General features: G+C 38.7%; 1 protein-coding gene and 1 long non-coding RNA gene across 10 annotated transcripts in view; one reads left to right on the top strand and one right to left on the bottom strand.

The window, feature by feature from the left end:
- Positions 1–99,273: 99,273 nt before the first annotated feature.
- Positions 99,274–236,011, bottom strand: pcdh7b (protocadherin 7b). Of its 6 annotated transcripts, none has more exons than XM_065289051.1 (4): positions 232,115–236,011; positions 169,038–169,230; positions 103,934–103,952; positions 102,749–102,887 (listed from the first exon to the last, which is right to left on the bottom strand). In XM_065289051.1, the coding sequence occupies exons 1-3, from the start codon at positions 235,199–235,201 to the stop codon at positions 103,936–103,938; spliced, it is 3,297 nt and encodes a 1,098-aa protein (XP_065145123.1). In that variant the 5' UTR covers positions 235,202–236,011; the 3' UTR covers positions 102,749–102,887; positions 103,934–103,935. The 6 variants fall into 6 exon arrangements, with proteins under 6 accessions (XP_065145120.1, XP_065145119.1, XP_065145118.1 ...); XM_065289050.1 differs by having other exon boundaries at positions 169,014–169,230; XM_065289048.1 differs by lacking the exon at positions 169,038–169,230 and having other exon boundaries at positions 99,274–102,887.
- Positions 236,012–283,394: 47,383 nt separating this feature from the next.
- Positions 283,395–288,358, top strand: part of LOC135778631 (uncharacterized) — a 6,152-nt gene continuing 1,188 nt past the window's right edge. Inside the window, exons 1-5 of one of the 4 annotated variants that reach the window (XR_010544596.2) lie at positions 283,395–283,663; positions 284,833–284,969; positions 286,472–286,617; positions 286,720–287,875; positions 288,034–288,076. This is a non-coding gene — a long non-coding RNA (uncharacterized lncRNA). Of the gene's footprint in view, positions 283,664–284,832; positions 284,970–286,096; positions 286,401–286,471; positions 287,876–288,033; positions 288,077–288,358 lie in introns of those variants that run through there. The other 3 variants (XR_010544594.2, XR_010544597.2, XR_012335564.1) reach the window with 3 other exon arrangements.

The raw sequence follows: 288,358 nt of genomic DNA on the forward strand, positions 1-288,358 counted from the left end.
TGGCCGCATGCTGCAATTAAAAATGACGTATCCCACCTGTTTTAATACGATTATGAGCTTAATCGCATTATTTTTATCGAAGTATTGTGTTTACATGAGGTAAAGTATATTCGCAATATTGCCAAATCCTATTACAATCGCATTATGATGGTGCATGTAAACGTGATCATTGTCAAACTAAACCACTGGATACAATTTTACTTTCCATTATATGAGTTTTATTGGCAGTAAAATTGGCAATAATCTTTAACATGTTCACTTTAAAGATGCTGGGTTATCTTCAACCCAGCGTTAGGTCAAAAAGGATGATTGTTGGGTCAGTCATAAACATTTTCTGGGTTAATGTAACCCAAAGGCTGTGTACCTTTTTGACTCAATACTGGCTTCATTGTGTTCAGTGTTGAATTTGAAGACTTGTTTTTCCATAGAACTGCTGGGAAATAATATGTATTTTTAACTTATTTCCCACCAGCATTTTATTTACAAGTTGCCTGCCAGCATTTTTTTTTTGTGTGTGTGATTTTTTTATAAAAGTTTCACAAAATGCCTTCCAGGAAAAGTTTCTTCGATAAATATATAAACATACAACAATATCAAATGAAAGAACAGACCCTCTGCTTTCAAACAAACAAAACTGTAAAATAGTTTCATCCATCTTCATTGTCATTTTATAACCTCTAAAATATGGGTAGGTTTTTAAAAAAAATACAAAATTTGAGCAAAAAGCTGAAATAATTTTATTTTTGTAAAGGAATTGATAAGAGATCAGATTTAAAATGATTATCAAAACATACACATAATTTAAAATTAATTAAATTAGTTTTTGCTTCAATTTTTTATAAATTGGGTAATCTAGTGGATAATAGTGGAATTACAAATTACCGTAAAAAACTCGTCAAGAAAGCATCATTGGCAGGGAAATGATTTCTCTTAATTGATGAGATAACTCATCATTGCCTTGGAAAGAGTTGAAAGCAAATGACTTGATTAAACCACATTAAGTAAGGGATAATGTAAAGGCAGGCGGTAGTTATCGGGAAATAAGGGCTTATTTTGTCAAGTTTAGTCTCAGTAAGCTGTCTGTGTCTTGTCGTGGTTGTACAGTGTTTGTCACAAGATGGCGCCAAACAGTAATCTTTATTGATCTTTATTGGCGCGGAGCGATTTTACTCGTACAAGTAGTACCGGCTATGCGTTATTACTTTGGAGCGGTTATTATTTGAAAAGAACGAACCTGCAAATGTCTCAACTGACCAATCAGAAACAAGTATTCCAGAGAGCCGTGTAATAAATGTGCATAATTAATACCATTAAAAGATTTTATTTACACACAATTAAACCAAATGTATGTTCATCTTGTTTGATATTGAACTCAGAAAAGTTGAGCATTTCTTACAAATACGCCAATAAAATATATTAATAAAATTTAAAAAGTGAAAAATTGGTTCGAATAAAAAAGTCACTTCAACTGGTAACACACACAAAAATAAGTGAAATTAAAACTGTTTAACATTTTTAGGTGTTACCAATTGAAGTTATTTTTTAAGTTGATCCAACTTTTCACTTTATACAGTGTATTTGTGTCCATATACTGTATGGCTCAAGTAACTGCTAATAAATTGGCTTCACGTCTGGCTCCTGATCACACTGTTGGGATTTATGCTGTGATAACTTTATTCTTCACACATCCGGCTGTGAACATGTTAAATTGAACCAATTGCATGTAGCAAGCCTCTAAGACTGCGAGAGCCCTACTAAAGGTTCTCAAATTTTTCGCCCCTGTATTGAATGACCTTGATAGTTTTGTTTCTTGTTTGCCTGTTTTGTCTTTAATTTTAAAGAAAGACAAACCCTAATTTAATTATGTCTGGTTATTACCACCGTCTCAGTTCCACTATACTGTCCATTTGCAGCCTGATTGCTCTAATGGCCAGAATTATTTCAATCAATTCAGACACTGTGGTCTCTGACCTCATCTGAGATGCTAAGTAATTTGGACAAGAAGCTAAAAGGTTGCCCGGACAGCACAAAACGCCCTGAAATTAACATCAAATAAAGCTTATGCTCTCATTGCACTCTCCTGAATGCACAGCACATTTCTCTTTCCCTCCTTCACACGTGCCTTGGTAAAAAACACAAGACAAGAGGCTATGCAAATGACCACTGACAGCAGGTATTTGATACACTAACTGCTTTAGATAAATAGCATTAGCCTTACTAGATGCTTTCCAGCATGCATAAAATGGCCCTCGAAACCAAGTATGACTAAGAAATGAGTAGTTAATTTGTGAATGTTGATGTTAGTCCATAAGCATTAGGATAAGAGCACTGGTCAAGACCAAATGCATGTAATTCAAATGTCATCGCTCGCCCTGATGGAGCTTTCCTCCGCATACAGATTCAAACTTACAATCACCTCAGACCACATCAACCACATCCGGAAAAACACGGTCTCGGTTTTCTCCCTCGCTCTCTTTCTCTGCCTTGCTTACAAAAATGAGTGAATGGACCTTTGAATCTCAATATTTATGCTGTAGCCGGTTATGCTGCAAGCTAATGAAATGATGATCCATGCTGTCAAAGCCCTTCATATACCGGATGTCATGATGGCTTTGAAGGTTGCACTGCGAATTAAATTACATCCAGGGGCGGGCAGCAGTCTCCTTAGCGTTTACAAGAAACATCGGATGCCCTTTCAGATCTCAACATGCACTGCAAATGCACAGAGAAAGTCACTTAAATATTACCATCTAAAAGATGTATAAATATACAGCAGAAACTGCGCTTAACCTTTTGCAGGTGGAGACTGGTCAGATCGAACGGCTGTAAATACACATTGCAACATTTTAATAACAACAACTCAGCACTTTCACTCAACTTTTTAATGCAGTGGGGTAAATGCAAGGTTAGCAAACTTCGCTCGTAATAACTGTATTCCTCTGTATGTTTTCATGTCGAAAAGCATTCTTTTATAAGCGTGTTTTGACCTTAATGTACACTTCACCATGTGATTTTGCTTTATACATACAGCACTGCCTTCCTGTTGGCTCTTTCTATTATTCAGATGTTTTCTGCATGCTTAGGACAATTTTAAAATGAATGGTGCTGGATCGACGGGGTTGTTGGTCAACAGTGTGTTCCAGCTGTGCTAAAATACTGAATATATTAACAGCTATCCTGTGAAACACCTGTTCATATCGGAGTAGCACTGTGCAGCATACATAGGCAACATGTTCTGTTATCATTTACATGTCAGGGACTCTGTCATCTACAGGAAGGTTGGAACTAAATTAATTTGTATAATTTATTAGCGATTTAATTATAATTAATTTAACGGCATGACTGTGTTTTGTTATGGTGTGCATATTGCAAAGCACATTTATACAAAACATCTTACACATTTTTTAAATGTTGACTGTACTAATGCTAAATATTGATGCTGACCAGAATAAGTGAGTTGTTTTATAATATAAATCTGTATTTATATAAAATTATATGAATTGTAATTTAAACTGTTTTTTGTTTCACACTGCATTGTTTTCTTTCAGTTGTATCGGATCATTTCAGTTTTTATGTCGCACAAAACAATTTTATTGATGCATACAGAGAACAAACAAATTATGACACAAATAAAACATCTAGTGGTAGTTTCCCAGACAGGGCTTGTCCCAGACTTAAATGCATGTTTGAGCAGCCTTAATTTAAAAACATCTTGCACTGACATATCTTAACATAATTGCAATTTATCTTGGCTCAAGATGCACACCAGTATTGTTTTTGGAAGGTATTTACGTACGCAATTATTGAAAAACAATATGGATTAAGGATTATTTTATACAAAATCCAATGGAAACACTGGAGAAATATTAATATTTTTCATGTGTAACAGGTTTGTGAACTAAAACTGCAAATTGATGTTATATTGTGATCACTTAGCATGGAGATTTCAGCAGTGCAACCTCGTCTGGAGGTATGAAAGACGGGCAGTTTCATAATAAGAGCGTGAAGTCTTTTTATGAATGAACACATTTAGATATGACCTCGTTGCATGAAATGTATTATTAATTTTGATAGAGCATTTATTTCATGAAACAACACTTAGAAATGACATCTAAACCCTTTAACCTTTATAATGATATATGGCATGACAGGTTTAATACCCATATGTAAACTTAATAGTTTGTAAACAAAAACACATCAGGACCGCTCACGGGCCTGGCTTTAAGAGGTTAAGTGTCCTAATATAACTAAGACTTAGTCCTGGATCAACCCAATCCCTGTCTGGAAAACCACAAGAAAAAGACAAGACTTAGCTAAAGCCAGGACTAGGCCTTAGTTAAATTAAGATGTTTAACCATATTTTATAAACATACCTTTCAGTTGAGACAGCTGTTTTAGTCTAAGACTAGCCTAAAGCCTTTGGGCAACCTGATCTCATGAATTTCCGTGTTATAGTCACAGAATATTTTGCTCATTTATCCATGTCATTGTCACTGATTTCCGCATTTTTCCGTGTCCGTACCACGGACTTTCTTTTCCGTGGCAGTTTCAAGTATTGGTTACTCAATTGTTTATCCTATTTTCTTACCGTCGTGTGGGTTTGTGGTTAGAAAGACTTTCTGTTACATAAAATGACATCCAAACCCAACTCTAACCCTAACGTCAGGTGACAATTGTTTAAAAATCTGGAAAAAAATAGTATAAACCAATAGTTAAAGTGACATCCTAACCCAAATCTAACCCCAAACCCACTCGACAATGGTTTAAAAATAAAGTGAAACTGACACGAAAAAGAAAGTCTGTGGTACAGACATGAAATATCCGGAGATCTGTGACAATGACACAGATAAATGACCAAAATATATATACCACAGAACCTTGTGAGATCATGTTGCTTTGGGGCTAACCATGTAAATCATAGTTATGATTGTTATGAGTAACATAGGGGGCACCTTAAAGTAACACATACTCAGAAATGGTGTTGAATGGTTAAATTGGCACATGGTTTGTCTTAACTCTTTCCCCGCCATTGGCGAGTTAGCTCGTCAATAGAGAAAATGCTTCCCTGCTAATGAATTAAAGGTTGATGTTCAGGGGGACTTTAATTCACAAGGGGAATTCAACTCACAATATCATTATCTTATTTAATTTAACTTTTTTTAAAAAAACAACTCAGTTGCACTAAACAGTTCATAGGCTATCAATCAGTTAAAAACTCCTCTGACTCCAGATGTGATAAGAGTTTATGACAGATGGAATCAAACTTCACCCAGAGGTCGACTTGGGCTACATTTCTCCCTGGTGTTGTAATTAGAAGTCCTCACCTACTTGACACCCCTCCTCTCCACAGTATCAGAGCCACTGCCTCAGCATCTGCCCTGCAGTGAAACAAAACCTCCAAACCTCCCAAACAATTCGAGCACATGTGCGATTGAGTCAACCAACCAAACCGAAATATTATTTGAAAGCGTCTCTGAAGGAAGGGCATGCTATCAGGACCTCTCACATCGCAGATGGCTGCTCCTCCATGGGTTTTGTCCTTTTGAATAAAAGATTAATCTAGCTGTGCATTGCTTCTGTATTTTAATGTATATATATATACTGCACACATCGCTTATAATATATTTCAGTGAACTCTGCCTCTTTACAGTACATGCAGCACATGTTTAACCCTGTAGACCCCGGACGAAAGTCTGGAATGCTAAAATTAGCCACGATAGAAAAGTGATTCATTGATTATAAGTGTTTATTATTCATTTAAAAGATTATAATTTAATACAATACAATCTAATATTCAATTAACATTTACTAAATTTAGTAATAAGTATATGCTTTATTAATGATATCAGACTTAATAGGTGAGAAAAAACAAAACAGTTCCACATTGCATTGGTTACTGTATAAGAACGAGGATGTGCATAACTCATCACAGATCTTGCATATGGCATGGTTTGAAAGATCAGTAACCACGCAAGTTAGCATGCCTCAGCAAATTTAGCAAGTGTGTGAATGGATAGGACCCCACCTGTGTGTCCAATCACACTGGGAGAGTAGTATCTCGCTCTACTGCACCGCAGTCTTGTTATATTTGAACCCTGACTGAGAGCTGTTTTCGTTTACACACCTCCTGTCCCCAGTTATTCCAATTTGTTGTGAGTTGTTTCCAAGTTGTTTCCTGATTTATTATCATAGAGAAACTGCTGCTGCACTTATAGCTTACAATAACACTTTTGTATTTATAGATGAATGAAACACCTCCCATGTAGTTATTTACACATACAACACACTTGAAATGTGGAAAAGAATATAAGGTAAGATTAATATACCTGTATGAAGAGCTCATGAGCAAAACCCATTAAGTGCATCTGACGCGGTTTTTTGTATCAGAATCTTAATGGATAACAAATCAGCCATACACAAACAGCCTTATAAAACAAATCTATAAGTCATTTTGGAAAAGGTCTGTACTTTATGAAGATTTCAAAGGTAACGGATAAACGGATAAAGAATATTAAACTAGTATATGTACAGAAAGTTATTATTCTGCAATGTGCTATGGAGAATAAATTTTTCAATCATATTCACTAAGATTAAAAAATATATATTTATTGTAATGCCTCTTAAGCAACACGCCAACACATTGGCTAATTTGGGGCATCTTGCTCTAACAATAGAATTACAGTATGTGTGAATTATATGTCTGAAGGGCATTGGGAATGGAGCATTTGGGAGGTCCAGAAGATGTGCCAAGGAAGGAGTAGTAGGGGCAGGAAATATGGCATATTGCACCATGTAACAGCGGGATGCTAAAATGCTGAGAGGACAACCTGTTCTGGCCAGCACAGGTTCAGGTCCCCATGGGCGACAGGTATCCCCAAAGAGCTGACACTGTGCTTTCTCTGTGCTCTCAGTGTCTTCCTCTCCTTCCGTTCAATTCTCTAGCTCTTGACAAGAGAGCTCTAGCAGGTGTCTGGATGGGACCAGCTGTAACGTCTTCCAATACATATCGTTTATTTTTTTTCTTGTCTTTTTTTTTCGACTAGCTTCGCTGACTATGGCACCTGTCACATTGTTCTCTTTAAAAGGCTTGCTCAAATTGTCTTGAGCTACAAGGACAACTTATAAGGCCAGATGGAGCCAGATTTATCTGTTTCGTCATCTTTGACCTGTTCGTGTAAATAAATAACTATGTGTTTGGATTTAATTCTTTGACTGACATCTTGTTTGAAAGATTAGCCTCTTGTTTTTGCTATGATAAGAGTCTGAACTTGATTGTCTGTGTTTTTATCATTTGGTTATGATGTCATTCATGCCTTTATAGACGGTTTCAGCTGTAACAACATAAACAAGCGGCTTTCATGGTCCACACGTAACTTCCGGTAAACTCTGCTAAGAATAAATACCAACAAAGTACTTTCAACGTAGTCTATTTATATAACATTCAAAATAGACAACACGTAAATTACGTAGGAAACCAAAACATGTGTTATTTTCGATGAGGTATTTGTTCAAGAGTTCAGTTTAGCAACTTGTCAGAACATTAGTAAAGTAAAGGAAGTAAAGTTCGGACCAGACGCGTATCGCGTCACTGCACGTGCGTCTGATGAAACCGTGTATATATATATATATATATATATATATATATATATATATATATATATATATATATATATATATATATGAATTTGTTTTTACGAGATGAACATGTCAATTTATATGATTAGTTCAGATCAAGTAATACTGTCATGCTTGATGTCAGGCACCATGTGATGATGTTATTACATGATGACATAAAATAACTACTAATGTCTATGTGACTCTGACTCACAAACAAAGAACTTTGACCCAAGTCTGATGACTAACATTATGGCGATTAGTTTCATGCTGCCAGCTATGAATAATAAGATGTTAAAGGTATCAACTATGTTTTTCAGTTACAGATTAATTTCCCTTGCCTTATGTAATGTATATTATTGTCTCCCCTGTTGAGTGTGAAAAGGGTCAATGGCAACATCTGTATCTACTCCCCTTTGCAATGTTCAATTAATCTTGTATTTGATTTGCCTTTGAAGCGGTAACCCAATAACCTTACACATCATATCCTTACAGCTGAGATTAAAGCTAAACTCTACAGTATATTACACATCTCTGATTCAGCCTTTTACAAATGAAGTTAATAGCTGCTAGAGTAATGATAGTAGGCTAGATAAGAATTTCATGTCTTGCCATGTAAGGTCAAAACAATAAAGATAAAATAAAAAACAACAAGAAATCCGATTATTTGAAAACAGGGATTGAGAATGTTACACATGGGCTAAATATAAAAGGTGCTTGTCCCTCAATGACACACTGTCAAGAGAGCCATCAACTGTACCGCCAGGCTAGCTGGTCCTTTGGCCCCCTCCCAGGGCACAGCTTAGGTGGGATTTCACATCTAGAACCCCTGCTGTTTTGTTGTGGTCTACATAGCTCTGTAAATTGCCCTCCAGAGGTTTGAGAGATAAAAGAGACATATGCAGGAGATTTACCCTGTAGTCTGGACCACCCGTCCTCTTTCCATACCTCCGTTATCAGCAGATTCTTAGGCAGGATTTAACACAAGCCCTTTAGAGGACAATAAGGTGACAGCCAATGACATATTTACAAATCTCAGATTTCCTCACTGGGTATATGACAAACGCTTTGATTCTTTAAATTTGGAAATAACAAACCTTGGGATGTTGCAATTGGCCAATCAGAATCAAGCATTGCAGAGTGCTGTGTATTAGGTTTGTTGTTTTGTTAACGTATGATTTTATATAATTTTAAAGTGTGAGCTAATTGTTTGAATTAACATGCATTATTTTTGATAGACAGTATAATAAACACCAATAAATAAAACACTAAATTATGTGGTTCACAGGGGTATTTGGTTACTGTGTTGCCAAATCTCTGAATCTACACAAAATAACTAAATAACCTGAACCATTAAACTAGCTTCTGAAGTCTCACAGCTTCAGGATCATTATTTAGGTTGTGAATTCGAAGTACAGCTGTGAAAATGAAGAATAAAGACCATTCCCAAGAATTTCATAGCAGTAAAGTAAAACAAATGACCAGGAAAAGGGTACAAAACAATATCCAAGTGTTTGGATGTCCCAGTAGGAATTGTTGATTCAATTCTCAGGAAGTGGAAGCTACATCAAGTCCTCAGATGTTGCCTAGCAAAGGTTGCCATTAACTCTCTGTGCAAACCAGAAGGCTTGCGAGACACGCTGTAGTGACACCATTACTCAAAAAGTTTGCACAGATGACAAATAGTGAATCAGTTGCTGGAAAGACTTTTATAGTCGGATTTAATTGGAATGATAACAGTGGAAAATCTAATAATTCCCACAGCCTAAAACACAGCAGAATTGTGAAGCTTATTTTTATCAACATGGACTGGATATCTTGTTAAACTGAAAATACCACAGGCAAAATAATTTTTGTCTGCTTAAGCATCTGTAAAGCTTCAGCTGAGGATCATTTTAGCATTACAATGATTTCAAACCCAAAGCCAAAATATTATTACAAAGGCTAAATAATAAAAAGATAAAAGTTCTGCAATGGTTCAGCTCAGCCAAAAATTTATATTCTATCCAGTATTGCAAACCTAATTGAAAATGCACAAGATTGAATCACATGCTACAGGACCAGTACTAAAGAAATGGAGTGCATATGTGTGATGTTTGTGTATAATTTAAAGGGGACATTTCACAAGACTTTTTTAAGATGTCAAATAAAAATTGTGTCTCCAGAGTACGTATGTAAAGTTTTAGCTCAAAGTACCATATAGATAATTTATTATAAGATGTTAAAATTGCCACTTTGTAGGTGTGAGCAAAAATGTGCCGTTTTGGGTGTGTCCTTTACAATGCAAATGAGTTGATCTCTGCACTAAATGGCAGTGCCGTGGTTGGATAGTGCAGATTAAGGGGCGGTATTATCCCCTTCTGACATCACAAGGGGAGCCAAATTTTAATGACCTATTGTTTCACATGCTTGCAGAGAATGGTTTACCAAAACTAAATTACTGGGTTGATCTTTTTCAAAATTTCTAGGTTGATAGAAGCACTTGGGACCTGATTATAGCACTTAAACATGGAAAAAGTCAGATTTTCATGATATGTCCCCTTTAAAATAAAGTTTTTACATTTGCATTATTCCATTTGGCATGCTATATGCTTTTATACAATATGCTTTTGATCTATACAAATAAAATGAATTAATTTGTTCATGCTTAAATATATAAATGACCCAGAGAACATAATGTCAATGTGGGATTTTATTATCTTATTTGTAAGTGAAAGGGATAGTTCACCCAAAAATGAACATTTCTCCATGATTTACTTACCCTCAAGCTATCCGAGACGATATGACTTTCATCTTTTTAGACAAACACAGTCGTGGTTATATTAGAAAATATCATGGCTCTTCCAAGCTTTATAATTGTAATATTGTGCTACTGATTTTAAAGGCCTAAAAAGTTCATCCATCCATCCTTTACAGAAGTAATCCACACAGCTCCAAATGGTTAATAAAGACCTTCTGAGGGTAATCAATGTGATTTTGTAATAAAAATATCAGTAATAATATCTTTATAAACTATTATTACTATCTTCCGGTAACAACACATTTATGGTAAAAAATGAATGAATCCAACTTCAATTTACCCATTACATGTTAATATTTAACCCAAAAATGGGTAAACCCATTTCCCAATGGATAAACCAAGCACACAGATTGGGTTCGTCCCTTTTTGGTCCAACACTGGATTGAAAATAACCCAACATTTTTAGAGCGTTGGCATACATATGCTAAGGTCTAACCATTACATTAAGATTATTGATGCCTAAAGGGCATCATGTCCTGTATTCCTCTTTTCTTTTTCAAAATATCAAATAATGGATTCACATTCGAGGTGACCAACTGGCAAAGTGTCATCGTCAACTGTCCTGTCAGAGCAACAGATCCACAGGGACCAACAGACCAAAATGCAGGTCCTTGTCTTCTTAACCTTTTCCACAAAGACGTCAGCTGAATACAGAAACAGGGTACAAAACATCCAACAAATGCTCTTACAAACACATATATATTCTTTCTTTCACTGTGTGTCTTTTGCCTTCTCCCCCATGCACACACACACCCTCACCCCTTCCCACTCAACTCTTGCTTAACCTTTTCCAACAGTGTCGCTGCTGAATGCACAGAAGGAGAGCTGACATTAAGCAAGCAAAAACTTGTGGTGTTAAAGGCAAAAAGGATTCTCCAGTGTGAAGACCTTTTGCCAAAGAAAACATCAGCGCTGATCTTCAGCAGAAGCAATTTTGCGGGGAGAGGCAGCGGGATTGTTTCCTGGCTAATTCATGGTAGTTAGTTATGGCATTTATCTGGTCACATAGGGAAATTTGTAGAGATTCTGGTTATACATGTATAGCAAATGACTATAGTCCACCCTAAAAACTTGTGTTGCCTTTGGTGTGCATCCATAAGTATTTCTAAATGCTAGAATATGGAAACATAGACATTACCACATTTATGCATCTACATTTATACCTATATCATCCATCATCCGTCCTCTGCATGGTCACAAAAGGGCTGTAACTTATCTCAGCATCTCAGGCCGTAACACCCTAGACAGATGGCAAGCATCTTAAATATTCTAGGGTTAAATAAAGATATGATCCATTACAAAATGTTTGGTCATACTGCCTACAAGCAGTCTAATGGGATACTAAGAACAGCTTCCCCCTACACACTTCTCTGAGCATGTGTGTGTGTGTGTGTGTTGCATGTAAGGTAGTTAAGTGTACACACTTGACCACTTTTGGAGAGTGAAAGCGTCATTATTGGAGAAGACGGATGCTTAGGGTGGATGGAGACGGGGCACCTCACGCAGCTTAGAGGCACGGAGGAGCCATCTCCAAACCTCCAGAGGAGCATTACACAGACAGCAGATTTAGCAAGCAACACATTGTTAACCCAGGGAAAGTTATCATGGTATTGTAACAGCTGCTTTGATCTTACATAAGGAAAATCTTTTATTTTCCTCACATTTTGTTTAGTCCCATAAAAAAAGAGTTTTTTTTTAACTAAAGGCTATTACAAAGCTGAAATATACCTTTACTTATGCACCTCTGTCCTGTGTCAATAGGGTACATGTGGAACGTCTCGTGACCAAACCGGAAAACTGTGTTGATCGCTTCCGGTTGCCGGCATTTGCTATTGTAGCTTGTTTTTGTTATACGTAATATTATTATTTGTGTTATGTAGGCCTGGCAAACTCGATTCCTTTTAAGGATCCGGGTTATTGTGAGTCACTCACTAAAGTGATCCGGGTTGTGTGAGTCACTTGTGTCACTTGAGTCAGTATTGCTAAATAGCCAAGGCAACTCAGTACAGACCCACTTGTAACCGGCTGATCCATGCGACTCGGGATTCTCAGAGCCGGAAACATTGCAGACTCGCAGACCATGGACATGAGACTCGCTCTACAGATCCACTAACTAGCCAGTTAGTGGATCTATAGAGCGACTGAATTCTCCTCAAAAGCAAATCCATAACAAAAGCCTTTCACTTCTGAAATAACATGCTTATAGGTTTTAGGTTTGGTGTGTATGGTCGACCATTTAAAAAATAAGCCTAATAACAATAGCATTTTAATATAGAGAAAATATAGAAAAAACTCTGTCCTGCTTATGTAGCCGGAGAGACAGTTTGCGCAGATCAGCCGGCGGATCAGCTGGTTACGGATCAGCCGGTTACAGATCAGCCGGTTACGAGTTGAGAGATTCTCGAGTCAGAGCAGATTCGCATGTCTCTCGAGTCCACATTGTTTCCGGCTCTGAGTGAGAATCTCAGGTCAGTTCGCGGCTCGCCCGGATCCACAGGTCTCTCGAGTTTGCAATGTTTCCGGCTCTGAGTGAGAATCTCGGGTCAGTTTTCGCGCAGATCAGCCGGTTACGAGTGGATCTGTAGCGCGAGCGAAGTCTCATCAATAATGTTGAAAGAGGTTTGTGTGTGTGGTGGCGCTGTTTATGGTTTTACATTGAATTGTAGTAGGACTCAACTGATCCGGGTTAATGACACTAGAGACTCGCGACTCATTAGTTCCTTTAAAGATTCGGGTTAAAGATCCGAGTGAGTCACGACTCAAACAGGTCTAGTGTTATGTTCTTTTTATTCTAATATCTGAACGTATATGAAAAGGAAATGCCTTTGTCAAAAGTTGATAAAGTATAAAACATGTCTTATGTTTAAGGTGCTAACAAACATATCCACTGGACATTGGTTATTCTCATCTATGGTAGCTCCTGAAGGCTTTATGTATGAAAACAGCACCATGTCAGTGTACAGCATACGGAACCGGAAGTGATCTACTATGTTTAACAGGAATGCGGAAGTTAGTTGCACATTTCCCGATGGGTCATAACCAATTTGTGTTTTTCTACATCATTTTAATGTAGATATTGTGTGCATTTACATTAACACTTTGCCTTCAGAGATGAAAACACACACACAAACAGGCAGGTTTGTAGGCCATTGTCTTCCTTTGGCCTGATCTGTTCCTGCTGAGTGTGAGTTTTAGCATTGAGGTAACATTTCAGGGGAATGTCATTACTCAGATGTCCCTGTGACCTTGGCAGCCTCCCTAGCTGCTCTCTCTTCAGCATGGCACAAAGAACTGCACAGAGGATGAAGGGAGAAAGGGAAAGAGAGAGAGAGAGAGAGAGAGAGAGAGAGAGAGAGAGAGACAGAGAGAGAGAGAGAGAGAGAGAGAGAGGGAAAGAGGGGGAACATGATGGCATGCAGGGAACAAACATATTCTAATCCATGCTGATATCAGCAAAATCAAAAGATGAAACAGAAGAGAAACTTTCCTGAAATATGTTCATGTTTATTTCTCACTCTCTGTCTCTCTCTCTCTCTCTCTCTCTCTCCCCCACCCAGCCAACCACTCACTCACTTTATTCTATCAGCACCTTTCTCTTTTTCCAGTTCTCTCATCTCAATAGTGTCACTTACACTGCTGTTAAAAAAAGGTTGGTCAGCATGTCTCCAAGTGCAAAGCAAACTTATCAAACTCTCTTAAAGGTCCATGTGCAAATAACTTCTCAGACTTATTATTACCACACTTTAGCTAAACTATTACTGCACATGAACACCAAGGTCATGAGTTTGATTTCCAGGGGACAAACAAACTGATAAAATGTATACTTTGAATTCATTTCAGGTGGCTAGTAAATACAAGTACTGTATGTAATGTAATATATCCTAAGTGGTCACATTATTATTAAAATTCTAATTCACTTGCCAAGCAAATACATTGTGCTACAACCTTTTATTACACATCATACACCAGTTATTATTTGCAATAGCAGGTAATATGCATGGCACTGACACTTTTAAAACAAGGTTATTCGGTTGCACTTTACTTTAATCTAACTAAGTCGTTATGGTACTATATAGATTACAAGTAATAACTGTGCAATATCCAGACAATAGCAATGTAAATTGTGTTGATTTAAAAGATTAATAAAATGGTAATAATTGTAGTGAATATGCACTTACTGAAATGATAAATGTATTGTGAAGAAATATTATGTCCTATATATTATAAGTAAAATGTTGAAAAGTACATAGTTACTTTCAAATGTTATGACATGATAACACAGTGATCAAAGATACTAGCCAAATCAATAATTGTGGTAGTTACAGTATATGGTAAAATGTACAAATGTTACTACCATGCAAGAAATGAATTTCACAGAAACTAAATGGGATCAGGGTTTTAAAATACAGTATTGCCTGTTCCTACTTAATTTCTCAGCTGTGTTAATATACCCAAAGTATCCTTCTAGTGATGCTCAGTGTTGTTTCTTTATAATTACCTTGAAATAAACCAGGTAGTTTTATTTCTGCTGTAAAATGCAGAATCACCTATTAACACTCAATTACTTAGTTATTACCACCTGCTATGTGAAAAAGGCTAACATATGCTGAAATTTTTTAATTCAACAGATAAATACCTGCACTGTAAAAAATAATTTGCTGCCTTAAAATTTTTTGTTGAATCAACTCAGATTTACAAGTCATTTCAACTTACTACTATTTACCTTGACTAGAGATGAGTTGTTATAACTACAGGTGAGTTGTTATAACTTATAAAATATAGTTGAGAAAAGTCAACTTAATTTTATAAGTTGTGACAACTCATCTTTGTTGACAAGACTTGTAAATCTGAGTTGATTCAACAAAAATTTTTAAGGCAGCAAAGTATTTTTTACAGGGTGCGGCAGAACTTATTTATTAACTTCTTTGACTCAACAACAAAGGCATCCATTTGACATCTTTACATTTTCATTATCAAGCTACATTGTTTTTTTTTTTCACAAAATAAACTTCACAATCTTTAGGAAATATTCCTTTTGATGACACTTTTCAGTAAAAAAAGTATAAACGATGAGGAAAGACAGTGAGCAACAGCTACAAGAAAAATTGAAGCAATAAAACAAAATGGAGAGCTGTTATCTGCTCTTATAAAATGATAGTCTGAAAAACAGCAATTATCTGAATATCGCACATACCACAGGCCTGTTGAATGCTTCATTTTGATTGGTTGAGAAATGTTTCATGGGTGATTATTTTTCTGTAAACCGCACACCTAACTCGTCAAATAATGACCCATAATGGGTAAATATTGGACAGAACACGCACTGGGTTTAAAAATGACCCAATGCTGGGTTATTTTAACCCAACTGCTGGGTTATTATACCCCATGGTTGCATAACAACAACCCAACATTGGGTCATTTTTAACCCAGCACTCGGTAAATTTTAACCCAACACGTGTTCTGCCCAATATGGGTCAAATATAACCCATCGTTATTTAGAGTGCATTGGTTTGATTTCAGCTATATAGATCAAATGCACTGTAGGTTGTCAAATGCATTAATGTAAATATGCATGTGCACACAGCTACTATGTCACGATTACACTTTTATCACACTACTCTGGTTTAAAGGGCAACTGACGATGCATTTTCTTTATAAATGCTTATTTTCTTGGCTCAGCTCCTGACCATTAATTAAATCAAATCTCTGAAAGAAATGAACATGGATTAAGATCACTCCTACAGCATCTATATTTACCCCTCCTTAGCTAGGGGCCTCCAGCTCTCAAAATCATTAATTACCATTGAGGGTTTTATGTATTTGCTGTAGCATGACAAAAAGTGCCGGTGTGAGTGAATAGGTGAGGAACTGTTGGCATGAGAAGACTTTCAAAAACGCGCATGAATCAGTTGAGTGCCGGTCTGGCACGGTGAGCTATGCCAGGCTGCTGCATTATTTATCACTGCAAACAGACATGGTCTTGATGAAGCAGTGAATGAGTAATCGCGGGCCCTTAGCATTAGCGTTTGCTAGCGCTGCTCCAACACTTAATATACTGTGAATGGAGTGCACTTGTAGTAACTATTTGTCATTAGCCGCTTTGCTTTGGATGGTTCTTTGGCACAGCGAGCCGTGTTTACGCCGAGTTCATATCTGTGTGAAATTTGCTACCGCGCTAATGCGGTGGGGACAGCAAAGCACATTATAATGCTCTGTTTCATTTAGCGTGATATGTGGGAGCTTTCTAATTGATATCGGCGACTTCTGACTATAAAGTGTTCTGTTGTCAAACACTTTAAAGAAACAAAAGAGCATGCATGTGTTCTGTAGGTGTACAGTTATCAGAGAAGATTGCATGCTGTGTATCAGACACCTGCCTCTGTAAACATTTGTAAAACAGGTTTGGCTCTTACATAATAGAGAAACATTGACTCATCAAGGCATAAAAGTAATTATCGCTCTCATGACAAATGAGACTTAGCGCAGACATTTTTGTGTTTTTGCGTAGAAACTGACTGCATAGGACATCCATAAAACAAATGTTTCAAACCGACATATATTAACAGATATTTACCAGCAGTTATTTATTATTGATTATACCACAGGTCTGTTGAATGCTTTATCCTGATTGGTTGAGAAAAGTTTATTGGGTATTTATTATTTTTCTGAAAAAAAGCACACCTAACCTGTCAAAATGTCTTAAAAGTAGGCACCAGAGCAAAGTTTGTGGTAACCGTGGTATAAGCGGAAATGTTTTGCCTGCTTTGCATTGTGCCACATTACCACCTTTGTTGTGCATTATTTTCTTATAATTCAATGACCCGTTGTTAATTATTACTTACATAAGACCTTATTCAAGAGATGTGTCTGGATTTTACTATTGTGATGTAGGGAGCAATGGCTCCTTAATGTAAGAATGAAATGTTCTCTTGCAGGTCTCTATATATAAACTAAGAATGAATTGAACACATTTGGTGATTTTTGCTGTTCAACATTTGTGTGTTGAACAGCCAAGTCCTCTTGACATGGACTTGCCATGTACTTATAGTGAGGTTAAGTGTTCTTATGTTCGTTTCTGAAGGCCAGATATTCACCGAAAGGATTTGTGTGTACCATGTACCCTGCTTGTACCATTAGAAACAGATATAAACACATTTGGTATACCACCATACTACAGTAACATGGATCTTTAAGGTACAGTGTATTAATAGGATCTCTTTGGTTCCAGTATATACCATACCCCTAATGTACTAATATTAAAGAGCACCTATTTCATTGCTAAAAAAAACATTATTTTGTGTATTTGGTATAATACAATGTGTTTGCATGGTTTATGGTTAAAAAATGTACATTTTTGTAGCTCCAGATTTCCCCACTGAAATGCACAGATTTGAAAAAGTCTCTGTCCCTCATTGGCCAGCTAATCTGTAAGTTGTGGTTGGCCTGAATACCTCTGACTTCAGTCAGGAAACGTGACGCTTCTTACCATGTTTGAAAGATTGAAAGAAGAGTCCAAGCGGGAGGAATTATGATAATGTCAGTATTGTCTACATCAGAGGTCCCCAACCACCGGGTCGCGACCCAGTACTGGGTCGTGGACAAGTTGCCACCGGGTCGCAAGAACGTCCCGAAAAAATATGTATAATAGCCACGTAATAGCTTAATCGGGTATTTTGTACTGTAAGAGCCGACTTCAAATAACATCAATCATTTCCACTTTTGAACAGAGCTGCGCTCTCTCTCTTTTTCTCCGCCCCTCTCTCTCTCTACCAGCGCATCAGCGATCACATTGCTGTCATTAGAGTTTGAGCATACAGTACTTCTAAAACACAATCGATCAAAGAATTGCAGAGGTATGACTTTATGAATCATTTGCAAATGTACGTCGCAATGATGTACATATGCGGAGACGTTCAAATGTGTGACAGCGCAAATTACTGAAAAGTTATTATTTTATTCTTCTTTAAAACAACTTCAGAATTATCCATTGATCGTAGCACCATGATCAAAAGAAACTATTAGGCTAATAATATTTTAATGGCTACACTTTTAACGTAGGTTTGAAAGGAATCTATAAACTTGTCAATCATCATTAATCATGGTAAACGCGTCTCGTGTCTCTGCGCCCAGCCGCAATTCTTCTGGCATCTCTCCTCCTTCACTGCATTTTTCTTCTCTTCTGTTATTTGTAATTGGGTCACGAGCCCGACCAAGATTCGAGCTGCCTTCGAAAACAGCAAGCCAAGTTCGATTAGGTTCCATTAATTATTAAGACTAAATGGGCAGGCAAACTAGTAAAAACAATGAAAGTAAAAAATAATCCACCAAAATATGATTTTACACGTCTATAGAAAATATACTATAGCCTAAATAAAGCAATTATTAATTTTCCTAATGCATGGTTGTTATCTTTACTTCCGTTTAAAACGTACATTTCGAAAAGGAGGATTTTCAGCACGTTTGAACAGCAACTCAGCGACCCCCCCCCCCCCAATCTCACCCCCGGTCCGCGAAATTTTTTTAAAGCTGAAACCGGTCCGTGGTGAAAAAAGGTTGGGGACCCCTGGTCTACATCACCAATCCCAGGAAGTAAACTGTTGGCTACAATCCGTGTGTTTGTTGTAGTCCAGGAAAAGAGATTTACGTTGGAGACAATAACTTGTGTCATCGTTTTTTTGGGATACTGTACATACACACAAAAGGAAATTTAAAAACGTGAATCGGACAATAGGTGCTCTTTAACGCTTTTGGTGCAAAACTGTACTTTTTAAAAGGTGACATCCGGGGTGCATATTTTGAAAAAAATTCTGAAAGTGGAGTCATACACATAAACAAACATTCTCATTATACTGCTGTACTAAATTTATAACATACGGCATACAAATACAAAAAGGATACATCAACTAAATTAATGGATAAATCCACAATATAAACACAAGCTGTGTAACATCACATCATTGTTTTCTGCTTTATCCAGTTCCAAACACACCATTACTATATCTCAGTGCTGACAAAAGACAAAATAGAATCAACACTCTCCAAAAAGCATTTGATCTTGTTCAGTTCCCTATAGGAAGAACAGGAAAATGTCACTGTGTACAGATATGAGCACAAAGATAATGCCTATAACTCTCGTCTCTAAAGACACACACACACACACACACACACACACACACACACACACACACACACACACACACACACATTTTGGTCTCCATGTTTTGTGAGGACATTCCATAGACGTAATGCATTTTATACCATACAAACTGTATATTCTATTCCCCTAACCTACCCCATTCCCTAACCCCAACCATCACAGAAACCCTGCTCCTACTTCACATTTTCAAGAAACATCATTTTGTTTAATTTATAAGCTTGTTTCCTCATGGGGATGTCAAAATGTCCCCACAAGGTCACAAAAATACTGGTATTCCTATCTTTGTGGGGACAATTGGTCCCCACAACGTGATAATTACTGAGTTCCTCCCCCTTGACGTGTCATTCTTTCTGATATTTAGATATTGCCAGCTGCCACATTAAAGCTGGGATACTTGCACACGCTGTCTGTGGCATATGCCTCGATTTCGGGGGCAACTGCAGACTCCTCACTTCTGTGCATAATAACAAACTTCAATGATCAATCATGTGTTATTCTGTCATTTTGAAGGTAGGGTGGGGCATTTAGCCACTGGGACCATTGTTTGTATTTCCTCTAGGACATGAATGACATTTCAAAAATATAAGTAAATCTGATGACTCCGGCAGTCTTTTAAATTAGGTCACAATTGCAAAGAAAGTAATGCTGCAGAATTACTTTACCGTACACGTACACGTAACATACATTTCTGAATAATGAGCACATGAGCGTAACACGAGATGTATTGGTAAAATCAATGTTGTTTTGATTGAGGGGTTTATTTATTTAAACTCACGTCTTGTTCTCATTTCTCATTCTGGTCATATTTATGAAAAATAAGAGCAGCACACATATTTAATAATAAAAATGAATTGTTCATTTGTGAAATGAAGTATGCAAGCCATCAAGTGTGTATAAGGATCAGTGTTGGGAGTGCCACAGGCTGCCATTGCTCACAGTGAAGACAGCTCTGTTTTTATTATTGTAATAAATGCTTTTTATTTATACAGTAGATACACTATGAATGAAGTGAACCTAAACATAATAATCCTTGCACACACTTAATTTATTTTATTTATTTATTCATTTTTAAGACCCATTTAAAAGATTTTGAAATACTTTATTATTTTTGTGAAGACATTTAAATATATTAAAATATATGTATTCCTCACAAAAATATTCAAACTTGTATGCGCACACACACATGCAGGCACACAAATGGTTACTCAGCTATCTAAATGAGGAGTAATGTAGGCGAAAGTGCCCCCCCCAACAAGACCATATACAATATTAGAAATAATAAGCGCTTGTCAATTTTTAAAGCAGCAAGAATGGCTTATATTTCCAAAAACCCGCAGCCATCAGACAGGCAAAAGTGCATACATCTGCTCAGACCCTAAGGTGGTGCTAAGCACTTTTCCAAGTCAAAGACAGTTTTTATAAATATGGATTTTGTAGTTGATTTTTATGTACGCACACTTTGCGATTAAATGAGGATATTAGTTTGTGATATAAATGAGGCCCGTGGTCTTAAAAAAACGGCACAACTCTTTGGAAAATAACACGCCTTCTTTCTGATGTAGTTACGTTTTTTCTTGTCTATATTCTGTGTTTAAAACATGACATTCTGGATCTATCTTTCTATTTTGTTGCTGTGCTGGCATGCTCATTTTTCACCATTCTGGACCAAAATTAGAACTCAAACGCAATATTATAATATATAAATTATAATAAACTGCTTTGCGGGCTGTACAAAATTGCCCAGCAGGCTGGAGGTGGCCTCCGGGCCGTAACCCATCCCTGTGTTACACATAGCCCTGCTAAAATACATATGCGCTGGACCGATACAGCCCTGCAAACATGCAGACCCACACACACACAGAACTGTAATTCACCAAATAGTGTTCATTGCCAGAGAAATGCTGTCTCTATCTATCTCTGTGTCCAGGGCTGTCAACCAAAACTGTTGACCCTGAGGCCGGCAATGGCCTAAACAGCTGTTCAACTCCACACATCCATCATAAAACCACAAGCTCATACACACACACACACGCTTTATGGTCCCCTGTTGGTGAATGTGTAATGACACCAAGGTCCCCACTTAGATAGGTAGGCAAGTACACACACACACACACACGCGCACACAGAGAGAGGCTGAGCTGGATTTAGGCCAAAGTCTAAGGTCAGTCTGTGACAAAGCATGCCTGATGATACCTGAGAAAAGCTGTCATTTATCTACATATCAAATGAAGCCCTACGAGATGAGCCAAAGCTGCCACAGGGTGTCATAAATCTTGTCACATCTATGCATGCAAGACCTTATTTACCATATTAATACATAATTCAGTTAACCTGTTTTAGTGCACTGCATACACAACCATATATTTCACTTAAAAGTTTATGTTTTATATAAAAGGTGAAAAATGATGGCTTCCAGGAATGTACAGCAGAAACGATTTTACTACAGAACAATAATTCATAAACTCTATTTGTTTTTAAAAGAATAACGTGAATAAAAACTAAAACATTTCATAATCTTTATGATTTCCCAAGGCTTTCTATTTTCCTTTATTAGTAACATATTATAGAGTGGCAAATTTTACAGTTTATAACTGAGAGTTATTCTGAGAGGCAGGACAGATTTGGGTCTGTAGTTGTCAGTCCCAAAATACGGATAGAATATAGAAGAAACTTTGATAATTAGTCACAGTGGCTTTGTCGTACGTTACACATTTATGAAAGTTAAGAGCCACGTTCAGGAATTCGAAAGATTGATCATTTGGCCGTGTTTCTCTCTCTCTCTCAAGTTTATTGTACACTCCCTAAACCTTCAACACATTTCTTGGCAATCTGCACTTGTTAATTTCCAGCCTGTAACATTCACACTTTTACTTTTTTTCCTCACTTTCATTTTTGAGATGGCACCATACTTGGTTGATCGATTATGTAGTGGTGTTTCGAGCAGTTGAGTGCACACAGCCAAGGTTTTCGTGTTCTTCGCTAAATTAGGCCTTTCTGTCAGCCACTCGCCGTGTTTCATCTGCCGCAGTTTTGGAGGAAAATAACATGCACCGTTTTCGACGTGCTCACAGCCATTGAAGTTTTCCTCCTACACAGCTGCTTCCAATGTGAGAGGCTGACGAGAAACATTCACAGAAGCGGTCGAGAATGCTTTGAACCAGGAAAATTGTTTGCCAGTCTTCATCAAAAACTGCTGAATATAGAAAAAGTTCATAATGCACCCAAAGTCGTTTTGTAAAATGAAATGAATTTTATTAAAGTCAATAGTTAGCCCATTTTACTTCTGTAATCGGACAAATTTCAAAGCAAAAAGTTTGTGTTTTTTCGGGAATGGATTGTTATAGGTGTCTGTTAGAGACAGAATTTTTAACAAGAGGCATTTGATATGTCAGCTAAACAGTAAAACTTCTATTGGAGACCGAGCAAAGTATTACATTCTGATAAAATATTACCTTTTGTCATGGAGAGTAGGACAAATTTTTTTTTATATACGGTTAAAAATGCTGGTTGCCTTAAATTTTTAAGTATAATTAACTTAGATTTACAAGTCATTTTAACTGACTATTTTTTTATCTTGACTACAGAAGAATTGCTGTAACTTAAAAAATAAAGTTGAAATAAGTTACGCTATATTTTAACTTAATTTTTAAGTGACAGTAACTCATCACTAGTCTAGATAAAAAAAAATAGTAAGATTAATCAATCTGCAAATCCTCGTTATTTATTTAAAAAAATATTTAATTTTATTTGTTGTGATTTTATTTATTTATTTATTTGAAATGGACCACATACTTGATTTATTAAAAATGTTTCCTTTTGATGCATTGTCCCACAATTACCCTTATGAACTTACTATTAACAATGCATTATAACAAGCAGGTAAGAACATGATTTAAAAACATATACAGTATACCTTTTCAACATAACTGCATATTGCAAAGTCTTAAATGTTTACTTTACATGCTAGATTACTAAGGTATTGAAACGAAGCTTGTTGTTATTAATACTACAAAGTATGCAATATAAATAACATAGCGCCTGCGGCTGAGACTAATGGTTACAAGACTAGCATACAGGTGGTGTGGGAGGAGTGGTTTCAACACGACTGACTTTTGTCTCTTCCCACACCATCAGACTGGCATCAGCACAATTCATTTTCTTTTTGCATGTAGAATAAAGGGCACAAATGAATGAATCATCTTTCAAATGAATGATTCTATAAATCCAGGAAAATGATTAATCAAAATGTACACTTGTTAACACTTACAATTGTTTTTTTTTTCTAATTTTACAAAACCAGGCTTCATCAGAAGAAAAGGTACAAATCTTTCCTTTGTTCATCTGACATTTTCACATCTCCTTTATTTTACTTTTGGCCTTTTGGCACTATTATTTAGAGGATAATTGAGAGAGAACAGGAAATGATGGGGATGCTCAATGTGTCATAGCACGTACGCCAACCACTAGTCTACAGCTGTGACAAGGACCAAGATTAATCTCTAATAATGTACCTTGTGCACCAGCTATGTGCTTTGCTGATGGACACAGTGTGCCAAAGTCCTCGTTAAGTAAGTGTAGACTACGGTGATAGCAGATGCATTTAGGAGGAGCAGAGCCAGAAAAGCACATCTGTTCTTTATGAGAAATGTGGTGCGAGAGCTCTGCAGTACCCATTTTCGCTAGGCAGACACATTCTTGGCTGGGTTCATCATGATTTAGAGGCCCTTTGCATATTGAGAATTGAAACGCCTATGATTGTGTTTTGAAAGGTATATCTCTAGAGACAGAAGGTGCTTTATGAAGTTGAAACAACTGATTTTATTTTAGAGCGAAAAAGCCCACATCAAGTGTGGTTTGTTGTGGAACATGAAATATACGTTTGTCCCTCGAGGAAATAAAGCATAAATATAAAAAGGCGAAATAATTATGGCTTGCAAGAATGTAGAGCAGAAAGGATTTCACTGGAGAACAAAAATTCATATACTCTATTTGTTTTTAAAAGAATAACGTGATTAAAACAGTAAAATATTCCTTCTTCGTCATGATTTTCCACTGCTTTCTATTTTTCATCATTAGTGACATTTCATGTTTGAAGTTTATGATGAATCCTCACAAACAAATGATTGCAGTGTATCCTACAGGGAATAGCTCACATTTTTAATCAGTTCTAACCTTGAGCTTTGACATGTAAATTTCATCACACTGAATTAGATTTTGTGTGTCCCCTAAGTGTTGTAAATATATGCATAGTTCATATTCATGTGAGTAATTGTTATACTCCCCAAAGCATACAGTGACAAAATAAACTAGTTTGTGGTAAAAACATACAGTGACATAAAATATTTGTTTCACTGTTTGCAGGTTAACAAGGTATTGTATCATTCTGTTCTTTGTATGTTTGATGGATTATTACTAGAGACAGATTTTAGGCATTCACTTTTGAATGATAATGGATTCTTCCAGTTCTTTATACCTCTAATAGGGATGCACCAAATGTTTGGCAACCGAAACTATTGGGCCAAAAGTATCAAAAGAAAGCATCTTTTTCAGACACTTCGCACTGCCATCACGTTTGCTGCATTTACTCTACACTGGTTGCTATTTGATCACATCATTTTGGTTGCCGAACATTTGGTTCAGCATCCATGATCTTTAAAGCCCAGGAAACAATGCACGATCTTTGGCTGTCCCAGACGAAAGATTGCCATCGTGAAACAATCGTCACGACTTCTGGGATCGTGGCTCTTCATCGGTGGTGCAGTGTCGCACAGTGAGAGAGGTTCAAGACGGCTATTTTCCCGGTCTTGCATCCAAAGATAGCCAACGATAGTTTTCTGAAAGTGTCAGAAATTTAGCATGATCAACGCACAGTGTGTTTGCTGCTATGACCTGTGTACCGGTATTTGTTTAACACAAGCGCATGCTGGTGACGTTGCGCTAATGTGTGACGCAGCCGCCGAAGCTTCCGTGTCATCGTCGTTCATCGTACATGCTTGTCGTATCCAAGTTTAAACGATCCATGTTGCACACTGTGATAAGGTAAAGTTTTATAGGAGAGCAAAAATCCTGCAGTGTATTCCAGGCTTAACAAGCTTCTGAGTCGTTCTATATTTTGAAATGTACTTTATAGTGTGTAGTATTAAACACCAAAATTTTTATTTTCAAGTGAATAAAATGCTTCAGTATTTTTTATCATAGTCCCCCGGGTCCAGTATCTCATTGAAACTGAAGATGTTTCGCAGGTGCATTCAACAGAGGTGTCAAATGATTGCCCACTTCACTTGCTTGACACTCATGGGAGAAAGAAATCATGTTCTTAAATCTGATGAGACATCACAGCCTTCATTTTATGTTCTGCTTTGTTTTCTTTGTGGGTTGCATTTCTACAGTATATGTTACATATGTTTATCGCTGTGTGTGCGATGATTCTAGGTTGACTTTATACAAAACCAAATGGTTATGTTAAGGACACATCAGCTGTCATTGTCTTTAAATGGCTTAACTAACCAAATCTTTGGGCTTGCCAGGGCCACCATAGACTCAGTTTCTGGACACACCCCTGACAGTCTTAGTTTGCACTTCCTCATTCTTTTTGAACACAGTGTCAGTTCAAAGCCTTTTCACCAGCCTCACCTCTCACTTTCGGATGTCGAGATTTTACTGAAAGTTTCTAGTAATGAAAGGGGGCTATTTTGGAGGCTTTCTTTCCATTGAACTCTAGCAGTGTTTTGTCAGAAATCCTTTGGCTGTCATTGCTGGCAGAGTTCACTTTTCTCTGCTGTCACTGTGTCTCAGTGCTTTCTATGCTCTTCGCCAAGCCAAGGAGCAAATTTAGAAAATTACCGTCTTTGTATGTTTGACTTTTCTGATTGTATGCTACTGAAGAAAACTTTTCTGTTTTCAAAAAAAAAAAAAAAAAAAAAAAAAACTTTAGATGATGAGCTAAATCCTAGCTCATATCAAGCCATGGGCATCTTTAGACAATTTTTAAATTTCATAAAATGTTTCTCAGCACCCCTTAAAAATTTTGCTATGTTAGCTTCATAAACTTTACATGGATTTGTGATCACTTCAGTCCCTTTTAAATTTCATATGAAAGTGACTTCAGCTCTTCCCCCTCTTTAACCTGCGACTATCAGTATGTCTAGCCTTAATACGCCCAACTTACAGTAGAAAGTAATATGTTTACAGCCTGGTACAAAAAGTGTTTTTGGTCTATATAATAATTTTGCCAATCTTGACAACTGTGAGGAGGATGGATTTTTTATAACTCATCCTTTTAATTTATATTAAGCCTTAAAGTTTTGCATAATTAAGGGCGTGGCCACTTGAGTGACAGATAAACTGCCACTACTGTCACTAGAGTCGAGCTAGGCAACCAGCCACCTCAGCTTCACCCATGTCCTGCCTCTTAACCCATTTATGGTTATCTGCGAGTGGTGCGCGATGACGCCTTGCCAAGATGGCGATGTCAGGCACTGCCTACTATTGGCTTTAAAAAAGCTCTTCACAAACCTATGGGTGATGACACGGATGCTACCTCCATATATTTCAGTCTATAGTTCAGCTCCTCTATGCAATACATTGGAATACTCCAAAGTGGTTACCGGGTTGTCTAAATTTAATGGGCTATAATTTTAACTCCCTTCAATAATTTATTTCCCGTTAATCGACATGTTTATTTTGAAGTGTGGTAGCGCAGCACATTGTAAAAAAAATTCAGAAAATATTCATGTACATTGCAAATTTATATAATGATTTCATCGTAGGCTATAAAAGGGTGCATAGAATTTGTCTTTCTGTTGACTGAATAAAGTCTTTGCTTATAGATTGTGCTTTCTTTTATTATTTGTACTGTTTTATAACCAAACTCAACGGCATGTTTTTACCAGCGCTGTTGTTCCTACCCAACAACAGCACACATGCACAGAGCTAAATAAGTTTGTGTTTGTGAAATGCTCCTTTAAGCATACCTGTTAAAGTCTCTGCCATTAAAGTTAAATAAATAAGAAAAGAAGAAGAGAACATAACTCATTGCTATGACTGGCTAACTGTAACTTTGTAACAAAGATTAAACCATAATTATTTTAATCATACTAAATTATGTTTGGCCAAAAATCCAGGTTCAGTTAAGCCTCGTGCGTTATCAAGCATCTGATATTTGTTGTGTCATCTCAATCACTTCTTATTTGTGATTATTTGTGATAAAATAAAACCAGAGTCAGATTTCTGTCACTATTAAAACATGGATTAATATTCCAGAAACACATATGGCCAACAGCGATAAAAACATGTTTGGGGAATCATGCATGCCTGGAGAAGGGTTTTTGCAAATTGACTACACCAGGATTCTTTTACCCGTTTACCTCACAGCAGTGTTCAGATTGTACAACTACTTGTTAACACCAGTTGCTGAAGGTATGCAACAGCTAAGATATCCTGTGGTTACACATGGGATACCTGAGATCATCAGTTGTCACAAGTTTAAACAAATAGAGATTTACACTGAGAACTTCTGCTTGAATGTTGTGCTCTGGACACCAAACACAATGCAGCTGAATTTAGCTGAGTATTCAAGTTAACCAGAACATTTTCATTTTCCATTTTGCCTTATCTTCCCATTGAACACAAATTTTGTATTATTCCTGCAGGAATCGTGTGATCATTAGTTGGAATTTTCTCAGTCTAACTGGATTCATTTACAGCCATCTGGTGCGCTTGCTTCTTGAGTGGGTTAATTTAAAGATTGTCGAACCCCAAATCCAAATATATGCCCACTCGTCTTACAGACCTATACACGCTTTAAAAAGGTGCTGCAAAATGATCTTCACAGAGATGCCACAGAAGAACCATTTTGGTTCCCCAAAGAACCATTCAGCCTATCTCCACACCTGATGAACCTTTTGTGAAACAGAAATGTCCTTAGATGTTAAAGGTTCTTTATGGAACAAAATATGACTTGCTATAGAAATTTAATTTAATCAGTTTACAGTTGATCAACCTTTATAAAATTGACTATGGGTTTCACTACAGTAAAAAAACATGGTTACTATAGTTAAACGCAATAATTAAAAATTACTATTAACCCATGGTTAAGCCATGATTACTGTAGTAAAACCAAGTGTGCCACACAAGCCCTGAAAAGTGAAGCCAAAACGTCTCGATCGCCCCCCAGTGACTGGTCCCAGTACAGGTTATAAATCCCGCCTCCCTTATATTGTTCAATGGGACTTGAGACCAAAACAATTTAATTACACATCAATATTTTTTTCCGAAGCTGGTTTCTGTCATTTACTGTAGTTTCTATCACGCTAATGTAAATTCAAGTATTTGTTTTTAAAATAAGTTTGTTATCTAATTATATAAAAACTGTGGTGTCACATCATGATTGACAGCTGTGATATGCGCATTCTGCGAGAGCGAGGGCGGGGCCTTGATTTCACGGCTTTACTTCCTGCTCACCTTGCTACTGCCCAGACTCAAGACCCAAGATGTCAGCGCCTGAATCGGGACACTGGCGGCTTTACATTTCACCAATGGAAGAGAGCGAACGGGCGTCGTCCATCTTTTTTACAGTCTATGAGTAAAACCATTAAACTATGGTACATTTTCTTAAGGGAAAACCTAAACTTTAAATGCTTTCTTCAGGGTTTCAAAGTTCAGGCAATTTTGACAGCACTTCAATTGACCTTGAGTGTAGAGAACAAATTCATCAACATGCCTGTGATAGGGACCCTCTCTCCCAGGAAAGCCTTGGGTACAAAGTGAGAAAGAACAACCAAACAAACAGTTCAGATTCATTTCTCTTGAGAAGCAAAATGCCTGGAATCACAGTCAATTTAGTCCAGCCCTGTAAAAAGCCTGGTCCCCATCTGCTCCCTTGTATCCCACTAACAAGGTCTGTGCCTGGGCAAAACAGCTTTGTCATTCAGGGAAATGAAAAGATACATCCACTGTAGGTGAGATGATCCCACCATACAGACAGATACCAAGCCAAAGCTGAAAAACAGCATTCCTCACCCATTTTATTAAAATAATGTTCTTTTTTCAATGCCGCATTCATCTGTAATCACCTTATCATAATCTTATTTCTCTACTTGCAATATTATTTGGAAAAATGGTGAAAAAAATACAAATAAGTAAGAGATAATAAAAGGCAGAATAGCATGATGCATTGCAGAAATGAACACTCAGTGAAGAATCAGTGAAATAAATAACAGCATTTTCCAGAACAGTGAAACTTTGAAATGTTCATAAACATGGTTTCATGTTTATTGCATAACTACACTCATCCATTGTGGCAACTGTTTTTTGCGCATACAGTACAGTATACAAATACTGTAGGTTAACCAGCACGCCGATTAATAGAAATATTGATCGTGACTTCTTCAGTGATCTGCTTTACCTAATGTCCGTTTCCCATTTCCTACTAATGCATCTATTCCTGAGAATAGTGCGAAACATGATTACTTACACAGAGAAAGGGCAGAGCTATAGAAAAGAGAGGAAAAATGTAAGGTGAGAATGCGGAGGCAGACCATTTTACCTTTTAGTAGTCATTCTAGAGTGAAAATGGAGAGAGCATTAAGGCTTGGTGAAGAGATGGAAAGGCTGTGAGTTATTAGAATGAGCTGAATAATTGTATCTGGTGTGCTGCTTCCCTCAGTGCGAGTCAGGAAAAGAATATCGTTTTTTCTGCCCATCCTTTTTCATCCGGCTAAATGGAACAAATGAAGGGAAAGGTTGTTGCAAATGTGGACTCTGGGGATTTTGTGCCCTTTTCATGTTTTATTCTTCATTTTTACTACAATTTTAAGAGGATTCATCTCTTTAATAAGAATTCATGGCAATTGCCTCCCTCACCCGTTGCAATTTCAGGACGTTGAGCTAAATATTTATGAGCTTTTGTTTTCTTTTCGTTTTATAGGTGGTTTGCAATTTTCACAATCAAAGCAGGCTTTAAAAAACTGGTTTGTGTGATCTTGTAAATGTATAACAATAAACATGAATATTCTTTATATAATAATACATTTGCTGCATTTTACTAAATTGCATATGAGGGCTCAGATGCAAATGCTGCTAAACGCCTAATTAAAGGAAGTTAACTGAATATATTAGGATTTTGAATGTTTTTTTCAGAAATGACGGTGGGAAACAAGGTTTTTGACAAAAAAGTTTGCATGCAAAACAGTTACATTTGTTAAATACCAATGCAATTACAAAAGTGACATTTGCGAAAATAAGGCATTTTAATTACAGACTAATAACCTTTTCTTTGCCATTACAGTGAAATTACTCAACCTAAACATAAGAGCCTGATAAAAATGCTCATTTACAAGAAAACACGTCGGACGCACTGAGGGTTTTGCTTCCGAACTATTCATATCATTTTAAGCAGGTATGTTAAAAAATGAATTAGTGCCGCTAATGTTTATAAACGGCATATCAGCAGATATTGTATTTCCACAAATAGTCCAGTGCTCTAATTTCATTCAACACATTTTATCATTAAATCCACAAGCTTTTCACACTTACCACTAAAATCAGTCCAATGTGTAAAAAAGACTCCTTCTGGTATGTAAATGAATGAGATGCAATCATAAGATTAATGTGTCAGTGTCATCTGTGTGTATGATCAGCTGTGTATCACACCATTGCTATAAAAAGATTTCCGAATACGAGGTGGTGAATTGTCAAAAAAATTCAGCTGTCAGGCTCATGTGTAAAACCATATAAAACCACAAAATATGTTGCAGTGCCATTTGGCCTTTTTGTATTTCACTGTCACATTAATCTGTGTGACCCGAAAGAAGGTGTTTTGGACAGACAGCATGTGTAGAGAAAACGCTCTCTCTACACACAGAAAACTAAAGCCCTGTCACTGACCGCTGCCTAATAGTTTGAGACAACTGACGCGCAGGTAGAAAGTCCATTAGCATGTGATTAGTGCCTCACTCTCTGTGCGTTTGAGAGAGAGAGAGAGAGAGAGAGAGAGAGAGAGAAAGAGAGACTGAGGGTAGACTGAAAACCTGAAAACCGTCATGCCAATGGTACTTTGGAGTAACAGCAGGCGTTTCAACAGATAATGAAATTGCACATCAGAGTAACAGACATACCCATACTTGCAAACACGTACAGACATTTTATGCAGATACACCTTAACAAAATGATCATGTTTAATATGTCTTAGGATTTATATGAGTATTAAGTGCCACTAAACAGAAAATGTACAGTTTGTTCATTGTATGCATATGGGTAATGTGCTAAGTTTATGGGTTGTGGGTTAACATTTGTATTTATAAAACATGCACACATACACTTCTTTGTCTCACACAAATACAGTACACATACATGATTTGGCTCTAATGGGGGCACATAGGTGGAGTGGGTTTGAGTGCAGCTCTTTTGTTGAAGGGAGACGCAATGAAAGGGAACCAGAAATCTCCCTCAAGAGACCTGTCAGCTGCCCATCTCCAACCCCTTGAGGTCTACACAAATACAAAGAGAGAGAGAGAGAGAGAGAGAGAGAGAGAGAGAGAGAGAGAGAGAGAGAGAGAGAGAGAGAGAGAGAGAGAGAGAGAGAGAGAGAGAGAGAGAGAGAGAGAGAGAGAGAGAGAGAGAGAGAGAGAGAGAGAGAGAGATTATTTAGTTATCCTTCTTTTTTACCTACACACGTTGTAAACCACAAACACAGGAGCATGGCATAACACATTCACATACTGTGAACAGATGTCCCAAACAAACTCAGGGCTGTCCTAATTTTATGAGTCAAGGTTACAGTAACAGACATACAGTAAGGATGGTATTTAATTTTTTTCTTATCATTTGTCTTAGCTTTAGCTTGATAGCTATAAACAAACCTGCCATTTTTTAATTGAAAGAATGTTTGATCCAATGCTTATCAAACATTTTGAGATAAAAAATCAATAGCATTCAGGTAAATCTGTAAGATGAAGAAAGAAACTCAGAAATAAAAAATAAGAGACGTAACAGTCATTTTACATTTAGGAAACTGTATACTGTATATCAGTAAAAGAGTCATGGAAGTTTTCCAGAATGAGAAGTTGTGTGAACAAGGCTGTAATAATGCTTACACACAAAGACTGGAGGGAATATTTGCATTACATTACTCGCTCTACTGTACTTTACTCACGGGATGACTTATTTTCACTTGCCGAAATGAAAAAATAATGCTCTTCTCCATTGTCTGATACAAATGGATGTGTCAACCAGACTTGTCAATAAGCTCTTCGCTGATTGGCATTGGCTCGTGCGACAATGCGTCATGTAAATGTTTTGCTTAAGTTGACATTTTTAATTTGTGGGTACGATGCAATTGGGGCGAATATCGCCCATTCACATCAAACGTGTCAGCCCAATGTTATTTGCCATGTCTGGCACAATTTTATGTCTATTTGCCTTACGTTGTTTGCAATCTACTCCTAAAAATAATTCAATTTACTTTTGGTGTGCACAAAACGTAAGATTAACAGAATGACAGCGTGCCAGGTTAGGATGCCCTTAGGGAGTCAGACCATTCTGATTGGCTGTTCTACTAAACCAAATTAGGAAAAACAAAAGTGACAGGGCAAGAAAACAAGGATGTCAAGAGGGAACGAACAGAGCGCTCTTTTCGTTTTTTTTTATCTCTAATTCCAGGGCTGACTGTGCCACTGCCATTTGCAACTTATCAGACATTATGGACTTATCACGAATCCATCTGTGGTGAGAGAGATCAGTGTGAAATTGGTAAGCGAGCACAGTTACTAGCTCTTTAGGTTTCCTGTTTGAGTAATGAATACCAACTACTGCCACCTGCTGGTATGGAAAGTCATCTTCTCTGATACAGGTGCAGAATGGACATGCTACATTGAGTGTTGACCGATGGCTTGATGTGTGAGGGCAATTTTGGGCAGAGACGCAGCTAACGTGAGCAGACCACATAGTCTGCATGCTTCATCAGCAATTCTTCATTGGCGTCAGCTTGGTGTGTACTAAGCTTTATATTGTGTAGGTTATGATTCTTCAGACTTTTGCCTGAAAGGAAATTTAGAGACTGGAGCTTTTGGAACTTTAATTGGATATTTTCATTAATATCGGCACGGACATCCAGTAACCGCCAAGGAACATCAGTAATGCACACTAAAGCTGCTCCACCTTTTCAGAAAACCCATCATTAGTAATCTGTGGATGCATTAATAATAGACATGCTTTGTGAGACTGAAGGTCTTTTACAGTGAATGTATATTCAGCTAGTTAGTCAAAGCATTCAGTTATATGAGACTCCAATGCTTATACTGTATTCAATGACCTGTTAGTTACTCAGTACATTTTAGTCAGGAAACAGAATGTCAGGGATATTTATGAAATCATTATTCCTCGTTATTATGAAATATGTTTGGTTTTCCATGCTCATTTTCATGGATGTGATATCACCGTGGAAGCGGAAAACATCTCTGACAGGTTGTGGCACGGAAATCAGGGAGCACACGGACTGTTAAACCTAATTCTAATTTGATTATTTATATTCATGGTTAACAAGCCGATATATAATTAGACTTTTATGATGCAACCACCCCTTCTTTTTTATTTTTATGATGATGTCATAGAAAATAAAACTCTTTGAAAACAATTAGTCTGATTCTACGCCAACATTTTTCCTCATTGAATATCATGTTGTAGTCAGTCCATTTTTCTTTAACAAATATGTGTCTGAAAGAAAAGCCACAGACAGGGCATTGATCTCAACCAGCTTTCTTCACTGGAGACATCACTGTATCATACAGAGGACATAACTGCAGTCTTTCATTTGTTGTCTGGCATCCATTCAAGCACATCTCCCATTCTTGACAAGACACGACCAATTACACCAGTTTTGACTGACACGGTACCGGTGAAGGAGAGGTGACAACGTTGGCAGAAAGCTCTTGGTACCACTGCAACAAAATCTGAAATATCGAATATCCCTCACACTTAACAAAGCCTTGCACCAGTCTCAATGACTGACAACTAAACCCTCCTCTCCGACACCATCAGAACCGCATCCTCCACCCCAGCACACTGTTGGCTATATTTATACTTTTGACCTTTTCTGCTAGTCTTCATACAACACGCCCTTCTGAATGTGCCTCTCTAATTCAAGACCAGCGTGGCCACCATGGCACCTTCGCCTACAGGAAAAGCAACGTTAATTATGTCAATTTTTCTTCCATAGATTACACTTGTTGACCGTTAGGGTCACGTTCTTCACAAATTCAGCCGCTATCAGCCGTTCGACCGATGGTGGATTTTTGTGCTTTGAGAGCTGTTGTGCAGGCTCTTCAAAAGAAAAGGCGAGACAGGATTATCTACAGTACTTCAGTACATTTATGAATAATCAGTCTATAAAATCACTACAGATGAAATGCTACAAACAAATCAGAAATTGTTACATAATAGTAAAATTACAGTAATATAAAGCTTTTCCAGTTTTATCAGTCTGTTATCAAACAATTAAAGTAAACATTCAGAAATTAAAAATAAGGCAGTCAACTGTATAAGTTAAACATAAATAATTAGATGAAGTAATGGTACTGTATAATAAATTATTAAATAAAGGTAATAAATATATTCATTCAAGAAAGGTGTTGCTATTAGGCTAGTTATGTTTTCAACAGCAGGCAGGACTGTAATGGTTGTGACAAGCGTGACCCTTTTTTCAGTGTGTTAAGCTATGTACAGACTAAAAGACAATCGGGCTGCTTTGGGGTCGATTTCCCCCCCTTCCGACAATCCTAGCTATGTCCCGATTATCTTGATGGTTCTACAGATTATCTTATCAGATTTTTCCTTGTTGTGAGGTGTGTTAAGAGTGTCTGAACCTGATCGGAAGAACGTTGGAGCCACCCCGATCGCGAATTGTAAATATTAAACATGTTTAATATTTACGATCAGAAATCCTGATGTGTGGGGGGAACCCCAAGGACAAGCATGCATGAGTTTATCACATAAAAAGAAATTATATCCAATCAGAAAGCGAGAAGATGGAAGATGGAAGCAGTCATGGTGCAGCACAAAGTGAAGTTGATGTGGACAGCAGAGATGGATCATGTTCCTGCTGTCTCCATGACTTTACCCAAACCCTTTTCTTTTTTCCTTGAATTTTCTGTGAAAATCATAACAAACATTATCATTGAAATGTCTTCCTGCATATCGTCCACCATGCTTATTCTGAATTCTTGCAAGATTTTGCGAGATTTCTTGTGTTCACAGTCGAGACTCTGATTAAAAATCTGTTTGTGTGTGGTGTGCTGTCTTTGACACATCATGGCAGACCACACACTATAGGAGCAAAACGGTTAAATCTAGGATTTTTTATCTTAATGTTTGTTGTCTATCACATTATGAAAATCTTATAAGATGTAAAAAAATCTTTTGGTGTGTACCCAGCATTAATTAAAAAAAAATGTTTACTATAGGGCAAAAAAGACAGGGATTTTGACTGTGTGTGCTTTATTCATTGTACTCGGCAAGCGTAGTGGAAGCATTTTGTGCAGCAAATATTTTTATTTTAAAAATCTTTATTTCTCTGCTCCACCTATGAAACTGCTCACGTTTTGTTGCTTTCAGCATATCTTCTAACATCTCAGTCAGTCAGTCTCACAAGGTGGGACTTACATTTTCATTTCAAACTGAATAGTCAGATCAGATTAAACTATTTTATAAGAGATGAAGAATGAGATATTTAGAAAACTTTATTCACCAAATTAATTTTTCTGGTGGTATTCATTAAAATCTTAGATATGTAACTAAAATATAGTGTATATTATTAACAGAATGGGGACCAGTGTTAAAACTTCTGGATTTTGTGGAGCCCTCTGGGCAGTGGGGGCCCCTATAGTTGTCACCACCTTTTACCCCATCAGCAAAGGCCCTGTCGGAAAGTATAGCAAAATGATTATAACCACATTAACAACTATTTTGCTAAATGATTAAATGTAAATGAGTGCATAATTTACCTTTATGAAAACAGAAAGAATTTGCCAGCATATAGGGCATAATGTAAACCGTTGTCCTATCATGGCTTTTGAATTATACTTTTTCACTCAAATGATGCAAGAAAAAAACTAAAACCCAAAAAGCCAAGTTCTTGATTCATTTTAACACACACACAAAAATGTATTTTCTCAAACCTAGGAATCATATCTTCTGCAATTTTGCTTGTAAAAGTGAGAAAAATGGTTAAATATAAACAAATTATATACAGTATATTGGAAGGGCTCAGATGCAAAATCCCAGCCTCAGGCGATTCAGAAATACAGCTTTGTTGGCAGGATCTGTTAAACGCTATGACGATTTTTCAGTCCTCTACTGTAAGTGCACTGATGAAGAATTAGATGAATGATGGTCCGCATATGGTGCAAGAGTTTTTTCCCCATTTAAGGTAATTTACCGAATATATAAGGATATTTTGTAAACATTTCTAGGCTTTTATCTTTATTCAGAAAAGACGGTGAAGAATGACTGGAGACATTTTTCGAATGCACTTAAAGGGGTTTGCAGCAAAAGAGTAAAAAAGTAAAAAATAACCTTTTCATTGTCATTAAAGTGAAATGACTGAACCTAAACATAAGGCCTATACTGTACTGTACATTAAACTTATTAGGCAAAATTTGTTTGTGTTGCACTGTAAATAGTTTTTCTTTAACATTCAGGAACAAAATGTTTTTCCACATTGTGGAAGAGATAGATAAAGAGGGGGTGGGAGAGGGACGTTTGGCATGCTGTTATAAGCCTGGCCCAGATGCCTCAGAAAAACTGACAGCTGCATGTGAGGACGATCCATTTAACTAATAGACTGATATTTAAATGCATCTGTTCTAGTGCAGGAGCTGATCGAGAGCCAAGCTATGGTGCGGTGTGGCTGGGAAAAAATTGCTGACATTTTCACGCCAGCAGAAATAGACAATGTAAAAATAGGTGATGGGCTTTCATTAAATCACATTACCATAAAAATGCAGCAACGCTTACTGGTGACATTTCCACAACTGGAGAAAATGTTTTTCATGCTAGCTTTTCTTCCTGTCTTTTTTCTTTTTGTGCTCTTTCTCTCTTGATATCTTATATAAATAAATGAGCAAAGCAGGTCTTGTGCAAAAGCAGGATAATGTCCTTTCTAAGAAACAACACATATGTCATGATCTCCTCACAATGTTTCACATGTCGCTATGTAATCTGTAGGTATGCATGATTCACACCCTGCACCTTCAGTGTGGCCACTTTAAGCTGTATTTGTTTTCCTCATTGGTGAGAAACAGGAGAAATTGGCCAGAATCATATGCCAATACAACTAATCGACATTGCTTGGTATGCATGGATGAGGTTGAGCCATCGTGTTATAAATTGGCATGTGGCCACCAGCCAGGGCTGAAGTGCATTAGTCAAACGGGCCTGCGTTTAATAAAATGTAAGGGTGGGGAATTGGTAAGGGGCACTGCTCTTGTTAGATTGAGATCTTAAAAAGGCTACCCGCCGAACAATATATTTGGATGGTAAACCTTAGCTCAATCCAGTCGGCGAGATCCTATCAGCACGCTGGCTTAGGCGAGGCTAAATTAGATGACATTCACTTTGACAAATAATTTCCCCCCTCCTGTGCATATGAAAAGCCACTGGGCTCTCACAACTTTAAATTGGAGTCAGATGAGACGGGTTGCACAGGTGAGTTACGGTCCTTTAGACAACATGAAAGTACATGTGGAGAATGACTATGTATTATAGAAAACACAGAGGTTTCTTTCTTATGTAGACTTGTGCAGCAGAAAAGCATTGTGGCGATGATATTAGCACCTGATCTGACCATTTTAAAGCCAGCAACATAATAGACCGGTATTTGGCACCCAACAGGATTTCTTTTGAAGAGTTCAATAGCCTGATTTGCACCAATCAGAGCCCAAAAAAGTCCTGTCCTTCAAAAAAGCCAAATCATCCAAATTTGCCAAAGCTGGCTGGTAAGGCAGCCTTATAATTGATACAGTTTAAAAGATGTGGACAGTCTTTAGACGAATCTTTTTGATATTCTTCATCATTTATGCATCAATCTTTCTAGAAAACACACTTTTTGGACAAACTGCACATGTATTTGAGTTTCTTTCTACCTAATTTGTAACACCTCAGCTGAAAATAGCTGTAATTTTAAACTAGCCAACAACCATGGCCATTTATAAAAGCCTATATTCTGAACTGTGCTGTAAAAGCAGAGGGCTTGTTGGACTCCTCTGGTGTAAATCACTTTATTCTAGCCAAGCTCTCTTTAAAACCAGCATGAGGGGCAGTCAGATTTTTGATTTCTGTATTTTGAAATGCTTGGCTGGAAGTTTAAGGCACTGGTATACTCTTGGATTTTGTGTCCAACAGAGGCTCAATAGGAAAGATCCAGTGTGCTCCACTATAGCCTAAGAAACCTAGGCACCATCTAACAAAGGCCGAGCTGAAAATCAGTGGGGTTTTGAAACAAAAATGGTGCAAACAAGCCCTTTTCCAATGCAGCATTTTAGCTCAGGGTAACTACTGCAATGTAAATTCTGTTGACCGTGGCTTTGGAGTGTAGATGTCATTTCTGTTGCAGAATACATGTGGAGGGATTACCATTTTGAAAGCTTGCTAAAAGCAATGAATAAGAGAATGTGTGCTTGCTAAATCTGTGGTTTTCTTTTCATTAATGTCAAGTAAGCATTCATAGTTGTTTAATTTCTCCTCCTGTATAGCTCAGTGGTAGAGCATTGCGCAAGAAGCGCAAAAGGTCATGGGTTCAACCCCAGGGAACACTGATAAACTGAAACCTAGTAATGCACTGTAAGTTGCTTTGGATAAAAGCATCTGCCAAATGCATAAATGCCAATATCCATGCCATTAATATGACCAAAAAAGATTGCTTTAAAAAAAATAAAAAATAAACCAGTTAATGAAGTTAAAACAACTTGTTTTGCAAGTCAATTCAAATTACTATTTTAGGTTTTGACTTGTGATAAGTTTACTCTTTCCCATCCAGCATTTAATTTTTTTATGATTTTCACAAAAGTTAAATGCCCACAGAAAATGTTAGTCTTTAAATATATAAACATACATATATCAGATGAAAGAACAGACCCTTTGATTTCAAAAAAGATGATTGCTTTTTTGTGAAGGACTTTTGATAGAGATCAGATTCAGAACGATGATCAAAACAAACACAGGGTTTGAACTGTTTGCCCTAAGGGAATACTTCCGAGTTTTATTAGTTGGGTAAGAGCACCACCTGGTGGATAATAGAGGAAATCCAGATAGCCGGAAAACTCGTCATTGGCAAGGAAGTGTTTTCTCTTAATTGACAAGTTAAAGAGTCCATGGCGGAGAAAGAGTTAAGCAATAACTTAAATTAAAATTGCTTAAATTAATAAGTTAAGTTACAGTAACATAAACTGTTAATTTGATATAATTGTATACAGTGTACACGCACAGTTTTCCAAAATCTTCAAAATTTTTAACCTCATTCACACAACACTTTGGTCCCAAAAAATGTTCACAAAATTGGCAGACAGGATACTGTGAGAATACAAACATCCCATAAATTTTAAGGGATTACTCCCGGTAAGAGGACTTAGTAACATTGCCACAACATACACGAAAAGCATTGTGTGTGAACAAAATGCATAAACAATGTCATAAGGGGCATGCCATAAAGGGGCATGCCATTCTTCTAAAATATATTACCATACAAATATATCAATTGAAAAGAACAGCCCCTTTGCTTTCAAACCAAACAAACAAAACGAAAAAAAGTTTTATCCTATGTATTATTATTTTCTCTGCTCACAAACTCTTAAATATGGGTATTTTTCTTAAAAAAAATAAAAAAAAATAAGCAAAAAGCTAAAATAGTTGCATTTTTGTGAAGGAATTTTGTTAGAGATCAGATTCAGAGCAATTATCAAAACATACAAAAGTTTAAAATTAGTAAATAACGTTTTGGCTTCAGTATTTTTTTTTTTTTTCATAAATTGGGTAAGTTGGCCATCCAGTGGATAATCACAGTACTGCAGATTAACATAAAAATTCATCAGGAAAATGTTATTTATGCAAATGTTTTCTCTTAATTGACAAAATATTGAAATCTTTATGGAATTTTTACTGTATGTGTGTGAAAGCACGCACAGATTCCAGAAAATCATTGGCATTGTGAATGAACCAAAAAAACAATCTCAAACAAATCCCGGACGCATTTTCCGTGTATTTTTTAGAGTGTAAGCGAAATGTATAAAACAAATGCATTAATTGTAGATATACACTGTTTAACAATGTTATCTCTTTAGTTTTACTTTAGATTTTAGGTTTATTTCACGATATTGCAACTTTTTGTGTATTACTTTTCAACGTGTGGAGCTATACTTGAGAGAGAGAGAGAGAGAGAGAGAGAGAGAGAGAGAGAGACTAAGTATGTGTGTCTGCCATGTCATATTCCACTGAGGAAAACCGATAACGTCGTGGCTGTATGGTTTCAGTTGTTACTAAATATTAAAGCATGCCAGTTCTGGTCATATATCAACTCCTGTGCAATATTTATTCCAAAATGCTTCTTTTAATGTGTTGATTATTTGATGTTTACAAACACCATAAGGGTTTATTTGTCAACTAATGTTCGTCTATTAGACCAACACAATACATAATACACTAAGCCATTAATAGTTAATTAAGGTATTCTCCTTTATTGTGATGATTTGGCAGCCATAACAGCAGACAGAGCTAAATAATGCAACCTAATAGCTTTGATCTTTCGTTTAAATAGTCTATTTCTCCCTCTTGCTGATGTTTTTAGCTTGCTTCCACTTAATATTACTAAATAGTCTGTTTATTAGAGAACATGTAAGGCTGCGTGTGAACACTTACTGTCTACAATTTGCTAATTGGACTCTTGTTCCACATTCTAAAGGGTTTACTGCCAAAGTAATGTAGTGCTTACTCAAGCCGGTGTTGAGCAAAGCTTGTTTTTATAGCCGATAGCAGCCACATCAGCAAAACTAGAACAACTGTCAAACTCTAGCGCTTTGACAGAGCTGCTTAACTTCACACAGACATGCACTCAAACAAACAAACATCTACATATAAATAAACTGATAGTCCTAATTTGACAGTATATACACTATTTGTGCGAGAAGAAATCATCTCTTGCGAAGTGTGATGTAAAATTACCTCATGCTACAGTACATGCTGTAACATTTGTGTCACAACAGATTGTATCAAAGTGTAGCACTTTAGGCTCAGACTGTGTATGCTTTCATAAGACACTTTTGTGGTTGATGTCACTTGACACTGGATCCAGTCAAACAATATCAGTTGCAAGGGAGATTTTACCAATAACACCGGCTTAAGAGCCAACGTGAAATGAGAAAATGTCATGCTGTCATGTATACCACTGCATGTTTTTATATGGTTTGATATCTAGCTTCACGTCCACACATTCTTCTACACACAAAACATGCACAATGCTTTGCAGTTGTGTGCTAGATGAGCAATATTGCCAGCGCATTTGATTCGTCGGATGCCGGCTCTATGGATTTATGCTTCATCACCAGGCAGTCTCTCATAGCGTTTATTATAATTCCCAGAAGCCCTTAATTAAACGGTGTGTATGAGAGCATTTTCCCTACTTTTTATTTCTCTCTGAATGTGCACAGCATAGATTTACCGTCTATAAGACTGCTAGCTAGCTTAACATGAAGTGAGCTACTATAAATTGCAATGGCTCTAAAATGCAATTTACACAAGATCCTGTTTTCTGTTACGTTGTTTCCTTCTAACTTATCATACTAAAGATTCTCCAATTGCTGTCATGTTAACACGGGTATCATACGGAAAGCTGCCCGTACACAACTATATAAAAAAGAGAAAGATGATGGAACAAGACACATGGAGTCGCACCAATAATAAAGAGTGCACCTTAATCCGTTTAAATCAACTGAGTGTGCATATACAGCATTGCTTTAATTGGCCATTTAGTTGACTTACAGCATTTGTCAGCATTAGCAAAGTAACAACACCTTCTCCAATTTCACCCATATAGAGTGCAGGCCGTACCTTTGGAGCCAGGAGTGCCAGGCTTACCGGAAAGTACCATCGTCTACACCCCCTCCCCTTCCCTCTCCCCTCGCATGCTTCCTTTCCATTACATTAGCTTCACTCCGAACGATTCCAGCCCATTAAATGAGGACGTGATGAAACGTATTGAATTTACTTGGGGATAATGTCCTTTTCTCAAACTGTGATTCTCCCTGTAGCCATTCCAGACACTGGATGCGTTTATTTTCTCTGCTAATTGATCGTGGGGGTTCTCTGATGACTACACATATCTGAATCTGCTCCACTAGTATGTGTTGATTTGACAGGGAGGTCTGTTCACATGTCAGAATTGCTTCTGGCTCTAATTCAGATTCATGTTTGTGAGTGTATTGCGCGCGCGTGTGTTGATTTTGGATCATTGAATCACGATAGAGTGTAATGAGGCTCAAACTGCTATTTTGTTTGCATGATGAGAGGAAATTAAAGAGTGGGATTTTAGATCCTTTTAATGAAGGCTGAACTGATGAATCAGTCAACTGAGGGTTATCAGTTTAATATTACTGGAGTTATGTTGGGTGCAACATGGAGTTAGATGTGAAATGTGATGTGTTCTGCCTTTTAGTTTTGGCTGGAATGAAAAACAAATAAAAAGGCAAAAAAAGGCAAATCTGTCTGTCCGTCCGCCCGTCCGTCCATCCATCCATCCATCCATCCATCCATCCATCCATCTATCTATCTATCCATCCATCTATCTACCTACATACCTATCTATCTATCTGTGTGCCCATCTTTCTATCCATCCATCCATCCATCATCTTTATAGTCTATCCATCCAGCCATCCATCCATCCATCCATCCATCCATCCATCCATCCATCCATCCATCCATCCATCCATCCAGCCACCCATCCATCCACCCATCTATATATCATCTTCATAGTCTATCTATCTGTCTATCTGTCTATATGTCCGTCCGTCCATCCATCCATCCATCCATCCATCCATCTATCTATCTATCTATCTACCTACCTACCTACCTACCTACCTACCGACCTATCTATGTTTCTGTCCATCTATCCATCCATCATCTTCATAGTCTCTCTCTGTCTCTCCGTCTATCTATCTATCTATCTATCTATCTATCTATCTATCTATCTATCTATCTATCTATCTATCTATCTATCTATCTATCTATCTATCTATCTATCTATCTTTCTTTCTTTCTTTCTTTCTTTCTATCTATCTTTCTATCTAGCCAGCCAGCCAGCCAGCCATCCATCCACCCACCCATCTATCCATCCATCTATCTATCTATCATCCACATACGTGTGTGTGGAGTTGTTACAGTTTTTCTACAGTTTCTAGCTTTGGTACACTTCTCGATTCATCCTCGACATTTACAAAACAATAAGTGCATTTCTCTAAACAATTTGTACAAATAGCAAAACACCATGGATAACCCGCGAAAGCCAGTCTCTTGCTCAAAATCCTTGGTTCATTTCTCAAAAGTAAATATCTGTGTCAATGAACATGTCAGTGCCATCAGAATGACAAGTCATTGTGTCATTGTGTACGGATAAGACAGTCAAATTGTTTAGTCATGTTGTCAATATAATAGTTTACTCTGGAGGGATGTTCTGATGTAAACTATGGCTAAAGTTGTTGTAAATTGTAGGTTACAACTTAGTGTAAGTTTGATTGCAAGAGACTGGACAAGATTCACATTTACGCTTTAACTGTGTGTACTGTAATTCGTTGACAGACCATGTCATTTCCATACAGAAGGGAAAAGACGACACTGCATGGCGCAAAGAAAAAAAAAAAGTAGAAATGTGAACATAGGACAATACCTTTAGGGAAAACTGTACATGCAGTGCTGTAGGAACTGAAGTCTTCCTATACCTCCTGACCCAGCAAGCATGTTTGGCTAAAACAAGGCTAAATTTGGGCTGCCAGTGAAAGTCTAATAGATGTCTAACCATAGCCCCAAAATAGACAATGCATTTACTTTTAGAACATGTAAAAGAAATGAAAGCAAACACCTTGAACACCTGTTGACTTTGCTTACATGTTGGAATAGCATACATCTTTAAGTTATTTTGGCAAAAATGGCATGTAAACAAATTCAAGGTTATTAAGGGTAGAAGTGTGTTACTCATAACCAGATTATTTGGGTCTGTAGTTAGCATTTCAATAGCGTCTCGATTTTTGCTTGCTGGGGATGTTTCTGTCTGTTAGAGAAAGTCGAGATTCACCTGGGAGCCACCAATTCAGGACAGATTTAGAAAAAAACATCTAATGGAAATGTATAGAAATATGTTTGACCAAACCCTCTATTATGACAACTTGTTCAACCATTTTGCATGTAAAGACTTATACTATGAAATAATGCCAAAATGTTGTGGGTGGTGAGACTATTCAACAGAGACCAATTATAATACATTTGATCAACATGACATAAGCAACTGATAATGTAGGGAAAAGCAGCAAATTATATCATTCATCCATCCATCCATCATTTTCAAGTATACAGTAGTAGTATTTGTAGAGTTGTTAATAGTTCAGCAAATAATGTATTGTACAATAACATATTGTACAATACTTGTTTCAGAATAGTAATTGTTGTTGCAAATGTGTCATTGTTTTAAAGTAATGTGTGAACTTGCCAAGTAAATCAAATGATCTGTGACCAAACACCATCACCAAATATTAGCATATTCACTTTTTGAGGACAAAAACAATGTTGGATATGCAAAAACAAATCATTTCAATGTCTGCTCAAACTGTGAAAGTGTGTGAACATATACAATATCATTAGAATACTAAGTTTATCTTAAAAAAATATTATAATAATAATCTGTGTTGTAGTTGACTCGTTTGTCTGTGAATATGCACAAGCAGGACAGTGTATATTGGTGTGTTTAGTCTCAAGTGGCATTTAATGCTGACCTGTTCAAACTAGCACACACAGAGGCTGGAGGTAAAATCTCTGAACTTTAAATGACTCCGCTCCCTTTCACAGTATTTTAATCAGACACCGTTATTTATGAGGAAAGCACGAGGGCGGGGGTGCCAGGCGCTCAGTGAAAACCTCATCTTTTCCCATTTACCCCTGCGGTCTTGCCACTGTTGGCCCATCATTTGTGAAATCAGCTGTGGCAGACGGAATAGTTGGCAGCAGAAAATGGACTTCCATGCCATTCCTATACAGAAAAAACGGGGACTAAGGGGGAATGTTTGTGACTGTGAATATGGAAGAAAATGAATAAAGCAGTTGGGGGTTGTGCGATGGTTGCTAAATGTTTGTCACTCAAATGGGATTCACTTTTATTTTACTTTCTTCTTTTTAGTATTTTATTTTCTTGTTTAGGGTAGGTTAGGATTTTATCTTGTTTGAGATTTTATTCAAAGAGACAATAAGGCAATTTTTCCTAGGGAGGCAATAATATGAGAAGGGTTTTTTTTCAAGTTACTTTTAGCTTACTAATTTTTAAAGCTAAACATATCCATCGCATTGATACCTTACAGCCTTGGGATTGGTTCTTTGAAGTACATTTTATTCATTATGTTTTTTTTTAACAATTTGCTATCTAACATAATTTCTGTAGCCAGAGGCTAGACTTTTATATAAAGCATGCAGCTTCTATTAAAGAATTATATGAAATGTACGACCTGACCAAGACGCAGATATGAACTCAACCGCCTCCATAAAGATGAAATATGTTTGCAAAATGTGAATTTGTAGAAGTTTCACTGAACACCGCACAGTGTATCTGAATGTAATTTCCGAACCTAATTTGCGGTTATGTAACAATGTCTGTAACATCCAGTGACATTATGTAATGTTCGAAGGAAGTGATTTCTGTCATTCTAAAATCTTTCCCAAATCAAAAATGCACGTGACAAAATCTACACATGCGCAACACTTGTTGAGAGATTTGACCCAAGTTTCCGAAGCAACGAAACATCATTTCTCCATCATCTCCTTTACTCATGATTAATCTTCTCTTGCCTGGAGGGGACTTCCTCTCTATCCATCTTATGAATGCCATACTCATTTGTTACCTGTTGATGGTACATGCTTCACTGTCTGCCCTCCATAATTACAGAGCCACTAATTACTTATCTTTTGCTTTTGCTCTCTCCTTTTCTTGTTAACTATTTTCCCCCTTCCTAACCTGGCACCAACCTTGGTATTTTTCACAGACAGTTTTTTTCTTAGGTTTCACACACCTCTTTTGTCTTTCTCACTCCCACTCTTTCTCTCTCCGTTGTTTTTTCTCTTGCTTGCTTGTTGTTGTTCTCACACTCTCACATGTACTTTCTCTGAGCACCACTTGTAGCCCACTTGAGAAAATGAGAGGGCAGCCAGTACATATATGATGTTTAGTGCACTTGCTTTGTGGAGCTGATTGGAACCTATTAATTTTTGACATAAGCTGTTTCTTTCCTATTTATGCTTGGGTAGCCATCACACATGGTAAATTCATACTAAAAGTATGTTAACATGTAGTGGGAAATGGTTATAGAAAGGTAAGAAATAAATGGTTCTTTTAAAAAGCCTTTGACTGAAAGCTTTTTTGGGGAACCAAATGGTTTTTTTTTAAAAAGAGCAGTGCGACGCGGCTTTTTATATTGCTAATCAACCACCGAGTCAGCTGTCTTGTCAATCAAATATTGAAGCGTGAGCGCTCTTTTGCTGTTAACTGTCATGTAAGCAGAAACTTTAAAAAGAGGGTGCTTGCTTTGACCTTGTTTGAGGATGAGAGGTGCACAAACACGCAGGAGAGAGGTCGGTTCTTCAAAGCAACTGTAAACTTCCCTCACTACAACTTAAGGCCAGCCTATCTCCTTATTCGATTGGACAATAGAAAGACGCGAATGACGTCGGGCGCTTCTCCGCTCTCAGCGGTCCTTCAAAAGCGCGTGCTGCGGCAGGCGGCAAAAAAAAGCAAGGCCTTTGGCGCGCATAAACAGCGCGCAAACGCACCCTGCCCATAGAATATCATTCAAAAAAGGCGCCTGCAACTGCCATAAACGCTTTTGGTGTGACTGGCCCCTAACCCTGCTTTGTTTCACACTGCATGCGTTTTGCACCACAATGCAGGGTTAACCCCACAAAAGCAGGGCTAGCAGGGTTTCATAACCCTTGCAGTGTGAAGCGCCTTGCGTTACCAAACTTTAAAATATATTTGGTGTGATTGGTCCCTTAAAGAGAATATATCCCTTTGGACTTTGAGCTTTGGAACTTTGCAGACCTTTTTATGCTTAAAGCAACACCAAAGAGGTTTTTTTTACCTTAAAATAACGTTTCCAAAAAAGTTTCAGTGGTTCATCCACTCAAAACAGGGTGAATGGCACTTTCACATTCGCTTTGCAGCCCTCTATCGGCCAAAACCGCACTAAAGAAGTTTCCAACTGTCGGGTAGTGGTCCTGTAGTTCGAGTGAAAACTACAAAAACTTGCTTTACGGCAGACCTACAATCAAATCAGAGCCAGCTATGCTGCAGTATTTACAACAGTGCTAATGAACAATTACGCTTCTAACCTGTAGGGGGAGCAAAGAGCAATACCTCTTTAGTGTTGCTTTAAACAGCAACTAAATAAAGTAAAAAAAAAAAAAAAACATAACAGGACCCCTTTTATAGGTCTCCAGTTGACCACACTAATTCCACAAACAAAAATGTATACAAACCAAAAACATTTTATTTTTTTATTATGTTTGTTATGCTTGCAAAATTGTGTCATGGTTTTGTAGGGTTCTAGGAGAATAATGTCACTGACTGCCGTCATATGGTGTGCTGCTAAACAGAGCCACTGATGTGAGAAAAATCATTTGTTTTGCCTGATGCACTCTAATGTCATATGCATCCCAATAGACTTAAAGTAGTCTGAAATTATGCACTGTCTTTTGTGCATTGTCTGTTGACTTTGTGTTTTGTTTTTCAAATGCTGTTTTCGTGCCAACTCTAGAGAGTATATTCTGCTAAAGTGTCGCTGGTTTAAGCCAAATAATTAATGTTGTAGAGTCTACCTTGTGACAGGTGCAACAAACCATAGTTTAGAGCTCTACCCATGATACAGAACACAGGCATCAACATTATAATGAGATACAAACTCTTTTAAGGGCTTCAACATTGTTTCACTAAAAGTAATTTCATGTCATTCTCATCAGACTATTTTTAGATATCCCCACCGTATGGTCACAGTGTAAAGAGATGCTTTAAAACTAATCCTAGGGCATTTCAAGGCTGATTGATGGATGAAACCTTACCCTGTGAATTAACGCTGTGTGTGTGTTGTCCACGTATGTGTGTTCATGTAACCAGCTATGATCGTTTCATAAGGCATGTTGCTCCACATGTGTAGAATGCTGGCCGTCTACCAAAACATCTCCAGACTTGTCAATCTTCCATTTCTGGATGTAAGACACCCACAGGAAGTGCTAGGATGGCTAAAAGAGTACTGGAAGGAGGGGTGGGAAACAAAACCCTGAGTGATGATTGGCTATTTGGCTTGTAGCCAAGGTAACGAGCTAAAAGATTGAAGGTTTCCAATCTCTGCCTCTCTGTGTGTGTCCTCTGAAAGGTCAAAAGAATCAGACTTCGTCCCTCAGAGGCAGAAATTGTACAACACCACCTACATCTCACCACTTAAGAACATTTCTCTAATTACAAGCTCGTAGTCCATAATAACATAATTGCACCTAAATCAATCTTTCTAATTATATGAGCGTACATTTGATCAGTGAAGTAAATTACTTTTGAGGTTACATTCATGTTCTAAGCATCAACTTCATACCGAGCTGACCATGACTTATAAATGGCTAAGAAAATGCAAACCATGTATGTATGAGCAGCACTTACAGCTAGTTAAAGATATATTAAAGGGGAGTTGAACAATCAGGCAGGCTTTTTGGACTACACTTAATTATATCAATTATGCAATTCCATATAATGAAATTTCATAAGCCAAGCTGACATATTTTATAAGCATGTTCACCTATTTAAGTGAACATATTGGATGCTTTACAGGTGAATAATACTGAAATAACTAAATAGAGTCATAATACTTACAGTGCATGCACACCATGCGGCTTTGTCATAGAAATATCCATATTTAAAACTTTATAAACGAAAATAACTAGCTTCCAGTAAAGCCGCCATCTAAGGGTGAGTAAATCATGGGTTTATCCTCTTGAAAAGCACCCCCACTCTACTGTAGCCCAAACCGTGAAAAGACCTACTATCACTAAAAGGGTTGTTTTTACTAAACCATTTAGAGTATAAGTATGATATCATTAGAAAGAAGACACTTTGAGTTTCATTTTCCAGGTTTCAAAATTATTAAGTTAAAGATAAAAAAAAGTTAGAGAGGCTGAAGTACATTGGAATAAAAAAATTATTACTAAAAAAAGGTAATGATAAATATGTGTGTGAAATGTAAAAATGCAATGATCCCAAAGCCACAAGTCTAAAGAAGTTGAGGTCAATAGGCCCAAAAATGCATACACATTCGTTCTTCTTATTATTATTTATCCTTATGTTAGCATATAAAATGCAGTTTCCACACCAAGAAATAAAACCTCAAACAAAGATCGTTGGATTCGTTATCTAATTGGCTACATGTTCTGTCTATCAATATTTTCCATGAAGTCATTGGAGGAACGAGCGAGTAAAATAACGTCATGATTTTTGACAGCGCTGTGTGGATATTATGTATTATACTCCTGCCTACTTTTAAAAACATAGTTTGAACGCGGGTTTAAGTGTTTACTAGAACCTAAAGTGTAATCTCATATACAGTATTACTGCACAAATAGTCCTCAGATTGTATGTTATATTCTATTACAAGATGTTCATGCGAAATCTGATGTAAACAACAAGACTATAAATCTATATTTCATGGATTATACGCATTTGTGGACAAAAAATGGTCATTGGATGTATTCTATTAGATGGTTTTCATGGGTTATTCACACATCTAAAACAGACTGGATTCAACTCATGATGGTTATATCAACGGAAAGGTTAGAAGTCCCTTTTATATTTTGCATGTTGTCATCTGGACTTCTGTCACAAAATACTGCATTTATGATGCTTGAGCAAATGTATCTGAAAACAGAGACCATACACTGATGCTAAACCTGTAGACCTTTTAAACGATGTATAGTAATGTAAATATTATTCATGTTTGTAGACAGTAGGCTATATAGACATTGTTATCAGCGTTAAAAAAACTGACGTGATGTGAATTCCACTGCTTCACTCTCCTTGGTTGTCGCTCCCGAAAATCGCTCATCATTTGAATAAATTTGAACTGTACTCAACTTTGCCGCACAGCTGAATACGCCTACTACCTGTTGCTAATGGTTCGTTTCACCAGAAATTGTACAAATTTGTTACACATCTGCAAAGTGTTTCTATATGTTTGGATTTGTTTGTTTAATTATGGCACAAAATTCACTCCATACTGTCAGAGTTCATATCAAAACACGTTCTGCAATTAGTCACTAGGGATATAAACAAGTTCTAAGACGTTTTGCTTTTCAGTGGCAAACAAAATGTATTGCTATTTCGTGGCAAAGATAAAATCTCTCTTTTTGCATGACTTCACCAAAATTCCACAAGAAGAACTATTTATATACTGGGAGGTGTATATATATTTTACAGAACTCAGTTGTTCATTCAGAGACTGTAGTAAAAACAATTCCATAATGTCAATGCTTTCCATTTCTGTCAAATGCGGTCTACATCACAATCATATGGTGGAGTCATTGAAGCGGGAGAATAACACCACCTCTCCTTTTCCATTCTCTCCCTCTCCCCATCACTCTTTCTCTCTCCCTCTCTCTCTCTTCTGAAGCCCCCTGCCCGTGTTTCTCCACGCAGTGGCCATATGTGCAGTTTCACAGTGGCATCCAAACATCTCCTATCTCAAGTCCTGTCATTCTTCCCAAGCTCAGACATCTGTCAGAGAGTGAACGCGAGCCAAAGAGACGCAGCCACGCAGAGCCTCCACTCAGTTTGTGTAGTATTGATGGAGGTCCGGAGGCATTATGTGGGCTCCATACGAAGCTACAACAACTCATCTTGTTTATTTATTGTCCTTTTGATTGTTCATCAAATAAACTTAATTGCACAATAGTTAGTTCCAGTCCTGTAATTTAATTTGGCAAGCGGGATTTCAAGAGTGCCGTTATTCAGTTTAGCAGTACAGGGAGCTTCGCTTGTCTCTGTTCCTGTTCGGCATTTAGACCGAACTACGTGAACAATGGAAATAAAGCTGGGATAGGAAAGATTTGTTGCACCACTCTCGGAAAATGGTACAAAAGTTGTACATGGGACTGTACCTTTTTAAAAGGTCATAATATGTACCATATGGCGTACCTTTGAAGTACCATTATGTACCTCTAAGGCACCAATGTGTACCTTGACGGTACAAAAGTGGACTTTTTAAAAAGGTACTGCCCCAGGGACAACTTTTATACCTTTTTTCTGAAAGTGCAGGGATTATACAAACTAAAAATGTATACGTTGAATGTACTATAAGTCACTTTGAATAAAAGCGTCTACCAAATGCATACATCTATCAGTATTACAAACAGTATTGTGCTGTTAGACTACAGGTAGTTATTATTTTTATTTGGCCATAAGCTTGACCTAAGGTGTAATATTGCTTTTGTCCAACAATTATGTAAACAAAAAAATACTGATATGGAGTAACTATCGCCTCAGGCAAAATTGGCCATTTAGTTTGTACCGCACAACTGCAAGCAAAATGTTTTCCTAAATATCACATACTGTAATGAAAATAAATTAAAACATTTGGAAATTTTTGCATTTGTATAAGATCTCAAAGAGGTCAATATCAAGGTAAATGAAAAAGAGAAGGAAAGCGAGCATATGGTGTAATGACAGAGAAGAAAGGAAGCCTTGAATAAGCGAACAATAGTTTGGCATAATTTAAGGGACACTGCAGATTTGCATTCATAACAGATGTATGAAAGCCTGTGCAGGACACCCAAGCATCCCGTTGAAGGACGTTCTCTATCTATCCGGTTTCGCACTGTTGGGATGGTGCCGCCCCGCTGAAACTGGTCAGGCCCATGTGCGGATCTACTGGACAGCTTGGCACTCAGCACGTGGCCTGTGCTGTCACATCTCTCTGCTTGGCGGGCCACATTGGTGAATGGCGGTTACTGGTTACTGGCAGCTATAACTGACTACCTGCTCATCTGCTTCTGGCTATGGTTGACCTGCGGCGGACTCTGTGGGCCCGCATGCCTCTTTAGCAGCCAAACAATCTGCTCCTTCTACGCGTATGCGCACACAATCATTGTTCTGCTTCAACAAATTGACACTTAAGTACATGCCGACCACAGAAGCCAACAAACATCACACTCTCTGACAAACTGTTGAAAAACTTCCTGAAACATAAACTGCATATTCATCTCTATCAACTTCCGTCAGTCCAACCACACACATCGTTTCCCACTGTCAAGCTCTCCATCTTCTATGTTCTCCCACTGTCTCCCTCTGTGTGTAGTACTAAACGCCCAGACGTACCATCTGAGTGTTTCATCCGCCAAGACTTTCTCAAAACTGCACACGGGATGTCTGTCCCGCTGTTGCAGAGGAAGAGGAATTCCTTTTAATCACAGACCGCCTGGCCAGGAATCCTGGGAAGCATATGAAGGTTATCTGAAAGGAGGAAAACACTGTATTCATAAACACACATTAACTTGCGTAAGTTTATATGAATCGATATATCGAGCAATGATATAATTCGGGCAGGAGTGCTGACCAACCGGGCACCAGATTCATAAAGTGGCCCCAGGCATTAAGCCATTTATTTTTATGCACTGTACTGTGAAATGCAATCCTATTAATAACGAAATCATTGCATAAAAGTTACACATTTGGTTTATTGGGCCGTGTGACATTTATGGACCAGAACCTTATGATCCTATGATCCAGCTCTGAATAATTGACAACTACATTGTTCATCGTGGCCCTAAAAATGAGTTAAGACACTCAAGAGTAAACCGTCAGATTATGTTGCACAATTTTGTTTTATCACTTTGGATAGACTAGCATCTACAGACAGCCACTTTACTGAGCCATCGTGGTTTCAGTGCAACAATTTCCATGTCATTTCCACCGTCATTCACGCTGACAATTACGCTCGAGTCTGATAAACAGGTACATCACACACACATTCATAAGAGATGGATTTTTAGTGAACAGATGTCTGTATGAAATTAAATTCAGGGGAGTGAAGCTGCTATTAGTCTAGACAGTTCGACTTCACTGGCGTGATGGAGTTTGTCAGATAAATGAAAGACGTATGAAGAACAGCTTTTTTTATTTTATTCTTCTCCTCTGGTGCCTATGGACTTGAACGACGTGAAGTACTGCAAAGAGGGTTTTTTCTTAGGACCAATTTAATGACCAATTATTTTTAAAGGCTGCTGCTGTATCAATAAAATATTAAATTTAAAAATTTAAGGATAATGGTAATATACATTCACCTTTGTGTTTTATAAAATATAGTGTTTTCGAATTACTAATGCAGTGTTTCCCAATCCTGGTCCTCAAGGCCCCCCTCCCAGAATGTTTTAAATGTCTCCTTTTTTTAACACACCTCATTTAATTCATCAGCTTGTTAGAAAGAAATGTTTACCATTTTAGAAGGAGGCTGATTAGTTGAATCAGGTGTTTTAAATAAGAAGACATATAAAACTTTCTGGGAGGGGGTCCTCGAGAACCAAGATTGGGAAGCACTGGTTTAATGCAACAGGAACACAACCTCTTGCTCTCTAAAAAATGCTGGATTATTTTCAACCCAAATAGGAACAGACCTGTCCATTGGGTTAAACTAACCCCAAATGTGTTCATATCTGACCCTGAAAAAATCCAGTGTAGGTTAAATTACAACCGAACAGGTTAGGGTTATGCATTATAATCCAATTCTGGGTACTTTTGTAACTAGCTATAGACTTTTATCTGTGTCATTTATCTGAGTTGTGTATTTTTGCTTGTGAACTTTACAAAACTTCATATTGAGTTCCCACAAACCTTTATATTTTGTTTTATTTTCATTTATTCTCCTGTTGTATGTTGTATGCATATTAGGGCTGTCAAAAGATTAATCGCGATTAATCGCATCCAACATAAAAGTTTGTGTTTACATAGCATATGTGTGTGTACTGTGTATAAATATTATGTATATATAAATACGCACACATTCATGTATATATTTAAGAAATATTTGCATTTAAATACTGTATATACATTTCTATAATTTATATTATATATAAATATAAATATTTTATATATAAATATAAATATGTTTTCTTAAATATATACATGATTGGGTGTGTTTTTATATATAAATAATAATTATACACAGTACACACACATATGTTATGTAAACACAAACTTTTATTTTGGATGCGATTAATCGCGACTAATCTTTTGACAGCCCTAATGCATATATATTTATAAATGCACAAACACTATGGGAACTAACGTTAGAGTAAATGTTGTTGGGGCACTGATTAGTGACGAATGCAGTATCGCTGTTGGGTGAAAGAGACACTTTTGCATCAGAATGCTTCTGAGGCTAGACCTGTGTAATGTTTTCTCGCTTTTTTCCTATCTAATATTGTGTGCGGGAGAGGCTGTCATGCATCAGGGTTGTTTATTTCATAAAGTATCCCATATTTTGCAGAGAATAAAAAAGAAGAGATTCCGATCTGTTGTTCTTGGCTTGTATTCTTTGAAGGGAAAAGCAAGTCGGTTACACTTTAAATTATTCATTTTTTATTTTTCTATTTGTTTAGTTCAGCCGATCCCAAAAAACATCAGATATGCTCAAACAATTTTAATCAAAAACACATTTGAAATGTGGGAGTCTTTCTGATTGGCTGATCTCGTGAGTTGTAATATCAATGCTTTAATGAATAAGCTAAATAAGGGATGCTTTGCATTTTGCATCTAAAAACACGTGCAAAACGTGACAGAGACGCTTTCCTCCTCCTTTCCAAAGCCCCTGTGCGCTCACGTAGTGTCTGTCATTGCTAAACAACCTAAGAGTTGTAAAATGAAAAACTCTTTGATGTTAAAGAGCACCTATTGTTCGATTCAAAAAAATGAATTGTTGAGCACCTATTGTTCGAAAAATGACTTTCTTACTGAGTATTTTTGTCTTGTTTTCAGTAAAAATATCTAAAAAATCTTAAATTAAGATACTTTTTCTTGATGAACAAAATGACCTAAGAAAATAAGTCTTGTTTTTAGACAAAACTATACAATTTAAGTGAATTTGTGCTTAAAACAAGCAAAATTATCTGCCAATGGGGTGAGAAAAAAAACTCAAAATAAGTTTTCTTTTTTCTTAATCATTGGCAGATAATTTGCTTGTTTTAAGCACAAATTCACTTAAATTGTATAGTTTTTGTCTAAAAACAAGACTTATTTTCTTAGGTCATTTTGCTCATCAAGAAAATACATCTTGATTTAAGAATTTTTAGATATTTCTACTGAAAACAAGACAAAAATACTAAGTAAGAAAGTCATTTTTTGCAGTATAACGATATGCAATAGTACATACTCCAAAGTAAATGAAGACGTGAGTTATCGTCTCCAACGTAAATCTCTTTTCTTGAACTACAACAAAGACACGGATTGTAGGCAACAGTTTACTTCCTGGGATTGATGATGTAGACAAGACAGACATTATCATAATTCCGCTCGCTTGGACTCACAGCCTGTAGGTTAACTCCTGTTAACAACTGAATCTTTCAAACATGGTAAGGAACATCACATTTCCAGCTGACGTCAGAGGTATTAAAGGGATAGTTTGGCCAAAAACGATATTAAACCCATGATTTACTCACCCCCAAGCTGTCCGAGTTGCATACGTCCATCGTTTTTCAGACAAACACATTTTCGGATATTTTAGAAAATATTTTAGATCTTTCAGTTGATTAAATGTAATGTTACGGGGTCCACGACCTTCAAGTCCTTCAATACCTTTAATACCTTCCGGTAGCGCCGCCATCTTAGACTCCTTTTATTCAGGAGAGAGTATTAGCGTAGTGTACACACTTTTCTTAGTGACGTATGACAAAATCAGAGGGTTGGGGCACAGAGCAGCAGCAGAGTAGCCTCCGTAGGCTGCGTAAGCTCTCATCCTAATTGCGGACGTGACTAAGATGGCGGCGCTACCGGAAGGTATTTATTTTTGTTAATAAAGTTTTAAATATGGATATTTCTACAACAACCGCGCGAATTACCCTCAGAAGACCTTTGTTTATCATCCTGGAGCCGTTTGGATTTAATTTGTAAAGAATGGACGCACTTTTTTTGAACTTGAAGGTCGTGGACTATGGGTGGACCCCGTAACATTACATTTAATCAACTGAAAGATCTAAAACATTTTCTAAAATATCCGAAAATGTGTTTGTCTGAAAAACGATGGACATATGCAACTCGGACAGCTTGGGGGTGAGTAAATCATGGGTTTAATATTATTTTTGGCCGAACTATCCCTTTAAGGCCAATTACAATGTACAGATTAGCTGGCCAATCAGGGACACAGAGCTTTTCAAATCCCTGTTTTTCATGAAGAGAGTGAAATCTGAAGCTACAAAAATGTAGGGTACTGTATATGGAAAATAATGTGTTTTTAACCATAAACACACTGTATTATACCAAATACACAAAATAAAATTTTTTAGCAATGAAATGGGTGCTCTTTAAATAAAAACTTATTTGTTTTGTAATACCACTGAAGACCTGCAAAATGGTTATACTTACCGTATACCACAGGGCTGTTGAATACTTTATTCTGATTGGATGAGAAATGTTGACGGTTGTTGATTATTTTTCTGTAAAACGCACACCTGACCTGTCAAATGTCTTAAAATAATCCCCAGAGAAATGTCTTCGCAATAATGCAATAATTGACTCCAATCCTTTGAATTATCTAAAAATAATGCACACCCTCCGCTTCACGTCGTGCCGCATACCACTTTGGAGGTGCATTATTTTTAAATAATTTAACGGCCCGTCGTTAATTATTAATTACGTATTATGGTTTACATTATAATTGTGTTGTTTCATAATTATAGCTGACACTTTGTCTGAAAACAAAAAACAACACAGACAGATATGTCAGTTTTACTGTCACTTACCAGTAGCCAATTAAACTTTGCAATATTGCACATTCTTATGCAGTAATCTTTATTGCACTCATAAACTGCTGTGAATAATAGACCAGTGAAAGATAGAAGACACACCACCCTAACAATACGGCAGCACGCTAAAATGACGGTCGAAATCTGACAGCTAGGATTATAGTGGTCCTCCGGTAGAAAGGCCTGTCCGACAGCAAGCCTCTGGAGCGATGCATGAAGCTATGTTATAATTAACTCCGCTGCCAAGAGATATTATATATCATCAGCCGTCCTCCGGCCAAAGGAAGTGCTGCGCAGGGAGAGAAAGTCGTGGCTGTGGTATTGTTCGGGGCTTAATCAGGTCATCGCCGTGGCAACTCAGATTACAGTCATTTCCAAGGTGCTGGTTAACGTCCACAACAACAAATCTTGTCACACGTCAACTTTTACTTTTTTGTAAAAGCCCTTTGCGGCAGGCCCCGCAGACAGGAAGCAATTAGGCTCAATCTGGACGTGGGTGAGAGAAGACGCCCGGTGACAGCAGTACCACTAAATAATGATGCTTTGACTCTGACTGACTGGCAGATGATGGGACCCTGAATGTGTCACCCAGCAACTGTTTCAGACCCGCAATCAAGACCCAAACAGCCTCACAACGAAGACCTAATTGAAATATCAGTCGAAAATGCATATTTATATAAACAACAAAACAGAAGCGCTTCAGGTTAATTGCTTCATATAGGCAACTTTTACGTGAGAATAATAAATCTTTCTTTAGCAAGCGCTTGAAGAAAGGTGTGAAGCCAGATTCTATTGTTCTGATCTCTTTCTCTCCACACCTCTCTTCATTTTCCTTTTCATTAAGACTTTGGTTTGCACTGATGGATTGCTGTGTGATAGCACAGGGGTGATTCGAAAACTTTCGAGCCCCAAAGCCTCCGCACGATCCGCTTCTCCTTTATAGCTTTAACCTCCATCTAGCTCTCTCCTCTTCCCTTTGTGTGGATGTGCGACCTGACCAATCACCCGTTGTATTATTTCGGTATTCCCTAGCCCAATGTCTCTAAATGAACACATTTGTGATCATTATGATTCACATTACAGGCTCTTTATGACGCATGTGCTTGCCTGACTCTGATGTGACTGATTAATGTAATTACAATTCAAAGTCAATGTGCCAGGTGTCCCAAGAACAACCATGCACAGTGAAGCCCACAAATGCATTTCACCCAATTTTTATTTAACAATATTACTTAAAAACAGCTCAACCAATCTAGTATTTTTAGAGTTAATAAAGGAAGATTGAATTTAGGACAATCCCCACATTTTTTTTCCTTCATGTGGTTGCGTTCCAGCTGTACCCAGCTGTACAGTGGTCCACTCTGGAGCACTAATTTACTCATATTACCCAGGATTCTTTGTGCTGTCTCCCTCTCTTTCTCTCAATTAACCATGTGAACACATATCCACCTCTCATTTGCCTCCTCATTTAGTGCAGCTCTTCTAGCTTGGGCCAAATTACCTGCCGTTTCAGAATGGCAAAAACTCATTCAGCCCTGTTTACAGCTGAGTATGAATAATGAAAGTGACAAATGGAATCGCTCAGGAGCAATGCTAGGACTGGCTTAAAGCCCCGTTTCGTTAGGCTTGGCTGACTTTTGTAATTACATTCTTTTTTCGTCTCTCTGCTCACTTTTCCTTTTCTCACTTTTTTCAAAACATGAAATAAATGTACCTGAAATGTAATATGCATTCATTTTAATAACACAGTGGGGGGGTTTTGTATGTAAAGACCAAAATGCTTGTAGGATCAAACTTATTCTCCCTTAATCACTTAAGCACTAATAAGATAATGTATACTGTGAACGTCTTCAACAGTGGCGGCTGGTGACTTTTCTCGCAAGGAGCGCAAATTCAAAATATGTGTTCGGAGTGTCACGTCTGTTCCTCGTCATTCCAAAATATGTGTTCTTTGCGTCATGTGAACCAATGTGCATCATTCACCTTGTCAAAATAAGTGCCTGCTCCACATGTGTCGAAACGGTTTCTGATAAGACACACGCTAGACACTAACTTAAAAACGTTCTAAGTGAATTTGTGTGACGTCACTTCATGTTGACATTTGAGGTGTTGTCAAACAAAATGGAACGTAGCTAATGCTACGTACACACCACATGCGGGGCATCGCGTTACTTGCTCTAGATTACTAGCGGGATTTAACTTTGTGTCATACACATTTTTCGCTCGAGTTGAATATGTTCAACTTGGGCGAAGACGCGTTTAAGGCGAATATCGCATGTTTTGCTGCAAACACGCCTCCCATATCGCATAGGGTGACCATACGTGCCATTCTTCCCGGACGCATCCCGTCCAGGATTTTGGGTTCGTCTTTAGGAAGTCGTATTTGTCGACCGCATACGTCATAAAATATGTTTATTATTACAGAAAAGCGACCGTTACATTTTAAGGTAAGAATGAAACTACGATTGTATATCTTATGTTTTTAACTGAATGGCGTATCAACAAATACGACTTCCGGAAGACGCACCGAAATCCTGGACTGGATGCGTCCGGGAAGAATGGCACGTATGGTCACCCTAATATCGCATCATTCGCATCGCCCCACGTTGCCTTTGTATGTAATCATTGCGCAAAACGTTGAACTCGCATCTGGTTTGAACACACAGTAACTCTCCCCTCTCTCTCACTCTCCCCTTGCACCTCCCTCTGCCATCCATTCTTCCTCACGCGCACTAACCCCCCAAACCCCAACCCCAAATCCTTCTTGTCGTTTATTGGCTGGAACACGTTTGTTATGTTTCGTGGCCACTTTGTTTTTGTTGCCGTTTGTGGAGCCTGAGCTGTCTACAGATACCGCATGTTTTTACAGTGTGTTTAGGGGACAGGCAGCTAGCAGATAGTTAGGAGATGTTTGCTGTATGTAACAAAAAATGTTTGTATGGCCTGAAAACGCATGAATTCGCTTAAAGCGCCTTTAACAGTAAACTCTGATCACACATGAGATTAAGCGAGTATCTGGCAAATGCTCACTTTTATCATAAACACTTTAGATGTGTGTGTAGCAAGAAGCATGATGCACATGGTTCACATGATTTGCCACATAACTGTTAAGAGCAATGCTCTATATGCTATACTGTATACATAATAGTTGCTTGCAAAATGTTTTAAAAGCAGCCTAATATCTTCCTTAAAGCACTTTGGTAAACACTGTTAATGTGTTATATCCTTACTTACATACATTCTATAAGGGAAAAAATGCAATTATTGATAGGCTTAAGTGAAAAATAAAATAAGAGGTGATATCGGTATGTGTCTTCCTTTGCCCCAACAAATATAAACCATTACATGTTTGGAGGGACAGGTAAAGAGGTGTCTAATAGGGGTCAACATTGTGCAAACAATCATTTTGACTGGCAGTGGAAAACTTTCTGACTGTGCTCAAACAGCAGGTCACATATGTAGCAGTCTTGTATGGTGACCCCGAGTCTATCACAGCTTGCTCTAATAATGGCTTCTGTCTGGCTCTGTGCTCATTAAAACTATTATTTACAGAGCCAAACAATAAAGATTGTTTGTTACTGGTCCAGTATGTCAGATTTTAACCTGTCTTTTAAGCATTCTCAGTATATACCTCTGAGGTACTAATATGTTGGTGCAAAGCTGTACTTTTTTAAAGGGTACTGCTCCAGGGAAAGCTATAGGGTCCATTTTGTACCATTTTTTCTAACAATATCCATTTTTTATGTTCAATAATTAATTTGTTTAGTTTATTGAACATTGTTGTGATTTATTTTATTTTGTTAAATGATAGCAATACAAATAGAATAAAATATACCAATTTTCAATAAACAGTTCCATTTATTATTAATAAATTAAGAGTTTGGTTCCAAAACGCAATAAATCCATTTTGACTAATTTCTGTAAAAATGTGTTTCTATAACAAGAATGTGACAAGATGAAAACCACTATTTTCTGTTACAAATTTTCACATAGCATCTTTAGTTTATAAATACTTATTACACGGCTCTCTGGAATGCTTGATTCTGATTGGTCAGTTGAGACATTTGCAGGTTCGTTCTTTTCAAATAATAACCGCTCCAAAATAATAACGCATAGCCGGACTACTTCCACGAGTAAAATCGCTCCGCGCCAATAAAGATCAATAAAGATTACTGTCTGTTTGGCGCCATCTTGTGACAAACACTCGACAACCACGACAAGACACAGAGAGCTTACTGAGACTGAACTTGACAAAATAGAGCATGACAGCTACGAAGCCAACACACAAAAAAATACAGAATGGGCATTAAAACTTCTCAAAGACTGGCTAAAAGAGAAAAAAAATGGAGACAGACAAGTATGAAGCAGAGGATCTTAATAAGGTATTACGATCATTTAATGCATCTGTGCAAAGTTTCGCGGAAGGATAAACATGTTAATTTAAAACAAATATGCCAATAAAGTGTTTCAAATTCATATTCATGTCCAGTTTTTTTTCTTATGTGGCAAGTAGCCGTGTAATAAGCGGGATAATGTAGAGGCAGCCGGTAGTTATTGGGAAATAAGCCCCTTCAGTGTGATACAAGACCCTCCGCTTCGCGTCGGGTCCTGATCACACTGTCGGGGCTTATTTCCCAATAACTACCGGCTGCCTCTACATTATCCCTTACATAAAAAATGTAAATCCATAATTTGATTTTTAAAGATTCATTATAAAAACTTGATTGTTTTTCCACGAAACGCAATAAATCATGACAAGTTTTTTTTCCAAAATTCTATACATCTATTGAATCAATATATAAATCTGCATTCGTCTTTGCCATGTTGTATTCATTTAGTTGACTAGTGGGATACACTGATTAAAAAAAAATTATGTAAATTATACGATTTTGATGGCTTACATTTCTTCCCCGTCACAGAAAACCTCAACAGGTTTATCAATGCCATCAAAAGTATTATTTTGTTTTTGTTTGTTTGTTGATCACAAAGTACAAAGTAGATGAAGAAAACTAGGATTCTGTGTGTATTCAACACGCCACCATTGTTGTTTACAATACGTTAAATGGTGCGCTGTGATTTGATGAGCGGATTTATTGCATTCTGCAGAGAAGGAGGACTGGCGTTTATCATGTTTTGGGGAAAAAGGGAGAAAAGATGACAGAATAACATGGTGGATATTGGATTTTGTGTAAAATTAAGAATTTACTTTCAATATTGACCTGATACAATACTGATTTTGATTTTTTATTTTTTTTTTATTTTTATGGTGTTTAAGGGTTTTGGAACCAAACTCTTCAAATGCCATGTAATAGTCTACAGTTTAGGTAGTAAAGTACTGTAGCAACTTGTAGCAAAGGGATGTGCAGCCACAGGTGTGCGTTTACAGTCATTTTACCACAGCTCATACAATGGGAATTTAGAGGCAGAGTCTTCTTCTCTATAATAAAAAAGAAATAATAATAACATCTTCACACAGCATGTCCATGACTTTGTTGCTGTGTGTCACTCGTTTATTTCAATAAGTTTGTTAGGAGATGTTCCTAATTCTGGTTGTCCTAGTAACAACTATAAACAAATGATGAATGATGGATAACGTGAATTCCACTGCTTCACTATCATTGGTTGTCGCTCCAGAAAGTCACTTGTCATTTGCATAAAGCTGAACTTTTCTCAACGTTGTCTCGTAGTTTGGCATTCCCACTTCCTGTCCCCAACGGTCGCTCTTTTCACCAGAAACCGCCAAGCTTCCATTGAAATAAATAAGATTGCCTGGCTCTGCCGTTGCTAGTCACAGGCGGTGTGCATGCAGTTTTAATCTAAAAGAATTTAATTGGGTTCCATAAAACCACCCCTCTGATGATCACCCCCTTTTCTTCTTTATTTACTGTCTCATTTTACCTCTCCTATGCAATCCACCCCACCCACCCCTAGAATATTTTGAATCAGCCTAATGGTAGTTCATTTAGCTTTTTGTTAGACATTCAGGTGTTGTGTGATCACCCCTCGCCGTGAGCGTTTCCCTGCAGTGTCCACTAACCAGCAGGACATGCCATCAGATGAGAGGTTCTGTCACTGACATCCCAATTAGCCAAATTAGCCTCTTAGAGCTCGTCACACCACATAGACTCTAATGGCTTTAATACTGCTGGGTAATCTCCCTGATACAGGCAAAAAAAGATCAGATTATTTCTGCATTGTGACCCAACAGAAACAGACATCTCTGTTTTAATTATCAGTTGTAAATACGGCTTGCTTTGTGTGTTCAAGAAGATACATCATTCAAATTTGACAGGCAAGTTGTTTTTGAAGTTTATATTATTTTATTGTGCGGTTCATCGTGATACCAATGAACCAGCATATTAAGTACAATAAAAAATGCCTTCATGAAAAACTTAAAACAAATATTTTTTTTTTACCTGCAATAATACCGAATTAAAAAGTGGGAGCAAATATCCTTTATAAATTTGAAGTGATCTCATCTGCTGTATTTGGGTTTAGTCAGAATAATATAGCAGGATATAACAGAAAACAGCAGATATAATGAAAGTGTTGCAGTCCCTGAGTTTGTTGTTTTTACCGGCACATTTCATATTGATCTTTGAGTAGAAGTTCTGCAGCAACTAAGTAGGCTAAAACTGAACTGAATAGTGTTACTGCATGTTAATAAACCGCCAGATAATTCATGGGATACAGCTGCAGTACAGCTTATTATTAGTCAAAATTGAGTTAAAGGTGCAATGTGCATCTAACGGCTCAGTCCACAGCTTACCCCTCCATTTTAAAACACATAGTGAAGCTATGCCATGCGCCACATGTTTCATCATCGTCTGAGAAAACGTATTAACAAAATGCGATCTATGGGACAGTTTGTTTGTTTATGCTACAGTAGAAGCATGACAGTGTAAAATGGTGACTTCCATGTAAAGTGACCAGCGATGCATGTAGATAAAATGGCTCAAGGTAATAAAAAGAATACAGTTTATTTTGTAAGGCTTTTATACAGCACTGATAATATAGTCATGTATATTATATTGCATTTCTGTCAAAAGATCCCTCTAAAGGTTACACATTGCATGTTTAAGTCACTTTTCTGTGGAAAACTAAAGGGGGTCGCACACCGGACGAGAAGCGCTGTGTCGCGTGTAGGACAGCTTGCAGGTATCACACACCGGAAGTGCACATTAAATAGCGCAAGCTTAGTCAGATACATCAAAACTTCAAAATGCAAAATATACGATAGCAGCCTATTTTAATCGTTAATGATTTGCGACAAATATGATGTTATTTAATGTTAAACTATGTGAGAGACGCTCTAAATTGCAACAGGGATTTGAGCAGCTTCCAGAGTCAGAGCGGACAGCCGCCGCCAGGCACCGCCAGTGTGCATACATTAAAAGAAAATGTTTCTATAAACCACTTCTGTCAACGTCTAAAAATATACCACAGCAATATGATAACCGCCCTCTCTCTTTGTATTATTCTTCACAGTAAAATGTAACCATACCTGTAATACAGAATTGGATAATGTATAGTTATATTGTATCATTATACATAATGTCAGGATTTGACCATGGGAATGAGTCAAAAGTGACACAAAAGAAACTCCAGGATGATAAACAAAAGGTCTTCTGAGGCAGTTAATCCGCGCAGTGTTGTTGTAGAAATATCCATATTTAAAACTTTATAAACTAAAATAACTACCTTCCGGAAGCGCTGCCATCTTAGTCGCGTCCGCATTCAGGATGAGAGCTTACGCAGCCTACGGAGGCTACTCTGCTGCTGCTCTGTGGATTTATTTTGTGAAGGATGGACGCACTTTTTTTGAACTTGAAGGTCGTGGACCCCGTAACATTACATTTAATCAACTGAAAGATCGCTTAGGTTACTCACGTAACCCCGGTTCCCTGAAATAACGGGAACGAAGCATTGCGTCAGTTTGCTGACGCTATGGGGGAAACTCCTGTTTACTCCGTGATTGAAGCCTATTGGTTAACGTCTGTAGAAAATACAGACCAATGACGTTTGAGCCCGCGCGGGGGCGTGGCACACGTCCCTATATAAGCCGGTGAAATACGTCAAGAGCTCATTATTATTCGACTGAAGCGCGCAGCCGAATAACACTCGCTGCGTAGACGTTTGTAGCACGGCCAGCGACGCAATGCTTCGTTCCCGTTATTTCAGGGAACCGGGGTTACGTGAGTAACCTAAGCGTTCCCTTTCAATACGGTTCACTTCGCATTGCGTCAGTTTGCTGACGCTATGGGGGAACGTAATCCCATCCCGCCATGCATACACAACGGACTGAGGTGCCCTTACCGGAGAGACACTGCATGTGGCCCTAACCCAGCATATACATAGCTCTAGCGAGCGCAAGTGTAAGCACCATATATGAGACAGTAATACGCATACAGTGAAGTTTCAAAACGCACCATGATGCACATACGATAGAGCAAGAGACGCGGGGGTTCCCTGAGCGCGCCGTGAGCTGTGCATGATTTATTAATAGGTAGCCATGACGGTGAGCTAGCAACGCACCGTGAAGGCATACAGAAACGCGGTCGCGTGAATCATTAAGCCGATAAGACCTGTGCTTGTAAGGCAGGGACATCCAGGCTATAAAATCTGACAAACGTAGACGGCGAGGACCAGCCGGCCGCATTACAAATGTCAAAGATAGAAATCCCCGTAGACCAAGCCCAAGATGAAGCCATACTCCTTGTGGAGTGAGCTTTTAAACCAACTGGACAATGTTCATTCAGGGAGGCGTAAGCCAAAGCAATGGCTTCGACGATCCATTTAGATAGCCTCTGTTTAGTGAGCGGCATACCTAAGGAATGTTGTGCGAAGCTTACGAACAGCTGATCTGACTTGCGGTATGAGGCAGAACGGTCCGTGTATATTCTTAACGCTCTGACGGGGCAGAGCGTGTTCGGGGTTTGTTCGCCGTCCGCCGGCGGAAGGGCGAGAAGTGAAACCACCTGAACTCTAAATGGCGTGGTCAAAACTTTAGGAATGTATCCCGCTCTCGGTCTAAGGATCACTTTGCTATCGTTAGGACCGAATTCCAGACACGACGGGTCAATTGAAAACGCGTGTAAATCGCCCACTCGTTTAACCGATGCCAACGCCAGGAGGAGAGCGGTTTTAAACGAGAGAGCTCGCAGGTCAGCCTGCTCGAGGGGCTCGAAAGGGGGACCGCGCAGCGCTTTCAGAACCATGGACAGATCCCAAGACGGGACCGTGTTAGGTCGCGGTGGGTGTAGTCTGCGAGCGCCTCTGAGGAATTTAATGATGAGATCATGTTTTCCCACGGTGCGACCGGCGATAAGGGCGTGATTCGCCGTTATCGCCGCCACATACACTTTAAGCGTCGAGGGCGCGCGACCGCTGTCCAGCATTTCCTGTAGAAAGGAGAGAATATGCTCCACTTCACAGGTGTTTGGGTTTAAGTTTTTCGTCGTGCACCAGTCAGAAAAAATAGACCACTTTTGAGCGTAAAGGCGCCTGGTAGATGGGGCCCTAGCTTCAGTTAGAGTATTTAACACTCGTCCTGAAAGGCGTGATGGTTGCCGTTCAGAGACCAAACGTGTAGATTCCATAGCTCCGGCTGTGGATGCCATATCGTCCCTCTCGCCTGAGATAGGAGGTCTTTCCTCAGCGGTACTGGCCATGGTGCTGATGTTTTCAGCTGCCATAGGTCGGGGAGCCATGGTTGATTGTGCCAAAACGGGGCGACTAGAATTATCGCGCATTTCGTCTCTCTTATCCTCTGAAGGACCTGTGGTAACAGAGCCACCGGAGGAAAAGCATACAGAAGACACGCCGGCCATGTTTGCGACAGGGCATCGTGATGTCTCGAGAAGAAGATCGGGCAATGCGCGTTCTCGTCTGATGCAAACAGATCGATCTCCGCCCGGCCGAAGACGGTCCATATTCTCTCGACCGTCTGAGGATGCAGTCTCCATTCTCCCGGCGGCGGACCGTTGCGCGAGAGAATGTCTGCACCCGTATTGGCTACACCCGGTACGTGAGTCGCTTTTAACGAACGTACGTTCGCGTGAGCCCATAATAAAAGCCGTTTCGCCAGCCTGGATAGGGAGCGAGATCTCAGCCCTCCTTGGTGGTTTATGAACGAAACCACCGTCATACTGTCCGACCGCACTAGAACGTGTTGATGTTGGAGTTTCGGTCGAAAGTGTCGTAGCGCTAAGATAACCGCCCACATCTCGAGGTGGTTGATATGTAGCTGAGACAACTGGTTGTTCCACGCACCGAAGGCGAGCTTGCCGTCGCAGTGAGCGCCCCAACCCGTCGCAGACGCATCCGTAGTCACCACTTTCCTCCTGCTCACGGAGCCGAGCTCCGTGCCCGAGAGGAAAAGGTGAGGGGATGTCCATATCGAAAGCGCTTTCACGCAGCTGTACGTGATTTTGATTAATAAGCGGCCCGACAACCAAGCACGGGGCGGAACTTTCGCTTTCAACCAAAACTGAAGCGGCCTCATGAACAGCATTCCCAACGGTATTAGTGGGGATGCTGCTGCCATCAGACCCAGCATTTTTTGGAATCGTTTGAGAGGGAGATGTGAACCCGCTTTGAACGATGCCGCCTCGCGTCTGACCGTGAGCGCGCGTTCCTGTGTAAGCCATGCCCGCATCTTTAATGAGTCGAGCGTCGTGCCTAAGAACGCGATTCGCTGCGTGGGGGTGAGCAAACTCTTCTGGAGGTTGATTTTGAACCCTAAATTCTCCAAATGCTGGAGTACAACGGTCTTGTGCGCAGTAATTTCCCTCTCTGACTGTGCTAGAATAAGCCAATCGTCGAGGTAATTCAATATGCGGATGCCGCTCTGTCTGAGAGGGGCGAGAGCCGCATCCGCACATTTGGTAAATGTGCGTGGTGCCAGAGATAATCCGAAGGGCAGAACTTTGTACTGGTATGCTGTCCCGTCGAACGCGAATCTTAGGAACGGCCTGTGACGTGGCGCTATCGGAATGTGAAAGTAAGCGTCTTTCAGATCCACTGATATGAACCAATCGCCCGGTCGAATTAACGCCATGATTCGTCTGGCTGTAAGCATTTTGAACGGCCGTTTGGCAAGAGCGCGATTCAAAACGCGTAGATCCAATATCGGTCTGAGGCCGCCGTCTTTCTTTGGAACGAGAAAATAACGGCTGTAAAAGCCTGATTCGCTTTGATCCGCCGGGACCGTCTCTATCGCGTCTTTTAGTAATAAAGAACGCACCTCTTCCCTGAGGATCTGCATACGATCGTCTGGGACAGTGGTGTAGAGAACGCCGCGAAACCGGGGTGGTCTCCGAGCGAATTGAAGTGAATAACCGTGTTGGATTACGTTTAGAATCCAGCCCGGCATACCGGGGGTGGATTGCCAAACGTGAAATTTGACGGCGAGCGTCGATATGCTTATGGACGTTAAGCCGTGTGTGTGTGTGTGTGTGTGTTTGTGTGTACAGAGGAGGAAATTTGCTCTTTTTGTGAAAAGGTAAAAATTTGTGTTTCGCTGTTACAGCGAGGGTGTGTCCAGCGCCCGAGGGGACTGAAACACGCAGAACTTTTCGAGGGCGGGCCGGCCGAAGCGGGACCAGAGCCTCTTTCCTCCTCAGACTCTCTTCAGGGAGGCGGCGCCGGTTCAGCTCTCTGCTGGGGCTGAGCTGGTGCTGGCTTAGGGTGTTGAGCTGGCAACGGTTTTGGGCGGCCGGTCTCAGACGCTGAGGCAGATCGTTTTGGTAGAAAATGCCGCATAGCCTGCGACGATTTCTGTGCCTCAGTGAAGCGCTGGGTGAACCCCTCCACAGCAGAGCCGAAGAGCCCCGACGGTGACACGGGCGAGTCAAGAAGGGCAACTCGATCCGTGTCCTTGATCTCCGTCAAGTTCAGCCACAGATGTCTCTCCAGAACAACCAGGCTGGCCATGGCTCTTCCTACAGCCTGAGTGGCGACTTTAGTGGCGCGAAGGGCCAGATCAGTCGCGCTGCGCAGGTCTTTAAAGGTCGACGGGTCCGGACCTGCCTCGTCCATGTCACTGAGGAGTTTTGCCTGGTATACCTGTAGCACCGCCATCGTATGGAGAGCGGATGCAGCGTGGCCGTCGGCGGCGTAAGATTTCGACGCCAGGGTTGATGTCAGGCGACAGGGCTTTGACGGATGGTTCATCTTCGCCCTCCATCCGCCGGCTGAAGACGGGCAGAGATGGGCGGCGACAGTTTCCTCGAGCGTCGGCATTTTGGAGTAGCCGTGTTCGTCGGCGCCGTCCACTACGGAGAGGACGTGGGAGACGGCGCTCTGAGCTCGGGTGGAGTGGGGAGCACGCCAAAATTTGGTGAGCTCTTGGTGAACCTCAGGAAAAAACGGCGCCTGCCGTTGGCGGGATGATTGACGGCGCCCGGGCTGCAGAAACCACTCGTCCAACCGGCTGAGTTGAGGCTCTGACGGCGGCGACCACTTGATGTTGAGCTCCGCCGTAGCTTGCGTCAAGATGCGGATGAGCTCAGAGTCGTGAGGACGCGACTCGGTAGGTTCATCAGCGGCGGCTGCGTGGGCGTCGTCATCCGAAGCCGCCCAATCCTCTAACTCCTCAGAGGATGACATCATTTCCAAGTTGTCACCGGACCCAAAGGAAACCATGCCGCTAGCACTCGGCAGGGGGCGTAGGTCCTCATGGGCGAAGGTGACAGGATGACGGCGGGGAGACAGAGCACGCGGGGGATGAGCCGGCGTGGACTCGGTCTCAGGGCGTCTTCCAGCTTCACGGCTCCGCTGCTGTTTAGGCGGGAGAGCACGGGAAGCCTTCCGTTTAAAGATCTCGAGGCGGGAGCGCAGCACCGCGATAGGAAGGAGCTTGCAGTGGGCGCAGCCCGCCTTGGCGAGTACGGCCTCGGCGTGGGCAGGACCCAGACAGATGACGCACTCCTTGTGGAAATCCTCCACAGGCAAAGGGGCTCGGCAGGAGCCGCAATGCCGAAGCGACATTATCTCAACGCGCTTCTGCTCTTTTAGATAACTCTCTTTAGGCTCACCGGAAAGCGGCAGGGGAACACGCTGGTGTGTTGTAGTCCGCTGCAGTGCTTGGATCGACGGCGAGTAAGGGCTTCTTCTTCGGAGCAGCGAGAAGGTTCGCGCTGAAGGAGAAAAGTAATGAGCTCTTGACGTATTTCACCGGCTTATATAGGGACGTGTGCCACGCCCCCGCGCGGGCTCAAACGTCATTGGTCTGTATTAGGGGTGGGCCGATCCAATACTTTGGATCGGATATCGGGTCGATCCGGACCTTTTTTGCTGGATCGGGTATCGGAAAAACAGGGCCGATCCAAATCCGATACTGTGCGTTACTTGTGGTTGTTACTGTCATGCTACAGAAAAGTTAAACTATTATAAAAGCACCATAAATGTTATTATACACTATATTCAAAATCTTCTGAATATATTCAACAGCCTTATGCGAAAAACAAATGCATACTGTATATGAAGATATTTAAGGTCACAAAAACTGAATGGTTTGGTGCTCGCCGAGTTAATACACTGGAGTAGCGTGAAATAAATATGTCATACACACACACACAAACACACACAAAAGCCGTATTTTAAACATCTGATTAAAAAGTCTTTCATGTTGTGACAGTTTGCGCAATTAAGTAAAAATGTACTTGAACTATTTATTTGCTCAGTCATATGTCCACTCAAAAACAATAAATATTTAAGAACACTTACATTCTTTTAACTTGTATCTCATTTATAAAAAAATTCACTTGACATGATATTCTCCTGATTTTGTGCAACATGTTTTGTGTGTATATGTGTGAGTATATATATTTATGTGTTTATACATACACAATTCTAAATGGATCAAGAAAAATACTAGTATTGGATCGGGATCGGTATCGGTTGATACTCAGAATACAGGTATCGAAATCGTATCGGTAATAGAAAAAGTGGATCGGCCCAGCCCTAGTCTGTATTTTCTACAGACGTTAACCAATAGGCTTCAATCACGGAGTAAACAGGAGTTTCCCCCATAGCGTCAGCAAACTGACGCAATGCGAAGTGAACCATATTGAAAGGGAACTAAAACATTTTCTAAAATATCTGAAATGTGTTTTTCTGAAAAACGATGGACATATGCAACTCGGACAGCTTGGGGGTGAGTTAATCATGGGTTTGATATAATTTTTGGCCGAACTATCCCTTTAAAGCCGTGTACAGCTAACAAGCCAATAAATCCAGAAATACGTTTTTATAAGCTGTCGACTCCAAAAAACAAGCGTTTTAAGACACAAATGTGGATCGCCGATTAAGTCTCCTTCCAGTGGGCGTAGTTCTAATAATAGTAGTACTATGAAAAGTTGCCTGTATCCACTTGTGTGTCTTCAAACGCTCGTTTTTTGGGGGGGTCGACAGCTTATAAAAACGTATTTCTGTTTTTTTTGGCTTGTTAGCTGAACACCCTGTCACACAGCAGCTTTTAGGCATTATTCTGTTTTTTGTTATAAGCCAGAAATGACAAGGAGGCGGCCTCTCGCAATACAAAGTTGATGGAGATGGATTGTTCCCTCCCCGGTGGGCGTGGTTTTCAGGTTATGACGCATTGCGCTCTGTCTCTATTGGTGCACACACGTGGTCAAAAACACCAAAACACAGTGTAAAAGTAACAAGATATTCAAAAATACAATAGTTAATATTATATAAAAAGCATTTACTAACTAGTTTCACTACATCAATTGATATGAACAGCATCAGCAAGAACCACAACTTTACACACTCCATATACACATTATTAAATGTTTGCTAGGTACTGTATAAATGCAAAACTACTCACAAGGCCTTAATATGATCTTGCACTGTAACACTTTACATTTAAAGTAAAAAAAAAATTAATGTCTTAACATCAAACAGTAGGCTTTCTCTGAACTCCTTGATGAAACACATCAATGACCTCTCCAATTAATGCATGGGATAACATGTAGTGCCATTCAAGGACTTTTGTAGATGCACCAAGTTGCCTTTCATAGCAAACCAATTCTTTTATGTCTACTCCGGCAGGTAAGTGGGTCACTTATACTACAGGGCAAAACAATGTCAAACGCAAATTTTGCCTGGCCATGTTTCATTCTCTGTTGTTGAGGAGATCCGAGGGTGGTCGTATCCAGCTGTAATATTCAGATGTTATTCCAGTATTTGCTCTGAGGGTGCATATTAGAAAACAACAACATGTGCACTATGACGATTTCTGTGGACTCATCTTCATATGGAAATGTTTTCATTTGTCCAGTATTCAGTATTCACATTGTGTTCAGACTTGTTTGACTTGTGCTTTGTAAGTTACACAAATAATTGAATTAAGCTGTAATTAGTATTCAGAGGCTTGGATTGCAAAGCAATTAATGAGTTTAGTGGTGCTAAGATATTGATATCCATTCAGTATAAGAAAACCATGTAACAAAGTGCTAAGAAAACAATACGGCTTAAAGGAAAACACCAAAGTTTTTCAATATTTTACTACGTTCTTACATCAGCTTAGACAAATTAATACATACCTATCTTTTTTCAATGCGTGCACTTAATCTTTGTACAGTAGGGATGGCCGACAATTTGCATTTGATTGTCATTGCGCATCTCGTCAATGAAGCCGGTTTGGTGCTTAAAAGTAAATAGCCATCACCTGCTTTCAGATGGAGCGGCATTTACTTCACAAAAAAAGTAGATCTCTGACAATCGGGGCAATTTTGCATTAATTATCACGGACGTATCGCCTGCGATATGTGTGCGATATGGCCCAGCTTGTCAGTGAACTAAGGTTTTATGTAGTAAATGCTGCTCCATCTGTAAGCAGGTGATGGCAATTTACTACTATTCTAGCAACCGGCTTTACTGACGAGATGTGCATGATATCGCAATTAAATTATCGCCCATCCCTATTGTACAGTGGGTCGTGAATGTGTTAGCATTTAGCCTAGCCCTATTCATTCCTTGGGATCCAAACAGAGATGAATTTAGAAGCCACCAAACACTTCCATGTTTTCCCTATTTACAGTTACACAAGTATGGTGGCACAAACTAAAACATGCCAATTTTTTAAGCAGATAAAAATGAGAACTATATTGTATGGCGGAAAAGCACTTAGTTTGCAGCACTTTGACCTCGGGTGCAGTAACATTGACATAAGTTTGAACGAGAGGGGGAGTCGTCAGGAGTGATGATGTTACTGTGCGCCGAGGTCGAAGTGCTGCAAAGGGGTGTTGTATCGGACCTAACAAAAAATAGGACTATCGCTCAACCAGCAATCCAAAGCATGCTTAATTGAGCAGCAGTCTCTCTCTCACAACAGCTCAATGGAAATCAATCAAGCCCATAGAATGGGATAAGGCCCAAACCTCTGGGTTAAGTTGGACATCTGACAGAGAGACAGTGGCTGAAACTTAGAATTGACCTTCTGGTAAGATAATTGGTGGGGTAAAGTTCTTCTATTTTTAAGAGTTTCTAAGAACTTAAAGACATAAGTCAGGCAATACAAGCAAACAGCAAAGGGGTCAAGATTTGGAAGTAAAAAAGTACTGTAGCTACACATAGGGCTCTATCTTACACCCAGTGCAATGCACGATGCAAGTGTCTTTTGCTAGTTTCCACCCTGCGCAATGATCATTTTCATGTATAGCGCCACGTTGTTTAAATAGCAATACATTTGCGCCCCCTTTTGCGCCCATGGGTGGTCTTTGAAATCTTTGAAAACGAGGTGGCTTCAGACGCATTGTTGGCGCGTTGCTATTTTGAGGCAACTAAAATAGACTACGCCATTGACCAACAAAAACCTGGTCTAAAGTCTAAAGTCAATGGTGCAATATGTTTTTTGTTATTTAAAGAGCTCATTAATATGCGCCTATAAACGGGACGACAATGCGGGTTTGCTTATCACATACATGAATGCGCAGCAGCACAAAAACGCTTTTAAATATAAAAGATTAAAGGATTGAATGTAAAAGATTATTATTGAGTCTCTTGGACATAAATGAGGACTAATTATGAGACGTTAGAAGGCACAAAGAGCTACTTCACCTGTAGCCTTGTAAGTAAATAAATGCTTCCTCATGGATTTATAGTATATGATGACACTGTACCTGTGGATATGGTGAAAGAGAAACATTTTTAAGTAATGCTTAAAAAAAACTCATGACGCTGTCCAAGTGCTGAAACGTGCGGAGAGCCGTTTGTAAATTCGTTATCTCCTGTATTTCAATACAAGTGAAAAACAACACAATTATTTGACATTAATCTTAAACTGAGGATCTTTTCCTCCGCCTAGTTTTTCAGTTTACAAAGTCCGTCATCTAAATAGGGATTAGACATAGCGCCGGCACAACTGGCTTTTAAAGGGGATGAGAGCTGAGGCTCTCATTGGTTTATTGCACGTTACGCCCAAAATACTCCCATTACTCATTTAAAAAAAAGGACCAACCCTTTTCGACCATGCGCTCGGCGCACAAACCATTTTCCCCATCGTTAAATTAGCAAAAGTGCATTCGGACATGCTCATTTAGACGTTGCGCTGTGCGCTTTAGACAATGCGCTTAGATTGTTAAAATAGGGCCCATGGTGTTGAAATAACTCGATTTGCAAGCAACATGCTAGTAACCATTGTTTTTGCTCATACTTGTGTAGTGACGTAGCTGGCAAGTACACTATCCCATCCTCAAAATTTAACCTCTGCATTTAATCTATCCTAAATGCACTGCAAGTTGCAAACACACACCTGGAGCAGTGGGCAGCTAACACTGCAGCACCAGTAAGCAATTGGGCGGCTACATGCCAGCCATGAGAAACTAACCATCAGATCACGACTGACCTGATCTGTTATAACAGCCCCACGACTTTCACATTACTGCTTGAAAAGTTTTAGACTTGGGACTTTGTAAATTCTTGTGGTGCCATCAAAGAAAATAGATACTGTATTAACAGAATGACATCTATTACTATAAATAAGGAAAATGTAATGCCTTATTTGGCCACTTAAGAAAAGGAAGTCCCACATTCAAGTTCAACACCCAATCATCAATCAGGTCCAATGATTATCTGGGGGAGGAGCTCTGTAGTCACCGAGACGAATCAAATGCTAACAGGCAGCCTTTTCTTGTATTTTATTGTTAAGATGTTTGTAGTTTGTGTGTCGTGATTTAACTGCAGTCGTGGACAAAGATATTGTCACCCTTAAATATGAGCAAATTGTACACAACTGTATAACAACATGACCTTTTGAGTTTTTTGAATTACAATATCATTTTGTAGCTACTTCACTTTGTGTAGCTTAAATCTACACCGCTGCAAACCACTGCCTAATTAAAACCTAAATATGTCTGTCACATCTTTATTCATCTGTTTTACATGTCTTATAAAATCAGCAGGTAGGGACATTCACTAACAACATTTTACTATCTCTATTGACTCCAACATAAATACCAGGCTATTGTTTAAGACTTTGACTTTCCCATTTTGTCTCTTAATGGTGTCACCTAAGACATTCCCTATGAAAATATGTACACATTAACATATGAAAATGTGTTTTGGAAATGTTAATCCAGAAACACCTTTTCGATTTCCTTCCAAATGGATCAATTTTACAAGGCCCAAAGTCACATTTGGTAAACATACCTCTATTGGGCTCCTCGGGGAACTATTAAAGTCGCTGTGTTAATGAAACAGTCATTCTCTCTCACACAAAAACACACTCGCACACCAGGAGTCCATGCAACAACACAAGCCCAGTCAACAACAGCATCCCTACGGATTCATTAAAGGGCCAATTGTCAGATAGTGAAGAAGCTCAAAGGAAATCTAAACCACGCCTTACATCGATATGGACGCTCTAAGATTATGACCCCACCATATGGTAAACAGAACGCAGTCAGAGCTTCGATTTTATTATATGACTCCAACAAACAATATAATGATCTTTACTTGGTACATAACTGGCTGAATCTATATACCGAATCAATACGAACTGTCAACACTCTTTGACGTGACATCAACAATTAACATTGTCTGGTGTGAAATGCTAATTACATTTAATCTGAAAATGAGTTTGATTTGTAATGATCTTGATTTACATTTATAACACATCCAGTTTTCAGCACGCTAATGAGATTTGACTCCCGGTTTTACCATTAATTAAGTTTGAAATCTGAAATGCATTGCTCTGTCCATTTGTTTTTCTAGTCGTTGGCGTTAATTGAACAGCTTCACTTTACATAAACCTGGGAATTATTCGCAAATGAGTTTTTCTTGATTTCAAATAAACCACCATATTTCAGCCTCATGCATTAGGGGATTTACCGTAAGGCTTTATATCATTGTTTAATTAGAACTATTATACATTTTCCGACCGCATTCTTCCTCTCTTTCCTTCCAGCTCCACATTCCTGTTGAAGATTATTTATCTAAACACTCCAGTCTTTCAAAGTGCATTTGGCGGCCTTCTAGCTATTTTCCACTCGGGCGACCGTGAAGTCATATTGACACTAGACATATGGCAAGCTCTGAGTGAAGATACACTCGCAGACTTCTCCTGTGTTTCAGTTGTCTTAATGAATAATACCATGGTGCATTCAAACGTCTGCAAGTACGGCTTAGGGTTCTCTCTTTTTCTCTCGCTCTCTTTCTTTCTTTCCTCTCTTTTTTCCTTGTTTTTTGCAGCATCAACAGCGCCTTCATGCATGAATTAGTACGCTTGCATTTCCCATTCAAACACATCACTGAGAGAGGAATGATATGTTTCTCTCCGCCTCTCTTTCTCTTGTTCTCACTCTATCGTTTTACATAAGAATTAAAAACACAGCTGGCAGCACAGATATAAAGATTTTGTGCCTTTAGTTCGGGTAACGTGCTATTCATGCAATTTATATTTGGCTTCTTTGCTGAGGAATTAGCAGATCATTTAGAGGATGATGCCTTTGCGCGTATCATGAGACTTGAAAATCAATCTAATGAATAGCATTTCATTGGGATGCATTTGTTATCATGCAGAGCTTTGGTTACACGTGTTGATTCAACTTCCTTTTATGTGCTTCCTGTTTCTGTTTTGTACTGTGGAAGGTGAAATCATTTCTCTATTTGCCCCTATTTTTTCTGACAATCGTGAATTTAAGTGACAGAAAAACGAATGTAAATAATGACTCCGTAAATACACATTCATGGTTGTTTATGCTCAGCTGTATGTCTTAAAAAAATACAAGGTGTGGAGGCATATAGTCGAAATGAAATGACCTGAGAGTAAAACAGAGGGGATCCAGACCCTCATGGCATTACACGTTTCAGTCTATGTGAAATGATCACAGAAATGGCAGATAAATCGCTTTTGGTACGCTCACACAATTTTATTTCAACTTTAATAAAGTGAGTCTATATGGACCATAGTCTGATAGAAAAAGAAGTTCAGATGACTTTGCCTGCAATTTTACACATCACTACAAAGTATGAAAGCAAGTCTAAATATACAATTTAACAAAAACGGAGAAAGGAGGAGATAGAAGTATTAGGCTTGGTAAGGCTAAGAGATCAGCTGTCAATTTGATGTTTGAAAGGGACTCAAGCAAAATCAACTAAACTACAAAAACTATATAGATTCTACTGATTTTATTTATGTATACATACAGTATGTACTGAAAAGTTATTCCAAAGTATACAGTACATGTGCTCATTAGGGACCTTAGGTCTTCATGTCAAACTGCCAACTGCGGGCTATTTACATTAGACAATGACAACAAGATAGTTCATCTGACACTGCGTGATTAAATTCAGTGACCGCCAAACTAATTTTGCCTGAGGTAGGAAACGGAGAAGGGGAGGAGAAGCATTTTGCATGAATCGGTGTGGAGAGGTGAAGGACAGAACAGATGACAGATGGATGGAGTTATAGCCAAAGTCAAGGGTGCGAGACTTCTTTCTCTGAGGTATTCCTCTGTGATCTTGCTCAATGTAACACGCCAAAGAACACAAAGACAAGCCAAGAAGAAGTATGATTACAGTAGGCATGACATTAGGCTACTAAATATTATATATTCCCAAATCACACTAGGTCTCATTCACTAATAATTGCGTATGTTTTTTGTATTTATAAGCACAACTGAACTTCTCATGAAAACTTTCCACCTAATTCACAACACATGCATACGCACATGAGTTTGTTCTTACTTGATCTTATGTTAGTGAATTTGGAGTGTTCTACATGAGCGGTTGTGTTCACAAGGTTGGAAATTTGCATAAAACACGCCCAATCTAGCTTCATATAAGGACTTTCCATGGAGCAGCTCTTGTCCACAGAAAATTTTAGAGCAGTTTATCACCGAAGCAATAAAGCTAGAAAAGAAATCCATGATCATATTTATTACCGATAATAGTCTATTTTGCATTGCATTTTTGATTTAGGAGGTTTTGCTGTCGCTGGAGGAAGCCAGTGCTTGGTGTCCACTGGGGTAGGCTAACATTAAAGTATTGGATGCGATAGACATTTATTATTTTGACATTTAATTAATATGACAGAGACACATCTGTATCTAAAATAAAACAGACAGGAGATCAAGTGATTGGCGTTTAGATTTATCATTACATTTACATAATGTTTACATTAGGTATTAAGCAGACACTCTCATATAAAGATTTAAAAAGTGAGGAAGGAAAACGTGAATATTTGTCATTATGTGCATCTTCTTTATATGTGTAGAAAAAATAAGTAATAATTATATAATAATATATGATATCCTCTATATAATAATAATAATTGTAATTGTAAATGAGAAATGGGTGCATTCTCTGGAGGGTTTTAGACATGAAATGTGAACGACCCCTTTTGTAACAATGTGTTAAACACTTACAAATTGTATACTGTATATAGTTATATTTTGTTATGTCTTTAATGTTTGCAACCTTATCAAATAATGATTAAAAAAGAAATAATAATGTCACATGGTGCCCAAAATCCATAATGTACAGTATACCTACACTGTAAAAAGTGAAAAGTTGGATCAACTTCAATTGGGGACACCTAAACAAGTATTTTATGTATGTATGTATTGTAAAGTAATTTTTTACTTATCTGTTATATGTTTAAGATAAAAAATACTTTGGGTGAAATTATTTTTAGGTGTTACCAAAAAGTATTTTTTTTTAAGTTGATCCAACTTTTCACATTTTACAGTATATGTATCCTGTAGAAATAGAAGTATGCTGTTTCAAAACATAGCTGCTATATCCAAGATACCATTTGTATGCGTTGAAATAGTTTTTTTGCATCCAAAATAGGATGTTGTTCACTTGTGGTGGCCATTCATAGTAGAAGAGGATTGTATTGGGTATGCTGCATTATTCATTTTGCTTGACTTGAAATGTGGTCTCTTTATCAGTCACTGACATTTCCCACAGTTCATGTCATTAAAATGGGGCAACTCTGCAATCTGACATCCCCTGTCAAGAATATAGCTGCTCTCCTCCCTTATTCCTCATCCTATCCTCCTAAAAGCAGACTCGTATTGATGAGTCTGCAGAACAAATTGATGTAATTAATGCTCAGGTTGTATGAAAAGGACATGGACATGTGTACAAACCATTCATCACTTGCTGTGCTTATTTGCTTTCAGCCCATTGAAACAGCACTTTGGCCTCGATGAGCTGAATCTTAATGGCAACCGATTGGCCATTCTCGTTGTGTGTGGGGGGGAACGTGACTGGGTGTACAAAGTATTTCTAAAAAAAAGGGGTTAGCAGTGTTACTTTGAGAACACATGCGTTCTTTCTTTTTTATTTGTTCTATTTAACCTTTAATGCTTCACCTTTTCTGTAGACCGATGACAGATCAAAGTTACCAGTAAGGTTAAATGTTAAATGCTTAAAAGTGAGATGAGCAGCTAAATACGGTATACAGGCTAAATACACATTTAACTCTAAATTCCTAAAATAGTTTAACTGCACTTCATCATATGTGAAATCAATTCTATGTGACAATAAAAATATACATTGCATATGAAGAATTTCTTAGTATTCGGTATGTCCTCAGTTGTCATATGAGCATCTTGTCTTCTTTAACTGAAGCAAAAATCTGACATTTTATGTCATGGTCAGTGTTACTTCATTAACCTGTAACCTAAAATGTCTTTTTTTTATATTTCTTATAAAGCTGTTCTAAAATCTTTACTTTTCTGTTTTAAAAACACATTTTTAAGTTGAGCCCCACTGTGCGTGGAAAATAAACACAGTAAATAAATACAATAACAATTTAATTATTAAATACACTATTATATCTAGGTGCATTAAAAAAGACATAGATACTCACACAAGCCTTTAACTCCTAGCTTGCTCCAGACCACAGGGGTTGTCTATACTCAGTGGGACTCTAAAATGATTATCTCACTTCTGGGGTAAAACCTCTAGCCCCCCTCTAATACACGTGAAAGATGAGAATAAGGATTTACTGTTACTTCTTAACCTAATAAAACAAATTAACGCCCTTTATAGACTGATGTATAGAATTAGCCTTGGTACCCGGAACTTCAATACCCTCCTTTTGTTTTTCTTAGCTAATAGGGACTTAATCATCTATTCAATAGTAGTTTAATTTACTTTAAACTGGTGTGTGTCATCCTAAAGAAGCGAATGAAAACATTAAATGCTGTGTGTTAAGAGCCATTTTCATATTCTAGCTTACAAAGACATAGATAATGCTAAAAGCAGGGCTTTTCCCATAAGGACAGAATATTTCCGATAATATGTTAAAGGCTTTTGAAAAATCACGTCTGACAAGGTTGTATTTAAGTGAGTGAGATCAAAAGACAGAGAGAGGGAATTAATATTCTATTCTGAATGATTAACTGAAACATAAATGTCAAAGGAGAAAGCAGCAGAATGAGGTGCACTTGATTAGGATTAGTAATGCCAACGAACACTCTCATTATCGGTTTTATTATATTTTTGTTTACCTAAACTCGAGAAAGTGTCATGGTAATGTGATGTTTTTGTGCAAAAGTATATTGTAAGTTTGGGGGTGCAGAGAACATTCAAAAATTGCCAATATGCTAAACAAGACCAAATTTCCTAATAACATTTAATTTTAGCACATGAATGTGTTTCCTATGAGAAAATTGATGAAAGTTCTTTAATCTTTTCCTTTATGAAATTGCCCTCAACATCATTGTGCTCGTACTTGTTTTAAGAGGACATTTTGTAGTAAGAATCCTTAATGTCACATTAGAATAGCTCAACATTTTTATTTAATTGTAGTTGTTGTTTTTGTGGCAAAGCCACTTGTAATTTGACTGACTATTTTTGATGTTATTATCTTACATAGTTGACCTAATTAATCATATCCACATAATTATTTTACATCGTGGAAATCAAAAGTGAGGCTCATGTGTGTACAGAAGAATATAGTATGTAGCCCAGGAGATGCGTTGGATTTTGTCGCAATGCGCATGTGTCAAAAGTCTGCGTACACATAAGAGTCTAAGGGGCTGTGTACACCAAAACTTTTAAACGCGGCTGAAAACGCCTTGAGGACGCCGAATGCCAGCTGTTTTTCAGCTGAGTGCCAGCTTTCATCAGCTGAGCGCTTTGATAGCTGTGATACTTCAGCTGTGAGCCGGTTGGTTGCTGTGGTAATGTCCCGCCCCTGCTCCACTGTGATTGGGCGGCCGTGTGAGAACTGACATTGACGAGCGGAGCTTTTCTCCCAAAGTTGAATCTCTTTCAACTCTAGACTCTCAGCGCCGAGCGCGTGAAAACCGCCGAGCGCCAGTTTTCAGCGCGGAAAAAAACCCGCTCGCTGCTGGCTTATTTGAAAAACGCTGAGCTTCCATTGGAAACAATTGAAAACATGCGCCGGCCGCGGGCGTAAAAGTTTTGGTGTACACAACCCCTAAGAAAATATGCTTGTAAGGCTGTGTGTTCGACCATGCGCGTACGTTTGCGTAGACATAAAAATAGACTATACTCTGGGCATGAGAGAGTATAATATGTTTATTTTTTATGTGGATATGATAGTAATCAAAAAATATTACTATACATATTTATTTATTTAAAATAACCACACATGGTCAGATTTACTAAACGGTGCAAATTAGATAACGCAGGCGCTGATTTCCATAATGACCAATGTGATCTACTAAGAACAGCGCATATTAGTCCAGGGTCGCAAATAAGAAGAGCTGCGGCTCCTGGTGATCTAATGTCCGATGCGCTTGAGTTCAGCACCACGGACAGCGCAGCGGAAAATTCAGAGTGAAATCCCAGCTTACAAAGCCATAGGACACTGAAATGAAAAGGAGGACAAACAAATTTAAGGTTCAGAAGAAGATTTAAAACACCTGCTATCGTGTAACTTCTCTTAGTGACTTACTTTAGCAAAGAATATTTTTAAATAATAAGTTTATGATGTACTTCCAGTAAACTCAATAACAATAAAGTCCTTTTAAAGTTTATTTCTGATAACAAGCAACATAACAAGATTACCGTAGTTCAAATTATAGCTAAAGTGTATCAAAAACTACATTGAGCTAACGTTAATGTGTAAATGTGTAGGGGAGAACCGGGGCAAAAGTAACGCGTGACGAAACTAACAAAGCGATTTTCTCCGAGCCCTCATAACTTTTGAATCCAAACTATGACAGCATCTTTACCACTCAAACCCTTGACAGGCCTGACGAATATCGCGTAATTTACTCACCGTTTTTCGCGTGTAGATCCAGAAAGGTGTTTTCAACCATAAGTAAATTCCAAAAGCGGTAATTTTTCTTACAACGCATTGTGTTTCTCGTTTCATGTGTTACAATACTGATCAATCTACAGGTTATTTAGTGCTCTAACACATCCTGAAGTTTGACTTCTCAGAGTTTTTCAAAATAAAAGTAAATCGTGTTTAAATGTGAGGAGATCCTGTCGGGACGAAAGTAACACTTTATATTATTCTAATTTGATTTCATTTCATTTTCATATTGTTCAAACTGATGATTTTTTTTATTCTCAACAATTTAAGTTTGTACAGTTGGTTGCTTTTGAAACATTTGATAAAACTGAAATTTAAATTATAAATGTAATTTAATTATTTTCTACAAAGATAAATTACAAAATACGTTTGCAGTTACATATTAACGAGGTCATAGTCATGTAAATTTAATAAAAAAGTGTGACACAAAAATCTTTCTTGTTTTGTTGTGTTACTTTTGACCCACATATGTGTGACTTTCGTCCCTGCTGACGGGGTCAAAAGTAACAATTCACTTCTCATGTTTAAAGTGAAATTTTACATTTGTTCAAAATTCCACCTGGTATTGATAGACCACACTTGTGAGTTATTGACCAAATCAAAAATATATCTCCGTCTCAAACATTATCTTTTAAAATTAAGTTTTTCTGAAAAATTGTACTTTCGCCCCTGCTCTCCCATACTATGTCATTTATACAATGTTAACTACAGATCGTCTGCAAAACCTCCCTTCACATAGTGGTAATCCATGATCCTCGTTTCCCGTCGTCTTTAGGAAACCAATACGTTTGTTATTTTTGATGAGGTATTTATTCCAGAGTTCAGTTTAGCTACTAGTCAGACCATTGAACAAACAGAGACCGGAAGTTAAGTTTCATTCAGACGCGTAACCATGGCAATGAACGTGTGTCTATAGATTTGCTGCTGTGATAGCTCATTGAGTCCACCATACTGTATGAACACATACAGTGCAAGTAAACAAGAACTGCAGCTCCTGCTAGTGATGGTGCAAATAACAGTAATGTCAACATAAAGTGTTTATCAACTACACATATTAATGGTTTATGCATACAGCCATTTCTATGATCAACTTGGGCATGGCTCAGATCATTTTAAGGACAGAAATGGGCGGTTTCCCAGACATATCCTAGTCTCAGATTAAAATAAATGTTTGAGCCGTAATTTCAAAACACCTTGTATTGACATATCTTAACAAATACCAGTCTCAAGATGCACACCAGTATTGATTTTTTAAGGTTTGTTTGTAAAAATTACTTAAATATCCCAATATAACTAAGGCCTAGTTCTGAATAAATCAAAACCCCGCCTTGAAACCGCCCTTAAAGAGTTATAACAAAGTGGATGTATTGCCGAGAAGCAAGAAATTGTCCTAACAGCAGAGCATTGATGTTTGAAAGCTGTTTTTAGTGCACAAGGGTCATCATATATTGCCAATAAAAAAGCTTAGCAATACATTTACAGTACACAATATTATATTTCATGTCTTCAATGACTTGCTTTGTTCATAATGCCACAACTCAATACATCGGAAGTGAATTATTGAATAGGACGGACCTCATGTTTCAAATATATAAGAAAAATTCTGTTGGAGCCCAGAGGCTTTAGATGGTCAGTGATGTCGATATAGAGGACGGCATATAACAGATGATAGACTGCTGACCTTTCAGACTCATCAAAATATCAATGCAGATGACAAATAAACCTTTAAGTTAGATAGAAGTGCTGTTGGAGAGCAATATACATTTCTATATTTGTCTTTATATCTATTTCTCTCGCTCTCTGTCTTCCCGCCTCTCACGTCAGTTTCACACAACCAGATAAAGTTTTAATCTTACATTAAGCCCTTAACTAAAGTGTCAGCCTAATGGTTAAGGATTCGGTCAAATGGAGTTTAATCTCTCGCAGGGGTAACACAGGAACTGGATTTTATAACATCCCAAACCTGCTGAATCACTGATGTGCCATTAAGTTAAGCTCCTGAAGCAAATGTTAAACCCTAGAAAATGAAACATCTTGTCGTCATTTACTCACCAACAACATTAGCATTTTTCTTTTAACCCTGGATCCAGAGGGACTGACCCAGTAATTACTGTAAGTCACTTTTAATTAAAAAGCATCTACCACAGATTAAATAATCATTTGCCATTTTTATAAGGATACTGCAACTTATAGCTAAAGGGCTTCTATTAGTAGATGAATCTGATTATGTAAAACATCATTGTTTTGAGTCAGTTACGAAAAGAATTAAATAATACAATAAAATAATAATAAAGCTGAGTTTTTATTCTTTAGAGAAATAGCTTACCCAAAGAATTAAATTTATCCAATAATTTACTCACCTTAATGTCATCCTAGGTGTTTATGACTTCTTTCTTTAACCTAACCCAATATTAGTCAGACTGAATACACACAAACCTAAAATGATGATTGGTTCTCATAAGTCTTGTGACTAGTGCATCATGAGAAAACATGCAATCACAAGACATTTAAGAATCAATGATTGTCTTTCGATGTGGAATCAGCATGCTGCAAATTTGCATGTGGGCATATTTAATTCCCTACATTTGAAGAACTCAGATGCAAAATGCATCTGGATATGTTCATCAAATACTTTTGCTTTAAATCTGCTCTGCCTCAGGCCATTTCAAAATACAGCATTTTTGTCAGAACATGTTAAAATGCCACAATGATCTTTTTAGCAAAATCCTCTAACTGCACAGTAAAATAATTGAATGAATGATGGTGCGCATACATCAATGTGCAAAAATATATTAGGATATTTTCAGAATGTTTGAGCCTTTTACCTTTTTTCAGAAAGGAGAGTAAAAAGTGATGGAAGAATTTTTAAAAGTGGTGAGTTTTGCATGTACTTAGAGGGTTTTGCAGCAAAAGAAAGTCACATTTTGTAAATACCAATGAAATGATTAAGATGTAGTAGCAAATACTCAGAGTACCTTAATTCCTCACACAATTTAAAGTACATTTATTGAACATGGCACAAACTAATGGAACTGGGAAAATAACAAAATGTAGTTTTTGACTCAAAATTTAAAGTAATATTATTATTAGGATGTGTGTATACAACCTCTATTGTTTTCTGAGGCATGTTGTAATGCAACTCTGCTGTCTACCATTTGTTTTTTTTCTGTCTCTTTCCTAAAGTATGGTGTCTTAGGAGCCATAGCAAGACCTTGTATCACCTCACATTCCTCTTGTTTATTTTATTGCATATTTGTTATTCCTGTGTGTGTGTGTGTGTGTGTGTGTGTGTGTGTGTGTGTGTGTGTGTGTGTGTGTGTGTGCGTGCGTGCGTGCGTGCGTGCGTGCGTGCGTGCGTGCGTGCGCGCGTGCACCCCTATTTAGGTTCTGCCATAATGCCAGCACACTGCAAATCAGGAAGGAAGCTGTCAACATTTATTTTTATTTAGACACTTGTATATGAGTGTGTGTTTGTCAGAGTTAATACTGTGAGGTAATTGTTTGTCTGCAGATCATAAATTTCAAAGCCAAACCGAATCTCAGAATATTTATTGTTTGGCTTAACATTAGAAATACATTTAAAGTTTGATGCTTCTCTACCACTACCGTATTGCCATGCAGCCCTGACAGGAATCTTATAGTAATCTCTCAGTAAATTCAGGGCCACAAATGTAACTATTGAGACCAACCTCAGACAGAGTAAGGAATGAATCTTGTTGCTTGAGGCAGCCTGTGTTAAATAAGTTTTGTTATTATTAAAGTGGGTTTCTGTAGTGTGGTATGCCAGAGAAAAATGTTGCTCTTTCATAATTTAAGAGACAGATAATTTGGTTTTCTGAGAATTTGATGAGAAATGTTAGAGTTAATATTGAAATCTCTACATTTTTATTGCAGACTAAGTATGTTGGCAAATCTGAGCACAAACTGGGATCTTGAAGGGATTTCTTCTAAAGCTTCTTCTGAGACACACGTCTCCAGACATTACATTAGGGCAAAGACTGTAAATTCAGATTGATGCTAAAGAAATAGTAATCCTTGTTCACCACATGATCTTCACAAGTGCAGACAGGGGTTTGGACTAAGCTTTAAAATAACTAATAGTACTCAGAATCAAGCAGTGTTGATAGTTTAGTGCTACACCGAGAACCGTGCATAATATATGTTCAATGCAGACTACATATGGAGCAGAAAATATTTTAATTATGAGTTACATAAACAGACATATAAGCTTCCCAGGTGCACTCACTACCTATGGTCCTCTTAGTACATTGCTGCATGTATCAGTCTTTTTTTTTTTTTAGAAAATATTCATGCCATTTTCTGTTGTAGTCCTTGTGGCTGCATCAGAAATAGCTCAATATACCCTTAAATAGTGCACTATTTATGGGGACAGCCATTTGTAGTGGTCCAAATTTATAGTGGAAATTATCGAGTGCACTTATTTAATCCCATAATGCACCGCAATAATGAGTGTACAACCAAAGTACAGTCAATGGCTAGCCGCAACCCGTTCACTGTGAGGCGCGTGCCAAATGAATTCCTGTTTGCAATGGTGTCCACAGCGCTTCCTGTTTTTATTAATTTATTCATATTAGCTAACTAATATAGGGAATGGGGGTGTAGTGGGCTATTTCGGACACAGGCTTTGTCATTGTAGTCCTGTCATGTTTCACCATTTTAATAATCTAATGGTGTCGGTTTTTACCCTTAGATAGTCTGTATATTTAAAGCCATGTTGCCATTGCCTTTTGTCGGTTGAATGTGTTGTTTCATGCTCATGTTTACAGTTTTGTTATTCATTGTTTTGTGCCATAAATTAAGTCTTATGTATATGGACTAAATAAAGACTTTTATCTACATAGATCCTGCCTTATATTTATGTTTTATTATTGCGTAGAAGTATACAGTATGTGTGTAAATCGCATGGCTGATTGATCAATGACAACCCACTGAACATTTTCCCTGGTGTGTGTGCGTGTTAGTTGTGAGCACATGAATTGTGTCTGTGTGTCTGGAGAGCAGAAGCCAAACTTCCCATGGGACCCCAACTATACAAAAAGGACAAAGTAATGACACATCCACACAACTGAGTAGATCAGAAACAACAAGAGACTTCCAATCAAATAAATATATGGTATATTGAACTGCCCAATATGCTTACGATCAACATGATGATAACATATTTTTTCTGTGTGTAAGTATAGATGATTATAAATAGCATCGTTTACTGTAGCTCTCGCTTTTACATATTTTGTCTTTGCTATTTTTAATAGCTGTCTAGAAACACAGTGTGTGTTTTTTTAATATCTGACAGTATCGCTGATGGCAATTTTGAGAGTCTACTTAAGATCAAGAGTTATCATGTCAGTCTACAGCCCACACAGTTCACCGCTCAGTATGTTGTTTATTTCTCGGTGTGTGTCTGTATCTGTATGTGTGTTCGTGTGCTGCTTGCATCTGTTCACTTCCACATCGCTTCTGGGAATCGAGAGCGCTCATATTATCAGCTTTATGGCGCTCTGAAATCCCCAATCAGCCAAATCCAGAGCCACTTGAATTAATTGATCCCTATATCGGATCCCATGGTGTAATTAAGGGGATAAAGTGGTAAGAGGCAGTCAGTCTAAGCCCTGTTCCCATAAGACCATTCATCTCTGTAGCCCATCACCAAATGCACACACACACACACACACCTTGCATTATTCATAACTGCTTTTTACATGGCCACACATTTGCACGCTTTATAGAGATTCCTTTAGATGCAGGATGGGATGTTTTGAAACATCCAGACATTGTTATTTTAAATGCTTATTTAACCGGAGTCAGTACACTATTTATTGTTGATCCTTGTGCTGGGTGGTGACAACAGGATTCATAACCTTCACTGAATGAATAAAAACAGCTCCATTTTCACAACGTGATGTGTGTATAGGAGATCCTGTTATTTAGAAAATAAATGTGTTTATTTCTGAGCTGATGTGTTCTCAAGTAAAAGAACTGGGGATGAAAGGGGTCTTGTGTTTGTCTGTATCTTAATTAATGGCTCCCATAGGCTTATTATAGGCTCTAGTTGCATACCTCCAATTTTGCAGGTGCACTATCAAAAAAAAGTACAAAATGGTTACTGTCACTGGGCCGGTACCCTTTCAAAAAATACAGCTTTGCACCTAAGGATTTCATTTTAGTACCTCAGAGGTACATACTGGGACCAAGGAGAGCTTATTAGTACCTCAAAAATACATTTTGGTATCTCAAAGGTACATATTGGTACTTGATGTTTACATATCTGTACCCTACGGTCCATACAATTACCTTTTTAAAGAGTGCTGGCCCACTGACAACTAGGGTACAAATTTTGCATTTTTTTCGAACAATGTAGGTCCTTAAGGTACGGTAATCTACCCAAAATTGTATTCTGTTTTGTATTGTTGTAATGGTACCAAACTGAAACCTAGGGTGACAGAAAAGGTACAGTAAAGTACCTTTATTTCTGACGGTGGGGACCATTTATTTATTTACTTTATTTTTATTTTTTGTGACTGTTTGCAGTACGAGTATTATTCGCTAGTGTCAAAAATACACCCTAGACATTCAAATATCTTGCTCATTTGATACATGGTACTTCTTTTTGCATACGTTTTGCATTGTTTAAAAAGTAAGTACACATTTTTGAGTGAATTTATGTTATGTCCTGCTTTATGGTGGAGTCCAAGCACGTTTCCATCTTGAGATTCAGCAATGCTCTCAAGTCTCTTAAGCTCAGCTGTAGCTGTGGGATCAAACTGTGGACTGAATTCCTCATATTTTCCCCCACACAGACACGCATGGAGCGAAAGAGGGCGAGAGTGAGAAAATGCAAGAGATTTTGTATTCTATCTCACATCAAATTGCCAGCAAGGTCAGGCCGTGTATATCACTTATTTAGACGGTGGCAATGAAATCGTTCTCCAAACCTTGACTAAAAGCTTAATGTAGCCAATCTCATTTGATTCGCTGTTGGCCAAACTGTGAGTAAATGCCCACAACCCCCAATGAGTACATAAGGCCTTATTATAAAGTAGCACATTTCGGATGCTTCACTGCAAATGGTGATCTGGAGGCATAGATAGCATCACATCTGAGTTACTGTCTCACAGGGACTGATATGGTTGGAGAGGTTTGCACACATATTGTTGTGTTTTATTATTATTGAATGACAACACCCTCAGCTGTGCTGGCTATAGGGATTATGCTAGTTTACTGCAAACTACACCACTTGTTGTTTTATCATGTTGTTAGTGTTTAGCATATTCCTTTTGTACTCTGCATGACAGATGCAGTCTGCTGTATATGATAAGACTGGATGGTGTTTGTGATCTTTGCTTGATCATAGTCGATATGGTGGGAAAACGCACTGGGGTCCGGAAGTCTGTTTTTCTAATCAAATGTTAAATTACAGTACAAATTATATTATGAGCATAAACACTGAATGATATTGTATTACCATAGTTAATATGAAAGTATTAAAAACAATAGGCGAAAAGAACCCGGATGACCTACTACTTACTGCAAGATTTTGGAGTGAGAAAAAATGTCAGAAAGTGGTGATGAGGCTCTATTCAAATGCAAATGCGTACTGTAGGGAACAGCTGTTCCTTGTGGTTAAAATGCACTTATTTAACTGCATCCAAGTAAATGTTGTTATGAGGATGTGTGTTACATGTTGGATCAGCATGGCGAATGTAGTACATCCAAATTGCATATTCACACTTCTCATAATCATACTATACGTACAACACAGTCTCACACCCATGGCGTCAATATTTGACGACACTTGACCATGCGTCAATATGTTGACGCGGAGGGTATACCTTTCGCGTCACTTTTTGACGAACTGGGGACTTCAATACTATTAGGTACGCGAAATTAAACAGTTGTCAACTGACATTGGGGTTAGGGATAGGTTTGGGTAGGGATGTCATTATGTAAATCTAACCCTAAACCGACGCGAAAATGGTAGAAAATGGTAAGAAAATAGGAAAGAGAATTTCGCGTACCTGATAGTATTGAAGTCCCCAGTTCGTCAAAAAGTGACGCGAAAGGTATACCCTCCGCGTCAACATATTGACGCATGGTCAAGTGTCGTCAAATATTGACGCCATGGGGTGAGACTGGGTTAATACGTACTGTTTTAAGGGTTCAAGGTCCTCAATCTAATTCAGTAGGGGAGAGCGGGGCAATCTAACGCTTTTTGGTTTTGGCTCAATCATTCAAAAAATATTTGAGTTTGATTAATTATATTTTTTACACAAGCAAAACACACATCTCTGCTACAAATGACCATTTGAAGTTTGTTTCTAGTACTTACCATTCTTGGACAATTACACCAAACGTGACAGAAGTGCAAACGTTACAACTTTCCCCATAGGTGGGGTTAATTGTAACAGGCAGGGGGTTAGTTGTAACACTTCCTAAAAATTATGTTTGCAGGCAAATATTTCAATACTATTTTGTCTATATACTTGAAGTGGATATTGTTAATATATTTGTCTATAATAGACGGGTATCCACATTGTATTCATTCATCCAGCCCTTTACTAACAACAGTTTTATTATAAAAAAAATACAAATGTCTAAATATGTGAGAAAAAGCAGCACAATTATGACAAAATATTTTTATGTGTGTCCCAGTCTGTACAAAACATACTAAAGTCTCAAAATTAAATTCTGAGATAATGAGCATCAAATCTGATTTTAGCCATTCATTTAATTATGACTTCAATCTTTGACGTGACCTTATTCAATCAATATTGAAGATATGAGCAAAAATACATTTGAGTCACAATTTTTGATAAGACAGGCACATTTATTTTGTTGGTAGCCAGCAGTCATTCATGTGTAGCCTATTTAAAACAACGGCAAGAATTACGCTAACGTTAGCGGTTTTCATATCGTAAGTGCTGAGGGGTTAGTTGTAACACAGCGTTACAATTAACCCCCGCCAGGTCAAACTATTTTCAAGCCCACCAAAAAAGTTGCTAAGAGCTGCAGACATATTTCAAAACAATGCTATGTTTTAGTCAACAAGACACTGATTAATATGACATAGCATTGGGTTTGAAAAAAAAAACATATGAGGAAAAAATTTACTTACATTCCACCAAAACACTCGTTCATCAATAACTCTCTGAAAAAACATTATACATTTCCAATAATTTGCGGGAGATCGTCTTTTGGCAGCGTGAAAAAATAACGGAAAAACAAAACACTCAACCTTGTGCAACAATGTAAACAGTCCGTGTTGCAACTAACCCCGCGTTAGTTTTTGCCCCATGCACCCCTACATACTGTCACAGTATGCGGATTTGGACGCAAGGAGAATCGTTAGATCATCTTGATCTGGAGCAGACAGTGAAACTAGCTGTTACCTGTCACTATGTCATCACATTTACAAATCCCCACATTCTGACAGGGTAAAATCACAGGGTTTCTGTGTTGTCTGTCATATTATGACATGATTAATGGGTAGGTTATAGACAAGGGAGAGGTTATAGACATGAGTTCTGAGGTCCAGAGCTCTCGCTCAATAGATCACACATACACAGTACATAAAAAATATGACACACAGTGATGGTTCCTGCATTATTGCCAGTGCTAAAAGTTAAGCGGATTCGGCCATAACAACACCGTAGATTTAAGGGCATAAATACATAAATCATTATGAATTTCTTTAAACAAATACTTTGATGGCACCACACCAACTCCCACATTCCATGCCCCTTACCCTGTAACTATTTTAAAATGCAATGTGTAAGGAAGCAAAGAGGAAAAAGGCAATTTTTTCGAGCTCTCAATCTCAAATCATGCATTATAATGGAATGAATTTAAGGTGTTATTGACACCTTTGTTGAATTAAAATACAAACCACTGCATAGCTGACTATTAACTTGATTACTGATGTATTAAGTAATTTCCCTTGATGTTTTGACAAATAAGAGGTGAAGTAAAAAAACATTAAAAACTCCAAAAACAAATTTTATTGAAACCTGGATGCCAAAACGCCTCATGTCAGATAATGTCTCATTATGACCTCATAGTGGAATGAAAGGCAGCCTCTTCAGGAAATCAATGACTAATGCTGCGTCCGAAACTGCCTACTTTCATGCTATATAGTAGGCGAAAAGCAGTAGGCGAGGCGAGTAGTATATCCAAATTCATAGTATTCTAACAGACACTTAACTATCCCATGATGCCCCTGGAGAGGAGTTATCCAACAAAGAAGTGTCTTTGCTGATGTAGTCCCCTGCCATTGAAAGTAACCAAGGGGACTATTTTCAGGCATTGCTTAATATCACTACACCTGCTGCAGCCATGTTACAGAAGCAACGTCCTTGATTATTACACCAGAATGAGAGTATAGTTCCTAGCCATATCTGCCTAGAAAATCACAACTTTAAATTTTCTGTCTGTCTTAAGAAGAGTCAAGTTTTAAATAGGAAAAAAAATATCGAAACTCTTTGGTTATTTTTTAGCACGATGCTAATGGTAATCAGATTCAATGGATTATGCTAAGCTATGCTAAAAGTGCTAGCGCCAGACCTGGAGATCAGCTGAATGGCTTTCAAAACAGTAAATGATTCAATGTAGCATATAGCTTCTGGCCAAATCTATCTAGTCGTCCATTTGTTGTAGGCTCTATTACAGTAATATTTAGTTATATAATGTAGTGTTGTGTGTGTACATACTGTATTAAGTTTACACAAAGGGCCCTATTTTAACGATCTGAAACGCAAGTGCGAAGCGCAACGCGCAAGTGAGTTTGTGGGCGGATCTTGGGCGCTGTTGCTATTTTCCCGGCGTGAGAAATAATTCTTGTGCCGGGCGCAAATCAATAAGGGGTTGGTCTGAAGTAGGTTCATTATTCATAGGTGTGGTTTGGGCGTAACGTCAAATAAACCAATCAGAACACTATCCAACATTCCCTTTAAATGCAAGGGCGCAAGTTCCATGGCGGGTTGCTATTATTATGACGGATTTACCAGGCGCACACCAGGAGCGGTTCACAGCCGAGGAGATCGACGTTCTTGTAAATACCAAGCTTGCCAGCATAAATCGGGCACGCCGTGTAACAGGAGGTGGATCTGCCTACACATGACCTGACGCCAGCAGAGGACATCGCTGCGTCCACCCTCACCGCTGAAAGGGTTTGGGGGCTTTGAAATCGGACCCAAGAAACGCAAGCAAGGTCCAACCCCAAAGTACTCTTACAAATCAAGTTCATTTACATTAAGGTTTCTTATGAAAACATTTTAATTATTATTTACATAAAATAAACGTAATACAGCCACACAACAAACTTATTAAAATATTTTAATCGTTATTTGCAAGAGAATTTTTTAACGCAGCCACACAATAAATAAAAACTATCACCACAATGCTCACCACTATGATTCCCCTTATCTCATGTGTTAATATTTTTTAGTGTAACAATTTATGATTTGCAAAAATAACTGTTGCATCTGTGTAGATTAGATGCAAAGTGTGTGCGCGTTGTGCACGCTATACATTATGGTCAAGCATGCGCCCTTAAAACAGCATAATGAACCATGCGCAACGCGCCACTGACTTTAAACTTTTTTTTCTGGTCAGTGGCGCAATTGTTTTTTGAAACGGCAAAATAGCATCAGGGATGGTTTGCGCCGGAACACGCCTCTTTTTTTGCGCTGAACCGCCCAGGGAGCGCAAGTTCATTCCCTAGTTTGCCGACGTGCGTCTGTGGAGGGAAAAACCCGCTGTGCGCCGGAGCAAAATACGAATGATACATGCGTCACTGACAAAGTCAATTGCGCTGGGTGCAAGATAGGGCCCATATTGTCTTCTACTTTAAATGCATGGCATCCTGCAATAGCATCAAAAGTTATTTTCCCTCATCATGGCTTTGAGTTCTTCCACAGCACTTAAATTGGTGATTTCGTGATTTTGCCTTATATTGAAAGGACATACAAATCAATCAATTTTACAGACTGCTAACAGTTTTTGATTGAATTTCCCTGTTATATAGAGAAGAATATTAGAAAATCATAAATCAGGTAAACATAACTGCATTGATTGGGTATAGGCTGTACCCATATGTTTTGGTGGTTTATATAATTCTCAATCAGTGTCTGACAAAGGCAGGGTTAAATATGACAGGGAAATTCATTTTAAAACACCATTTTGAGCAGAACAGCGGTGAGTGCTGATCAATGACGTTATTAATTTCCCTTGCTGAGTATTGACTCGCTCTTGCTCCATCTGGATCTCCATTTCTTTTCATTTGTCCCCTTTACCACACCCTAAAATCTGATCTTGATGAAGATATATCGGATGCTCTTGACACGTAATGGAGGACAATCGTTTTTACACACAAAACTCTTTACTCTGCCGTACCATTTGCTCTTTAGGTAATGTTCCCATTTAGAATGTCCTGTCCATCCCCGCTCAGAGAAATATGGCCATCTATCCATCCATCATCCATCCATTTTGATGTAAAGAACAGAGCTTATGTTTCATGAAAGCTGTTACTACATAATGGTTTGTAAAAATATACACTCAAGGATGTATAAAGACCTGATGGAGTACATTTACATTTTTTTTTCTTTTATTATTCAATGTTTCCACACCCAGGCCATCTGTATTTGCAGCACTGTATAAATCATGGTCAAACAGGCCAAAAGGTTAGGGACAATCTTATATTATTGAGCCCAAAAGAAGTTAGAGAGTTTGTTTGGGTGTAATAGCCCTGCTCTCATACCTTAAGGGTCATGTTGGACTTTTGCAGCAGCTGAGAGCCACTGATCCAGGGTCAGTTCTCTGTGAGTGCTCCATCCATCACGCCGGCTAAGAGACTTTGTGAGGCTGAACAGAGAACAGCGACAAACTCTAGGGAGTTTAGGCACCCTTCTGCAAAAGTAGAAGTCAGCAAACTCTCTAGGGCAGAGGGGAAATACTGCACTTTTTAAACACACCTCAAGAGTTGTGTTACACGTGTGACCTTATGTGACTAGGAGGCACAGATACATTTCTGTTTTTTACATAATATCTAGACTGTGGTTATAATAATAGGCCAAGTAATTTTTTTCTGTATTTTAATTATTGAGATACATAATTATTACATTGATATGCGTTGATATGCAAACATTGTTTGATTTACACAATGAACAGTTCATTTGTAATGTTTCACAAAGAATCATTTTACAAACAAACATTTAGCAAACAAACTTAAAATCAAACTTTTACTGACAGTAAAATGTATCAGGTGTTGAATAATCATTACTGCTTAGCTAAAAATGCTGAAAAAGTTACTGTTAAAGTCAACTGTTAAAGCATGAAATAAATGTAGCCTACTATGAATCTGTGAATATGTGTATAATATGGGTTTATTATCAGTAACAAACTAATCAAGGTAATCATTCACACGCATGTACTGTACACGCAAGACGTTTTCAAATTCTGCCATCAATTATTATCCGTCATTTCATGTTTTAATGATAATAATTGTTTATGTTCACATGTTTATTTCTAATAATTAACTTACAAGACGAGCATACAAGTTAAAATATGTTATTTTATGTATTTGATTGGTTTAAACAGAGTTTGAAGAAGACACTGCACGGTCTCTTTCTCGTGGACCAGCTGTGCCGCCATTGTCAACTTGTCAAGAAAGACTGGCTCCACACGACGAATCTCTCTGCCATGTGACCACACCAAGAAGAGCAAAACTCCATGTTATTCTTGGATGTGCGCAGAATGTTTTTCTTTTAAAACAAAATTTATTCTTGACTAAACAAAGAAAGAATTCAACATTTTAGATGACATGAGGGTGTGTAAATTATTGGGAATCTTTTATTAGGAAAGTGGAGTATTCCTTTAAAGTCCTTTATCCCTTACAGCTTCGGTTTGAAATCAACATGGGGGCCGACAGAAAAAGGCGTGTAGTTCAAAGTAAAAAAACATTGAAGAAACAAAATGCTACTGTACACCAAGACGCATGATCATATATAAAAATTCTTTGTATTTTAGTATTTATTTGTACATCTTTCCTAAATGTATGCTACAATTCATCATACAAACAGATCTATTCCATTTGTGAAGCTGTAAGTATGAGTAGAAATGTGGCATCGAGTGATGTTCTGTATCAGAGTCAAGGCGGTATTTTAATGTACCGAGTTTAATTCTATTTAACAATGTTTCATTAAAACTAAACTGTGATGTGATTATGCCTGATTGATGATTGACACTTAGTGTGTCTGTTTTAAGAGAATGTTAAAAGTTTTAACAGCATTGGGAGAATAAAAGACGCTATTTGCTCTCTAATCACTTCTATTTGATACTGCCAACAGATGGTGAAGCCTGTGTAATATCACAACCCAACATTTATATATAGGCTCATTATTAGAGGAGATTATTCATTTATTTTGCTGTTTACTGTAAATGTAAGCTGTGTATTTACACTCAGTCCAGTCATTCGTGGAAAATGGATTACGGGTTAACGTTTGTTGGACAGCAGTATTCAAACTAACATACGTTTATTATTTCTTGTTTGCTTTTTGTTTTCATGCACCCTTAGAAATAAAGGGAATTCACAATGCCATAGAACAACAATTTTTGACTGAATTGACATTCTTAGGGGCCGTTCACACAGAACGTGTTTATGGCAGTGGCAGGCATCTTTTTTGAATGATTTTCAATGGACAGTGAGCTGTTTATCCACGCCGAAAACCTCGCGTTTTGGCCACCTCCTGTGCCATGCATTTTTACAGGAGCACTCTGAGCAGAAAAAGCCTGATGTCATACTCGTTTTGTCCAATCGAATAAGAGGAGAGGCGGGCTTTTGTTGTGGTGACAGAAGTTAACAGTTGCTTGGAACAACCGTAGACTGCAGTCCTCCGTGTTTGTGCACCTCTCACCCGCTTCAATATTTTATTGACAGGACAGCTGCCATAGCAATATAAAAATCTGCACTGCACTGCTCTTTTTTTAAAGTGACCAAAAAACGCAGTGCAGCGTGCCTTGCGCTTCCAGCCATTTAAATGTGTTTGGTGTGATTGGCCCATAAGATTATAAAAATGCATAAAAAAGATATGGTTCTTTAAAGAACTTTGATTAAATGGTTCTTTGTAGAACCAAAAATGGTTCTTCTATGGCATTACTGTAAAGGTATGTATTCAGTATTTAATCAAATACAACATATATAGTGATTACACAATACCGTTTGCCAGTGGCTATTCGTGACTGCTCATCTGAGGGGCGCAAATTCAAAATATGTGTTTGTTGTGTCATGTGAACCATGTGCATCACGTGTTTTGTCAAAATAAGTGCCTGCTGCACATGCATCAAAACTGTTTATGATAAAAGAGACGCTCACGTTCACAAAATACACGCAAGACACTCCCTTAACAATAAACTCTGATTAGGCATGAGATTATGCGAGTATCTGGCAAATGTGAGCGTCTCTTTTGTCATAAACCCTTTGGACACATCTGCAGCAGGCACTTATTTTGACAAGACACGTTATGCACACAGGATCCCACACACATGACGGGCTACATGCATGTTTTTTAATGAACTTCGCATCGAGCGCCCTCAGAAAAGAAGTCACCGGTCGCAACTGCCATTTCCATAAGACACATATGAAAAAACACACACATCCACTCACTGTTCATGGTATATTTTAATTTCTGCAGAGACAAAAATGACAAGCAATTTATTTACAGAAATACCTGTACAAAAGCAAAAAGTATGTAAAATAGATCATAAATAGAGGTGGGCTTGCGCTCAGTACATTTGCCATGTTCAGCTAAGCTGCGTGCATAGTGACTCCTAATAAAACAATGATTAAACTCAATCCTCAAGTCTACATCAACATCCAAGTCAAAGGACAAATAGAGTATGATTGAAAATTACGATTTCTTTTTTCATTATCTGTGAAGTGGCCTATGACCTAAGCGCTACAACTTAAGTCTTATATCTTCTAGATTGAAAGCTGCAGGAACACACACCTCAGAGTGTATACAAATAGGAAAAATACAGTTTAACCAAAGCGAGACGTCACTTTTGTCTAGGAAGTAAGATGCTGTTTCCAAAAGAATCGATCCGACGTTGATTCTCTAATTTATTCACTTTACGTATATCATATGATATTAACCTCCACTCCTCTGAGGTGTGTGTCCTATTTACAAACCTTTGGTGCTTTCATTACTGTATCTTCTACCTCCTTATACTAGGAAAAACTGCGTCTGCTTTATTTCTAACGGATACATATTGTGTTATCCTTAACTGATATCCACCAATCCGTTGCGTTCAACACTAAAATTATTCTCGCAGCTTGGAAATGTGACCATGCACACTTTGAAATGGATGGATATACCAGGGTATCACCTATGACATGTACAGTTGTTACTCATCGATATACTTGACAAAGTTTGACCGAGCTTACTTAAAGAAGCCACAAGATTAAAAGCTTTTGTTATTTGAAAGTCTATCATAGTAAAATTGCCAGGACTGTAGTTTCAGCATAAAGTACTCTTTCTCCACTTTTAGAAAGCATTTCAATACAATTGGTTTCATACTGGTTAAAACCAACGAGTCATACCAATAAAGGTATAAAAAGGCACAGTTGCATATTTTGCATTCACTCTATAGTTTTGTTTTGATTTTTTTTTGTCTGTTTTTTACAGAAGCACTACATATACAAAGTGGCACTGGGACGAAAGGGAAAGCTATGATGGATGAGTTCTGAAGAGGGAGGGGGCTTTCATTATGAGCGAGGGTATATTTGAAAACAGACATTAAACAGAGATCTAAGGTAAGTGAGAATCCTATCGAGTTTAGAAACAGAAACAGAACTGATGGATAAAGTACAGCCGCTATAAAAATATATATAAATAAATCAGATAAATAAGTAACAAATGATATGACGCTAAATCAGTGAATCACTAATGTGTACGTTTCATCCTCATCAAATCAATATACACAGTCATATTACAATGTCAAGTGTTTGTAACAAATGCAAGCAATGGACTTCCATGTTCACAGGGTATGATAGTTGACTTTTTTTTAAACTTTTTTCTTCATAGTAAGTGTAGATTCCCTTTAAACGTGCAATAAAAAGTACATATCTATGTATACAGTTTGTAAGCATCATAGCACTTCTTTTTAAACACGAGTAGTACATACAGACTACAGAATCGGAACCTGCGACAAAGGCGGTCCATTCAAACCGAAGGAATCATTAACATACAAAAAATATCAATTGCATCTGAATAATTTACCACCGGTTTTAAAAGCATGATGCCTCCTATGTGTGTACTCCGTGTTATTAGGGATAGGCCCATGATACATGTATATATGTGTGCATCGTGAACATACTCCACAAACTCCCTTCCCGGTCCTTCGCATCGCGCTGAAATGTTTTGAAGGTAATTAAAGCAACGCATAACCTAAACAGGAGCTCCCAGCCTTTCATATCGCATGTTGTTCCTAATACTTTGGTTACACAGCGGCGACACGCGTTGCATTGTGATCGCTCCTGTAGTCGCTGAATTTCTTTGTGATTGTACAAGAAGTCCGTTTACAAATAACACAAGGGACATGTGTTTAATCCTTGCTTATTTTTTGAAATGTGTGAGATCGAGTGAATGAGTTTATTGCTCTATTTAACATTCATACTCGGAGAATGTTACCCAGGGCCAGCCCAAGCTCCTCAGCAGGGCAGTATTATTAGACCAATTCACCCCAGCAGCATATCCAATAGTGTTCCTGTGGCTTTATGGGATCATGTGTATATACAATGTGTGGATCTATTTGCAAGGGCCATTTTGAGATCAACTAATGAACTTAGCATAGTTTCACACATTTAGAGAGAAAGGTGAACAGAACAACCACAATTACACATATCCATGGCATTCAGGCAAATAAACAACAATCTCGGACGTAAAAATCCTTTCTCTATTTCCAGAGGTATACTGAGAAAAGACGGATGAGAGCGAGATGAAAACGGATCGCTTATGGTTTCAATGCATGTGTCCAGAGTACCTTTACAGTATATATATGTACAATACTTTATCGACATGAGAAAAGCGTGCATTTTTGAATTAGTGTATGCTTGTGTCCTTAGCGTGTATGTGAAGTTAGGCACACAGGTAAACTTGCTTCCTGCGCTGTAAGTTACAGCGCGATCGCCGTTCACTTGCGCCATTTGGACTTCGAGTATCTATAAACCCTTGGAAAAGGCTAAAGTCAAAGATTGCGTCATGTACGACGCAGCGGCCCGATGCCTGACCCCAAACGCTCCAACTTTACGCCAACAAAATGATTTTCGTCCTTCGTTGGCATGTGTCCTTTTTTTATTCTTGGGTAATGTGATCGGTTTGTCCAGAGTGGATAGTTCAGTACTTGGACTGATTGCATATCGACATAATACGTCCACATAAAAACACCCCCCCTCCCAAGAAAACTGATTTGAAGACAGAACCAGTGGTTTCAGTCCATATCAACGGTAAAAAAAGACGAAAACGTATATCCATTTGAAGTGGGAGAAACACTCTAGGGGACAAGATGATGCATGCATGTTTATAAAGAGGTCTACAGAAACCAGGCAGCACTTTGGGGAAGTCTACGGGGCCCGAAACGCCAGCAGCAAAGTCTCTCCACCTCCGCCACTTCCCCTCTCTCTTCGTCTCATCCGTCTCACACACATTTACAACATGTAATCCCACGGTTTTGATTTACTTTAAGATCTATTTAATCCATGTTGCTTTTGCATCAGGGTTTGGTTTGCTAACAGCATCTCTGACCATGCTGAGTCACTGTCGTTGTCCCCTGTTAGTCGCCGTGTGTCATTTACAGGTAAACCTCTCGCCTGGTGAGAGTTCCGCATTGTGTCGGCTTATATTCACCTGCGGGCGCCAGCGGAATCTCCTCCATGGGGCGAGACGTTTCCTCGCTGGCCGAAAATCCGGCCGAACTAAAAGTGTCGTAGGATGAGGAAGAGGAGGCCATCTTCTTGTTAAGGAGATTGCGGTTACGGTCGCCCAGCAGGTGCGAGGGGTCACCGTTGGCGACGGCCAGCGTCTCCTGGCTACCGGGCTGGTCGGCGACGCCGCCTCCGGGGGAGGTCATGAAGGTGGAGAGTTTGGGAGGGGTGGCCTTGGGTCTGCGTTCGGGTGAGGTGCGCACGGGCATCCAGCAGGCGTCCGAGTGGCCGTATTCGTCACACTCCCGGGTGCATTTACCCGTCATAGCTACGTCAGGCAGGGGCCGAGAGTCTGGAGACACAGAGAACAGGTCGATTATTAATTATGTGCTCATTTTTAATTAGCTGGAAAACTAAATTATTAACACATAAAAATTAATTGTGATATGTGCCTCATGAAATTGGCATTGGCAAATCATGTTTTTTTTTATATATATTTACAGTGGGCTTGTGTGGCAAGCACACTAAGAATATTTTTATCAATGTAACTTCATGTTTAACACATACCACATTGCACAAAATGGACACATACACAACACTTAAAGCTAAAACATAATAAAAAAAAATAATGTGAGCTTTAAAAACAACACCATGCTTTGAAAACGTGGGGCAATTTTACTGTCCTGTGATTTCTGACTCCTAAACTAATGGTCTGAATCCATCTCTTACGGCTGGTGTATTTATGTGCGATCTTTGTGTACGAGTGCAAATGTGTGTTACTGTAAGCTTACTACAATGTCTTTCATTAATGTTTTACTGTAGGAAAGTAAGAAAAGTGTCCTATTCTGGTCATGAGCACACACACCTACAGTATACTAATGTACTGTAGGTAAACAACAACAAAATACCCCAGGAATGGCTGTGAGGTTGACCATAAAACCCCTTACTCCTTATCTTTGACACATATATGTAAACAAAAAGCTTTTTTACAAGCTGTTACTGTCACACGTCTGACTGATGGCTTCCAGGCTGGGTAAAGAAATCATTTGAGAGTCACACAACCACAAGTATCCTTAACATCTCATATCTCTTATGTACAGAATATTTTTAAAAAGTATTTACGCTTCTCAGATGTGCAAAAAGATTGCACAAAACTCCTAAATATAAGAGTACAAAAGGGTGTGAAATGCACGGTGCATTCCGAAATCATACGCACGCTACAGTAAGATGGTAAGATTTCTAAGCTATGATGCCAAGGAACAAAAGCTGCAGTGTTAGAAATGGTCGGTTAATGACCAAATGTGAAGTATGGCACAAGCAAGAGAGGGTGAGTGCAAATCTAACAGAAAGCATGCTGCTTTTGGTTGAAGAGCAAAATGTGTTATAACCATAGCTTACTTTTAATGTTCTTTTTCTCCTGTAAAGAAAGAATAAAGTAGAATCACTGTTTGGTTTCTTCACAGTGGAATGAAACGCAAGATTAATCAGTTTAGAGAAATGTATCATACAAAACAGGATGATCTTAAAATTAAACAATGAAACCACATGGCGTGATTGCAAAAAAATGTACGGCGTTCCCCGTAAAACTGAGATGTTCACATTTATAGATCTAGACAGAAAAGACCTCAGAAAACAACACATATATCTGTATATGAAGAGCTACAAACATGACTATTTATTACTACAGTTTCTATTTAAATGCAATTTTGTGTTCTCATTGCTCAGCTTTTATAACTGTTTCTCCTCCTAAACAGCAATGTTATTAAATGGGGAACAAATGGAGACATTTGCTAAAGTGTTTCTTCTGAGCCCCAGTAATCGAACTAAAGTCTCCTGACTTATTTTCTGTTCAGAACTCAACAATGTCTCAAATATTTTTATATGAATTTAGTTATTTCTCTTTTTTTTAATTTAGCTGTTGGAAAGCTTGATTCTAATTGGCCAGTCACAACATTTGCAGGTTTGTTAGTCCCAGATAACAACTGCTCAAAGCTAAAAACAAACAGTAACCTGGAAGCTGCAAATTATTTTGACAGGTACAGTTTTATATTACGGCAAAAAATTATATAATTTATTTTAATAACGTATATGGGATTATGTTTACAAATTATTAAACCAAATACTGTGTTCGTGACAAATGAACTTCTTTTCTTATTGTAAAACTGAAAGTAAACAGGAAAGTAAAAGGTCTGGATTCTATAAAAATGAATAAATATTTAAAGGGACACTCCACTTTCTTGAAAATATGCTCATTTTCCAGCTCCCCTAGAGAGAAAAATTAGATTTTTACCGTTTTGGAATCCATTCAGCTGTTCTCCAGGTCTGGCGCTAGCAATTTTAGCATAGCTTAGCACAATGCATTAAATCTGATTAGACCATTAGCATCGCGCTAAAAAATAACCAAAGAGTTTCAATTTTTTCTTATGTAAAACTTGACTCTTCTGTACAGAAGTTACATCGTGTACTAAGACCGACGGGAAATTAAAACCTGCGATTTTCTAGGCATATATGGCTAGGAACTATACTCTCAAACTGGTGTGATAATCAAGGATGTTGCTGATGTAAAATGGCTGCAGCAGGCGTAGTGATATTAGGCACTGCCCGAAAATAGTCCCCTTGGTTACTTTCAATGGCAGGGGACTATTTTCAGGCAGTGCGTAATATATAATTAGCGCAATGCTAATGGTCTAATCAGATTCAATGGATTGTGCTAAGCTATGCTAAAAGTGCTAGCGCCAGACCCGGAGATCAGGTGAATGGATTTCAAAACGGTAAGAATCAAATGTTTAACTCTGGGGGAGCTGGAAAATGAGCATATTTTCAAAAAAAGTGCAATGTCCCTTTAATATTCCTTAACTTACACTACACACTATCAATTATTTATTTTAGTGCTAAACTTTTACCGTATGCCAAGTCATTTACAACTCTCTTGGTTAAGAAATTTAGGGTGAAACCGTTAAGACAAGCTTCTGCATCATCCCGGTACTTTTCGAATGTAATGATATTGTTTACAAGAATTAATTATGTTTGAACTTTTATTTATATTGATATTTTTTTCTGTAGACAAATTGTACTATGATATTTTTTTTACTGGTTTAAAATAAAATAAATAAATAAAGACAAAGCTTATACTTAAATGATACAACTGTGAACTTTATCATGACCTGCAAGCTATGGCAGACCCAACTTTAAGAGCTATATAATTTCCATCTGGGCATCGCTGATCACATAACACTCATAAATTTAAACTTACAATGCCTGTCGCTTTAAGCCCGGCATATTAGTTGCCACAAACCAGCGTGACATTCCCTTCCTACCATTTATTGGACTCAACCAAACCACACACAAAAAAATCCTACAAAGCTTCTGTTAGCTACAGTACATCTGTGCTTTGTTGGTGCGTTGTGGGCAAGTAAGAGTTAGTTGGCTCTAACTGAGACACTGCGATGCTGACCACATAGACGGTTCAATGCTGCTTCCTGTGCTCTTTTACAAGCCGGCAAGGCTGGATCGCGGCCCGGTGTCTAGGGAGAGGTGTGGAAGTACGTTTGCCACACAATGCTCCGTCACGCACCAATAAGCACTCAGTCAAGCAATGGTACCTCAATAGCACTAATAACAAAGATGAGTGTGCAGGCTCAGATCTGCAGGAAGTCGATATGCCAGAGCAATGTTAATGCTTCAAACAGGGATTACAAAATGGCTGGATAAATCTTTTATGTCAGTTAATGTGCACACAGAAGAATTAGGAACTGTAACAGGTTATACACATGCACAACTGTCATGAACTTGAAAAAATAGAAAACAGGAAAAATATCTTATCTTTTGTCTGAGCTTTTAATACAGTACTCTTAGCACCCATCTCTCTTTCTTGCTCTCTCTCAGATTCAAATATCTGGTAAAAAAATGGTCGTTGTATTGCCAAGCAAATTTTACATTACAAGCAAATACTAAAATCCCATTAGGAAAGTCAAGTCACTAGGCGTCCATGTTTGTAACGCTTTCGGGCAGTTATTTTAGTCATACAAAACTATAGAACGTAATAAAAGAATGTTAATCAGATACTAGTTGGAAATATTATTTTACCAAGTAAGGTATAATTTAGACACCCATGTGTTATTGCAGAAATCACAGACAAAGGCATATTTCATGATAACAGCCGGCTGCCTGTACATTACCCCGCTTATTACACGGCTATATACTTTAAGGATTAGACCATTTTCTTAAAAAAGAAATCCCAAAAATTTACTCACCACCATGTCATCGATGATACATTGATGTATTTTTTTGGTCAGATAAGAAGAAATTATGCGTTTTGAGGAAAACATTTCAGGATTTTTGTCATTTGTAATGGACCTCAAGACTTAACAGTTTTAATACAGTTTAAAATTGCAGTTTCGAATGACTCTAAACGATCCCAAACGATGCATAAGGTTCTTATCTAGCGAAACAATTGTAATTTTTGGCAAGAAAAAAAATGCACTTTTAAACCACAACTTCTCTTCTTCCTCAGGCTGTGTGACGCGCAAGCGAGACCTCACGTAATTGCGTAATGACGTCGAAAGGTCACGTGTTACATATATCAAATGCACATTTGCGGACCATTTTAAACAATAAACTGACACAAAGACATTAATTAGTGTCATTCCACATACAACAACGTCGGAACGGTCCTCTTTCTCCACACTTGTAAACACTGGGGCGTAGTTTTGCATACATTATCCGTGACCTCTTGATGGATGACATATTACGTGAGGTCGCGCTTGCGCGTCACAAGACCGGAGGAAGACGAGAAGTTGTGGACGAGAAGTGTGCATATTTTTTATTTTTCTTGCAAAAAATGACAATCGTTTCGCTAGATAAGACCATTATGCCTTGTTTGGGATTGTGGGAGCCTTTAAAAACTGCAATTTTAAGCTGCATTAAGTGTTGGGGTCCATTAAAGTCCATTAATATGAGAAAAATCATATTTTCTCAAAAAACATAATTTCTTTATGACTGTACAAAGAAAGACATCAACATTTTGGATGACATGGTGGTGGGTAAATTATCTGGATTTTTTTGTAAATGGACTAATCCTTTAATAAGTAGTAAGGAACATTTAGTATTGATTTGTAATATGTTATTAGGTAATTTTTAACAAATGTAGACCTTTTGTAAGAAACCCTGTTTTTAAGATGAGACAATAAATTCAAACACAACTATTTGGTTGAATTATTTGTAAATATAATGTCATATACTGTATGTTATTAAAATACATAATTATATTTCATTTTTGTGTAATATTAAACTGTACTTGTCCAAATGATTTTCAGCATCTAGGTTATCATGTGTTATTAGTTTTGCACAGTTATTTGGGAATAACAAACCTGCAAATGTCGCGACTGGCCAATCAGAATCAAGCATTCCATCGAGCCGTGTAATAATAAAAAGTAAACAACTACATTTAAGCAGATTAACAGAACATTGTGGGGTTTTTTTGGCTGTTTGTTAAACTATTGAAAAATGTAGATTTAATTCTAGTGTCCAACACTGATTTAGCCGAGTTCGTGTCAATCAGTTTCCAGACCTCTACTGTACAATGTCTGTACAGTTTCCCCTGACTGGATCCTGCATCGCTAGGCCCCTCAAGGCCATAAGACGGCCTTTCATCTATCGCTTTCTTTGCTGTCTTCAGCATCTGTTTCCTCCAGTGAGAGGCAACAAAAGAAACATCGCGCGTGAGAGCGCGGTTGTTCATTAGTGCTCCTCACAAACCGCTCCCATACAGCCTGTTGCTCCAGGCTATTCTTCTTATTGAGTATTCCAGTACTAAACTCTAGGACAAACCACTATTATTACACGCTGATACTTCACAAGAATGGTCATTGAAGACCTGAAATATAAAATTGGCTATGGTTCAGCCTGAGCATGCTGAAATTGCCTTTGAAGAAAAAGGCACGGACATTAAATCATTTTGTCTGCGATCTGATTTGATTTCTTCACACGCTCAAGTGAAACTTATAAGGGCTGGATATTAAGAATGAGAATTTTCCATTCTGTAACATCATTCTCACTCAGCTGAAACAATCTATAAACTCTGTCATATTGGAGTTTATTCGCATATTTTTTAAGAATGGTTATGCCCAGTAATCTGATTGCAGATGAAACAGAACATTGTCTGATTTTAGACTACAGCTAATGTAATGTAACGGCATGTAATTGCGATTTGCACAATCTCTGTCTCTCCTCCAGCTCATTATAGAGGTAAGACGGAGACCATTAAAGATGTCACTCAGAGACACGCTCTAAAGCAGAAATAATTCAAAGCATTTAGACGGGGCAGTCACAGGTCAAATGCGCATCGAGATTAATTCAATCACTGGTAGAATGGCATTACGTGTTTCATTTAAATGAACATCTTACAGGAGTGAATAAGTGAAATCTTTTGAATAGTCACGTGGGGCTAAAAAACACTCTATTTTTGTACTATTTCAAAACAACCTTGTATGTGGCTGAAATCCCGAAAGAGTATTTCTCCCTTTCAAAGTCTCCTTAAAACCCCCTGCCTTTAAATCTCACCCCGAGCCACTTTTAAATCTCAGTTTTGAGCCTCAAAAGCAAGGGGCAAACAAAAGGGACCGTACTCGGGACCCTGGCCCAAGGCAGGGTGATGGAAACCGGGTTGCGGAGAGGCCGGATATGCAGCGGCTCTGTGGCACGTTAACTGTCATTCCACATAGAGGGCTTTTCTGCCGACGGGGGCTCAAAGTATAATGCTTGCCATTTTCCACAGCCAGTTCTTTTGAATAACTCAAAAGAAACATCCACTCTTCTCTGACGGAGGGATTGAAAATGAAAGATCGAGGGGGGGTGCGGAAGATAGGGCTCTCAAAGCTATTCTGCGAGTTAATTACGTGTGGACAAAAGTGGATTTCCTAGCGCAGTTGGAGCTTTGCTGTTGTGAGGCTGGTGGCTGGGTTCTGGAAAGCTGTAAGTGGGCCAGCAGAGGCTCAGCTAATTGACAGGGATATGAGGATTTTGTAATCTATGTGTTTGGGTCTGTGTGTATTTTGTCCTGCTGTTTAAGGCTTAATGCCTTGCTTTTTTAGTGTGTGTGCGAATGCACTTGTGCGTCAAAGCATTAGTCGCTATATTTTTAGCGCTCAGTGTCTGCATGTGTCCGTTTTTTTCATCGCTTTTAAGTTAAGCCTTGTTCCTCAGAGGGCAGCTGAACTACAGCCTGGTATTTTGGTCTGTTTTCTGGATGGGAGGGCCTGCCAAAACATAACTGCCAGTGAGCGCTGCTGACCCCACTGTCCAGCACTCTGTGTGTGTCTGGAAAACAAAGAACAGCAGAGAGGATGGAGGAGTCTGGAAAATCAGTGAACACTCCGGGAGATTATCCTATGTGTGGCGCTAACTGCATGAACACACCAGCAACATCCTAAAGAGATGCAACATGCTTCAAGCGTCAAATAGTTTTACTGTCCTGCACAAAGCAACAAAATCAAGGCTAATAAGCACACTCTTAAAAATAAAGGTGCTTCATGATGCCAAAGAAGAACCATTTCTGGCTGAACGGGTTTTTCACAAAAGGTTATTTGTAGTAGAAAAATGTTTTTCAGATTTAAAAAAAATGGTCTTTTTTAAGATATAAAATAAATCTTTGATGTCTCCAAAGTACGTATGTGAAGTTTAAGCTCAAAATACCATATACATAATTTATTGTGGCATTTATTATGCAGATTAAGGGGCGGTATTATCCCCTTCTGACATCACAAGGGGAGCCATATTTCAATTACCTATTTTTCACGTGCTTGCAGAGAATGGTTTACTAAAACTAAGTTACTGGGTTGATCTTTTTTACATTTTCTAGGTTTATAGAAGCACTGGGGACCCAATTATAGCATTTAAACACGGAAAAAGTCTGATTTTCATAATATGTCCCCTTTAAAGAACCTTTGACTAAATGGTTTTGAGGAACCAAAAATGGTTCTTCTATGGCATCGCTGTGAAGAACTTTTAAACACTTTCATTTTTAAGAGTGTAATAGTTCATATATCGATATAAATAGAAGATTTTTAGACAAATCAAACTTCACTATGCAGTCCTTTCAGAATTTTTTTTTATTTGTGATTGTTGCGGGCAAAAATCCTTGATCTTGCCGCACATTTTCCTAAAAAATCCGATGGAATATGCGGGATATTTATGCAATTTTATGCACTGAAATTGCGGGACCTTGCCAAAATTGCAGGAGCTTGCAAAACTGCGTGAACTTGCAAAAATATTCGTTCACGTTGCGTAATTATGTCACCTCCTAACATTCCCATGACAACAGGGGACATGGCTGCACATGTGTAAAGTAAATGCAACTTTTTTCAACTTTCTGCTAAGATATATATGACTTTTTGCTACAAATTAGGGATTATGAAATCATGCAAGCCCTGCATATTTTGCGACTATGGCTAGAGCTACCTGCCACAACACGACAAAACACCTTGCTAATCTTCAAAGTCACGCACAATTAACATGTAAAGAAATCACTTTATCCCCGAAGACAAGCACACACTCCAAGATTTCTTTGCAACAATGAAAATGCCTCTGACTCTCTTTTTAAAACCGATCGTGCGCATCCAAATTTGCCTATTTGACACCACACTATTTCTCTTAGTGACATCTTAAACACATTATCGTGACCTGCCCACAAACACTTCATGTGATTCATATTTTCTTAGAAGGCACAAGACATGGTTGTTCTTCTCACCGCTGAAAACTACTAATTTGGCCCACCCTTGTCCAAAGGCCATCCACATATGTGACTCAGTCTGTGAAAGTTCAGCTTAAGGCTTTTTACAGTTTTTTCATGAAATCATCCTACATAATGTAAAAAAAAAACATTTTGTGAAAATATAGCATTTACATCTAAATGATTTACCTGGACTGAAGACAAACCAAAAAAAACCTCTCCTTTTATTTGAAGTTAGAGCTCTCTCCATTCGATTCAATAATGCTGGACTGTCCTTGCTGACTTATTCGAGTTGCTGATCTAATGTTCCCTCTATGTTTCTCTATTTCTTTGCACAGCATGAACACTCAGAATCAAGCCCTTACATTTATCAGCGAGCATCACCTTTTCACACGCACAATCGTGCTACATATACAAACACACAAATTCACACCTTAATACACACCAACCACAGAGCTAATAGAGCACCATATTGTGACCTAGCAAAATGCTTGCAGAAGGAAAAAACGGAATAATTTTGTTACACTAAGTAACTTTTTAACGCTTTCCCAGGGAAATTCCCAGCAAAGTGACAACATAATGCCCTCTAATAGCATTAGAAGAGGTACCGCAGCAGTCAGCTGACAAGTGCTTTGGCTGAGATAATGTGATGGCTGTGAATGAGCCGGTAGAGTTTCAGGGGGGCTGAGGCGATGTTGACCTGGTTTGCTTCAGTAACTTCAGTGTTGGACTGCATCAGTAAGTCAGGACAACAGAGTTTACAGTAACACAACAGCAGAAGAACCATGTCCAACGTGACACAAAGGGATGCGGATGAGTGATGTGTGTATTTATTTTCCTCTCTTCCTTTTCTCTATTCTAAATCAGACCTGACCCACATCTTCAAGTTTACCTACCAATTACAATGCTGCACTCCTAAGAAAGGAAATAACAAGAAAGCCATTAAAAAAAAGGATTATATTTTTTTGTTGAAAAAATACATGCAAAGGTCTTCTCTAATGTTTCAAAGAGGATCTTGGTCAGGTTTCATCAGGTTTGGTCAGATTTGTCATGATACCAAAGTTTCAATCAATTTTACACCATAATAATAGCATACAATTTAATACAATTTTATATTTTGATATTTTTTGATACTTTTGTACCTAAAATGTACATACTGCACATATCTATACCTAAATGGTACATATTAAGACCTTTTAAAGGGGACATTTCACAAGATTTTTTTAAGATGTCAAATAAATCTTTGGTGTCCCCAGAGTACGTATGTGAAGTTCTAGCTTAAAATACCATGAATACAATTTATAATAGCATGTTAAAATTGCCACTTTGTATGTGTGAGCAAAAATGTGCCATTTTCGGGTGCCATTAAAAAAAAAAAAATGCAAATCAGCTAATCTCTGCACTAAATGGTAATGCTGTGGTTGGATAGTGGAGATTAAGGGGCGGTATTATCCCCTTCTGACATCACAAGGGGAGCCAAATTTCAAATTTCACATGCTTGCAGAGAATGGTTTACCAAAACTAAGTTACTGTTTTTTTTCATATTTTCTAAGTTGAAAGAAGCACTGGGGACCGGCCGGTGAGTTATTTTTTTTGAGGGTGCTCGATGCGAAGTTTGTCACAACATGTATGTAGCCCGTCATGTGTGTGGTACGTAATTTCAAATATGTTTTCGGTGCGTCGAGTGAACATATGTACATCATGTGTCTTGTCAAATTAAGTGCCTGCTGCAGACGCGTCGAAAGGGTTTATTATAAAAGAGACGCTCGAGTTTGCCAGATACTCGCATAATCTCATGCGTAATCAGAGTTTACTTTTAAGGGAGTGTCTTGGATGTATTTTGTGAATGGACATCTCTTTTATCATAAATGGTTTTGACGCGTGTGCAGCAGGCACTTATTTTGACAAAACACATGATGCACATGGTTCAGATGACGCAACAAACACATATAGTGAAAACGCAAGCAACACACATGAAACTCCGAACACTTATTTTGAATTTGCGCCCCTTAGATGAGCAGTCACAAGCCGCCACTGATGTCCCCTATAATGGTACCCTTCCAGTGACAAAAAGGTACAACAAACTATATTTCATCTTCTCTTTACACGTGAGCCAAAGTTGCAACCTCTAAGCAATTAACTCTTTCACCGCCATTGACGAGATATCTCGTCAATTAAGAGAAAATGCTTTCCGCAATACTGCTATATCCACCATTTTCCACCCTTCTGCAACTTTTTAAACCCGGAAGTATTGCCCTATGGCAAGCGGCTGCATGTCCATGTCTGTTTTAAAGATCGCTCTGAATGGGATCTCTATAAAAAGTCCGTCACAAAAATGGAATTATCTCTGCTTTTTGCTCAAAATGTGGTGTTTTTGCAGAAACCTACCCATATTCAAAAGCTGATTACAAAAGAACCACTGAAGGTAGGATGAAACGTTTTTTTTTGTTTGAAAGCAGAGGGTCTGTTCTTTCATTTGGTATATTGTATGTTTATATATTTAAAGAAGAACATTTGCTGGTAACTTTTTTTAAAAACGCTGGCGGTGAAAGAGTTAAGGTTTCCTGTGGGCTTTTTAATCCATTCTATACATCGCAATGCACAATCACACTGAGAACTAATATACACAAGTGTTGAAAAACCACTGAAAAGCCACTGAGCAGGTATAGGTGGCCCTTGTGGAACTGAAAAGCACTTGGGGAAATAATTAGTCTACGGTTAGAGCTCTCCAGCTATGATTAATTGAGTAGAGATTAACTAGCATAATTTCATTCGGCCAACTATCTCACTGCCAATTACCCAATGCAACTTCCTCTCTCGGCATCTCCACCGTCCTCTCCCTCTCATCAGAAGACGTCACGAGTCTCGGAAATGTGCCGCTGACCCTCATTTTCCTCACTTCCCATCTATCTGTCATAAAAAGTCTGCTCATATGCATACACAATCACAGAACTCACACATCTCGCTCTCTAAATTAGGAAACCGGATGACATTTTCACAGTACAGAAAAACACAATTATGCATTGTAGCTGAAAAGAAATGATTGCAACCTTTAAAAAGAAGAAAAGCTAAAACTTAGGTAATGCCTTTCCCCTCACATTTGTCAGAAACATTTTAGTGGTCAAATGCATTGCAGGCTCTGACACATCTATTACACAATTTCCATAACAAAGAGTATGAGTGATAGGGTGAGAAGCATTCAGGAGGTAGACAGATGGTAAAAATTGTAACATATATATTAGAAAATGGTAGGGCTTGAGCTACTATTGACTGTGTGTTGAAAAAGAGACAGATATATAGAGAGTCAAAGGCAGACGGGGATTAAAATCTCACGTGTGTGTATGTGTTTGTGACTGTGTGTGTGACTGTGTGTTTTCCCCTTACTGTTGGTCTTTAGACTTCGTCTCATTGGCTCAGAACTGGATGCCTTATCGCACACTTCCAGACGCACACACACAATAGCCTATTTTACACCATTAAATGCGTATTTGTCAAAATACAATTTCAATTAAATCCCACAAACCTACTGGTTTGTGCTTTGCTCCACTTACCACTGAGGGAATGGAACAGAAAGTCTCTCTCTCTCTCTCTCTCTTTCTCTCTCATATTATATATATATATACAGTATATGCATATAGAGAGAAAGAGGCAATGAAAAATAAAACCAAAAAAATTCCAATCTTTGGATGGCAAACAACCGCTTCACTTTGATTAGACACGGACACTGCCTTAGCTTGTACCTGATGACTTGTAAGTGAGGGAAAATTGTTTTCCACCCTGAACAAATTCCAATGAGAAACAGAGCTGTATCTTCACTTCATAACATGCACACGACTTAAAGTATGCAGAATGTGTGGTTTGTATTACACATCTCAACAACAACACACACCTTACCATCCCTGAGGACACAGACTCATATCCACTCTGTTAGACGACCTAACTGGCCACACACTGCACCACTTTGCCCGAGCTGTGGACCGGGCATATACTGCACATGAAAAAGCACCAGATTGAGTCACCACGTTTAATTCCCAGCATGCCAAGGGGCGTAAGAGGCTAATTAAGTAAACCGGTGGTAGAGAGGGTCTATCTGGCTGCTCCACATCTTAGACACTAGAGGGTTTCGGCCCTTCAGGTCTGCTCAAATTGAGGTAAAATTTGCTAAATGAGTAGGGTTGATATTACCGCGGGGTTAAGCCGTAGGGTCCTGACGAGACATCCTCTCAGCTCTCAGTCTTGCACCTCATCAAGAGCAGACTGAACTTTTTGAGAAAGTTCTCAGCCTAGCTTTGTAAAAGATTTCATTAAAAATAAGTGAAGACACATGCTGCTGTGTGTGTTAAAATACTTAGGAGGTTTTTATATGCGATTATATGAAAAGACAAAATGGGGAACATGCTTATATGGGACCTAACGATATGAGGAACAACACGTTCTTTTTGGTTGGTAGCAAGCGTGAGAACAGATAATTGCTAAAACATTACAGCTCATTTTATGTTCTCTTTTTAGCACCCAAAAACCTGAAACTCCTCCGCATCATTCCTGTTTGAAGAGTCCTTTGTGCAAAATAAAGACACTCTTTAATTTGACGGTGCCGAAGAGGTGGCACATTAAGCTCGTTTACTAACTTAGCATCAAAGTAATAACAAAATGGCTTAATGCAGTACGAGTGGTTTCGCTCGGATTAAAGCATTCGATTCATTTACGTGGTCCCATGATGTTGAACAGTGACATTCAGCAGGTACAAAGAGCTGTTTTTATCATACGGGCACTCATTCTGTCATATTAAAAACACGTGAGCTCTGTTTCAAATGTGCAATTGGTGTAATAACCACGAGTCCCAAATTGATTAAAATCAGATAAGCTGGATAGATAAGTAAAAGCAAATCCTCAATAAAAACCAAAATTCCAACCGACCGAAATGCCGTTATAAAGGAGAATACTACTAGAGAGTCGTTTATCTATCCCTTCTCAATGCTTCTGACCCTCATATATGGGGGATATCCCTTTGTGACTGACTATAGGATGTTTGGAGACACGCTGAGGTATCAGAAAGGACTGTAAGTGTGACGATGTGTCTCAGTGTCACAGGTGGCTTGAGCTAAATCATGGCTGGTGTCACAGTGCATTGTCACTGCTGGACTCTCCCGAGCAGGAACTAAAAGATCAATAGCTGTACCTGATGACTTGTAAGTGAGGGAATGACACGACATACATACAGTCAGGCCACCTGCCGCGTGTGTGCGTGTTTGTGTAGAGCTACAGATGGCTTAAGGCTGTGTGTAATGGCATGTACAGAATGCTTACAATACAAAGCAATGCTAATGGCCAAATACTTGTTTGAACATCATCAGCATGTACACTGTAAAAATATGTTGATGCACTTGAGTATAAAGTTTAAACAACTTGAATTATTAACTTTTTTGGCTAGTTAGAAATTGCTATAAACCAATTCAACTTTCCGTATTTTCCAGACTACAAGTCGCTCCGGAGTATAAGTCGCATTAGTCAAAAATGTGTTTTGAAGATTAAAAACATATATAAGTCGCATTGGACTATACGGCGCGTTTACTTGGAGAATGATTTCACAAAGTCAAAGCCAAAGAACAAACATTTAATCTGGAAAGGCAAGTTATTCAACTAAACAATAGCACAGAACAGCAGGCTGAATAAGTGTCTGTACATGTTAAAATATAGGCTTAAAGAACACAATAAGCCAAATCAAGTTCAAAAAAGTCATTCCGCATCACTGAATCCATTGAATTACATAAATACAGGAGCAGCGTAGAGCGGACTCTCGCGGTTGTAGACGGTAATGGTTTCTATTGGTTCATATGAAATCATTTTGACGTATAAGTCGCACCTGAATATAAGTTTCAGGACCAGACAAACTATGAAAAAAATTTAATTTATAGTCACAGAAAATACGGTTGTTTTTTTCACTACCAACTCCTCACTAGTAAAAAAAATTGAAACAACTTTTTAATTCAAGTTGTTAAAAAAATTGCAACAAAAAGTGCAACAAGGAATTTTTTAACCATATAAAAAGTGTCAAGCACATTTACATAAGCACATTAAAAAATGCACTTGCATGATTATTGTAAATAAAAGTTTGTCAAATGCGGTGGAAGAAATAAATTTAGATAATCTGAGTCACATCATCTGCAGAAAATTAGTTTTAAAGTGATCATTCTGTTATCATTTTCTAACTCTCATGATATTTTAATCTTCTGTTACTGTAGAAACAGATATTAAAGATAAACTAAATCAAGCTGCCATGCTTGTCTGTCAAGAATTTTAGGGATTTAACAGGATGGATTTAAACCCATGCCGTCTGAAAAAGTAGTCAAAAATGCTCTCTATCTGTGGGGCAGTACCCTGTCAAAGAATACACATTTGTATCTAAAGAGATCATATTAGTAACTCAGAGGTACATTTTGGTACCAAATGTAAACATATCTGTACCTTAATTGGGACTTTTGTTTATTGGGTACTACCCCAGTAACATCTAGGGACCATTTTTTGACCATTTTCTCTGACAATGCACAAGCACTATACAGTACATGCAGTAAGTACACTCTAATGTTGCGTTTACACCAGCCGCGGTAAAACGGCAAAAACACGATATTCGCACGTAGTTGGACGCTTGAACATTTGAGTTTCATGGGAGGGGCTTCTGCAACTCCGCAGAGACTCCGCCACTCCGCTGGCTTCCTGTAATCACGTCACTACTACAGCAAGGTCCTGATTGGTTAACGCGGCGCGGAAATCCACCGAAGTTCAGATTTTTCAATTCGCACGTTTCCAGCGGCAACGCTCAATTCGTATGGAACAATAATAATCCGCGTGTAATCGCGTCTTTGCATTGACTTAACATGGAAATCACCCGCGCTTGCCGCCTCTACCCCGGCTGGTGTAAACGCAGCATTAAGTGCTATATAGCACCGATGAAGCACCTATGAAGAACCACTTAAAATGGTTCCTCTATGATTACGAGCCAAGAACCACTTTTAGTGCTATTTAGCACCATGTGTTTTTAGAGTGTAGGATATAAGAGTACCTCACATAAATGTGTAGACAGAACCAAACATTTCTAAAAAAAAAAATATTTCTTGTTTATGTCTTATCCCCACTTAAGCATGAATTGAGCAACATGCCCTACCAAAAAAAAGGTGCATGAAGTTCTTGCCCATCTTTTTATATCTGGAAGCCTTGTGCACAAAGGTTGGGCAGCTTTTTGGATGTCAGTTTGGCTAACAGTTTAAATCTCTGTGTGTATTATTAAAGAGTCCTCTAGTCTTTTCACACTCAAGCTCATCAGAAAAATGAGCATACTTTATTAAATGCACTCGCACAGGGGGTTTATACTTGCGTGTCTGTAGCGATCAAAGCACCTTGCCACATCGCTTTCTCACATTTGACTTTGATTCCTCCTGGCAAAGTGATTCAATTAAATCACACAAACACAGAAAGAGAATGAGAGAGAGAGAGAGGGAGCGGGAGAAGGAGAGGGAGAAGGAGAGGGAGAGACGCAATAAAGGCTGCTTTATTGATGTGGGGGTTCTAGCTTTTTAAACCCAATAGTCTCTTCCCATTTGAAGCTTAAATTCTCTAAACATATCTGAAATGACAGTACTGTACAGCTATACGCCTGCACGTTTGCTACAAAGAGTGAGGCTATTTAACATGCTCGAAGGTTTATGTCCTGCCTTCCTACCTACCCTCGCTCTAAACCTCTCTCTCTCTCCCTTTTTCAAGCAATTGATTTTTGCCCATTCCCACCAAGCGCTGCAACACTGATTCTCAAGCAGTCGGGTTGTGGGAAATATTTATCCTTATTGATCCGGGGGGCTGATGAGTCTGTTATGAACGCTGCAGTTCAAACAGTTTGGGTCCCACAAACACGTCTAAATATCAATCAGCTACGGGTGAACTGAGAACCAATACTCGTATTTGTTTGTGAATGCCAAGAAGGCTGAACCTGCAAGAAAGAAATCCCATTCGACTCTCTCAGCGTGAGGATTTCTGAATCATGACAGAATGGCACTGACTCGGACAAACATGTACCGTAGGAAGTGTGTTTCCTTATATACTCCTGTCTGCAGCATGACATTAAGAAATGGAAGAAGCAGAGAGAGAGAGAACATAAGCTGGGAAGTGACAACATCCTCATTGCATAGATGAGGGGCTGGAGGGGCCGCTACTGGGAGCATTGCAAGAGGTGGTGGAGGGAAAGCTGATAATTCTGTCTGCTATCATGTCATTAAAAATTCAACACCTACAGGATATTTTCTGCATCAAACTTTCATGCCATCAGGTTGTCTCGACAGCACCGGATTCACACACCGTAACCATGATAAAACTGATGAGAAAAAGCTCATCTTCCAGTGTGCTGCCTCTGATAAAGGCACACATCACAGAGAGACCGGTTACAGTAGACACCAGCTAGCTCACAGACCACACATGAAGGTTTAAGGAGGAGACTCATCTCTCACTTTTCTTTAACATGCCTCAACCACAATACCTCAACCACCTTTAGAAAATTGAAGAATTGCCTGTTGCAGAAATGCAATGTTTTTTTTCTACTGACTATTAGCCGTGATACTGTTCTGTGCGAATGAGAAAGTCAACAAAGTCGCTTCGCAATAAAACTATTCGCAAGTTTTCATGCATGCAATTGTATTAGGCAAGGTCATATGGAAATCCGTCTCGATCCCGGCCTGCACCCTGCGTCACTTGTCATGCCAGCATAATAAACAACATCAGCAAGCACTTGATGAATTCTGCAGGGCAGAGCGTTCAAAAGGCTAAGCCAGTGAAAAGTGACTTTACTTTAGTACGAATGCATGTGTGGGAAAGTTCAGCACGTCCGCAGTTAAGCTAACCTCCCTCGTACATCTATTTACAGCTTATTACATAGGCAAATGTCAAGTATTCATTGCACCGATGAAGTGCTGGTTATAACGAAATATTCTTTAGGTGTGCGCAGATACCACAGAAGTCAGACAGAAAACTGACCATCGGAAACAAAGGGAGTTACTGGCCCATTAACAACACTCTTTTAGATCACCATAAACGTACGGCACATTAATCCGAATGAGATGTTGTTTTTATTTTTATTATGAGCTTAACAATTTGGCTGTTCATCAATAATAGTACTGGAATTTAGAGTTGGACAGGATATAAAATAAAAATGAAATAGTATCCATGAAATGGTTTTAAAGCTATCGGCAGGCAGTCATTATAAAAAGCAACAGATTTGAACATTGCTGACGCACCACCTAAAATCTAATAAGCGGTACATTTCCCTCCATATTCTGCGTGCAGGGAGTGAGCTCCATAGAGGGGATGCTAAAGTGTGAGGCAATTTAATAAGACTTACTCTTCGCTGTAATATTGCACGATCAACACGGTCCACAGGGGAAGAAAGTATACACACAGAGAGATTGAGGCCGTGATACACTGAGAAAACGGAAAAACCTAAAATCTTAATGCCAAATCCGAGTCGTATCAAAATTCATGCAGTGTGCTGAAATTGCTGATGTATAAAAATCAACAGCAGACATAATGTCTTGAAACTGAACTAATGGGGTATTACAAAAACCTTTTACAGTACCATAGCAACCACTTTCTGTCACAATACCATAGTAACTAGCATTAACAACCACAGTTATCAAAGTCATAGAGAAACGATTAATAAAAACTTATTATAATGAACATTCAATAGAGATATTTTACTTAATGAATAAGATCTGTATAGTCAGAAACAATGGTCCCAAGCTGTCACTGGGGCAATACCCTTTAAAAAAGGTCCTAATATGTACCATTTATGTACAGATATATACATTTGGTACCAATATATACCTCTGAGGTACTAATATGAACTCTTTAGGTGCAAAGGTATACTTTTTAAAGGGGTATCGCTCCGCTGACAACTTTGTACCATTTTTTGACAATGTAGTGTATATAGTGTTGGTTAAAGGGCTTTGCTTGACACAATGTGAAGCACAGCACGAGTGCCTTGTTGCTTTAAAAAAGCAGTTCCAGAATACAATAAGGGAACACATTTTCATTAAACCATTATTCCATTAAGCAAATTTATTAAGTGCTACCCTTTCAATACAAGATATAGACCCTGACATAGCAGAGCGTTGCTATGCAACAAAATTGATGAACAGGTGCATTTGGCAGACGCTTTATTCCAAAGTGACTTATGGTGCTTTTTAGCATATACATTTTTTTTAAGCATGTGTTCTCCTTGAGATCGAACCCACAAACTAGTTGTTGCAAGCAAGACATGTTTCTATATTGTTTTACATTTTCATATCTTTAGCACAGCTGGAATACTGTTTTGCCCAATCAGCACACAGAAACCAGGCTACTATGGTAAATCTGCATAAGTGAATAAATGCATGAATATGGACTTGGCTTGTGCAATCTCCATAGCGCTACTGCAGCAGGGCTGCGCGCAGTGTATGGTGTTTATACATGACTGCTCAAGCTGTCTCCTGGTCCGTTGCATTCACTGACATTTACAACACAGCCCAGGCTGCCAGTGTATAATTCACCCTGGGCCATGGAGAGTATATATTTAGGACAGGCCTATCTCGGTCACCCCCTAAAACATTTGCGCTAAACTCTCTCACACTTGACTGAAAGCTATGTCCGAACATGACCCCCGTGCCACAGCGGATCCAGAGCTGTGCGCAAACCAAGGGGGAACCAAAGTCTTCTTTGCAGCACCAGCTTTTGTTTCATTTTGATTTCCCCCTTTACCTTAATGGGTTAGCGGATTTGGATATTACGCCAAAGATAAAGGCTTTTCTAATGGACAACTGGGGAACTCCTGTGATGGGTGCAGCGTATCCCACCTAATACAGAAGCAGTGAAACCCATTAACTAGGAAGCTTTCCGACTTCACACCTGCATTGCTGGAGCAATGAGAACGTAATAGCAATCAGAAGATAGTCTCGGGAATGCAAATAAGGAGGATGTGAGAAAGCTACAGCTGAAGGCCTGAAACATATCTTAACATTGCACTTCTCTTCGACATTAGCATTTCATTTTCTCCATCGCTTAAGCATGTTCATTATATATATTTGCTACATAAGAAATGGAGTATAAGGCGCTCACTTAATTTGTTCTCCTCCCTCAAGGGCTCGGCTAATCCATTGTACGGCACAAAGGGCTTGTATTGTCGTACACTCTGTTTAAGGGGGTGCGAGTGCATTAGTATTATTAAAGGAATGATGAAAAGTGACTCCGTCGCTGGCCGATGATGAATCACTTGGCTGTCTTTTCGGAGTCAAATGACACAGGCCAGTGAGAGTCCATGCGATGTGGCAGGGCTGACCATGGGCATGCACAAAACAGGATTATTCATGTATTTGTCAGATTATTCATTCCTGTGAAAGTCTATCAGTGACTTTAAACCACCTTCACAAACACATCAACTGTAAGTTACTGTAAAACGCCTTATTCTAACCAAATCAAATTTTAAAAGGGCTGTTGTGCAAGTATGTAATCATTATATAAATTTCACTCATCATAGAGAAGATTGCAAATGCTGACTTCATTGGCATATGTGACATTGAGAAATTAAGACAGCAAGTGTGACCCAGAAAACTAGGGCCTGTAGTATTGCTGTTTTCTGTGAAATAGCCACTTACATTCAGAGCTCCCACCAGTAGCACATACTGTACTATAGGTTATCATTATTTGTTTCATTGTGCTCGAATTCTCTGAAATTCGTAGAACTACGCGAGCCCCTGGCTTCTAAATGTACATTGTACACTGTAGCCGGTTTTACTTAGTGGTTGGCAAAAGGTGCATAGCTTTTTTAAGCACCACACTCAGGAGCGCTACAGTACTATTATTTGCTTTCAGTTCGTTTTGGTCACCGCTGGTTATACAGCAAAGTAAGGTAAAAGTAGGAGACCGAAAGGACTTTATTCTGTATTATGGCACCATTAGCTGAGAAAGCTTTTTCCACTTAGGGTGTCTGAAAGAGATGTACAGTACAGCAAAGCTAAGCAAGCTATCATTAATATTGGACAAGCCTGAGATTTCCTGCAAGCATTAGTGGCGAGATTTATTGACGGCTTTGAGCCACGGATGTGACAGGTGCGCATAGGTACTTAGCACTCTGAAATGTTATGTCAATGTTACTCAAAGGTTGAGGGAACGTTTGCCATGTGTTGACTTGCGGCAAGCTTTGAGCGTATAGTCACAGCAAAACATGGGTCCCTGTCACTTGACTGTTTATAATAATAATAAAACACACCAAATTTGAGCCAACCAAAACCTTAAAGGTGACATAGAATTAATGAACGGGGAATTTATCCTTGTTCTGTGATGTGACATGTAGACAAAAAAAATTTTGTTTGGGTCTGTAATGCCTTAGAAGCTTCCTAAAAACCTCTCTCTCTATTAGGGTGGGGGATTTTAAACAAGTGGTTTTGCACCTATTTGGCTCCCCCTATTGGCTTAACTTGCAATCTCATTACTGATTAGCTGACTTTGCTGCCACTCAAAAAATGTAGCCAATTATTTTAAAGTGGAGGGGCAGTGAGATGCCTGTGATGTCATAAGCATCAGTTTTTCAGATTGGGACGTTTTCTGGCTGACATTTCTAAAAGAGGAATTTCTATGAGACTGAGATGTTTAGCATGTCTAGCACTTTTTGTATGTTTGTGAATGCGGGTAGACTACCATTATTCAACAAAGACAGGGTAAAAAAAAAAAATTATTCTCTGTCCCCTTCAAAATTGAATATAACAAGCAATAGGTGGTGATTAGGTTTGAATCCCCACCCCTAAACCACATGTCACTGGGGTGAATGCAGATAATACCAAAATGTATGAATGAGATTGTATGATTTCATTCAAATAAGCCATGTGCCGTATGTAACCCTTGTTCTTTGAAAAGGGAACGAGACGCTGCGTCTCCCTTGCCATACTTCTTGCGTCCCTGTTACGCCGTCTTCTGCAATATTTTAGCCAGCGAGAGCGTTTTCAGGTAGCCTTTTAAACTTCCTAGCTCCCTGTTACCCCGCCAGTGATGTTATGCCCCACCATTGGTTGAATTTGATATACACATTCAGACACACTAACGCCTATTGGGTTCCCAAAGCATCACTATGGCATTGCAGCGCGAGTTTTAAAAGCTTGAAATATATGCTCTTTTAAAAATATATATAAAAAAAGTGTATTTAATATTACACTTCAAATAGTTACGAATTGCCACGACACCAATCTAAGTAGCTGAGAATGTCTCAGGTTACGTATGTAACCCTTGTTCCCTGAAAAGGGAACGAGACGCTGAGTCTCCCTTGCCATAATTATTGCGTCCCTGTTACGCTGTCTTCGGCAATATTTTAACTAACGGGGGCATTTTCAGGTTGCCTTTATACTTCCTGGCTCCCCGTAACCCCGCCGGTGATGTTACGCCCCACCATTGGTTGATTTTGATATACACATATACATATACGCACTCATACCTGGGGGAGTTCCCAAAGCATCAAGTTTTCCTGAAACTGAACTACTGTCAACTACTTTCAAAATGTTACAGTAAAACATTACTGTTTGACTTATGTTTTTAAAAGCATGACTTAATTTGAAGCAGTTGTTGGGCAATTTTCCTGTTGGAGTAAGTGTTTACTAAAGGAAGAGCAGGTTCTTCCCTGTAGCCTCCCCTACAGATGATAATGGAACAGAGTTGCTCCATAAATATGCCACATTAGCGCCCGCTTCACATGCCGCCTATCAGACACAACATAGATAAATCCTTGTCGCCTCACCCTCAAGGACTGAACTAAAGCCGTCCATCATAAAGCTTACACACATACATACACACAGTGCTCTGAGAAAGGAGCTCTAACCTTTCACTATTTAAATGAAGTCTGCCTTTTGTTGCTGCTAAAGTCAACATTCAAAGCCAACATCCAAGAATTTTTTTTTCTATATGAAAATATGACTTTTAGTCCTTGGAAATCTGTCTCAAAAATGAGATATATTTATATATACTAGAATATACTAAAATATATAGATTTGTATTGAAACTTGATTAACATAGAAAGGACATTTCCCTGATTTCTATTCAAAGAACACAGTCACACAAAAGTAGTATCAGTTGTCAATAGTCCAACACAAAACTTGTTTACGTTTACCATATTCTTATATATTTATGAAAAATATGTGCAGGGTTCCCACACCTTAGTTGACTTCAAATTCAAGGACTTTCCAGGTCCAATACCTTCAAATTCAAGGACTAAATGTGGGGACACATTTCAAGCGAGAGCAAGGTTACACCGTGTTACCTTTTAGATACATTGTTACGGTTCCCTTTTGAGGGAACTCGCGCTGCATCACTGTGGTGACACTTTGGGGCATGTTGTTTGCATGAATGTGTAAGTCAAATTCAACCAATGGTGAGGCTTAACGACAAAGACAGGGTGCAGGAAGTATATCGCTATCTGAAATATTGCCAAAGACAGGAACGCAGGAAGTATAGCAAGGGAGACGCAGCGTCTCGTTCCCTTCTCAGGGAACAACAGTTACATACGTAATCCGAGACGTTTTCATGTGTGAAACACAACTATGCAAAAAAGCATTTTGGTATGAATCAACACTCACATCAGAAGATAAAACCATTTAAAGTGAATAGTTTAGCATGTGTGCTTTAAAAGTCTAGAATTTGTATGATATTATCCTACACTAAACAGTAAATAATATGGATTTTTTCCAGAAAACTTCTTGCATAAAATAGATTTTAAGCACTTTCAATGACCTGTATCTTTGTATGTATATTTTCAAAAACTTTCCAGGGCCTTGAATCCCCCCCAGATTCACAAACTTTTAAGGATTTCAAGGATCTGTGGGAACCCTGTATGTTGCTTTTTAAAAAAGTTAAATATTACACTTATTTTATATAATATTTTTGCTATATTTTACATTCCCTATGAGAATTAAGATACAGTATTTGGTTTAAAATTGGTAATAATGTTACTGACAAATATATGTGGTTGCATATGAGACAGGACACATCTGTTAAACAGATTTTTAATCTTGAATTCTTGTTTTAAAGCATTTACACATGGACAAAATATCCCCTGAAGTAAGTGTCATTGTTAAAAATAAGGTTTAATTCTGCTTTCAAATGATTCTCGTGAAAAGGTTACTGTTACCATAATATTATAAGGCACCATCTTTTCTGGAATTCAGTATATGATTTTTAAATATGCAAATTGCATAGCAGACTGCATATCTGAATTGCTAATTCAATTTCTTGTTTCTTTATCACACAAAAAATAAAAGCTTTCTTTCTTCCATGTCTTACTGATTGTACGGAAAACACGCTGTGTTGTCCTTGAAAACTCCTCGCAGTCTCTTACTTTCTCTAACGCTGTGAAATGCTCCCACACTCCCTCCTAATTTAAACTGCAATGCATCATGGGTATTACATCCAGCTTCGATCAATGATGGCTACAAATATCCCAGCAGCTTCTTTTCCCAGGAAATGACCTGACCGTTCGTAGTGTGCATGTGAGCAAGTGAGTTTTGTCACAAGAAAGAGAGATGTGGTGGCAGGGTAATTTCCTCATATATTGTACTATTCCTGGAAGGTGACAAACATTTTTCGCAATTCACTTATTAAAGTCGACCCGCATTGGATAAAACCATATGCCTCTATTTCAAATAGGAAACAGCTTTAATGTTACTCTAGTGCAGACCAGCACCAAACATTCAAACCATATACCAACCATATGGGTTATTTCTATATGTGTCAGCTGGTGGTGTGTAAAAAGAGTACAGAAGACCAGCATACTTTAATATCACTGCTCCGTGTTGTCTAAAAGCAGTTACTTCTGGATTCCTCGACACAATCTCTCAAAAAGTCAATATTTGTCTGCAGGTGAATACTTTATAAATTTGCTCTCTCTCTCTCTTAAATACCATCCTTTCAGGCTCACGCCGCAACAGAGAGCATCCCGCCTTTATTGTTAGACTGAGGAAGGCCAAAGACTCTCATCCGCCAATAGGAGAAGCTATTTCTGTCTCAGCTGCGCTGTTGTGCATCTGTCTGCGAGAATATATCAGCGTTGCCCCTCTTTTTATGGAGAGCAAATGAAATGAAATTACTTTCATCTGTAAACTGTTTCCGTCTATGGCTTGCCGTAGTCGGGGGTGAAATTGCATTTCTCTCTCACTCACCCCTTCACTCTCGCTGTCTTTTTTTCCCGCTTTCTCTTCCACCATCCAGCCGTAATAGCGCTTTGATGGAAAAGCTCCGTGAGCAGGCGCAGATGGGGGACTAACCACGACGAGATCATGAATGGAGGACGGTTATTGTTTTTATTGATCTTTAGAACTCGTGGTGAGCATGTGATCACATCACCTTAGCATTCATCATGGCGCATTATCGATCGGCCATCATCATTGGCTAAAACGGGGGAACCGGGGTTCTAAGTGGATGGAGCAGGTGCGAGCCAATCGTGGCCATTAGTGGGCTGATCACAGGTGTAGCTCGTGACAAAATCAATGAAAATATGGAACCTGATTGTCTCTGAGGGCGGAGGGTGGGTGGACGCTTGTCATTTGTGTGTGTCTGTGATTATCTGCCTGAAATTTGATTTAGGAAAACACTACATTATGAACAGATACAGACTACACATAAATACAGGGTTTTTAGTTCTTAAAAATACTAATAAGTTCAAAATATGTATGTATATATGTGTGCATTTATAAATACACTGTCAGAAAAAATTTCAAAATATGTACCCCAGCTGTCCACTTACGAAAATTAACCATGGTTTTATTGTGGTAAATATGTAGTAACCATGTTTTTTTTTTTTTTGGTGTATTGATTACTATCAGCAAAACCATGGTTTTACTAAACTAACCATGGTTTAACTATGGGTTTTGAAAACCATGGCTGTCAAAACTATGGTTATTTTGTGGTTTTACTTCAGTAACCATGTTTTTTTTACTGTAATAAAACCATGGTTAATTTTCGTAAGGGTCAGTGGGGCAGTACCCTTTAAAATGGTCCTAATACCTTCCATTTGGGACAGAAATTTATATTTTTGGTAGCAATACCTTTGAAGTACTAAAATTATTTAAATACTCTATAGGTCCAAAGTTTTTTGAAAGGGTACCACCCCAGTGACAGCTAAGGTACATAGTTTTGACTATTTTTTTTATTTTATTTATTAATATTTTTAAGAACTAAAAACATACTGTACATATTGTATAAAAAAGTGTGTCTCTCGTTTGTAGGTAGCTTTGGAAATTAATACATGTAAATGTTAACATAGTTTGTATATATTTATGTTTATATACAATCAATTTAGTGTCAAAATATCCAAATATTTTTTATCAAAATTATATTATAAATTGTAACAAATAAATGTTTAAAATAATTAAACTCAAAATTAAATATATTATTATGTCCCTGCTTGTTAATTGTAAATGAATTAACTAAAAACAAAATATATTTGCTAAAAGTTTTTAATGTCTTATGCACATTTGCATCTGTTTTAAAGATGCATATACAATTGTACTGATAAATAATACAAAAACAATGATTTATAAAGTGATTTTGCTTTGTAAAGTTCTTGAAATCTATAGCCCATTTAATTCCAGTACTGTGTGTCAGGCATTTCTCAGAAGAACAGAGTCAGATAACTTTAGGACCCCTACTAAGATTGATTCATTTCTCCCTCCATCCCACCGCATGTGTGCGCCAATCAGCAATATTTCACACTGACAGAAGGACCCCACAGTGGGCATCCTCCAAAATGCCCGGGTTTCATCTGCTTACATATTAAATTATTTTACAGGGCAGAAAAATGATTAGAGAGATAACTCTTACATGCCTAATCAGATGTATTTTTTAACAAGCCTTAACTAGCACTAGGCTCTGGGTGGACAAAGCACGTCCTGGATGTAAAATCTCTCAAGCGCAATAATGGAGCCAGTTTTGTCTGTTTATTTATTTATCAGGGGCCTGTTATGCCCCCTGAATTAGAATGCTGTCTCTTCCTGCAGTTAGCCTGAGGTAATGGGGTCTGAGCATCAGCAAATTCATGATGGACTGGCAACGGATGTGAAACTTTCACGCCAGTATGTTTCTATTTTCCACTGTATACATCCAGACCCCTACCTCGCTCCCAATCCCTTGATCTTCTTTAGTCAAGTGCACCCCCCCCCACAGGAACAAATTCCTCTAATTTCCTTTTAGCTTCTGTCTTTCATCTCACTATTCTGTTATGCCCTTTCTTGCTGTGCAGAAAGCCTACATTACTATCCGTGTTCACTTGATTGACTCCATTTTGTGGCAGATGCCCGGTGCATCACCCTCCCCTTTACATAATACCTTATCACGCAACAGTTAGCTTGTAGCTCCCCCGCTGCAACTAAGCAAAGGAATGGGGTGGGGGTTTTAGCTCTGGACATATTCTGAATACTAATGCACTCATTTTTCTTTTTTACTTAGTGTAATTCAGGGTCTACACCCCCTCCATCACCACCACCATTTTTCCTTTCTGCCCCATGAATACTGCATCAACTCTAACTGACTGTGCATGCTGACAAAAAGCCCAAAGAGCCCGGAGATTGACTAGGGTGAGTTATCTCTCTCTTTCTCTCTCTGTGCACTTTCACCTCTCTCCACCCTTGAAAGAAATGAATTGGAATGAACAGGTCTGTCTCGAGCAATAAGTTTGACTAAGTAATTCTGAGAGCAATCGGGTGAATTAGCATTAGGAGAGAAGTGACATGGAAGAATACCGTCTGACACATAGCGTGCTAAATCGTGTACAGACCCAAAGGGAAATGAACCCTTTTTGTTGCTAGTGCCAGTGCCGGTTGAGCAGAGAACGCTTTGAGTTTACGGGTGGCCGTTGGGTCACAAAAACATTTTGGTTAGCTGGTTCTGTATACTTTTATTGTAACTTGTGCATTAAAGATTTGGGTGATTCTCGTGAAGTTAGACTTATGAGGTGTCATTTTAAAAAGCATAATGCAAACCAATTTAGTTGTTTTTTCCACATTTAAGGGAAAAAATTTTCATTACCGCAACGTGTCCATGACTGGATTTGGGTTCTTTGACATGGACATATTTATTATTAAAAAATAAAAAATAAATAAAAGCTTAGTGCATGTTATACTATAATGAAACATGTGGTATTTGGTGATGATTGGTAAATGTTGAGACAAAAATAAGAAATATAAATTTGTCCAAGACCAATTTTCTCATCCTCCGCAACAAATTTCAATCATTGTTTAAGCCCTCAAGAAACTAAATTTTTTTTCTCTCTAGATAATTTTTTTGTCATAGTACCTAGACAGCTCTTTAGTTCTCATTACCAAAACATGAGTTTGTAAATGCATATATTTAATTTAATATCATGTTGCGGTAATGATAATTGTTGATAATGATATTCTAATAAATGTAAATAATTCTATAGGAAATATTTATTAAATCCCATAAAAATAATGGTTATAGTAAGTTCAGACATTATATGTGCAAAAAAATAAAAATAAAAAAATAAATAAATATAGCTGCAAGCAGCGATTACCGGGGTTCAAGCGATTTGGGACATTAAGACCATTAAGGGCATGGCTGTGTAGATTTGCTGCATTGTACAAAATAAATGATGAAAAATAAGATACCAGACACACGTGTTCAAAGTTATTAGCAAAAATTGCTATCGTTCAGTGAAATGTCTCCATCTCTTCTCACGGAACATTGACAAATAGAACACTGAAGGAAATGTTTGTGGTGCTTGCAATGGCAAAACTCGGGTCACAAAATGTTAAAATAGGGTTAATGAGTCAAAAGAGCCGAACCCCACGTCTCTACGATGTTCTGATACAGAGATACAGCTTGCTAAATGGTTGCTAGGGTATTCTCATTGGTTGCTAGGGAGTGACTTGCAATCCATCAATGATTATACTCAAAGCCATGAAAGGAATAATCCATGATGACTCATGATTTTAAATGTAAGGTTACAGTATTTTTAAGTGAAAATAACAAATTACCACTAGGTGGCGCTATGACAAACTCGTGCATGGAATCTCAGGTCATGACTGTGTTACATCTAGCTAGTATCATGGCTGTACACTTTAGTTTATTGAAAAAACAGTTGTTTGACCATAGGGTTTGCTCAATGTCATAGGTTTTGTTAAATTATGAGGCCAACTAGTGGTGCAGGCATACCATTTTTTTTTGTATTGCCTCAGACTGTGCTCAGACATCAGCGTATCAAATCTGGTGAAAAAATATCATTTCGTTGCGGAGTTATAACCATTTATGTGTAAAAACACAAAATTTTGAGGTAATTTTTCGTTTTTTGCAATTTTCGGCCATTTCTGATGAAAATTTTAACATAACGCCAATAGAACTTTTTGTTCAGAAGGTAATACAATGTTCTTCCTATGGTCGTTTCGAGTCGATCGGAATAACCCTCGCGGAGTTATTCGCGCGTGTTTTTTAAGCGCTATTTTCCTGTGCAGAACCAACCGTAAAGCAAAACCTGGCATGCTTGGTATCGTTGGACTCGGCAACAATTCAGGACTCCAAAGAAAAAAGTTGCATGAAAATATGTTAAACTCAGCCTAAGTTATAAGCGTTTAAATGATTCGTCTGACCACTAGGTGGCGCTGTGACGAAACGACGCATGCCACCTCAGGCCATGACTGTCATCACAAGTACCAAGTGTCGTGTTAATACTTCATTCCTGTCCGCAGTTATATCCAATAAATCCCTAGTGGCTGCGCACACTTCAGACGTTTGGGCGTGGCATGTCGACCGTGAGTCGAAAGTTCAACTTTTTTTCAATAATTATTCATATTCGAACTCCAAGGAACATTTTAGCACCGAAACGATTCCGATCGAGCGAAAAACCTAGGACTAGTTCGTTTTTATTTTTTTCGACAAAATCAAAAATAGCGGAAAATTTTTAATGACGGAAATGAAATCGGAGATATACATTTTGTTCGTCTTGACGCAAGGAATCCAGGAATATAAGACACTTGACATTTGGACAAGAATTGTCGAAGTTATGAGCATCAACGCGTTTGCCATCGCTGTAGCGCCCCCCATAGGCCGATTGGGATGACACTCTGTCATCTTCGCGCACGAATGAGACCTACCATTTGGCCAAGTCTCAAGTCTCTAGGCCTTACGGTTTGGTCTGCACGATCCGTTTTACGGCAGAAGAAAAATAATAAAAATAATAATAATAATAATAATAATAATAAAAATCAGTACAAATACAATAGGGTTTCAGCCCTTCGGGCTTGAACCCCTAATAATAAATTCTGAAGCTGGACACCTTCTAAATCTGGATTTCATGAGAATCACCCGCTTGCGTACACACAAATGCTTTTGAAAAATGGCTATGCTAAAAAAGGCATGCGTTTCTCCTGCCATCAACTTCCAATCAACTCATCACATGCGGTGGTAAATCAAAAAGTTGCACTTTGGTCAGACTTTGGAGGTCTCGAAAGGGCAATTTGTCTCTGACTCGCCCAATTACTGTACTAAAGCACAAACAAATGTCAATACCCTATGAATAATTACTTTCATACAGACCTAATTAATCTTGCCAATTAAACCCAAGAGACGAAAGAACTTTTTTATCTATCCCCAATCGCCACAATCTATACAACCTCCATGACCGTGACTCGAACGTTCGTGACTCCTGATGCCCAAAACAAAGCCGCTTCCCTCATGGCGCACACAAGAGCACACGCTGAGCCCAATTAATGCACAAAAGATTTTCAGTTGCAGGCTGTTTCACAGACATAATTCACACACGCACCGCGTTTGAGTCACACACACATCTTCTCGGTGGGGTGCAAAAAGAGACAAAATTAAAAAATGTAACAAGTATCTTTGTATCTGAGAGTAAAAGATGCACTATTTTATATTTAAAATAATAATAATGAATAATTGAGAACAGTCCTGGTTGACACTGTGTCCAACATACCATCTTTGAATTCCACAAACTGTAGATCGAGCGCCACTCCTGACCTCCTCCACAGTCTGCACTGCAGTTATGTGCCGTGACGCACCGTGGTGCTCACACTACCCACTGCAAATCTGAGCCATTTCATTTACCGCAGTACGTGTGTGCCCGAGCCAGCAGAATGTGTGACCACGTCGACCTGCTTAGTGGAGTTTATCTGGTCACATTTTGTGAGTTTAACAGTCTAACACTCTCTTGCGTCTTTCGTTTCTTTGTAACAGCAAATCTTTCTTCATTCATTGCCATTCTCCACGACTCATTTTGCCTTCATTCTCGTCCTTTTTTCTCTGTCCCCGCTCTGCTCTGTTGAATCTGTGTTGAGGCAGATTCGGCTGCCGGCGCACGGAACCGCTGCACATGGTTACCTTTCTGATTCAGTTTTCTATTCCCATGGTATCTCACTCTCTCTTTCCTTCTGTCTTTATTTCTCTCTCTCTCTAACCCTCTTTTCTCTCTCCCTCTCATGGCTCTGTGAGCATGTACGTGTAGCAGTCCTGCTTTTCACCTATTTTCTTTTTTTTTTACTCTTTTTCTGTTCTGCAGGCTGTCTCAGATGATGCATTCTTCTCACACACTGAGCCGTGGAACAAAACGGACACCATTAACAAGGGAACACACCTATCCGTCCGCACACCGGCGCTGTCAATCAAAAGGTTGCAAAATCGTGCCCTACAACTCTGAGATGTGCTAGAAATAGTAGTTTGTATGGGCGTATAAGGGACTTTTACTATGAATTTATAGTGCTTTTCATTAAAACAGTAGAGTTTGGAGTCCTACTTTTTTGTTAACGCATTTCAGGCATTTTTTAATAACATATGAAGAGTTTGGTTCCAAAACGCAATAAATCCATTTTGACTGATTTCGGTAAAAACGTGTTTTCTATACCAAGAAAGTGACAAGATGTTTTCTGTTACAAACTTTCACATTGCATCTTTAGGAGAAAAAATGCAAATGAGCTGATGAAGTGCAAAACTGATCACAATGATGGTGGTTTGATGCAATTCAAACTCAATTGTGCTCTGAATTATTTTTTCTCTCTTTCTTTCTCTCTGCACTAAATGGCAGTGCTGTGGTTGGATAGTGTACATTAAGGGGGTGGTATTATTCTAATAAGATATCCTTAGGACATCATAAGGAAAGTTAAATTTCAATGACCTATTTTTGCTCACACCTACAAAGTGGCAATGCTAACATTTTCACGCCATGGCCCCTTTAAACATTAATGGCATTAATCAAGACACTTATTTTATCGTATTAGGAACACTGTCATTGCTGCTGTTATACTTGGGACGTCGTCGCTGAACTTTTTCAGAGCGATCAGCTGTAATTTTTTTTTGGTCCAGTCCGATTTTTATTGGCTTTGCGTAAAATAATGGAAAGTTTTTCATAAGATCCCCTGGGGTCAATGTGTTAGCATGACAGAAGGTTGATGCTGTCGGGAGAACAAGCAACCGGCATTTTTCCGTCTCCTGAGTGCCTCTCACGTAAGATTTTGATAGCTTACGTTTTTTTTCCATCACAGAAAACCACCACATGTTTAGCAATGCCATCAAAGTATTACTTTGTGTGTTTGTTGATCACAAAGTACAAAGTAGATCTGGATTCTGTGTATTCAACATGCCGCCATCTTGTTTACAATGTGTGAAATGGTGCGCTATGATTTGTTGAGCGGATTTATTGGAGTTTATTGGAGGAGTGGAGTTTATTGCATTTTTGGAAAAATGGAGAAAAGATGACAGAATAACACTGTGGATGCCGGATTTTGCGTAAAATTAAGAATTAAATTTTTAATACTGACCTGATAGAATACTGATTTTGGCGGTTACTCATTTAAAAAAAAAGAAGGTATTTATCACATTTTGGAACCAAACTCTTCATATAATTTTTCACAGGTATATTTTATCTAACTTTTAATTGTTTATAATTTAAACTACTAAAGTATGTGTGCCCTGAAATGTGTGTGCAGTCAGCTTACCACATGATATCCACTTAATAAAAGAAAAATATTTTTTAATATTGCAAGAAAATAAAAATATCTTCAAATGCAAAAATGGCTTCTATAAGCATTATAGAAAAGTTCCCTATAAGCATTTTTAATGTCTATATGACCCATGAATCATGATTGATTATTTAACTTACTGCTAGTTAACTAAATGGGTATTGACTGCTGAAACAATTGATTGATAAAAGAATAATGATGATGATGATGGTGATGATTCTAATTATTGTTATCATCAAAATGAAGGTTGGCCTAATAAGTGTCTCAAATCCCTGAGGTGGTCCTCATTGTAATATTTTTCCCAGATTCCTCTGCAGCCCTTAGGGAACTGAGCAACAGAGAACACATCCTGCCTCCTGGCTAAACATCCCCCTAATGACTCACACACACACACAAAGACTCAGCAACATCAAAACTGAGGCATCTTCTCTTAATTAAAGATCAGGGGAGAGGTGATCGACGTCAATGACTGCGTGTGATGGGTCCTTCTGGTGCCCTTTCTCAATTCCCTTTGTGTCGAACTGTCTCCGGAGGTCAACCATTAAACCCCTGTGACACCAGAGTCGACAGACAGAAGTTCAATACAAACACCTCTGCCTTCTTTGTCTCTTACGATGTCAGAACAGCAGGAAATGAATTGTTGATATAAAACAAGGGACAATAAGATTCCCTTTCTCCTCTTTCACAGACAAATCGCGATCCTTTCCCTCCGTCTCTCCTTAAATTTCACTTCATCCGTTCTTCTCAGATTTCTAAACTCAAAAGCGAGAGGAAGTGGGGCTAGAAAAGACAAAACAGCACGATACTGCAGACAACCAGTCAAAACCATTAAATATTAATTTCAGAGAGCATTGTGTTCTTGTGCAGGGTACGGATAGCCGAATGGCGATACTTTGTTCTCAAATTGCCATGTATTTATCCGTTTTCCTAAAAAGACGAAAAATAGGAAGATTACAAAAATCGCAGACCATTGTAGTCTATAATCCCCCTGTAATCCGAAGGTATTGATTGATGATCCCAGGGATGGCTGAAGGCAGATCCAAGGGAAAAGAGAGCATCGTTCAACCAGACAAGCCTCCTCCTAACGGGAATGGTATTTAGACCAAAACAGTCTTGTCAAGTTGGAACAGAAAAGCTTTGAAATAAAAGGCCTTTGCCATTCATCTGCCTCTCAGTCTGTATTTTTGTCCATCCCTGCCCTAGACAAATGTGTTGGCCGGTGGAAAAAATAAATGCAACAATGAGTCTTTTGGGTGCCCATAAGTCCTAAATAGTTTTTCTAGAATGTGAATCAATTCACTGTGATCTCCATATTTATGGAGTTTGTTCAACATTACTCTTTAAAGGTACAGTGTTACTTTTTTTACAGTGTAGCAACACCAAATAATAATAATAATAATAAAACAAATTGGATAAACAGCTAGCCCCGCCCCAAAATCAAACTCTGTTAGTTGAACCAATATTGCTGTGGTGGGCTGGACTGTATGCACAAGAAAACAGAAAAAATGTATTGATACCCCTACAGAACTCAACCTACCAACAAATTATTTATAGCAGCCTCTGCCGGGAATGGAGCAAGTATTTCAACATCCAATAAATTACACACTTCACTTTAAAGAATAGAGCACTATATATAGGTGCTTTCTTCACTTAGGTCACAAAGCCACAGTGAGCGACAAGTCTAATGACACTAATATGTACTGTTCAGCCTGTTGTCCCCGCTGCCCTTTAACCCAGGAAACAGATGAACGATGTCACTAATGACAACAGTAGCTATATTCTCCAAACGGAAAAAATCAATATAAGACGGATGTCATTAAGAATGTCCACCGTATCTTAATCGTATCATTGAGCTATGGCCACATGCTTTATTTCTAAGTAGTCAATCCGCACGACCAGTCCGTTGAAATAGCACCTGTGCCCTGAGCTTTGCTTCAGACCATCAAAGAGTTGATTTACAGACATCGGTCAATAGCATTCATTACTCCGCTCACAATCCCTTAACCTTAGGAGTTTTCAATCGCTTTATAAAACCTCTCACCTGGCTTATATTTCAGTGGTCTCTTTAAAGACTGTGTTATGATCACAAGGTGTTCCAGACATGCAGTGTTAAGATCAAGGCACCCGGCACAAACACTTCTTTTACCTCAATTTCACAGCAATCATTTCTGTGCTTGTTAAATTGAGGAAATCAAAAATAAAGAGACACTCTGTCTTATCTGTCTTAGTCACTTATCATCCCGACAAGCCACAATGGAACAAAATGCACGAGTAGGTTAAATTTCTGACAAAGACTGATGATAAATTAGGGAACTTTACAAACTGAACCGACTGGTGTCCCACATGTCCCACAAGACCTAAGTCATATTGATAGTGTAGCTTAAAACCAACACCCACAAACATTAGTAACCGTCACTTAGGTGTCCTTGCAATGTACGTATTTACCTGACTGCAACACAACACACCAAAGGCTAATGAGATCACTCTTTCCAAATCCCATCATCCCCGTCTCCTTCTGTCTTAGTCTCTCCATCCCAGAAGGAGCTCCCATAGAGAGGGAGGAGCTTTGTTTGGAAAAGGCTGTTAGGTTATCCTGCCACCTGAGGGATCAGCATATGTAGGTAGCTTAGAGAGTGACTACAGTATGTGATGCAAGTAAACACTATCTATGTGATATATGAGATATATATAAGTGGTGCTTTCGATATGCATGCCTGCATATTTTGTCCTTATGCTTACAATGCAAAGCCATTCAAACAGCCATTATATAAGCTTTCAAAAAAAGGCTTGGAAGGTTTCAGACAAAACATGAAAGAGATGCCCGCAGGAACACATCGAAACATAGACATACACAAATGCATGCAAACAGCCACTGAAGCACACATTAATCCCCTTAAGGGGTCCTAAGGACTCATCTCAGAGGTACGAGCTCAGCAGAAGAATCTTAAGGCATTATGTTTTTGAAAGGTAAATGCCAATTACTCAGAAACCAGCGAGAGGCAGAGGGCAAAAGACGAGAGACAGAGGTAGCAGAGATTCGTTGGATGAGAAGTCTTGGAGGACAGAAAGAGCTATTTCAACGTTCTCATAATTTCACAATCAGAGAGCAAGAGTGCAGAACATAGCCACTTTAACTCGACACTTCATTATAAGAAATACTACAGGTAATTTTCGCTTCAGTTTTACACATTTTGCAGAAAGAGACATCAGAGATGAGTTTTTATCGGGGCGGTGGTCGAAAGAACGTGCGGTCAGTCATTTTCATGTGAGAATGGGTGGCACTGAAGAACCCTGGTACTGAAGAAGGTCAGATACTTTAAAAAACAACTTTTAACATCTAAAATTAAATCAGACAGTGGCTACAGTACAGTATGTCTGCATCGAGCATTGTAATCATGGAAACAGCAGATATAAGGTGTTGCCAGGGAAACCAAGGTAGATGCAGAATGGGAAGCAGGTATGGAAAGACTTGTCAGTTCATCAGAAACTATTAAATTAAACTTTGTCGCATTGTGAATTACCCCTGTGATTTATGAGGGCTTTTATTCTCTTATTTCAGTGGACGCCCTTTTAATAACCGAGGAAGAAAATGAATACCACCTAAGATGAAATAATTAAAAGCGCTCAAAGATAAGATTCTTGTCTCATCCTTTAGTTTCATAGGCTGATTAAATAAAGCTCGAAATATGACGGACAGCAAAATATGATTATGTGAAAGGCTAAATTATTATATGATGAACAAAGAGACGACTGAATATAAAAAAGGTTGGTTTAAATCATTAAAATATTTCAAAACTAAAAACTGTATACAGTATGGCAGTTTGCACTATAGAAAAGTTTTTGGTGCAAATAAATTATGCAAATTATATTTATTGTATTTTAGGAATGTGTTTTTTAATGCATAAACTAAAAGTTATTTACAAAAGCAATAAGTCTATAAGCATTAAGCAAAACAGCAGCATCACTATAATAAAACTGAAAAACAGATCATCGATCAATATACTAGATTAAAACAAAATGTGTAAACTCTTTTTTATTACCATTTAACATTGGCTTTAAAAAACTTCAGCACATCTGTCAAACAAAACCAGTCTGTATCCAGTTTGATCTCACAAGAAATCGTGCATATTTTACTAGTTGGCTAATTCGTATCAATTCATACGAAGTTAATTATGCAAAATCTTACGATTCTTATGAAAAAAATAACAAGAACAATGAAACCGAACCCCTAACCCCGCACCTAACCCCAACGTCACAGGGGTCAAGGCAAATCATACCAAAACTTACAAATGTGGTCATATGAATTAATACAAATTAGCCAACTGGTAAAATATGTATGAATTCTCGTGAGATAGCGTTGAAGTATCATACTTATAAGTCAAATGGTTTGAATTTGATTAAGTCTTATTAAGGTAACCTGATTAGTGAAATTGATTCCTTAAGCATTTGAATTTCATTGAACTACATTGCAGAAAAGTCTACATACTGGACTTTAGATTCATAATGCACTGAAATAAAGGCACAAATTAATGTGACAGCAAGTGGTGCCAGAAAGTTTTGAGGAGCAGCACGAAAATAAAAATAGTGTCCGATCTGACTTTGCTTCTGTCCGGTTTGTCTCCATGGAGATCGGCTAAATAAAGTACTGTAAGTGGACTTTCTCTCTATGATAAGAAGTGGGCCACGAGGTTTAAGATTCCTTAGTCCTCTCCAGTAGGCCCGTGGAGACAGACATAAAGGCATAAAGACATAATAAGACACATTTACTAAAGCTTAAACGTCTTGCTTTTGTGCTAAAAGTGAAGTGCGGTACCAGCACACAGCATCCAAGTTTTAACACGTTTTAGCACCTCGTATCCTTTAAACGTGACGCCAAGCGTATCCAGTATAAATCAGGGCACTTAAGGCCACTCATACAAACACTGACAAGTACCACGTGTTGCTTTCTCTGCATGCTAACGTTCGCTTCTAACCTTTTCAACAGGAAAGGCCTCATTGATTTAAACAGGCCACGACCATTTTGCCTGCCGCGGACAGCCTGTGGCAGCTCTAGGGGGTCTGCTGACAGCAGGGCATTGGCCCAGCATGTGGCCCCTCTCTGGAGACCGGGCGAGAGCCCACCTACCTGGATAACGAATGCCTACCACTGCGTCCTGTGCTGGCAAATAGATCGCAAGTTAGAAAGTGGTGTTAGTGTACGGAGTGTGTTTAAGTATCTGTGTGTGGGAGACGGCGAGAAAGAGAGAGAGAGAAAGTGACACAATGTGGGAAGGCCGTTAGGAATTAACAAATAATGAAAGCAAACATAACAATTCATGTTTTAAATGCACTAACAAACAAAAGGGAAAAATAGGAGAAAAATCCCTGCAGTTCCTAAAGACGACAACAGGGGACACCACAGAGCTGAAAACTTTCACAGTTTGCTTTTACTCATTCACCTTAAAGAAAAAGAAGCACATGTTTGCCTAACGTTGATTACATGACTAAAAATCCTCCCAAAATGGAAACAATCCCTTGTTGACATGAAGATTGAAATGGCTACATCTATAAAAAAAATTGAAAATCCTGATTAACTTTCTTGCTTCAATGCTAAATTGTCCTGCTGTGAGTGCTAATGCTGGCTCCCATTACCTGGGTTGAACAGTTTGAGGCTGAACTGACTTGAGATATTAATATCGGCTTGCTGTACTCTGCTCATAAATGGGAAGGCTGATTGGTTTAAAATGAGCTGCGGCTCAGAGCCTAAATTGACATTGAAATCTATTGACTCGCCGGAGACAGAGACAGGGCCGGAATACCAACGGAGAAATGAATTAAACAGAATCAGTCTTCATGAAATTAGGAACAGCTACTTCACAAGAGACAAAAATATAATGGAAATGAAAAACTAGCCCGTCTTCACTATATATGCTATATCTATATGTCTGTCCATCTCTCCAACTCCTGTTTTTCACTCTTTATCATCACATAACCTGGAATATGAGCGGTGAATGGTGATGTGTACAGACAGCTCTTTATCATACCACTAAAGCAAGCAGGCCCATCCCTTGTCAAATGGTCTACGAAAGCCACCGGCCCACCCTAAGGCAAACATATCCCCCTACCTCTGTCTTACATGATATCCATCATCACACCTGCATACACGCATTTAAATTCCGAAACAGGGCAGGGCGCAATCCACCCGTGACAAATGAGACGCAACGGGACCGAAGCCCAACTGTGTGCAGCACGCTACAGAACAAATGTCGTGTATCCCTCCATACATGCAAATAAATCCAAATAATCCGAGATAATATATGAAAATCTCTCTTTGGGTCTCTCCCATCGTCTGTTTACAGTAGTGCGCTAGGACTTATAGAGCCAGTGTCATCACACATAAGACAATACTGTCGGGATCTTTCAGCCCTCCTCATGGTGTGTGTGTGTGAGAGAGAAAGAAAGAGAAAAAGAGAAAGAAAGACTGATAAAGGATTAAGAGATGATACAGAGAGAAGGAGAGAGAGGTCTATTCTTGAGCTGCTTCAGCAGAGTGCTTCAGACATTGAGTAAGTGCTGAAAGCTGCCTAGAAGCTTTAGGTGGACATTAGTGCCTGGCTCAGCAGAACATCCTGTGGATCCATCTGCTAAAGTAAGCCATCAGACAGGCCAACTGCGCTGAGGGAGACAAGCCTGACCTCGCTAATCTAGTCTGCTTCAAAAACAAGAAAAGAACAACTATTTTATTCTTTCGAAAAAAAAAATAGGATTTAATAAACAACATTTGTATTTATTATTTTTATGTCAGTGCAAAGTCAATCATGATACTCCAGGAAGTACATGTAGAGATTCCGTCTTTGCGAAATATCGATGTGTGTCTCGACGATATCAAATTATTATCCAGCAGCACAGACATTTATATGTTAAAGATCAATATTTTTTCTCCACCCTGTCAACAGTATGGTATAGTGATGGTCTCTCACTCTGACATTGAGCTTAAGGAAACAAGGTCGGCCTTCCAGCTGTCATCGCAGCCCGCACGTTGTATAATTCTGCTCGGCAGCTCCATTTCGTTTTTTTCCCCAAACAGTGTTGATTCATTTGGGAGACGGGGAGGCGAGGAAGGAAGAGCGAACAGCTCGGCTAGTCTAGCGAGAGCCAGATTAAAGCCGACACAAAGAGCGTTTTGATTGGCCGGCGCACGTGATGACTCTTTATGCTATCTGCCGCAGCCACGCGTGACTAAAGGGTTATTCGACGCAATCCCCGGCCGGGGACCGGATAGGTCAGGGTGGCATTGACTCATGTCACACTGCTAATAATTGCAGCTTGCTGGAGATTGTTAACATACTTTTTTAGGGTCTCGCAACAAGCGCAGAGTGCCAGGAGGGGCTTACTGAAAATAAAATGGAGGTGAAGCTTTCCTACAGGTGTGCTCCGGTTAATGTGTCTGTCATCTGTTGGCGGCTGTTTGTTGTGTCAGCTGGCATGAGGTAGCAGGTGGGGCACGGTCCTGAGTGGAGATAATTTAACACCTTTGTGAAGGAGAGCCATTCACTGCTCTCCTCTCCCTCTATCTTCCTCTCTTGACAGCAGGGTATGGTAATGCAGGCCCTTGACTTTGGGAACTTAACCCTGGGATCAGGACGTGTCACTCAGCGGGGGTCAGTAGGGGGCGCACTATCAAGCTCAATTACCATGGGCTGTCAATCAAGCAGGACTAGCATACTGCTATTAGTCATTATCTCTACTTTAAAGGACACAGATACCCTTCAAAATTAAAAGCTGCATAATACAATGCACCAATTCAAAAGATTATCTTAGACAGTAAATGCTTGTAAACCGGTACTTAACTTTAGATTTATGTCAATGGTTTAACATATTAAATTAACATTAATATACAAGATATACAGATTCATTAATACAATTAATTCAAGTTAATTTCATATATCAAATACATATATGCTGATAATAAATGCCACCAAATGAAGATGATGTCAGTAGGCATACATAATGACAGAAATAATAATTAAATAGATTGCAGTATATAGTTCTTTAAAAGTCAATATATTGTTTTTCTTCCCATTTGACTAAATTTATCAATAGCTCACAGTCTCACACTTCATTATGCAAAAGACAACCCTATATTTTACTTTTTTAAATGTACATTTTACACAGTTAGTACATAAAGGCCCTGTTTACATCTGGTATTAAAATGCGTTTTGGTCATCCGGATCACAAATGGATGACACTAAATGCAGGTGTAAACTGGGTCACGCTGTTTTTTTCTTCAGTTTTGAACACATTCAAAGGTAGCAGAAAATGCATTCGACCACAAAAATGCTTTTGTGGTGTAGACGCTCATGTGGTCAAATGTGCTAAAATACCCATAAAAGATAAACTACTATCCGCCTACTGTCCCAATGTTTAATGTACCAAGGACAACGTTTTTACATCAGTCCTGACTTCTGGCACAAACGTGTTTAGTGTTCTTTAGGCTGACATTGCTAAAACAAAAGCGAGTGCTCTTAAAGGCTCTCTAAGCGAATCTGCGAGACGTTAGTTATTGTTGACGTTTGAACTGTTTTCAAACAGACGGAGCGTAGCAAACTCCTCCCCCTCCCTTCCGTGCTTTCATGAACGCGCCCAACCCCCACCCCCAAATCGTTTTTGTCGTTTATTGGCTGGAATACTTTGTTTTGTTTTGTGATGCTAGGTTTGGCCACTATGTTGATATTGCCGTTTGTGAAGCATGGGCTGTCTACAGAGATCGCGTTTTTTTACAGTTTGATCAGCGGACAGGCAGCAAGCAGATAGTGAGGAGATGTTTCCGGTATGTAACAAAAAAATTTTATGGTCTAAAATGCTTCAATTCGCTTAGAGCGCCTTTAACCTATTTTTGTTTAATCTTGTGAGCATTTTGTGTGAAAGTTGCTGGTTCATTGCTCGAAAATATTTGAGAAAGCGCTTGCTTACATATACTTTGTGCAGCATGTTTACTTACAGTACAATAAGCGGTACTCTGACATAATATTAGTGCGCATCAACTTGTCCGTGTTTAAAGGGACACTCCACTTTTTTTGAAAATATGCTAATTTTCAGCTCCCCTTGAGTTAAACATTTGATTTTTACCATTTTAAAATCCATTCAGCTGATCTCCGGATCTGGCGGTACCACTTTTAGCATAGCTTAGCACAATCCATTGAATCTGATTAGACCATAAGCATTGCGCAAAAAAAAAACCCAGAGTTTTTATATTTTTCCTATTTAAAATATTTTCCTATCTTCTGTAGTTACATCGTGTACTAAGACCGACGGAAAATTTAAAGTTGCGATTTTCTAGGCAGAAATGGCTAGGAACTATACTCTCATTCTGGTGTAATAATTTTTATGACTTTGCTTCCGTAACATGGCTGCAGGAGCCACAATAGTATTACGCAGCGGCTGAAAATAGTCCCCTTGGTAACTTTCAATAGCAGGGGACTATTTTCGGGCACTGCGTAATATCATTGGCCCTGCAAATATTTTTAGCGCAATGCTAATGGTCTAATCCGATTCAATGGATTATGCTAAGCTATGCTAAAAGTGGTACCGCCATACCCAGAGATCAGCTGAATGGATTCCAAAACGGTAAAAATCAAATGTTTAACTCTAGGGAAGCTGAAAAATGTGCATATTTTCAAAAAAAAGTGGAGTGTCCCTTTAAACCAAAACAAAGAGACTCATCCACAGACCTTTCCCTCTAACTTATTAGGACAGAAGCAGTCGAAAAGGGACAAAAGAAATGGATTAAAACACCAGGTGTGAACAGGAATGTGTCTCTCTTTTGTGTCTTTTTTTCGTTTGGCAGACAGATGCTAATGCAAATGCACAAATAGACAAAAACAACATCTTGTCATGCTTAGTGATGTTTAGAGATGTGTCATAAATCCAGCCTCACACTGAGCGCCTGCCTCACACAGTGGCCGTAATTACGAGAGAGAATCCTCTAGAAATATTCTCATATCATGGCAGGGCTTGCTGTCGAGGATTATTTCCCCGCTTTCTGACTGCAGCACCGATGGCTAGCCAACAGAATGAACCGTCAGCTTGTGTAATCACCCCAATAAAAAACACAAAGCTCTGTCTCAGTTCTGCGGAAGCCATTTTAAACCCTCGCCACTTTCTTCTTTTCTCTCCCCTCTCGGCTCTTTTCTAATTTGATCAATTAATTATTGCATTTCATTAGCACAAGATCATTCATTCTAATGTGATGTGGAATATATTACATTAGGATAACAAGAGTCTCAATGCACAACACAAAAAATACAGTCTGCTACACTTCGGCGAGTCGTAGAGTTCAATAAAAATCACTGACCGTGGAGCAGAGTCTGGGGTGAGATGCTGGGCAAGAACTTCCAAATTTGATCTACGGTGTCTATGAACCAGCGAAGGCCAGTGATTTGAGGAGAATCATGCAATGAAATCGACACTAACGCTATTACCGAGACCATCGTCTCCTCTTGCTGAATATATTTATATCATTTTCCCCTGTACTGTTCTCTTTGTGCGAGCGCTCATGTGTGTAAAAACCCCTTATGCTGCATAAGTTAACGTACTGATGTGAGGAAAACTGGTTGGCCGTAATCCACTTACTGATGTAAACACACAGATCTCCATTTACAGGAACGGCCTATGATCCAATAACATACCTTCACCCTTGGAGGGAACGAATGTGTGTGTGTATGTGTGTGTGTGTGTGAGTGCTTGAGCAGACATTCACAAGTCGATATGGGAATGGTTTGGAATGGAATGCTTTTGGAAGATGTTTAAAATAGATTAAAATAGAAATACTGTGATGCATGTCAATTATGTAATATGGATCAGCAGGTGATTAGATCACTAGTGTGCGACGGTCACAGGCATTTGTCTCGGCTTGAGTCAATCTGACTGCTTTTATATTATTGCATATCCAAGATTAGTTATCTTAAACGCCCTTATTTCTTTGTTTTCACAGTTTTTGGTTTCAAAGCTGAAAATGAATTATTTGTGACTGCCTGGGACCTTGAGAAGAGACAGAAAGAAAGAGAGATAGATGAAGGGTAAGAGAAAAGAGTGGGAGATGAGAGAAAGGGAATAAAGGATGGGTAAAATATTTTCGAGCCCGAAGCCAAGGACGCTAACAGCAACAAACTGCACCACATATTTCCCCAGATACACACCCAGGCCACCCATATCATTCTGTTTTGTGTGCCCATGAGCTCATCAAAACATAGCTGCTGTGTTTAGACAGACACAGAATACAGATATATACACACGCTTAAGACCCTGGATGATGGAATTTAAGAGAATAGTTTACATCAGAATGTCATAATACATTTAACTCACCCTTGTTGTGTTTTAGCCCATATTATTTTCTTACCAAAAATTTTAAGCTTTTTAATACTGGAAAATGGATGGTGATTTAGACTGTCAATCTTCAAAAAGTACAAAAAGTCTATTTTCGAGTTTCACAGAAAAAATGGAATTCTATGAATTATTTCATTTTAGGGTGTGCTATTCCTTTAAATCCTTTGTTCGGGCTAATTGCACTCATATTTTCCGAGAATCCTTCACATCGTGTATCCTTAATGAAACCTGACAAAGGCAAAGAGTGAAGAGCACGGGTTGCTGTTGTGAAGCAGACGGGGTTAAGTACCTTGTTGTAGGGAAATGGCAATGGTCAAAAGGACATTATCAGACCAGGAACTAAACTGCTAAGGGTGGTCACATCTGTGACATACAGCAGAACCAGTGACACTGTGTTTAATTTTGTACAGAGAGGATGAGCCATCATTCCTATCCTAGAAGAAGGTCTAATGTTGCGTTCACACCAGCCGCGGTAGAGGCATCAAGGGTGAGTGAAGTCAATTTGAAGACGCGTTGACGTGCGTCTGCAGGTTTTGCGGTGCGATTGAGGCATTTAGCGTGGCAGACATGATTCCGCCTCATTCGAGTGTCATAACGTGAATTAAGCATTGCCGCAAGGAAACGCACAAGTTGAAACATTTTAACTATGGCATAAAAAATGGGCCGCATTAACCAATCAGGAGCTTGCTGTCATAGTGACGTGATTACAGGAAGTGAGCGGAGTCGCAGAAGCAACTCCCATGACCCGAATTTCCGTGTGAATGTATCGATGACTAGAATTTCACGCATGGCTTTCACGCACAAATGAAGCAAGTAAACTCAAAATGTCCAAGCGGCAAACTAGGCGAATTTGACGCCTCAAACACGGCTGGTGTGAACCCACAGTAAGTATCAATCATGTTCCTCCTAGAAATCCATAGAAGAATCACCATTAGATGCAAATGAGACTTAACAAGATAAACATCCTGAAACAGAGGTCACCAGACTGCAAAGTCTCGATTTGCCGATGATTTAATCTGACTGCTTTTTAAGAGAAACTGAGATATGAAAGACAATACAGAACCTGAATATTACTGTGAAACAAGATATATTGTCTCTATCTTATACTCGGACATCCCAATGACAGGTCAATAATGACAGGCAACCACACAGAACATGAAAAACCACATCCTCTCTGGTTTCTAAATCGGAAAGAGTATCTATTCTCATCAACTCTCTCTCTCTCTCTTTCTCTCTCTCTCTCTCTTTCGCTCGCTCTGTGTGTCCACCTTTTTCCTCTCTAATGAACGGTTCACCGTGACCTGCTGAGACCCCAGCACAGACAGCATGTGAGTTTTGAACTTGCTTATGATACTATTATTAACATGCGTGGCGGCAGGCCCCTTGCGATACCTCGCCGTGATAAATGAGCATTCGTTAATTGGATGTCGAGAAAACTCCTGTTTCCGAAGCTTTTGACACATCCATATCCCCAACCTACCGACTCCTGACGATTTGCAATTAAATAATGGCAGGCAGGAGGAATAGCGCTTCTGCGGTACTGCTAGGCCAACTGATTACTGGAGGAACGATATTAGGAAAGCAGCATAAACAGATGATTATAAGACGGAAGACACCACCTGAGCTACCAGGAGAAATTGGAGAAAGGATGCAATAATTAACCTTCTACAAATCGAGACGAGACGAAAAACATGGAAATGCATCTTGGGGATTTTATTTCAAGTTCTGTCACTTGTGCGATGGCTATTGTCACTTTTTGTGAATATAAAAATGTGGAGAGAGAGATAGAGAGAAAACAACCAAGGATTCAGTCAGTGATGTAATTCTGATTCAAAATACCAGTGGGACTTACAGTCATTTACCACATACAGCTGATTCAACAACAGTAACAATCAGACCCAGTCAGCAAACAGACAAAATTAGAAAAGAAAATGTCAAAGACAGCCTAACTGAGTCCCAGTCAAATTGCTGTACACTGCTAGAAAAGTGTCAAAATATGTACCCCAGCTGTTACTGGGCCAGTAACCTTAAAGAGTTCATAATGTGTTCCATTAGGGACAGTTATGTACAAATTTGGTACCAATATGTACACTATATTACCAAACATTTTGGGACACCCCTCCGAATCATTGAATTCAGGTGTTCCAGTAATGCTACCAATATATTTTGGACAATTTCATGCTCCCAACTTTGTGGCAACATTTGGGGATGGCTCCTTCCTGTTCCAACATGACTGTGCACCAGTGCACAAAGCAAGGTCCATAAAGACATGGATGAGTGAGTTTGGTGTGGAGGATCTTGACTGGCCTGACCTCAACCCAATAGAACATCTTTGGGGTGAATTATAGCAGAGACTATGAGCAGGGCCTTCTCGTCCAACATCACTGAACAAATGTGCCCTTAGAAGAAAGGTCAAAAATTTCCATAGACACACTCCTAAACCTTGTAGAAAGTCTTACAAGAAAAGTTGAAGCTGTTATAGCTGCAAAGGGTGGGCCAACTCCCAACTGAATGGGATGTCATTCAGGTGCATATGCATGTAAAGGTAGGTGTCCCAAAACTTTTGGAAATATAGTGTTCCTCTGAGGTACTGCTATGAACTTTTTAGGTGCAAAGTTGTAGTTTTGAAAGGGTACAGCTTTAGTGTCAGCTATATTTTGACAATGTTTCTGACAGTGTAGAAAGACTAGTATCGTTGGTGTATTTTTATTATTTTAGTATTGACTTTGTACCTAAGTCCCAGTACATTTGACATCCCTAGTTTGCATCACAGAGGAAATGCAGGTAAATCACAGCATGTAGCAGAAGCTATACAAATATAGTGTCAACATGCATCGTCCTCTCAACCTGGAGTCATCTCTTTGCTCCTGACAGTTCACCATCAAACACAGTTATGAGAAATGCTGTGTGGAGGTTGCTTAGGGGTGTGGCTGTGGGTTTAGAGAAAAATATCAGAAATTCCACCCCGTACACAGATAGAAACTACAGACTGAACAAAAAGGAGATTTCTGAAAGCCTTTTTCTTTTCTAATCATCTTGCACAGACCAAGTCTAGGTCCTGTCTTTATGTTGAATGCATCACTATAAATCAACATAAAGACTGTCTGGTATTACAGTTTCACATAGTCACCCAGAGTCTGTAAGCTTTAAAACAATTTATATTTGTAAAGCAATGTGTTGCCAATTCTACCATGCCTCCGTCAGCGCTTTCATTGCCAAGCAAAGGGTGGGATTAATTTAACTGTGCAGATTATATACAAGGCCAAGAATTACATTGAAACAAGAAGGCAGGTTTAAGAGCTAGTGCTGGATAAGCAAAAGTAATCCAAGCTTAACGCATACAAAACAAAACAAAATTAACAAGAAAAATTGAGGGAAACAATGGAAAATGAAGAAAAAGACAAAAACAGACCATCGGAAAATTTAATTTCAAGCCCAATACCATCTGGTCATGGCGGATTATCTGTTGACCAATTTTATTATAGAGGCGGGATTTAAAACGGCACAATTTTTCATTCTTATTTATTATAAAGAAAGGCTGATTTTGGAGGTTATTTGTAAGTCGCTGGAACAGCAAGGTAAGTTGGGCGAGTCTGTGTTCGTAGAAATTAAATTGATGAATGTTTCACTGGCATGCCTTACCTTGCACAACATGGGGGTAATAGATTTTCCCATCATTCATATTACTATTTCTTTCTTCAACTCCTCTAAAACGTGGCCCATTTCTCCTCAGCCTCACCCCCCAGAGCAAAGCTCTGCGAACCATTTATTTCTTTATTCACTCGGTGAGTTAAATCCATATAATATACGGGACTTCAACGCAATGACATCGTCTAAACTCAGCAGAAGTTCAACTACAGTGTGAAGGCATGTCACTTTGACAGGCAAGTGGTTCATGGTGGTGACCACGAACATCTGAAAAACATTGACACTTGAGTCGCGATCCAAATAAGGCAAAATTGAGTATGTTGTTTGTGAAATAACTGAAAGCTTTAAAGTACCACTTTTTTTCTGAAATTGTTTATACCGTTTTGCCACACTTAAAGGGGCCATATAATAAAACACTCTATTTACCTAGGCATGGATGAATAATAAGAGCTCTGTACATGGTAATGACATATCATGAGCCTCAAACACGTTTGTTTCCTCATTTTTATGTAAACCTCGTGAAGGCAAAAGAGTGCTGGAAAACAGGCCGATCTCAACATAACACCAACTGTGCAGTCACAGTCGAGATGTATGCCCCAACATTAAAAGACACATTAAAGTAATTACAAAGTTGTTAAAATGCTAAAAACAAAGTTGTGACTGCTGAGTTAGTGCTACATGCTAATTAATACTATATGCTAAGGTTTAGGCTGAAGTTCTACTAAATTTACAGTTTTGCAGGTCCATACTTAAAAAACATAAACTTACCACTGAAAAATGTCCATCAACAATCTCCGAACAATTAGTTGATCCTCAAAATCTGTATTTTCGTCTGATCCATACTCAAACATATAAGGTCTGTTTACTAATGTAAGCTACTGACAGGAGCCTCAAAGCAGAGCAGAGCTCAACATTATTATTCATGGCCCTTCCAAATAGGGCAAAAATAGACCATTTCAATCAAAGGACAAATCCTAGGGTTGTATATGGACATGTAAACACGTTTCTGGATCATTTTTGCACTAAATAAAGTTATATACCTCTATGTAAATATCAAAGAACAATTTAACATATTATTTCAATATTCAAGTATTTTTGGCACCTTTAAAAATGTTACTGTAAATTTGACTTCTTTATTCTGTAATTGAACCTATGCTGGGTTGTTTCGAACCAAAATGCTGGGTTTCTTTAACCCATTGTTGGGTCAAATATTAGCATTTTCTTGGTTAATTTAACCTATCGACTGGGTTCGTCCATTTTTTATTATTAAGCATTTATTATTATTCTTTTTATGCATGCAATGAAAACAATGGATCTTGAATTCAATTTACTTAAACATAATGAATTGACATCATTTTTATATTAATTTATGCAGTATTTATAATGTGATTACTAACTATAGCCTTTACGTTACTGCATTCAGAGAAAAAAGAAATGTGATTACAGTTACATATTTCTTTCTAATGCATTACCCTCAACACTAATGTTATGCCTTGCAAAGCAAGCTAGCCCAATATTTTATATATACAGAGGCATTGTCAGCCATATTGTTCAGTAACAGCAGAGCTAGCGGTTTCCACCAAAGGGAACCTGCGCTATCAAATAAATCACCCAGTGTACCAAGAGACAAATGAGGCTGAAGGCATTGCACCTGTTAGCAAAATACTGCATCCTCACACGTATGCAAAGTTTCAAAGAACTGAGCTCCCTTATATAATACTGACCAATGCATAAAAAACACCATCATTATTATAAACTATTATTATAAAAAAGAGAGTAAAAAGCGATATAAAGAGAGGGAGAGAGAGAAAGGAAGGAAGAACAAAGCTTAAACAACAGCAGAGATTGCTGCTTGGTGCTGTAAAACTGAAATGCTTAATTCTGTTTATCCATCCTTCTCTCTAACCATCAAAAAACAGAAGATTAGGCCAAGGCTGTGCTCAGAGAATGGGGCTTGTGCGTGCGGGGGGAGTCATTTCATCCTTGTTTTTTCACAGATAAATCGGACACAAATATTTCTTGCCATGGCCTACTTGTGCTGAGCCTTGGCCTTATGCAGAATTCAATTCCAATTTGTCGCTTGGTTTCTGCTTGTGTTTGTGTGTGTGCATCCTCAAGGGTGGGTGTATTGTTTGTGGGTATTGTGAGTGGATTTGAGGAGCCCATCCTACGGATTAAAACCTCTCTCTGGTTTTGTCAGATCATCCGAGCACTGTGGCTCTAAATCGGTGTGGGTGGTTTTATCATCATGTCAATCCATCCCTCCCATACCCCCTCGCCCCCATGCCCCCCGCACATCGGCAAAGATTGAGCCTAAGGAAGCCTATGCATGAAGGATCAAACGGTGAGCTGGAGAGATGAGAGACAGACAGAAGAAAACGAACAAGAGAAAAATGTGCAGAGGATCAATTATTTAAATTGAAGTTTTAAGTATAAAGGAAAACTGAGGTGATAGGAAGGTGCACAACAACAGGGTTGAAAAAATATGTGATACTTAAGATGTATTTTAGATTTGCATTTTTTTTTTTTAAGAAACTTGCAGTGCATTATGCATGCGAAATGAACCCACAACCTTGACGTTGCAATGCTATAAGTTCAATTCTATACTAGTTTATACTCAGAAATAAGGCTAAACTGGTATTGGGAATATAAAACATTAACAACTAAACTAATCCCTTACAGGCCAGTCTTGTATTGTCTATAATTTCCTCTGAGTAATCACACAAAAGCTAAAAACACACACCTTTTGTGTCCACACTGGGCCCTTTAAACCAGGTGTGTCTCTCCTGTTTTTGTTAAAGTAGCTAATCCCTTTTTCCGGAAAGGGTTAGCAATCCATTCCGTCTGTATTTTCAGTTAGAGTCACGTGATCTTTAGGTAATTGTCTGCACCTTGGAGTGTTTAATGCCGGCGTCTCCTTACATAATGAAAAACAATCTTCTTCTCCCTTTAGGGCTCACGTATCTGCTTTCAAAGTCTTGACTCTTTGTACCTGTGAACATTTTCTGTTCTTTTGTTTGCCAAATCGGCCCCTTTGTGTGTTGTGGTATGTGGGAGTAGAGTACAAGAGTAAGATGAAAGTTTCATCTACTGTTTTGACACGGCAAGGTAAAGCGTTTTCACGTTGTCACCTGGCTCTCCGTGAGGTCTTTAAGAATATGCGTGTGTGCTTTCTTTTCATTCGGCGGCCGTGCGGCACCTTTGCTGTTATTTGTAGACTGCAAAAGCCTAAACCCATTCGACACAGTGGGGAACACACAGTTGTTGGAGAGACTTGAATGAAATTTGTCAAGCCCCAGGCATATTTTACATGACATTTCAATAATTATATGCCAATGCATATTCACCTCACAACAGGCACCCATTGAAAAGCAGTGCCAAAAATAATTCGCAGAACTGTCAGGTGAATGTTTTATTTGTCTAGCTGCTGCCACAATTCCTTTCTTTCCCTGACCTTGCACTTTCTTTCAATTGACACGCAATTTCTAGACATCAAGGAAATCACTAAAAAACATTCATCTTGTGATAAAAACAGAAAAACTGTGGTAATGCACGACTTGAATGGTTATGACAGAAACTTTCCTTTGAATATTTTTCCATGTTTATTTTTAGAAATATAATGAAAATTTCAAAGAAAATAAATCCTTTTTTTTTAAGTGACAATTTTTGTATTTTGTCACTTTGCGCATGCTAGGGAAAGTGATTTTTGTTTGTATTCTTTTTACCATTGTGATTGGACATCATTTCGGCTATCTTACCAAATACAAAGCTGTCACCATCAAATGAATCAAATAACTGAAATAATTTTTTTATCTGAACTATTATAAACTAATCTATGATACATACATATATACATATATATATATATATATATATATAATATATTATATGAAAAAATAAAATCAAATATAAGAAATCATAACACAATACATGATTTCCAAAATAATAAAATAATAATAGTAATAATTGTCCAGTCCTTATCTTTTACAGACATCGCTGTTTTGGGGTTAGATGTTGTGACTTTACATTCATTCAAGTTCATACACATCCAAGCTTTCACCCCAGTGACAGTTTTTTCAGCAAACTCAGATAAAATCCATAACTACTGTATATAATATAGTCCTAAAATAAATTATAATGAAATATAAGCCTTTAACTCTTTCAACGCCATTGACAAGATATCTCGTCAATTAAGAGAAAACGCTTCCCCGCCAATGACGAGATTTTCCGTCTTTCCGCAATACCGCTATTATCCACCAGGTGGATACAACCCGGAAGTACCAGGAACAATCTCTCTCTCTCTCTCTCTTCTCTCTACACTAAATGGCAGTGTTGTGGCTGGATAGTGCAGATTAAGGGGTGGTATTATTATAATGAGAGCTCCTTATGACATCAGAAAGAGAGCCAAACTTCAACGACCTATTTTTTCATATGCTTGCAGAGAATGGTTTACCAAAATGTAAGGTTTTGTCTTGTGTTTATCTTGTATTCTGTGTATTTTTGTATTTTGGACTTTTATTTTGACATCCTGTTCTGTTCTGGCTTTTATTTTGATATACATCCTGCCATGTTTCACTTCACACTTCCTGTTTGTTCTTGTATATAAGTCACATCCTGTTCACCTGCTCCTGGCTGATTATTACATCGCCACATTCTGTCTGTATTTGCCTGTATCCTGAATCTGTTTACCTGTTAATCTGTTTTTGTATCTGTTCCTGTTTTGACCTGTGCTGTAACGATACGTTTGCAGGAGTGAGGAAGTGAGGACGCAAGTGCAGAGCTTGATGACTGAATAAATAACATTTAATAAATAAACTGGAAACAAAACACAGGAATCAAAATAACAGCAGGTAAGCAAAACACAGGAACAGATGAACATGGAACAGGAAACAAACATGGTAGTACTGACAATGATCCGGCGATGAGTGTGACACAAACACTGGTATAAATACACAAAGACTAATGACACACAGGTGGAATGAATGAGGTGATAATTAACAAGTGTCCAGGTGATGACAATATGGAACAGACACAAAACATGACACGGATCACCGTGACATGTGCCTGTATTTGGATTTATTGCCTGTTCTGCCGCCTGCCCTGATATATTTTGCCTGTCTTTGGATTTCTGATTTTGGATTAACCCTTTGGATTTGTTTGCTGGCCCTTATTGGGATTTTACAATAAACACCTTTTGCACATGGATTCACGTTTTCATCGCTTTCATTAAAGCACCACGTTACAGAATAATCAGCCATAACCCGGAATCCAGCGAAGGTCAGTAACTTCCCACCAGCAACATGAAACCTGTTTTTGCACTACTTGCACTCCGCCAAAACCACCGTGCCATCGAGGATTACGTGAGTGACTTTCTGGAATTGTCTAATCGAGTGCATTATGATGAGGACGCTTTGAAACCGATTTTTTATAATGCCTTAGATGAATGGTTGCGCTTGTGTATGCCACGTGATATGTCTGTCTGGTCACTGGAGCAATATATTGACTTTGCGTTGCTGTTGTGTGGTTCCCCCTTCACTGTGGGTGTTGCGGATACACCTTCAGAGGCTATTCCCAACACGCCACGCCATGTCCTGCCTGTTATGCCCACACCTGTACCAGTTATGCCTGTTCTGTCCACGCCTGTTCACAAAATGGCCGCCACCCTGCCTGTTCCCAAGATGGCCGCCATCCTGCCTGTCCCTAAAATGGCCGCCACCCTGCCTGTTCCCAAAATGGCCGCCATCCTGCCTGTCTCTGCACCTGCACCTGTCTTCAAGAAAACCACCACCATCCTGCCTGTCCCGAAAACTGCCACCATCTTGCCTGTTTCTGCACCTGTTCTCGAGAGAGCTACCATCATTCCTGCACCTGTATTTCAGAGGGCCATCGTCACCACCACACCTGCACTCATGAGGGCTACTACCCACCCAGCACCTGACGTCCAGATGGCCACCCTGCCTGAACCGACGACCACAGAGGTATGTCTCATGGACTCTGTTATTTCTGAATTTGCCATAGCCCTGTGGTGCGTCTGGTCTGCCTGCTGCTCGTTTGTCCCCTGTGTTTCTCAAGGCCCTGAACTCGAACCCCTGGACTCATTTGATCTGCTTGATTCATCCGACCCATCTGATTCATCCGATCCATCTGATTCATCCGGCTCATCTGATTCATTCGATTCATCCGACTGCTCTGATTTCATCGACTCCTATGATTCATCTGATCTGCCCGACTCATCTGATCTGCCCGACTCATCTGATCTGCCCGACTCATCTGATCTGCCCGACTCATCTGATCTGCCCGACTCATCTGATTCGTCTGTCCCGTCTGGTTCGTCTGGCTTACCTGGCTCACCTGTCCCGTCCGATTCACTTGGCTCACCTGGCTCGTCTGATTCGTCGGCTCCACCATCTGGAATATCGTCACCCTGGTCTGTGGAAGCTCTTCCAAGTTTTTTTTGGGGGGGGGGTAGTACCCGGACACAGGAGGGAGGCAGAGGACACCGAGGCGGAGGCCGAAGTGTACTCTGATCCTCCCTTTCCTTGTGATCTGGGTCTATTCCTGCCCCATGACCCAGGTCCCAGCCTGCCCCATGACCCAGGTCCCAGCCTGCCCCATGACCCAGGTCCCAGCCTGCCCCATGACCCAGGTCCCAGCCTGCCCCATGACCCAGGTCCCAGCCTGCCCCATGACCCGGGCCCACATCTGCCCCATGATCCGGGACCATGCTGGCCCCACGACCCTGGACCATCCTGGCCTCATGACCCAGGACCTCCCCTGAACTGCCCTGCCTTGCCAAGAGGTCCTGGCCCGCCCGCCCACCCTCTATTTGGACTTTGTTATTTGTATGTTGGGCTCCGGGAGTCGCCCTTTAGAGGGGGGATTCTGTAAGGTTTTGTCTTGTGTTTATCTTGTATTCTGTGTATTTTTGTATTTTGGACTTTTATTTTGACATCCTGTTCTGTTCTGGCTTTTATTTTGATATACATCCTGCCATGTTTCACTTCACACTTCCTGTTTGTTCTTGTATATAAGTCACATCCTGTTCACCTGCTCCTGGCTGATTATTACATCGCCACATTCTGTCTGTATTTGCCTGTATCCTGAATCTGTTTACCTGTTAATCTGTTTTTGTATCTGTTCCTGTTTTGACCTGTGCCTGTATTTGGATTTATTGCCTGTTCTGCCGCCTGCCCTGATATATTTTGCCTGTCTTTGGATTTCTGATTTTGGATTAACCCTTTGGATTTGTTTGCTGGCCCTAATTGGGATTTTACAATAAACACCTTTTGCACATGGATTCACGTTTTCATCGCTTTCATTAAAGCACCACGTTACACAAAACTAAGTTACTGGGTTGATCTTTTTAACATTTTCTATGTTGATAGAAGCGCTGGGGACCCAATCATTGCACTTAAACATGGAAAAAGTCAAATTTTCATGCCATGGGCCCTTTAAAATACAAACACATACTAATCGGTGGATGCATTGCACCCCAAAATTTTAAATCAGTTTTTGTCCCTTTGTTGGTATTTTTGCCCTTAACCCTAGTCAATTTCTGACCCCAGGTTAAAGTTTGAGAGAATGTCACTTTACTATACTTGAATCTGCTGTGACGTTTGTGAAAGGTCATGTCTCATGCAGAGATGTGTGGGATATAGAGACAGTAAGAGCTTTGAGGTAAACCTCACATAAATGCCACCAACAAAACCCTCACAATGACTCCTCACCTAACACTCAAAACATTTAGTCAATCCCCTGTTCAAAACACTAGCCTGTTTCTTATTTAATAGGACAAAAGGAGAAGGCAAAGTAACAAAATAGGAAATGAACAGAGAAAAGGCCAAAGGCCTGAGTAGCTTTTGCTGCTGGTGAAAAGAGATGCATTTTCTCCTTGTGTGCCTTGAGCTCTTGTTCTTGCGGCATTGTAGTCTACTCATACATCTCAAAACAGGGGCAGATTTATACTAGGACAATGCCAAAGGGGCTGCCGGAAAGCCTTTCAGAATGGATCACATTTTGCAGGGAGAGAAGAAATATTAGGGCCAATAGGAGCAGATAGTGAAAGTACCTTCATCGCCACTGTTAATCCCGCTGTCACCACAAAAGGCGATCCATCATGTTTTGCGAAACGCAGATGGCGAAAGATTCGTGCAAAAGTGGTCATGTGATAAGGTTGGCAGGCAACGACGGCAATTTTACCCTCTCTCGCTCGCTCTTCCTTTTTGTTTTATCGTGCCTAATTTCCAGCTCCCTAATTAAGCCGATCCGATAGCTGATGTGATTGCAGGTAGTTCAAAGTCTCACCGCAAAGTGATGCCGAGCCTCTCATTTATTTGAAAGGTCTTGCGGCCATCTCTGTTAATGTCGCCTCGGATTCTAATAAAAGCATAGTCGCTCAAAGAAACAGCCTTCAACAATTATCCAAATGTTTTAGGACGCCAGCAGCTAGCAGTAAGATGCATTTCAGCATGCAATTTAAATAAAACAAGGATAAATGTTACATCCTTGAATTCTAGTTATTATGTATCAATTTTGTCTGTGAAAACTCAGCTAAAGTTATTTTATTTCACAGACAGGGTCACAAACTATATTCCATACAGTCCTCCACATAGCTCTCTATAGCTGTGTCCCAATTCAAAGGTTTTCTAAGGACGCGACCTCAGAAGGCAAGCACTCAGTCGTGGAAGGTGGCAGCCTCCGAAATCCACATAAAGAACTAAAATGAGACGGTCTAGCCTTAGAAGGACCCATAATTTGCGTCACCTGCTGTTTGTGCCCCTGTCAGCAGGACACAGCGGAGATGTTTCTGACTTATTATATTCAGCCATTACAGGGGCGCAGTGAATCTTGGGCTGTGGCCTTCCAAGGCTGTATTTGAGGGCAAATGACATCACCGGGACGTGACGAAGGCTGTCCCAATTCGAAGGCTCCTTTACATACAAGCCTCCAAATGTCACTGAAACCAAGGATCCATAGATGTATCCTTCACAGCCTTGGCTATCCCAAGATTCAATGCGTGCCTGTGACGTCTGTGTATTTTGAAATAAACTTTCAAAACTGTGGTGAATTTTACACTGTTGGATGCTTTAATCTGCATCAATGTGTTATATTTTCTAAAATAAATTAAAAATCTGCCTCCATTTATTTTAAAAAGTCTGATAGGTCTCAGCTGTTGTGTCCCACTGACAAGCGTAATGGGCAGGAACAGCAAGTGAAGCAACTCCCCCATAGTCTAGACCGTCTCATTTCAGTTCGCTTTGTGGCATGTAAAGGCTTCCGCATTCAAATTTCGAGCCTTGCCTTCAATGTCTGCGTGCTTAAAAAGATCCAGACCCTGAATCTAGATGCACCCTTGAAATACCATAGACCAGGGATGGGCAACTTAGGTCCTGGAGGGCCGGTGTCCTGCAGAGTTTAGCTCCAAACATAATTAAACAGACCTGAAGCAGCAAATTAAGGTCTTACTAGGCATACTAGAACATTTTAGGCAGGCGTGCTGAGGCAAGTTGGAGCTAAACTCTGCAGGACACCAGAGTTGCCCATCCCTGCCCAACACTGTGAAGGATCCATCCGTTCTATCCTTAGCAGTGCGGAGAAATAAGGACGCATTTTGAGGCTTTATTTTAAGTATCTTTCAAATTGAGACAGCCTTACTAGCCGTTGCGCTGCTGTGACGCAATCGATCATAGTATACATCCTTCGAAGGCCACAGCTCACATGTTAAACTACCTTCCATCAAGAAAAAAACAGATCATTTTATGAGAAATAAAACTCTGCCTACTTCACATGCACCTCAAGATCATTTCAAAGCACTAAAGCTGCTACGTTGTGAAGCTATTGTGCTATTCCTTCAACCTGCTGACAAGACGTGGAATACTGAATATGTATCCTAGGTTTATCCTGGGAGTCGTTCAACACACTCAGCAGCAGCAGTCTGACTCATTATTCCCTCAGGAAATTTTCAGTCAAAGGAATCTGGGAATTTAGCGAGCATGATTGGCTGTGACAATGGGACATCAGAAGGTACTGTAAGTAACAACCTGCTATAAAGCCAAAGGTAAGTACTGTCAATCAAACAGTGGTACATTTACACACACTAAAACACAAAGCACAACACATGTCCACATTTGCAGCTCTTCACAAGGCAAACACAGGCATGTTGAAGACAAATGTGATAACATGTAATTGGAAACAAAACACTATTGTGCTTGTTTTTCCACAGGGCAAATCTTCAGATCAAATGCTATTCCGACTCTTTAATCAACCAACTAAATGAACGGTCTTAAACCGAATTAGCACAAACAAGTTTGACTCACTGTTGCTGTTGCGTGCACAAACAGTTTTTCCTTTCATAACTTAGTTAAATGCTCTCTTAAATGTGTTGTTAAACTCCCACTCACCCCTTAAACTTAGGGTGGAATCCTAATGAATAAGACATTATGGATTATTTGAAATAATGAGAGACATATTCCAGACTTGCAACATTGTAAACGTTTAACTGCCGTTGGAACGAAGCAGCCACAATTTAGAAGCAAAAAGCGAGGCGGTTTCTTTCACCTTAGAGAGTAATTCAGTTTTAAACATAGGGAATGCTTACATAATTGCAAGACTTCAGAAATGCTCAGCGATTTTTGTTCAAGCTCCACCTGTTCACAAAAGCCAGGTGACGCACAAACGCTTGGCAGGAAATGCGGTAAAATAATATTCGTTTATTACATACTTTATGCAGGGCATAAAGCTTCTAGCGTGGCACAGTGCCCTAACAATTCCTGCAATTTCAAACTCTCAACACCTGAAGTTCACACATGCTAGCAGGGTTTCATCATGTCTTATATTTTCACTGCCTTAGCGGTTCTTACAGGTTTAAACCGCTTTACAGCTAGCTATACTGAAAAAATAAACTTCTGCCTGATGTAAAATACAAATCAAATCATGTAACAAACCAGAAAGACCTGTTACAATGTTTTTAATCCCGTTAAACAAACAGGCATCTGTTTGTGTATGGTATCTGCCAAAAACTGTTTGAATAATGTTAACAAATTCATACATGCTTTGGGTATTAATAAGTTAGTTAATGATGTGTGAATGTAGAGTGCATGTGAGAATTTAGATTTATGCTTTTGTGAATACGCAAGAAAAAGATAACAGATCAACCGCATAACACATCTAACAATGTGCGCGCATAGTCCCTCGCTCAACCATAAAAGTGTAGCAACCTGACTTTAATCCAACACCTGATTCCAATTTTCTGATAAAGAAGAGCTCTATTAACTCTTTAACACTATGTGACTATAACAAATGACCTTGAGCTTCAGGCTTGACAACAGGAAATTTGAAGGACACACCCACCGTAGCAACCTGTTCCCAAACTGACCCCAGCTGCATAATTTAACAAAACCACTGAGTCTACTTATTTTGCTATTTTTCCTATTCCTATGTTAAACACGAAATAAGCACAAATGCCAGTTAATGTGACTGCGGTGTTGTTTGCTTGTCATTGCGTCTGTGATCTTTCTCATTACAATTACTGTGCCGCTTTAGTTTTGGTAAAATAAAAAAAAACAAGGTTTATTGGATTGAGGCTCTACCGTGCTCTTGAAATATGAATAGCTTTAATTAAAAGCGGCTGGCATTGCCATCTGGCCCTCTGTATCAGGCTCCTCTAATGAATTGAGTTTACTCTATTTTATTTATTTATTTATGTGTTTACTAATGTCCAGGTTTCTAAGACAAACTTGAGAGGTACAAGCAAATTAAAAAAATCGGTATTGGTTAGGGGTTGAACGACTTCAAATTATTTAAAGTCGACTGTTATGACATCAAAGTCGAGTCAACGTCGACTAGTCGTTGATGTCAATCATACAAAACACAAGAGATGGGACTGCTTTGCAACATGCCACAATTTATTAGCAGAACATTAATACAGATGCTGATTATACAGCTTATGTTGCAACTTAAATTAAAAAAATTATACAGCTCATATGTTGCAACTTAACGTAACAATGCAACACTTAGTCCAGTTTCAGAGCATTTTTTAATCGATGCATGACGGCATAACAATGCTAAAATTATACAGCTCCTATGTTGCAACTTAATGTTAACTAGGGATGGCGAAAACTAAAAATTTTCTTGACCGGCCACCGAGCCTCATTAGCTGGTTTAAAATATGCTACGCTGTTTGAAATAACAGCCATTTCGAGCCGCGCCTGCAATTTCGCAACTCTGTCGCATCTCTCTGCGCTCTGCCTCCGGCTCACAAACAAACACACTTTTTTAAATCCCCTACAGCGTGGAACATGAGTCCCACAAACGCGGCGCCGAATCGGAGGACAAATGGCTGCTTAGTTTCGAAATAGTTTAGGTACAAGGTCGTTTGTGAAGCTCATTTGAAAATTGCCGCGGCTCATTTAAAAAAATGACAGCTCCGAAGAGACTGCGCTTTAGTTTGAGGTAGTGCTGCTAACAATAATAAAGACAGAGGATGATCATCATCACCTTATCTGTTACCACTGAAATGTAGATGTCATGTATTTCCAAATCTAAACCCATCTTATGCGAAAAGTTGCCTAATAGACTGCAACACGATAAAACGGGCACCTTCAGAATGCGTAAAAGACACACCGGCTAAGGCAGGTCTGAAAGCCCTTGCCTGCTCTAGAAATACAGCAAATATATTTAATGCAAATGTATGAGGCATATAGACCTACGTTTTATTCATTTATGATGAGGTGCGTTCTAGTTAACAATGCAATGCAAGTGAACGCGCCTTGCCGGCGCCTTCATGCACGGACCGGTTATTAAATTCTCTGCTATATTTGCTTTTTATTAATTAAATACATGCAATTGGTTGATGAAACATTTATTAAAATTAAGATACAATTTATACAAAACGAAATTCATTTAAAAGAAATGCTTTCTACAAAGCAAAACTTAATTAAGTGGTAAAAATAATGTCTGAGGATTTACAGAAACAAATCTTACTCTGCACTTAACTGTTAGCCTAAAAGACATAATGTTAATAATTTGGAACACAACCAGGAGAGACTTTAATTTTAATTATTTTATTGCTGTATTTTATTTACTATTCGAATAAAGGAATTTATCTATTATTAATTTATTTTTAAAAATAGCCTCAAGCATTTACTTTTCGCAAACCTTGTGAGCGTGCGAAACCAAATACAGTGACCTCGCGCCAAATGTTTTTTATTGGTTTATTAAGTACAAACAGGCAAGTTATGAAAAACTGAGTGTGAGGGATTTTTTCACTTCACACAAAAAGATCTTGGAAAGAAATAGATGACTAGCTGTAGTAGCGTTTAGTCCACTGTCTGTGTGATCAACGCGACTAGTCGATCTCAGGCTTAAAGCGTCACGACATGGCATTAAGGTCGACTAGTCGACTAGTCGACTAGTTGGTTCAACCCCTAGTATTGGTTAACAAATATGCTTTCAATAATTCAAGCGTGTTTTGTTTAGCATCTACAGCGTGAAATTAACTTGTAAAGCCGCTGCAAATGCTTGCGGTGTCTCACTCAGGCGAACAATTTAAACCTTTAAAATGGCCTGCATTACCGCATTTGGCAGACGCTTTTATCCAATGCATTTTACGGCGCTATTATGGCATCCATTTTATCTGCGTGTGTGTGTGATTTTGATGTTGTTACCGCTAGGCCATACTGTACCAATTAGGCTACAGGCTAGATACTTGGCTCTTCATACCTCCCCTCTTCCTCTTTAGCTTCAATTTCCCAATTGAATCTTTAGGGATACATCAAAATTCAGCACTATTCACAAGCTACAGCACTGAATATGAAATATTACATCAGTCCTATAAAATATTAATCTGTCAATGTGGGAACTGAAACCTGCAACACAATTCCTTTCCATCTTTAATCTAACCTTCTCCGATATAAACTGCTAGTTTTATTACTTGATCTCCAGGTATGCTGATATTGAATTGACATCTACAGATCAAGGATCAGCTGTTGATTACGTGAGGCTATAAGCAGAAGGACGGATCACTATTCTTGCTGTGAGACACATTATACACCCAGTATCTGGCTGTAGTGATGATAAGATTACAGAAACACTTACAGCCTAACAAGCAGACTCCACAGACGGATAGCTCCAGGGTTCAAACAGTGGTCAGTCAGTTTACACTGTGTTCCCCTGGAGGGAGGCTGACTTTATCTATGGCATTTGATTTTGAGTATCACTATTGATAATGCATCCTTTATATATTATATAGTATAGTATTTGTGCATTTGTGGATCTTTGTTTAGATTTGTATATTTGTTTGTGTCACTGAAACTGCACAAAGTTAGATAATAACATTAAAATGTGTGATTTTGGCACAGAAGTACAAAATAATTGGAGATGCACTCGTGGTTCATTCTAGGTGTGTGTAGAGAGAGAGAATAAAGAAAGGAATAGATCAGTAATGAGAAGAAGAGCAAATGCATTGACTGGAAGATCATCGATTGACAACAAGCAAGACGAAGAACGAGTTTCCCCACGAGTCAATAATCAGTTTCTCTCTCTCTCTTGCTTTCTTTCTCTCACTCTCTTTCACAAATTTATACATGTGCATATTAAGGAAGGAAATATCTAATCATTACTTACTGCCGATACTGTATGTAATACAATTACGCACTTTCCACTGAGTGAATGTTTGCCTTAACCTTTTCACTGAATTTGTTTATGCATGAGAGAGAAAGATTGGAAAACAGTAGCAGAGAGAGAAAGAGAGAGAGAGAGAGAGTTTGTGTGTGGCGTGTCTGTTGTGTAAAGCCCATCTTCTCCACAGGCCCTGTTCATTAGGGGGACACCCGACTCCTGCCCTGACCTTAATCCCAAAACAAACAAACAAACACACACTGAACAAAAAACCTCACCAGGATCCCAAACACACACATCCTTCACAGCATAATGACCACAATTACAGACCTTCACTGATTCTTTCTTTCGACTGATGGCATTTTTCCCATCTGTTAACTGCAGGGGGGAGGTGCATGATCTCCCATCCATATTTTAATTGACTTCAGGTTATCGGGCCTCTAATACGGCATTAGAGAAGCAGCGCTGCGAGGGGCAACAGCCGCCTTTAACACATTTAATGAACAGATTTCCATGAGAAGGACATTGAGAATGTTTCTCTTTCAACACGGAAAAACTTATAACATTCCTTGGCGTCTCATTCGGCCACAGACAGAGAAAGATGACCTTGTTTTTATGTATCGAGTTGTAATAAGTACATTAAAACATTAAAAAGATATAACTTTTAGATTAAAATATTTTTAAAAAATGTCAAAGTCCCAATTAAATCAAAATTGGCATTTCAAATTTTTCAACTTCAATCAAAATCAGAAAATGTACGTCCACCCTCTTGTGGCGATCATTCTCTGATGACGTCAGCTGGACGGCTTGGGTGGGAGCATCTGTTAACTCCGCCCCCCCAGCTGTCAGTCACAGTTCCTATTTTGAATGAAATGTCTACACTGAAAAAAAAAGATTCATTCAGTTTACTCAATTTTTTAAGGTAAGTGGTCGCAGTCAATTTATTTAAGCTACATTTAAACAAAAGTTTTTTGTTTTGTTTTGTTTTTCTATTTTATTTTGTTTTGTTTGTTTAAATGTAGCTTAAACAAATTGATTGCGAACACTTACCTTAAAAAAATAGTAAATTGATTGAATAATTTTTTTCAGTGCATTTTTTTATATCAAATCAAAGCACAGTGGAAAACACAAGCCACGGCCACTATTTTCCCCACGCATGATATTCCGTGTTACTCAGAAATACAGAAGTGAAGTCGATCGCGACTTCACAGGGACATTAAAGATGGGGTGCATGATCTCTGAAAGCCTATGTTGATATTTAAAATCACATAAACAAACACACCCCTACCCCTATAGAATCTGGACCTTCATTTGATAGACCCGCCCCACAAATACGCAACCCAGGCAATGATGTCAATTAGTAGACACGCCCCTTACTGCTGATTGGCTACAAGTATGTTTTGGTAGTCAGCCCAATTCCCTTTTCCAAAGTGTTTTTCAAAAATCATGCAGCCACAAACACTATTTTCCCTTGCATGATATTCCGTTTTACTCGGAAATATGAAAGTGAAGTTGCAGGGACATTAAAGGCGGGGTGCATGATCTCTGAAAGCCATTGTTTATATTTGAAATCACCTAAACAAACACGCCCTTACCCCAATAGAAGCTGGACCTACCTTCTTTTGATAGACCCGCCCCACACATACGCAACCTAGGCAACCATGTCGATTAGTAGACACACACCTTACTGCTGATTGGCTACAAGTGTGTTTTAATAGTCGGCCTTACTCCCTTTTCCAGTGTTTTTCAAAAATCACCTTTAAAGTTTATATCTATATTTCTATATCTATATTGTATATAATCTAGTCTATCTACACAGAGCAAAATCAAGACATTGACAGGCAAATAATACCTCTTGAAGAAGTGCGATCGCTTACTAAAAAGTGTGCATGGATGTTGTCTTAGTCCCCTGCGGGAGCATTAAATGAACCCAGCACCGACCTAAAACACTCTATCAAAGCGGAACTAACCCAAAGCATGCCTAAGCCAATTATAGACCCCGAACACACACAGGACATTTCTGTCATGAAAGAAACACTGACTGCGACTTTGCTGGCTTGCAAGCAGTTACTGTGACCGACTGTGTATTTGAGTGTGTGCGTGAGCCTCTGTGTGTGATGTTTGATAATGTATGAGCTCAGCAGAGCACATCAGCTTTGAACATTTCGAGCTTCTACTTCTAACTGCATTGAATGCATAAGCTATTGTACTAATGTTCCTTCAGCTCGGCTCTAAGCCGAACCGAGTCTCCTGACTGTTCTGTTTTTCCAATATCTTTCCCTCCCTCAACCGCACACACACACAGTCACACACATACACATACAGATTCTTCTATAGATTGAGAGCGGCAGGGTAAGGCATTTCTTTTATTTATTAGAAAGTGATTAATCTGCTTGTTTGTATCTGCCCTTGAAATGGCATACAAGATAGAATAGTACAGAAAGAGAGAATAGATAAGTAGGAACGAGGCAAAAATGAAAATAAAAGACTGGAGGAGAAAAAAGAAATGGTCAATGAGTGATTAAGAATACATACATGTGTATGCCTACATATCTGCATTTATTTAACCAAATGTTTGTCATACTTTCTGGAACTGTAGCCGTTAGGTTATTATAGTATTCTGCTTTTGTTCACTGAATAAATGTAATAATAGCAAGATCAGATACAGAGTCAGCTCTCCTAACCATAGAAATATTTAAAATGGAAAATTAATCTCATTTAAGGCAAATCTGAAAATCAAAGTCACAGGTTTTCACCCCGTTCGGACAGAGATCTGACTGACTGATGGATAATCATAATGCAAAGTTTTGAACTAATGAGCCTTGCATTTATCTCCATGTGACCGATTACTTTAGGCTCAGGCTGAATTAGAGCCAGGCTTTAATTGAGGCTAATTTTCCCCCAGCATTGTCTAAATGCGAGCATTTGAATACGCCCTGAGAAATACTTCAAATCCTACGCAGTGAGTGGGCTAAAACAATTTCCCTTCCACCAAGCCCATTTAATCTGCATTTAGGCCAATGTTCTCTAAATGGCAAGGTTAAAAATCCCATTCTAGACCTTAACTGGCAACCCTACTCCAAAATCTAGGAGCCACCAGGATCAAAGATCGTTCGACCTCCTAACATTTAAAAAAACATGAATGGCCTTCTTATGACTACTCTCAATGTGGTAATACAATACACAGCACAATTTTGTCTTATAAACGTCAACGACCCTGATAACTTGACTTTCTAAAACGTTCTCTGATGGACAAGCAGAACAGACATTCCATGCAAAATTGCACGCTGAGCTCACACAATAAGCACCTGTTGCTGATAAAGTATCAAATGTAGACAAGACAGCACTCAAAGCCTGACAACTGTTACTGAATACCTGCTTGAGAACAGTGGCCCCATTGAAAGAGACTGGATGGCAGTCATTAACAATGAAGGTAACTGTTGACCACAGAGAGGTTCTACATGGGATGTGTAATCCAGCCACAATGAAATGAGATACAAGCTCTTACTGTGCAAGCCTTTTCACCTGTTAAACCCCTACTATATAAAGACCAAGATAGGGACGGTGGCTTATAAGATGGTTGAAAATAATATTTGTCTATCCAAGTGGACCGTGTCAAAGTCTAGACAATCAAATGTTTTTGTAACACTATGTTAATGTGAAAATATGTAAATTTATTTATCTGTGATGTCTGCACGATGTCTAACAACATTTATAAGACGATGATGCAAACTTTTCCCCTCAGTCTAGTCAAGCATGGTTCACATTCTAACTACAGTGTAACTCTATGCCACAATAACAGACCTTACGGTTTACTAAGACAATCACGGCAAAATAAATAAGAAAAACTATGATGTGCTAATGTAGTATCAACATTTTATCCCTAAACCACACTTAAACTTAACGCACAAGACAAGCGCCTTCTAAGTCTACCTGCACATACCCCAGTATCTGTATATGTGTAAGCGTACCTGTGTGTGATAGTGTGGCGTTTTGTAAGTTTTCCTATCCGTTTGATTGATGACTGTGTCTCTTCTTATTTGGCTTGTTTAGCTTAACTCTGACTCATCTTTTTTGTGTTTGCCCCTACCATTTTCCATATGCTCTGCCTCACCGACACTGCCATCGGGCGTAGTCCTCTCATAGGCGTCTTCAGGTAGAGGAAGGGCACCTAGTCTGGGGCCTGATGAGCTCTTGCTGCTGGGCGTCTCCGACTCCTCCAGACCGCTGTCGTAGCAGCTCTGCAGCGAGCCCTGGTGCGGGTCCTGGGGCTGGCTCACCACCGAGAAGGTCACTCGGCGGAACGGCTACAAGAGAAGAGATTGCTGGGGGTCACTGGACGGAAGTGGTCGAAGAAGGGGTTGATGGGTAGATTTTTTTTTTTTTGGGAGGGGGGTAATGGGTGGGATAATTCTCTGTAGCTCTAGTTAGGTTACCGTACTTGCCTCTAAGTTACAAATGGATATAAACAGTAACTAGATTAATTGCTCCATCTATGTACAGTAGTAAATATATGTAGCCTAAAAGCAGTGTTCTTCGAAAATAAACTAAACAATACTAATGAGCTGCACAGCACTTGTTTAATGTATTCTTACATGAAAAAAATGAAATGTTAGGATAGCAAGTTCAATGCCCACAGGAGTAAGTACAGATGCCATGCTTGGCATCACGGTTTAAATATAGCAGCGGAGGTCTGAAGGACGTCAAAGTCTCCTTGTGCGGTTTACTTTATAGCAAAAACAGGACAAGAGGAGCATGTATGGTCCCGAAGGGAGGTAGAATGGAACACATAGCTACAGGCTTATAAACAAGAGCACACATACACACATTTTTCAAAGTACTGTAACTAAAGAGCAAATAGGTGAAAGGATGCGCGTGCGGGTAATAAACCGGTACACAGAATCTCATGTGAATTTGACTTTGGGCTGTGAGCCTTTGATTTTCATTTCCTCATCCTCTTGAAAACTCAGAGGGTCGACTCGACTGAGGAATGACAGAAAAGAGAGAGATAGCAGGAGATGAGTGACAGCGGGTGGGGAAGGGTGATAAATTCTTTAAGTTTCAGCTGACATCTGGCAAATACAGAGAGTAGGGATAAATTAAACTAGGAAGGACATCATGTCCACTCTGTGTAGTTGTTTTTATTTAACTGTGAGCCAAATGTTCGTGATAGCACCCTGCTGAATTCAACTTACTGTCAACCAGCCTAAGCTGCTCATATTAAAGTCTGATCTGGTTTTGGGGGGTATGAGCACTTTTTGTACTGGTCAGACTGGAATATCAACTAGCCTACAAGCTAAACCAGTATCACAACAGCTTGGCTAGATTGGAACACAAACTTAAGAGCAGCAAACCACCTTAGGCTATGTATAAGATGTCATGGTTAAGATGTAATTTTTGTAGGGAAAGTGGTGAATTTTCTGATTTTCCCCAAGCTGTCACTGGTGAAGTACCCTTTAACTCTTTCCCTTCCAATGACTTTTCAATTAAGAGAAAATGCTTTCCTGCCAATGACGAGATTTTCTGGCAATCCGTATTTCCACTATTATCCACCAGGTGGTGCTTTTACCTAGGGGTGTAAATCGGACAGTTCATTACGATTCGATATAAAACCGATTTTCACCACCAGAAATACGGTTTTTGCCGACACAGCAAATGCTGCGATGAATGGACAATATCACCTGCAGTGCTAACACTTATTACACGGCTCTCTGGAATGCTTGATTCTGATTGGTCAGTTGAGACATTTGCAGGTTCGTTCTTTTCGAATAATAACCGCTCCAAAATAATAACGTATAGCCGGACTACTTGCACAAGTAAAATCGTTCCGCGCCAATAAAGATCAATAAAGATTACTGTCTGTTTGGCGCCATCTTGTGACAAACACTCGACAACCACGACAAGACACAGAGAGCTTACTGAGACTGAACTTGACAAAATAGAGCATGACAGCTACGAAGCCAACACACAAAAAAATACAGAATGGGCATTAAAACTTCTCAAAGACTGGCTAAAAGAGAAAAAATGGAGACAAGTATGAAGCAGAGGATCTAAATAAGGTATTACGATCATTTTATGCATCTGTGCAAAGTTTCGCGGAAGGATAAAAATGTTAATTTAAAACAAATATGCCAATAAAATGTTTCAAATTCATATTCATGTCCAGTTTTTTTTCTTATGTGGCAAGTAGCCGTGTAATAAGCGGGATAATGTAGAGGCAGCCGGTAGTTATTGGGAAATAAGCCCCTTCAGTGTGATACAAGACCCTCCGCTTCGCGTCGGGTCCTGATCACACTGTCGGGGCTTATTTCCCAATAACTACCGGCTGCCTCTACATTATCCCTTACATAACACATGCCCATCTTCTGTCTCTTTCACTGTGTTTTTGCTGCTACAACCGCTTTGTTGCTGCATTGTATTCACTTCTGACACTAGCAGATGAAAAAAGGGCGTTTTGGTGAAAATTCCTAGATGAACATTACGTTAAGGAATGAGGACGTGGAGAGTGTCAAAATAAAGGTACCTCAAAAATAAAACATAAATATGTGTGGCATCGATTCATTGGATCGTTAGAAATAAAATCAATGTATCGATCCATATCGATGTATTGTTACACCCCTACTTTTACCCAACTTATAAAACCAGGAAGTATCTGAATCTGATCTCTATCAAAAGTCCTCAACAAAAACGCAATTATCTCAGCTTTTTGCTCAATATGTATAAAAAATATTTGAGTGGTGAAAAAAGAAAACAAATAAAGATAGGGTTGACACTATTTTAAAGCAGAGGGTCTGTTTTTTCATTTGATATTTTGTATCAAATAAAAAATCATAAAAAATGCTGGCGCTGGCTGGCACCTTTTTAACGCTGACGGGAAAGAGTTAAAAGGTCCTAATATGTGCAATTTAGGTACATTTGGTACCAATATGTTCCCCTGTTGTACACTCAAAAAATAGTACTAAAAGCTGGTAATCATACATTGTAAAAAATACTTTGCTGCCTTAAATTTTTTTGTTAAATCAACTCAGATTTACAAGTCATGTCAACAGAGATGAGTTGTCACAACTTATAAAATTAAGTTGACTTTTCTCAACTATATTTTATAAGTTATAACAACTCACCTGTAGTTATAACAACTCATCAATAGTCAAGATAAATAACAGTAAGTTTTTTAGCACTAAAGAGCACATATAGCATCACTTATGGTTCAAAATAACACAATATGGTTCTACATAGGTGCTACACAGGTTGTACATAGGTGCAGTTTAGTCCTAAAAAGGGTTTACGAGCAAAAGTAAAACACTTTTGGCGTTATTTAGCACTATTTTGTGTAAAAATATGAACTTTAAGATGCAAATGTGCATTTTTTAAAAGGGTATTAGACTATTTTTTACAATTTATTTTCTTTCTGGCACTGTAGATAGCCTTTATAAGCATTATAAGTCACTTTAAAGCATACATAAATGCATAAACCTAATTAAAGTGAATCATTTTGCTGCAATGATCCAGTCTTACAATCCTCTTCTACTGGATCCCCCTTTAGGATGTTTAAAATGGGAAAATGAATAGGTTGTATGGATTAAAATACTGCTACCGTAGAGGAAACTGGGGTTAAACAAGTTCAGGATTTTTCTGCCCTTCACATCCTAATGAAATGCATGATCCCGCCCCAGTGTACACTGTGATAACTGATACATATGGGCTCTGAGCTAAATGAGAGGCTGGGTGAGCAAGAGAAAATGGAGGAGAGAGTGAGAGAGAGAGAGTGAGCGCTGAAAGGTGTAAATTAAATTTTGATAATTTAACTAGCATTGGAGCCTTGAAATTAAACCATTGACTCTTCCTGTCTGAGTAAGTGAAAGCAGAGGGGGGGAAAGAACAGAAGACAATAGAGGAGAATTGATCCCCTCCCACCCTCCTATCATTCTCCATGTCTCTCTGTATTTTGTAACCTATTACTTATTCAAATAACCCTGCACTCATTGGGACAGTTATGCTTGCGCTTCAGTCTGTAGTTTCTGTATTTTAACTTAAATAATCCATAAATATCACCACAAATATGACCCTGTCTGTGAAATCCAGGTTAAAGTCTCATAATCTAATTAAGCATCAAAATTTGATTTTGGTCACTGATTTTACCATTTTTACATGGCCTTATTCGGTCAATATTAAAGATATCGAGGTTATATTTTCACAGAATGTTCTTTACATTATGTAGACAACAGTAAATTACAAAAAAATGACTTTGGGCTTTCACAGACTGTGAAATGTGTGATGACCAGTTTATTAGAGGTCTAATGAGACTCTAAACAAAGGAGATTATAGAGAACAGGGGCACACAACTACCCACCAAATAAATGGAGTAATGGTCTTGATAAATGGACTTTTATTAATTATTTACTAATGCGAGAGGACATGGAACACAGAACGATGCCAGAGACGCGAAACAAGCACACTGCAGTCGAGTTCAGTAGTTACACAAGAATATTAGACCGCAGAATCCCGCAAATTGACCAACCAGAATCAAATGCTCCAGAGAGCTGCGCAATAAATAAATATAAACATCAGCCAAAAAAGCAATAGCTTTTTCATTCTGAACTCGGCAGCGGGAGGTTAGCTGATGCATTAAACAGACACTAACAAAGCAGCGGCCTTTCTAAGTGTTCGCCTCTGGCCGTCTCCCCACTGCCCCACTTCCTGTCACTGCACATTTTCTTTCAGGAATATTAAACAAGACGGAGCGCCATCATTCACTTCTCTTTTCCTTTCCAACTCACTGCCTTTCTGACTGAGTGGCCTCACACTCATCATTACTCCAAATTGTTCCTTTAATTTGACACGTCGCCATAATCTTGGCATTTGTATTCTGTCAGGTTAGCAGGGCCTGGCTTTCAGCTTAAAAGAGTTCACAGCAGTTACAGACTGTTGTAGGACACCCCCACAAACAGACAAAAAGAGCTGTTTTGTGTGTTCTGCATCTTTGCTTTGATAATGAACATGAATATAGTGGCATCCAAATGTCTAAGTAATACAAGATCTGGGATTTTTAACGAAAGCTTAAGCTTAACAAAACATTTAGCATTCTGCATTATTTCTAGGTTTATAATAAACGCAAGTTTTATTTGTGATACCGGCCATGTTAGTTCCTTTGTAAAAGATAATCAAAACAAAGGGAGGATATACCAAATATTAATACATACATAAAAATTTTAATTTAAGTGCATACAAAATTTGTAATTAATAAAAAATGCTGTATGTTTGTGCATCTCTCTCTCTCTCTCTCTCTCTCTCTCTCTCTCTCTCTCTCTCTCTCTCGTATGCAATGTCTCTTCACCCTCATCCACTGATGATCTTTCAAAATCGTTGTTATGCTATAATTTTTGCATCACTCCCTCAGAAAATGGATCCAGGTTTCCCAATTTTAATTCAATACAATTTTTATGCTGCACTCATTAAGTTATTTATTTCCATCCTATTCTCATTACTCATATCTTTGTGCGTTGAAATTTTGGTAATAAATCATGTTTCCATGTAATTACAATCAGCATTGAACAAATGAATAGAAATAAATATTCATTGGCCAAAAACTTCACTTCGGATAGTCAAACATTTGTTACATAATTAAATGGAAGCCCGGAGGGCAGTCGGGATGAAATAACGGATCAAAATGATGTTTTATGTATCAAAGACCCATTCTCTCTCTCTCTCTCTCTCTTTCTTTCTCTCTCTCTCTCTCTCTCTCCCTCCAGAATGAAATCACTGTCTCTGCAGCTATGTGTGACAGCAATCAAAGTCCCTTGCCGAAGAGCTGAGGTTTAAATTACCCGCAAATGAACTGAACTTTAGATAAATCGGTGGAGTGTGGCATTATACTTGGAGGAAATTGAATTTTAAATTATATAAACGAGTCAATGAATGTCATGCAAGAAAGAAAGATGCGAGATGGGAAAGTGATTCAAGATGCAAGGATCTAGATAGATGTACAGGCAGGCAGACAAAGATGGATAAACAGACAGACAGATAAAGAGACAGACAGTGTCCTGCATGAAGGTATATTTTCCTTAAACGCTACCCATGTGTGTACCTTCCTTCTTTCTTGCTATATTATTTCAATTTCTATAGGCCCTGCTGGATGTATTCAGACTGAAAGAAGACCCCGATGAGAGGGCCACTGGCAACTCATGGCTTTCATTTCCAATAGAAACGTAACCTTTATCTTCACCCTATCTGCTAAAAAAAGGCCTGGTTTTGGCCACGACTGATTAAATGTTGCAGCCTGTGATATACACAATCCAGAGACACGTCAGGAACAGCATGAACGCCAGGCCATAGCTACAGTAATAGGGTACAGCAGAGTAATCCAACTTCCTATCAGTTTGTAGGTGAGCACATCTGATGTTATGTCCCATCCCATGTGCCCAACCTGAACCCAAGTGAACCTTTATCAATAACCGCACACAGTCTGATATTTCTCTCTTTTCCTATTAGTGCCGTGGGTTATTGCTTTTCTTGCAAAGCTATGATAAATTGGGAGGACTGTCTGAAGCAATACGAACTAAATATCAAATGTGCAGCAATGGAAACTGCAGCTTCGGACGTTGAAATAATAATTCAATAAGAATACTTGTAAGTTTAGTTTTTTCAGCTTTGGATTTGGGTAGAACATCCATTAAATTTGCATTATTTAGAAAAATTATACTTTTTTGAAAACATGTTTTTCGTACTATCGAAGTAAAAAAAGTGTGTGTGTGTGTGTGTGTGTAGTGTTTTTGTGGGCAATGGAGTGACCCATGTCAATGACCCATACCGAGCAGCGGTTTAGGCAATGGGAAAGAACACAAACTCTAAGCCTTCTGTGTCTGTTTGCAATCGAGCAGAAAGGAGAGGAAAGGAGATGAAATGAACGGGAAAGGGGACGGAAAGAACTAACATTAGATGAGATACGATGGTTAACAGCACCAATATATAACCGTCACGGGGTTGGTGATGTGGTGGTATGGAGTGCTTGATGCAGAAGATATGAAAAAGAAGAGAGGTAATAAACCACTAGTGTCTAGACACTGTGGCCTGGTGGCAGAACCTGTAATTAACCCCTGTTCAAATTTTTATAAGCACCCTGAGGGTAATCCTCAAACTGCTACCTGATCAAGCAATGTACAAAACAGCCCAAGGGTAAAGCTATCAGCTGTAGGTCAAAATAACCTGTAAATCAGCACTAAAAGGCTGTTTAAACTCAAATTCTCATAGTTAGATTAAACAACTAACCAAAATTCAGATCTTATGAAGCTGCCAAGAGTGATTAGCATTTGGCTGTACTAATACTTTAGAATAACAATATTTGTAAAGTCGATTGCGCTGGAAAAATGGGCTGGATACAACACAAAAACATGTATGTTTGTACAATTCTTCAATGGTAAAGTTTCTTATCTGATTCTATTTAACAAAAATGTTATGGGGTGTGCTATGATATCTTATCAAGATAACTGTTTTCATGCACATTATTTTTTATGCATTTTTAGTGTAAGGCAAATAATTTTTTAAAGCAGTCAAATATGAAGGTCTTCAACGGTTACGCATAACAAAAATACTTTTGTAGGTGTCTGAGTATTTATGCACGCACATGCATCTCCTATGGCCCCTACCTGGCCACTTTTCTTGAATTACTGGATTTTTTTCAAAATCTTCATATGATAAAAAACATCTCAAGCACTAAATCATGCTTGAAAGGGAGTACAGCATGTTAAGAAAGGAATGCGTATATGTGTTTGAAAGACTAACAGAGCCCCTGGTGAGAAGGTCGGGAGTGTTGTTTATCCTGGAGCTCTGGGAGGCTCAGGTGTCTGCTTTGTCTTAAGGGATGACTGGCGCTGGTCAAGCTTCATTTCTCTCCAGCCTTCCTGCCTATGAGGACCTCCAGATGGGCTTTGGACCTCCTGAGACCTTCAGGAGTTCAGCCAGGTCCGAGGCCTTTTTGGCAAGCCATTTATTAACACACTCCACTGCAGGCGCTGAAAACTTGAGGCTTTTTAACCACAGGACCTCTCCCCTCTGTGATAACTTATCCATGACTGTTGTGTCTCAGTCAACCAAACCCAAAGTGAGATTAAAAGCTGGTTTGAAAAACCTCAAAAGATGCAGCAAGATGAAAATAATTTATATATTGGTATTAGTTTGATGCTAAATTGGTATTGGTTTGTTCATAGCCAATGTAAGAAAAAATAACCCTGAACACATCCAAACGGAGCCAGAGCAAACATTTAACAGTTTATCCACTTTGAGGTCTTGCTTTGATTGAAGTCCACATCTTCACAAGCTTTCTCTAATCACTTTTAACCTATCAGCTGCCCTTTTCGTCAACAACCCTCAAGCTGGACAGATCGGCACTTCAAGAACATTCTTTTAAAACGAAATATAAAGCCCCCAGACACTGAAAAAGTTGTTGCTTTCTCTTTTTTTGCGGCCTTGTCTCTGAAGATCGTCAGATAAAACCTTCACAGTACATCTTGGCGGATGTCAGCTGACTGGCTTTGAATATAATTCTTTTCGAAGGCACTGAAGCATATATATCTCACCTGGCCTGATCATTCATTCATTCATCTCTTCATTTTTTCTTGTCATCCATTCCACCTCACAGTCTCGGCGATGGCATGGCGACACTTTGCTTATTGCCGTTCCAGTCCATTTCCTCCCAGACCAACTTTCCTTTCCTTGTGCCAAATGTTCCAGATGTTCAGGCCTTTGCCAAACAAAACACTGAGGATGTTAGTCACTGTAGTAAAATTAGCTGGCCTTGCCTATCAGCGTTCATGCGCTCTTAATCAAAAAGTCAGCTTTTATGCATTGAACAGGAAGGCTACTTATCATCAGTTGTTCTTGAAAAGTCTTTTTACTTAAGTTGGTGAGAAAGAGAAACATACAGTACAGTAAGAATTGCAAATTCTGCCCATTTTTCCTCTTTTTCTTACCGTCTAAAATGTAGGTACATTGCTGCCTCAGTTTGTTCTCGAGAAAGTGCTATTCCCATTTGCTGTTCTTGTGTCATCGACGATTGATCACTGTGGCCTCGGAAAACTCTAAAAAGTGCTGCGATGTTCTCAAGAGGTCATATTAAACATCTTATTGCCCTAGCAAATAAATAAACATAATGTCTGAGTTAGGCTCTTAATGAATGCCTAAGCTTACAAAGTGGTTTTGGTGCACAGCCTTTTCCACACTCCACCCTTATGAGTCTGTTTTCGTTTAAACATTTCGCATTAACATTCCTGACAAAAGCTGAAAAGATTGAAGAAAACTAACACGGGCAGATGGAAATCTCAAAAAATGTCTCCATGCTCTTTTTGTTAAATCCCAGCTAAACTTTTAATTGCTCTTTAAGCCCGGGATTAAGTCCGAACGTAGCAGCCATATTCCGAAGGGATGATCTGACAGCTTCAAAAGCTTATCTAACCCCTGACCCTCACTTCATGAAAGGGAACAATACCTCCAGGGTACAGCTTGAAATTTAAGACCCCAAACAGGCGTCTCGCTAATGTTTATTTTTAGTGAGCTAAGAGATAAGTGACGAATAAACACCACGGATATTTAACACCAGAACATTTTTTATGATAAACAAATAATGGATTCTGGATGCGTTTGTGAATGTGCTTTTAGTTATTTAAACTTATAAATGGTCCCGCGCTGTCTTTTTTTTAAGTCTCTCCTAATATTTCCTTGTAAAAGGTGAAAAGGGATATGCAGTTTCCTGTTCTGGTGCCGAATATCTAACCTCATCATTGCAAATCCATTATCTTCGCTAGCAGAAATGGATTATGTTCTCAGGTAACCGTCAAACGCACAAAAATGCTTTCAGGTGCCTTTCCTAACATGATAATGATGGAAAGTTGAACTCAAAAAATGCACACACAAACAAACACAAACACACACGGCATATAACTTACAGTCTGGCACCACCTTACATGATCGCATTACAATTACACTCACTCTCCTTCAGCTCATAGGACACTATCTTCAACCTTCTTCTGCGTCCCTCCACCTGTCAATCATCGGCCAATAGCATCGCGCTACACGGGACGCGCAGAACTCGCTCTGAGCGAGAGCAGTCAATCTGACAACTGACCCACTAATGTCAGCGAGTGACAGACTTAATCGCAGGAGCTATGGCCGTCAGGGGTGACAGAGGCCTAAGAGTCAACGAAAGCACCGGTGTAAACAACCTGCGGGCGGGCTGGATATCGTAACTCGGACCATGCGGTTTGCTTTCAATGGAATAGGACTCCCGAGCAAATATCTGGAAGCAAAATAAAAATTCCACACAGACTAAGGAGAGAAACGACAAAACTGAGTATGTGTTCACACTTCAGCGAGATTATGACTGACACATGACTGCTTTAACAAAGAAGTAAGAGATGCTGGCTGGCGTGCTGTATTATCTAGATCATAAGCACCGGTTTATTAAATACATCTGCAAAGATAGAAGCTGTCAAGCTATGCATCACAGTAAGACGTCTTTATCAATTTAAGAATTATAAAAATAGAAAAAAGTATTTAACCTTCGTAAAGTGGCAATGTATAAAGGATGAAAGTTGTTATTCAGCACACATAGAATAGCTGTCATATACATTGTTTGCCCATATTAAACAGATGCAGTGATTGAATTGAAGAGAGCAACATTAATTCCTGCAAGAAATTGCAGTTTTGAGTCCTGTCAAATGTATCAGTATAAATGAAATGAAAATGTTATAGTTCTTATAGAGAATGATTTATCTGTGCATATTACGGCAATTTTTTTTATTCTTGCCACAGTTGTATTTATTGCCAAATGACTACATTTTTCATGTAGCCTAATAATAAAAAAATTATATATATATATATATATATATATATATATATATATATATATATATATATATATATATATATATATATATATATATATACACACTGTGTTTTTGGCTACAGAAACCAAACTGAATTGAATTTAGAAATCATTTTTAGTGAACCTGCATTCTGCTATGTAATCCCCATCATCCAGCTGATCCCCAATAAATCCCACTCAAAATTTCTTGTTGTAAAGCATCTTATATATTCAACCATAAAAATGCTGGATTATCTTTAACCTATCGTTGAGTCAAAAATAAATATTTAACCTATGATGGGTTGTTTTAACCCATTGTTGGGTCAAATATAAACATTTTCAGGGTTAACTTAACATAAAACGTAAATTGAGTATTTGCTCCTGTACAGCTCAGTGGAAGAGCAATGCGTCAGTAGCGCAAAAGGTCGAACCCACATAATGATTAAAAAATGTTTACCTTGTAATGCAATGTAAGTCGCATTGGATAAAAGCATCTGTCAAATGCATAAATATAAATCTAATAAAATAATACATTATGGGTTGTGCTAGTGCTCGAAATAAGGGGGGGGGGGTCTGGGGGGATCCGGGATCCCCCATAAGGCATTAGGGACCCCCTATAAGATGTCAAAATTATACTTAGGGGGGTCCCTCACATATTTTTATTTTAGTACAGATAATGCTGACAATTCAAATAGATGATCAAAGTCAAAGTAATCAAGATATTTCTGTGCAAAATAATAGCGCACAGTGTCTATAAAATCATTAATTTCAGTATTTTTCTTGTAATAAATTAACGTTAAAGGAATTGTATATAAAGTTTAGTTTTTATCATTTACAGCAACAATCACAAATTATATATCATTTGTCAGTTTATCAGAAATACTTTGAGACGCTAAATCTCAAAATTAAATAAGATCACTGAACTTAGCCGGGACATCTCAGGCAGGATCAGATTTGTTTTTTTTTGTTTTTTGGTTTACTTATCAAAAATGCTTTTTTTTTTGTTAATTCTTTGTGTGATGTTCTGAACATTGTGGTTTTAAAATGTTATGATGAATCATTTAACAAATGTTACCTTTCATTGTAACTTAAATAAAATAGAGTAAAATACCACATAAATACCACATCACCAACATAAATTGGATGCATTTAGGTTTAATTTTTCTTTAATAATTTCATAACTATTGTCAGTGGCATCACGCAATTTCTGCCCAGTCCACCTAAAAAAATCTGATTTATTCCACAATTGGTTTCCAAATTCGTGGTCGCTTTTAAGTCTTATTTAAATCTCACATGAAAACGTCAGTGGTCTTCGGCTCCGCTCTGTCATTCAGCATTTTTTTTTTTCGATCGTGTAGCCATGGATCAAAGTATAGTGTACATTAACTGATGAGATCTGTATCTGTGTAGTTCTTTAATAAAAAAAAAACAACAGTTTACAGAATGTGATGACGGAGCATTATTTTTTATATATTTTTGCTATGTCATGTTGCATGGTGGGGACCCCCCATAAGACCTGATTCAATTCGAGCACTGGGACAGTTCACATTGTCTGTACAAACTGCAAGGTTAAAAAATGGTCTAAACCAGAATTTTTTTTTTAAACCTAACCCCAAGTGAAGCCTTAGCTCAACATATGCTTATTCTAACCTGTTTTATTTTCTTTCCTTTACCCTTTTATATGTACTTCATTTCCTGTGTAGCTGAGTAGCTGAGCACCTTTCGGCGAGCTGTATCAAAAGCAGGCGTTTATCATGAATAAATCAATGTCAATGTGACAGTAAAGCAAAACTCCATTTCCGGGGGCTGTGGACACATTACTCAAAACATCCCCGCAGTGTCACCCTCAAATGTACATACACGCGCGCGCACACACACACGGGCACGTTGTCATTGCCACGTTCTTCATCAACAAACTCACCCCCGTTTAGATAGAACAAGCCATTTGTGAGTCTCAGCCCCGGTCCAGAAGACAATTATGATAGCTGCGATTAAGAAAACAATTATTCCAGAGAAGTAATTATCCTCTAATGTTTGAACAAACACAAGCGTGGAGAGAAAGAGAGAGAAAGGGCCCGGGGCCATGCGAGATTAGCCTGGTATTCACACTGTGGTGGCCATTACATACAGCGGTAGTGAAGAAGTGATCAGACTGCTGATGCTACATCATAATACAAACGAAATCATCCTCACACTCAAATACAAACAGCTCTCAGAAAGCGTGATTTAGCGCACACTCACACCTGCGCTCACACAATCACCTTTATTGCAAAAATATGCACATATTTATAACAAACACCTCCGAATGCTACATTACATGCTGTCCGTGTTGCTAATTTCAATTGTCACATCAAAAGGAAAGAACAAAATACTCCATTGAATATCGCAGTAAAACCCCAGTGCTTTGGAAATGAAATGCTTTTATTCCATTTATATATTAAAACAAGATCAAACACGGAGATGAAATGATTGTAATAGAACAGAAATAATACGAATTCTAATAATAAATTACCACAAAAGGAAGATGAAAGGCTATCGCCAGTCACTTGCATGAAAGTGAATGTGAACCAACACGTGTCCGTGTTTGTCCCTCTAGTTCATCCCTGAGGTCAATCCGAAAACAAAATCTAATCAAATTTGAGAGCGAGCAATGAAGCACCTTTTATTAACAGACAATGCCAAATGATGCTCTCTCTTTACAAACGACATCGTACACAAATAAATTAAAAGTGAAGTATGTAGTGCTGCCACTAACGACTAATTTTCTAACGACTAATCTTTCGACTAATTTTTCGAATAGTCGACTATTCTAAACGACTAATTAAAAAAAACTCAAGTGTTTGTTATTTCATTATGTCCATTTTATTTTGAACCCACCGGTGTCATAAACAATATGAATAACTTAAATGTTACCAAATAAAAAATTACAATGTAAACAATATAAATAATAATAAAAACTTCCAGTGCAAAGTAGATGCTTAACAGAAATATGAAATGTTTCACTTCTACTCTTTGATCTTATATTGCATTTTAACACAACTGAATGCTATTTTACATATTATCTGTTCTGTTGTAGCCTATAAAATAGTGACTAAACATGACCCATCACCTCGTTTTTTATCCAACCAGCTGTTCCTTTAACTGCTGCTAAAATCCTGATTTAGATATGCAAAAATCACCATACATTTACATTGTAGCTTTACTGCTGTTGCTCTTCTCATAATTGTCGTTGTGTTTTGAGCAATTTCTTGATTTTAAATGCGAGTGATATAGCGCAGACAATTCGGTGCAAATTCAGAAATATAAGAGAATACACTGTTGTTGTTACATAGACTACAGAACACGGCATACAGCATCATAGGGAGGGAGAAAGCTCGCACACAGACTCACACTACTGCTAATCTTTCTTCAAGTCATGTTAACTCGATCAGTCGTCTTTGTCAGAGACATCTGTGAATGTTGACGTTTACGCAAAAAAGAAAGTACATTAAAAACACTGCCACCTTTTCACTGTCACGTAAGAGAGAGGCGCGCGCGGTCGAGGCGCTGCAAGCAACATGAGAGAAAGAGAGACAGAGAGAGAGAGAGAGAGCGAGAGAGAGAGACACGCGCTGAACACTCGCAACAATGAATTGAGCCGTTTAAAATAGTAAAATAAAAATGTAAATGGGAATCATGAAAAATCTATTTGTTGCGTCCAGTGTTGATTCCGTGGCGGAATCACGAGCAAACATAGCCTTTAACATCCAAAGACAGAGTCATTGTACTTCTCAAAAGAGTTAATAAAACAGTACTGACTAGCTCGCCATTCCATTAATAATCATATAACAGTTACTTACGTTGTCCTATTCTCTGTGGGTGTATCGTCAATAACTCCCGAGTGTTTTCGTTTGAGATGCTCGTGCATTGTCGTTGTGCTCCCGTGATAAGCCAGCGACGTTTGGCACGGTGTAACAGACCACTCTTTTATCACAACTTGGCTTAAAATACTTGCATACTTCGGAAGCTTTCCGACTCATAATTCCACATACTCACCTGCCACCGCCAATTTTTCAAAATTAAAGCAGTGAAGGCAGGGGAGAGGGAAGAAAGATGATAGCGTAGCAGATTAACCAGCAGGGCGCGCACAGCGCACAGACTGGTGTGGAGGTGAATTACATTGAGCCATTTGAGACATGAGACAGAATTACAGTGGGCCGTTTGAGACGGAAAAAAATAAATATGCGACTCCTCGACTAAAAAAATTGCCGTCGACAAATTTTCATCGTCGATTACGTCGACTACGTCGACTATTCGCGGCAGCACTAGAAGTATGGGTTCTCCACATTCTAGTCCCATTTAAGGGGTGTGTGCAGTGAAAGCACTAGTGTGTGTGATTTGTGGGGGAGTGACACGAACCTGGCTTATTTTGTCTGAAACGTAAGCTACTACCTATGAACTTATTGTTGAAAGAGTCGTCATTTTAATATAAGAATCGCCTATACTGTCTTGAGATGCACAGTGCACACAAAGCCTCAGACGAATCTCCACTGGCCACAAAGACCCGAAAACTCTCCTATCCACTCCTTGCATGTATTCGCTGCTTTCAAGCGAGCGTCTGTGAGCTATGCGAGATTTAGTTTCTTTAAAGATAGAAGGATAGTAGCTCCGCACATCAGCCTGCTTCAAAGGGAGGTGCTATCATACACTATCATCACCACGGCAATGATGAAGATACAGATCCTAATCCCCATGTAAAAATGAAAAACCCCCAAGTGCCTAAGGGACTTTATCAAGTACACTGCACTTCTCCAGCCTTCCACTCACACACTATCCTCTCGCTGTCTCTCTTCGTCCGAGATCTAAGTCACTATGATTAGAATTCGTCTTATTTTGACTTTAATTGAAAAGTTTTGTGTTGCTTAAAGTAGTCGCTCTTACTGGAAGCTGTCAATCTAGGGGTGGGCGATAAATCACATGCGATTCTCATGCGTATCTCATTAGTAAAGCCGGTTTTGTGATTAGTAGTAAATATAATATATGAAGAGTTTGGTTTCAAAACGCAATAAATCCATTTTGACTAATTTCGGTGATAAGATGAAAACCACTATTTTCTGTTACAAACTCTCACATAGCATCTTTAGGTTATAAAAACATAAAAAATTCTAATCTATAAGTTGATTTTCAAAGATTTATTATAAAAACTGATTCTTTTTCCACAAAATCCAATAAATCCAAGGTTTTTTTTTCAAAATGCTATAAATCTATTGAATCATATCGCATCCGACTTGTGTCCCTACTTTCCGTGACTGGTTACATATATAAATGTGCATTCATCTTTGCCATGTTATATTCATTTAGTTGACTAGTGGTATACACAGATAAAAAAATAAACATTTATGGCATTAATCAAAACACTTTGTAATATTAATAACAATGTCATTGCTGCTGTCATCCTTGGGACATCGTCGCTGAAATTTTTTTAACAGCGATCAGCTGTAAAATGTTTTGATCCTGCTCAATTTTCGTTGACTTTAGAAAAATAATGGAAAGTTTTTTCATAAGATCCCCTGGTATCAATGTTTTAGCATGACTGTAGTGTGAGAACAGGCAACAGCCGGCATTTTTCCGTCTCCCGAGTGCCTCTCACGTAAATTGTTAGATGTTGATGGCTTACGTTTCTTTCCCATCACAGAAAACCACCACAGGTTTAGCAATGCCATCAAAAGTATTATTTTGTTTTTGTTTGTTTGTTGATCACGAACTAGGATCCTGTGTGTATTCAACGCACCACCATTGTTGTTTACAATGCGTGGAATGGTGAGCTGTGATTTGTTGAGAGAAAAGGAGGAATGGTGTTTATTGCGTTTTGGGAAAAAAGGGAGAAAAGATGACAGAATATTACGACGGATATCGTTTTTTTTGCGTAAAATCAAGAATTTACTTTTTTATCGCGTTTATCGTGTTTTGGAACCAAACTCTTCATATGTTTACTATATTTAATACAGTAAATATAGTAAATTATATTTCACTGAGAAGCTAGGCAAAATCGTGTTCATAATCGTGGACAAATCGCCTCCGATAATATATGTGATTTTGCAGAGCTTCTCTGTGAAATATGGCTCTGTGTACTAAGGCCCAATCCCAAATCTACCCCTTCCCTTTTGTTTTGCACGTCCAAGTGAAGTGGTAGGTGTGTCTCAATTCTCTTTTGGCTGGAGGGGTAGGGGGAAGGGCCAGGTAGCCCTTCAAACGAAGATTTTTCGGGACCACACTTCAGACGAAGGGGTATGAGAAATTTCCAATATGGCCCATAAATGTAAGTATTTTTTGACATTAAAAAGTATTTTAATAACAAATAATCACTTGTTTTATGTTGCCTTTAATCTTGTTTCATGTTTACGGTAGTGTTCTCCAAAATAAGATTTGTAAAAATCGCTATGAAAAAGGTTTGCTAATATTATTGACTTTGTGATAGTTTCACAACATATTTTGTTCATATTTTATTGTATTATTACATTTTATTTTATTATTACATTGACGTATCTATGACCGAGGATCTAGCAACGACTTATGATGATGTGTAACAGTCTAGTAGTTGTGTCCCATTTCTTAGGGGAATATTTTCAGCCCTTCCCCTTGACACTCTGTTTCAAGGGGCAAGGGGAAGGGGTAGGCGTAGGGGTAAGGGCAAGGGGGAGGGGTATAAAATAGAATTGGGATTGGGCCTAAATGTCACTCCTTCTGAAAGCAGGTGATGGCGATTTACTACTAATCACGAAACCTGATTTACTGATGAGATACGCATGAGAATCTCAAGCGATTTATCGCCCACCCCTATGTCAATCTGTGCTTAACTGGTATCAGTTACCTTTCCAGGTAAACAACATGATCATACTGGGTAACTGTATTTGTTTGATGGGTAAAAGTGTGGCTGCCATGTTGTCACTCTGCTGGGTTGACTCAATAGATCCTTGCCGGAGGGCAATGCGGAGTCAAACGTATTATTATTAGCTAGGAAAAATCCCTGGGGCCCGCTAAACAAATAAAGACACACACGCGATCCTGAGAAAATGAGAAACAAGACGAATGACAAACAGGGAGCGTTTTCAAATGAACCAAACTGAACACTCTGAAAATTACATTCTCAAACCTAGATGTCAGACAAAACAAGCAAAATAAATGTCATTGGTCAAATCTAAGCTCAGTCTAAGAATTTGACCCTTTCTGCACACGCAACAAACCTGACAGGTTAATAAATGGATAAGAACACCTAGCTTGATCAAATGACAAAAAGGCCCTTGCTGGTTAAAAGAGATATGGACGGAGATAGACAGAGGACGAAGAGACAAATGCTTCACCTGGTAATCACAATAAATTCAGCAACGTGAGATAGAAAAGACACCTGTCACTGTGCAAGCAAACAGATATGTTAAGATCTGTGCAGCTGGAGTTGAGTAAAGGCCGGTGGCTTGCAGATTATGTTTTATGGGTATTGATTGAGGAAGACATTAGGAAGAAAACAAGTCTCTTGTGGATATCAGGTATTATCCTAACCTTACTAAACTACATAAGTGAAGTTCACCTTCAGTTAACAAACAAATAGGTCAACGAAAAATCCCATATAATGAAAATTAATGGGTGCTGGGAACCACTGTGGTCACTATACAGAGCAAACTGAATGATTCAGAATCCTCATGCATTACATGTAAGCTTTGTTTTGTTTGCAATACAGGTAAAAGGTCATGTATGTCAATAAATAAGTTGTAGTTGTAAATGTTATTCATAACATGCATTCCTTAAGGATGCTAAATTTACATCCGGACAGAATCATTGACTGTACAAATGTTGACAAAACATTTATTGTCTAACTGTGGTTTAAAATATGTGGCTAGCATTCTGCCTGTGTTACAACATGCTTGAACTTGAAGAGCCGGTTTCTTTATAAATTCAAATGCACCGACGCTCAGTCACACGCACACACTTAAATCTCTTTCTTTTACAAACACACACACCCTCGCATAGTAAAGACAGCATAATACTAAACTTAAATTACTATTTTGAGTCGTGACAGCTATCTTAAATAATCCCTTGACCTGCAATAACCAGAATGAAAAAAAAAAAACGTTCAATCTGAATATAAAGTATATCTTCTCCAATCAAACTCCAATGATGACATTAAAAAGGCAGATTTAGAAGTTCAAACATTTTAAAATAGCACTTTAATATTTCAAACTGGAACATGATAATCTATGCAGGTCTGATTTGAATCAAATTCAAACTTTGATATTACTAGCAATGTAAGATAGGAATTTAACTTGACAGTTGCTTACATATGAAAGAAATTTGGAAAGAAGAAATTAGCCAGAAGTGAAGAACACTTCTTAAATGCTTAAATATGGGAGTGAAGCAGGGTCAATCATAATATAGCGTTTAAAAGTATGCAGTACTGATTCATTTGGCTGAACACACACACACACACACACACACCAGTGAGTCTGAACAGTATCAGGGATCTATCAATATTTTGCCTGCACAATGTCCAAGGCCCGTAAGATCTCACATCCAAAATAACAACACTGGTGCCGGTGTTCGACATTGGAATGCTGTATGCAATAACATCCAGAATCATAGGTCTGGTTTAAACTGCAAGGTTGTTTAAAATTTTACCGGATCAAGTACCTGCACATTAACTTATGTATAAATATCTGCTGAAACATTTACAGTACCTGTTGTACATCACTGATTAGATTAAATAGCAGCACTGGCAGAAACAGCCGGCAGATGTTTAACTGAACTGTGTTGTATACCACATGCTGTCTGCTTTATGTTCATGTGAAGATACAATATTTGTCACAGTTATAAAAAAACTATGCACTAGGACTGCAGAGAGGCAATGTGCTTACATGTGGCACTAACAGCAAGGCTGATTTGTCTACTAACAGATTATCAATGCCAACAAACTCAAATGACTTAAGTTCGTGCAAATTAATGTAAGCAAATAGGTTAATTATTTATTTCAGTATTTTTAGTTAAACTATAGTCAAAAAATTTAAATGTAGTTTATAAACATGCAATTGGCAGATGGCTTACAGTGAATTGCAAGCTATACATTTTGATCAGCAAGTGTCAAACCCATGACCGAATGCTCTACCAATTGATCTATACGAATTCTGTGTTGGCCCTTTAATTTATTTACTCCTCAACACTTTAAACACAGAATTTGAATAACCTCAACTGGTTGTGCCCAGACAAATATGTTCCCAGGTTACAGGGTTTCTTGGCTGGTTTAACCACTGAAACATATGCAAACCAGACGCCAGCAGTCAGATCCAAGTCCAGCTTTTTTACCAGATTATATCTGGTTACTGCACTCAAAACCATCAAAATAGTTGTAGGCCAGTGTGAAAAGTAAATAGCCCATGATCTCCAAAAAAAAAATGAGTCCCTGGATAATTTGTAGCGAACACACTTGGCGCTGGATGTGCTGGATTTGCGGGTCATATTATGAGCCACGGCAATTAAAAACTCAAATGGCAAACTCAACGCTTTTCTTCTTCCATGTATTTTACATTCGTATTAACTTTAGCTTTAACCTCGTTTCTTGCACCACACACACGCGCTTCCCTTTTTTCAAAGGGAATTAACAAGATACTGTTAATTTGGGTTCAGCGACTCTGCTTAAAGCATGAGCTGAGAAATTGGGGGGGGGGGGTAGAGGAAATGAGGAGAGAGAAAATCCTCAGCAGAGACCCCATGAATAAATAATGGACCAGCTGTATGATTGTTCATAACTAAAGGAACGACAGGCGAAGAAAATGTTCACCTCGTCGAGCGATTCCCTCTCTTCCGAGACAAATCCCACTGTTAACCTCACGCACACAGACTTTTTTCCTAAATTAGTGACGTCATGGACCTTTACTGGTGTCATAACAGATTAATAAAACTTTGTACTCGCTAACCCTAACGCTCAAACAAACAACTTGTCATTTTTACTATTAAGAACCACTTAAAATTTCCTTTGTTTTTCTCAGTTGTGAGGATATTTCTCAATTATTTTCCCTCAAAAGCATAACCGAACTTGTACACACATTCCCTGTCTACAGCAGGGCTTACTTATTGGTAATGACAAGCACAGCAGGAACTACCTGATGTTGGGTAGAATGTGTGTATTCACACAAGTGTATTGTGTATCTCTCTCTCTCTCTCTCTCTCTCTCTCTCTCTCTCTCTCTCTCTCTCTCTCTCTCTCTCTCTCTCTCTCTCTCTCTCTCTTCTCCCTCAGTGCTCAGTTAGATCTGTTGGATTAGCTACGTTTAATTGGATATGAGGACCTTTCGTTGGCCTCTCATCACTTCCTTTCAGCAGAATTAAAATTAGCATTAGAAAGAATAAAAGGAAATATTTTCTTTATCTCATCCATTGCAGCATAAAATGGCTGGCTTCACAAGAAATCAGCTAATAAATGGGATTGTTTTCCAGCTTTATGTGTACATAGGCTGTTAAACATCACATTTGAATGCACACAAATAGGACATTTTTGCTTATTATGGATGATCCGCATCTTCGCCAACCTTCGTTACAAACAGCACCCAATGCTGGGTCAAGTAAGGATGTCGCTTGAAAGCCCTGCAGATATTGTGAAGCCCCTCCTTTTGCAAACAAATACGGCTGCCTCTTTTGCACATTCTCTCTCTTTCTCTCCCTCACTTTTCTTGTTATGTATATACTGTATCCATGTGTGACCTATAACCAGTCATCTTTTCACTGTTAGTCTCTACTATGTCAATGCTTCATCTGTTTGCACCGCATTGATACAGGAACAATACCAAGGCTAATTCGTGCACCTAAACACACAAACACCCTAAAGCGGTAAGATATGAGACAGTTGCTGTGAATATGGTGATAGGTGCTACTTACAATGGCTTTTATCTATAAATAGCCTACATTGAGTGCTTTATTGCTTATACATTATATACTGCTGATTGCTTATTATATTTAATGGTTACTGCATAAATGTAAGGGCACAACCAATTTCATTAATCATTTTTTATAAATAAAAAATATGTGCTATCGCACTACTAGAAGAGACAGGGCTTGATAAAGCAGAGCAATGCTTTGCAACGAAGAAAATAATTTGTTAGTGCTGTACAGTATGGTACAGATGTGGTGAGTTGGCCAATCAGCATCTGTTTTTTTCAATACCATTAACATCAATGCTAACATATCACACATGTCCATCAACATACTGACATGAACAAACACCCATCCACAACACAATCACAGAATAATCAACAAAAGCCATAATGGAGGCAAACACATTGGCAGAGAAGGGCACATATGAGCACACATTATGCAAATGTTCAAATGCTGTAATTGTCAGACTCTGTCTTTATACAAAAACGCTTTCATGGTTTCCGTGTGTGTGTGTGCGCGCGCGGTCAGATTTGGATTGGGTTTTTCTGCACTTACTCTGCCTGACACTCTGTTTATCAGTGTATGGCAGGCCGAAAAAACATTCGATGTAATCGCTGCTAACGCTAGCCCTGAGCGAACCGTGCATAAGATTTACATGACGACAAACAAATCAAAGCAAACATAAAATAACCCCAGACCAGGCTGCCATGGTTTGTGTCACTAGGCTACATTTTGACTTAAATGAGTGGAAACTAGCGCCAACATGTTAGTTATGATTCAGGCAGAAAATGAAATTCAAGGGCAAGTCGCCCTGACTCTAGTATAAAATTATGTAGGAAAGTGGAGAATTTGTATTAACAGAGTCATTTCTTCCGAAATAAGGCCTAAAATAGCCGAAATCTATTAGACCTAAGGTTGATTTTCAGACCCAAACAACGTATTGTGTTGCTGGTGATTTCCGACAGAGCAATTTTCTCCTCAAATGTGGCATAATAATGCTTACTGGAGAAAAGTGGAGAGAAAAGATTTTGTTTGGGTTATGCTCGGTTAACACTTTTTTCTACGGTTTCTGAAAGTAATTGAACATACAGTATGTGTATGTGGGTCAGATACTGTGCATGCATACATACTTATAGTCCTTATAAATATATGGTAGTAAGATACTGTAGGTATAAAACTAAAAGCCAATGGTGTAGTAGGCAGTGCTTCAGCATGTGCCACAAATGCGTTTTTGGCGACCCAAGTTTTATTCCTGGCTCAAGGTTCTTTTCTGGTCAGTAGCCCTCTCACTACAGAGTACATTCAGGTCCTATCCTTAAAGGGATAGTTTACCCAAAAGTAATTTAATTTAATTTTCAAAACTTGTATGAGTTACTGCTGAACACAAAAGAAGATATTTTGATAAATGATGGTAAGCACACAGTGGGCGGTTTACATTGACTTCCATAGTAGGAAAAACAAATACTACACTCAAACAGTGTAGTTTTTTTGTAAGGTTTGTTTGTAAAAATGTCCAAAATACCCATTTAAAATGTTTGTTTTTAAATGTCCAAAAATAACTAAGGTCTAGTCCTGGATTAGTCTAAACCCTGTCCGGGAGAGACAGTTCACCCAAAAATCATCACTGTCATCATCACCCTTATGTTGTTACAAACCTATATAAAATAAAAACACAAATGAAGATATTTGTAGTCAAGAAGGAAAGAGAAGCACCATTGACTCCCATTGTAGGAAAATATTCTACTATAGACCGTTTCAGCAGTAACAACATAAACAAGCGGCTGTCGCGGTCCGCACGTAACTTCCGGTAAACTCCGCTAAGAATAAATAACAACAAAGTTCTTTAAACGTAGTTTATTTATATAACAAGCAAAAAAACAACACATAGATTACCTATGAAACCAAAACATTTGTTATTTTCGACGAGGCATTTGTTCAAGAGATCAGTTTAGCAACTAGTCAAAGTCCATTAAAAAACGAAACTGGAAGTAAGGTTCAGATCCAGACGTGTATCACGTGCGTCCGATGAAACCGTCTATATGGAAGTCAATGTTGCTTAAAAACAAAATATCTTATTTTTGAAAAAATGGTGACAACATTTTCATTTTGGGGGGAACTATCCCTTGTCTGTCAAAAAAAGGCAAAATACCCCCCAAAAAATAACTAAAAAAAAATTAAGGAAATATATAAAGGTACTCTCTACTGTATCTAAAGGGTTTATGTATTCCAAATCATGTTTTGTTTAAAACCTTCTGATGTCAATACGTTTCTGTAAAGGTTACAATTATGGGTAGGGTATAAATATTCCCTTTTAAATGTTGGTGCCTATATAAAAGCTCCTCACTAATGTAGCATCAAAGGTGTTTGTGTCTTTGTATGTGTGTCACTCACTGATGTCCCTGTTTAATCTTTGATCATTACACACCATTGCCAAATCCTAAACAGAGAATCAGAAAGATGTTTTGCATGCACAAGAGAAAGAAAGAGCGAAAACAATCTAGCAAACAAAAAAGGGAACATAAAGAATACGGGGCTGCATAATTAGAGCTCTTTAATAAAGCATGAGGCGGAGAAAGCCAGGCCTCTCAGGAAAGAGGCACAGAGACTAGATACTTCTTTTAATTCTATTGATTGGGAAATGATGTGTGTGTGTTTGTGTCTGAGCATGTGTGTGTACGTATCGATTGCTTCGACCCAAACACTACAACAAGCCCCGTGCACCAAAGCTTCTGCAGTGAGCTACAGTAATGCTATAATCAGAGGCCAGATCTCTGGAAAGAAACTGAACATATTCAAAGGAATTACAGTATATTAAGTGAGACATAAGCTAAAAGCATGTGTGTGTAGCATTGCTGTTTCATTTGACACTACGGTGCCTTCAAACAAACAGCCATGTACCCCGAGGGAAAGCGAACTAATCCATTCAGCCAATGGAGCAATTCTCATTATCGACTACTAAAAAACATAGAGGCCGTGAGGGAGAGAAAACATTGGAAACAAGTGAGTAGCTGACAGCAAATAGGAAAGGTGGGAAATTATTAGGAATGAGATAAAGAGCGAACCTTTTTTACGGATATGGATAAACATGTAGTAGGCTATATTGCTAAACTATAAGGGGTTGAGTGTCTGCCTAAATGCAACGTCTTGGATTCAAATCTGTTTGGTTTCGTAGCTAAGTAGATATAAAACTTCTTAAAGGAAAACCCCACCGTTTTTTAGTGTTTTACTATGTTCTTACCTCGACTTAAATGAATTAATACATACCTATCTTTTTTCAATGCGTGCACTTTTAATCTTTGTACAGCGCTTCTTGAATGTGTTAGCATTTAGCCTAGCCCCATTCATTCCTATGGCTCCAAACTCCAAAAGTTTTATTTTGTGCCACCATACTTACTCGTGTAACTACTCATGTAACAGTCTTTAAATAGTGAAAACGTGGAGGGTTTTTTCTTCTTATTTCATCCCTGTTTGGAGCTATATGAATGAATGAGGCTAGGCTAAATGCTAACACATTCACGAGGCGCTGTACAAAGATTAAAAGATAGGTATGTATCAATTTGTCTAAGTTAAGGTAAGAACAAAATATTGATACCATATCTTACATGATTTGGACTTGTTCGAGTTACAGTGTATAGTCAACTTGTTGTCATAACCTCGACTCGTGAATGCAGGTTTTGGCGTCCTGACATATCTGAGCATAGTTAGCATACATAAGATTCCTTTTTGCACTTCTAGATTTCATGAGGACATTACATTAAGCCTTTATCACGTGGGAACGCTTGGCTGGTGCCATAATGTAGGTGATTTCAGGTTCAACTATGTGAGGACACATTCATATAAAAAACACACGATTGCATGATCTCATTTCATAGACTTTCATTCCTCCGCAGCCGTTTAGTCGCACTGGGGCGATGCATGTGCTGAACAGAATATTAATCAATGTGAGTGTGAATGTAAACGTGTCTGTGGTGTTAGGGACCTCACAAACACGTTTGCATACAGCACAGGGGAAGAAAAGAAGGGATGGAGCACAGCACACGCACTGAGACGTAGACTTACTCAATAAAACGCAGACAAACATATTTACCGCAACCACAGAGTGATGGTAGGCGGAGGTTAATCCATAGCTGCATGAAACCAACCTTCCTATTGGCTGAAATGTGGCAGCTCTCCTGCCCACTCCAGGAAATGATTGATGTTAAGCGGACTTTGATATTTGACTGCTGTGATGACAGTAGGAATAGGATTCATCTTCTCTGCCAAAGGAAAATAACCTGCTTTTCTGGTTTCCAGATTCAAAACACACACAAACAGATTCACACAGTTATGAACTGATATTATAGCTGCTCTTTAAGCGACATTGAGAAACTGATCATAAAAGCATGCTATAGCCTTTTAAGTTTTTAAGTTTAAATCTAGGTTAACTATAAACCTGATATAGCCTGGCTATGAGTAACCCACTTTTAGCCAAAATATACTTGAACTTGGGTACATGTTGCGAGATGTATGATATTTCATCGTTTGGATGTCTTTTAAAATACAAAATTGCTTGCTGGGATCTGATTAATGATCTGCAGAATTATGTCCAACTAACCCAGTGGTTCTCAAACTTTTTGCCCCCCCCCCAATGTAGAATAATCTTAAAATTTGAATCAAACAAAACATATCGGAGCCGTTTCCTGGACAGAATTTGTGATAAATTAATGTTTTTATAAAATGTCATAACCCCGCCAAGGGGGGCCCGCCCTAAGTTTGAGAACGAATGAACTAACATAACCTTAACTACTTTCTTGACTCTATGAGAAAAGTAAAACCGAGAGCATAAAAAACATTTTTCATTTAACTGTTAGAAACAATAAATGGCAGTCTTCTTTTGCGAGTCAGTCAGCGATGACCATCAGAATATAAAGAGGAAATGGTGGGCTCTGAATTAATTTCGAGGGGGAGCCTTTGAGGGAGAGCGAGCGAGGAAATGATTGATATTCTTAACTCATCTTATTTCAGTTAAATGACAGTATTTCTCTCAGTCAAAGAAATACCGCTATAAGCTCACTGTGTCTGCCTTAAATGAACTCTTTGCTCGCACTTCTAATCTTTCCAACTACCCAAAAAAAGATATGAAACTATAACCTGTGACTGCTGCTGCCAGTGCCTGATATTGATTGTGAGTCATATAATAATATTTAAAAAGAAAAAAACGATTTTTCCTTTCTGAGAAAGTCTATAGGAAGCCTGAACAAAGAGCAGAGATTTCATTTTGCGAAAACACTAAGCGGACATGCATGTGCGTCACCATACATGTACAAATACAACCACAAGTGACATTGACAAATGCCTGTCTGTTTCTTACTGTCAGCCCTGTTCTTTCTCTCTATCGCTCTCTTTTCCTTACACACAGCTGTTGGGCTGTAGGTGTTAGGTGAAAATACAGGTTTGTGTATGTATAATATATTAGGTCCTAAGGGCAGAACGCTTCTCCCCTGGAGAATGTTCTGGAAGCGTTAATGTTTCACACTAGGCAGACTCAGCAGGACACAGGGCTCCTCCCCTGACCACAAACAACAAATCATTCCCTATATAATCTTCACGCTGAGTGTGTCCATCCACCTAATGCATATTTCCAAATCCATTTTAGAAAAGAGCAAATTGTAAAATCCTATTCTTGTAACACCTGCCCCTGTATAGGAATGCATAAATGGATGTAGACAGAGAGAGAGAGAGAGAGAGAGGAGGAGATGTGCTAGCTAAGCAGAAGAGCTGGTTAATAGCACCATTACTGTCATGAGGATCCAGATTCGGACAATGAATTAATAACAAGCGGAGAGGGAGCTGTGAAAGACAGAGCACATTTGCACACTCGCATGAAATCAGACGCACATACTCAGCACCTCTGTTACGCAAGTGTGCTGTGTGAAACAGGAATAACTGTTTGTGGTGTCGATCTCTGGAGACTTCGACACACCTAAATAGAGAAACAACTGAAAATGGAAAGAAGAGTAACGGTGCTGTTATCCCACCATGCTACAACTCAATTTTAACTTACATGAGACACAATGACGGCAATGCAAACATTTTATAAAGAACGATCAAACACTGAGTGCGGCCAAGCAACACATATGGCGCTTTTCCATTGCATAGTACCCCACGGTTTGGGTCAGATCGGGTCAGCTCACCTCACTTTGGCTTGGTTAGCTTTTCCATCGAGTTTAGTAACACTTCGGAGTAGGAGGGATTATAGGCGTGTCGTTATATTTGCGCTGCCTACTGCTGTGACATCATACAAGTGAGGGCGGTGTTTGAATGCTATACATCCCCATACAATCATTTAACGTTATTTCTCAGTCCGCCACAAAATAAAAATTGGCCACGACAAATAGTTATTTGCATTGCGTTTATAACTACCTCTGTCTCACATGACAGTTTATGTACAAACATCGGTGGCGTCAGTCGACGCACTCCGCTGAGCCTCGATCATTTAAGTTGCATTTAAGCATATATGCAGACGTGCGCATTGCGAATTCGCCGCCACAAACTGCAAGGCTGGAAAAAAACTGGTATGGTGTTCCTGATTCTCAACCTGTGGATGTTTTTTATTGCTAAAAGGGAGTTTGGGAACTTATAGCAGAGCACAGATGACAACATGTTTGCTCGAGACAGCGCAAGCTAGCATGAAGGTAAAGCTAATCTTTTACATTAAAGCAATGACGCTGGTAGTGATGATTCTCTCAGACCAATCAGTGATCCACAGTGTTTTCGCGTCACTTTTTGGTATCAGCTCGGGTCGATTGGAACCCTGACCGACGTGGTCCTAAAAAAAGTATCGGGTACTACTTACTGCACCCAGTGGAAAAGCCCCCAAAAGTAAGCTGGCCCGACCCAAACCGTGGGGTACTATGCAATGGAAAAGCACCAATAGACTGACAGTCTGTTTGGAAAACATGAATCATGGATGAGAGTGATGCAAACAGTGAAACGGTCCAGATGAAAAACTCATGAAACACTACTTGTCCAATAAAATAAGATGAACTGAACATACTTGTTTAAAGAAGAATAAACAATGGAAAGGTTAAATCGATCATTAAACCACTTTGATTTATCCCCCTGTTATCATTTTGTTATTGCAACCGAGTCGTTTCCTGGTTATGCGTGCGATTTTCCAGACAAATCCGCTCAGGAATTTCCAAGGAACATAATTTGTCGTATCCATTAAGCCAATCTGGTCAAACTCATCTGTTCCCTTGTGATTATTTTGTAACAAATCAAATTTCAGTCATATCAAATTTGGCTATGTTATATGGGTCAGAAGGATTATACTGTACAATACACAGAAAAATATAACAAATGAACGGATGAAACAAACAATGAATTTTCCTAAAACAATCACTGGCTTTAGAACAGAAGCTTGCTGTGCAGATTAAGGAGGATAAGCTTGTTTTTCCATACCAAGAAATATGACATGCCGTCATTTAGTGTTTTGACAACGCTGTATGAGTAAATTGTGTATGAGATATAAATGGTTGGTGAAACCGCGCTTGCAAGTCCCATCAGAAAGCAACGCAGCCAAAGATAAGATTCATAAAATAAAGATTTCATCCGGCACCCAAAGCTCACATCTGAATAGCGCAGCCATTTGAGTGATAAACCTTAGGGGAAAATGCAAGTGAAGACTGCAGATTGTGTAAAGATTATCTATAGGCGGTCCAATACAGAGTAAGATCCAGAAACACAGACAGAGACAGTATAAATCAATGACATGCTATTATACCTCCCAGACAGATCCGGCACAATAAAATGCCTGAAATATGAAATAGAAATACTTTATATCAGGCTCCACTGCACTGCAAAAATCCTCCATCTTGCTCAATTTTTGTTTTGAGGAGGTACAGAAACAGTGGGGGAGGACGTGAGGGGGATAAACCCAAAAAAGGAGAGTTAAGAGTTGGAAGATGTGCTTGTGAGGGGGTCTAGCAGTGGTTTGCGTGTTCCTGCAGTGTTTTATATCAATCCATTGCAACAAAACCTCCACACGCACACACACATATACCCATAGCTCCAAATCGATTTTTAGCCCCCTACCCCTTGTTTTTCTCATTCATTCAACATTCAGTTGTACACTACACTGCCTCACACAGCCAACTACGGTTTTCTGCGAAATATGCTTATAAATGTCTTTCCAGTGAATAATTTCACACCCGGTTAAAACTGGCACACAGGCCGTCGCGCATATACATGCACACATGTACTCTGAAAACGACGCCTCTCCTCTCAGTGAACAGAAAGAGGTTAATCTCACTCGTAATTTGACGACGAATTTTAAAAAATAACACGCTGGGTCCTCTCTTCATGAGCACAAAGAATAGACGGAGAGATGCTGCCCTGGGGCAACACATTTTCTCTCTCCTCCTCCCTCATCCCGTGCTCCGCTCGGCACATCAGTATGCTGCAGACACTTGCGCGCAAACACACACGCATGGAAACACACATATAAACGCTTGCTAGAGTCTCTAGACACTGGAGCTTTGTGCCATCCTATCTTCACTTCCCTCCTTAACTCATCAGACTTGGATGGGTAAATGTTATCCCATTAGGATCTTCAAAATGGATGTATTTGTCTTAGACAGTTTCTTTATACCACTTTTGTTCATTTTTAACACACCACAGTGAAAACACACCCAAACTGGTGGCTTGACTTGTGTTCGGATATATTAAACAGTTGTCATGACACCCCTTGCCTGAACCCATCTTCTGCTGTGGAGAAACCTCGCTAGATATCTTCCATAATATTTTGAGACAGAAACTAAAGCATGATGCAGCAAGAGTGAGTATTTGATTGCATTTGTGATTAAAAGTAAAATCATAAATAAGATTAATATAAAACATTTTTTATGTAACTAAAGAGAGCAAATTCAAGATAACGATTTTTCTTTTGCAATACAGAAACCTGTGATCTTTAAACAATAAGTCCTCAACAAGCTCTTACGCTACGCTCAGATTCAACAAATCTAGAATCAAAGTCAAGGATTCAATACACTATTATCCTCCAAAATCCCCTGTGCCTTGGTTTCGTTTAAACATTCATGTACCTGAACTAAGGGCATGCCCATGCAAGGCAAGCCGTGCCAGACTGGTCTTATATATTTCAATACGACTACTAATGTTTTTTCCTTCCCAAAGTTAAAATTAAGACTGAGTTTGGCATCTTTATCTTTTTTCACGCCTTGTCATCTTCAGACGGATTAGTCATCCGTACACCCAGCCAAGGACGCAAACATGCGCACCCACAAACCGAGCCAAAGGCGTATACTTCGCATGCTGTTTTATCAGTTCACCAAAACAACAATCGACCCGAGCTGAAGGGGAAGAGTCTTAGGGGACTGCTTCTGAAAACCTATTTCTCAGACTCCTTATGACCTCACCAGGTCTTACCTGACTCTCGGTGTAGATTAAAGAAGGAGAAAGAGAGGAAATAGAGATAAAGACCATAATGATAATGCATTCCTTAGAAAAACAGGCTGTCATAACACAATGTTACTGTGTCTGATGTATGATACAGCCATTGTGACCATGCAGGGTGCCAGGCATTATGCTGTGTTTGAGTATTTCCTGACGGTTACGGACAAAGTTTGACTTGTTTGCACATTGGACTTGAATTTGGTTCACCTGGTCTTAAATTAGCACAGGTGTGACTCAACAACAGACCACGTATAATATAAAGGTGTGGTCACGCTATAAAACAAAATGACTGTTTAATTTATTTCCACTGTTGGGTGTTTTAATGTCTCCCAGGGGTTGATTTTTATTATGGCTAACTGATTTAATCTTTTCTTTTTGGAATTTAAATAAAATATATATATATATATATATATATATATATATATATATATATATATATATATATATATATATATATATATATATTTGTTAAGCAGTTTAGCATTTTAAAGCCTTTATTTTAAACAATGGGCTAGCGTAGGCTTTTCATCATAATGGCCTTTTGCTAAGCTTCAGTTCAATTCAGTTCAGCTGATCCGTGATTGAAGAGGAAACTGATGTTTGGAGAGAACGGAAAGCAATAAGTTCACATTTTACAAAACCAAACAACCAATCTTCAAACTCCATCTAAGATTTTACCATAGATGTCTATAAAATGTATTCTGTCCCCAAATGTCCAGAGTCTGAGTTATTCAAGCTATGCTATCCGGTGTTTGTCTCTCGGTCAAGGTCTTTCTTCCAGCCTCTGCTTTAGCCCCAAGCTACTTCTGCGTCCTGCCAAAGGCACTCAGGTAGTTTAATTTAAGCCAAGCTGAGGTGGATCAAAGCCCGGACAGAGCTTTCACATCAAAGTTGGCACAGCGCATCCGTACGAATGAAGCCAGACCTCGATTTACCTTTACCGCAAACGAGGGTGCAGAAGGAGTGCGGGGGTCGATTTGCCCATAAGGGACGAGGAATAGAAGATGCAGGGAGGCTGGAAGGTCACACGGTATAAAATCATTCAGTTCTGCTCTGAGGGCTGTTTCCTAGAATCATGTGGTTATATGAAAGATGAACAGTCTGCTTTGCTTGATCACGAAAATATCAAGTAATCACTATTTACTAAATGCTTATGAGATGTTTGTCAAGAAATGGATACTTTAAAGGTTAATCATTTATCTTAGCTAACAGGAATGCATTGTAACCTTTTCACAACATGCTGGCCTAGTTCGGGTCGATGTACTGTGTATATTTTTTATGCAGGTTGACAAGTTAGCAGACAGTGGGAGGTGGTTTGATATAGATCTTACTGTTTTGGGAAGAGCCTAAACCGTATGTTCTTCATTAAAACACCTGTAGATGTTGGCTACAATGTTTTCAGCATTCGTTACACAGCATGGAAACTTTATCGGAATACATGATCTGTAACCCAGACACGCAGTCCCTGAAGGATGTCGGCTTTCAGCTCGAGCTGGATCTTTGGCAGCACTCCCCCAATAAGTCTTTCTTACTTCCAAGATCTGTTTTAAAACAGCACAAGACGTCCAAACAATGAAATTCCTTATGGATGATTCAGGACCTCATTAAGAATTAAACTCGCATTAGCAACATGTTCACGTTTAAGAAGTTTCTTTTGTCTCGCCAACAATACAGAAGAACCTCTGCCAAACTAAATATCTCATCATGCCATGAATGTTTCAGCTCCTAAACTAAGGTGAAAGATAAAAGCTTAAACAAAAAAAAATGCTATTTGTCTAATATTCTGCTTTTGCAAGTTAAACACGGGTTAACATTTCATACGTTTATGTATGATTTATAAAACCTCAAAGCAAACATCTTTGATATAAGATACTTTAAAATGATATGGATTTTCTTTGTTTCTAAAAAATTACCCAACAAGCAAAAGCCATCTTTCACCATCTAGGTTAACTACAGTATAGTACGGCTATGAGTAAAACACTTCTATCCAAAATAAACTTGAATTTGGTTACGTGATGTTTAATAACTTGCAAGATGTGAAATTCAACAAGCATGGCCGTAGCCAGGGTTTGAATAATAAAGGGGGTCCAGGATGGGGTGTTAAGAGTTAACAAATACTATCCCACTATGTGCACTAAAATACTTTAAGTATGTACTATTTTGGCATATTACTTTTGTAACTAATAGACCAATATACCAAATTTGCCGTTGGTACTTCTTAAGATTATCTTAAGAACATATAAGTGTACACAACTGTGCTATTTTGAGACACCACTTATTTCAATACAATCTATTTAAGTATTAGCCTACTGTTTTGGGGGATGGACTGTTGACTAAAGGTGGATGATTTATTTATTTTCCAAGCAAAAATTCTTATTATTGTAATAATTTAATAAGCAATATCATATGAATAAGAACTTTGTTAAAGGTTAACTCCTAAATTGAATGCAATAATAGAATTCTTAATGCTTAATTATGTTGATATTAGTTTTACTGTTGTATGCTTGGGGTGTTATCATATTTTATTTAAACCCAATTGTTCTACATCTTTGTACCAGAGTTATTTTCTGTTTTTTGATACTCTTACAGACACAGTCATAATGATTGCTTTACTGTTTTTGTCTTACCGAATGAAGTATCTTGTCAGCAATAACTTGCCCTTGCTGAATGATGCGTCTTATTTGATAACTGTCCGTTTAGGTGCCGGTCACCCAATGTTGCCAGATATTAGTACGAAAAAAGAATAGGCCATCAGAAACAAGTTCAAACCTTGTCTTTCAGAAATAAATCAGAGAAATCGCCAACACTAACCTACACCTACTCATCACTTTATAAATGCCCCAAATTGTCTCATTAATTGCTAAAACATTAAGATTTTTAATGGGATCTGGCAACACTGCAAATTCTGCACCCGCGCCCTTGCAGCTCAGGTCAATCTCCGTCATTTAACACTAAACTGTCCAAACTTAATTATATACGCGGATGCCAATATGAGTCGTTTTGAAAAACGAATCTTTTAGAAAACTTACATTTTTATTTTTTAATATGAAAAATTGACAGAGGACCGGTAAATGTATTTTATTTATTTTTGGGCTTTTGTTTGACGTCTTTTGTTAAGGCGTTTAATTTTTCACTGACAGCCCAAATTTTGCCTTGTTTTAGGCAAGATGTTGACTATTAGATGTCTTTTAAGCACACAATTGCTTGCCGTGTACATACGCTCACCAACAGTAACAAGAAACAGTGCAATGAGCTTATACGCAGATATGCACTGCATGTGATTTCTGTTACGTCATTAAAATGTACTTTGACGAAGTCATAAGAAATCTGTATTTAATATAAATAAACTAAATACAGATTTCTTATGATTTCATTCACTAAATAAATATTCTGCATGTCTGGATGTAATTCAAACATTTTTTTGATTGTACCAAGTAGTGTTGTAGTTCTCGAGACCGGTCTCATTCATATTGGAATCGACCTCGGAATTTAACACAACTGATGGCACATTATGAATTTATTTTTTATCATTAATTTTATGCAGTTTATTCAGGTTTGGCATATGATGTTGGCATTGTTTGAGAATAGTTTAGGTTTCTCTCAATGACAATTTTTCTAATTTTATTACTAAAAACAACTGCATTGTGTTAAGTGGATAGCAAGCCGTGGAAAGACGGTGGTGAATGGTTAAGTTGATTTCAGCTCTTTAGTGTTTGTTCACTTTAATTTGCTTATAGACAAAGATAAATTCCCACATATCTGCAATGCCTTTGTTTATTTTATCAACTTCTCTGATGGCATACACACACACACACACACACACACACACACACACACGCACGCACGCACGCAAACAGACAATAAGTGCCTAATCATTTGCATATTCCACATTTTATCATAAGTGTTTTAGTGCAGTGACTTGCACTGGTCTTGGTCTTGACCTGGTCTTGGCCTATCTTGGTCTTGGTCTTGACTTGGTTTTGACCCTTTAAAGTCTTGGTCTTGTCTCGGTCTCGGCCTGTCTTGGTCTTGGTCAAGACTTGGTCTCGGTTTAGGTGGTCTTGACTACAACACTAGTACCAAGAAATACTGTCACGAAAAACAGTCACATTTCAGTCTTGAGTTTTGTGGACACGTGCACCAAGTTTTGTGATTTTCAAAAACAGTTTTAAAGATAAACTGCTATTTCCACAGTGCGATTTTAAAACAGTTTCTGTATACAGTATGTGTTGTTTTGTTCTTTTTCAGACACACCAGTAAGAGCTGTTACCTCTCACGATAAGCTTTCGTCTTTCCTTGCATCCCTCAGAAATCAAGGAGTGAATCGAAAGCGTAGCTCTGATGGAATTCTTTGTTTTTAACGCTTTTCCCTAAAGACAAAAAGTATGTTTCTTGGAGATAAGCCTTCGCTGTTCTAGACACATACATTATTCTTTTCACTTTCTATGGATTTTTTCTTACATCCCCAAAGTATGCGCAGCTCTTCTGTTCTTCCTATAGATCCTTTTGTGTTCATATGTTCAAGAGAGTACAATTTCAGCTAATGTGTGCATCTATATTTGCCAAATAGCAAGTTGTGCATTTAAGTGTGTGCACGCCTGCATGTGTGGGATTGGTGGATAATACTGCGGTCCAGTCCTCTATGTCAAGCTGGGAGAGATAGAAGGAATGGATGTAATTAACTGTACTGTAATTTGTTCTGAAGATGGTATGAAATCACTGGGCCCCCAACATTACAAATAGAAAAACAGAGCAACAGAAGGAAGGAAAAGAAATACAGGGTGCAGACGAACGCACTTTTGCTTGTCAGAATACTGCAGCCATTCATGCTGCTCGAAACATAGACAGGCACTCTTTTAAATGTCAATAACATTAATTCAGCCTCGTTTAATAAAAGCAGAGATGTGAAACTGTTCAGCTGGGAACAATTTCAAGATCATTTTCGATTTATAGATTTCATCTCGAGGCCTACGCATGTTTTCTGTGCGTACATTCGTTTTATGAATCACGCGTACGTGCTTTTTTGAAATTATCATGAGATCAAACTTACAGTAGGATGCTTTCCACGCAGCATTTTATAAATGAGGCCCCAGGTACTGTATGAAAGTTTTGCTGTTCCTTTGAAGTTTCACCAGGCCACAGCTACAGACCACATGGTGAGATTTTCCCTCAGAAGGCTATCACCATCCGCCTCCCTCCTGTCTAACTAAATAATGTTTTGTTATAAAATGTTCTTGTTAAAGTGAAGAACGTACAGTGTGGAGTGCTGAGCCGTTCACATTTTCTGCATATAAAAGTACCATAAATTGTTCATTTGCTGTGCTTAAAAACAAAGTACGAGACGAGACCGGTGAGAGCCAATTTGTGTCTGATTTTGTTTTAGTTATTTCATTACATTCCTTTGCGTTGAAGAAAGTGGGTGAAGGTACAGTAGTTGCACTGCATGTGTGTGGAGGAGTCTACTTAACCTAAATCTGTGGATTATATACCCTGTTTATCTTTTATAGGACGGTAACAAACTTGATACGAGAGGGCTTCTGGGTCAACAGAACGTGCGTGTGTGGCGGTACACGTGCGTTTCCCTGTTGTTCATTCATCAGTGCCATATGCTCCTGTGTTCCTGTATGTTACCTGTCTACAAGAAGTAGCATCATACAGACTGAACTATGATCAAAGACAAGGGGAAGAAAGACAGCCGAAAGGGGAAAGCCTGAGGCTCAGGGAACAGCTGTTGTTCACAGGTTTCCCTCTATTAACACCCATGGAGGCCCACATTCGATCCCCAGGCTAGATTGCAGATCAGGCCAGGCTCCGTGTATAAGCTGTAGGCTATGGCAGGTAGGGCAGTCCCTTGATACCTTCATATCATTAATCTGCAGTGGGCCTCTGGGCTTTTATATCATTTGCTTTTTTTCAGTTTTCAAGTGCTCTTCCGCCATACCATATAATTCTCATTTTTTATTCCCTTAAGAAAACTGCCACGTTTTATTTTGTGCAACCATACTTGTGTAACTACTCATTAACAGTCTTTAAATAGGGAAAACATGGAAGTGTTTGGTGGCTTCTAAATGTATCCCTGTTTGGATCCAAAGGAATTAATGAGGCTAAATGTTAACACATTCACGACGCGTTGTACAAAGATTAAGTGTTCGCATTGAAAAATTATCTGATGTATTAACTCATCTAAGTTGAGGTAAGAACATAGTAAAATATTGAAAAACTGTGGTGTTTTCCTTTAAGGCCTGGGTATACTTCACTTTTTATGCAAATTCGCACATTTTCTCATTAGAATAGCATATGTGTACTATATGCACACCGCTAGATATTTGTAATTGCTTGTCCTTTGTACGTACAGGTCGCGCATGCGCATACAGGAGTATGTAGTATGTAGGGCCAGAAGAAGAACTGCATTTTGTTGCAATTTGCATATACACCCTGTATCGGATGCCAATGTACGTGTACAAGTCAAATGAAGTATACTTTTCAAGGCGTGACTGCGTACGCTTACACAGGCGTAAAAAACAAAGTATATTTAAGTCTTTGGTCAACTGTTAGATCCGCTTGACACTTCAGGTAAATCATCCTACTTTACTTACTTATCCAATAGTTGACTGCTTATAGTGAAAGAACGAGCATCTAAAAACTTACTTCAGCTTTCAAATACTTGCCTCGCCAACACAAAAAGTGAACTTTACAGTTTGGTCTCAATGCCATATTGATGTGTTGGACTGCGTTGGCAGCACTGCATTATTCTAATGAAGACTTAAGGGCTGTGGCAAAATGGACAGGCTGCTGAGTGAGTTAAAGAAACTGATAAAATGGCTTTCCCACACTGAGTGGGACTGACAATGTTGTCAGCCAGATCTGAAAACAGTTTAGGCATGCAGAGACAGAATTGGGAAAGCAAAATAGACAGGTTCTGAAAAACAGGTTCTGAAATATAACAGCAAACAGACGGCATTTTTAATATAAAAAGCTATGCACTAAAGTGATGATGCCCAGAATGTTGACAAGTAGGGGCCCCTCCTTTGTATAAATGCCTTATAGACTGTTTTTAACCGGATGCATGTGCGGTGACGCGATTCCACGTCTGAGCAAAACTTTCGGTCTTTGTTTATTTAATTGTCTGACTAGTGTCTAAACTGAACTCCGGAACAAAAACCTCGTCGAAAATAACAAATGTTTTTGTTTCCAAAAGACGAGGGAGGACGGCGATCATGGATTATCGCTATTTGATGGGGGGTTTGGCAGCCGATCTGTAGTTACAGAAAAACACCAACATTTTCCAATATTTTACTATGTTCTTACCTCAACTTAGACAAATTAATACATACCTATCTTTTTCAATGCGTGCACTTAATCTTTGTACAGCGCGTCGTGAATGTGTTAGCATTTAGAGTAGCCCCATTCATTCCTTAGGATCCAAACAGGGATGAATTTAGAAACCACCAAACACTTCCATTTTTTCCCTATAAGACTGTAACATGAGCAGTTACATGAGTAAGTATAGAGGCACAAAATAAAACTTTTGTTTGGAGCCATAGGAATGATTGGGGCTAGGCTAAATGCTAACACAGTGGTTTTCAAACTGGGGCCGCGAGATGGTGCCAGGGGGGGGGCAGTTTTATGGCATTTTATGAAATACATTAATGTATCATGAATTCTGTGTAATTAAACCTAAAAAAATAAGGCTACTAACCAAAACCACTACTTTTTTGTATAATTTAATGTTTTTTTATTAAAATGTTGAGTTTTAGAACAGTTATTTGTCACAAATTTTCTTTGGGGGGCCGCGCAGGAATGCACCGTGCACAAAGGGGGTCACACGCTGAAAAAGTTTGGGAACCACTGTGCTAACACATTCAAGAAGTGCTGTACAAAGATTAAAAGTGCACACATTGAAAAAAGATAGGTATGTATTAATTCATCTAAGTTAAGGTAAGAACATAGTAAAATATTGAAAAACTGTGGTGTTTTCCTTTAAGATTGTACACATTATATACAGTAGCAGCCTATTGTACACAGTAACGTTAGCTAAGGATCTAAGGTAATCTACTTGCTGTTTATTTAGCTTGTTATCAGAAATAAACTACTCTAAAAGTACTTCATTATTAATGATTCTTTGTGGGGTTTACCGGAAGTTATTTGTGCTTACCACGAACACCTTTGTTTATGTTGTTATTGCTGAAACTGACAATAGTTTAAGAATTTAATTTATACTTACAGTATGCATTTCTCTGACACAGATATTTTTGCATTCTTTGCCCTCTTTCTTTGAACTAGATATATTGCATTTGTGTATTTTGCTCAAATATATTAAACAGTACAAAAGTATGTTTTCATTTCTATTTCAAGTGTGTTAACAAATCTAGATTCCTTTTCATCTTTCCTCTATAAAGTCATAGAAAGCCCAGATTTTAATTCCAGGGCTTTTGTAAAACTCTCAAGGGGATTAATGCAAATTATTGTTTTATTTTTACTTAGAAAGACATTAATTAGAATCGCTGTTTAATGATTGTATTTTGTGTGTTTGCCTGTTTTCTACAAGACTTTGGTTGAAAGTGATAGCAATTACATGAATATGATGACTTTTTTGCTCTCCCATATGGAACGCATTTAGATCTACTTTAAAAACAGCTTACACAAATTCTGCACTTCAAACAACAAATGTAAAAATTCTCTATAGCTCAACATGTTTTGAGTAAAAATGTGATCTTCCTAACTGATTTAATGCACATAAAACAACCCTTTGCAGTTTTAATATTTACATCGAACACAAACATAACACTTTCCCCTATTAATTTCCCTGAACAAACACTGTGATTTTAACCTAAATGGGCACTGTAATCGTCCATCTTAAAACTAAACCATTAAGTTTTGTAGTCCTAATTTGAGAGCTAAAAAATATCCATTCATCGTCCTGTATGAATTATGCCCACCTGCGAAAAGCGTGGGTTGCTGAGGAACCGATATGAAAAAATGCATGAAGAAACGTTCTGCACCCTGCAGATGTTCAGTTATCCGAGATACACAACTGCTCACCGGGCCTGGGGTCTTTTATCATCTCTCCAATCTCTCCATTTCTGCCTGAGAGAACTGCATACCTCACCTGACTCCTCCTGAGCTACTTTTACGGTGATTTGCTCTGGTCAGATCTAGCCCGAGTTCACACATCAGGTTTAAACTGGACCCGGTTTTGGCACCACCAGGATTTTGTTCTATATCTAGAAGAAGGAACAGATGCGTGATGAATCTGACAAGCAGCTTATGGAAAGGAAATAATAGGGCGGGGATAAGAAATGAAAAAGTGCGAGCAGGGAGGGTGGCGGCAGACGGAAACGTGCTTACGTTCGGTTTACACATCTGCATCAAACGGCCTAACACATCTGGTGTTATCTCTCGACACACGCAGAAACCAAAAATAACAATTGCTGGGAGCAGCCAAACTGCTGCAGTAGTTGGATTCCACCTGCTTTACACAATGAAGCATTACACATCCAAAGATTTCGAAATATTACAATTGGAACATTTACTGTAATGATTTTTTATCGTCTTTGTCATCAAATAGCATGATATGGAAACATGCCTGTGAAACAAACATGATTCTGTTGGTCGTAGGAGGAGGTGGAGCTGGAAGGTTTAGACTCCCATGTGTTTAATGTAAACGTCCCTCTGAGATCCACACATCAGTTTGTTTGTATACGTGTAAAATACGATGGCTGGTGTTTATAAAATTGATCTCTGTGGTCTTTAGAAGCGTCCTGGTAAAGTGGGGTGGTTCAGACAGGTGCCTGAAATTAACAAGTGATTACGAGGGCTCATAAAAGCAGACAGGCACTCTTGGGAGCTTGATGGATAAAAGGGGCCTTGAATGAGAGCTGTGGGGGAAGCTACATAAATAACAAATAATACAGTATTTGAAACCACACTGAAAAAGTCTATTTTTTATTAAACCGGTAAGATACAGATAATTTATGCTACAGAACATTTAAGAGCACAGAAAAGTCATTTCTAATTCATTAGTCATTCTCAAGCACTGGCTGCCCGTGATTTCCCTTTTCGAGGGCGCTTGATGCGAAGTTCGTTACAACTTCTATGTAGCCCATCATGTGTTTGTTTCCTTTTTTCAAAATATGTGTTCTGCGCATCGAGAGATCCTATGTGCATCACGTGTCTTGTCAAAATAAGTGCCTGCTGCAGACGCATCTAAAGGGTTAATATTAAAAAGAAGCTCGCGTTTGCCAGATACTCGCATAATCTCATGCGTATTCAGAGTTTACTGTTAAGGGAGTGTCTTACGTGTATTTTGTGAATGAGAGCGTCTCTTTTATCATAAATAGTTTTGATGCATTTGCAGCAGGCACTTATTTTAACAAAACACGTGATGCACATGGTTCACATGACGCAACAAACACATATTTTGAAAACACAAGCAACACACATGACACTCAAAACACTTATTTTAAATTAGCGCCCCTCGGGTGAGCAGTCACGAGCCGCTACTGTTCTCAAGTAAATCCTAGTCAAGTTTGCAGTCAAACAAATTTGTGACACTGACAATGTTAACACATTTGTACGAAAGGTCAGATTCCACTGAAGCAAACCAGATGCTTATTGGAACATTGGAACAGATCATGCTGGGAATGACACGGATCATCAGGCTTAACCTGTCCAGTCAATGCCAGAGTACATGCTGCCATTAAAGGAAAAGTGGGACTAAAACTATAAATATAATAATAGTACTTGTGCTAATAAAACAACTTACAGTATGATGACAGTTAAAAAAATATAGAAACATGTCAACTGTGGTCTCAGAAATGTGGACCCAACTGTAATATTTTTCACTTCCTATAGTATATCAACAAATAGTTTAAGTATGTATGAGCTTTAATATGTATGTACTCTACATAAATAGATGTTTTTACGTCACCAGACATCCTGTAGCTTGAACTCAATTAGTCATACATATATTGAATTAACTTCCACAATTACACAAATACTCAGACTGCCAACACATACTCTGACCGTATGTGCGAAACACATAATATATGGATATATACAAGCTAGAAAATTTCCCCTGGCACTGCAACAGCAATCAAACGGTGGTCATGTTTCATACCAAACACATACATATATGCATATTTTATTTAAGAGGTGAATCTATATGTTATGTGTGAAAGCACAGGGACAACTTTTTTAGGAAAGTGATAGGGGCATATATCAGTCTATAGTACAGTGGATGGTATTCATTGACTTCCATAGTAGGAAAACAAATACTATTGAAGTCAATGGGTACCGTCTACTGTGTGCTTACCATCATTTATCAAAGTATCGAGTTTTTTGTTCAGCAGAAGAAAGAAACACATACAGGTTCACAAGGGTGAGTAAACGATGACAAAATTCTCATTTTTGGGTAAACTATCCCTTCGGGTAAAAAGAGATACAGAAAAAAATAAGTAGAGGAAGGACCAGCATGAGAAGATGAAAATGAAAAATGGGCTATGAAGAGTGCAGGCTGGAAAGACAACACAGCAGTAACACCAGGGAATCCAAGCAAATGTCACTGTCATTTACCTCAACATCGTCAGACTTGTATGTGATAGATTGAGAGTGCAAGAGAGGGGAATTGGGCCGGACCTAAATGGAAATGTACATATATCCATCTGAAGAGGCCAGTTTCAAGAGACTCTTGGGGGGTTTGTTCATTCTAGCTGGCCTGAACCAGCGACCTATGAGCCAGATATAGACCAGATAGCAAATCTACTGGGAGATTTGAGCTCAGGATAGAAACAGCTCACTCATTTCTCACCTGCCACTAATTAATTTGAGGACGAATATGCGCGTGGTGTGTTCTGCTTATGTTCTTATGAATTTGACAGCTGTACATGTGTATGAATGCATGGCAGTACGCAAGCATAATTTGCATGCATCTGTGTGTGGGTTTTCTGTAATCATATATCTTTAACATTTAGTTGACTTTACCACATTCTCACAGGGTCACCACTCGCTCGGTTTTTGAAGTCACATTTACCATGATCAAACCCCCTACAAACAGACATCCTCAATATCCAAATCTCTCCAAGGTCCAGGCGATGATTATGCAGCCCCAGCAGGCCTTCCTCAGCTAGTTATCTGCTTTGCTTTCAAAGAGAGCTCTGCTTAAAACTCCACTGCTCTCCAAACATCTCCGAGACACTTCACGGGAGATTATGCATTATGAACAGTCTCGCTAATATGACTCTAAAGTATATTCCGATGCATCGGTTTTAATTAAGAACGAGCCGAGTCGACATTAAAAATGCATGACTGAAAATATCAGGCTAGTTTTTCTCTCCCTTTTATATATTTCACCCCTTACCCTTTGCAGTTGATTTTTGTTTACTGTAGACACTCACAGGCTGCGCTCAGAGGTTGCTCTTATTGGAAGACTTTTTGGTAGCCTGGCTCCGCCCTCCTACGTGCTTCCGCTTAATTTTCATTTCCCTTCAGCAGTACGTCTGGGATTTCTCTATAGAGTTTCGTTTTCTCCTGCAAAAATCTGCAGGACCAATCAGCGAACAGATGGGGGTGGCTAAGAACGATGACGTTGAGGTCGCGCGTCAGTTTGAGTTGTAGTTCAGTAATGGCAGCGGAGAAAGACGTGAGAAAAGCTATTCGGGCCGTTGTTGCAAAACTGCCGAATATACAGAAGTTAAAGCCGGAGCAAGAACCAGGTTTGCTAAGTTTTGTTTGTCTGATTATTCTGACTTGTTGTTTCCGTCCGGTTTCGGTGCATGATATACGTCACGACCTCACGTTAGTGATTGGCTTTGGCAGATCCTGAGTACTCTGGGCAGATCCAATAGTTTTAAACTTCAACAATGGACCCTCCTTAACGGAAGTAACGCTTTCCAATGGAGCGTGGCCAGACTCTCTGTACAAATGAAATGAATGTACGAGAGTCTGGTTGGACCAGGCTAACTTTTTGGTACTTTAAGTCATAGATGTTCTCTAAAATTCTTGATACAAATAGACAAATTGTTGCAATACTAGAACACAGCTATAAGATTAATCAAGATCAGGTATTGGAAGAATTTGATGACAAGTTTTCTTGAATACATGTAGCTTAAAGGGAACTTTTAAGGAAAATATGCTCATTTTCGATTTTTACAGTTTTGGAAACCATTCAGCTGATCTCCGGATCTGGCACTAACATTTTTAGCATAGCTTAGCATAATCCATTGGATCTGATTAGACCATTAGCATCGCGCTAAAACTTTTAAAACTTTTAATTTTCAGTCGGTCTTAGTACACGATGTAACTACAGAAGAGTCAAGTTTTAAATAGGAGAAATATCGAAACTCTTTGGTTAATTTTCAGCGCGTTGCTAATGGTCTAATCAGATTCAATGGATTATGCTAAGCTATGCTAAAAATGATACCGTCAGACCCGGAGATCAGCTGAATGGATTCCAAAACGGTAAAAATCAAATGTTTTACTCTAGGGGAGCTGGAAAATGAGCATATTTTAAAAAAAGTGGAGTGTCCCTTTAACTTTAGCATTAGCATTAGCAGCACAAAATCTATACAAAATGTATGACTTGAATGCACTGTAAGTCACTTTAGACTAAAGCTTCTGCCAAAGCCATGCATATAAATGCAAGCATCTACTGTAAGTTCATTTTAAAATCTCTTGATTTCTGATAATAAGGGGTTGCAGAAAATTGCGATATGCAATAACCTGCAATATATGCGATACGATAATGCTTTGGGTTTGTCAAATTAATTTAAATAATAACAAAATACATTTAGAAACTACAAATTATGTACAACAAACATTTCACCTGTTTTTCACATGCATCAGCCTATAACTTTGACTATGCATACGTTTTTGAAGTATTAAAATCATTTTGTTGCAAACCAACACTTATGCACATTTGCGATATTCCAATATTTCAATATATCTTGCAGCCCTACTGATAGTCTCTGCACAGTTTGTGCATCTGTTCACATCTGAAACTCTATAGGAGATTACAAGTGAATGGTCTCAAGAGAGATATGTGAGAAGCCAGAGACTCAAACAAAAGCTTCCATTTGGTGCCCATTTCATCTCATTGCTGTCTAAGAAAAACAATTGAGATATATATTAAGCAGATCTAATTTGTGACATTTCTTTCCTTTGGGACGTACGTTCTAAAAACTGCACAGTTTGAACTGTGCTCTACGGCTGAGATGAGCTCTCTCCAAAGACCCTCTGTCTGTTTAATGGGACAAATCATTTAATTTTACTAGTTAATAAAGGATGGAACATAACAGGAAGAGACCGATAATGGGACTCAGACGAATACAAATAGATGGAGTGCATTTTGCAAAAAAATTCCTGCAATCATTGCAACTGAATTTATGGAGTGGGGCTTTTTACATCTACATTCATGCATTTGGCAGACGCTTTTATCAAAAGCAACTTACGGTGCATTACATACGTTTTATCAGTATGTTTGTTCCCTGGGGATTTGAGCCAATGGCCTTTTCCGCAGCTAACGCAGTTCTGTACCAATTGAGCTATAGCAACATGTGCTTGTGAATGCATTATTATACAAACACTGCTTAGAGCTGAATACATGGAGTGTCTCTGTTAGTTATGTTGACTTACTTTATTAACCCTTATATTATGTAACGGGGTCAATTTGATCCGTTTTGATTTTTAAGCTGTCGGAAAAAACAGTTAACTTGTGATTTTATTCTTGAAATTTTCTGAGTTTTTTTTCATTTATGGCCATGAACACGCATGCAAAGTTTGGACCTGCTTATATGTTTTGAAGTGTACCCAACTAATTTTGTAACAATTTTGATGTTCGCGGGTCAATTTGACCCACATTTTTTGTTCCAAAGCAACTGTACAGGCCCAAATTAAATATGTTTTCAGTGTCTTTTTTGTTATATTGGAATTTTAATATCCTGAAATAGGGGTAAAAAGCTTTTCCTCATTCTTTTCCGTATGGAAAAAGACTTTCACAGACACAGATGGTAAAAGTGAGCTATCATTTCTATTTACAATGTATATAAATTACAACTTAAGTTATCTTTTTCTTCCAGACATTTTGTGACTTTTTCTCATGTAGGGCCATGAACATGCATGCAAGTATTTTGTTCCAAGGAAACTGTATAGACACAAATTAAATTAAATTTGAATTGCTCCATCAAAGCTGTCACAAAAATCGAACTCAATACAAAAAAGGACAAGAAAATCGAACACGAACAACAAAACAACGGTTAAATTGTCATTCGAATAAAGCTTGACCAAACTTCCAAGAATCCTTAAAAGAGAGAATAAAGAGTAAGACAAAAATGGTCTAAGACCAAAAAAAGTGTCTAAGACCAAAATGGAAGAGATGAAAGATACGGTATAAAAGTTTGAGTATTTCCCCTACTGTTTTATTCTTGTTATTTACACTTCTTCCTCTTATATTTACGCCCGGCTTGAAAACACAGAGGCCCTGAGGATGCTCCCAGCACCTCCTATTTGCCTGTTTTTCAAATCTGTCAGTTCTTTAGTACATCTGCTTAAGACAGACACAGAGACACACGTTCACGCATACGCACTCATGGCTGCCAATGTTATTTTTGCAGAGGCCGCTATTGCTGTCGACATGCAGAGAATAACACGGCCTATGTCGAGATGTAAGAGCTGCCTACAAACATACACTAAAACAAACACATCTGCGTGCAGTGAAGGCGGAGCTTGTTTTGAAGCGAGGGTGGGTTATGATGTCACTCATATTACAGACCTCCTTCATGGAGGGCACTGAGCTCATTAATATTTATTAACTTAAGATGACAGCGGCAGGTTATTATTCTACATGGATCAGTCAAACCTTCATCTAGGTACAGCTCATAAACTGATTAATTAAATTCATAAAGTTTTGTGCAGATGTGTCGGCGATGTCCCATGCTGCTTAACACTAAAATGTAATATTTCACTTGCTGAGATTTTTCCACATTAACATAATTTTTAATATTAAATAATAATCCAGTGATTAAGTCTATAGTAGAGCTCACCCAGTCTGGAAATAGATATTCTTTAAAAACAAAGCATTTTATTTGACATTCATGCTACTGTATAACATACCAGAGCCATGCTACATTATTTCACGTCAGCAAACGCCCCTGCCTACATATCAATGTATCCTAAACTCCTAAATCTGGAAGAACATTATGTAAAATCGCTATACAAGTGGGCTTTTAGCATCTATTCTCTCTCTCTCCATTTGCATGAGCAGCAGCAGTTCTTATCCAGACACTGAGAACAGCACCACTGCACTGCCCTGCAGCCCTCTGGATCACTTGCTCCACGTCCATCTAAACCCAGAGTGTTTGTGTTCAAACTCATTCACAGCCCATTCTTTCATCTCCCTCCGGCTTAGCCTTTATCCACAGCCAAACTCCGGCAAACTTTTTGACAGAATGCAGAGAGAAACAAGGGAACATCTAGGCTCCAAGGGAGGATGAGAAAGCAAACCGAGAAGAGGATTTTTAATGGTGCACACTTGATGGAAGCATATGGAGGGTGTTTGAGCTCAACAGTTGTGTCGACAGATTTTCACAGAAAAGAAATTCCTTGGCCTTGCTTTAGTGTTTACACACATAATGTGTGTGTGTATGTTGGGACTCACTTAAACTTACAGTATATAGAAATAAACATATAGGCACATATGTTAAAATATTTACCTAACAGCAGCCAATAGCCCAAACAAACAAATCCAAGCTTTTATTTACTGTATTGCTGTAACTGAGAACTAAGCAACGTCATATCTTCCTATTATTTATGGTTACTGACTGATTAAAATGGTTATTTATCATTTAAAGCATCAAAGCTTTAACCATTGGGATCTGCAATGGTCTCTTTGAAGCCACATACATCATTTGTTATTATCAACTATGGTGGTCAGGCTGTAAAAATATAGTCCATATCTAAAGTAAACACACATCTCAACAATGTTTCATGGGCTTGTTTAAACCCACGTATGAAGCATTTCCAAGACACTGTCGAGATGGATAGCCCTTGCAACTTTCTTCTGTTGCTCTCTTTTGCTGTCTTTCTGTGATAATGGTAGTATAAGAGAAAAGAACAACAATGCTGGCTAGCAAAGTTGCTCTTGTGTGCCAAGAGCTACAAAACTAGCCAGGTCTGCAAAGTGCTTTGTTTGAGTTATGTGCCCGCGCTGTAAAAGCTAGTGCCCCTCTCTCACGGCTAATTGAATCCGCTGAATTGACTGATCTCCGATCGCTAAAGACACAAATTACCAGTGGCCCTAAAAAGCACTCCACTAAAGAGGGACCCCTAAATAGACAACAAACTATGAAGAACAGCGAAAAGAACTGTCACGAATATCAGCCAAACAGTCATTACGTAACATAGTGCTCGCATGGCCACCAAGGTTGAGAGCCAGGTGGTATTTCACAGTGTTTGACAATGCAATACTGTAATGAGCAAAAGCAAGTTGTAAGTGGGTGTCCATCACCTAGCAACTAGTCACATAAATTTTGATGTAAATGGAATATACAATATGTATAAGTGACCCGGCATGTGAAAACCCATCTAAAGTTATTTTTTGTGATTTACATATCATCATTCCACATAATGTAAAACATTCTGTAAAAATATAACCTTGATATCTTTAATATTGACTAAGTAAGTGAAATGTGAAACCAATTATTGAAATCAAACTTTGATTCTCTTAATCTCACAATTAGATTATAAAACTTTAACCAGGATTTTACAGGCAGGGTCACATATGTAGTATGTACCTATCTAGGTAGCCTTTAAAGGAACATGACAACTTTTTGGGACTTTCGATTATTCACCGTATCCCCCAGAGTTAGATTTATTTATTTATTTGGATCCCCATTAGCCATTACCAAGGTAGTGGCTATTCTTCCTGGGGTCCAACAAGTAGTTAGATAAGTCCATACATACCCTTTTCATCTCTGTGAGTCCCGTAACTCTGTCTGACGCACCAACCACTCGCCTAGCTAAGCACAAAGACTGGAAGTAAATGGCTCCAGCTAGCATACTGCTCCCAATAAGTTACAGAATAACAGCAACATTTTCCTATGTATTTGTTGTGATTTGTATAGTCACAGCGTGTACAAATAACAAGATCATATGAGGCACAGCCATCTTTAAATTGTATACATACTGGGAACCACACTCTAAAAACAAACGGGCTAAATAGCACAAAATATGGTTCTTGGCTCGTAATCATAGAGGAACAATTTTTTGTGCTATATAGCACCTGTAAGGCACGTATTAAGAACCATACGGGGTCATATAGCACCACATATGTTTCTACCCTACTGAAAAATCCAGCTAAGACCACCATAAGCTGGTGAGCTGGTTTTAGCTGGTCTCCCAGCTTGGTTTTAGCTGTTTTTGCTGGTGTAGCAAGCTGGTTTTGCTCGTGTAGCAAGCTGGTCTAGCTGTGTTTTGGTCCCTTTTTAAGCTGGTCTAGCTGACCCACCAGCATGACCAGCTTTGTCAGGCTGGGAGGACCAGCGTAAACCAGCTAGTGCCACCCTAAACCAGCTACCAGCTTATGCTGGTCTTAGCTGGATTTTTCAGTAGGGTATATAGCACCATTATGGTTCTACACAGCTGCTACACCGGTATTTCATCTGTGCTATATGGCACTTAAAATGGTTCCTCTATGATTAGCCAAGAACCACTTTTAGTGCTATTTAGCACTGTTTGTTTTATATTCTCAGAAGGTGAAGCACTGCTACTTGGGCGGAGTGATTTGCTCACAGCACCTGAGAAGCCCTGTGGTGAGGAGTAGAGATTTCGCGAAAGTGTTGCGCTAATCACCCTGCCCAAGTAGTGTTTCGCTTTCTGAGAAAAATATTTCCCAGTATGTATATGGTTAAAAGATGGTTGTTCTCATATGACCTTGTTATTTGTACACACTGTGACTATACAAATCACAACATATAAATAGGAAAACGTTGGAATTATTTTGTCACTTATGGGAGCAGTATGCTAGCTGAAGCCATTTACTTCCAGTCTTTGTGCTAAGCTAGGCTATCGGTGGGTGCGTCAGACAGGGTAACAGCACGCACAAAGATGAAAAAGGTATGCATGGATTTCTCAAAGTGAATAAGCTAAAGTCCCAAAAAGTCGACATTTTCCTTAAAGATACGATGACAGAGATTCTTGAGTGAGGAGCTGCCATTACTACATTACTATAGTAACATGCATGTAAGCCATATATTCTAGATTACCATATAAACATGAGCCTTATGCAAGAAGTTCTCACATTTTAAATAAACCATGTACGTGCAGATAATACTGCAGATAACGCTTTGGTGCTGTTAAAAAAGGCGCTGATGGTAATGCCATATCCTCCATTCAAGAGCGAATGAGGGAAGTGAGAGTCTTTTCAAAAGGGTGCAGAATAATAAAAAGGCACACTGTAAATCTTTCAGGCACACTCTGAAGGTATGGGGGTGTTGCCTCTTGTGTAGCAGCATGGGCTCATAATCTCTCCTCAAACGCGGACCACGTGACAAGAAAATGAGGGTCCTTCTAAAGACTGCTCCAATTCTTTCACCATACTTGTGCAGTAGGGCTTTGGTTTTAATAACCAGCTTGAGGTTTTTAGGAATAGCCCATTACAATGTCATCTATTATAGACTACAGCATGCACATTCCTGAGATGTATGGTGAGCCACAGAGAGCGTGGCTACCATTATACAATAGAAATCATGTACTTCTGTTTTAATAGTTAATTTTTTTATAGCCCTGTAATACATCTAAATGGGTTTTAATAATCGCTGATTAAAAATGAATCGATTAAAGAAAAGCCACAGTTTCTTTGGGACTCTTTCATTCTAATCTTCCTTCCGTGTGGCAATATGGCAAAAAAAAGTATTTATTCGTTACTCTAATGGATTTTGTTTTTGTTGTCCATGATGGATTTCAATAAGCAGCTCGATAAAAAATGTGAGCTGATGTTGGGATGCTATTTTTTGGCACATTTCTGTCCCCTCCGGGCATTCCCACCATTCAAGGCCTGACCTGTAATTCACAATGGACTATAACGTCCAAGTGTTGCAGTGACCCCCACCTCTGAAGTAAATTGGTTGTAGAAGAGTCACAGAGGAAGCTTTGATTATAACCCCACTCCCTCTAGTAAAAAACAAGAGACACTGAAGACTTTGGCTCTCTGGGCCGGTTATTATACTGGCGGGACGGCTGGTGTTGAGTCTCTGTGAACAGGGGTTGAATGACCGAATGTACACAACCTAGTGATTACAAAAGCTAGTCTGAGAAAATATAGGTGGGGTGGGCAGAGGAAAATGGGATGTAGGAAGAGAACGATCTTGCTCTATATTATTTATCCTCTATCACAAGTTTTAATTCAGGATAGTGTCTCTGCAGAGAGCTCAGGTAGACTCTATAAATCTGCTAGCTTGTGAAAATTAAATGACCATAGACCCAATACTTGAGGAGGAATTGTTTTCTGCCCATAAAAGACTTTATTAGAGAGGAGTGTGCTTGCCTCGTTTACACCCCTCACTCCCCCACATGCTTTTTTGCAGGTATAATCTGAAAGTAAAATATGTAGGTTACGCACTTAAATCTGATACATGCTTATACTATTTAAAAATGCAATAAAATATTATTTGCTCAAATGGAATGCTGATCTGAAAATAAATCTCAAAAATCAGCCTGGGACTTTTCTAAAGAATTTAAATATATGGTTGCACACAACCTTTATGTATTAATCCTACTGTATATTAATAGTTAAAAAAAATACATAAGTATCTTATGTAAATGAACAGTATACAGTATAACATCAGAACAACCTAATTAATATTCATGAGCAAAATCATCACCATCTCATTAGATCACGAAAGCCCGTTGGTAAATCTTTGACCTTTCTCAGTTTTTCTATCAATAAACGCACTTTTCCTCTTCTCACTCATTTGTACCTGCACATTTTGCCATATGTATGCAACCAATTTGCAAGTTTAATAAGCAGTACATATTGTACCAATTCATAGGATTTTCCCATAATAAAAGTCTGATATCACTCCAACCCATGCACACAGACTTTGACACCCGATCATCATTCACAGAGTGAACAAGCACACTTTCATGGCATTACCGACTTTAAATCACAATATAATTCACCTAATCACCTGCCCTTTTTCAACACTACGGCAAGAGAGAGAGAGGGGACACCACATCGTTGTGTCTGAAATTAACATGACTGAAAAGGCCCAGGGGACTCCATAATTCAGCTGATTTTATAACAGCCTCTCATAAACTCCCGAGCGTGACCTTCATTTTTCAAGGGCCGGACTGCAATCCGTGCACTGACAAGATATATTGGCCAACACTAATAGCCTGGTCTCTTTTTGGTGGCCTTTCATCGATATAATACTTCCTGGCTAGCTGGGTGAGGTGGCATGTGATAATGAATATTTTTGCTACCTCTGGATTTTCGTAGTAAAAATATTTGTTTAAAAAAACTTCACCAAGACATATTTTTTGCTTGCATTCCACTTCTTTTTTTTTTACAGTTTCCGAGCATTCTTATTTTCTAAGACCCACTGGGAACCGAGTGTGCGCACATACACGCACAGACACCTTTCCTCGCATGTAGCTAAGTGACAGTGTTCTTGTGATGGAATGGCTGAACCGTAGAGACCCTTGTTGCAGCGAATTTTCTCTCTCTCGCACACAAACACACACACACACACACACTCACTCACACACACCTTGGCCTTGCTCTGACTCCTGAGATGCAATGCCACACGGCTCTCCCACAGCTTGATGGATGGCCGCTGAACCTTCCCTCTCCTGCGCCACACATACACATAATCTCATTTGGGAACAGACTGGACACGCACATGCACACACACAGCTGTAATCTCTTTCTGCAGCTCACCGAATGACACTGTGGCAGAAGAAATAGATCCCTATTGGCAAACCCTAGTCTGTTTAATCCACCACTTATTCCATTCCTTTTGAATCCGTTTGACTTCAGCCACATCTCTATTCCATACCAATGAGGTCTCAATGATGAGAAGCAGTTTCCTTTACACAAATATGTAAGACTTTCTGCATTATTTATACCGGCCCTGGTGTTTAATCTCCACTTATGCAGTCAAGAGATCACAACTCACTTAATATTTAAGGCCCTCACACTTGTGTGCTTTACACTGGGGCAGAGCAAATGTTGAGAAACCAAACAAACGTCTGGCGACGGATTGTGTGCAGGTATACGAGTGATTTTGTGCCTCGGGTGATAGATCTGGGTCACATTTTGTAAAACCATCTGGAAAATTACTGTACATTTCCCGCTTTTAGATGTCAGCGCACACATGAGCAGATTTGTTTCACTGTGTTACTGTGACATCTCAAAGACTTCATATCAGGCTAATCATATCATCTATCCCCAATTGTATCCATAAACCCATCCTTCACACAACCCTGCTGTCATTATTAGAGTTAACATGATTTGGACGATTTATGAGACTTTTTACAACTTTAGATCTTTTGACATGTTTCAGTATGACCCACAACTACAGCTCAGTATAGCCAAAACTGTACAGCAGTATTGCAATATTAAGCTGTTGGTCATTCTTGGTGTGCATTATTGTACCAACCCATTCTCACCAAAAGCGTACAAATGACACGCAGTGTGATTATCGTGCAATAGATACGCCAAATTCCGATTTTGCGTGCATATGATACGCCAGTCCTTCCCATTCACTTATATGGCGAATCGTTTCGTGACGTTTTATTTATTGTTTTCTCATTTGTTTTCTGTTTTTTTTACCATTTTCGCTTGGGTTTAGGGTTAGAACAACTTTTTGTTATATAAAAATGACATCCTAACCCAAACCCCAACTCTAACCCCAACTCCAAGCGACCATGGCTTAAATATAGATAAAAACTTAGAGAAACCTGTATATTAAATAACCTGCTTAAACAAATGTGAAATCTAACCCTAAACCCAAGCGAAAATGGTTTAAAAAACAGAAAACAAATGAGAAAACAATAAATAAAACGTCACGAAACGATTCGCCATATAAGTGAATGGGAAGGACTGGCGTATCATATGCACGCAAAATCGGAATTTGGCGTATCTATTGCACGATAATCACACTGCGTGTCATTTGTACGCATCTTGGTGAGAACGGGTTGTATTGTACATAGTCCCTTATTGGGGGTGTAAGACTACATAGGTACGTATTGATGCATCGATTAAATTTCTAACAATACGCCACACATAAAATCTGTGCATTTCCACCAAAGTGCACATTTTTATTTATTTACGTGTGCTAGTGTCAGTGTTCAGCAAGTGAATGCAAAAGTGGTCGGATCGCAGTTGATCACGACACACGGTTAGGCTCGCATGCGATTCGTAGATTAGTACGCATACTTAAATATTGAAAGTTTATCATTTGCACATGTTTCAAGGCTTGCAAATGTTAACATTTAAGTGATTATAAACAATTTAACCGCAAAAAGGCGCTAAAGTGAGCAGTTTTCTGTACGCACAGATGCACATTTGAGGTTGAATGTGTCCGAATGTGCTCTTATGAGACGTAATCATCCCTATGCCCTTCAAAGATCAGGGGCCTCATTTATCAAACGTGCGTACGCACAGAAGTGTGCGTAAAGTGTGCGTAGGAACAGTTTTACGCAAAGTGTGGAATTTATCAAATTGCACTTATACGTAGAAATGTGTGTAAATATACGCACACCTCTGAGTATGCGTACGCACAGCATCTAGTGGTAGAATAGCGATACTACATAGGACCCTGTTCCAGTGAGTAAAGAAGTGTCTATTTTTTATCCACAAGCAGGTGTTAAAAATGATCAATGTCAGTATGGTAACAGCAAATAAGTATAATGATTTATTTGTGATATGTATCTGTGAAAGCTCTACATGTGATTTGTATAAATTAAGTCTCCGACAAATGCTTGACACAGCGCAATGGATTAGCTTGCGTTATTGGAAGACTTGGCAAATAATCCATTCCGCCGGTAGCGCGTTTTCAAAGATCGCGGCAATGATGCTGGTTATATATGCTGCTGTCCAAGGTGGAAAGTTGTCTGTCCTCCTCCAGTTGCACTCGTTTCACGTCGGTGTGCTGTGACGCGTTTTTTTTTGCTGTTAATTTAATGTCAACCCACTTTTTTATTTCTGGAAGTGTTCTCTGCTCATATTCAACGGAATTAAACTCACTGGTAACATGTTCACATGTAGATTTGTTTTCTTTTGTTAGTCATTCCTCCCGCACTAACTAAACCAAACAGGATGTGTTATTAGGATTTAACCTCATCCACCAGTAACTCAATTTCTGTGGGAAAAAGCACAACCACGTGACTTAAAACGGGAGGTGTTGTCACCATATATGGTTCATCGGAGGCGTTTCGGAATGCAAATGACCATGAACGTGCACGAGCATGGTGCTTAAGAACAAGTGGGATTTATCATCAAGGATTACTTACTGATGTGCGTACGAACCCCATGCGCACGTTTGATAAATCCCGATTCTTTTGTACTTAGGCACATTCTAAATTTCATTCGTAGGTACAAATATAGAACATTTTCTACGCACTGTTGATAAATGAGGCCCCTGAACTCTTGATGTGTAGACTACTGTGCTTTATACTGTAGTTGATTAAAATACATTTGGTGAAAAGAGAAATGAAAAACAACGTAGCGTAACTCAAAAGTGCACACTCGGAGAGACGCGTTTCAAAAAGCAAGTGAACATAAAAATCTTTTTGTTCTTGACAGGGCACATACAATGATCTCCACAGTGTTCTTTTTCTAATAAAAACTTTTGTTTATGTCTTAAGTTTATGTATAGGTAAGGCAAAAACCAGTCCATGCTTATCTTAAAGAGACAGTAATCTCAATTTACCTACTTAAGTCTATGCCATTAATATTAATCAAACAACCCAAGAGAAAATCACTTCTGAAGCTCTAAAAAATAATACATATATTTAATTTATACCTTTATTTTAATTTATAATCTTTAGACCCCTCTTTGTTTTTTGTTTTTTCTTATCCGAAAAATTATCTGATCCGTGCCTCAAAAGCCGTAATGTGATCCGAACCGTGAGTTTTGTGATCCGTCACACGCCTAGAATGCATTGCAGCAACAAAGCGGTTGTAGCAGCGAAAACAAAACGAAAGAGGCAGAAGACATTGTGACTGTTATCGGACGCAAATCGTGGGTTTGGAAAATTTTGTATTTGAAAATGGATTGGATAAACAGATAGGCATAAAACCTTTGCAAGCACCGGCTGAAACACTAAACATATTTTTGATTTATGTGACCTTTTTTTCTTATTGCTTGTCAAACTTGTTGCAATATATTTTGGTTGTATCTGCAAGTTATTAAATGTAACTGCTTAACTAGGCACGTAATATTAAAGTATTAATAAATTAACTTAATCGAATCATAATTGCATCAAAGAAATGTTTGTATCAACAAATATCACATTGCTGATGGGGTTGATCACTTCCTGAGTCCCAATAAACCATGGTTATAGCATAGTTAACATGTCATTATACACTATTCATGTTCCCGTAAACCACATAGCTAACCCACACACACACGCGCACTGAAACACAAAAGTCAAATCTGTATACACATCATCAGAATATACAGAAACTGCAGGGAGGATAATTCCTCACTTCATTGCAAATTATTAAAACCAAATCAAAATAGACCCAATTTACTTTCTTAATACACACTATTGCTATTGTAAGTGATTTATCATGATAGATTATTTAAAAAAAGTATATTTCCATAATCGTTCTTATGTAATGTGGTAAAATGTAATACATCCTCTGATATTACTTTCCTGTATGGCTGACATCCCACATTTCTTTTCAATCTTCCTCTTCAACATCCTGTCATATTTAATATCCCCTTTCATTCAGAGGAAAACTTATGACAGTGGTAAAATGGTTTGCCAAAACCGTTTCACTTTTTAAAAAATTCCTCCATGTCCACATCAGAGGCCTATCTAACAAAGTGTGAACAAACCCAGATTTTCAAAGATCTGGGTGGTCAAAATAAAACAAAACCACAAACTAAGCTCAAACTTACCCAGGCAGCCACTCAAACCAGCTTTGTGAGACGTGCCCCAGGCCACAACCATGAACATGGCACTATAAAAACACAACGTTTCACTTTTAAAAGCAAGTCATTTTGAACTTCATTTGATCCCTGTTTGTGCTCTTTGTGTTGACAGTGAACTATTCCCCTGTGTTAGTCTGTAACAAAGCTAAGTGGTGAGCACCGCTTGCGTTAGTACACAGACAGGGCCGGAGCGGCAGAAACAATAACCCAAACGCACACAAACAGACAGATGTGCACATGGCCTCACAAAAAACGCACGCTCGGTTCCGGCCGGTGTGGAGAGAGAGGTGAGCTGTCTTATTTATACTGCTGTTGCCACCATTTGATAAAAACAAGCCACTCAAGGCCATATAGTTTATTGATTTTACCACAATAAATGGAGTAAAGTCACTGTAAAACGCTCACAATGATGTAGAAACCAAAACGCAAGACTGAAAATGGAGGGTTTAGGACAAGAATCTGCAATATTACACTTAGATAATCGTCAAGAAATGCTACAGCTTGAAAGCATGTGTGTGTGCGTTTCTGCTTCACGGGTTATAATCTAGTGCACTCTGCGAGTTTGGACACCATCGGAATTGAAGTACAGATGGGGGTTAAGCACACACGGTGATGACACTAGCACTTACAATCAGCGCAGCGGCAACCAATCAAGAGATGATCTCACTTTTTTTCTTCGCTCCGGCCCCTGCCGCATTCCTTCCGACCTGCAATCGTCGCTTTCATCATTTTTGCATGATGAACGTTACGAGTGCATCTCCGTAGCTTCAATCATGACTATTCACGGACCTACGACAGAGAACAAACCACTACAGGAGAGAATATAATGGAGAAAAAATAGAGGCGAACGAAGAAAGAGAGGCAATGATAGAGAATAAGAGAGAGTGAATCCTGGTACACTTGAGCTACATCAAGCTGTCAACGGGCAGCTGAAAGGATAGATTACTTACAGTAACAGATGGAGAGAAAAAAATCAAAGGGACATTGCACTACTTTCAAAAGGTCAAGTGCAATCGCTACAAAATGCACTCCAAAAAGAAGGAAAAAATGCAACTGTATTTCGAACTGTTTTCTCTGTTAAGCTGACCCAGCACAGTATCAAAAATAGCGTTAATACCCTAGCTAAAGTTTCAAAGGTCATTTACATTACTGTTTTACATACGGCCATGTCAATGCAAGACACTGGGCACAAATTAAGCATTGACCTGTACATGCAAATGAAGAGTTGGCCTCTATATTTCAAAGCTCTGCCGATCCGCACACTTCAGCCTTTATTTAATGATCTAGCTAAAAAATAGATTAATTATATGCATATGGTAATTTTTGGTAGGAGGTACATCCGCATTTAAATCTTGAATTCGTATACATTTTCTGTATTGTGCTCCTGTATAGCTTGTATGTATACCTTCACTAAGTCGCTTTGGATGAAAGTGTCTGCCAAATGCATGTCTTTTCCAGCGGAAGCTACAGTATGTGCACGTGCATCATCTTGAATCAGATCTGTACCTGTCACAGATTCGGCCAGCACTGGCCGTTCAATGCTGGCATTTAACTGACAAACTCTGCCTAATAACACAGCAATCAAGTCTTCAGCTGATCTAATTCTGTCCTGGTCTCCATTACCCACACACAACCAATTTTGTGCCACCACATGGCGTGTAATTTAATGCGACGTGACCATGATGGCTTGTAGTTAATTTTACGGTACTGTATTGTGATGAACAGAATATATTGCCGTGTGTAAATATAAACTAATTGCTTCATTGATTTTAAGGCAGTTGTCAACCCTCCGATCCCTTAAATTATTGAAAATATTTGTAATGTGAAATCCATTGCTTGCAAATGCATGCTCCATTCACAGGTTTCTTTTGTTTGTGACTTTAAGGATCTAACAACACATTTGTGTTTAATGAAAATCAGCTTCTGCGATTTGCGTGGATGTTTCCTAGCAGTGACACGAGCCGAATGTAAAAGAACAAACACAAACTCATAAACACGGTAGGCGTGATCACTATTTGCATGGAAAAGCTTTTGTGATGCACACATCTAGTGCCATGACGTTTTGGTCCACGAGGCACGTCGTATGTAAAGCACATGCAATATTAAAAACACTGGCATGTGACCCTGCAACAACGTCACACTAACCAAATTCTGACCTCAAAACCACTTAAAAACGGTCATTTATGAAACAATCTCCGACAAGACTGGATATGGACAATATCCAAAGCACAAATAGCAGACGATATTTGATTCCAATTCCGGCTCGAGTTGATCCAGCACTTTTTGGACAAAATTGGCCAAAATCCATTTTCGCTGTAAATGACACTCATATTTATAAAATGCATTTCATTGCCTCTCATGCAGACAAGAAGATTATAGGAAATGATTAAACATTGAACCCAGATTGTATTTTTTGCTTAACTCAATAGCAATTATAGATTCATTGTTCCTGTAGCTGAATTTGTAGAGCTTTGCTTTTGCAATGCAAAAGGTTATGGGTTCAATTCAGCGAACCCACTGATAAAAATAAAAGCATCTGCCAAATGCATAAATGTAGACATTGGAGAAACAGCCTTTATTTCTTCAGTAAAATTAACCTCTGTGTAAATAAAGTGCTGACTGTATGGAACCAAACGTTGCATAGGTAGGAGAAGACATTGTCCCATCGGGCACATCAGTTTTATTAACACCAACTGAATTTGTGTAAACCAACAACTTCAAACAGGCCTATTAATGGCAAGCAACCAAACAAGTTTAGAGAAAATGTGCAAGAAGGGAAAAAGGTGTTGAGTCTCGTAAAAGGCCTTGATATATTACCTTACTGGCAAGCAGGAAGACGACATCTCCTACCTGCATTAAGTTAAATTAACGACATCTTAAATGTCTCATGTGCAATGGGACATCGAATCGCCAGTGTTGTCCGGTTACCTGTCTGGGACGAACACCGTGGTGTCGTTTCCTACCGTGCATGTTTAAAAAGGAGATTAGGGGGATGTAAGTAACATGAAACCAGAACACACATTTACGAGGCCACTGCACTCAATCCCTCTCAACACTCACACATGCACACTAACTGAGAACAGTAGAGACCTTTCTCTAGCCTGTTAACAGGGCCCTCTTTCTAGTCTCTGTCTCCTTTACCCTTTCCTCCACTAGACAGAAGAAAAGAGAGAGGAAGAGGAAAGAGAGAGAGAGAGACCATCTCAGATGTCAGACCGCAAGAACTGAAATCAAACACGATCAAAAAAAGCCGGGCCTTTTCACGAGGAGAAAAACACAGGTAGTTTTCATGGATGACTTCACCGGAGGGAATTCTGCTGTGAAGAAAATTTTTTACTTGTCCAGAAACCGGAGATACTACGTTTTTCAAATCATTTACAAGACATCTTTATTAATACCTCTATATGTTCACCATCATTAATTTAAAGGCTACATCTCTGAGATTATGAAAAGTCTGTGTGAAAAGAACAGTACTGAAACGCAAGTCACTTATTTATCGGCCAAATATAAAATATTTTGCGCATCTTATTTACATTTGCATGTATCTTTACCAAATGCTTATAACCAAGTGTACCGTTTCAAATTCGAAACCCACTTAATCATTTTACACGACACTTATATTAAATACAATTACATTAAATACATCCCAGCTCTACTTAAACCTCCATGCTGCTTCACAGTAGTGGACCCCTCATTAAATCAGTGAGTCAATCAAATGGCTTACGTCCACTATGAGTGCGCCTGCCACACTTTCCTCCATGATAAATGACAGCCACAGAAAATGAGAAGGAAGCTACAAAACCTCAAAATAATAATCATATGAAATAAGCTTACATCAAAAAAATATCAACAAAAACACAGATCTTCTACTTTTAAAAGTAAGCTGGAAACCCATAAGGTTCAAAAATGAAACTTCACTGAGTACTCCTTATAGCATATCTGATATAGACTATTACGCTATATGCAACAATCTTAATGGTTTTGTTGGCTACTCCTGATGATGTTCAATAAAACATCTAAAGAGCTGCTAGTAATCCGTAATGACCCTGGGCTTGATCTCGCCTCTTACCAAGGACGCAGTAATTGCAAACTGGTAATAATGTAGTACCCTACGAAGAAACAACCTGCTTCTGCATGGACAAACAAATGGATGGAGTCTAGAAAGCACTGCAGCTCTCAAATAAAAAGCAAATAAATAATTATCCAACCCCAGTACTCGGACACACAATACATGTGCCGGGGAAGCAAATGGAGGCTGTGTTTAAATATGCATGAGATGTCCGAAAGAAACAACGGCAACGGTAGTCGCAAAGAAGTGCAGACACCTAAACACAGCACATCAGAGGGCTGCTCAAGAGTGCAGGAGAAGAGAGAGAGAGAGAGAGAGAGAGAGAGAGAGAGAGAGAGAGAGAGAGAGAGAGAGAGAGAGAGAGAGAGAGAGAGAGACTATGCATTTTTCCATAAGTCCTGAATGTTTTTTTCGCACTGTCTTTGTTTCTGCATTATTTCCCTGCCAACGGCTATGTTGCAAATGCTTTGCCTAATCCAATGTACAGTTTTTGCAAATGCCAATAATGCAACTAAAATTGAAATTGACAGATGAAGGAATGAGAATGAAGATAAAATAGGATATTAGAGGGATGAGCCAGACAGAAAAGTAAATCTATATATATGTGTGTTTGAGTCAGAGAGCATATGCAAGAAAGAAAATGCTAAAAATGAATTAAGGTGTATGTGTTTGTGCATGAGACACACAGAGAAAGCGAGACAGAGAGAGAGAAGGCTATCTTGCAGCTTGTGTTTAAAGGGCATTGTTCTGGAATTCAAGGGAGGGCACTACTTACACCATGTTTGATAGGAATCAATAATGCATTAACCACCTTAGAAAACACATGAAACGACAGGCCAAGTGTTCTTTTCCTGGCAAATCTGGACAATGAAAGGGCTGACTTCATTTTGTATTAACCTCACCTAGCCCTAAGCACTCCATAGGACAGGGACAATAATGATATGGATTGATTATTTCACGCATGTGCCCTGAAAATTGAAAGTCATTTCATGCCTGCCGTAACAAAGGGCATTTTACATAATGGCCCGAGCAAAAAAGGAGAGTTAAAGTGGTATGGAGTAAAAATAAAGATAAGAAGGTGTGAGATAAGAGAGAGAATGAGTGATCGGGCCAGATTTCACTGCTAGGTCTGCGAATTGGTCCGAAGATAGGAATTTTAAATACAACCTCCTGCCCAGATGTTCCCAGTCTGTTCGGATAAGCGCGTTAAAACATGACACCGCAACTAACATTCCACCTTTTTAAATCTTTCCTCTCTGCTTCATCTCTTTCACCCCTGCCCTATCCCAGAAAGAGAAAAAAGTAATATGTTTTGATAACAGGGCTTGGGTCATACTCCAGCTGCAAACCTACTGCTGAGATGGAATAGCTGTGAACCAGAGCCACGTGTGATCTTCAGACGTGCATTCAGACAGAGGTCATCGAAATTAACACCCACATCTGCCCTGCAACTGTGCTGTAACAAACATGCAAACACGTCCGCAGCATGGCCTCTGCACCTTAGGTGGTCTGGCGAATGTGATATCCCTGACATTGTAGAGACATTACATCTAAATGGCACTCTAAAACAAAGCAGGTCGATATAGGGATACGAATGAATCGGCTAAAAATAAGCTACACAATAGATATAAATACATAATTCCAGCATGATAATATTACAGTGTAGGCTGAATAGTGTTGGTGTTTACAGACACTCAGATAAACCTTGAACATTAAAATATGATTAAGTGATATCATTAATTCAATATTAAGATATGCTCTTACTTGTTTGTTGTACTTGTTGATGGTTTGGCTACTGTACTCAGAACAGTGGTCTGATCCGATGGATATGTTATCTCCAGTGCCCACAAATGTGTTGGCCGGTGGCAGGTCCTGAACAGCTTGGTGCTTTTTTCCCGCTGTGGGTGACTGTGGGTGCAGCTGAACAGTGGGCAAAGGCGAGCTGGATTTGTAATGCCGGGCAAGATCTGGGCTTCCGGGGCCGCCGTTGACAGATCTATAGCGGCCCATTCCTGGACTGTCCGACAGTTTCTCATTGACGCCATCGTAGCGCTGCCCGTTAGGCTTGGATGCTTCAACAGTGACGATGCTGCTATATAGAGGTTGTTTAGACTTTTTCTTATTCTTGTCTTTCTTGGGCTTTTTGCTTTTGTCATGTTGCTGAGGTGTAAAGAAGTCCTCGTGGTCTTTCTTTCCTGCCTCATAGCCATTCTTGTTCTTGGGTCTGCAGTAGCGGGCCATGACTACCACCAGGATGATAAGAATGACCGTCATGATGCCTGACACAACCCCGATGGCAATGCTTAGCCGTTGCTTTCCCAAGTCATAGTTGGGGTCGCCTGCAATGTCAGCATTGAGTGGCGTACCAAGGCTTCGGGCGATCTGCGCCTCCACAACAGTCGAGTTGGAGAGCGTTTCGTTGACATATATGTGCACCAGTGTGGTTGTGCTTTGTGATGGAACGCCACTGTCATTCACCTGCACGACCAAACGATGGAGGCCAAAATGTTTCTGTTCTAGTTTGCCAACTAATGAGATCACTCCAGTTACTGTATCAATTTCAAATAATTTAAATGGGTTTCCTCCGACTATGCTGTAGCTCAGTTCAGCATTGACTCCTGTATCAGTATCGGTCGCTGAGACAGTCCTGACCACCGTTCTCACATTGCTAGATGGGGGGAGAAGTGTGTATGAGCTATTCATGGGAAAAGTAATAGTGGGAGGATTATCATTCTCATCCATTACAAAAAGAGACACGGTGGCTGTAGCAGACCGAGGAGGATCACCTCCATCAACAGCTTTGACACGGAACCAGTATGTGGTTTTCTGCTCACGGTCAAAAGCCATGGTTGAGTAAATGGTGCCTGTATTGTTGTCAATGGAGAAAATGTCCTCTTCCTCCTCAATGTATAGACTCATGTCCGCATTTTGTCCTTTATCAGAATCCATGACCGTTACCATGCCAACAGGGCTGTTGGGTTGCAGGTTTTCCTTCACGTAGAAAGTAAAGACATCCTGCATAAACTTTGGTTCATTGTCATTTTTATCTGCCACCATGACGACCACCGTGGCTGAGCCCTGAAGAACAGGCATGCCCTTGTCTTTGGCGATAACTTTGAACTCGTACCTCTCCGTCTGCTCCCTGTCAAGTATAGTGTTGACACGAATGTCACCCGTGTCTTCATCAATGGAAAATATTCCGCTCACAGAGGAGTCCAGGGAGTATGAGATCTCTGCATTTTTGCCACTGTCTGCATCTAAGGCCAATACTGTCACTACACGCTCGCCAGGAGCATTGTTCTCAAAAAATGAAACTTCAACTGTGCTTTTGCTAAAAACTGGTGGATTGTCATTCATGTCCCCCACTTTCACTATAAGGGAATTGTTGCTAGAGAGACTAGGGCTGCCCGAGTCAACAGCAACAATGACCACATTATACTCCTGCACTGCCTCATAATCAAGTGGTGCTGACGTATGGAGAAAGTACTTCTTTTTATTCATCTCACCCTCGACCTCACTAGCCGGTTTGAGCTGAAACGGAACGTCGCCCACTACAGTGCACGTCACTATACCATTTGGCCCTTTATCACGATCTGAAACTTGGACCAGAGCAATGGGGGTGTCAACAATGACGTCCTCGGCCACATTGGCCACACCGTCTTTAAGAAAAATGCGTCCGATTTTTCGTATGTCAATATTAGGAACATTGTCGTTTTCATCCTTGATGTTGATGATCACTGTTGCCTTGTCGGTCTTAGGGGGCTGACCACGGTCACGTGCCATGACCGTAAAGCGAAGCTGGCTCACATCTTCACGGTCGATTCGATGCAAAACACTGAGCCAGCCAGTGCTCTCGTCCAGCCGCAGCAAACGTCTCACTGATTCTGTGGCTGCCCCAAACACATACTCAATCTGTCCATTGACCCCAACATCAGTATCGCCTGCTTTTAGCTGGAGGATGGGGGCACCAGGGGAGCTGTTTTCTGGCAGGTCTGTCTCATAAACGCTTTTTTCGAAACGTGGGGTGTTATCATTGACATCAGTGATCATGACTCTAAGGATGGCTTGGGACGAGCGTGGGGGATCGCCCCCATCTCTAACGCGCAGAGTCAGCTCGTATGAGTCGCGCTGCTCTCTGTCCAGCGCGCCTTTGATAATAAGCTGCGGCTGCTTCTCGCCGTCTGTGGTGTCAGCAACTTGAAGTTCAAAGACGCTGCTCCGGCTCGCGCTGTCGTCATATCTCCGCTTTCCCGTGTGAGTGTCAACACCCCCGGTGCCTGAAGTACCCATTCGTCTGACGGAGCTATCGGCGTTGTCCTGAATTAACTCGTATCTCTCTATTCCGTTCCTTCCGAAATCTCTGTCGGTGGCCGTGGGCAGGAGATAAAGTGTGCCAATCGGTCTGTTCTCCTCCACTGAGAGAGTGAGAACAGGAGAGGGGAACGATGGCGTGTTGTCATTTATATCTAAAATAATTACTTTCCCCTCAAAGAGATCGACCCAGCTTTGCGCGGGTCCGATCACGGACACTTCAAAATCTATAAAACACTCGTTCTCGTCAAAAATCATCTGACACTGCGGCAGCTTCTCACGGTCTATCCGTCGCTCGTTCGTGCTCAGGTCTCCGGTCATGTTGTCGATTTTAAAGTATTCAGAACCGGATTCGAGAGTGAAAGTCACGTCCATGCCAGCAGTTATGCCGAGGTCCGCGGCTACATTACCGACTCGGACGTCGGCGGGACCCTCTTCAGCCAGTCGGTACCGGAGCACTTGCTTGGCTGCGGGCTGACTCAGCAGCTGCAAAATAAGAAAGCAGTAGCTTACACAGTCCACAAGTGCCGTCGTCCTCATTGTTCCTTGCTGTTTATTATAATAAAAAAATGCGTTAATTTTGTTTTATTTGTTTAACAAATATTAATCGTCTCTTTGCTTGGAGTAAACCGCCTGTTTCTCAGTTCATGTGTGTTCACGACCGGATAGCTCACTGAGGTAACCGAAGTCAGGAACAGCGCATATTGTCTTTTTTCCTCTAAGATTCCGTTTTATCCATGGATTTGTCCTTCAATACACGACATTTAGAACAATGCATTTTCTCTCACAAAATGCGTTAAATGTTAACTTGCCAGAAATTACTTGCTGAGACTACTCCGTCTTTGCCATGACTTGACATCGCCGAAAGTGTTTTCATTTAAGGCAGCAAAGCCAGAAATTCATTCCATTGCGAAATCAATTAAACTCGTTTTACATCCAGTTGCCTGAACTGTCTGACTCAGATGATATCCCACCACACGAAATGAAAATTAAAATATCACTGGAGGTTGCGAACTTCTTCGCTCCGTGTGTTACGGTTTTAACCGCAAATGATCTGTCCTCTCAGCGTGCCTGGTCTGTGCACAGAAGCGCGCAGATTTCTTCAGTCCACTCTATGTCTAATAGTTCTCTCACTTGCTTTAGAGAGAGTAACAAAAAATCTCCGCAGTGCCACTGTGTTGTTCAACGTTATGGCAAAATACAAAATTGAACAAAAATTGAGTTATAATCCCGGCTCAGATGCTAGGAATGTGTCATTAAAATTCCAGCGCGAGGACTGTCCCTGTGTCCAGCGCGCGCCTCTCACCTGCAGCAGAAGCGCGTGTGTATCTGCGGCACTCGGCGCGCGAGTCTCTCTCTCTCTCTCTCTCTCTCTCTCTCTCTCTCTCTCTCTCTCTCTCTCTCTCTCTCTCTCTCTCTCTCTCTCTCTCTCTCTCTCTCTCTCTCTCTCTCTCTCCACCCATTCGTGCTGCGCTCCCTGTGCGACAAACAAAGCTCAACTTGATCGCTTAGTTTCAGTGTTCTCCTCTTTTTGGTTCACAGGGATAATTTATTGCAAAATTGTACTTATGAACCATAATTTACCAATTGGTGACCGATGGGTTATGAGACGCGGGGAGATTTACCAGCTTGATCGAGAGGCTTAAGCTGTTTTATTACGGTTTATGTGATATAATAACTAAAGCTTTGTTTGTTAAATCGAGGATAATACATGGCAAATGCATTTCTTGCCTTATATGTAAGCATGCAAGTCAATATGTTAATTTGTTGAGAAAGAGGAATGTGTCTGCATAACACCATCATCAGAAATAATGCATTGATTTTAAAAGCCACAATCCACTCGCTATTATCGAAGTTTCATTATGCGGTTGCATAAAACATCTTTTAAAACCTTTTCTTTCTCTCATTGGTCCGTGCAACCCAACAGTAGTCTATTCATTATTGCATTCCGCGTATCCTAAATCGTCTTGGTTTCGTTGCCCCTTGTGGCTTTCTCGTTCTGTAAAAATGTGTGTGGTCGTTTGTGGTGAGATTTTTTTTCTCTCCTCGCACGAGTAAGTATGCGATGTACTCATCTACTACTTCACACTTAGGCTACGGCTCTCCATCTGTTCTTTTTGCGCAGAAAAGGCACCACGGACAGCGACGCTCAGTTGACTCACCGGTGAGCGCGGTGACTCTCCCGGTTCCCTCCGTGACCAGAAATCAGATGGAGAACATTAAATGCACAGCGAGGAGCTGCTATGTTATATTCCCTAGTTATACATCTGTTTTAGGTAGTGTCCTGCGAATCCACATTTTGCTTTGCAGCACATGGCAAGGAGATTAAACAGCAACAGATCCAACTGGGATTATTTTATTTGTACTTTTAAATGTAGGGGGGAAGGATTTAGGGCGCGTGTGTAAGTGTGCAGTTTGTGCCCAGCTGAATGCTGACTGTATCCCCAACGTGCGGTGAGGGTATATGAGTTTGGACCGGAGCTGTTGCCTGCAGAAGCCCCCGCTAGTCGTAATGTGAAGAGAGCGCCAATTGTCGCTACACAGCGCCCTCTGTTGTCCTCTTGTAATTATACTGAGCAAATTACTCATTACTGCCTATGTACAATGTGTTGCACTGGATCTGTGTAGCATGTATAGAGCGGAGTTTCTCATTGATATTTGCATGGGTTACAGTCTATATGAACTCCCTTTCAATTTAAGAGTCAAATTCAGACACCATTTTCACTCCTATTCCCTCCAGTCCGTTTCTCATTTAAAAGGACTGTCACTCATTAGGGCGTTAATGACATTTGAAATGAGTGCTTTCAAAAGCCACTAGAGGGTGTTACCCTTTTTAGTGTGGAGTGCACGGAAGTTAAGAGGTCAATTTTTTAATATAAAGCAATTTATTTCTAGGCTCCTCTCTAGTGGATGTTTCAGGTTCAAATAGGCTTCAATTGACATAAAAAAAATATATTCACAATATTAGTATGGTGTCTGTAATAGAAAACAACTAAAAACATATAAAGCAAAAAATAATCTAATTTGCAATCCCACAGGACACCACCGAAATAATAGGTGAGGTAGTCTCTCAATTTGATAGAGCTGTAGGCCTATTATTTTGTGTCAGCAATTAAAAATTAGATAAATATTGTTTTTGATAAATTAGACAAATAAAGTTTGTTTTTGAAGCAACTATGCATTAATAGTCTGTACAGATGCATTGGTCACAATAACTTTAGCAAAGTTTTTTAAAAATGAGGAAATATGTCTAAAGCAAAACTATAAACAGGCACTGGGGTTGCAAGTCAAAACATTCCAATAAGGATATCGAATAAGCATTTTTGCAAAGAAGTATTTAAATATGTGTTATGGGCTTCCTTTGATTCCTAAAGCCTGAAGGTAATACAGTACTACAGTATACTAGTCATAGTTGACTAAATCAATATCGTATAATAAGTTATATAACAATCAATATCAGGTCATTCAACAGGGCCAGCTAGACCCAATAGTACTAATTATGAAACATCTAAAGACTGCTTGAATAAAAACAGAAAAAGATAAAAATATAAACATGCTGAGGTTCGCTGTCCATGTGGATAAATGTAACTAAATCAAGCACATGCCAGTCAAGTCAAGTCCATTATGTTTTATTGTCAATTCTGCCACATGTGCAGCACATACAGATAATTAAACTTGCGTTACTCTTACGCCCAGGTGTTGACAGATAACTTTAAACACTACATGGTAAATACATTAAACACTAACAGGAAAACTTTAAACAAATTACACATTAAATACAGATTATTTTACAGATAAATATTTAAAAATATAGTATAAAAATACAAGGCACATGTCAGATAGTGTCAATAAGTAACAGTGCAAATATAATTGGTATGTTGCAAAGAGAAAATGTACAGAGTAAATTTACATTACAGTTTGTTGACATAGAGCTAAAGTTCAGTTTTAAAGGGGACATACCATGGAAACCATGGTACATACCATTTTTTATGTTTAAGTGCTATAATTGGATCCCCAGTGTTTTTATCAACCTAGAAAATGTGAATAATATCAACCCATTAACTTAGTTTTGGTAAACCATTCTCCACAAGCATGTGAAAAATAGGTCATTGAAAATTTTCTCCCCTTGTGATTTCAGAAGGGGATAATACCACCCCTTAATCTGCACTATCCAACCACCCCACTGCCATTTAGTGCAGGACATACCCAAAATGGCACATTTTTGCACACACCTACAAAGTGGCAATTTTAACATGATATAATAAATTATCTAGGCTATATGATATTTTGAGCTAAAACTTCACATATGTACTCTGGGGACATCAAAGATTTATTTGACATCTAAAAAAATTTCTTGTGAAATGTCGCCTTTAAACTGAATAGGTAGCTATGCTTATAGCTTAGAACAACTTTATGAATACTTTAAAGATAAAAAACAAAATGAAAGTGTAGTTGCCTTGACAACTGGTTTGAGGGGCTGTCAACTTGCCTCTTAATTCAAAGATGGCAAAAATCCCTTCAGTCTGAAACACAGGAGAAAGCCTTATGCTTTTAACTTTGACCATTAAAATAAAAAGAAATGAATGAATCAATGTAAGTATAAATGCTGATCATATTGTTCTGAACAAGGTAACAAGTTAAAAGGGAAATAGGAGCCAGAAACATTTGTCTGTGATTGATAATAAAGTGCCAAATCTCAACGTGAGAACTAGAGTGAGAACCTGACAAGAATAACTTTGCTTCCACACATTATATTACAGAGGTGCCAATAAAAGGTGTCACTGCAACTTTTACAAATGTGATGGAAACCGTTCTGAGAATTAATTTTCTCTTTTTAAAGACTAGAGCTAATGTAGAGTAACACAGGTGGAAGCATTATTTCCATTAGTGCTCAACAACTTGTCATCAGCATCTTTGTAAAGACTATTCAAGCATTCCTTCTAGACTATTCAAAGTTCAACAAAGAGAAAGACAGCCGAAAAGGAAAAGCATTTGCTCCACATCAATGCTTTGATGGAGCAGATATTATCTTCTGGTCATTTCAGCTGGTATCATCTTTAAACTAGTAAGTTGGAAATTAATTAGTTGAGCATCGTTCCACATGAAAGCTTCATTTATATCTCGGATCTGTCATTTGCCTTGCCATGCAACCATAACAATCCCCCTAGCAACCCAGACTCTTTTGTATCTTTTTTCTCCTTTTGTTTACTGCACTGAAGCTGCATAAAATGTGTGGGCAGTAACTTACACCTGCTGCATACTTGGACTTTGTATTAATGCTGAAACAAGTCTTAATCTCTGCAGGCCAGCAAAAGGAAACTGAAACTACTTTGCTGATTTTGTTAGGTTGTGAGGTGATGCTCTTGATAAAACATCTGTAAGACGGTTTTTCTTACATTTTGTAGGAATATAATTTCAGCCATGACAGTCTGTTACCTTAAAAAAATGTCTTGTAGGTGCTTCAAACATCCCATCTAGGCAACTTAAATATGTGGACACTCCTGACTTTTAAAATGTAGTTTTAAAATATAGTAGATTCACATGATAGATTAAACAAATCTATAGAGACAAAGTCTCACTAAGGGGGTAATATAAAATAATTTTATTGCACATATCTGTGACACATGACTGACAAGACAATCCAAAAGCAATCCAGATCACCTTCCAGCAGCCTCCAGCTATAACTATTTATAACAAAAAAAAAATTATCCAGTTTGTCTGACCCTCAAGTTAGTCCCATTAGAGAGACAGAGACCTTTAGATGTCAGCCATTCACACTGGTCTTCAATGATTGAGTAGAAATGACAGGACATATAGAGAGAATGTTTAAGAAGACAAGGATGGCATTGTGAATTAATCTAACTGATGTCTTTTGTGCTGTAGGTCTTAACATGGCCGAATGCAAATCATGTGTATGATTTGTTCTTTGCAACTGACTCATTTGAGGGCTCTGTTCAGTGATTTGTAAAACACATTGCTCATTTAAATGACTTAGTCATTGGAGTAATGTGTGTAGTCAGCTGATGTCTTAGTTTAGTCATACAATCACTTACTGTTTCACTTATTAAAGTATCTTATGTTGTTGTCTTTCAAATTAATTATATATGCTTATACCAACATTGTTTTAAAGCAGCTTTACAGAAAAACATATTACAATAGTGTGTGTACAAGGTTGCTTGTACAGTACTTGTTGTGAGTGCCAAATGTTTACAAACATGGACACAGTGAAATTTCATAAACTAATTTAAGGACTTTTAAGGTGGTCCTCTCCATTAAAAAATAACAAGTGTGATAAATTAACCAAATTTGAATTAAACAAAACATATTAAATTATACAATGTAGTGTTGTTGGTTAGTATAGCCTCATTTTTCTTATGTTTAATTACTCAGAATTTGTGATAAAATAATGTATTTAATAAAATTTCCCAAAACTGGGGCCCCGCACCATCTTGGGGCCCAGATTTAGAAAACCACTGATTTAAATAGTCAAAAAGGATTCAACTTTCAGGCAACACATGCTTAAAGGAGCATTTCACCCATAGAAACATTAATCTTTATTGAAAGTGCGTCATATTTGTAGTCAAAATGTAACATATATTTTCAATTTGGTGCCTATTTGCTGAAAAAGGGGGTGTTTGTAGTCTCACCCCCTCAAAAAAGATATTGGACTTCCTTCTTTCAATGATGCAAAATGATGATTTTTACATCATTGAAAGAAGGAAGTGCAACACTGAAATCTGTATTTCTCCAGTCTCAGCGGAAACTGAGGAAATGATGCACAACCATTCAAAAACATGATACAAAGCTTAATGCAAATCGGTGAAGTGTCCCTTTAAAAGGTTCTTCACAGTGAACAATTTAGTCAAAGGTTCTTTAAATAATAATTTATTTTATATACAGTACTGTGCAAAAGTCTTAGGCCACCATGCCAGAATTAGATGAGTTGTTTTTGCAATGTTATAGTGATCATATATAATTGTTTCTCATTCTCTTTAAAAGAATACATCCATAAAATACAGGAAATGTGTATATAGTTTTAAAAACTGTATAAAAATGTAAACTAATGTGTCAAGTTATTAGGGTAAACTCCACTTCCACTTGAGCAATAGCAAAAAACTGCAGGATCTCTTTAACCTAAATAAAATAAAATCCTAATATCTAATTTTAAAGAAATAAGTCTATTTACTTCATTCTGCTCATAAACGCTCAAGATGTGTTAGACAGAAAAGGTTCTTCTAAGGCGTCATGAAGCATCTTTATTTTTAGTGTATTAAAAATGTACAAGTTGCATTAGATAATAGTACACTACACTGTTAAAAATCACAAAACGCAAAATGGTCCCTAGCTGTCACTGGATCGATACCCTTTCAAAAATTACACCTTTGCACCTATAGAGTTTATATTAGTACCTTAGAGATACATATTGGTGGGCTATAATATCGATAACAATCATTTTCGTGATGTCATTTTTTTCGACTAAACGATAATTACAGTTTGTTAAATGACCTGTAATGTTTACTGTATGCACTATGGATAATGCTGCGCAGACATTTTGCAGACTGCACTTCCGGATGCTGCACATGGTCTTGATTTACAATCACAGTGTTTGTTAGAATTGTAGAAGTGGAGTAAGAAAAATGAGTGACAGTAGCTGTGTTTCCATCCAAACGTGAAGCGAATCTTTTAAAAATGTGCAAAAAAAGAGAAAAACAAACAAATATGAATTACGTGCATTTCCAATTTGTTTGAGCGATTGATGGTGGTACTGGTAACCTTGTAACCAACAGTAAACAAAACAAGGCACGCTTGGAAAATGGAGGCAGGACTGCATGTAGCCACGTTGGGGCAAGTTATTCATTTATTAGCAGTGCAGCTTGTAATTGTCAAAATAAATGCTGTGCACAGAAGAAGGAATGCAGCATTTTTGATGCAGGCATTAGCAGCAAGGTCATTAAGACAATGTTGGGATATTGTTTTTACATGTAATATTCTAATCTGTACCTCAATTGATCACTTGTTTGGAAAGTATTTATCATCTTCTGAATAAAAAGTATTTTAAACCATAATTAACCTTTTCAAAGCGTACTGCTCAGAGTTGCCAAGTCCGCTTATAACGCGTGACTTTGGGCTTCTTATTTTGCCAAGTTGCGTAAAAAAACTTTGGGTCGCGTTTTTTTGGGCTAATTTAAAAAAATAAGGTTGCTTGTTAGGAATCTGTTTTCTTTACATTTATGGTTGCTGTTTTCTCAATATCCAATGCATTGATTGACACTGTCTGCTCACAGCTAGTGCTGTGGCGTAATTCGTAAAAACATCCCGCTGAATCCGCCCTCTTCACCCCCTCATGGAAGAAAAGTCACGTTTTCCGTGCAGGCAACGCGCTCCCCAGAGCGAACTCCGCGAAACTGTAATTTAAACTAACCTGTTATGATAGACAAGAGGAGACAGCTGAAGAGATGATGGACAGTGTAATGGATAGACTTCTTTTGTAAGGTAAATATGTAATTTTTACAATGTCTTATACCAATACTAAAAGTAGAAACATATGGTTTAAATTTATTTTATTAATATGTTGCAGGCTCATTTATCGGTAACAAATAATAAATTATAATGCTGAAACTAAATAGTATTATAATATTGACCTTGTTTTGGGCTTGATTTTAAAGCTGCAGTTGCTTATTTGTCTCGCAAGAGTTGGCTACTGTGGTTTTGCCCCCACATTGGGACCATTTAAAAAAAAAAAAATCAGACAGTGTTGCTAATGCATACATTTCTATAGACATTTATGCATAAGAAGTCCTCACCAACATTGAAAAAAACTCTGTGTTTAAATTGTTATTAAAAGTGTATAACAATAGCATGAACAAATTAACATTTTCCTCTTAAATAGACATGCCATAGGCGTGAATCTCAAACAAGAATCATATTCATAATAAAATGCATGCATCATACAAAGTGTGATCTAGAGCGAGTGGGTGAGAATGAATATGAGGGAGGGGTGAGAGATAGAAAGAAAGAATGTGTGCGAGAGAATGAGAGAAAGAAAGTGCGTAAGAAAGAGAGTGCGGCTTAAAGAACATCAATGTGTCAAAGTCACACTATCTGCAGAATGGCACGGGTTCAACTGTTGCAAGCACATTAGTGATACTCTTAGTATAGAAAGATTTGACACATGCATTGTTCAATTACCAACAAGTTATTACTTCACACTAAAACATCCACTATGTTGATAAAGTGCACAAGTTGTTTAAAGCAATTGTACAATACCTGTTTTTAAATGTGGCAGAAATATATGTATCATTTAAATCTTCCATCAAGCCAACATCACTGCATACTGATATATACCAACCACAGTAGCTGTTTTCAAATCGTTTATCAACATGAGGAAAAAATGACCACATCCCCAAAATGTACTTTGAGGCAATATATCTAAATGCTCTAAAAATCCCAAAACACACTAGATTCGATAAATCACAGAAAAAAATCAAATAATTGTCAATTTAGTCTAATAAAACTTAGAGTTATGCTCTAAAATAAACATTGAAGTTTTGACTGCTTAACTTACTGGCGAAGCACTTTATAAAGGTCAGAAAAAACTGTGTTGTAGGCATCTATACATACTTTTCCAGGTATTATAGCAGAGGGTCATTGAGGTGTAAAACTAGGCCTATCCCTTTACAGAGTGTCAGGCGGCTGGTATGAGATAAACTTACTAAAGTTTCAGCCTTCTAGCTTACTGAAAAGGCCTTTATGAAGGTCAAAGCAAATGCTTAAAGCCTATGTTTATATATAGGCTATATATACAGTATATGCATTTACTGTAAACTTCACAGCAGGTTAGTATATCCCAGGATCAGAAAACTTTAGTGCGTGTAAGAGGGCTGCTCAGCACCACACTGTACAATCATGACAAAACCAAAATGAATGAACACAATATTTTATAATATCTCAGTATGGTGGTAAACAGTTTATTATCCTCAGAACCTACATCAGTCTTTTTCTGCAGGTGTTTTGGTTGTGTTTGTGACCTCGTCTGTCAGATCCCCCTGATGTTGTCATAAGTCTTAGTACTTATTACTATTCCTGACAACTGCTTCCATGATGTATCTCTCTTCTAGTTTCTTTAAATCTGTACTGGGGATCTTGCAATACTTGATAATAAGCCAAAGACATTAACTCATTGCTGAAAGGGTCTGTACTGTTGGATTAAGCTGATATGAACTGATAATATATATTGATACATGAACTGATCAATCAGTCACATGAATTTAGATACTTATAGTGACGTAATTATTTTATTCGTTTTCGTGATACTGCCACGAATTTCCGTGTTTTTTCGTGATCGTATCATGAATTTCTGTTTATTTGTCATTGTCACGTATTGGTAACTCAACTGTTTTGTCCTATTTTCTTACCATTTTCGCTTCGGTTTAGGGTTAGATTTACATAAAAATACTTATCCTTACTTACTTATCCTTACTTAGAGGCTTTTGCATCTGAACACTTCATATACAATTGTGTACTAGAAATAAATATAAAGAAAGTTTATACTTAAAAATATAAAAAAAATAGTCTCATTTTTTCAACATGACATTGACATTTAAGCTCTTATTTGCTGGACTAAGCTATAGGGCATAGGTCACTTACAAGCAGATCGCGGGCCTATAGCCAAAACAGATGGTTATGATTTAAAACCTAAAAGCGTGAGCTTTTGTAATTTTTACGGTAGTGGTTTAGCAGATGATGAAACAGACACAGCCTAATTGCATGCAAGTTAAGTATTACCAATCAGCCAATCAGATTCACAGTGCAGAGATGAGAGAGTTAAGCTGCATCTCAAATCGTCTAATACTATGCCCTAATAGCATGTACTGCTAGTACATACTTTTAAGTGCAAAACATCACTATATGCACACACCAGGAAATACTAACATGAAATAGAAGTGATGACATGTTGCCTGGACCAAGCTGTGATCCTAAATACAGCTCTTCTTTGCATTCAAGCATTTTTTCATTCATTATTTCTGTAATAATTTAATGTTTACTCTGTAGTTTAATTTATTAATTCATTGATGCATCGTTTATTTAAAGGGGACAGAGAATGAAAAACCATTTTACCTTGTCTTTGTTGAATAATGGTAGTCTACCCACATTCACAAACATACAAAAAGTGCAAAACATGCTAAACATCTCAGTCTCGTAGAAATTCCTCTTTTAGAAATGTCAGCCAGAAAACGGCCCAATCTGAAAAACTGTTGCTTATGACATCACAGGCATCTCACTGCCCCTCCACTTTAAAATAATTGGCTACATTTTTTGAGTGGCAGCAAAGTCAGCCAATCAGTAATAAGATTGCAAGTTAAGCCAGTAGGGGGAGCCATATTGGTGCAAAACCACTTGTTTAAAATCCCCCACCCTAATAGAGCTATCTGAGAGAGGTTTTTAGGAAGCTTCTAAGGCATTACAGACCCAAACAAAAACATTTTTTGTCTACATGTCACATCACAGAACAAGGATAAATACTCCGTTCAATCATTCTATGTCACCTTTAATTTGCTAATTCTGGGCAGCACAACTAAACTCCGCCCTTATGTAAAGATGCCAATACATATAGGAACAAAGGGAGAAACAAAGGGAGTGGTTGAGAAAATTGAGAGAAATATATGAATGAAACAGAAAATTGGAAATTCAAGCTTTTCCTCCATTAATTTATTTTTTCTGAAGTTAAGCACTTAATTTGAATATGATTTCACAAATTTCACATTATAAGTACTCTTATTTTGAAATGCAGCCCTACTTTTCTTTAGTTAATAATAGAACATTACATTATACATAGTCATACATATCTATTCAGTTCTATGTTCTATGTAAATATTGTCAAATGTTATTGAATTGACAGTCAGGTATTAATGCAGATACAACTATGTATCAGTAGTTAATAACACTACTAGGCTTCTTAAATATATATCACACTAAATAGTTAGACATTATGATCTTCCGGACGTTTGCTTCAAGATTTTTTTTCTAACTGGACCTCTTTAAATTTTAGTTGAATGCCTCTGCTATAGGGTCTTTTCTGAGTGGTTTTAAATATTTAAATAGTTTTACTCTAGTAAGTAAAGGCTCATGGCCATGAGGACACATTTAGGAAATCCAGGGCAACAACATCTTCCAGTTTCAAATGTAAATGCATCGCAGAGTCTTCCTGAAGTCCTTGAAAGGGACATTTCATTGCCAACATCTTAAATTGTGCTCTTGTTTTTCATTGTTTTGGTAATGGTTTTCAAAAGACAGTGGAGAGACAAACACTACTATCATTAAACTTGAGAGCTCTTGTAATGTGAAAAACACTCTTTATATTTCTTCATCGGCTTGACTGAATCATACCTTTGATATCAGCAGTTAGACAGTGAAAGCAAACGTCTTATTGAGACATAAAGTTGCTACAAACAGCTTAGCCATCAAGTGTTAGATATTTACCAGACAACAGATTATTACTGAAAGAAAATATAACACTTTTAAAGTGAACATTTCTGAGACTCTTATCCCATTACGACATAACTATCCACACCCCGAGGCCGCAAAAAGCCAACTGCATTTGACAGCCTCAACCAAATACTAAATTCTCTCCAAGTCAGTCTCATCTTAAAGAAAGTATTTTCATCAGCCCTGTCAAAGAAACTACCATGTACCCGGAAGGCAAAAACAGGAATGTCAGTTTTCACTTTCTGCTCGGTAAATACAGAAACCAACAAACAGATGGGTCAAGGTTCTACACTGTCAATACTTTTACCGCTCATAGATACACAAGTCAGACTTGTCAATCCTACACTTTGAGCCACACCTGTTTGTGGTCAGTAATCCTTTAGACATCCAAGTATATTTATTCCCCAGCAAAGCACCCTCATCCTATCCCATACCACTCAACGCAGCCAGCTCTGTCCCTTGACGCACACTTCTTAACCAACTTCCACATTAATGATACATCAAAGAGAAGATGGACAAGAATCGCAGAACCTCTCTCCTGACTCCTTCTAGGTCTCTCTTCTCCCACCATTCTGCCACCTTTCATTTTCATCTCCATCCACATTTTTGTCATTCTTCTCTCATCCTTTTCTTCCTTCTCTATCTCTCCTCGTTCCTTCTACGTCATGTTCTTCTCCTTTCAGACTCAGTTTGTCTGTCACTCCCTATATTCTATCAATTCTTTCCCTCCCACTGTCAGCATATGCAAAAGTGTTTGAGAAGATCTCAATGTTCTAGCTCCCCTTTGATCCGCTCAAAATGTGCAGGTGCTGGTGACGTTATTGTGAAAGCCCACAGCATGCATTATTTTTCCATCAACAGCCAACCCTAATATTTCATAATCTTGCGAGAATCAGGTGAGAATGATGAGAGATAAAATGTATGGTAGCAACTCTGTATGAAATTCCAAGTTGTGATGATCTGTTTTCTTTAGGGCTGTTAATACGACAATGATTTCAGCTGTAAACTGTAAAGTTTTTATGCGGGTTGGTTGTTCGATTACCTCCCACTTCATAGAAATAGCAGTGACACATCTTGCTAATATTAAATATATTTTTTTATATATAACCCAAACAACAATGGCGTCCTTGCAGGACCATGTTTGTGTTGCTCAAGATAATGAGTTTATTAACGCTTCTCCAACAAAGCTTATAAAATGTGGTGCTTTATATCAGGGTCACTTCATCGTCCATCGCAACAAAATGCATTTGTGTTACTTACAAGCTAACAGCGCCATCTACTACCAACGCATTCTTAATAATTTTACGTATGTGTTAGTAGTAGATGGCGATGTTAGCTTGTACAGTCCTTCCAGAAAAACGCAGATTTTTGGGATTGTTATGTGCAAAAATTCTTGATCTTGCAGCACGTTTTCTTAAAAAATGCGATGGAATATGCAGGATATTTATGCAATTTTATGCAATGAAATTTGAGGGAACTTGCAAAAACTGTGGGAACTTGCAAAAACTTGCAAAAACGGTTTTCAGCTTTTGCAGCTTTTCAAAGATGTTCACGTCACGGCTGTTTCTCAATATACATTCTTCAGCGTCATTGTGTCCTCGCTCTACGTCATCATTAACAGTCGAAGTTCAATTCCAATTCTCAAGAACGCAAGTACAGAGGACGCATGAAAATACCCGGATGTGTTCTTTATATCGAGGATGCATCGAGTGCAGACTTGCGCGCTGAAATCAGGGGAGGTCAGGTGACCAACAGAAAGATTGCACACATCTCAATTCTCACAGGTGCGTTCTGTGTTCTCGTGACCTTCTGAGTTCGTTCTTCCAAGGTCGCCTGGCAAGACCAGTCCCCACGAGAACGCAAGTCCATTCTTTGCATTCTTGGAATTGAGAAACAGCCATAATCTCGTCACTTCATAACGTTCCCATGGCAACAGGGGACATGGCTGCGCTTGTGTGAGGTAAATTTTTCAACTTTCTGCTAAGATATATGTGATTTTAATAATAATAATAATAATTCCTTACATTTATATAACGCTTTTCTCAGTACTCAAAGCGCTTTACATATGAACGGGGGAATCTCCTCAACCACCACCAATGTGCAGCATCCACCTGGATGATGCGACGGCAGCCATATTGCGCCAGAACGCTCACCACACACCAGCTTATTAGTGGAGAGGAGACAGAGTGATATAGCCAATTAGTATGAGGGATGATTAGTAGGACAATGGGCAAGTTTGGCCAGGATGCCGAGGCACACCCCTACTCTTTTTCGAAGGACATCCTGGGATTTTTAATGACCACAGAGAGTCAGGACCTCGGTTTAACGTCTCATCCGAAGGACGGTGCTTTTTGGACAGTATAGTGTCCCCATCACTATACTGGGGTGTTAGGACCCACACAGACCACAGGGTGAGCACCCCCTGCTGGTCTCACTAACACCACTACCAGCAGCAACCTGGTTTTTCCCAAGTGGTCTCCCATCCAAGTACTGACCAGGCTCAGCCCTGCTTAGCTTCATTTTTGCTGCGAAAATGCGGGGATTATGAAATAATGCAAGCTCCGCATATTTTGCGCATGGAAATCTGCAATTTACGCAGCGAAAGTGCGGCGTATTTGAAAAATTGCGTCCTCTGCATAAATATGCGGACTTTGGCTGATTATGCGTTAAATCATGCAATCGCATAATCGTGTTTTTTGGAGGGACTGAATATAGTCATGGGGTATGGCAGATGGGCAGGGCCTGGGAAAACATTGCAGCGATTAGCAAATAGCAACATGACCCAACTTCCAATGATCCAATCAATTCTCGAAGGAGAATTCACGTCCAGCCCTACATCATTTCAGATGCCATTTCACTCTGACATAGCCTACGCCACCACAAGAAAAAATAGGACAATCGCTACTTCCGTTTCATTGTGACTTTTATGTCCATTTTGGGCAAACCAATCACAATACTGTATATAATGTATGCAAACTTGGATTGTGTGATATCATACAATGATAATGTACTGCTCGACTAAAATAACAATGGACCTTCTGTTCATCACATTTGCTGTGTGACTAAAACAAACAGGTATATTTGGAAGCAACAGTGTGCCATCTTTTCACACTTTCTCCTAATGCAGTGGTGAGACATCAGATTTTAAACTGTCACTTGCAACTTCTCCCAAAGTGGAAAACTGTTGTATGTGTTACTTATTGGAAGGTAAATATTGGTGTGAAGATGAGAAAGAAATAGAGTGTGTATAAGATAAAGAGATGGAATAGAGAGCATAATTCATCGAAAAGAAAGTATGTATGCGTGTAAAAGCCTTTGTGTGAAAAAACGTGTGGTGTGTGACAGTACATATCTTTGTATTTTTGTGGAGAACCACAGGGGGGAGATTTTTCTCTCAGCGCAAGTCGACTGTCAGAAATCGAAGTGAGGGAGAGAGCGTGGAGTATGTGCAAAGATGTTGAGAAGGGCCTTGAGATGATTCTATTCCCCCCACCTCTCCCTCGTTCTCTCCTATCACAGGTGTGAAACTTCAAAACAGGCCCCACTCCTCACAACCCACTCCACAGAGTGAGCACTCGCCCTGTCAAAATGTCATAAGGTGTAAAATACCTCAAATCTTTCCCTTCCCTCCCTTTCTAACATGGCATGGGGGAGACACTCTAAACCCTTTAGCACACAAGAGTGCAAACACACAGCATTCTTCTCACTTTTTCTCTCGTTCTAAAATTCACACACAAACATAAACTGGCTGGGATTTCAGACCTTTAACTGGCAGACTCGTGTCTTTTTTAGCTCGCTGTCAGTCTCACATATACGCACGTAAAACCATCTGCAAACTGACAGCTCCCTCCAAAGGCTGCTTCACACTGCCCCAACAGATACCATCAAACATTTCAAGCGTAAAGTTGGCTTTTTTATTTATAATGTCGGGAATATCTTTCATTTTCACACAAACACCAACAGGGTTAACACACTGATCCAACACGAAAAAAAAAACATTTAACGCTGGAGTTTGTTGACTTTTGTCCGGTCACAGTACTTTGATGTCAGGGGCAGAACAGTCTGCACAGCGTTGCATGAAGTCAAACATACCTTTCATTACACTGTCAAGATATTAACACAAAATCAGTCTTTCTCATATCACAGCAAATCCTACCCCGTGTATGAACAGGTCCAATGTAGTAAAACTTGACCTGATAGATGTCATATAATCAGGGCTATACACAGAATTTCATCAACAAGGTCCAAAGTCCAAATATGCGTTTGAAGTTCAGCCTTTTATTGTTAAAGTTTCATATGTGGTTGTGGCAGGTGTACTGTACCTGGTGAGACGCCAAAATAATGTGAGTTCACATATGTGAAAATAAAGCAAAAAAAACCCCAAGAAGCAGTGGGTTACCAGTGCATTTTATAACAGCTAAGGGGCGTTGTTAGGCACAACGCGAAGCGGAGTGCCTAAAACCCCCTTAGCTGTTATAAAATGCACTGTAACCCCACTGCTTCGAGGGGGTTTATTGCGTTTATAAAACGGTTACTTCATATGCATAACGTTAGAGGGATTTTATAAAATAAAACACAAATAAGTTGTAATTACATTAGTACAAATATTACTCTTCCGCCAAACAAAGTAGTTCCTCAAAATCAAGTGTGACTGAAACAGAGCGCAGTTCCCAACCAACACAGATGCAGCAAAGACCCAATGAAAATATGATTTAAGACTGTGGTGTTTATTTTATAAATCACCATTCATCTAATTTATACATTAACATTTATATTGTGCTGTTGAAGTGATGATCAAATATGCTTGGAAGCATGCTGAACTCTTTCCCCGTCAGCGTTTTTTTTTTTATATATATATATAAGTTGCCACCCAGTTTTAGTTTAATGCCTTGCAGAAAAATTATCTTCTTTAAATAAACATAAAATATCAAATGAAAGAACAGACCATCCGCTTTCAAACAAAAACAAACAAAAAAACCTTTCATCCTACCTTCCATTTGTTCTCTTATCACCTCTCAAAATTTTTAGCTAAAAGCGGAGATAATTCCATTTTTGTGAAGAACTTTTGTAAAAGATCAGATTCAAAGCCATCAAAACTTACACGCTGTGTTTTCAGTGTTGAGTGAATGCGTCAGTGTTTAAGTTGGGTAAGATCGCCACCCAGTGGATAATAGCGGACGTATGAACTTGAGTTATAAACTCCTCAGACAACGCATTGTTTAATAGTAAATTAACATTTTAGTTTATACGTTTTTTTACATGACAGCATACTCTAACACCCCAAAACATAAATTACATCTTTTAAGTAACTTTTAAACACACTGAATTAGTTTCTTTTGGTTAAAACCATGTGAAGTCACTTGCAGTTGTGTAGATAGATGGTGAAAGTGTAAAATCAGACGTTTCCCTTTTTCCTTTCAGCTTCATGGTGGATTTTATCACCTGCAGTAGCACTTTATGTATCAAAATTGCTTATCTTGACAGCAACAAAACATATTTTGCTTTAGCAATACAATTTTGGCCAAGGAGCCATAGGGTGTTTGTGGTAAGCTATATGGGTGGCATTATTTAGTGCCACTCATTAAGATCAAGATTTTTCATTTTCTGCTGGTGTTAAGCTTTATTTGGTTTTGCAAATCTGATTTTAACACCATCTGTCTGGGTAGCAGTGCATGATTCCTCACAAATCTTAGCATGCATGAACGTTTAAGCTACATCTTTGCCCTTTATTTGCATTTGGAAATGATGGAAACTCAATGAACTCTAGTAGAGAGCATTGTACAGATGTATAATGTTAATGATGCTTTGTGTTAACATTAAAGCAGATCCTCAGCCAACGCATATAGAGAGCTGAGATAAAAAGAGGGATTGAAAACCCATTTGTTCTTTGCTTTATAACCTCTGCTAATAAGTTTTAATAGTTTGAATGTAAAACATTGACAATAAATATCTTATATAAATATTCTTTTTCAACATTTTAATTGTTTACTTAAGAAAAATAAGTGAATATCTAAAATAGCAAAAGTCACATACACTCCTGTGCTAACAGTTATTGTTAATAGTTATTATTATTGTTAATATCTTACAGTTTTTGTTAGCAGTTAATGTTAACAGAATCTATGTGGAAGAAAGCAGTGGGAAGATAATGATACTTGCAACTCAAAATAGTATTAGTTATCTAGTCATTTCCATTTGAAGAGACCTTGTGTACAGAATATGCTGCATATTTTTCAAAGATAGCACATCCTTTAAACTGAAAAGTCTAATTACTTGTATTTTTAAAAAGTATGCGTAGCTGGAATAAGACATTGATCGAAAACATCGATGAGAATATTGACTGAATAAAAATGATATTGTGTTGCTGTATACATTAGCATTATTGATATGCTGGTGGATTAAGCAGTAGTCTTCATTTAACGGAAAGATTGTATTGTTTACGCTTTGTCAAGGTGGTCTATTTGGATGTCTGTGTTTGATGCAATTTGAAGAATGAATTCATGTGATTTTTTTAATTTAAAACACATTATCGCTGTCAAATTCTAATGCTTCACTTTTTCCATTATGTTTAGTAGTATTTGTTGTAGCATGCAAATACCAAAATAACTAATTTTATCCTTGACTGTTTTTACAGAAACAATTCCATCTCAGAAGCTGAGACAGAAATACATGGAAGGTTTGGAAAGGACAGATTTTTTAGAGTTATATGCTTTGCAGACAAAATCCACTTTCAGCTAGTTGTAGTTGTATTTTTCCACTTTTTGTAATAAATGAGCCTAATAAATACTACATATTCGGTAGTCTTCGTGTTATCCTGTAAGTAAAATGAGTGTATATAAAAGTTTGTACGTTGAAAAGAAAAATCATACAGGTACCTAAGACATAACAGATACTTCAGATGTGCACGCTCAATGGGCAATCCAAAAAATGCTGATGCACCAGAAAAAACACATTCAGAGGAGAGACCCTGTGGCGAGAAAGCCCTGTGATGGTCATGAGATCAACAGTGTGAGACTTGAGATTAGATCCTCCTCTTGCATTTCCCAGGTTTAAAAATCAATCCAATTCTGGCATCAGGAGGTATAAGATAAAAAAAACATTGTTAGATAAAGAACAGACAGCTTGCATCACCAAACTCAGTCTGGACTGCAACATAGTAATGGACGGAACTGACTAAAGAGATATATAAATAAAACTATATCTAAACATACGTTTGGGAAGAGCCTGATTATTCTGTGCTGTCAATCATCATCTAAGCATACATAACTGCATACATGTCTCCAGTGATCATTTTAATTAAAGTCATCTGGTCTGTGATTTCTACATGTGATGTGATGTGTTAACTCATTTGATTCACAGCACTCATTTGCAGAGCTTCACTATAATCACTCAGTGTTTAGGGACCACACAGTCCTTCATGCAGGAACATCATAGTCTGCATATCTGACAGCTTCAAACATTGTGCATGTCGCACTACTTCTCATGTCTTGAGAGCGTTGAGACGGTGTGGGAATTTTGTATATACGTAGACTTTGGATTAGATGTCATTTATAATTTGACACAGATGTAAAGGAATAGACATGCAGTCTTTCTAGTCAGTACATTGTTATTGATCATTATGTCAAGGTTTTTAAAGCATTTTAATAATCATTTTGAAGATAAAGCATGTGTCCAAAATATGGGCAAAAAGTTGTAAGCAAACTTTTCTTTTTTTATAGAATCCATGCTTATGCATTGTATTTACAGCTTTCAGAAATGACTTGCGAGATGACAGTAGGTGGCATTGGGAGGGGGAGCATTTTCATTCTGAGTGCATTTGATTGAAAGAATCAGTATAGAATGAATCATCAATATTTTTGCTTTGTTTCCAAAAATATGTGCGTATATCTGATGAAAGTAAATTTTTTCAATGCTCAGGAGAACACGCAGCTTGAGGAATTTGTAACTATTTTACAAGGAGACTCATGTGTATGAATTTGTAAGATTATTAGGAAAAAGCAATAATGAAGCCCCACCCCTAAACCAAAGTACTAAAACTTAACATAGCACTAAAACATGAGATCACAGCCATTCATATGAATTAGACAACTTATAAAATAACAATTTGGCAAGAGATTGTGATGGTACAGTACACTAGTAGATGACCTTAAAGGAATAGTCTACCCCAAAATAAAAATTATTTATTGGCTGAAAGAAAGCAAGCCATATTTACCTTTAAGGCTTGAGAGTAAGTAAAATATGGGCTGATTTTCATTCTGGGGTGAACTATTCCCAGGTGAAAAAGTTGTACAATTCCATATATATTTTAAAGAGCACCTATTGTCTGATTTACGTTTTTATATTCCCTTTGTGGTGTAAATGTGTATTAGTAATGATATGCCAAAGGTACAAATTCCAAAGTAAACGATGATGCGAGTTATCGTCTCCAGCGCAAATCTCTTTTCTTGGACTACAACAAACACACAGATTGTAGGCAACAGTTTACTTCCTGAGATTGGTGATGTACAGTAGACAAGACCGATATTATCATAATTCCTCCGAATCTTTCAAGCATGGTAAGGAGCGTCACGTTTCCGGCTGACGTCAGAGGTATTCAGGCCAATCACGATATACAGATTAACTGGCCAATCAGGGACACAGAGCTTTTCAAATCCATGCGCTTCATGAAGAGAGTGAAATCTGGAGCTACAAAAATGTACAGAATGTGGAAAATAATGTGTTTTTTAACCACAAACCACGCAAACACATTGTATTATACCAAATACACAAAATAATGTTGTTTTTAGCTATGAAAAAGGTGCACCTTAAGTGCTCTATTTTCATACACTAATTTTGTACTTAATATACTAAAAAAAGTTCTTTTTAAGATGTTTTTAGGATTATCTAAGTTAACTTATTTTGTGCTATTTTGAGACACCATAAATATAAACTAAGATGCGCTTTTAACATACTATCGCTGCATTAAAAATGTATTTAGTTAAAACTTGTATTAAATTTGATACAAATGTTAACTCGTACAAAGATGGGTTCAAGTTCAAGTGGTAAATACATTTTTGAAATATTGTTTTAGAATATTTTAGTTTATATTCACTGTGTCTCAAAATAGCACAGAAATATTTATATGTTCTTAAGATTATCTTAAAAAAATACTGAAGAAGTTTTAAAAACTAATACATTTAAATGATTCTAAATTCTAATCCCTCAAATGACTTAAGAGCTGTTTACATTATGGGCCCTATCTTGCACCCAGCAAGAATTTTGCACCGGTGCACAGTGGGGTTTTCCCTCCACAGTCGCACGTCGGCAAACTAGGAAATGAACTTGCGCTCCCTGGGCAGTTCAGCGCAAAAAAAGGAGGCATGTTCCGGCGCAAACCATCCCTGATGCTATTTTGCAGTTTCAAAAAACAATTGCGCAACTGACCAGAAAAAAATAGTCTAAAGTCAGTGGCGCATTACGCGTTATTCATTATGCTATTTTAAGGGCGCATGCTTGACCATAATGTATAGCGTGCACAACGCGCATACACTTTGCTTATCTAATCTACACAGATGCAACAGTTATTTTTGCAAATCATAAATTGTTACAATAAAAAATATTAACACATGAGATAAGGGAAATCATTGTGGTGAGCATTGTGGTGATAGTTTTTATTTATTGTGTGGCTGCGTTAAAAAATTATCATGCAAATAACGATTAAAATATTTTCATAAGTTTGTTGTGTGGCTGTATTACGTTTATTTTATGTAAATAATAATTAAAATGTTTTCATAAGAAACCTTAATGTATATGAACTTGATTTGTAAGAGTACTTTGGGGTTGGACTGCTTGCGTTTCTTGGCTTTCAGCGGTGAGGGTGGATGCAGCGATGTCCTCTGCTGGCATCTGTGTAGAGGCAGATCCACCTCCCGTTACACGGCGTGCCTGATTTATGCTGGCAAGTTTGGGATTCCCCTGTCTCCTGACATCATTGTAGCGCTTGCGGCGCAACGTCCTGGGGATGCCAGCTGATGAGACAATTGTGGCTATTTCCTCCCACGCCTGTTTAACCGACGCTGATTTGGGCGGGTTTCTCCCATCCCCATACAAAACAACTTCTCTGTCTTTGACTGCTCTTACAAGAACGTCGGTCTCCTCGGCTGTGAACTGCTCCTGGCGTACGCCTGGTAAATCCGTCATAATAGCAACCCGCCATGGAACTTGCGACCTTGCGTTTAAAGGGAATGTTGGATGACGTTCTGATTGGTTTATTTGACGTTACGCCCAAACCACACCTATGAATAATGAACCTACTTCAGACCAACCCCTTATTGATTTGTGCCTGGCGCAAGAGTTATTTCTCCCGCCGGGAAAATAGCAACAGCGCCCAAGATCCGCCCACAAACTCACTTGCGCTTTGCGCTTCGCACTTGAGTTTCAGATCGTTAAAATAGGGCCCTATAAAGCTAACTATAACTATAAAATATAGTTTTAAAAATCAGAGTAGCGGACTTTACACCACAACTATAACGATAAAGATACAATAAACGATATCATTAGGATCATTTTCAGGGCGATTTTTTTTCTAATGGTGATGTTACTGCACACGGAGGTTGAAGTGCTGCAAACTAAGTGCTTTTCTGCCATACAATATAGTTCTAATTTTTTTATCCGCTTAAAAAATCACCACGTTTTATTTTGTGCCACCATACTTACTCATGTAACTACTCATGTAAAACATGGAAGTGTTCGGTGGCTCCTTGTTTGGATCTTAAGGAATGAATGGAGCTAGGCTAAGTGCTAAAACATTCACGACATGCTGTACAAAGATAAAGTGCACACATTGAAAAAAGATAGGTATGTATTAATTTGTCTTAGTTGAGGTAAGAACAAAGTAAACTATTGAAAAACAGTGGTGTTTTCCTTTAAAGTTCACACGCATCTGTAGTGATAGGCACTATGGAGAAGCCATAACATAAAATTACCTCAGGAATCCAGTGCTGATGCAGTTGCTGTAAAATTCCCTACTTAATGCATTTTATTTTACTACATTGAGTATACCAAACGATAAGATATTAGATTACACAAACTACTAGATTCACTGTTTAGAGTTACGCAAACGTGGCGTGCAGAGGACATCTATTGGTTATAGTTGTGTGTAAATGCAACAAGAACAGCATATTTATAAATTTAACGACGTGAGCAATTACAAAGTTTTTATTAAAAAAAAAAATGCTATATTATTTAATGCCATTGAAGGTAAATAATTTGCGCGAGTACTGCGAATCGCGAGCGACTTAACATAAAGTTATTGTTATTATCCGGTAGAGTGGAATATGCACACGTGAAACAATGAAAATATGCACCGTAAAAAATGCAGCATTTTTGTCAAATCAACATCATTTTTATGCTACTGTAACTTAACAAGTTAAGTTAAACAATTTTAACTTGTTTTTATAAGTTACACTTGTTTTTACAGTGTCCAAGGTCTAATATGGGATTGTTGTGTTATGCTCTGCCTTTGTGTGTGTGTGTGTATGTGCGTGCGTGTGTGTGTGTGCATGTGTGTGTGTAAAGAATCCAAGTAGTGTATGTCTCTCCACGGTGTCTCTGCAGGTCCTCTATCTCTCCCAGTCCTCTCCTCATGTCCTCAGTACCTTGTAGTATATCTGAACAAATCACTCAGAACTTCCAAAGCACCTCACCTGCTGATCTCTCTTCTTTTCCTCTCTGCTCTCCCCATCCTTCCCTCTGGTGCTACCACTCTCAGCCTGGGGTGTGATCTGTTGTCCACCCTATTTCCAGCTGACGTTATTGATCGGCACAGTCGGGCCTAATTATCTGAGTCGGCTTGCAATGCATGCTGGGAGCCATGGAGCACTTACCCTGTAGAGTAAAATGAGTCAATACAGCACTTAGTGAAAAATGATTAAAATGATTCGGAACGAGGTGACATAGAGCGTGTGTGCTTTTGTCATAGCGGCTTTCGGCATTCAGAAATTACACGAGGGCTTAACGGCAGAGGTCAATGAAAAGTAAGCAACGTTGCTTGATTCAGATGCTGGTATAACGTGACTACGTAACAGCGTGAGGTAAATAAGTGTGAACAACGGAGAGGGAGATAAGGCAGCAGAGCTAGTTAGAAACACGCAATAATCTTGGTACTCTTGCGGTGAACATGCCTTTTTTAAGCTTTTATGTGTACTGTATTCTTTAAATGAACCAGGGAATAGCCCGCTCTTGCTAAGTGAGAGGATAATCTAGATGTAGTGATGGGAATTGGCAATTCAATCTGTGTTTTTCCACAGTTAACTTTTTTCTTTTGTCCCAGTATGAAGCAGAAAGCCGACCAGCATGACATTTCTGGCCTCTGCTTCCCTGCAGGCAATTAGAGTTTTGACTTTTAGAGTTACTGTACAGAACTGCCATTGTGCTGGCACTAACAATATTTTAATCCCATCACTTACTTCCCAGCTTTCATTAAAATCGACCAGATTACAAGGGGCTATTCAGTGAGTCCTTGAGTTTGAAATGACACAGTCAGAACAAGCCGCTAGCCACGATTCAGGGGACGAGTCACCTTTCAAGCATAATAAGCGGCATGCGTTGAATTTCGATCACATGCTATTCATTCGAGGTTTTTTTCTTCTAAATCCAAAGTCTTGCCACTCGCGACTTGACATTGTCCAGGTCAACGCACCTTTGAACACCGAGACTTAGACAGCAATTTTATACTTTTGTTTTGTCTCTTAAAAGACATATTTAAATTTGACCTCTTACTGAGAATGGTACCGAGGAGTTTTGAAGACGAAACTATTGAAGTGGTAATGTAAGAAATGTCAAATAAAGGCCTTAGAAAAGTTGAAACCGTCTGTGAAACAAGTAGTCATATGCACATTTTCCTCATCATTTAACAGAAACTAACTAACAAGTCATTAGCCGTAGCTTTGCAGATCTCAGCAAATGGCTCTAATTGAACACATGCACATGACTGTGGCAGATTTTATGAATTTCAGCCAAAGCAAATCCCTTAAACCCTTTTAATTCTTCTTTTTTGTTGGATCAACAAATTAATACTCAAACTGTTACATATTACCACTTTATATTATAAATATCTATTCTAAATGCTGTTGGAACCGTGAGAGATGCACAGCATGAGGCCTTGCTTTGGATGAAGCACTCATCCCTTAAAGAATATGCTTTGCTTTTATTCATTCACTCTTCAGCAGGATTAGGTGAAGAAATGGATGTCAAGGGTGACATATAGACTTGTAGATAAATATATATAAGGAAGAAAGAGCTTAATAGATGAATTGGTTGGTTGTAAAATAAATAGCTGTGTCATTCACTGAGTATAATGGTTAAAGGTAGAAAATCATATTAGTGGTAAAATTTCTATGTCGAAGTGTACATAGTGTTAATACAATACAAACACTACCACGAATACCACAGTATTGCAGTTTAGGAGCTAAACTATGTAAAAAGCCAGTGATGATAGTTATACATAGTTTTTCATTCTAAAGAAAACCACGGTAACCAAGAACATTATGAGCAGATGTTTACTTATGCATTCATGTGTGCAGACATCTGTTACAGAATGACATGAAGTCCTTACACAATCTTTATAACATATTGAGGAGGGGGAAGTGACATACAGTTGGAAGACACACACCAACATGGCTGCTTTAAAGATATAGTTGACAAAAAAAGTGTGTAATAATCTCAACCTCACACTTCAAGACCATTGACTGAATGGCTCATACATAAGACACAAAACTGGAAACACTTCAGTTGAATTTAATTCTGCAGTATTTCTGGGATAAATAGCTTATGTGTTTTGTGCTAAAATGGTCTGGATGGTAATAAAGAATGGTTACTTAACATGTCAGTCAGACTGCCTTTTGGGCGGTCCTTGAACAATGTAGGAGTCCAGACCTGCCATTAGTCTGAATTTGATGTGTATTTTAATGTTAGACAATGTTCTCCATAGTCATTACGTTGTCCTATCGTCCTGTCCCCCATGTTTGAAATTGACGATGCACAATATTATCACGGGTGCATGGGGCAATAGTAGCATGCAATGTTCAAGTGCAGGTTATTTGTTAAAGGAAAACACCACCGTTTTTCGATATTTTACTGTGTTCTTACATCAATTTAGACAAATTAATACAAACCTATCTTTTATTCAATATGTGCACTTAATCTTTGTACAGCGCATCATGAATGTGTTAGCATTTACCCTAGCCCCATTCATTCCTTAGGATCCAAACAGGGATGAATTTAGAAGCCACCAAACACTTCCATGTTTTTCCTATTTAAAGACTGTTACATGAGTAGTTGCACAAGTAATTATGGTGGCACAAAATAAAACGTGATGATTTTTTTAAGCGGATAAAAAAGAGAACTATATTGTATTGTGGAAGAGCAGTTAGTTTGCAGCACTTCGACCTTGGGTGCAGTAATATTGATGGAATTTTGAGCAAGAGGGGGAGGAGTTAGGAGTGATGATGTTACTGTGCACCGAGCTCAAAGTGCTGCAGACTGAGTGCTCTTTCGCCATACATTATAGTTCTCATTTTTTATCCCTTAAAAATATCACCAAGTTTGATTAGGCTAAATGCTTGCACATTCACGACGAGCTGTATAAAGATTAAGTGTTTCGCATTGATAAAAGATATGTATGTATTAATTGGTCTAAGTTGAGGTAAGAATATATTTAAATATTGAAAAACGGTGGTGTTTTCCTTTAATGTAGATGTGTAAAGTAATAAATGTACGTTTATTAAATATACTAAACGTAATAGATGTGGGCCGTAATAAAACTATGCATAATAATAATTACAAAACATTAATTGGCAAACAAATAAAGTAAAGTTATCATCAAATACTTCAGTGATTGGCCATATGTCTGACTTTTGTCAATCCCGATATAATCACTCACTGGAATAAACCTAGTATATAGTAATTTAATCAAAACAATCTCATGGCAACTTGTGGTATTTTACAAGGTTTTTAATTCATATAAATTTGTTCAACCAAATTTATTTGTTTTTGTATGATTTACTTTTGATGTTGGGTTGGGGTTAGATATCATTAGTGTTTTTTTTTTCTAATAATCATAATTTTTATGATTCACTTTGTAAAAATGAATACTAATAAGCATAGACTGTAAAAAAAGATGGACGACGCTCGTTCGCTCTCTTCCGTTGGTGAAAAGTGAAGCCGTCAGTGTCCCGATACGGCGCTGACATCTTGGGCCTTGAGTCTGAGCAGTAGCGATTTCGGGACCAGTCCTGAGCAGTAGTGAGCAGGAAGTAAAACCGAGAAATCAAAGCCCCACCCTCGCTCTTGCAGAATGCGCATATCACAGCTGTCAATCATGACGTGACACCACCATTTTTAAAGCATTAACTAACTAACTAAAACAATCTTATTTTAAAACAAACTCTTGAATTTACATCAGTTTGATAAAAACTACAGTAAATGACAGAAACCAGCTTAGGAAAAAAGATAATTGAAGTGTAATTAAATTGTTTAGTTGGTCTCAAGTCCCACTGAATAACATGGGGAGGCGGGGTTTATGACCTATACTGGGACCAGTCACTGGGGGGCGATCGAGACATTTTGTCTTCACTTTTCAGGGCTTGTGCCGCACGCTTGCTAATTGTCCAACTCGTAAAAATATGCAAATATTCCAGAGAGATCAGGTATGACTTTTAATCTCATTTTTTAAATTAGCAGTGAATAATGCTAAGTGTTACTTACACAAATCTATCATATGACTTCAGAAAGCATGTAATAAAGTGCATGTATTGTATAGACTATAGTTTTAAGATACTTTTATGCCGTTTTTTTCTTTTTGTCTTTTTTGAGAGCTTGACAGATCCATCCATCTATTCATTCTCTGAACTTGCTTGTGCTCTGGCAGGGTCACATGGAGCTTGACCGATGCGGTCAATTTATTGACAAGAGTTGTGTAACGATTCTTCAAATATTTCCCCCTTTGTATATGCTGTAAAATGTAACAACAAGTGAATTTGAGACAACATTAGGGTAAAGAAACAATGTTCAATTTTAGGTACATTTTAGCTTTAAATTATAAAACCTCTCTGTTCCCTACTTATTACTCTCTCGTCTGTCCATAATGCTTTCATTCCCGACCCTCATCTACTATTTTCCACAGGCACGTCCTTATCGGATGGCGCAAAGGGAAGAAAAGTGTGTGTGAAAGTGTCTGTGTAGGTGGGATTAACACACAGTCCTCTTATCTCACAAACACATTCTCAGGTGTCAAAAGTTTTACCTCCTTGATAGATAGATACTGAAATATGTGTGTATGTGAGTCAGTCATGGAGATAGAGATTAAAAATTGAGTAATAATAGATTTAGGTTAATAATATTTTGAGGGCAGTGCCACATACACACACACACACACACACACACACACAACCTTTGATTTTCCTACAATGAACAGTTCAGCTCATGACTGATCGACATACCTGTTGTGTTTGGCAGGTGACCATCTGACGGGAAATATAATTATATTTAATACCTTGTAATTGAACTAATATATGTAAAGAAGAGTGACAGGCGGGTGTGTGTAGTGCACTTACTCAAGCATTAGTTTGAGAGGCCGCATGTGATTGACACTTTAAATTGGGCTGTGACGCACGGCTCATCTTCGGTTTGAAGCACTCATCATCATCAACAACAACATAAGTGTATTCTCTGTACTCTGTATTCATTTAGCAAGAAAACTACATATTTATCAGGTCTAGATGAAAATACACACCAGTCGTGAATGTAATTATGACATCATTGCAATCGCAAGTTTGCAGATGGAAACACAGAAGGATGTGTAATAAACAAATAAATTAAATCGTACAATTTAAATGTGAGATGTCACAGGATGCAAATTGGCATCACATGCACACCAGTATAGATGGTTTCATTGTAAACACACGCAATACACACCTGGACCGAAGTTACTGTGCTTGTTTATCGTTCTGGCTTGTGACGTGACCTCTGGAACACTCTTAGAAAGGATGTGTTAATTTATGTTCAAATAAAACACAAGTTGTGTTAAAAGTAACACAAAATGTGTTGTTTCAATGATAACACAGAGATGGGTGGATTCTGGGACAACTCATTTAGTGCGTTGTCCCAGAATAAACACTAATGTGTTCTTTTTTACACATCCGTTCTAAGAGTGAACAAACGCTTTGTCGAAAAATTTAAACGTTTCGGTTTCCTAAGGGCGAGGGGAGAAAGCGTGCATGAATCGCTGCAGTAAAGAGAAACGTTTGGAGGCCAGGCAAGAATTTAGGATCTGTAACATTGTATATATTAATTTTACACAGTAACGATAGTTGATACGCTTTAGCTATGATTTGAACTAAAGTAATTTACTGGTTATTTTTTGCTTGTTATCAGAAATAATCTACTCTAGATTAACTTTGTTGTTATGGATTCTTTACGGAGGTCTACCAGACCAACCCAGTCTCACCCCATTTCGTCAATATTTGACGACACTTGACCATTCGTCATATGTTGACGTGAAGGGTATACCTTTCGCGTCATTTTTTGACGAACTGGGGACTTCAATACTATTACGTCCGTTGCATTCTCTTTCCTATTTTATTACCATTTGCGCGTCGGTTTAGGGTTAGATTTACATAATGACATCCCTACCCAAACCTAACTCTAACCCCAACGCCAGGTGACAACTGTTTCTAACCCCAACGCCAGGTGACAACTGTTTAATTTCGCGTACACTGTTTAATTTCGCGTACACTGTTTAATTTTGCGTAATCTAACCCTAAACCGACGCGCAAATGGTAATAAAATAGGAAAGAGAATGCAACGGACGTAATAGTATTGAAGTCCCCAGTTCGTCAAAAAATGACGCGAAAGGTATACCCTTCACGTCAACATATGACGAATGGTCAAGTGTCGTCAAATATTTACGAAATGGGGTGAGACTGTGTTAACCAGACGTTAAGTTTGGACCACAAAAGCCATTTGTTTATGTTGTTCCTGCTGAAACTATCTATTCATGAATATCAGCTGATGTCACTCACATCTGAAATTTGTCTTCCGCCATTTTGAGTACCTGAAGTGGTCGCAAAAGAACTAGAAGCTATGCCTTCAATATGTTGTGAGCATCAAAATTGCTATTTTTACAACACTAAGAAGGTCGACACAACATGATACTTTGCTCAAAGTATCACCTGTGTCTCTACATGTGAACTCGAGCTGTTTGTGTACACAGAGTTTACTAAAAAGAAAGTTTTGAACAACCGACTTTGGTTGTTTTGGTATCCGCTCGCCGCCTTCTTGCCAGTCAAGATGTATCGATCTGCGAATGCGACGTAAGCAGAGAGGAGAGTAAAGATGGATAGCTCCTAAAGCATATTCATTCGCATTCGGAAATTGATTCTTTATGTCTGGCAGGGACGGCGAGCGGACACCATAACAGCCAAAGTCAGTTGGTTAAAACCTTTCTTTTTAGTAAACTCTGTGTATGCTCGCGTTCATGTGTAGAGATCCAGGTGATACTTCGAGCAAAGTTTCATGTTGTGTCTTGCCTTCTTAGTGTTGTAAAAATAGTGGTAGTTCGGTAGCAGGGGACAGCGGCTGGAAGAACGCATCAGGGATCGAGTACAGTTGGCATCAGACTCTAAACAAGAGGTGCGAAATGTTGTCTTTCGTAGCCATTTCCCTTATCTGTTAAAATCCAAAGAAAAATATAAGAAATCCATAAATCGTAGCAAGCTAGCCAATGGTTGTCAGTAGCCGACTGGTACTCGGTAGGTACACTCTTAGAAATAAAGGTACAAAACTGTACCTTTTCTGTCACTGGGGCTGTACCCTTTCAAAAAGTACAGCTTTGCACCTAAGGATTTCATTTTAGTACCTCAGAGGTACATGCTGGGACCAAAGAGAGCTTATTAGTACCTCAAAAATACATATTAGTATCTCAAATGTACAAATTGGTACTAAATATTTACATATCTTTACCTAATGTTCCATACAGTTACCTTTTTAAAGGGTGCTGCCCCACTGACAGCTAGGGTACATATTTTGACTTTTTTCTAACAATGTAGGTCCTTAAGGTACAGTAATCTACCCAAAATTGTATTCTGTTTAGAATTCCTGTAAAGGTATCAAACGGAAAATTAGGGTACAGCCCCAGTGACAGAAAAGGTACAGTTTTGTACCTTTATTTCTGACAGTGTACTCAAGATGGCGGCAGGCAACTGGAATGACGCAAAAGGTCACATGACTACAGTGTTCTGTATAGCTTAAATGGTTGTTATGCTATACTATACATAACTGTAATGTGAAGTATTACTGTACAAAAATGTTGTTATTGCAAACCATTTCTATATCTATATAGCCATATTCACATTTGCATCATGTTGATACTTTCAATATATCTTGCTGTCCTGGGACATGTTAACCATCACAGTTTGATTCTTAATTCGGGTTTTGTTAAGTATGACCAAAAGCAAATGCTCAGCAAAAAGCGATTTCATGTCTTAAACATGCCAACATAATGGTGTAAGCATGCACACAGGCAATTTTGACCAAACACTCTACGCACACATCCACTTTTATTACTCTCTCTATCCCTCGTTTCCTCTTACTTTCTGACAAACATAAAGACTCTCTCCCTCTCGCTATATCTCTTTCTCTCAATATCTCTGTGCTGTCTATGGCTGCACATGCTCCCAGAGTGGCTATGGAGTGATGGCAGCCTGCACAATGACCATATGGGAGTCATAACTCAAGCCTTGGATTGCTGTAGAAACCATCTGCCCTACAGCAGGGGAGGAATGAAGCTGTAATATACACACCGATACCCACACACAAACACACCTGAAGCTTCCTCCCCAACCTTCCTAGATCTGAATTATGCCTGGATGGGGCGCAGCAAAGAACAACTGAGGTCTATTTTGGCTTCCTTAACCTATCTAGTCCATTGGAAGACTGCATTTCTTAGATCACGTGACTGTTTAATGGTATCAGCAGCAGCCTTTTATGACCCTATACTGTACAGTCATGAGATTTAAGTGCATGTGGCAGTGGTCAGTAGGCACCACTGACCGGTAAACACATTTAGTGCATTTTCTTGCTATTGAACGACAAGAATTTCAAATTGTGTTTTTTCACAACGGCTTGCATTGATGCATTTGATAATGATTTTAAATGGAAAAAATGTAAATTACAAACGCTGTGATTCATGTGCAATTACCATATGGTTTGAGCTTCATGTTTACAGAATTGCTGATCTTTAAGCACTTGTTTTTTTTTTTTTTGTGCAATAAACTGCACAGTGAAGTCATTACTGACTATAGCTTTAATGAAAACTGATCAGGCTGCCCCAGAGGTTACCTAGCAACCGTTTAGATTGATGACTGTGGTGCAATTGTTTTTGTTTTAATGTAGGACTAAAGAGAGGGAGAGAAAGAGGATAGAGAGAGAAGGAGGAAGAGAGAGATAGGAATTAGTGAGCTTAAAGGGCATTATGTCAGTATACAGAGGATTTAGCGCTTTAGGCAGGATTATGGCCCTATCGCTTTGATGGAGGGAGGACAGAGTCTTTACTCTGAGGATGACCATTATTTTTTCTCTCTGGTGTAGGTGGAGGAAATGAGAAACTTGGCGGCTCATTGATGAACACTGAAGCACAAATCCATAGCGGAATTTCAAGGGGTGCCTCAAATCCACGGGCAGCTACGCAGACGAGGCATTCAAACATGTAGTGATGCTTTTAGTCGTAGTATTGATGAATAAATAAACAAACATGCCATGAATGGCTCTGAGCTTTTTCCCATTAACTTCTCTTTGTAGCTATTTGGTATCGGCACGATTTAATTTATGGTGCTTGCACCTAGCATTTCTCACCAATACTGAAAAGTCAAGAGCTGCCCAAGGGACTAAGAAGGAAAGGTTATGTCACAGGTAGGGGTGGACCCAGGTGTAAATAAGGTCACGCCCCTTTCTCCACCTCGAGGAGATTCCCAAAGCCACCCCAATGACCAGACACACAAGGTAAGCATAAAATTAAAATATCCTTTATTAAATTAGTTAAAATTATTAAATAGGGAAGGGAAAACGGGGGGCTTAAAACAATGGCCACTCTAGGCTCTCCTCCATCACCACTGTATCTTCACACAGTCCATTTTCCTCATATTCCTTCTCGTTTTCCGTTCTCTCCACAGGAGGCCACGGCTCTGCTGTTTACAGCTTTCTGGGTAGGTATCACGTTCACAGTCTGCTCTTCAATGATTCGCTTTCGTTCTGCTCTCTCTCCACAGGTGGCCACTAGGACACAAAGACACTGTTACTGAGACTTCGAGTATTTCTCACCGGCTCTGCTGTTTACAGCTTTCTGGGTAGGTATCACGTTCACAGTCTGCTCCTCAATGATTCACTTTCGTTCTGCTCTCTCTCCACAGGTGGCCGCTAGGACACAAAGACACTGTTACTGAGACTTCGAGTATTTCTCACCGGCTCTGCTGTTTACAGCTTTCTGGGTAGGTATCACGTTCACAGTTTGCTCTTCAATGATTCACTCTCGTTCTCTCTCTCTCCACAGGTGGCCGCGGCTCTGCTGTTTACAGCTTTCTGGGTAGTTATGGTTCTCCTCCGTAGGTCAGCAGAGGGGCGAAAAGGTCCCACACCACTTCACCGGGTCGAGCGCTGCCCTATCTCCAATGCCCATAGGCCGATCGATTCCTAGACGGGGGCGCCCTTTTCGTAGAGACCACGGGGCGGCGGACCCTTTCGCCTCTGACTCTGCGACAAAACAGACACAGGTAAGTATACACCACGAAAGTTTCCAATGGTTTACTCACGGTCACGGACAGCTCTCAGTCTGTGTCCCTTCGTACTCCAAACAGCACACTACGTATAATAACAGTGATTTCTGTAGTCGTTGGCCTCTCCGTCCTCTGCCCAGTGGAAGAAAATGGATGATGCGGGGCTTCGTCTACAAGACACACAGCAACCCACAGCAATACACAGCACCACTCCAAACGTGAAAAAGATTTATTACACAGTCTCACTCACCACACTATAAGTGCACCACAACAAGGGAAGCGCCCGGTGTCCTCCACTGCGCTTGGGCTACGATAAGGCGATGTGCAATACGACCACAATAAGTCTCGTTGCGGCGGCTGTTTGAATGTGTACTTCTAACGGCTCGCCCACCACACTCTTGTAGGGGTAGGGCCGCCCTCCTTTTTCCTGGAGGTTTCCAATGGCTACACAAGTTAATTTGTGCCAGTTATTCCACACAGAAAGGGTATACTCACGGCGGATAGCCTTTATTTACGTTGTACCAAACGGTCAATATCTCTTCCTGCTTTACTCCTTCAGTGTCGGTTAGAACAAAGTTCCTTCTTACCCATAGGGCTTTTCTATTGACTCCAGCAGGTCCACAATACAGACTGAAACGAGAGAGAGAGAGAAAAACACAGACAGCCACTACGTCCAAAAATGAGCACAGCTCCGTTTCCCAGCACACACTAAGCACAGGCTTGACAGCACAATGCTCTCTTCGGGGTGCTCCTTTTCTCCACTCACGTATCGCCTTTCTTTCACCCCAGGCAGCTCCTGTCTTCTTTCCGCGCGCTTCTAGCGCAGCCCGGATCAACAGAGCCTGCGGGCTCTTCAAAAGGTACGTATTTACCTCTCCTGCCCTAAGCAGAGGAGCTCTCCCCGTGTCAATCCCCCTCTCGTGCCCGAACTGCTGAACTGTCATTTAACTGTGCTTTAGATACTCCTTTCTGTGCTTCAGTTATCCAATTGCCTGGCGATCTCTTTTAACTAGGCACAGCTGTGCCCAATCGGCTGATTACAGCCTCCGCAAATCTGCCGGATGTCCGGTGTTTCCGTTCTTCGGTCTGGACGGAAACATCCGGGCGGAACCAAAGTTTCCCGACTTTTGGTTCCGCCCAAAAGATCGTCACCTTGTGACATCCTCCCCCGCCAATCCGTTCTCGTCCCGAGAACGCGTTGTTTGGGGACTGATGGAGTGTTGATGGGAGCTGTTCTTTAAAAGAAATGTGGTAGGCCATTGGGGGACTTTGGTCTCAACCCGAGGTGGACTGCCGACTACGCCAAATCTGTCACAGGTAGGGGTGGACCCAGGTGTAAATAAGGTCACGCCCCTTTCTCCACCTCGAGGAGATTCCCAAAGCCACCCCAATGACCAGACACACAAGGTAAGCATAAAATTAAAATATCCTTTATTAAATTAGTTAAAATTATTAAATAGGGAAGGGAAAACGGGGGGCTTAAAACAATGGCCACTCTAGGCTCTCCTCCATCACCACTGTATCTTCACACAGTCCATTTTCCTCATATTCCTTCTCGTTTTCCGTTCTCTCCACAGGAGGCCACGGCTCTGCTGTTTACAGCTTTCTGGGTAGGTATCACGTTCACAGTCTGCTCTTCAATGATTCGCTTTCGTTCTGCTCTCTCTCCACAGGTGGCCACTAGGACACAAAGACACTGTTACTGAGACTTCGAGTATTTCTCACCGGCTCTGCTGTTTACAGCTTTCTGGGTAGGTATCACGTTCACAGTCTGCTCCTCAATGATTCACTTTCGTTCTGCTCTCTCTCCACAGGTGGCCGCTAGGACACAAAGACACTGTTACTGAGACTTCGAGTATTTCTCACCGGCTCTGCTGTTTACAGCTTTCTGGGTAGGTATCACGTTCACAGTTTGCTCTTCAATGATTCACTCTCGTTCTCTCTCTCTCCACAGGTGGCCGCGGCTCTGCTGTTTACAGCTTTCTGGGTAGTTATGGTTCTCCTCCGTAGGTCAGCAGAGGGGCGAAAAGGTCCCACACCACTTCACCGGGTCGAGCGCTGCCCTATCTCCAATGCCCATAGGCCGATCGATTCCTAGACGGGGGCGCCCTTTTCGTAGAGACCACGGGGCGGCGGACCCTTTCGCCTCTGACTCTGCGACAAAACAGACACAGGTAAGTATACACCACGAAAGTTTCCAATGGTTTACTCACGGTCACGGACAGCTCTCAGTCTGTGTCCCTTCGTACTCCAAACAGCACACTACGTATAATAACAGTGATTTCTGTAGTCGTTGGCCTCTCCGTCCTCTGCCCAGTGGAAGAAAATGGATGATGCGGGGCTTCGTCTACAAGACACACAGCAACCCACAGCAATACACAGCACCACTCCAAACGTGAAAAAGAATTATTACACAGTCTCACTCACCACACTATAAGTGCACCACAACAAGGGAAGCGCCCGGTGTCCTCCACTGCGCTTGGGCTACGATAAGGCGATGTGCAATACGACCACAATAAGTCTCGTTGCGGCGGCTGTTTGAATGTGTACTTCTAACGGCTCGCCCACCACACTCTTGTAGGGGTAGGGCCGCCCTCCTTTTTCCTGGAGGTTTCCAATGGCTACACAAGTTAATTTGTGCCAGTTATTCCACACAGAAAGGGTATACTCACGGCGGATAGCCTTTATTTACGTTGTACCAAACGGTCAATATCTCTTCCTGCTTTACTCCTTCAGTGTCGGTTAGAACAAAGTTCCTTCTTACCCATAGGGCTTTTCTATTGACTCCAGCAGGTCCACAATACAGACTGAAACGAGAGAGAGAGAGAAAAACACAGACAGCCACTACGTCCAAAAATGAGCACAGCTCCGTTTCCCAGCACACACTAAGCACAGGCTTGACAGCACAATGCTCTCTTCGGGGTGCTCCTTTTCTCCACTCACGTATCGCCTTTCTTTCACCCCAGGCAGCTCCTGTCTTCTTTCCGCGCGCTTCTAGCGCAGCCCGGATCAACAGAGCCTGCGGGCTCTTCAAAAGGTACGTATTTACCTCTCCTGCCCTAAGCAGAGGAGCTCTCCCCGTGTCAATCCCCCTCTCGTGCCCGAACTGCTGAACTGTCATTTAACTGTGCTTTAGATACTCCTTTCTGTGCTTCAGTTATCCAATTGCCTGGCGATCTCTTTTAACTAGGCACAGCTGTGCCCAATCGGCTGATTACAGCCTCCGCAAATCTGCCGGATGTCCGGTGTTTCCGTTCTTCGGTCTGGACGGAAACATCCGGGCGGAACCAAAGTTTCCCGACTTTTGGTTCCGCCCAAAAGATCGTCACCTTGTGACAGTTAAAAAGGCTAGATTTAAGTTTTAATGCCTCCTCTTGTAATATATAGTAGCCACTTACATAATTGTATAAAAAGTTATGAAAAGCCAATGTACCATATAAAATTAGTTGAAAGAATTTCTTCTAAAATGATCTGCATCCATTCCAGCGTCGAGCGGGAGATATATTTTTACATCCAGCACCGGCAGTGCCTCATAAAGTTACAGTCACAGTCTTTTTCTTGCAAACATCAAACATTTGCTCGAAGAGCCGCCTTCGCCCCTGCCTTGACATTTTAGATCCATGGCGATAAAGGCTGTTTCTTATTGAGTAGAGTGTCTGACTGTTGGGGTATGAAGAGGCTGAATAAAGGTGCAAAGAGAGCCGGTCTGCATTGATCCAATGTGTGGAGAAGGCTTCACCTCAATCATTTTGCTAGTCACCCCAACCCCCTGCGTTTCTAGCACACTGCCAATGCCATGAAGAGAACACTATGAAGGATATTGATGAAAAACAGGACGGAGCCATATGTGCTCAAACGAATAAATCAACTTTGCTTTTCTGTTAGTAAAGTGCAGTGAATGGCGAAGAAACCAAATGCAGTGCGGACGGTGAAGATATAGGATAAAGTTCAGATGAGGGCAAACAAGTTTATTAGAGAGAACCTTATGAAAAATAGTTGCATTTTGGTCTGTTCCAGAATTTCTCAAACGAACCCAACCTTTTAATGTTATTTATGTATTTTAAACAAGTATGTGTGGCAAATGAGAGTTTTGATCGCTACTAAAAATAATAATAATAGCATAAAGGTTTGGAATGATACTATTGCTGTACTATGGAGTGTTTGTGTGTGTGTGTTTACGTGAAAACGACTGAGCTTTTAAAGTGTGTCACAGAGGTTCTCCATTTTTCTTCGAATAGCTTCCCCTCTTCAATCATTGTGCTCACACTGTTACGCTTGCTCCCTTGTTCAGTCTTCAGTTCCAAAAAAAATCATGTTCCCATTTTAGAGTCAAAGAGAGTGCCCAGATCACACAGTTTAGCATTAGCATTCTGTATGTGGTAATGACCCTCCATTTGTCAACAGATAGGTGGCACAGTGTGTGCCAGTAGCCTTATGCCTGAGGGAGAATACAATGTTTGTCTGACCATCTCTCTATCTCTCTCTCTCTCTCTCTCTCTCTCTCTCTCTCTCTCTCTCTCTCTCTCTCTCTCTCTCTCTCTCTCGCTCTCTTTGTTCCGCTGCATCACTTTTTCTGAGAAAGGGGAAGAAGAGGATTATTGCTGAGGTATTGTGGAAGATTTATGGTAGTGTACATAGTGTACCAAAAATAAGCATGTCAAACTGAATAGACTAGACATGGCAAATGTGTACTTTCACAAAACTTTTAATGGGTGAATACCTGGTTCTCACCGATTTCCTCTCTGCAGTTTAAACTTGTTGCTCATATCAACAGGGATTTTTCTTTAATGTCTTAGCTCCCTGTACTGCACCGGTGAATCATTTAAACACATGATTGGTTGGGGATTGTAATATTGTAATAATGAAGCTTAATACAGAATGTTATGTCCTCCATTAATCGTCATGGTAAAAAAGTGTTTTCCTCTAACCATTTCCTTCTGTATAATCTTCATGTTTAACACTTCAGTATTATATTACTTAACAATACATTGCAGTAATATAAAAGTATAATTTTAAACAGCTGAGAAATTATGTAGAGCAGGGGTGTCAAACAAAGGTGTCTGATCTGGCCCTCGTGATGATTTATTATTAAATACATTTTTTAAAAATCCTTTCGGGTGGGACCCAGTAGTTGCATGTGTCTTGTTAAAATATGAGACATGTGAAAAGCAGCAAAACGCGGACAGTTTTACAGGCAGAGCATAACATGGCTCTTTGCGACAGATGCCGAGAAAAGCGGCAACTGCATGCAGGTTGCACCGCTTACCGTGAATGAAACGGCCATGAATCAGTTTTTGCCTTAAGCTGACATGGTGACTTGCGATGAACAGCAATAGGTTCTTGTTTAAAAGCGGTTTCTTTTAAAGGTCCCGATCTTTCTGTGTTTTTGAAGCTTTGATTGTGTTTACAGTGTGCAATATAAGATGTGTTCATGTTTCACGTGTAAAAACCACGGTATTTTTCACACAATTTACTTATCTGTATAGTGCTGTTTTCACTGTCCTCAAAACGGGCTGATGTTTTCCTTGTTCTATGAAGTCCCTCCTTCAGAAATACGTAACAGATTTTGATTGTGTTGTTTGTTTAGTGTGTTGTGATTCAATATCAGCTTAGCTTTCAGTTAGCCTAGCTGGCCACTGGTATATTCCTGTAGGCGGAGTTTAGTCAAAAAACTGTTGTGTCTAGTGACACAATTAAACTAGTGACATCATTACAACAAGGAGAGGACTGTAGTCCAAACCGGATGTTCGCTGTAGGCTTTTAAAGGCGAATTCTATTAAAGAAAATATATCGCCTGACAGTGAACTTTGAGCGTTATCATTTTAGAGGTATTATTTATGCTGTTATAGCAACATTACACACTAACTAGGGTTTAAAAATGGGATCAGAAAGAATGTGACCTTTAAATGTTGTGGCTGGTCAGGACAAATGTCTAGAAATGAGAGTAGCAACTGCCCCAAAACTGCTAATCCAGTGGTCAAAGAAATGTAAGGAAGCATGATTTAAAAGCATAATGCATGTGACTTCAAACTGTATTAGGTAGCCTACTGTTGTGCTTTACAAATGCAATCTAGAATTTTCTTTACTAAATGAGTGTTCTCACCGCAAATATATTCCAAAGAAAAGTTCATGGTTTATGAATGATTTTGGCATTATTTGGCAATACAGAGAGCATAATGTATAATTCTGTTAAGGTTCCAGACAGTGGAAGTTGAATTAAGGCTTTTCAACCTAAAACCAGTGGGATTTTACAGATGTAAATTTGTGTTATTGTACAGTATGAGTATGTTAACGTTTCTGAGGACTTATGAAATTAAGTTTTTACAGAGCTGTGTGTTTTTCTAGTTTTCTTGCTAATTATTTTGTAGCTTCTTTGGTTAATATTAACACAATTATCAGCACACTAAAGTTAAATCTAAAGTTATCCGGCCCTCACATAGTGACGTTATTTACCATCCAACCCTCAACCTAAAATGAGCTTGACACACCTGAGAGTTTCATCGAACCCATGCATGTTGTCGTATTTGTGCACCTGACCCAAAGGTAACTTCCGGTCTGTATTAATTTATTGGTCCATCTAGTGGCTAAACAATCTGAAACAAAAGTAAAGTGTTTTATTTTGCTAAAGAGGGGAGACGGCGAGCATGGATCACAACTGTGCAGAGAGGTTTGCGAGCCAGGCAAGATTTCAAGGACCTGTAGGTAACATTGTATGCATTAATTTTACACATTAAATTTACGTTAGCTCAATGATACGTGTTAGATATAATACATGAACAGAGGTAATTGTCATTTCTTTAGCTTGTTATCAAAAATAAACTACTATAAAATTACTCTGTTTTATTGATTCTCTGTGGAAGTCTACCGGATAATCCACAAAAGTTTGTTTATGTTGTTGCTACTGAAACTATACTATTTGCGAGCCCTGTGTCACATCCACATCATACGTTTCAGTTTGGAGCAATGACATTTAATAGTATTTGACCAGATTTTGTTTGAATTTACTTCACAGCTTTACCTTCAGCTGTTTGTGGCCTTTAATGGTGTGTTCTTGCTATAATAATCTTACTGTTATTATAGGTCAACATTGCACAATTTTAAGCATTGTGGAAGTGTCAAAAGGGAACCTCCTAGGAAACTCTGATTCATACAGTACTGCAGTATTGAATATATATTTTGAGTCAGCAAAGCTGCTGTACACAAACACAAATTCAGACCTAATAAAGTCTGTATGGGCTTTTGACAACTGACTACTCCCTCATTCATATGTATTTATTCATATTTATTTATCATGATTTACAGAAAAAATTCTCCATGAGGAGAATAATAATTATTCAGTTAACACAGATGTGTTTGTAAATATATATACAGTATATATATATATAAATATATATAAACAATTGCATGTGTCACAGTGAAATGTCACCATTCTCTTCATCTTTAAAAAAAAATGAGCACGTTCATCCATATTTCCTAGCAGTGTCCCTCAAAAAATTCCAACTCTGCAAATCAACATTCAGCGAAGTGTCAGATTCATACGAAGACACATCATGCACACAGATACACAAAAACACACACAGCCTTGTGTCAGCAGCAGCCATCCGAGAAGATTATAACACAGCTTAATATCTGGTTTAATTAACACTGTAACACAGTGATCATTGCTTTGGTAAGAAATAGAAATGGATAGAGTGCAAGAAAGAAAGAAGGAGAGAGTCTTAGAGACTTAGGCCTGTATCCCTGTAGTGAAGTTATCTCTGCTGTCATGCAGTGAGCTGCTACCCACAAGAGTAAATATGACCTTCTCTTCTGCGCTCACGCTGTGTTCATATTAACTATCTTCTTACATTTTCAATTAAACAGTAGAGGTACAGAAGAAAGTTTTTTAGGATTGTTTAAAGTTTTTTTTTTTTTTTTAAGAAAGCGTTATGTTTAATTCTTGAGATTTCAGTCTGCAATACTTTACATCTTAAAATAATTTGTACATCTATTTATGAAACATGTATATTTATTAGGTGAAATGATGCACATTTTTTTTCACAATGTTCTGCCCATCTGCACATTCTAATATTGTCAGATAACCTTAGAAGAACCTTAATAACTGAAGTACAGTTTCATTACAAAAATAGAAACAATTTATTTTAGACTGTGCGCCAGGTGCACAAACAATTTTTCCCATCATTAAATAAGCAAAAGTGGATTCAGACACGTCCTTTTAGACTGTGTGCAGATCATTAAAATAGGGCCAATAAGTTCTGTCTATTAATGTGAGCTACTGGCATGAGCCTTAGAGCAGAGTAGAGCTCAATATTATTATTCATGACCCTTCCAAATAGGGCAAAAATAGAACATTTCATTCAACGGACAAATCCTAGGGTTGTAAATGTAAAAACGTTTCTGGATCATTTTTGCACTTAATAAAGTTACATACATTCTATGTAAATATCAAAGAACAATTTAACATATATTTTAATGCATTCTTTGGCACCTTTAAAAGTAAATACATGTGATCACTTGTCCCGACCTGACACTTATGGAAATGTACCTTTGTGTTGATTTCAGTTCAACATTTCCTTTAAAATCCTTTATTGAATTTCACTTCAACAATCGTTGAAAATATGCTATGAAAATGTTTAATATTTAAAAATCTACAATCCTCTACTTAAAAGCAAAAACCTAAGAAGATCAGATCAAATGATGTCCTACATGGCTGAACAGCTTTAACATAATAAAAGCAAACTGAGAAAGTTGGTATGAAAATACTCTTAAGAGGCATTAAAGCTGTGGGCTTTGCTACAAGATTATTGCAAACATTAAATTCGGCTAAGCTTTAGGCCCAGTCATCAGTACTACTACAGTATCCACCCACCATAATGGTCTGCATCTCTGGTATGTTTGTTATATATCCCGTTGTGCATACAGATATGTCCATACCATATCTTATTAAGCATCATACTTATCTATTAATTCTAATGTTAGTTTTTCGGTTCATTTAACTTACCTTTTTTTAAAAGAATAGTCTGTCAGAATATGTAATGTGCTTCACAGCCGTTTAAAGCTATCATCAGTCTTGTCAGCACTGTAGCAGGAGAAACACTGGGGGGCTTTGTGATGGAATAAAAACAAAACAAAAAAACGGGAAGAGACAAAAAAGGAGAGATGCAGATAATGGCATGACATGCCATTCACACGCTTGGTTATCTCTCTGAGGGCCCGCTGTGTTTGAGCCGAGTGTTTTATGGCTCTTTCCTCTTAAACATGTTTGTAATTGCTTTTTAAACAGAAGGTGAAGGCCTAAACAGCTTCTAAATGGTCCCTTAGAACATCTGACACATGGAAGCCAGACCGCCTCCAACGACATTTCGCACTAAAGATATTGGACATTACGATATTGGCCACTCCTTTTACAACGCAAGACTCAATATTGCAACTCTGGCAAATGAAGTCCCACCTTTCAGTTAAAAGACTGATGATGCTTAGACCAAGGTCTCTCTCTTTTCAAATCACATGAGGTACTTGCCAACCACTAAAAAGGTGTTTTAGAGCAATTTGAGCTTAAGAAACTAAAGTTATGGTACAGTTGACTCAGGCAAAATCGTTGGTCTGAAATATGCTTAGAACGCGATTTTAGAGATATCAAATATTCCCTTATGAAGTAGATAGTATTTTAGTCTTGCATGACTAAAATAACTGCCTAGCTGTGAAGGCATTGCAAACGTGGCACGACTTTTCTAAAGGGACTTTGCTCTAGCCTCCTTTCAGAGTTATGCGTTTACTGTGAAGAAAAACGTTCAGGGCATTTCATCACTCTTTTATCCCGGAAGTCGTCCGATTAATCAGGCCACGTATTCATTTAAAGAGAAACGTTAGGGCGGTAATTGAATGTAATGTGTCTTTTGCTTGCAGCTTCGACCTGTAAAAGAAATGCATTTGGTAATGTTCCCTGACAGTGTAAATGCATCAACAGCATTTAATCCATTCTTGACCTCCGCCATCAAGGAGATTGGAGGAAATAGATATTAGCAAGACTTTTTGTTTTTCAGCCAACACAGCAAAGGACTTTCGCAATTACCCCAGGACTTAGATGTTGCATAGAGGAATATGTAAGAGGTTTGAATCATTACAGGCCACAAAGTTTTTTTGGACAGCTGGGTCATTCATATGGCTGCATGTGGCTCTATTAAACCACAGAACAGCGATTGACCAAATGTTCACATTTTTCATTAACTACTGCCGTCGCTGCTGTAGTAGTTACATTTCTGATTTTAAACATTGGAAAATATAAATAATAAAGCACACACAGCTAGTGCAAACGCTAGTGATTTTAAATCAAACGACCCTTAAAATCTACATATTTTATGACACAGCTATGCCGACAGTCATATAATTGCTCTGACTAACTAACAAGCTGTCGCCTGCACTTAATCTAAAGCATACGACTCGTGCTGCTGTTTTTTTATCCTCACTTAATGTTACAAACACTGTATCTCTCTGATTCAGCACAATCAAACGAGCAAGCTATAAATGTAGCAAATGCAAGCGAAAGAATGAACAATGGGCAAGCGTGTGGTCACTTTGCTGCCGGGTCCATCTGACTCACGGTTTTGGCACTCCCTTGTACCCCGTGCCATATGGCGAGGGAAGAGCAGAGATCTCAAAGCAAAAGTGATCCGCCCTCCAGCCGCGCCAACTCGTGCAGTCAAAGCAAGTTTCCAGTTAACACACAGTCATTACACATCTCACAGAGGGCACATGGCCATTAGTAACTACTGCAGAGAGGGAGGTATCAGCACAGCCAGAACAGAATACATAATTCCAGCTACACCCTTGACTAATTCAACTGAATGTGACCTGTGCTCGTAAGCAACAAATGCCTTAAATGTTTACACAGTCACTTTAATATAGACAAATGCCTCTCTCAACCTATATCAAATCAGTTTTAACTGATTATGGTCTTACCGTGGTTTCTTTTTCCGTTTGTGGAAAATGAAAATGTATTAAATGTTTTTTTTTTATTAATTGTAAGATAACTACCAAGATACCATGGTAACAGATAACATTATAAAAGTTTTTAGAAACCTTAAGTATGCTCCATATTCTGTACAGTGTTTGTGTGGCTAAATGGTTCTCAAACTTGTGGGAGGGCCCTATCTGGGGGGCATGAGATGGTTCAATGGTTATATTTTATAAATACAAAAAAATGAATTTATCAAACATATTATATAAATTTAACATAAATAATATCATAAACAATAAATTAATTTATCATAAATTCTGTGTAAAAACTTAGAAAATAAGGCTACTAACCAACAGCACTGTATAATTTAATATGCTTTGTTTAATTAAAATTCTAAGTTGAAGGGCCTATTTTAACATTCTAAGCGCATTGTCTAAAGCACACGGCGCAAGGTCTAAATGGGCATGTCTAATGCCACTTTTGCTAATTTAACGACGGGAAAAATGGTTTGTGCGCCGAGTGCACGGTCGAAAGGGGTTGTTCATATTCTCCTAATGAGTAATGGGTGTGTTTTGGGCGTAACGTGCAATAAACCAATGAGAGTCTTTTCTCTCATCCCCTTTAAAAGCCAGTTGCGCTGGCGCTATGTCTAATCCTTATTTAGATGACAGACTTTGTAAACTGAAAAACTAAGCAGAGGAAGAAGACACCAGTTTAAGAATAATGTTAAAATTATTTTTATTTTTTATTTTTATTGAAATTTTAATTTTTTGGATTAAAACCTTTAAAGGCCTTTTTCTTTCAGTCATAGAAGTACAAATAGCAGGCTTTGAATGGCTGTAAATGAATTGATAGCCTTCATAATCATTGTAATTTGCAAATATGCAAGAAAATGTTTGTAAATACACACAAGAGATAAAGAATTTACATTTCAGCACTCGGACGGCGCCATGGGATTTTTAAAAAGCATTACTTAAAATGTTTCTCATCTCATCATATCCACAGGAACAGAGTCATCATATAATAAATCCGTAGGGTAGCATTTAAAACATTTAAAAATAGATGCATTTGTTTAAAGCAAAACATTTATTTACTTACCAGGCTACAGGTGAAGCAGGTCTTTACGCCTTCTAACGTCTCATAATCGGTCCTCATTTATGTCCAAGAGACTCAATAATAATCTTTTACATTTCAATCCTTTAATCTTTCATATTTAAATATTTGAAAGTGATTTTGTGCTGTTGCGCATTCATGTGTGTGATAAGCAAACCCGCGTTGTCGTCCTGTTTATAGGCGCATATTGCGCCAGTGATTTTAGACTTTAGACCAGGTTTTAGTTGGTCAATGGCATAGTCTATTTTAGTTGTCTCAAAATAGCAACGCGCCAACAATGTGCCTGAACACATCTCTTTTTCAGACAGGACGCTCATGGGCGCAAAATTGGGCGCAAATGCATTTGCTATTTAAACAACGTGGCGCTAAACGTGAAAATTATCATTGCACCGGGTTGAAACTAGCAAATGACAGATGTTTGACAGAGCCCTAAGAATTTTTGTTGGGAGTGTACAAAGAGAACCCCTGGTGTAGATGATCTCATAGATAAAAGCGTCTGCCAAATGCATAAATGTACAAATGCAATGTCAATAGCATACCCACTTTATGATTGGTCAAAATTGTATTACTCTAATCATACACTGTCAGAAAATATGGTCCCTAGCTGTCACTGGGGCGGCCGCGGAACCCTTTCAAAATGTAACCTATGCATGCAAGAGTTTTTATTAGTACATTTCTGTACCTTAACGGTGGACACACCTAGTGATAACTTGGGACCATTTCTTTGACCTTTTTTTCTCTAAAAGAAACCTATATAATATTACAGCTTCCTTGTATGTCTACTTTTAAATACAGAAACAGAAATAACTGTGAAATTGCAATTGTTTCTATTGATTCTTTTCAGATGATGCGGTTTAAAACAGACATACTGCAGTATGCAGTTTATAACAGACATATATGTTTGCCTCTAACTATCCTAAAGACCCTTCATGAATCACTCTTAAACGTGTTGATAACTAGTGTCCTCTATCACGATTAATAAGGCAGTCTCCCAGCACACTGGTGATTTAACATCATTTACAGACAGCCCCAAAGGTCATTAACACTGTCCGCTTAACAAAAAAATCACCTACGAAATCCAGAATTCTTGTTTTTCTTCATCCGCTGGAACGCAGATGCCAAATAAAGGCGGCAAATTGATTCGTTCACAAAGTCGTCATGTTGGGGGAATAAAATGAACAATTATCTCTTTTTCTCGTCGTCATACGCCAATGCCCGTAACTTGGCTGGGCTGTATGTGTATTGAGCAGCACAAGGCCCTGAGGAATGCAGAAAGCTAATTGCTAAACTAATGATTTTGAATATGGTCTGTCAGCCTCTGCCACCCTCCCTCATAAACAAACATCTCAATTTCTTATTTGTTTCTCCATTTAAATGGATTTCTCATTTAGATTTAAAAGAGAAGACTGATACTGTTTTAATTCATCAAGTGTCCTGATTTACATCTCATTGTTCTATTTGTAAATCACATGCGAGTGAATGTGTATGTGTTTTTTCACTTTTTTCGCCCAGTCTGAATATTCAGATCCACCCAATTCTCTTACGTGTGTGAATGGCATTGCTATCCCTCCCCTACCACTGTAAAAAAAAAATATCATCAGCCAACCCAGTCTCATGAAAAAACGTACCCTGACTACGTTGGTCCAATTTGCAAAACGTGGAGGGGTTACAATAATGGCCCTAGAATTGTATGACTGTTACATTTTTTTTTCGCCTATTCTTTTAATGGCCCTTGAATTGTATGACTGTTACGTTTTTCTTTCGTCCAAGTCACGTGACTTTCAAGCTACCGGCCGTGAGAACAAAAAAACATGGCGGACATTTCTCTCATTTTTAGTGGAAAAATCTATATTGTGAGTTAGTTTCTGCATAAAAATAAGTTTTGATTACAATTCTAGCGAGAAATATATATTTTATTTTCATAATATGCACTCAGTGAATTTACATAATCACTCGCTTGCTCGATGTCACGCAGATTTTTCAGATCTCGCCAGAATAATGTAAAACTGATACGTTTTTGGTTGCTATGGTTGCTGCCAGGGCTCGTCACATGACGTCTTCTACAGACCATAATAAATAAGAATAAATAGGAAGAGGCAACAATAAATGATCTATGCCAGCGCAAGTCAATATTTATCTGGCCAGTCAACTGGTTTTTAATTTTTAAAAATCCCTCGCAGTCTGAACTGCAACAGCACGGTCTGCGGTGAGTTAAACAACGTTCAACTGCAGGATCAATAGCATTCAGCGGTGAGTTTAACAACCCTCAAATGCGGTTAAAACAACATTCAGAGGGAAGCTTTATTTAAACCGCGTTCAACTGCAGATAAAACAACATTCAGAGGTGACTTTAACAACACTCCACGGCGCGTGGGAGTAGCATTTTAAGCGTTTTCTGATCATGTAGGTAAGTGCTTTGATTACCTTTAGACGTGATGCATGCTGGGAGGCAAATATTTTTTTATCAAAGGCTCGTTGATGGTAATAAATATACATATAAATATACATTTTACTATACTACGATTGTGTTCGATTAATTAATGGGTTGTTTAATTATTAATTTGTTTATTTTAAATCCTGTAATTTAACAACTCTGACGTCATCGAATGCGACGATGCCAAGGTCCATTGCGATTTCCACTCGGTAAGTTGATGGAGATGATTCTTACATTTACACAGCAAAGAAATGTTTAATCGTGACAATAAGTTGTGTTTGGAACATTCTAATGTATAAGGTAGCAATCTTAGGATGGTAAATAATATAAGTCATTAAACAAATAACTTTGTTGCACCACATATGCATAGGCTAATAGCAAAAGTAGCTAATTAAACTATTTTTTGTCGCAAATAAGTTGATAATGCAAGATACAGGGAAATGCAAGATTTTCAGTAGCGATATGTTACCTATATTACACTAGCTCGCAACAATTAAGCCTCTTTTAGACAACATGATCAGATGAAGAGCAGTGTTGCCAGATTGGTTTGTTTTCCAGCCCAGTAATTACTTAAAATCCACACAAAATTATACAATAAACTCCCAGAATGATCTATAATAAACAATACAACTTAATTCATACCAGCACTACTTTTGTGGCTTGTCATGTTGTAATATGAAATAATGAATAATTTAAGTGCTCTTTCAGATATTATATAGGAGCCTACGATAGACACTGCGAATGTAAAATTATTTTCCATTTCTGTACTTTCCCTTAAAATAACAAAATTTCACCTGCCCAAGCCCATTTTAATACACATAGTACAACCCAGAACCAACTAAATGGGTGGAAAACATTCTGCCTGACAAGACTGATGAAGAATACTGGTGAAAATGTAATGCTCTTTATCTCCTACAGCACACACACACACACACACACACACACACACACACACACACACTGGGACACACACACACACACACACACACACTGGGACACACACACACACTGGGGGAAATCTGTCCTTAAAAGCAAATGCTGGTCGTATGATCTGTATCCACACATCCATCCAGTAAAACCTTTCATTGAAACTGCCAGTAAACAATAAATACGATAATTGTTTATAAACAAATAATATTATGCTCATAAAAATATGCCGATTTAGCTGTTTTATTTATTCTGCTATATATTATTACAAAAATGTGATTACAGTACAGAATATATATGACATAAACTGATTCACGTTCACAAGGTCACGTTCTTTCTGATCCCATTTTTAAACCCAGTTAGTGTGTAATGTTGCTTTTATAGCATAAATAATACCTGTAAAATGATAAAGCTGAAAGTTCACTGCCAGTCGATTTATTTTCTTTAACAGAATTCGCCTTTCAAAGCCTACAGCGAACGGACGGTTTGGACTTCAGCCCTCTACTTCCTGCTTTAATGATGTCACTAGAACAGTTTTTTGACTAAACTCCACCCACAGGAATACATCAGTGGCCAGCTAAGCTAACGGCAAGCTAATCTGCTATCAAATCACAACACACTAAACAAACTACACAATCACAACACACTAAACAAACTACACAATCACAACACACTAAACAAACTACACAATCAGAACTCGTTACTTATTTCTGAAGGAGGTACTTCACATAACAAGGAAGACTTCAGCCCATTTTTAGGACAGTGAAAACAGCCCTATAGACCCTTTTACTGTTTGTACACAATGATGACGTGGCAGCGTATGCGCGCGCATTTAGGCAACGGAAGTATCGTAAGAATCAACAGTGAAGCAACACAAACAGTAAGTTATTTAAAAAAAATTGACTTTATCAACATTTTCAACACAGCTACCAGATCCGTGTACTATAGTGGAGTGGATAAAAGACGTTAGCAGATGGCCAAAAATAAAGTTGCCAGATACATATATACGTATATTAGTATATTATATTTTTGCAACCAAACGCAACAACGGGACATTTTGATGTTGAGAAACCGTTTTAATAAACTTTCTGAGTTGCTACCACGTTAGAACCAATGGGGAATAACACCACTTCTGTTGCCCAAATGCGCGCGCAGGCTATTTGATCACGTGAGCTGTAAAAGGGTCTATAGAGATCAGTAAATTATGTGAAAAATGTTTTTTTGAACGTGAAACATGAACACGTTATATTGCGCACTATAAACACAATCAAAGCTTTAAAAACACAGAAAGAACGGGAGCTTTAATGTTCATAACAGTTCTAATTGTGTTTGTGCGTTCTTTTGTTATGTTTTAAATTAAAAAGCAAATAATTTTAAAATAAGCAAATAATTCCAACTCATATCTCTCATCTTACCTCCTTGGTACCATCTAGTGCGTTAGAAACAATGTAATCATATTTTCATAAAACGAAAACAATATAAAAAATAGTTTAATATGTTTATTATGGTTTGATAAAATAACTTACAATGTGTTGTATGAGAAAGATACTGCTGACTGTCAGACCACATGAAGCATGATGTATCGCCATAAAAACTAAAATTGAATGTTTTATTAAAAATTGTTGTTTAAAAAAATCACACCAGAGGGACAATTTAGACCATTGCCTGAAAAAGTTACAAACACAAAGTCTTCTTGATATATTCACAAACTCTCGACTGACTATCCCATTGTAAAGATACTGGTATGTCTCTGTGCTTTTATAGTTGCACACTGAAGACACGTCACCCCCGATCAACAACACAAAATCACTGAATATATCTTCATATGATATATCAAAACACTTTAATCCTCACACTGGTTCATACATGGCAGGTGTAGTAAATATTTACAATACTGTTAAAATCATGTTTTATGTGTGCTTCCAGGATACTGTTTTCTACCGGCTGGTTATTGAAACGGAGGTCTTGTACAAAGAAGGGAAATACGTCAAATCACTAACGTCCACATTCAAAAATAAGGTGGATACAGTTCAAGACTAATATTTATTTTAATCTTTTATGGTAACACCTCATTTACTTGTTCATTTCAGGTGCGAGCCAAGCCAATTTTATTTATTGGGAAACAGGATAAAAAGGCTTCGAATAAGTGGGTTGCATATATTATTACCCATTGGCACCCCACTCCTGTCACTACAATTTTTTGGAGGAGATGCGGAGGGCTTTATCTTGACAAAAGGTCAGAGTAATGTTTATGTTTAGAGATTTAGGATTTAAAATACATGTATATTCCTTTGTTGATATGTACAGATTTTATGATGAAAGTAAACTTGTATTATAGCAACCTCCACAGGACAGCAGCCTGAGAGCCTTGCCAATGGAGCGGCCTGAGAGCCCTGCTGTGAAATGGCCGGAGAACCTCACCAAGAAGTCTGAGGCTATATTTGTACTAAATCTTGTTCTTCTGTCTTCTAGACTCTCTCCAACCTCTCTTGCTCCTACTACCTCTACTGCTTTTACAACAATTTTCTCTCCACTTTTTTTCCCCACCTTCACTGCCATGCTCTAAGTTTTTGCCACAGAGGAAGAGGAAGATAAAGAAATCTACCTCTTCCCACTATACCACACTTGTCTCTCTTCAATTTGCATCTGTCTCTTCCAGTTCTAAATCTCAGAAGTGGCCACTGGTGAAGAACAGAATAAAGGATAACTTTTCCTGTTACATCTTACTCCACAATTTGCTCCTAGTCAAATATGTCTTCATGTTAATTAAATTCATTTAGCTAACCAGGTATTTGTTAGCCAGTTCACAGTGTTTTAGAGCCCAATGTCCAAGGACTGTGGTCAATGTAAATTCCTGACTTAAAGGGACACTTCACTTTTTTTTGCTAATTTTCCAGCAGTAAGTTTTACCGTTTTAGAATCCATTCAGCTGATCTCCGCGTCTGGCACTACCACTTTTAGCATAGCTTAGCATAATACATTGAATCTGATTAGGCCATTAGCATCGCGCCAAAAAATAACCAAAGAGTTTCGATATTTTTCCTATTTAAAACTTCTTCTGTAGTTACATCGTGTACTAAGACAGACGGAAAATTTAAAGTTGTGATTTTCTCAGCTGATATTTCTAGGAACTATACTCTTATTCTGTCGTAATAATCAAGGACTTTGCTGTCGTAACATGGCTGCAGAAGGCATAATGATATAACGCAGTGCCCGAAAATAGTCCCCTTAGTATCTTTCAATAGCAGGGGCAATTTTCGGGCACTGCGTAATATCATTTTGGTTGATTGACAAAAACAAGCACAAATTTGTTTGACACTAATGGAAAGGACTGCATATCACTTCACATAAATATGGACTCATGTGATTCACCTACAAAGCATGGCATTCATGGCTTAATAAACTTTTTGTCTTTTCATCATTTCAGGTTGCTGAAAATGTAGTTGGCAGAAGGTTTCCTTTTCGATAAAATAACTGGGGAACAGATAAATGAGGTAAAATGTTATTTACTAAGATGAGTGCTTGTCTTAGTGACTGATTCTGACCTTTCAAAGATAATATCCAGTAATTCAACAGGTAAATAATTATTAATTGTGTTTTGTTTGTGTGTGTCTGTGTGTGTGTGCGTGTGTCTGTGTGTGTGTTTGTGTAGAGGAAAGCCGAATTGAAAGTTCACTGGTTACGTGCTCTGTGTGGTAAGTCATATTTTATTACCTTATTATGTTTATTCCATTGAAATGCAAATAGTCCATTCCATAACCAATACAATGTAGGCAGTGATGTCTGTTAGATAAAGTTCCCTGGACATGTTGATCCTGACAGCAAAAATAAATAGTATTTAAAGAGTTAGTCTGGATTTAAACAGAGGGTGATCCTGAATGTGGAATGGGAGATGATCCATCTAATCTGTATGTAGAATAATCTTAGAATTTTGTGAAGTGGATACAGTCAGGGTTCCCACGGAGCATGGAATTTCT

This window comes from Paramisgurnus dabryanus, chromosome 2 (genome assembly GCF_030506205.2).
Source record: "Paramisgurnus dabryanus chromosome 2, PD_genome_1.1, whole genome shotgun sequence".
In the NCBI taxonomy this organism is placed as follows: domain Eukaryota; kingdom Metazoa; phylum Chordata; class Actinopteri; order Cypriniformes; family Cobitidae; genus Paramisgurnus; species Paramisgurnus dabryanus.

What these genes read in the sequence shown, in the direction of transcription:
- pcdh7b (XM_065289046.1), bottom strand. Translation starts at nt 235,201, where the DNA reads ATGAGGACGACGGCACTTGTGGACTGTGTAAGCTACTGCTTTCTTATT. An exon ending in TCAACAAGTACAACAAACAA is followed by an intron (nt 169,231 to 232,114) that starts GTAAGAGCATAT and finishes CTTCTCTTGTAG; the next exon opens with CCGTTCCGCCGAGTGACCTT. An exon ending in GGCAGAGCATATGGAAAATG is followed by an intron (nt 102,888 to 169,013) that starts GTAGGGGCAAAC and finishes CTGTGTCTCCAG; the next exon opens with ACTCTCGGCCCCTGCCTGAC.